Genomic DNA, 280900 nt, shown 5'->3' on the forward strand with positions numbered 1-280900 from the left:
GGCAGAAGGGACAGCCCGGGCAGGAGAAACCCTCCCTGCCTGGCGCAGGCGGGTGACAGGCTGTTGTCTCCTGCCAACCCACGGCCCCACACACACCGCTCAGCACTCGCACCAGCCTCCCTGCAGCAGCAGAACACATGGGACAGAGCCGGCAGGACACCAGGAGGCACAGCCACCCCCAGACCAGCCAGGAGCAGCACCCAGGACACTTCCAGAGGTGGGGCTGCTGCCAGCCCAGCTTCCCCCAGCACATCCCAGTGTGGGCAGCTCCCACCCAGTGCTCAGGAACCTGCTGCATCCTCTCCACAGGGCTGAGCACTGGGCCCCACCACTCCACAGGAGGGCCTAGGCAGACATGTGCTTGCCCTCAGGGAACAGCCCAGCTGAAGGCTTCCTCCCTCTCACCAGCTGATCGCTGTCCTTTTACTCCTCAGCACATCAGCTCTTGCAGCCTGCAGACCCACAGCTCCTCCAAGATGACAGCAGGGAAAGGGCTGCTTTGAGACAGGGTCATTCAAAGAAAAGGAGCCAGAGTTAATTGCCACTCGTTGCTTTAGCAGCAAAACACTTGTGCTCCTCTGCTCAGCTGCAACCACTCCTGAAAAGTGAGCCTACGCTCAGAGCCCCATCTCCCTGGCTTCACAGGGATGGGGAGGGGGTGCCCTCACAGGAGGTGCTCTCCTCCCCAGCTGCTCCCGCACTGGGCACAGGACGAGTGTTAAAACCTCCAGATTCCCAACGAGGTTGCTGCACGCTGGAGCCTGGTTTGGGGCTCAGTGACAATCAGTGGTATTGCTCGCTCCAAGTCAGCGGCAGTGCAGGCATCCTGGGCCCAGTCCCAAAACCCCAGCAGAGCACTGGGGCTGCCCAGGAGCCTTGCGCAGGGCCCAGGATGCACTCAGGCAGGTAGCCATGCTCCTGGGGCTCCAGGAAGGGTTCCCAATGCTCACTGTGGTGGCTGCACCAGGTGGCTGCAGAGCCCCTCCTGGCCGTGCTGCCGCTGAGGCACCGTGCTGCAGCAAGCCCACAGGGCTCCTCACTACTTCTGCTGGGACCACAGCAGCTTGATGGGGGGCAGCGGTGTGGCTGGGTGCCAGGAGACCTCACAGGGGACGCTGGGGGCTGTGGCCCTATGCCTCCAGCTTGGCTCAGGCCCCGGGCAGAGACAGCAGGGCTGCAGGAGAGCTCCTGCCTGCCGCTCGCTCCATACTTGTAACTGGCACAGAGCTGCAATTTACAATCAACCTGCTGTTTGAGCTAATTGTGCTGTAATTGCTGAGCTGTGTTCCCTCCTGTTTCACCAGAGAGCGGCAGTTCTTACGTGCCTCTTGGCAAGCCGGCACATCCCGCGGTCGGCCCCTGCGCTCAGCCCACCCGCTCCCACCCCAGCTGCGCCTCCAGGCAGAGGCAGCTCTCCTTTCCCTCCCTCCGCCATCTCCAGTGCCTGGAAGCTGCTGGTCCCTCTGCAAGCTCCCACTGGAAACAGCTGCTGGAGTGTGACCAGGCACTGCTGTGCCACGGCGGCACGGGTGAGCAGTTGCCAGGGCACTCCTCCAGGAGACCTCCCTGGGAAGGCATCTTGCCAATGTTTCATTTCGATTAGATAAATTTTGCACAAACGGAGGAGCAGAGCAGACCTTGCCTGAGTCGCAGGGGCTGGCAGGACAGAGCCTTTGGTGCCCATTGCCCCACAGGAAGGTGATGCCGAGCACTAAGGAGGAGAAATGCCAGGTTATCAATTGTAATTAAAGGACACTGTCACTGGAAGGGCTGGGCTGGCTCCCAGCAGCTCCCTGTCATTCCCCTTTGCTGACTCCACAAAACCTGAACATCCTCCATGCTATTTAGAAAGCCCATCTTTAATAACTCGGAGACATCTGAACCCCACAGGACAGGCACCAAGGGGCCGTCAGACATGACAAGGACAAGTGCAAGGGGAAGCTGGTCCCTGGAGAGCCAGGGCAGATGTCTCAGGGGGCTGCAGAAGGCCCCAGCCCCAGGGCAGAGGGGGCAGCCCCACTCCTCCTGCCGGCAGCCTGGAGCGGCAGGGTGTGCAATCAGCACTAATCAGATAGCAAAATAATTACTGGGCCTCCTGCAGGGAGGTGATGGATGCAGCGTGCCCAGCAGGGGGTGCCTGGGGGGATGCCCTGGCTGCCCCAGCAGGCTCCAGGCTGGCTCCAGTTTGTCCACGCAGCCCCGTGCCCCCAGGCCAGCAGCCGTTCCCTTCAGTGCCTGGCTGCTTCTCCTCCAAAACTGATGTCATTTATTTAACCAGAAACATTTATAAAGAATGTGTTAAAAACTCACAATGACATCTTGATTGTTTCAGTCAAAAGTTACTTTTGAAAGGCCATTTTTCTAAGAATTCCCTTTCCCAAGAGTTTCCTTCCAAGCGCAGCGTTTCCCACGGAGCGTGGATGCATGGTGCCAGTGGTGAGCATCCTCGCTGCGCCCCTGCTGTCACCATGGCTCATGGAGTGGCAGCAGGCAGTGTGGCCAGGTGCCAGGGGCACCACGCTGCTGCGAGGAGCTGGCAGGCGGGCCCTGCACATGGTGTGGCAGGACATTCACAGCCCGTCCTGAGCACGGGCTTGTTCCTTCACACGCCTTTCCACCTGACAGGCTGGGGCCTATGTAAATTCCTACCGTAATTACTTTGAGAGCTATCAAACTATCTAATTTAATTTCTTTGTGAAAATAAATAGCTAAAGTGGCCCTAGGTACATGCATAAATACTTCAACTTTATGTTGGGCCTGTTATTACTTCTCCCAGCTTGTGTAGTTGTAATGCACGCTTAATAAGTACATATTTATTGCATGTCTCATCCTGGTGGAATTGTGAAGAGTTTTTGCTGAGTAAGCAGGAAAACAGCTTAGTCTGTAATAAAAAAGGGAGGGAGTTAAAAGAAAATATGCTGGGTAATTAATGATCGGGCTTTGAACAGTCATAATTTTTTATTAAGCAACTATGCAAATATGGTGTGTCTGTGTTAGTATTCGAGGACTTTTTCTAACATTTATGGCTGCTATGTAGTAAGACAGTCCCTCTTTTTCTTTATGCTTGTGTGCACAGAGACACAGCAGTGAGCAGACGTGAGCATTTCCAAGTGTTCATGCAGGTATCTGGGTGTGTGCGCGCAGGGAGTGCATGCCACGTGCACACAGCCCCGACCAGCACGCACCCATACAGTTCCCCAGGTCTGCACAGTGCCCTGACTGCTCTTCATTCTCGCCTGCTCTCATCCACCGGCTTTGTCTTTCTGCTGCTTCCTTTGCCTCTCCTATACATTTATTGTACGCTTCATTAATCCTGATAAATGTGTATTAGTGCTTGCACAGGGCTGGGAGAAGAAGCTCCAGAGATGCTGCTGGTGCCGAGCCCAGCGTCCTGCTCCCACTCCCACTGACCAGCGCCAGCAGCTGTCGATACTGCAACCCCCAGGACAAGGTCGTGCTGCACACCCAGCACTCACGGCTGTGGAGGGGGGAGAGCCTGCAGTGCTGGAGCGCGGGACAGGCAGGGAGTGAGGTGATGTGCCCCTGGGGCTGCTCCTGGAGCCCCATCCTTCCCAAGAGCCTACAGCAGCCCCGCAGAGCAGACTTCCCGTGCAGAGCTGCTCCATCCCCAAGCACCAGCACCCCAGCCACACAAGCCAGGCAGGCAGGTCACAGAAAGCCACTGAGCTGTGGCCAAACCAGACAGGGATATCGCTCCTCCAGTCACCAACACCCACTGCACCCCATGTACACCAGGGTCTCACTGGGGCTATTGGGGTTGGCAATGCTGGAATAAGAGGGAGCCCTGAAGACAGCGGGGGCTGCCTCTGAGCAGCACAAGGAGGCTTAACTCCCTGAATGAGCCTCGCTGCTCCGCAGTCAGAAAAGATGGTGAAATGGAGCAGTTTTTGTTGCACTAAGCTGGAGCTTGCTCCCTAGGGAACAGACCTTGAGCACCCTCCCCACAGGAGCGTGTCTTGAGCAGCAAGGCAGGGAAAGGCACCGGCTGGTGAGCAGAGCCAGGTTCGCAGGAGCAGCAGGGCTGTGGCAAAGAACACAGCCATGCTGGTAAACAGTAGGCTGATCACCCCATTAGCCCTCGTTAGCACATGGCTGAAAGACAACAGGAGTTTAAATTAAGAAGACATCACAACAGTCCCAACCGTGTTACTGCTGTGTTCAGAAAGAGCCCGACAGCTGCTATTTAATATACCTTCTTGATCTGTCAGGGCATATGCACGCTGCGCAGCACATCTGTGCCTCAGCACACGCATGCTTCTGCATGGCTGCACACCTCCACTTGCAGTCAATGGCACCTGCCCTGCACGTGCCCACCACTGCGTGGGCGTGGGGGGGGGCGAGGGGGCAGGACAGGGACCCCGCTCAGCCCCGCTGCCCGGTCCAGGGCCTGGGGGCAAGGCTCTGCCGCTGTGGAAGGTGGGTGCTCCTACAGCCCCAAACCGCGTGTGCAGCCAGGGTGTGCCTGCTGCATCCTCCTGCGTGTGGCCCCTCCAGCAGTGACACTGGCACCCCGCAGGCACGCTGGCCTGCACCCAGGGAGCCCTGGGATGGCGGGGGTGAATCCTGGCTGTAGGCTGGTGGTGCAGCGGGAGGACAGCGTCCAGTGTCACTGCCAGATTACTGCTGCCAGCACCACGAAACAATGATGCTAGAGCTCAGTATTTATACCCCATGTTTCCAGCATGAGGCTTGTTAATGACTCCCACTGACACAGGGCAGCTGGTGACTTCATGAGAAGGCAGAAAAGAAGCAACTTGCTTGTGGGCACAGAGGGAGCTGGCAACCGTGCAGGGGAGGTGCAGGCGGCTGGTGCTGAGGGTGTGAGCTAGGCCCTCTCGCCAGGGACCAGCTCCTGCTCGTGGGGGTTGAGCAGCTCGCTGGTGCCCCATGCTGCTGCAGTGCCTGCAGGCTCATCCGCCTGCCTATGGCCAGCCCCTGCTGGCCTGCAGGAGGCTGGATCAGAGATGGCATCTACCCCTTGCCTTGTGCCAGGACATGCAGAAAGGCTGAGGGTCATCCATCCTGTGAAGGGAAGGGGTGGCAGGACTGTATTGCCCAGGGGTCTAGAACAGAAATGGGGTGCTCCCACCAACCACTCTGCACCCATTCCACTGCAAGGAGTACAACAGACCCCCCAAGCAGTGAAATGATCCAGCAGTGAAATGAGTGTGCTGAGCGCAGGGATGAAGCACCAGACACACCCTAATTTCAAAAGTGGTAAATGGGAGAAGGAAAGGTCATCTTCCTGCTCCCCTTCAGTGCAGGAACAGAGTGCTGCAGCACAGAGCTTGGTGCAGACCTGCTGCCTCAATTATTTATAGGTACCATGGGTAGAACATGTTTTAATGACATTTGTGCTGGAGCTCAGCAGTGCAGATCTGCACTGAGCCAAAAGGAATATGTCAGAGACTTTAGAGATGGTAAAAGCAGCATGTCAATCACAGCAGCAGACTCACCTCGGTCCTCATATCTGCTCCCCTTGCCCTACAGAGAACCACCCGCAGCCCCTGTGATGGATTGATGGGCAAGCCCACAGACACACAGTCGTAAGTCACTGGACTTTTTTTATGGGTAAAGCACAAGTAATAAGCTTTCCCACTAGAATTAGAATGACATCCTGGAAAATTATGTTCTGGTTTTACAGCAGATGACAGAAAGCAATGGGCTCCTTGGAAAGGGGTGCCCATCCTCCCTTCAGGCTGCTGCAGCTGGAGGAAGGGCAGGACCACAGGACCCCCCCCCGGCAGCCCTGCCCTGCTGGGGACACCATCCCGTCCTCCCTTCCCTCTGTCCGCCTCTCCATCTGCCCCATGTTGGCCCTCCTCAGCCCCAGGCTGGGGCAGGCCAGAGCTGTTTGTGTGGGCACACGCTAGTGGGCTGGGAGAAGTTGGAGAGAACCAGGGAACCAGGAAGTCAAGCGGGAGACCGAGGGTGCAGGACAGCACCACACTGACCTGCGGCTGGGCCGTGCCAGCTCCGCAGGCAGGGCTGTCCTGCACCAAGGCAGCCCCAGCGATGGTTTCTGAGTGTTGCCGTGCTGAGTGTTACCATTAGAAGCTAGTGCTGTGCTAACTTCTGAGTGTTACCCAGGAATGTTCAAAGCAAAGGCTGGGGATGGTGAGCCCAGCCTTGTAGTCCTGCACCCACCTTCCCTCCGTGGCTGGTGTTCCACAGGGCAGGCTCCCAGTGTCTGCCTGGCAGCAGCAGAGGCTGCCGAGCATGCTGCCGGCCACGGCATGCTTCAGCACTGCTGGTGCCTTCCTGGAGAGGAACCCAGGATACCAAGCTGTGATGCTGCGGCATCTTCAGCTCTGCCGTGCATCCAACAGCAAGCCTTGTTCTGGGATTTAAAGCTAATTGGTCCTAGTCTCTCTTTGCATTTCTGCTTGCAGAATGTCATTTTCTTCAGCAACAGCTCTTTTGCAATTACTGTGAATTACACATGAAAAGCAAGCAACCACATATTGATTGGAGCGCCAGAAAAAGCACCAAAGCCAGTTAGAGTAGATTAACTTTTTCTGGAAAATGGTTTCACAGTTATTTAAAGAGATTAATCAGTTCATTTCAGGTCATTTACCATTGTTTCTATGGCTCAGCATCTCCCCAGCGCATGGCCTGGAATCTCCTCCAATGCAGGAAGAGCTGAGGCCTTCCCAGGCAGAGGGAAGGAGCCTGTGTCCCTGCGGCACGCGCCCAGGGCACTGCTCGCCTGTCCCTGCCGGCAAAGCCCGAGCTGCACTGTGGCAGCCCCGTGCGTGCTCAGGGGACACTTCCTCAGCGAGCGAAAACACGAGCATGGTGCAGAAGGAGCTGGGCTGGCCCAGAGAGCAGCGCTCCCAGGAAGCATGCCTGCAGCAGGCGCTGCCCGGGTGCGCGGGAAGCCAGCAGAGCCGTGGGCAATGTTGCGAGCTCCAGTGTGTGGCTTCATCTGCACGGCGGCCGACACAGAGCTGGGGCTGCCCCTGTACCGATGCCGCAGGCCGTCACGGCACCTGCATGCCCTCGTCTCCCTCCCGCTCACTGCAGCAGCAGGGGCACAGCCACCCAGCGCCCCCGGGCAGGGCAGGCTCCCGCCCTGAAATGTTTCAAAGCATTTTTTTTCTTTGTGAAGAAAGTACAGAAGTCAAATGGCTCCTGTGGTGGAATATTTTCCAAATGTCAACACAATCTGTGCTACATTACGGCTAAATGTGATAATCTTAACGCCTGGCTTCTTAATGTCAGTGGCACTGGATTCTGATGGATTGACAGACAGCCAGAATGACATGCAGTCATAGCTGATAAGGGCTCTCTCCAGGGAAATCACAGCTTTTTAAAGATGTTGGCAGCTACTAGCAAGTACCTTTTTTATTTAAAAGGATTACAAGCATTGATTGCACTTCCTGTTTTCTTTTTATCACATTTCTGCACCAAGTGAAGCTTGTGTAGCAAGCCGAGCCTTTCAGACAATTATTTTGGAATAATGAAGGTGTGTCATGTTGGCTGTAATGAGTATTTTCAATGCCTAATTTGCGTGCAATGTGAAGGGACTTCAGCAGCTGCCTGGCTCCTGGCTAAAGGTGAGCGGCTTCTGACCGCAGAGGAAGCTGTTGTGGGCTGACTCAGCTGGGGACAAGTCGGGGTGGATCGCTTCTGTTAGCAGTGCGTGCTTCCCGCAGCAGAAGAGGGATTAAAACCTCTCCAATTACCATGGTTAAAACACTCGCTGAGGGGATGCATCCTGATTAGAAATGGCTGGTGCCTGCTCCCCACAGTGAACATCTGGACTAATCCATGCTCACCTGAGCAGCCCCTCTATGGCAGAGATGTAGGCAGATGAAAAATATATGTCCGTAGAAGCACAGTGTGGCTAGACAGGGCAGTTATTATCCCAGCGCCACAAACACTTGCTGTCCCCGGCAAGAGATGAGGGATGTCTAAGAACAAGTGCTTGGCATCCTAACCACAAACAACTGGCAAACGCACCAGCAGAAGAGGCAGGTGGTGGCATGCCAAGCTGCACATCTCAGAAGAGGCAAATGCTGGGGGGCCCAACTCCCACTGCTGCTTTACCCTTCCTTGCCACCCAGAGCCACAACGTGAAGGGCCAGGTGCTGCCCAGCACCCAGCAGCCGTGAGAGCAGGCTGAGCTGAGGTCTCTCCTACAGCCGAGGCTGTCCAGTTACCGTAGAGTGACCCCTTTTTCTGTTTTGCTGTATTGGTACGATGGCTGCATATCCTGATTGCATCGAATCCTGGATCCAGCTTTGCAAAGCCCAATGTCTTTCCCTGAGAATTTGAAGGATAGCCATTAAATCTGCACTGCTCTGGAAAAGGATCACAAAACCAGGAGAAAGCCCACACCTGAGTGCTCCTCTTGCGCTGGGCCAGGGGTGCACATGGCTTGGGGCACATCTCTGCAGCTGCAGGGGTGAGATCAGCCCAGCAGGTCCCCACAGGCCAGCGTGGCGTGCTTGCCTTCTGGAGCTCAGCAGCACTGTTCACTTTCCAGCTCACGTCCTCAGAAAAGCCATTCAAAACCAAGGAACTAATTACCTGCAGGAAGACACATATGAGGACTGTTGGAATGCAGTCTGCTGGGCCATCTGTATAGCTGCTCTGTCCACCAACTGATCTCCAATGCTCTTCCTCACAGCGCCTTGGCATCAGGCAGAAGGATTACCTGGAACATCACAGTTTGGGGGGTGGGGGTGGGGGTGGGGCGCGGACTGCAGGTCCCCTGCACAGAGGAACAGCACGTCCAGGGTTTGGTCTTCCAGATGCCATGAGGATCCCAGGACTGCCTGCTGACAAGGCTGGGGACTCACTCCTGGCCTGGTACCCTGCGGGGAATGCTTGTGTTGCAGACCAGGTGCTTGCAGCGAGTGCAGCTTTTCCCCTCAGCTCTCTGGTGCAAGGCAGATCCTCCCAGATCACAGCCTTCTGCAACCCCTGACATGAGCAGCCCATCGCCAGCCCCGGGCCCTGAGCGGGATGCGGGCACGGTAGGCAGTAGGAATGCCCCTTCTCAGCAAGAACAGGGGAGGTTTCAGCCCCACCAAGTGACTGCCCAGGAGCAAGCTTCCAAGGCCAAGGGAAATTTAATGTTGTTGTTTCTTTTTGTAACTTCTCTGGCTGCAGCAGCACGTAGCTGTGGCAGCTGCCTGGAAACTCAGCTCCTGTCCCCGCTGGTGAGCCAGGAGGGGTGTCTGCTGCTGCAATAGGCCCAGGTCGCCTCCAGGATGCTGGAATACTCCTGGGACAGGCTGGCAGACAGCAGAGCTGCAGCAAGGAGAAAGCACAAACTGGAGCACCATGGCACAGTGAGAAACCCCTAACAAGTCACAGCGGCTGTCTTTGCACTGAACACAAAGAGCAGAGATGCAAAACTGAGATTATTCTGAGCTGCAAGAATCTGATACCTACCCTAAAGGAAGCTCGAGGTCTTCATAAATGAAAGGATGTGGGGAGCTGTGATATTAGCTATGGCAGATGTGGTTAAAGCAGCCAGCTTGCTGGTGATGGAGCAGCTTCTTGGAGGATTTGGGGGAAAGGTGATCACTTTCCCAGGCAGTGTATCACCAAGGCAAGTGGGAGGCAGAGACTTACATGGCCTTGCTTGCACTCAGTTACCAGAGATGTATTTTTCTCCTGGGGATGCAGATATCACTGCCTTTTTTCATTTCCCATTAATGATCCCCACGGATCATGTCAATCTTTTGTAAACAACTCCCTGGAGGAGGCTTGGACACCTTGCCTTCTGGAGTTCGCCGTGGCACAGCGCAAAGGCATTAAAGGTGATGCTGCTGCAGCATCTCTGTGCTGGGGCCAAGAGCGGAGTCGCAGCGCCCAGCTGCCATTGTGGTCTGCAAGCACAGGGGCACGAATCTCACAGGACGCATTCAGAATGAGACCGTGGCAAATGCCACCATTCCCAGCGGCAGAGCCACAGGTGCGGGAGTGACTCTCAGCCCCCTGCAAGCCCGTAGGGTTCCTGATCGGCTGTTGCTCTTTGACAAAAGCACTGGACAAAGAGCTGCCTTGCTCCTGCAGAGCAGCTGGATGGAACAGACTTCCTTCCGTCAGGCAAAGAAATACCCCAACATGCAGGTGCCAGCATGCAGGGGCACAGCACCAGCCAGGTTTCTGACCCAGTAGCATACAGCAGTTGCAACTGCAGGTGCCTTCTTTGCTCCTAGAGGAGCCTGTGCTGCCCAGAACCTGCCATTTCTGAGCACTCACTGCCCTTCTCCACTCAGATGAGTGTGGGTGTTGTCAATGAGCCAGGAGCCTGCAGCCCTGGACAAACCTAGAAGCATCTTCAGCCCACAGTCACCAGCAGAGTGCCCAGCTGTTGGATCCAAACCAGTTCTGTTGCGGGATGCATCTGCAGAGCAGGACTGGCTTCTCCTGCAAAGCAAGGAGGAGATCAGCCTGCCCTTGCCCTGCCCTGTAGGAGCCAGGGACAGCTGTGCAACTGCTGAAGAGAGAGAAGTGCCTATAGAAAAATTTCCTCAAAACGGTCTGTGCTGAGGGGGCACTGCACGGAGCTCTTAAAACATCTTCACAGATGCTTCTGCAATCAGAGCTCTCAATAATCCTACTCTTTTGTAGTTAAGGGTCTGGCTCTGGCTGGCAATTTGTTGCTTTGAGCTCTCTCCATTCCTCCACAATATCAAGACACAAATCCTTCTACACGGCCCAGACATCACACTAATACTAGGCACTTATTACGTCCTTTGTTAGGAGTACACTAACTTCAGGCTCTTTCCTCTGCCAGCAGGATCTCCTAGGACAACCAAGCCCACCTGATCCCCAGAAAGTCCTATGATAGCTAGACTGCTTGCCTAGGTGCCTGGAGTTGGACAGCAGGATTCAGAGAGAGCACATCTCTGTGCTTGCTGCAGCTGGAATGTGAGAGCTCTTGCTGCTGGGGACCTGGACTGAAAATCCAGGGTGCAAACACACAGCAACCGTCAATAGCTCTCTGCAAACAGCAGTTGGCTGATGCGTCCAAACTGTCAAAGCATACAGCTGTGAGTGCAGCGCTGACACAGTTGCTGTGTGTAGGCAATTAACAATAATGCTTGTAAAAAGGCCTCCTCAAGGTTTACAGCTACAGAATCACTCACTGCAACTGTGAAAAGAAAAACTGTGTGTACACTGAGGTCTGGCAGCACACCTCACGTGTCTGGAAACCCCTCTGGCCTCAAGACTCCTCCCTTCTGTTACAGCATCCCACTAACTTCTGTCATCAAAGGTCACCAGATGCTTTTTCCATACCATTAATTGAATAACCAAGGGAGCAGGATGGGAGTGGAGGCATGGGGATGGTGAAGGATGTGGAAGTGCTTAAAGACCTCAGGGATCAATAAGCCCGTTTCTGAGCGAGGACCGCAAGATGCTATTTAAATGACTGTCACTTTATTGGGGAGGTTAAATTCTGCCTGTGTTATCTGCTGACCTACATTTGTGCCACCACAGAGCTGAGCACATATCCCCCTCTCCCAGTGCTGGCCAGCTGCTGCGTGCTACACCCAGCCCTGGGCAGCATCCCACTGCCACCGGGTGCCGCAGCAGCCACAGCTGTGCACCCTGACGAGGCTTCCTGAACAGGGAAATTCATGCTTGTGTGCCGTTAACATGTTGCTCGTTTCTCAGTCCCTTGCCATCAAGAAAACCACCAGCAATTGATTTATCTGTGGCCAGGATGGAGTGTCATTTATTTACATCATTTCAGTATTAAAACTGGGTTTAATTTTTTTTTTTTCCTGCACCTGATAACTGAACACTGCACTAATACATGCCATTACTGATATGAAAATGGGTCATGGCAACAAAACCTGTTATCAATGTCCAATGGTACCGAAGCTGGGAAGAACATGATCAGGATCCATGCTTGTCAGTGAGCAGCTGGACACCTACGAGGCTATCTGTGACTCCAGGAAAACAACACTAAAGATTCATGTTTTAAAGAACATTAAAGGACTCTATTGGCTAAGAAAGGATGACGATGAGGATGCATTATCAGACTTTCTTTTGTCATTTAGCATGCAGTTTGCTTCAGGGATGGTGCTAAGAAGCTGTGGCCTTGCAGACTCCAGAACCCAGTGTTGTGTGGCTCCTGGGGGAGCAGAGCAGCAGGCGGGCACCGCGGGCTGCCTGGAGCACACACTGAGCACCTCAACTAGCTGCTCACAACACAACCCAGCTTTCTTTTTCTGAAAAGATGGAGGAAGCCAAGTGCATATTGTTTTTTCATCATTTCCTTCAAATTCAGCCAGAAAAAAAACCTGACATTGCTCATGAAGATGCTTTTTCTGATGAGCATTTCAATGAAAACTGGGAAGGAGCCAGAGAAGCAGCACCCTGCCTTGGGAACCCTGCCTGGCTCAGCTGCCGGCCCCGGCGGGGAACGTGCCCGCCCAGGCTGTGCTGGCCCCCTGCCCTCTGGGCATGCATTCATGGGACCACGTTAGAAGCGCAGCATTATGAAACAAAACAAGACAAGGTAAATAAGACTCAGGCTAGATGACAAGGAAATCATTTATTTCCAGGTCCTTGAAAGACCTTGAAAAAAATAACAAGGGCGAGGAAATCAACCTCCTAATTTTGTTTGAATAGAGAAGACTGTGGCAGCTGCCAGCTCCTCCTGTGGGTGTGGGAGGGCAGGGAGTGCAGGGCAGTGCCCATGGAGCAGCCAGCTCACTGGGCACCGTGCTCCTCCCGTATTTACATGGGGGATGGAAATTAAAACGCAAGCGTGCGTGCATGCGCAGTGGGGAGGACTGTCTGGTTGGGGAGGGGGAAACCCAGTGGGAGGGTGGCTAAACACGTACCCTGTCAGACCCCATCTCCTACGGACAGAGCCCTACTATTGCACAACACTTTTGCTAGAGGAAAGGCCGACTCCAGAGGGACTCCGACACTTCAGCCCAGAGGGAAAACACATACACATTCCTGAGGAAAGAGAGGGCTTTCTTTTCTCCTGCTCTGGGATTCAGGGCATCACCTCCCCTTGGCCCTGCTGCCTCTCCAGCATCATCACAGTGAACCAGTGGCACACCAGGGCGTGGGTGCCTGCAGCCTCCTTGGCAGGGACCAGAGAGACCCTGAGAAATGAGCAGCTCCTGGTCCCAGCAGAAAGCCAAGCATGGTGGCAGCGGGGAGGAGCAGCCAGGGGCAGGATCCATGGCAAAGATGCATCCTGCCTCTCTCCACCATCAGGACTCACGCTGTGGCCAAAGGGCCAACACCAGCAGCCGGGAAGCAAAACAGCATAAAATGAACACGCATGTACATTTACATTTAAGTCTTCTCCAAGGATAGCAAACACCGTCTGTGGCTGAACTAAAAGGACAAACCCAGTGACAAGCCCAGGATGTGTCAGGCCTTGGGAAACCTTATCAGTTACCTATCAAATACATCGATTGTTTTAAACGGGAACAGATTAGGAGCTGCAATACCAGCAGGGCCGAGAAGCACTTTCCTTTAGTAAGGAGGAAGCCCGAGGAACAAAGGCAAATCCCACCTGCTGCCTCCTGACCCACCTGTTAAAACCAGAGGTCTCATGCAAAGGAAGCTGTGCCACCCACGGGTGTTTTGCAGGTTTCTTGGAGGGTGCCAGGGCAGGGACACCCGGGTGCACCGAGGTGTCACAGAGCTGCCACCACACCTCAACAGCAGGCAGGATGACTCCGTCCATCACCGGGGCCTTGGACCACACCAGGATGCCACAGACAGCGCCCAGTGCGCAGGGTGCACAAGAGGAAGCCCCTTCGAGTCAGCAGCATTTTAACTACAGGAAAGGTCTAAGAGCTGAGACGCACAGCAATTGCAGCTTAGCAGGAAGTGTGTTTTGAAGTGAACTCCTGTGCAGCAGTCACTCTGTTCAGGATGTGACCATGGAGCCGCAGCCGGCGTGAGCATCCCCACCGTGGCAGTGTGCATGGCAGTGTGCGTGGCCTGGCTCCGCACCAGCAGCCCGGGCACTGCCTGGGAGCCCATGTGCAGAAGTAAGGAGGACTCCAAAAAGTAAGCAAATGTAAGCAGAAAAAGCAAAACAGAAGTTAAAAGCTTATTTCCCTCTGCAAGGAAAGTTCTTAAAGAAATCAAAGCACTTCAAATGCTCTGACTCAAGTGACAAAAACAATTTAGACAACAAAAGGCTCCCGGTTTGCTCTTCCTATCCTGAACTGGGCTCACTGAACAGATCTATTTAAATGATAATTTGTGGGAGAGAAACCCCTCCAATCTCTCTTGAATTAGATTTTTCTCTTTCTTAAATTAATGCACAGTGCTTTAACAGACATCGGCATTAAGGAGATTACGACAGCCCCAGCAGCTCCCATGGGCACGCCAGCCTGGCCGTGTGGGTGCAACACAGCCCTGACCAGGAGGCAGCTGCGGGGAATACCCAGCTCAGGCCCACCCTCACAGCACAGCCCCCCTGGCAGCCACTACCAGCACCCACTGCACCCTGCGCGTGGACCCTGCCATGGCCAGAGCCCTGGCCCTGGCAGCACCCGGAGCCTCGTGGCCTTTGGCTCGCACGGCTAGCACTCCTCGCTGTCCTCCTCGCCACGGCGCCCCGCGTAGAGCGCTGCCAGCTGCCGGAAACGTGGCCCCCAGCCCCCCAGGTAGGAGAAGTCCTGCTCCGAGCTGCTGGACCAGGTGTTGATGGAGCTCAGGGAGGGCACGGGGGAGTCCGAGCCCTCAAAGGCATAGGTCTGGAAAGAGTCGTAGGGCGGCACAGAGAGGTCCTCATCCGCCTGCTCCACCTTCCTGCAGATGTAGTCTCTGAACACGGAGAAGTCCAGGTCTGGGCTCTGCACCCACTGTGGGAGGGCATGGCGCTCAGAGGCTGGGTTTCCGCTCGGGCCCCCCTCTCCTAGCCCCCCGCCCCCGTCTCCGCCTTTGATCTCACTGAAGTCATAGAGGCTGCGCAAGGCAGACATGTCGTAGGCCTCCGTGTCCTGCTCGCCACCTCCTTCATCGTTGTACTTGATGACATTGTCCCTCATGTCCTCGTCATCCTCGGACGTCAGGTGGCTCTTGTGGTGTCGCTTCAGCGTGAGGATCAGAAGGACCAGCACTGGAGAAAGAAGAGACAGTCAGAGCACGTGCAATGGTCTCACACGGTGCCTGGGCACAACGGTGAAGCCCCTGTGTCACAGGGCGCCCCGGCAGCCCGGACCCCAGCTGCCATCCAGCTCCCATCAGCCAAGCTCATTAAGTAGCAGCCGTGCTGTGGCACTGGCTGGGAGAGAGACTGGCCTGGGCTCCAGAGCAGAACAGGAGCTTCCTTTTCCATGCAGCACAACCACTGTGACAGGTGGAACAGATGGCTGAATGCACGGCTGGACAGACAAACGGATTGCTTCTGCTGAAGATGAATAGGAAAGGGGATGCGTGAACCATGGCAGCAGCCAAATGTTGGGAGGGTGATTGTGGAGCAGATGGCACAGAGCCTGAGCAACGAGCCACAGATGTGTCCTGGATCATCATCCATTCATCCCATCACCTTTAGAGCACCGATGTGCACTTTATTCATTTGGGCAATTAGGCAGAAATTTGTTTGTGCTGTGTTTGAAAATGAAACCAGTGTAAAGTACACCCTATGGGAAAGGGTTTTCTAAATGGAGACACAGCAGGAGATGGGGAGCAGAGACATGCCAAGGAGAGGAGACTTAACTGAGCAAGGCACTGACATCCACTGGAGGCCTGACAGCCCTCAGGAGCCAGCTGCAAGCCAGCATTGATGCTGAAGAGCTTTCAGCAGCAGCGTCCAACTGCACAGTGCTAAACCTGAGGATACCACAGCACACCACCACCCCCTCCCCATGAGCCCCATTCACTTCCCATGTGCAAACAAGCCCACAATTTCTCTGCTCCTTCATGCCATATCCTGTCGCGCCAGCATAAGCTCGTGCTAGTGCCGATAGCAGCATGCTGGGGGCACAGACCTGGGCAACGCTCTGGTTTGCGTGCACCCCATCTCTATCCTGCCTGCCTGCTCCAACTCTGACCCTGCCATCTCTGTGTTACAAGCGTGACTGCATGCCCCATGCCCACCACCCTTGGCCTCTGTGCTGGAACACAGATATGCCCCTTTTGCAGCCAGATGCCTGCTGCCAGCACAGCTTGGCAGCCTGCACATGGCTCTTGGCACCCACTCACCCACGGCAAGGGCAGCTGTGCTTCGGCTGCACCCCAGAGCGCCACGTGGGGAGCAGGGACAAAGCTGGAGCCCCCACAACAGCCCTGGCCCCCTGCACTCCACTCTGCAGTGAGCCAGCAACAAGGAGTCAGGGGGCAATGGGGCCGGGTTCGTGCAGGGTTGCAGGCAGGGCGGCCGGGGGCAGCAGGAGCCGGGCGGCACTCACCGATCAGGATAAGGACACACACCAGCAGTGCGATGAGGGCGCCTGGGCTCAGCGTAGCTGACATGGCGTAGGCTGTGCTATTGCAGGACTGGATGGCCCCGTTGCTGTCACAGCCACAGATGCGGATGGTCAGGGTTCCCGTGCTGCTGAGGGGTGGGGGGCCACTGTCCACCACCAAAATGGGCAGCAAGTACACGTCTTGCTCTTGGCGATTGAAGCCCACTCTCTGCGTGTGCACCGCAGCCGTATTGTCTGCAGGAAAGAAGCAAACCGACAGCAAAGTCACTCCCATCACAGAGCAGCAGGACCAGCATGAGCTCCTCTGTACACGGGACAAACCCTCAGGGTGCTGGTGGGCTTCTACCACATACACATCAGTTGTACGGATGCCAACTCCAGCCACCAACAGCTCAGCTGAGCAGGGAACGGTGTGCCCTGGCCTCCTGCTGTCCCCCGACAGGAGCAGAGCCAGCTCTGGCTCCCCTGCGCCATGGTCCCCTGGCAGCCCTGGTGCCCAGGAGCGTCTGGCCTGGCTCCAGCAGGTGTCCTGTGCTGGCATAGGGCAGCCCATCCCACCACCAGCACTGCTGGGGCTTAGCAAACCTGACACAGGAGCAAAAGCGCATGACAGAGGGGAAGAACCTTTCAGAAAATGCTCTGAGAGCGGCACAGAACAGGAATCAGGGTAAGAGTCAGTCACTGACTTGGAGACCCATCCTGACCCAACCTGGCCCACTCAGTCTGGAGCGGATGGGGCTCTGCAGAGGGTGCTGAGCCTGCAGGAGTGGTTATTGCCCCCAAACCTGAGAGCCACGGGTAAAGGGTCTTGCCTCAATCAGAGCCCAACACCCCCAGGGTCCTTTGTAAGACTTCCAAAAAAGCAGGCTGAGCTTCTTCAGGCCTGCCAACTCAGCTGGCTGTCCCTGTTTGCTCAAATCCTGCTGCTTCAGGGGCTTAGCTGGCTCAAGTTTCAGTACCACTAACACAGCCACTTCATGGGACCTGCCAGTGCTCCAGGGTCAGAGATGAGCTTGAGCAGAAGCTGCACACAACCTGGAGCATGGAGGCTAAGAAAAGGGACTGAACATCAGCTCCGGACCCTGCTCATGCGTGCCACTTGCTGCCAGCCAGCAGCAGAGCAGGGTGGAAGGAAAAGGACTGAATAGCAGCTGAACAGTTGTGGCCAGATGTCAGAAGTTGCTGCTGACTGTCTGCAGTCTTTATCTAATAAAGCATAGATTGGCCTGGACACAGCAAGGTGCTGCTGTCTACAGACTCTCTCCTCATTGCTCCTGATTTATGCTGGACTGGCCCCTTTCTGTATCAATCAGCAATTCAATTGGAAAAGACATCTATTTTAATCTTGGCTCTTGGGCTGCCTGCCACCACGGAAATTGCCATATGGATCAGGCGCTGCACGAGAGCACCGGGGCACGGCAGGGGCAGGATGGGAGCCAAGCACAGAGCAGGTGCCCACCCGGCTGGGGCAGAGGCACCGGTGGGCAGGATGCGGGCAGGTCGCAGTGGCACCGTGCTGAGCTGGGGCAGAGCAGAGCGCGGAGGGCTCAGCTGCCAGTGCTGCATACCAGGCTGCTGCTCCCATCCCTAAGCCTCTGTACTCAGTCCTCCAGAGTTTTCCATGTTCCAGAATATGGCTGTGTTGCTGCAAAGAGCAGAGCCTTTTGCACCTTAGCTAGGGAGAGTTGGGATTTTAGCATAAAGGAGATAGGAAAACATCATCTCTCTGTGAGCTCATGTGAGAGCGCAGGGTCTGCCTTGAAGAGCCCACCTTCTGACTCAGGAAAGGCGTGAACACCAGACAGAAGACCACACCAGCCAACATTCAGGGCTGCACTGAATGCCACAAGGCCAGTATTCAAACCCAAATCTTCTCCCTGCACACAGAACTGTGCTGCAGGTTTCACTAGAAAAACTCTTCCTTTGGATGTAGCACCTTTTATCCTTCAAGAGAATTTCCTAGGTAACCTCATTCATCCCTGCTCGCAACAGCACACTTCAGGCAGGCAACAACCTCAGCGCATGGACCAGGAGACAGCAATAAGGCAATAACGCATGCAGTGTCAGCACTGTGCCTGCAAGGCTGCAGTACCCAGCACTGGCCCATGCTTCCTCAATCAGACAGGATCCAAGTGCTGCAGCATCGCCAGCCTGTGGAGAGGATTACCCACAAGGGGAGCAGAGGCTGCCTGTGCCCCATGTGCTGCCTGGGTTCCCTGCACATGAGGCTGGGACTTCAGCCCCCGCCTGGGCAGCCACCTGGGCTGCAGGACGTTGCCACCAGGGCCACAACTCTGGGAGCTGCACACGTGGCACCAGCACAGAGGTGACCTGGCAGAGCTGCCAGGGAGAGCAGGAGAAAGGCTTCCTGTTCCCTACCAAGGATAATCTAGGGAAAAATGAATTGTTATGCTAATCATTTGCACAAAGGTAACAAGATATCATTTGGTGCCACTCCCTCAGCTTGCTGCAGCATAGCTGGGAGATATAAATAACGTTAACGATGCTATCACAGCAAGAGGCTGGGACTAACTCCTGTCCAGCCCAGCTAAACAAGCCTTGGGCATCTGGATCCAGTAGAGAGACAAAGGCAGGACAGATGGAGCGAGCAAGGATCCGGTCCTCAACCCGGGAAGGTTGGTTTCGCTGGTGCCATTAGGAGCCAAGTAACCAGCCCAAGACTGTGGCCAGATCCCCACGTGGTCCCCCACCCACGCAGGTCCGAGGGAGCAGCCCCAGCCACTGGTGCTCCCTTGAGCGCTGTGTGAATGTACTCTCATAGTGCCAGCTCCTCACCTCGTGGCAAACAGCAGAGGACTGTGAAGTCCCCTTCAGGTTACAGCCAGCTCGGCTCCTGCTCAGGAGGGCCTGCAACGTTGCACAGCATGCTGTATTTTTAGAAATGGCCTCTACAAATCAAGGGGAAATACACGTGCAAGTTGCAGAAGGGCAGCTGCTAACCTCAGCTTGATTCAAATTCTCCGACCACTCGCTGCCCCACTGAGCCCCCTACTTCCCAGTACAGAAAGGAGAAATAGTTTCAATGCTGAACCCACAGTCAGAATAAAGCAGCACAACAGACAGCTCTGCTCTGAGAAACCTCAGCTCAGGAAGAGGTTGAGGTCTAGCTGTGCAACCCAAAACTTCATACATGGGAGAGAGACAAAAATCACAAGCGCATAACTATCTCAGTCATCATAAAACTACATTTTCTCTCTCAAACAGGGTGACATGAGCACATGCTACAGGAGGAAGAAATTTCACATTCACACCAAAGGCAGAGCTTACCAAGGCTGGACAGCCAGACCGCCACCTCAGGCCCCAGCAGTGGCCCCTGGGCTCAGAGCCAACTCTAGCCTCCTTCCTGGCTGCTGCCAACCCACTGTGCCCCTCTCTCCCTGGTGCCCTGGGACCTGCTGTCCCTGTTGGGAGTTTGCACCCGTTACTTACGAGCTTCTTGCATTCCCCTTCCAGCCACAGACTGAAGAACAAGACGCTCCAGAAAGGCAGCGCTGCTGCCCTGCGATGCAGACTATTTGACTATAGAAGTGAGGTAAATTTTGCCTAGATCGGGGAAAAACATACCCTGGAAAACATATCCTAAGCAACCTCTTATGTACCAATGTGTTTTCTCTTGGTACTGCTGTGTCTTCACACGCAGCTGACCCGAGACAGTTGCTGCCAGGACCTGTGTCTTGGCATCCTTTTGTTTGCACCAGCACAGCCTGAGTGGTTGCAGAGTGAAGCCAGACAGGCCCTGGCCCTGCAGCCTCTCTTATCTCTTCCTACGTAGCAGCTTTCTGCTAAATCCAATTCTGGGGTCATGAGGTTGGGGAGCAGTACTTCCCATAAGGTGGTACTGAAATTTCAGCAGATGTCAATTCACAACTTTCCTGCACAAGTGAGTTTGGACCTCCTCCACACCCGAGTTCTGCTGCCTGATCCAGTGAGGTTGTACTTTGTGCCATGGTCACACCGCTCCAAAGGCTGTGCTAGGTTTGCTCTGAGGCCCCAAGCCAAACCAGTTGCTATCCTCGCCATCGTGCTACACCAGCTGACACCTTATATTCCTTGGCAGATTTCCCGTGCCACCCTCTCCATGAACACACAGTGGTTTTATCCTGTACCACATCACACCACCTCGTGCAGCAGCACCTCTACCTGCTTGAGGAGCAATCCACTAAAGGCAGAAACCAATGGGAGTCGAGTGTGCAGGGATCAATCAATACCACTGAGAGAGCAAAGTTTAGGAATACAATATACTCCGTTGGATACATAACATCGCTAGGAATAATAAAACAATTCTCTCAGACTCCCTCTCCAAAGAGGCTCTTGGCAGCTTCAGAAAGAGAGCTCATAAATACTTCTCGTAACTCAGCCTCGATCAGCACCAAGACAGCAGAAGACAGCAAGCTACCTCCAGCCTGGATTCCGACACCTCTGCCCTCTCCCATGTCCAGGCCCCACTGAGCATCCACCTTCCCCTTCTCTGCCTCTGCTCCATAGCCCCAGCACCCGCCAGCTCTGAGTGCAGATGGCTACTGCCCCACCTGCAGCCACGCTGCTGACCTGAAGGTCTCCTCAAAGATCTCCTTCCTTCAGCCCTGGGCAGTTGCAGCTGCTATGAGAAGAATCTGTTTTTCCCCTTTTGCGTGTTTTTTCTCCCAAGTTCTTTGGGTGCCAGGCCTTGGCACCACTGCTGCTCACTTGCCTTTGGCTCAGCCCCGACAGATTTGGTGCCCTTTTTTACCCTGCATCAGATCAGCATCTGTGCTACTCGTGCTGGGAGCAGCATCCCTGCAGGGTTGGAGGAGGCTTTGTCTATCCTGAGGCAATCCTCAAATCCTAACATTTTGTTTGAGACTGAAACACTTTTCAGATCTTCTATCACCCATTACATGCTCTTAATGAGACCTGCAGAGAGTTCAGACATTTGTTTGCCTAGCCCTTGAGCTCTGGAGTCAGTAGCTCCATGTGGCGCTCCATATTATCTACCACCCCTTCCAGGTTGTTGGGCTTAGATGCTTTCTACCATCCCTTCCAACACAATTAGCATTTCTTGGAGAACATGATTTCAGGCTTTAATCGCCTTTGATCCTTCTCTAATCAATTTTCTCAGGCCAGAAAGACCCAGCAAAAGGCAAGTTAGGAGTCACAGGATGGTGAATGCCTTTGGAAAGGCACCAGTTGGCCGTGGGTGAGGTCAGCTTTTCCAGTGCTATCTTCTCCTTTGGGCGCTTCATTAGCTGGGCATCTTCCTTCTGGATTGGGTCCACTGTTATCACAAATGACTTTTTATTTCATGTCTGATGAATTAGCAAGTGCTTGAACACTCCCTCGGACAGACCAAGAAAAATGCCAGTAGGAAATAGCACTGTTTCTAAAAGCCTGACTCCTACAAACTGCTTCAGCTATAATTCAGCTAATGCAAAGCATCCTGCAGGGTGACCTTTTGCTCCTCTATCTCTGACCTGGTGCCAAGGCAGCTCCTGGCAGCCAAGGCGGCTCTGCATGCTGCTGGGAGCTGATGAGCAGGGCTGCAGGTGTTAACTGCAGGCACTTTTGAAGGGCCAGCCCCACTCTGGGCAGCTTCGGCCACAGTGGGGCCAGACCCAGCATGGGTCAGGTCAGCAGCAGTATCGTGGCTGAACTGTGGCAGCATCAGACTGCAGCAGACATGCTCTGCGACCGCTGCCATACACCTATTTGCTAGCAGGTGCTCTACGAGCTTTTCATCAGCTAGACAGGCTGCCCCATCACCTCAGGCTTTCCCTGAAGTCCTCATAGGCTTCATCTGCACTGCCCACAAGGAGCCCCAGGAGAGCCTGGACAACGAACAGTGTCCTCTCCTGCCCTGGCCCCACACGCACAATAGGGCCGCTCACCATCCACCATCTCACTCCTGCTTTCCCAGTCTCCTGTGAGGGTTGTTAGCAAGGTGCCTGCCTGAGCTGGGAGCACAGCCAGCAGCACCGCAGCCCTCCGGAGGGAGCCCCTCCACGCTGTGGGCCAGCGCGCTGCCTGGAGCAGGAGGGCGCCTCTGCCTGGGCTCATGCCCTGCCTGATGGACTGTAACGAGAGCGGTCCCGAGAGGATGCTGGTCCCTGAGGACAAGTTACCCTCCTGAGATGGCTTTCTGCTGCCTTGCAGAAGCTGAGGGAAGTAGGTGCAAAGCAAAAAAGAGTGGAAGGATTTAAGCAAGAGCTCAGTGAATCCATCTGTGCTGACATCCATCAGTGTCACTCCTTGGCTGCAAAAGCAATATTTATAAATCACGTTTCAAAACTGGCTACAAATTTGTACAAAGAAACAGATGGGCTGGTGGTAGCAGTTTGTCACCACTGATATTTACATGGAGGAGGAGAGATGAGTGGAAGAGGGGTGAATGCACGAGAGGGAGGCGAGAGGGAGGCAAGGGAGGGGGGCGGGGGGGAACAAAGGAGGATGCAGCAAGGGAATCAGAGAGGGCAAGGGGCAAAGGTGAGCACAGTCAGGACACTCAATAGACTGGAAAAGTTGAGGCAGGGAGAAATTAAAGGAAGGGAGATGACACTAAAGCAAGCACACAGCTGAAGTGAGGAGCGTCTCCATCTGCACAGGCAGCCGCCGCCTCTCGTTGTGGAAGAGAGCATTGCTTGGCAATTGGGAGGGTCTCCAAACACCCTGGGAACAACCCCACAGCAACAGCATTTGTTTTACCAAGAGCAGAAGGCAGGAGGTGATGCCAGCTTTTACTCATTTTATGCAGTGTTGCACCACATGCAAGGTTTGTGGGATCATTTAGCACAGAGGATTACCCTGTGTGATGAGCGTGCCTCATCCTACTGAAGAGAGCAGCAGCTCTGGAGGAGACAGCAAGTGAGAGCCTGCATCCTGCCCCCTCCCAATGAGCCCCTCCTGCAGGAGCAGGGGCAACCCCAGCACTTCTGAGCGGCCTCCAGCCCCTCGGCCAGGCCCCTGTCCCGGGCAGGAGCAGCAGTCGCTGCAGGTCCCTGCCCAGCTGCAGCGGAGAGCCTGCTCTGAGGCACCGGCTCTGAGGCACCGCGGCCCCAGCTTTTGGCAGGGTGTGGGCAGGGAGGGGCACCAGGGTGTAACTGAGAGTGCTCTCACATGTTTTCCTGAGGTCCTTCAGAGACAGCAAAAGAAGTTAATCGCTGGGTGTGGGGGCAAAATCTTGCAGAGGATTAAAGCTTGCGTACATGATAAGAAACAATGGTCTTGTGAACAGCTGCCCCGTGAGTGCGGGGTGGATCAGGGGGGCTTGGATCAGGGACAGCTGCCCTTTTTAGGACACAAAGCATGTCAGTACTTCTACAATTACATTTGAATTTTTTTTGCTGCAAGTTCAGTTTGAACTACCCTAACAATGCTGATCAATACTGAACAAGGAGAAAGCATTTCAATGGACTGTAATGTAGTCCGCTGGCTTCCATCTGGGCTGGCCCCTTTGACAAATACATGCACATCTGGCTAAAGAAAATTCTAATAACTGCAATGTTCTCTGCTGCTCTTACCACTGCAATCAGCACCTCGATTCATCAGACACCAGTTAAAAATAGGAAGCAGCCTGATAACTACTTTTCTGGACAGCCATCATACAAACACAGCCTGACCTCGTGGCCCTCAAAGCTGTACAAATAGCCAGGGCCCAGCCAACCAGCCCCTCAAAGCAGCCCGTCGGTTACAGCCGCAGGCTGGGGAGACGTACTGGGGAGCCAGCTCAGCCCAGAAGTTCACAGAGCCCCGGTGCACCCAGGGCTCTCAGACGGGCCCAAGGGGCAGGGCGAGCCTTGGGAAATCTGGTGCAGTTTCACCCCCAGGCCACCTAACGGGAATCCGGCTCCGCTGGTTATATCTCAGCTAGTCCACAACAGCCAAGGGCCAGCTACTGCTCAGCCCCGCTGCCTCCAGGACCCATGGGCTGCTCCCGTCCGGGGGCACGGGGCTGCCTGCCTGCACAGCAGCCCAGTGACAACCCATGCTCAGGGCCATGCATAGGAGAAGGATAAATCACAGTGCTCAAAACAGAGTGTGTTCACCTGTAAATCCACATCATCTCCTTGCCTGCGGGCAAGTTAGAGATTGCACATCAAGGAAGGGACCGAGAGCCCTGAAAATATTGAAGGCTCCCCAGACAGTGTGCTAGGAGCAGCGGAGCTGCCTGCAGCAGAGGAGAAAGCTGGTGGAACCTTCTTGAGGAAATCCAAATAGTCAGCTGGCCAGTCCCACAGCTACAGGTGGGCAAGGAGCCGCGAGGGTGCACGAAGGCTCCTGAGCTCCATCAGCACAGCCAGACGGTGACCCCTGGACAGGCGAAGGCACAGGGCTGCAAGCCACTGTACCGCACAGCCCCGTCCCCTCCGCACAGCCAGCCCAGCAGGCACTTACCCTTAATATCCAGCAGAGAAAAGTGGTGGTTGTTGGTGGCTTCAGGTGGCAGCGTGAAGTAGAAATGATGGCCGCCCTGAGGCTCATCGCGGTCCACGACACTAATAGTCTGGATCAGCTGTGGGGAGAGAGCAGAGATGAGAATTGGAACCACCGCTGCAGCCCCTCCCTGGGGCCTGGCTCACAGGGTCCAAACCAGCGGAGCATCATCGGCTCCTGCCGCAGCCAGGGACAAGCCTCTGCCCCTGCGGGCCAGCTTAGTGACAGGACACCAGCAAAGCAGTTCCCAGCATGGCAGCAGCAGCACAGGGAGATGTTCTGGCAGAGGTGAAAGCTGGGCAGGCTGGCGCTGGTCCAGAGCACTGCTGGTGCCATGGGACCACTGTGGGCGCTGAAGGAGACCTGGGGGGTGCCCGATACCTGGCCTGGCTTGGCGTCCTCACACACAGCAGCTTCATAGGGGGTGGCGAGTTCAGGTGGGTTGTCATTCACATCCAGGATGCGGATGCGCAGAGAGGCCCTTGACACCTGTGAATGATTATCTGAAACAAAAGAGAAGCAAAGCTTCAGAGGGAAGTGCTATCTGCTGATAGCAGTGAGCAGGCCCTCTGTGGGTTTTGCCTGTCCGGAGGCCGCGGTGGCCTCTGCAGCTGCTGCCAGCACAGAGGGTTTAGTGACTGATCCTGTAGAGCATTGCTCAACCTCACCACCTGCATTTCCCAGTCAATAAGCCTAGTTGCTGGGCTTCGTGTCCAGGACTCCCATAAAACCACTGTTAGCCCCTTCTGCCCATGGAGAAGCTGAGCAGCCCAGAGCAAGCCCCCGGGGCAGGGGCCAGTCCTGTTGATGCTGCTGCTCTGAGGCATGCAGGGCAGGGAGCTGCGCTCACAGCTCCTCTTGCTGCAGTGCCGCTCCGCCCCGCGGTTTGTGCCCCAGAGGTGTGCTGAGCCCTCTCTGTAACACCGCAAATCACTCTGGAGGGCCTAATATTTTCTGGAGATCCTCATGTGTTTCCAGAAATGAAAAATCCCTCCATTTCCTTCGTTTTCCCCAGAGGTGGTAACTCCGACAGACCCAATGCCTCTCTCCCCACTCGGACAGGAGCTCTGCTGTTTGTCTACAAAATTAATGCTGTCCCCAGTGTATTAGGTGGGGGAGGACCTAGGGGAGAGGAGATCTAGTGCTGCTCCATAATTAGCCAGGAACGTGTTCCCCCTCCCAGAGCTGCCTTCACCCTGTTCTCGTGTTATCACTCCCTCTCACCCAGACCAGCTGCTGTGGTGATTAGATGGTTGCTTCGGGGGAGGGAGGCAGAAGTCGTGACTAAAAGCCTGGAACGATGTGTTATTTTAAAAAGTGTGTTGGTGCAGTGAAATAAACTGCAATTGCTTTCAGGAAGAAAGGCAACGGGAGGCAGCAGGGTAGGAAGGGAGTGGAGAGTCTGGGGGCAATGGAGGGCAGCACCTGGTGCCCACTGGGACTGGAGAGGAGCAGGAGGAAAAAGGGTTCAATTCCTGCAAGATGCAGGGTGACAACATCTTATCACCCCCTCCATGGCTTGCTCACCCTACTGGAAGATGGAAAACCTTCCTTGCCCCTTGGTGCTGAAGCAACCTGGCACTGCCAAGAAAAAGAGGAAAGGAGGCAGAAAGAGAAAGGAGGAAGATGGCAGCAGGAGGCAGCCTGAGGCCCCCCTTCCACTTCCCAACTGTGGCACCCCCTGTGCAGGAACTGATCCTAGGGCCACTGAATGCCCCTGAGCCCCTTTGGCACAGGGCATGTGGGGCCAGGTCCTGGGTGGTCACTGAGACACAGGGATGAGCCTGAGCACAGCAGCTCCCCTTCCAGATGCTGTTTCAGCCTCACCAAGAGGGATGCAATCAGTGCAAGGCTGTTCTGAGAATCAGACAGAGCCCTAAATCTGCCCTCTTCTGCCCAGCCCCGCACAGCAGCAGGCAGCGCTTCACAGTGGGTGCTGGACCAGGGCCAGCCCCCTGACAGAGACAAAGCTCAGCCCGCTCCCTGAGCGCAGCCCAAAGCAGTCGTCCCTTCTGAACATGCCCCGTCGTAAAAAAGGTCTCTTGCAGCCCCTTCCACCATTGTTGAAGCCCGAGGCTCACACTTAGTCCTGGCTGTGTGACAGCATTAAAATTTGACATCTCCAAGAACATTGAGTTTAGAAGCATGACCACGGCATCATTGCCAATCCTTCCTGCGATATGTCCGCTCCTTTTTATTTCACTTGCATCATGATCTGTGTGAAAGCTCCTCAGCTGCTTTCTTTATAAACGTCCTTCTTCCTTTGAGTCAGTACCTGAATGTAAGTTTGAGTCAGCACCTGAATGTACAAAAAATATTTAGATACAGTGGATAAAAATACCTCCAAAACATCTATGAAATCTGTTTTCTGTAACTTGTGAAGCATAAACTGAATTTACAATGGTCGGAAGTGTGACTAAGAACGTACATCTGTGATGAAAAGCACAGTGCACCCAGCAGTACCGCAAACGTCACATCTGCAAGTCCAAAAGCTCTGACACGTGCTTCCTCCCTGTGAAGCATCCAGCATGCGCAGAAACGCTCCCACCCCTCCACGTGTTCGCATTTACCACTGCCAGGCAGAGCAGCTGATGGGGCAGCCGCTGCCGCTGGCATGGACCAGGGCTGTCGAAGGGCTTTGGGAAGCAGCAGCTGGCTGTGCCAGGCTGAGTGTGACTGGGGAGGAAAAAAGTCATTTTCCATTGCAGCGTCTCTCCTTGGTATTCCAGCTCAGCTGACTGACATGCAAATTAGTTTAATTATTTCTTCTTCTAAAATAAATTATATTTTGCAGTGGCTGCAATATGTTGTGTCAGGCAAAATTACATTCAATATTTTTAAACTAATTGATGTCAGCCTTGAGAAAACCTGATTGACAGCAGCGAGGAAACTAGGCTGCTACCTAAACGGTTTCCTAAATTAAAATTAAACATGCCGTTTTTCTGCATTTCCTCCAGGAGTTGGAATACTATTAATCTGAAAAGACTGAGGAAAGAGACATGGAAAACACACAGAACAAGGGGGAGATGCTGGAAAGAGCAGTGCAGAATGGGAACTCCAGGTTGATGACTGGCAGCTGCCTTTGCCAACATGGGCTGAAGTACTGCAGACTCGCTGGAGCCCAGGGACAGAGGTCTGCCACAGCCCTCCTACGCCGCAGCATCTCCGCCCTCCTTGCTGCCACAAGCTGCGCTGCAGCATGTAGGGCCCTGAGTCCACACTGAGGTGGTGCCGGTGGGGAGCACTGTGCATGACCAGGCTCCCCAGGTTGGGTCTCACCAAGATGTTCCCGCTACACAGCCATGCTGAGGCTGAGACTCACATTCTTGATGAATCCCCAGCTACACCTCCAACTATTATTTTAAATACAATTAACCTTGAAAGTAACCTGAACAGCACACTATTTCTGGCTTAAAAACACTGAGATGCAAAGCACCAAGGATTTGCCCTGTGCAGAAGCTCCCGGACAGTCGGCTGACAGAGGGACACTGAGCAGCTCCAGGCAACTGCTCTTAACAAATGCTGGAAGCTTTGCAGCTGAAGCTGAGTGTGATGGGAAGGGGCTGTGGAGATGCTTGGACATCCCCTCTGCAGCAGGAAGGAGGAAGGCCTTGCTTAAGCTGTGCTGGGATCCAGCTCTTGCCTCTTCACACAAGGTCACACTAAAGCACTTTGCATTTTTACAACCAAACCTCTGCTGTGAAGCTCCAACTCTAAGCACTGCTGAAGCAGCTGTACCATTTGCACTGCTACCTGCACACTCAGCTGTGTAGCCACACTGCACACAGAAAGGTGCTCTGCAGCTTTCCTGGGGCCTGAAGCAGTTTGAGGAAAGCCCAGCAGACTGTGTCTTGCCGCTTGTGGCTGCGACACTCCCAGGAAACACAGCTCACCGCCATGGCATTAGGCACAGCACACAATCCACCCTCTTCTGCATCAAGACCAAATTGTTACAATACTGAATTCAGAATTTTTACATTAGGAGGGAAGCCATAAGAGCCAGGGGTGGAATTTTAATCCTCACTATCTCAGCAAATTGGCAGAACAAAATGCAGATTAGCAGACTGAGATGGGCCACTCTGCTTTCCAGCACCCACACAATGGCACAGGGTGGTTTTGTAGATATCAGCACAGCTGCTGATTGAAAAGCAGAGCATCGATGGCAAAGACACAACAGGGGCACGCCAGAGGTACAGCTCGTCAGACACGGGTGGACACATCAGAGGCTGGAGCTGAAAATGTGGCGCCAAGCTGCAGGGAAGCAAAAGGGGAAGCAGCAGATCAGCCAAGTAACATATAAATGGCTCTCACCTCTCCTGAGTCCTGCCCGGACTCAGCAGCATGAGAGTCATTAAATCGCATCCAAACACAATGCTCTGATTAAAGCCGGTCTCCAGCAGGAAGATTTATCATCTCAATTACCAGCAGTGGACACAGCAGTCAAGGCCTCATCATTTTACATGAGCAAAGAGGAAAACAGGAAGAGAATCACTAATATTAGCCCAAGGAAGGTAAACAGCTTGTGAGTGAGATGAAGATTTATGTCTGGAAAAGCTTGGCCTGGTCCCAGTCCAGATTTACTGAGCAGTTCCCATGTTTCCTGCTGGCTGCACTGTTGCAAGGCCAAATACTCCGCTCATCAGCAGCTGGCACAGGCAGCTCCTGCTGGGGAGCGCCTGTTCTGGGAGGGGCCCTGCCCTCCCCTGCTCCCCAGCAGCACACAGCCCAGCCACAGACACAGGAGCCTTCTGCTGCTTTTCTTACTGCTCTTCAGATGCAAATACAGTCTCTTGAGTTTTCTGCAGGTGGGGCATGCACCCCTAAACACAGTCCCTGGAGCACCTGGTCCTAGGACAGGCTTTCAGAGGTGTGGGGACAGTGCTTGCATGGAGCTGAACAGCCAGCCTGCCTGCAGGAGCATACGCTGTCAGCTGGCACACTCTCCATCAGCTGCAGCTCATTAGACCGTTCACAGGACAGTGCTGCCGGTGGACAGGGAGGTGTGATCCATGGCATGCCACAGGAATTGCACGGGAACAGCTTCCCACCACCTCTGAGCAGACCCAGAGCCAGGGTGGTGAGACACCTGGGAGGCTCACTCCATTGTTTCTGCAAGGCTTGCATCTCACTGGGGAAGAAGGAAGGATATTTTACTACTTGCCTCCGATGGAGTTGACACCATCCTGCAGCTGTGGGCAGACTCAAGGGCAGACAACCTGCACCTCAGTGAGTGCAGGACTGGGCAGCCCTGCAAGCCCTGTGAGATGAAGGCACCAGGCACACCGACGCCAGCACGGAGGCTCCCAGCCACCCTACACTCACACCACCGCTGCCAGTCCAGTGCCACGCCAAGCACAGCGTGACAGCTGCTGCTCGGCCCCACTCCCAAGCCCCCCTGTCACTTTGAAGGCCTTACCTTTACAACTGCCCTTTCTGCCAGAGGATTCAGACATAAATTGTACTCTAAATTCAATATCAGTCATTAATATTTCATGATTACAAAACGTTAAGGATAATGTCACTGGGAGGAATGTCTGGGCAGTTAAAACAGATGAGTCAGAGCCTGCTGATGGGAGAAGTCAGAGCACTGAAGAGTCTCCCCGACTTTTGAAGCAATGCAGCCTGACAGGCTCTCCTGCCGGAGGGTATCCGCAGCATTTACTGACTTGCTCTGAAATCTTAGATGCTGCGTATAAATATTTTCCTTCTGATTCTTGTCACCTCACATTTCCTCTGGATGCTGAGCTGCATGGCAGCACCACAAGCCCTCCTCCCTGGCCAGCGCTGGCAGAGCCTCCGCTGCAGAGCCCTGGAGCTGCCCCGCAGCCAGCAGGCAGGATGTGCGCAGCAGGGCACCACAGCCGGGCGTGTGGGGCTCACCCAGCCAGCAGGCACAACGCATCAGTGCGGGGCAGCAGAGCCAGAGAGGTCCCAGCCTGGGGCAGCGGGGGTAGGGCCAAGGGCACTGCCCCTCCTTCCCTAGGGCAGCATGGGCATGACAGTGCCCCAGCCCCGTCCGTGCAGATCCCTGCCAGCGCAGCGCTGGCCTTCCTGAAGCCAGAATGATCCGGCAGAAACCAGCCTCTGGGCCCCCATTCAGGCCCCTGATGCAGTTTCTTGAATCTGAATAGCATCTTCCTATTCAAAAACGGGCAAAGAACCAGGAACCCCGTGGGGTCTCTCCAAGCGAAGCCTAGGAAAGCTCCCGCACAGAGTCCAACAGGCAGGTCTTGGCAAATATCCACAGGAATGGGGAGGCGCTTTGCAGCCGAAGCAGCTCCCTGGTATCAGCTGCCATGGGGTGGCAGAGCACAGCAGGTCCCAGACAGACCTGGTGACTTGTGCATCAGAAATGAAGAAAACTGAAGAACATGGCAATGCTTTCCTGCTTCCCAGCATGGTGCCTGGGATTGAAGCCCATCTCCATCATAAGGCTCAGAAAAAGGAAGAACACAGAGAAGATGAGCAATCTCTGGGGCCCCTGGGCAATGTCCACCATCATGCGGGGGAACCTGCGCAGCCCATGAGCCAGTGTTCGCACTGTGCAAACATTACAGAGGGCAGCAGGATACCCAGGGCAGTCTCACCCTCTTCCTACCCGCAGTGCAGCACCTGCAGGGAATCAAAGCCTTCCCTTTGCTGCTATTATCTTCTTTTCATTCCTCAAGAGGAGTTTTTTCAAAGCTCCTTTGCGCAGCAGGACTCAGGTTTGTTCTTTACTGGAGTAAAGAAGACAAACAGAACTTCTGCTGGAAACGTCCAAGCCAGGCTCTGCCACCCCAGTGTCATACAGGAAAGATCAACCAACAAGCCCTGTACAGCCCCTAAGCTGCTCCCTCCCAGCTCTCTCAGCTGGGTGTGCACAGATTTGGCAGTTACTGCAAATACAGGCCCTGGGGTAGCACAGCCACGGGGAAAGGAGACGACTGTCACACAGGAAGGCCAGAAAGGAGCTCATTTCAGAAGAGGACAAGAGAGCTTCCTCATCCTCTGCCACGACGCTTGTCCAGGCGGCCACAGGGTGAGGCTCAGTGCTGTGGCTGGGGCTCAAGCAACCTGTCAGCACCAAACCCAGCGGGCAGCTCTGCTGCTGCCACCCCCAGCCCCTTCCCCAGCATCCCCCGGCCTATGCTCCCTCCACAGAGCCACATCGCTCCCCCTCCACCTCGCTTGCATTGTCCCACGAGGCGGGTGCTCCCGCTCTGCCTGTCACCACACTATTTATTTCACCAACTAAAAGCACCTCTCATTGGGCAGAGCAGAGCATGCAGGAGGGGAGCATCAGAGGCAGGTTCAGGAAAGCTCTGGGGGCTCTTCCCAGTTTGCAGCCTTCTAGCCCCCAGTGGGGGTGCAAATGCAGGTCTGGCAAGACTTGGGGCCGAGAAGGAAGGACACGGGAGGCATCTAGAGCCACATACCTGTCGTGCAGGTACAACCTGCCACCACCTTGAGCCCCTAGCAGCAGTAAGTGCTGGCAGTCTCCATTTTGCAGGGCTCCAGCTGAGGGGGCATCCACCCGCAGCATGCAGCTGACCGGGAGGATTTGGTGACATGAACACAGATCTCCAAGAGCCCCCTGAGCTGCTCACCAGGTGTGAATGCAGGGAGCAAGCTGCACAGCGATGACTGCCAGAGCTGGTGCATAGATAACGCAAATTTGATTAGTGTTCATCAAAGACACTATTCGACCACAATCCCTTATTAATGACTGAGTCAGGAAGAGTATTTTAGGTTGTCTAGGGAGATGTCAGACTAAGTAATGCTGCATTTATTTATTTATTTAATTTCAGTGTTAATTAACTGCTGCACCTTGGTCACCTTTGCAGTGAATATGCCTGTATTTCTCCCTCTGCCCCCGCTGCAGTCCAGCACAGACTGCCTGCTCCACACAGCGCTCCTCCATCTCACCTGCTTCCATCGCGAGGACAGTGATGTTGTGCCACCCTGCTGTCTCCCGGTCCAGGACCTTTCCTGTCACAATGGCACCTGTGTTGGCGTCGATGTCAAAGATCCTCTCTGTGTCTGTGCTGCGGTCGATAGCATACCTGAGACCAGGCAAGAGGGAAAACCATGAACAACTGGACGTGCCAAGGCCAACCTCATAGTCAGCCTTGGGGGGTATGGGGTCTAATGCAGCAGGCACTGTGTCACCGCTCTCACTGTTCCTCTGCTGCAGCTGGGTACACGAAGGCCGTGTCTCTGCCAGGCTGCCAGCCCAGAGTGCTCCCGTAAAATTAAAGTGTAGCTTTTGGTGTAAAAAGTAGAACCAAATGCAGACTGTGGACAAGAGGTAAAACCTGCTCTGATGGGAACCTCATGTTCAGGATAGAGCAGTACAGAAATCATGGGCTGTAACTCCAGCCATGACTTGGAAAGCTGCTGAGCTGTAGACTCAGAGGCTTCGGGAAAGACACCAACCAAAAGTGAGCCCTCCTCACCCACCGCCCCCTGCCGACCCTTCCACAGGACCCAGACAAGAGCACAGCAGCTACAGCAGGTGCAAGTGGCAAGATCCCCTCCAAGCACAGACGGAACCCCTGCAACCAGAGCAAGAACCCCGGCAGCAGAGGCGTGGGCAGCAGCCAGTGCCCCTGCAACTGGCACAGCACATCGTCCCCCGCAGCCCCTCAGCCTGCCCTCACTGGGGCTGCCTGGTTTTACCAGGGCAGGCTGAAGGGCTCCAAGCCAGCAGAGCCCTGCTGCAAGCCAGTCATTCTCCTTCCCTGGGGCTGCTCCAGCACAAACCCCTGAAGCCCCTTGCCATGCCTCCACAGCAGCTCCCTGTGCCTCAGGAGCGCTGTTCCTGCCTCCGTCACAGCTCGTGAGAAGGCAAACAGCTAGGCTTCACCCCACGCTTTAGCTGTGACACCATGAGCCTACACAGCCAGTCCTGGTGGCATGTCCTGCATTTCCAAACATTGCGCACAGAATAAAGCAGGCTAACATTAAATCAAGCGCAATTAGGATGTGTGCTCCTTGAAGGCAGGGACTGGAAGGGAAGCCCAATCCAACTGAGGCCCTTGAGTGCAGCCGTAACACAAATAACCACCACCACCGCAATCAGAATTAGAAGTCCAGAAGGCCTACAAATCACAAACAATTCAGCATGATGTTATTGTGTGCAGCATCTTTCATACAGACTGCATCCCAGAGTGCTTTACAGAATTAAATAATACAAGACAGCAAAGAGTACAAAGGATAAATTACCAAAAGGAGGGCTGTGAATAAATTAAAACCTTCAGTCACATGTCCAACAACAGAAGGAAGATAAACGCAGAGACAAAGCACGCTGAAAAGCTGACAGACAGGACAGTGCTGAGGGCACTCCAGACAAGCAGAGCAGAGCAGGACGGCTGGCAGCACGCTCAGGATGGTGCGGACATGCTGCACAGTGGCTGTCCCAAGTCTCTGCGCTTCGCACAGCCCACCTGTGCTCTGCAGGCCCACCTCCTGCATGGCCCACAGCCCAGAGCACCAGCCCTGGGCGCGGGGACAGCTGCCCTGCACAGAGCTGTTGGCAGCCCCCGTGCCTTCCCACGCTGGCCAGGAGGGAGCCAGCTACACGTGGATTGACTCCCAAGGGCACCTATCATCCACACAGCCGAGCATCGCTACCTGATGGAGGCACCTAAACAGAATACAAATGGCTTTATGCCTACAGAATGCCTACTGTTATACAGCACCAGATTGCATTCCTTAGCTCCCTCCTTTTCAGACAGATGGGGATGAGAAAGTACGACAGCACTTACTTGTAGTTAAGGGAAAATATTCAAAAATCACTATCTAAATCTCATTGGTGCACATGCACAAACTATCACGTTCTGCACCTGTGTGGCTGGCTTCCTCTGTCTTGACATGTACTGCAGCCTCTCATCCACTCCGCATTCTCCCACTGCGAAGGGAAAGGAGAGTTCTGGCTGCTCTGACTGGTACAAATCAGTACAACATTCTGCTAGAGGAAGGAACAGAAACTGGGATGACAAAACCTAATATCCTTCCAATAGCATAATTGATGTTTGCATAACTGCTTCCATTGTTCTACCGCATCCCCTGACCTCCACTACATCCTCTTCTGTTCTGCTTTTTACTACTGTCAGAGGTCAGGATGGTACTTCACCTCCTTATGCCTCCTTGCTTCTTGGTTAATCCCATGCCTGTTTTGTTCACGCTCATATCATTACTGCACAAAAAAAGATGTCTTCAAAAGAAAAAAAGGCTACGCAGGAAAACCCAGTTAGTGATGGGAGACATCACTGAGCCTGAAAACATCTGGCACCAGAGCCAGGCTCCTGCATGGCCAGAGGGCAGGAGGCTGGTAGGGGAGTGCTCTGTGTCATGTCACTCATAACCTCTTCTTATGCTTCTAATTGTTTTGCTGCTAATGTTGTCTTCTATCATTTTTAAGTTGTCTGGTGAGGACTGACCACCCATACTCTGTGTCAGGGCACAAACCAACATGGAAATCTGATCCCTTTGTCATTGCTGCTAGAGGGAGGTGCCACCTTCTCAATGCTGTGCCATGGGAAGAAGACAGAGCTCTGGGTGCTGCCTGCATTTGCCACCAAAGCAAGGCCAAGATTGTTTCTATGTTCTGTGATTTTGGATGTGGCCAGTCCAGGTGGGTCTATAACTCCATCTGCACAAAGTGTTGTGGAGACTCTGGAGCACTATGCTGGCGTTGGATGTGGGAACCAAGGATTGCAAGGATGTCAGTCTGCTCCCTACAAAGCCACCCCATAGGCAACTCAGAAATCTTCAGGAAATCTGCTCCACAGTACTCTACATGACCACAGACCTCCCCTTCCAAGAGGTTATAGCCAACCCTGTGGAGATCAGGACTTCCAATGAGAAGGTAACTATTATGCTCAGTTTACATCATTTTGTGTAATATGATCTTTACCAACCAATGCTATGCTGACCATCACAAGCCTCTCCACCACTAGTAATCCAGTTTCATCTTCACCTGTTCCACTGAAGTGAAACTTGGGAAGTGGCACCAATTAGTCCCTGGTCCTCCGGGTATGCAGAAGTAGGATATATGCTTATTCCTCCTAAAGCCTGCTGCTGTTCCATATCTGGAACTGCAGTCCCCAGCTCTGATTGGGATGCGGACCTTGTAATCCATTTTCTTCTCTTCCTGCTGGCACTGCCTGTTGGTCTGGATGTTACAAGTGACTGTTTAATTGAGACAGCTTTTTTGGTGCTCATCTTTCTCGCGAATGCATTTCTCAAGCAGTTTGTTTCAATTCGCCCCCTGAATGCAACAAGGAGCACATTTTATGCCATGTGTTTTGTTTATAGGGAGCTTTTCAAGCACTGTGTGAAAAGCTTTTTGTTATGTTTGTTTTTTCCTCCTCTCCCTTTTGTGTTAAAGCAGGTTGTAGTTCTTGCTGTGCTGTTGGAGTCTATAAAATGCCTACGTCCAACATGTGCCTCTGGATTTGGTGAAAGCCAAACAAGAATATCTCTGCGAACCTTAAATCCCAAGCAACGTCTTCCCAGTGCTGATAAAGCCTAGAACGTACACAATCAGAGCACAGACTTTCACTGCAGAGAGAAAAACAAAAGGCTTCCATGTAAACAGCCTCACGTATGCAGACAGTCTATCACTGTTTTACCTAATACAATGGCTCAGCTGAGAAACATCACACTACACGCAGGAAATACACAGCCAAAGCCAAAAAGCCAACTGGAAACTAAATGCTTTCTAAAAGAGCGGTTCCAGCTTTTGTTAGGCAACAAGTAAGGATGAAATAAAATAAAAAGCACCATTCTTGAGAAAGGCATTTCCTGCCTGTCCCATTGTGGGTTTCCATGTTTCCCAGAGGAAGGAGGCAACCTGTGCCGTGCTGAGCTTCAGCACAGCTCCCTGCTTCACAGCATCAGTGCCAGAGTGTGCACGCCCCTCTCCAAGCAGCCACAAGCTGGGGCCATCTGGGTGCCCCAGCAATCCTCCCGCCCAGGCAAGCAGCTGCAGTGGGTGCCACATCCGCACACAGCTGGGGCACAGCGCTCCAGAGAAGGGGAGCAAGCAGTGTCCCCGGGACGGCTCCCACCACAGGGGACTCGGACACTACTTCAGCCCTCACATCTTCATAACAGGTCACTTCAGGATCCAACCTGGCTCACCTGGGAGGGATTTGTTCTCACACTGAGCAGCTGCATCTTCATGGGACGAGCGAACTGGCAGGGGGGCTGGGAAGCACCAAGCTGTAGCCTGCCTCCAGCAGCTGCTTCAGACCAGTCTGTGCAGCAGGAGCCACAGAGCCCTCTGTGTTCACTTGGGGATGGAAACAAAGAGCCAAGGGCATGTCCTGTCCCATTTGGCTAAAAATACTTCCAAAACCTCGTTATTGGCAGCCTGGTGTCAGCAGGACCTGGAAATGCTGACAGAGCTGATTTTTTGCTCAGCTGTCTCTGGTGATCCTTGTTCTTTCTTGCCTCAAGGGGAGAGTGCCTCTCATCATGACAGAAGGTGGTGGCCCTCCTCTCCTCACACGGCAGAGCCAACAGAGCAGAGTCCAGGAGACAGCAGCCTCTGCAGAAACACAGCCATGTTTTTGCTCCCACCTCTAGCAGAGGAGGATCAGGAAGTTACAGGGATCCACTGAACTGCAAAGAGTTGAGTGTTCATAACAACTTCAAGGAGCTGAGGATCAAATGCTGGTCATGCTGTCAGGACCAGTTGCTCTCTAATGTAACAGAGGTGAAGTACAAGTGCAGTACAAGTGCTGGCTTCTTGCGACTGTACTTTGAGTAGCACACTTGAAATGTGAGGTGACTTACTGCCGTCTCCTGCTGACGGGCTAGTGTCACATCCTGGCAGGGCACGGCAGGATGCTTGCATTAATGTTTGTGCACCACTTTGAAGCTGTGAGCAGCTGCCTATGCGGCAAAGTATCTTATTAAACTACCTGGCTAGGCAGGGGACAGGAAAGCAGGAGAGATCAAACAGCACCTCCCTCCTGCATTGGTGCCGCACCAGCAGCAACCTGCAGCTCCACGCAGTACGCGTGGGAACAGCAGGGAAGGCTCACCCACCCATGCTACCCAGGCAAGTGCCAAAGGAGCCTCACAGGAGGATAGACCAGCCACCCCTCGTGACAGCAGGCGCTGCCAGAACAGAGGTGAGTGGAGAGAGGGCCAGGTGGAGACCAAATGCCACAGGGGAGCCGGGAGGATGCAGGACGAGCTATCTGCCTGGGGACAGCTAGAGGGAAGGGGGCACAGATTCAAGTGCATCATGCCTGACAAGGAAAAACACACTGCAATTCCCAAGCTGCAGCAGATGCCCAGGGGTCCTGCTGGCCATGCCCTCATGCCTCAAGCACAAGTCATTACCTTGCCTGGCACTAAGCTTTCTGTAAGACAGAGATGCATGTACAGTGAAGTTTGGCCTATAATGCTCTTGCTCCTACTGAGTACTTGAATCTACTTCCCTCAGCTCCAAGTCCTCATCACCTTCTGCACACTGGTAGAAAGCCTCTCTGCTTTCTTTTGTTCTGTCTGCAAACAAGGCAACAAACTCCGCAGGGAAACAGCATAAAGAACAAGAAAAAACGAGAAGAAGGATAGTTCTGTCTCCATGGCACTTTTCCTACAATTACAGATCAGAAAGTAAAATCTACGTTCCGTAGCACTGCTAGAAACACTCCAGTGGAAAAGTACAGGCACGTGTGTACACACACAGAGATACGTAGAAAGACTGCACACATCTAATGAGCGCAAGCGAACAGCCATGTGCTCAGGGCAGGCCACAAAGAAAGAAGAAATCAGACATGTAGCCTGAAGGGAAAGGGAACCAATAAGCCAACGTGCACATAGGCCCTTTGAGAACACGTCAAACAGATAGCACCGACAGTGCAAGTGTTGCATGCTCACATACACAGTTCATTCTGTGCCAAGGCTGATTCCCTTACCCCAAAGACAACTTTCAGCACCCAACTTTGACACAATAACCTCTGCCAGCTGCCAGGCATCTGTAGATAGCAGTCTTCCGTTTGCAGAATCTTCTCTGAGCTTTCGATATATCTTGATCTTAATTTCCTTGAAGACCTGGAGATGCCCCCCAGCCCACCCTGAACCAACACGCTCCCCTGCAGCCAACACAGCACCCCAAGCAGCCATGCAGGGACACCATCAATGGGATCGGTACAGTACCCAAGCCCTCCCTGGCCATCCCAAAGCCCCAACACGTCCCAGTTTATCGCTGACAGGGACAGGCTACATACAGAGCTCTCAAATGCAAAGCCACTGCAGCTCATTTGAAGTGAGCAGCTGTGCACAAAGTGCCTGCAGCCCCACCATCACCTGGCATGAGAACACACATTTCAAGGAAATTTTCCACATATTGAGGATGTTTTCAGAACACCAGCTTTTCATCCCAACTGCTCATGACTCAGGCCAATTGGCAGAGCCAGAAGGCTGCTTTGTGCCTTAGGTAATAACAATTTAACAAGGTAACAATCTCTTTAGCCACAAATTAAATGGAAATGGGAAATGTCCTGTGCAGATAAGCTGCTGCCTGGATTATGTCCCCTGCCCATATATAAACTCCTCTGATCTTTCATCCCTGTGCACACATGCGCGCACACACACAGAACTAAGCTCTAGCTCCGCACTTCCCAAGCCTCACCTCATTTATCATTCTTCATCACTGCCTGCCTGTCATTTCTGGTCGCTTGCTTGGCCAGTGTCAGGCAGCGCTGCAGATGCCTCACTGTCAGCAGCAAGTACACACAAGCATCACCCTGCCACCTTCCCCGACACTCCGCTGCCAATTGCAAACCTGTCACTTGCCAGTGACGTGTCTGTCACCTGCAAGATGGCTGTTCTAGCTTGCCTGTACCTGCGTGCGGACTGCCACTCACTGCCAGCCCTGCAGCACCCATTTACTTGCCTGCGTGCATGCACAGTGCTCATCACCCTCACCTACGCTGCCCCTCCACTTCTAGCATTGCCTCCCCTCTGCCCCCGTGATGGCCGTGAGCCCTCCAGCCACAACCATCCCTTGCAGGTGACCCCATGCCTGCTGCTAAAAGGAAAGGAAGAGGATGAGAAGTTTAGGCAGATGCTTTACCGGACAGGGTGGTTCGCTGTATCAGGGTCAAGGGCAGTGACCACCCCCACGACAGAGCCAACTTGTGCGTCCTCCTGGACCTCCATCAGGTTGGAAGGGGGCCGGAACTCGGGGGGCTCGTCGACATCCAACACAGACACCCGCACAATGGTCTGGTCCCGGAAGGTGCCCAGGTCCACAAAACGTGGGTCCACGAATTTGTTCAGGGCCTCCACCACGACGGTGTGCACTTTTTTTGACTCATAGTCAAGAGGCTGAGACAACAGGAGAGAATTAGCCACATTCAGGTCAAGGAGCCCCTGCCACTGCCCCTTCCTTCGCAGGCCTCTGCTCGGCAGACATTGTGGCAGCACTGGAGTCTGCTCTCCAGAAAGGGCCCCTGAGTTCTTGCACCCACACTCTGCCCTCCCACCAGCAGCGCCCACACCGAGGGCAGCAGGAAGAAGAGGAAACCTCCAGCCTGCTTCCCAGGGACCCCATTGGGTGCCCAGACAAAACCCATCAAGAAGACAGCAGACTGCACGTTGGCAAGTGAGTGGTTTTGGATCATTAATCACCCTGTGATTATTTCTACAGAGGCAGCGAGCTGAATGCAGTGGCCTTGGTGAATAATAATTTTTTCTTGCCTGTAACAAGTATTTGCTTGATTGTTTTTGCTGCCAAATCAGATAGACTCAAAGTGCTGTTGATCAGGTATGGGAATTAAGCGGGCATATTCCTCTTCCTAACAGGTGCTATCAATACCAGCTGTAAGCACTGGTCTCCACTGCCGTGTGCACAGCTTCACCCAAACACTGCTCACTTTGCTGCAGCCCTGGGAGCCGTGCTGTGCCAGGCTCCAGCAGGCAGTGCACTGCTGCTCCTTTTCAGCCTTTCCTCCTAGAGACAGGTCTGTGCTTTGCCATCCAGGCAGAACAGGTCTCTCCCTGCATCCGCAAGCACAAAAACGCAACTGCTACTTCTACAGCAGCACTCAGAAGAGCATTTATTTCAACTCAAATGCATCAGCAGGAGTCCCCAAAGGAAAAGGTCCCCCTAGAGATCCCTGCCCTCCCTATCCAACCAGCTCTCCTTCTCTCTCACCTTCTGTACTGTGATAACAGCCTCTTGGGTATTGCTGTCTGTGGTGACTTTGAACATCTCCACCCCTTCTTCATCCTTCATCTGATACGTCATATCTGTGTTCTCCCCGACGTCAGAGTCCTCTGCCTTCACCCTCCCGATGGCGGTGCCCACAGGGGCAGTTTCAACAATGCTGAATTGATACATCTCTGGAGGAGAGAAAGGCACCAGGTCACAGCTCCTGCCTTTGTGCCCTCTCCACTCTGGTATGCCCATCTGCACGCCTGCTTGGGGCCACAAGGGCTGCCCAAACTCTACCAGTATCTATAGTCCAGAATGCCCTACCAGGCAAAAACACAAACCCCAGTCAAAAACAAGGCCTGCAGGAAGATAACTGGAGAGCACTAACGTTTTGAAGAGCCAGGTAAGGAAAGGGCTGGTTTCTCAGTTTCTTTCTGGTTGCACTGCCATGCAATCAGTGTTCTCCAATTCTTTGCAAACCTTGCCATTTCTAATTTCTAGAAGCAGCAGCTAAGAGCTGAGCTTCCTCCAACTGCAGCATTCTTTCTAGTCTGTCAGCCATGTGCTCACACCCTCTGCAGCTGCTGTGCAATGCAGAAATTGCACAGCCCACTCTTCGCAGCAGGATCACCAACTCACTCGGGGAGTCCCAGGGGAAGACAAGAACAAGCCACAGGCCATTGGCCATGACTTGGATAACAGGGCTGTCTGGTGACCACACTGCTGTCAGGGCGTCAGGCAGTGCCACGATGCCTTCTGCTCTGGCAGAAGGTGCCAAGCCCTGAGGCAGCAGCCAGGAGGGGTCAGGTCAGCAGCCAATACCCAAGTCCCTGCCCAAGCCCCTGGGAGACAGCAGCACGACAGATCTGGCTGCCAGAGTGGCCCAGCACTGCCCTCTCCTGCAGCACTGCCCAAAGAGGGTCAAGGAGGGGGTATCCCTGCTCTCCCCACCACACAGCCTGGCTCTTTCCTGTGGCCTTGGGCAGGGCCAGCCAAGGGCGCTGCCCCTCCACCACACTGTTAGGCAGGGGTGCATTCAGAACCAGGCACGCAGTTCTGCACGCTACAGTGCCTTGGTGCTGCTGCGCTGCAAACAGCCCAAGCAGCAGGGCCGGCTCACCCGCAGCCATGTGCCAGGCTGTGCCGCGAGCTGAACTTCTGTCCCACCACCCACAAGGACTGGGATCAGGTCAAGGGCCAGTGCTCAGCCCCTACCGCTGTCAGGACTTACTCTGAGGGAAGCGTGGTGGGTTGTCGTTGACATCAGTGACCACGATGGTGACTGTGGTGGATCCGGACAGGCCACCCAGCTGTCCGGCCATGTCTGTTGCACGGATCACCACCTCGTACCGGTCCTGTGTCTCACGGTCCAGGTCAGCCACAGCTGTCCGGATCACACCTGGAAATGGGCAGGACAGCATGAGTGCAGGCACATCACAGAGCATCACAGAGAAGGGGTTGCTGGAGGATTACCTAGTCCAAGCCCTGTGTCAAAGCAGGGCCAGCTAGATTTCCCAGCCTCTGCTCATGTGGCAGATTATCCAATACTTCACTAATCTTCATGGCCCTTTCCTGGACTACTCCATTATGCCCCTGTCTCTCTTGTATTTGGCAGCCCTGGAGATGACACAGCATTCACATAATCTCAACAGTGCTGGGTAGAAGGAAAGCACACCTCCCCTGACTGCTGGTGATGCTCTTCATAAGGCAGCCCTAGGTGCTGCTGGCTGTCTTTTCCATAAGGACATGTTTAGCATCTGCTGCTAAAGACAGCATCTGCTGGGCCCTGGAGCAAGCAAACTCCTTTGCAGCCTTCACAGAGATCACACAAGCAAAAATTGACCAAGGGGAGAAATGTGCTCTGGAGAGAGGACCAAGTACAGGGGATTGTCAGCCAGGCAGAAACAAACTGAACCCACCTTCCTGGCACCTGGCCTCCATGGGCCACCAACCTGATCCCCACAAGTCTCGATAGCCAATTCGCAGGTTCCTGTCACACAAGGTCCCTGCCTAGCTGCAGTTACTGTGGGCTGCCAGTAGCTCCAACAGGGTTAAACTTCCATTTGGAGGAAGTTTTTGCTTCCCCCCAGGGAGGCCAGGAGCAGGGTGAAGGACTGGCAGGGGTCAGAGGTGCTGGGGCCAGCTGCAAGGTTTGCAGAAGGCAGCTGTGTAAAAGCCCCAGCTGAGTCATGAAACCCCTTTGGCACAAATCCACAGCAGCCCACTTATCCTTATCTGCTCAGACAGAAGCCACAGGAGGATGCGCACAGCTTGGAGCCACGGGAGGAGCAGCTGCTGCTGAGCAAAGCAGCACGGATGGGACAAGGGCGATGAGGTCAGAGCTGGCCCCGTGTCCTCTGCCTGCCTGGCCGGCCTCCACCCCAGTCGCTCTCCCCATATTGTGGGCTCTACGCACTGGTCCTGCAGCTGCCAGGATGGGCTGAGGGCAGCAGATGGCTCCTGCCACAGCCACAGCCCGAGGGGCTGCTTGCTGGTCCCCAGCAATGCAGGTGGTGTGCACGCACTCAGGGCACTCACAGTCATCGACTCATTACAGAACAGCAGCACCTGGCTCCACTTCATGTGTGCCCAGTTGCCCAAGCATGCCTGGACGACACCTGAACAGAGAATAGGATAGCTGGAGAGTCAGGGTCAGGGTATTTCCAAGAGTATGGCTGCACAAAACCCCTCATTTTGAAGCATCCCTCTAAGTTAAAGAGGCTGGAGATGCTACTGTTATACCATTACATGCCCTATGTACCAGAGGCCAAGAACATGCTAGAGACCTTAAAGCAAAAAAAATATGTATGGTATGTTAGTGCTTTTTATGAAATGAAATCTAAAAAAGTCTTTATAGGTCATCACTCATCTGGGCTTGGAGAAGTGACCACAATCAAAATATACAGGAAGGTAAAACAGGATGGAAGGAGTAGTGAAACCCAGAGAATACTGAGAATGGCAGAAGACAGCTTCTTATGTCAGCCACAATGTTTCATTTACATGGAGACAAAGCACAGAAGAAACATTTTGAGAATGAAAGAAAGAAGTGACTCTGCCCTTGGGTGGCACCAGGGGCACACATGAATGTGTACATGAATACAAGGTTATTAGCAGCACATTCCCAGTCCAACTGCCCCAGCAACAGCCCATAACAGCTAGAAATCAGCCTAAAATCCCCTCCAGCTCAGTTTCGTAACATTCCCCCAGATTTAGACACTGCTTTCTGTTTTTGTAATTGCTCTCTTCCAGGCTTCCCCATTTAACTATTAGCTTTACCTCCTCTTATTATGAACCCTGCAAAATCCTCCTTTGCTTTGTTTCACCAACAACCCTGCCTGGCATCAGGGACAATGTGGGATGGGGATGCCCAGCTGTGTCCTATGTAGCCTCCAGTGATGGGGTGCATCCTGGTGGGACCGAGGAGCTCCGCCTGTGCCATGAGGACAGCAGAGGTTTACCCAGATCCTCATGGCGACTTGCAAGACATTTGCTTCATGCTACAAAGTGAGCGATGGCAGAGCACAGCAGCTGCCCAAGCCCCTTGCCTCACCAAAGACTCTCTGGGCAGCCTTCAGCACAACCCGCGCAGGGTGGAGGGGAACGTTGGGTGCCAGCACCCAGCTCCCACGCAGCAGGCTGCAAGGAGGCAAGACGAGGCCTCAGGGACATACCCTGAGACTTCCATGCATCAGCCCACCGCAGCCAGCAGGCTGTCACAGCTTCCCTGTTCACATGTCTAGCATGAACTCAACCTCCTGACAAAGGCTGCGGACAGATGGGTCACACCAAGGAGCCACTGGTGCTGTGGCCCAGAGGTAGTCAAACAAACAGCACTGAGCTGGAAGGAAGAAAATGTCTTTTTTCCTCCTCTGCATGACATTACAGGTGCAGCAGTAGCTGGCAACACTTCTGTAGACATTTCTCTCTCCTTGCTTTCTGAAACTAGCAATTATTCCAACAATTACCATTGTTAGGGTTTATTATAAAGACATCACCACTGTTTCGGATCCTTGCAGCTCCCAGGCTCTCGTGGACAAGCACAATTTCACCCAGCTTTCCCCGGTCCCTCTGTCACATCAGTTGTGTTATTGCCTGGACCGTCACTGCCTTGAGCCCCATGAATCAATGGGAGGCTCTACCTCACCCACCATCTCTTGGGCACTTCCAGCAACTGCTGGTTCACACTCTGGGGTAATCCTCAGCCCTTCTATTGCTCCTTCAATGAGGTCCACGTTCCTGGTCAGCACACCCATCAGAGGCGGCTCAGGGCACTGTCCAGCTCCTGGCAGGGAACATCCCAGCCCCTCTGAAGGGGCGTAGCTGGTGTTTGCCTTGTGATGGGCCAACGATCTATACTGGTTGCCCAGTTCCTCCTGGGTCTGCTGAGACGGAGCCATTTGGCCAGGAGTCCCACCCTGCCTCACCCAAAGGGGTGAATGCACCTCCAGGCAGGCATCCTGGCAGAACTGCAACCTGCAGTCTGCAAGCAGCAGGCCTGGCCCTACACAGGTGCCCACTCCCCAGGGGCTGCATGGGACTGGCCTCAGCTGCTCATGTTTATAGGCTTCTTCTGTTACTCTGCTATGAATATAAAGCCGTTATTTCTGGGCAAGAACCAACTCATTGAAATTTAAGCAATTCTGTTAATTAACAGGGTCTGAAGCATTTTATAATGAAAATGATTCATGTCAGCACAATAGTGATGAATTGGGATGAGAGGGAAAAAGCTCATGTATTCACCAAGGCTGTAATGACTTAAGTGAGCTGCTCATAATGATATAGCTCATAATACCCCATGCAAGATGGGAGTAGTGCTCAGGCACTTCCCAGTACACTGCCAAGGTCACCTGTCCCAGCAGGGAGCAAGTCTGGGCCATTTGGCGTGTGCAGAGCACAGCAAACGGTCCCAACCAGCACTGGTCCTTCTAGTGGCACAAGGCAGACAAAATCCTTGTTTTTGCCAGGGGTGCAGACTGTCAGCAGAAACCACCTCCTGCCAAGACATGCACTGCTCATCCAGCCCATCCTGGAGAACTGGGGGTCTGATGTAGCTGAATTCCCCTTGCTCCAAGCCTCCGTGAACCCCAGCAGGATTGTCACTGAGAAAGCTGTTCCCCCTAAAGTCACACGGGCCACACCAGGCTGCTACTAGCATATCAGGCTGGTTTTATATTTTGTGCTGTGGTGCCACTTATCACATGCTAACGGCCTTGGCAAATCAGGGTCTCCAAACCTACTCCACACCAACTCTTTGCATATGGCACCATGAATGCTGGCACAAATACCTACAAGCAAACTCACATGGTCTCATCTCCTACAGCCAGATAAGCCTGTGCTCCCCAACCATGACCCCCAGGGACTCTGCAAAAGAAACAGTAAGAGATGGTGGCAGACCCCCCTTTTTCAAGGCACAGAGACAGAAGAGACAAGGACCAAGAAACTGGAGATTCACCCTCTTTCCAGACAGAACTGCCAAACATTGTCCTTCCCAGACACTGCCAACAAAGCAAGGACAACCTCCATCTCAGACTCATCTCCCTAGTTCTTGTCAGCATCTATTATAGTTGAATAATACAGACATGTAGTGGCACACCCTCGGGTACAAGGCACATGTGGCTTTCTAGCATGATCCAAATTAATCAGTGTAATTACCCAGCAAGGGGACACTTACAACAGCACATAAAATACCACCAAATCTGCTCAATAGTCTGCACTATTTGGGTGATAAAACCAAAGCAGGACAAAGCACTCAGCAGGTAACTGCCTTACAGGAATCTAATAATCATGGGCTTTACTCCGCTGTGAAATACTTCTAGCTCAGATGTCACATCCTCAGAGACCCTCTGGGCAAGGCACCTTCCATCTGAGGGCAGTCTGGACCAACATGTCCCCTTCCACAAAGTGAAGAGATACAACTGTTGTGAAGTAATGCATGTGGAAGGAGCCTCAGGAGGTCTGTGGTTCAACCACAGCTCAGAGCAGGCCACCAAAGCTGAATCAGATTACTCAGGGCCACATCCAGTCAGGTTTTGACCATTTCTAAAGACAGAAGCGTCACCCTCATGGTGGCAAATTTTCTCTTTATATCCTATTGCTATTCCCCTTCCTGCAACTTGTGTCCTGTTGCTGTGCATGTCTGAGAAGGGTCTGGCTCTGTCTCCTCTAACTGCTCATATTAGATACCTGGAGAAAACAGATTCACTCCTCCCTGAAACTTGATAGACTGGTTTGGGTTGGAAGGGACCCCTAAAGATCATCAGGTTGTTCAAACGTTGTTAAAACAAACAGATCACTGCCTCAGCAGTGATCAAGGGTGGCAAGGCACTTGCCAGATCCTTCGCCTTTGCCCACACCCACCTGCAGCGATTGGGAAATACCGATGTATCTGCCAAGACAGAAGTGCTGTCTGGGGCACACATCCTGGAGGAGGTCAGCCCACTGAAGATGGGATCTCAGCCCCAGGCACCAGCACCACACCTACCCTTCAGCTCAGGACAATTTGGGAGGCAGAAGCTACATGCAGTCTGAGGAAGGCAACAGACACAAGGTTCAGGAGGCTCATTGCTCTTCAAACATGGCAGGGAGCTGAGACCCAGAAATGGAAGCTGTATAGCTGCATCAGCTTATCCGAACTGAACAGCAGTGTTAATAGGAAGGGTACAGAGCCACATGGCTACTGTGGCTGAGGGATGCTGAAGCCCACAAGGATCATCAAGTCCAACTCCTGGGTCCCCAAAGGATCACCCAAAAGGACCCAAAGGACCACGTGTCTGAGAATGTTGTCCAAACACTTCTTGAACTCCAGCAGGCTTGGTGCTATGACCACTTCCCTGGGGAGCCTGTTCCAGTGCTCAACCACCCTCTCGGTGAAGAGCCTTTTCCTGATATCCAGATGAACAGGAGCTGTGCCTGCCACAGAAGAGCTTTGCCCCTACAAAGGTGAATAATCTACAGAAGCACAGAGAGCGCAGTGTGGTATAAAGCAATATGGAAAAGTTGGCCTACAAATTTTAATGCATGCTGATTTCTCATCTCACATAAATGTACTGCAACCCACATGCTCCTTGGGCCCATCTCAGCATTTGACAAGTAAAAGACAGAGGAGGGTGAGGGAGAGCTACCTGTAGATAGAACAGGATCTACCCCCCAACAATGTGTCTTCCTGGGCTCCCAGCCCCTGCAGTGCAGCAGCAGCCTGCTGCTGAGTAGGAGAGGGGCTCTCTGCAGTCACACTGAAGCACGCTGAGAGCAACGCCCTCCTCCAACAGCAGAAGCGACCCTTTCCCAACAAAAGCAGCAAAGCACATATACAGGTGCTGACTACTGTTAAGAGTGCAACCTCCTCCAACAGGAATGCAGCTGCCACAAAACAGTGCAATACAGCTCTCCTCTGACAAAAAGCACATGAAGATCAGCTGCACACTATCTGCAAATTGAGAACGAATAGTGAAGGCAGCACAAAGCCTAAATATGACTAATGCCTGCAGGCTTTTGCAAGGAGCCACAGGGATATTCTCATAGCCAACATTGAAGATCGTGCCTCTGAAGTTTGTGCATACAAAGATCCCCAGTTATACGCCAAAAAAGCTAACCTAGATCTTTAACACTTTCCAGGTAAGTTCTAGGACCTGATATGGGACATACAACACAAACCTGGAGACAGTTTCAATGGCTGAAACTTCTCAGAGCATGAGAGGTAGTGCCCTATGTATGTGGAAAAAAAAAAAAAAGCTCATTTATCAGTTGTGCTTTTTCTTCACCATTCCTGCCACTGCAGGAATTAGAATCATTCCCCAAAGCTTTGCAGACACCAGCACATATCATGCCTCAGTTCCCCCTATTCCAGTGGGGCCGTTTAGTTTCTTGACTCCCTCCTAAAAGACTTCTGAGGGATTACAGGAATTCAGGGCTTACTGAGGGAATTCAGGACTGCACCATAGCGTGCTTTTCTGGGCATCCAGGCAGTTTTGGTCCTGCCTTTGAAACCCCCGTCAAATCTGAAATATCAGACATATACTAAAGCTAGTAACGTCCAGGAACGGAAGACAAACTAAGCAACCCACACACAGTTCATATCGCGTACCCAAGTGTGCAAACCACACTCACACATGCAACACCTACATTACGAAGGACAGCATGAGAAGAGCTGGTTGTAAAGATAAGGAAGGAAAAGAGAACCTGAGTTTGAAGGAATCAGAGGCTTATGTAGGGTGCAAGGGAGCACATACATGTATGGACCTGCAAAAAAAAGGTGGAGGAGGTCAAAATCAAAAGGGGAAAACAAATTGCTCTTCATTATCATATATTATAAGAAATGTAACACTCCAGGGTTTTATGTGTGTGGTTGTTTTTTTTTTTTTTTTTTTAAATGGCCATTAATAACAATGGTGACTCAGAGTTATGCTGCTGTTATGGATAATTAAATCTTATGATTAGGGCAGAAGCCTGGCCACCCAGAGTGGTTAGGCCAGGATTCCCACGTGGAGCACTAAAAACGTATTCAAGTTCAGAGCAGGAGCCAGAAGGGGTTTGCTCAGGTGGAAGTTCTGCCTCCTGGCTGGTGCCAAAGGCAGACAGGATGAGACATTTGGCTTAGCACAGTCAGTCCTGTGCCTGCTTCCTCCAGCAGTGCAGCCACGCATGCTAGCACTGACAGAAGGGCAGACGGCTTGTACTGCCATGAAGCCACAGGCAGTGCAGGACAGACGACAAACACATCCTCAGCAGCCAGCAGGCAGAGTTGCACAGAGCATTCCTGGAACCCAGGCAAGGCCTCTGCGAGAGGCTTTTCACAGCTCAGACATCATGAAAGAGTCAGTCCCAGTACATACTCAGTGGTCAGATATTCTGGAAACAGACTTGCTCAAAAGAGGACAAGGATTCTTCTGCAGACTGTCAGCAGTTTTGCTCTTACGAGTCGCAAGCAAGTAGAATAGTAAATCAACCCACCCGGTGTACGAAACAGCCAGCATAAGAAACAGCCAGTTTGTGAATTAAGATACAAAAAGTCAAGGAATCAAGAAGCTTGGATTCCTGGAGTGACATTAATTCTCACCACAGTCCCACAGGGCACATTTTAGTTATGCCTTAATACAGCAGCATTAATGTTGTTGCAGGAAGCTGAGCCTCTGCACATCCTGGCTTGTGCATTTTGCTCCCAGTGGTCCCTCTTCATTCTAGCAGCCTGATTCTCAGCTTCCACTCGCATAAAACTGTCTCAGACTAGCAGGATCCCATATGCAAATGAGTTTTCAGTGCTTAGTCCATTGTTCTATACACACACCATTAAAAAGAAAAAGAAATTCTGTGAGAGAAGAAAGCCCAGGTGCAGCAGCTCCCAGGCTAGCAGCAGGTGCAGCCCTAGCTCATGCACTCTCCTGGCCTCAGACAATAACACTTGCCACCACAGACCCCTGGCTGCTGTCCAGCGTGCTTAGGCACTGCTCAGGTTTGAGCAATCCTCCAGCTGCGGACGGGCTCTGGCTATCTGGCCCATGCACACCAGATGGATTTCAGGAGATGCTGGGTTTCACACATGCAGAGGCTCAGGCACGCGTACCTTCCTTACACTTCCCTTATGGTAGAGTCTCTGAACAAATTTCACTCTGACTCCTATAAAAACAGCCTTAGAAAATCTCTATTAGTACAGACAGGTCAACACAACAGAGATGTAGCATTTCAGGCAAGGGGCTGATCTCAGCTACAACAGGGTGGGGGGACTTCACTGTCCAGCTTTCCAACCAGAGCTACAGCTACTCAGCCTGCTTATCCTCTGACAATTTTTCATTAAACTATGGGTACTTTACTGCATGCTTTGTGCCTTAAATACCTCTTATTAGCATTTGAGTGTATTCCCTCCTCAGCAAGCTTGCAAGGCTCCCATTAAGGGTAATGAGAGTCACACTCCTGGGAGGCAAGGAGAATAAATACCCCAACATCTCTTGGTTATGGTCTACTCTAACCAGTTTGTCAGAGCATCATCTGCTAGGGATTTATTAGAGATGCATTTTACAACAGGCTGTATTATAAGTTATTAAGGAATGGATCAGCTTCCACTGTTCTTTCATTAAATATTAATAGAACATTTATAAACTGATCCTTATTTTAAAGTGTTACCTTTAATCAAAGCCCTGGCGATAACAACGCTGCCTTTGATAAGGCCCCTCCGGTAGTACTTAAACCTTTCATGCAGATTTTACATGCCTACAGGTATACTCTGCTCTGGGCACTGAGCGCAGAGAAGCTATGGCCAGTGCAGGCACAGGCAGGGCACACTGGGCTGGCACAGTGCTGCCTGCTGTGGGTGCTGCATGGAGCTGCGCAGCAGCTGGCTGGGCTGGCGATTCTCCCTCTCCAACACCTGCAAACACCAGTGCATGGGTACCCCAGCACCAACAGCCTGCATGGAGGTTCAGCCTGGTGGCATACGGCTATGCACGGTGCAATGCAGGACACATGGCCAGGGTCTCCTGCTGCTCTCAGCTGGGTCTCCCAGCTGGGTGCTGCTGGATGCCGCTCACCTGTTTTACTGTCCACAGTAAAGTGTTGCTCGCCCTCCAGCACACTGTAGACTACCCGGGCACTGCTCCATATGTGGGGTCATCAGCATCAGATGCCATCACCTGCATCACAGAGGTGCCTGCAGCAGGGACAAGAACAAAAACAAAGTCAGGGAGGAGGTGAGAAGAGCAGCACAAACCTTGGGGCCAGGGAGCTGGCAGAATAGAAGAGTGGGGGCCAACACTGACCACTCACACGTTCTGATGAAAACGAGCAGAACAGCTGTGTGCAGAGGCAGCGCCACCTCCCCCAAAGGACTGACATCCAGAAATCCGGACCCTTCTAGAAAGGACCCTCTTGTCCTGCAGAGTGGCAGGAGGGACTGGACCGTGGACCACCTCAGGGCTGCTGTCTGGGCAGGATGTGCTCTCCAGATCACTGATCTGAACACCTGGCAGCTTCTCTCTCAGAAGACATCTCTGCTGGGCCATTTGGGAAAGAGCTGGGTATGAGAAGTTACACCACAGCTTCCCCTTTTCTGTCAGTACTGAGCAACACGGTCACCTCCAGCCCATGGAGGAACTTTCTGGCCAGGCCCTGGTCCCCACTGCAGTGCCACATCTCTGCAGATGAGGGTCTCATGAGGTCTGCTGAACCAGAACCAGACACTGCACCACATCCTCATGCTCTACATGTAGAAGGGCAGAAGGACCATAAATTGAATAAAAGCCCTTCAAATGTCTGCAATTAAGTTATTGATTTTTCAACCCTGCCTCATTAAACTGGGTACTTCACTCCAACTGCCCCTATGATGGCTTTATTTTGACATCATGTTCAATTTGACGGAAGTAGGAACCAGGACATGAGAATTGGGTCAGGATCAAAAGAGCTAAGGTCTTCAGAGGCAACAAAAGGGAGGAACAAGGAGAAGCTAGTCTTATCTACAGACACCCCTGAGAAAGGAGATGGTGTGACCAAAGACCTGTGAGGGACAGGCTACTCATGTTCCACCTCCAGTACCAGACTGAGCACATCCCAGCCCAGGAGTACAAGCACTGGCACCAGTCACCTCTCTGGTGGGTTGAGAGGCAGGATGGGGAGAAGAGCCCTGAGTTGCTCAAAGGAAAGAGCTGCCATGAGCAGCAGGGATGCACATGCTCCCCCGGTCCAGTTCACTTCTGATATCCTGGAAAGGGTTTTACTGAAGAAAATAATCAGTTATCATTGCTGCTTTTCATCCTCTCTGGCCATCTTCTCAGAGCTGAAACCCTGCTGATAACACGAGAACCCCCCTAATCAGTCTTCAGCAACAAGCTGCTTTGAGTTGACTTATTTATGCTTTGATGCCTTCAATGAATCTGTGGTGCATCCATGCCCACACAGAGGTGGGTTTCGTTTCTGTGCTTTAAGCTAGGCCATGAAGATGACAGGCAGGTGAGCTGCTCTCTGTTCTCCAGCACCAGCACAGAAGGCTTCTGGCTCAAGGGAGCACCTCTCACTGCTGGGCGCTCCCAAGCGCTGGAGCCACAGGGCAGCAAGTCCAGCTTGCCCAGTCTGCAGCATAAGCACCAACGTCTGGGACCTGTGTTTTCCACTCCAGCATGAGGGGAAGCCAAGCAGCATGAGAAGCATTGTGGGAAGACACCCTCAGCTCAGAGGCAGCAGGATCAAGGTGCCCTTGAGCTGAAGCCAGCAGCCCTGAAGGTGATGAAGGCTGTGCTCTTCCCTACCTGCTTACACAGCATCTTGTTAACAGACAAGTGATACTGGACAGAGAGGTAACATCAACCCCACTTGGCAGACTAGAAATCAAGGCACAAAGGTGCAATGCAGCCTGCTCAAGGTCACTCACAGGATATTGGGAATCTAAGAGCATGACTTTCCAGCACCCTCTCTTAACCCCCACTTACCCTTTTTCCGCTTCTTTCTTCCCCTTCTCTTCTGAGCTGAAGAACAAAGGTCTGAAGCTCCAGTTTAACCACTAAGGTCTGACCGCTCCCTCCCAAGGGGACCAACCCAGGGAGGACACTGGTTCCCACCCCTGCTCTCCAAGCATAGCACTGCCCACAGCAGGTACAGAGTGTACGACTTATTAGTTTTATGGCATATGCCTTAGCCATAAAAGATGCAACAAAAAACAAATCGAAACATCCATCAAGTACTGCATAACCCACATCCCATAAGCAGGAATCCTGAACTCATATCCAGAGAACTAATTAAACACGTAAGAGGAGATAAAGACCTCAGTTCCTCTCCTGACCCTCTCATCCCATGGAACAGAGGAAAGCAACAATTTTACATAAAAATTAATGATTTGGATAGCATCTGTCTCCTACTCTCCTGTTGCAAAGATGCAGTCTGGCACAGCAGACCAAGCTGTATTTCCCCCAGCAAGGGGCCAAGACCCTCACTTCCGAGGGCCACGTACAGTGGCATAGGGACAGACCTCCCCATGGCGCTGCACACAGTCGATCCAGCCCCCGGTCTCACAGGCCTATTGAGGCCGCTTCTCTTCCCACACCCACCTGGAGACCCACCCAGGACCCCAGCCAGCCCAGGCCAGGCAGGGCAGTGCTCGGGGCTGTCCTGGCAAACAGCAGCTCAGTGCTCTGGCTTGGGCACGCTGGGCTCCACAGCTCTAAGTGCTGCATGGCGCTGCTGAGGCACTGACGCAGGCCTGTCCTGGCATCCATCAGCACCCTGCAGTGCTCCAAGCCTCTGAGCAGAGCACTGCGGCCGCGCAGCCTGGCCCCTGCAAGACAGAGCACAAACACTGAGCACAGGAGGCCTCCCACCACCGCAGCCACCCTGCGCGGGCTGGGACCTCTTCCCACCGGGGCAGGGCTGAGTGGCCAAGCTGCCAGCCCCCGCTGCAGTCTCCCCTCAGCAATCCAGGGAGGTGCCGTCCTGCATGATGGTTGCTGATGGCTCCAGACCACTTCTTATGCCACTCCAAACACTTTTATCTAAAGTAAGTGTTGAACGGCAGACTCCAAACATATCTAAGAGTAAAGAGGTCCCACAAAGAATCCCCAGGTGAGCTGGCAGAACCTGCCACTTCCCCAGGTAAAACATACAGCCAGGCTCCAGGCCCAGGTGACAGCTCACCCATGCTCCTCTCCATGCCACAACCACCTTTCCTGTGCAGATCTTGCCATACTGAATACAAAGGTCCCTGAGAAGAACACTTTGTCATGCCCTTGTCATCCCACATACCCTGGGACTGATGCCAGGGGCAGCACTCCCATCTGAGGGACCTGGATTCTCTAAAAGGGGCAGCTCCAATTCTATAAACTGTATGATTACAGCTTTCACCCTCGTCCCAGAACATGCAGTGGCTGGTGCAACCCAGAAGCAAGCCAGGAGAACATCATGGAAGAAAATAAACCAGAGGAGTTTAGAAATTACTGGAGCAGAAATGAGCATCTGGCAGTCTCAGGAATGACCTGATTGGTAGAAAGCCAAGCCTGGCCCAGGGGGATTCACTGCAGAGCCCTCACCTCTCAGGACAAGCCTTGGCTGTAGCACAGTTGCTCAAACATACACAAAGGAAACAGCCTTTGGGGTGTCTCTGGCCCGGGAAACCTGTGGGACAAGGCACCCAGCCTTTGGCACCAAGCAGTAAGCATGCTGTCTTGGGGAGTAAACCAAACACATCAAATTCTTGGGGCACCAGTTTCCCTGAGGGGCTCAGCCCATGCTGACCGGATGAGAGGGTATAGCAGGTGCTCAGGTGTGCAGATCAAAGGGCTCAGAGCTTGCACCATGACTGGAGCGAGGGTGCTGAAGGGAAAGGGGTGTTCTCACCAAGGACCAGCAGGCAGGGCACTGCCCCACTACCCCAGCTCATGCCCACTTGCGGCCCCAGCCACTGCCAGATGCACACAAGTGTTTGAGCACGTTCTGTTAAGAAAAACCCATCAGACTGCCTGCAAGTGTTCTGGCTGCATGTTAAACCAAAGTCTTTTCCTCTGCTTCCAGTGTGGAGATTAAGCAATTTCTCTTCACAATAATCAGTTTTGCATTCAGCAGCTTTGTGCTGGAGCCAGGGCTTGACCCCAAGTTTCTGTCTGCACAGCCAAATCATCCTAATCTTGGTTCTACACAGAGAAATAAGGAGAGCAAAATGCACCAAGGGAGGAGTTCTGTTCCAATGAAAGGATGCACATTTCCTAGAATGTCATCTACTACAGACTCTGCATGCTCCCAGACTGCCCAAAAGTAAGCTCTGGGCTACAACACCCACCCTGTACAAGCAGCAGGGATGTCTCGCAGGAGGCAGCGTGTTCTGGATTTGGGCTCATGCTGTGTGCACCAGACAGCTGTTAAGCAGATCCAGGGAGCCCAGGAAGGGAGTCCAGAACTCAGCTAATTTTTAGCATCTTCTGTTACAAGGTGAAGCTCCTGCAGTTCCCAGGGAGTCGGCTGGGTCCATCCTACCTCCTCTGCAGCTGCAGGTCTTCTCCTTCAAGACCAGACTCTGCTCAACCCAGGTCTTTTGGAGTGATCAGCATTAGGGTGTCCAAGCAGAGGCTGAGCCTCAGGTATCAGACACAGCAGCCTGCAAGCTCTCAGCCCACGGTTTCTTCTTGAGGTGACAGGACAGCAATGGGACTGCAACAGTATTTGCAGCTCAGGTCCCATCCCAAAGCTGGACTGTACTTGGCTAATTCCAATATACACGTGGCAGCTGCCCAAAACCAACCGAGTGGTGAACATGGGGGAGTTAGCAGAAATGCTCGCAGGCAGCACTATGAGCCCCTGCCTTCCTTGCCCGGGTGGACCCAGTGCATCGCCTCCAGCCGCTGCTGTCAGCCCAGAGGCAGGACAGTGCTCTGTCTCCCTTGGGGACTGCATGGGGAGAGCCCACAGCCTGACAGGCAGAGCCCTCTCCCCTGCCTGAACAGCCTCCTACAGCACCAGCTCAGACTGTATCCTCTGCACCCTGACAGCAGCATCCCACAGCCACCTCAGCTGGCACTGTGCTGGTCGGTGTCTGTGACAGCCTCTGAGGGAAGAGGCAGAGTCCTGCCACCTGCAGAACAGCTGCATACTCTCTTCTGACCCCCAGTAACCCCAGAGCAGATGAGGTTTCTGGAGATAAGTCATTTAAAGCTGCTCTTGCAGCTGGTCCTGCCATGCCATGTCAAGGGAGCCTAAGTGAGACTGTTGGGTCAGTTTCCATTTGCATGTTCTTCCTCCAAGTGCAGGAGCTCCATGCCAGCCTCAGGCTGGTGCTGTGTGTGTAGAAAACACCACCATCTTTTCCAGAGCATAGCATAGGCTCAGCCTGGCTCCATGGGCTGGGGTTAGCTCCAAATACAACCTCTGCCCCTTACACATCCTAAACTCTTGTCTTACCATCCTACCCAACTTACATCTGCCATTTTTTGATCCATGACAGCATGCTTTCCCATAAGCATCCACTTTTGGCCACTGTCAAGACAAGATCCTGGAACAAAGAGGCCTTGATTCCACCTTGAGGTAGTCTTATAGTCTCAAGCAGAAGTTCACAGTGAGTCGATGAGTTCATGGAGGAGACCAAATTATGCTACCCTGGTCCCAGTGCAGAGCACAAGACAGATGTCTTGCAAAACACTCCCAGCTACTGTTCGAGAGTTTGTGCAATTCTCTCATTATTTATTATTCCCTCTTAGGCAGTGGGAAATCAAATGACTTTCCCTCCCAATTAGTACTCCTTCATTATGCAAATGATGTCCTTTGATCCGTTCCTGCTGTCACAGGGCGGATCTGACCGTATTGTTTTACTCCTCTTTATGCACCAGGAAGGTACCCACCTCTGAGAGCTGGGACTATGCTTCCGGCAAGGAGTGGGAAGCTGCAGTTGATTGCTGCGTCCAGTGAGAGGAAAAACCACCCACTTGGGCACCCCCTGGCACAAGCCCCAGTGAGGTCCTGGAAGACAGGAGCATGACACAAAGAAGGGGGTCACACCTTTCACTTTTCAGGCTGGGCAGAGCAGCAGAGATGAGGAATGAACAGCAGCTCCCTACAAACCTCTGAGCTGAAGCATAGCCCTGCTTCCTGGGTTGGCGCCATCCCAGCAGAAAGCACTGTTGAACCAGGGGCACTGGTGATCTGGGGAAACAGAGCAGAGGCCAGACATGCTTGCCAGCAGGTCCCCAAGCTTTGACCTTGATATAAGTCAACCCAAGCTGTTCTCAAGCTTCCCAGACCTCCTGGCCCTGCTCTGCCACTGCAGGAGACTGCATTCATCCACATCCAGAAAGGCAGTAAAGGCATGCTCCCATTCACTCTCATTAAAATACCCCTCAGGTCTAGTGGAGCTCATCTGTCCAGCTCAGGGATAGCAAATGGTTACTACCAATACCACTATAAAAAAAAGCCACGATCACAGCTGCAGCAAGCCTTGCTACCATAAAAGGAGTACTCCCACTGTGGCAAGGAGGCAACTTTACCTCCCAAGCCCTAGGCATCATCCCATGTTTTGCATCTGCACACCTTCCTGAAATTCACACACCCAGGTCCACGACCAGCCCCATCTCCCACTGCGTCCTGTACCTCATACTCTGCACCAGGGCCACTGCAGAGCAACACAGCAGCCTCTGAACATTCACAGAACATGCCTGTCCCACCCCTTGTGCTACCTGTTCCTTTGTAAAGCGCTGATAAGCTGCAGGAAAACAGGAGGAAGCTGGGGACTTGTAGCAGCAGCTGCAGCTCTGCATTCACACTGCAGACTGTGCAGCAGCACCGTTTAAAGATGCTGTGTGAAGCTCTCCTGCCCTTTTAGCTGGGCCATCTCCAGGGCTAGGCTGCCGCAGAGCAGCCCTTACACTCCCCAGTTTGGCCAGGCTACAAAAAGCTCCAAAGTTGTCACAGGCAGAGAGACATCAGCCTGGTAAGCAGGCTCTTGGCTCCAGCTCCCCTCTCCGAGCATGAAGCTTAGAAGCACATCCCACGCCATTCATAGCACTTCTTTTTACTTTTAAACTTCTGAGTGTTTTAATTGGCAGGAATTGCCTCCTTTCATGTTGTGAAACCGTGTTTCTTTCTCGCTCTGATCTCCAATTTCGCATAGAAACTGTCTCCTTTGATATGTCTTGTTCACATCAGTCTGTGATCAGGCAGCTCCATAATTGTTAGTGATTTTAAGGAATTGGGATCCTTGTCTAATACTCAGAGTCGAGAATTCCTCCTTTTTAGAAGTTGTTCAAGCAAAATAGATTAACTTAATTTCTTTCTTCCCTTTGGGAACAGGATGCTTCCTGCTTTGCTGCCCACATGCTGTCTTTCATTTCTCCAGGAGCACATGGCTGTAGTTCAAGGGGTCACCATCTGACTCAGGAGAGGATTTGTGCAGGTAAATGGAAGAGGATGGAGAGCTTGGGATGCCTCATGAGGGTATGCTCTCCCATCTGCCAACAGCAACCCAGGCAACAGCAGCTCCTGGTGCGGGCAATTCCTGCACTTCTGTAGCTGCTGGAGGCCATGCGCCAGCCTCACAATATACTGTACATTAATCATGGAGAGCCGGAGCTCTGCCCTGAGGCAGTGCAGACCCAAGCACCATCCCCTGAGCTCAGCTTCCAGGACACCTCCTTGGCCAGATCTTCCTGCATGCATACAGTAGCACCCGGCAACTCACACAACCTGCCCAGCCCCTTGCACAGCTCAGCTCTGCTCCCCAGGGGCTCTCCCCTCTGCTGCGTGCTGCCACCATCATTCCCCTGTCCATCCCTTGCTGGCAACGCTGGGTAACCTGCCTTATCTTTGATGCCAGTCAGTCTTTTGCAGGCTGCCTTTTACCTTGACACAGCCTTCAGAGAGCAGTGATTTATAGTTCCCTGCTGAAGCGCATGCCTGCACACACCGTCTGCTGTGCATCTGGCTCATCGATGGGGGATAACAACCTGATGAGGGCAGGGAATAGAGCGACATCCTGGGGCCGGGCAGTGTCCCCCCTCCCCACCCCTCCCAGTGTTGCTCAGCAGTCTGGGGACCCACTAGTGGGCCAGCACAGGGGCTAAGGGCAGTGATACAGCATCCCCTCCCTGTATCCCTCTCAATGCTCAGGAGAGTGCAAAGCTCACTGCCCCTACCACCGCCACTGGGGGATGGACTCATGCAGCCTCACAGCACCTGTCCCAGCCTGCTACTGCTCGGCACACCATCCAGGCTGACGATCAGCAGGCTTAAAGATATCTGGCAGCAGGGGGAAGGGCAGGATAGCGGTAGCACGGAGGAAGCCACTCTTCCATCACATCGGGCATGAATTCCCTGATCTCAGCAATGCCTGGCGCCTTGGAGGAAAGCCAGATATCAGTCAAGAGAGCTCAGCAAGCACTGCACAGGGATGCTCAAGGGAAGAGCCAGGCAGCCATGAGGCTCTGGGTGAGCAGCAAAGCTGCATTGTGCAGTAGGAGGGGCTAGGACACAGGCAGGCAGAGCAGGAGAGAAGGCACTCAGGTTAATCCAAACCACAGGTAGCTGTGGGCCCCTTGGCATGTAAGGGCTCATTCCCATCCCCTGTTCACAGCATCCAGGAGCCAGGGGCTGAGCAAAGGCAAGGCAAAGGCACAGTGGGCAGCTGGCACCTCCCTGATCATCCATCCAGGGCACGGCTTAGGGCTGAGACTGAGCGCACAGCCACAGGCTGGCAATCAGCTCAGAGGATTTATTCACTTGTTTTCCTTAAGCTACCTTATTTATTTGTCCCTCTTGGCTCCTCAGCTCTGGTCTCTGCTGGAATCCATGCTATTTGCAGCCTGTTTTGTGGGGTACAGCAAGCTCAAGGCTTGACAGGGGAGGCACGGGTTTCCCTCCCCCCTGCTGCCCAGGAGACCTACCAACAGGGGACAGCTCAGCCACGCTGCCGATGTAGGGCCCCTCCAGGAAGCGCGGCTCGCTGTCGTTGATGTCCTGCACCTTGATGATGAACTCGGACTCGGGCTCCAGCAACTGGTCTGTATGCCGGTCACGGGCCTGAGCCCGCAGCGTGTAGAAGGTTTTCTGCTCCCGGTCCAAGCGCTCGGTGGCATGGATATCACCTGTGATCTCATCGATGAGGAAGATGGTCCCTGCGCCCTCCCGGAGATGGTGTACTTGATGGAGCCGTCCCCCTCATCTGAGTCTGAATGGATCTGCCAGGGAAAGAGGGAGAGAGTGGGAGCAGGCTGGGGCCATGCTCATGTCCCACAGCTGTGGAGCCCCTGCACAAGGTGCCCCCAGCCCCTGTGTGACACCCCATCCACTCGCTTTGCCACCACCGGACTGGAGAACCACACAGAGCACCACGATGGATGCCCATGCACGTGGGGGGGGAAACACACCACATCATCAGTCTTGCCTCTGTCACTATAAGCTTGGCAGATCACAAATGCTGCTGGTACCCAACCACACCACACGCCAAGTGACAACCCCCCCCAAACAAGGCTGGGAGATGCTGAAAATGGGAAGGACAACTCAACAATAGCCCTCAAAAAGAGGTTTCCTGTGGTCAGAGACAGCGTGTGAGGTCACCTCTCCCATGCTGCACAGCAGACTGGGGTATCAAGGTAGCTCAGCACCCGCATCAGCCCCCACCTACCTGGCCCAGTTGCCCAAGCCCACCCTCCTTGCCCACTGCTTTGACCACAGCCACACTTCACCATCGGGCACTGGTGCTGGCTAGGCCCCCCCCTACCTGTGAGCATCACACCCAGAGCCACCTGGACCAAGCCTGTAGTGAAACAAGGCAAATCAGGCCTGCATCAGGATGAAAACAGGAACCCTGGGAAAGGTACTTTTGTAGTCGATCTCCACTTCATTTTCTAATTAGACATGTTGGAATTAGGAAAAGGGTAAACAGCAGCTCCCCATGGACTAGGAGCTGACTGGAATCCTGGCCAGACGTCCAGAGGTAATTTTATTGGTGGCATTAAACCTGAGTTACGAGGTTTTTACAATCCAGCCACTTATGAGAATCTATTAACAGTAACTGGACAGGCAGAATGCATCTTGACAGAGAGCAGCACGGGCATTAATTGGGACAATCCATAACAGGACAGGGCTCCCGAAAGGTTTCATCAGCTGTCTTCATTTGGTACCTGCAATTTCTGCTTAGAATCAGCAAAGTTCCCCACCCCTCGAAAAAAAGCTGTCCATTAATCGGCTAATGAAATATGAAAATGTTTATGGGCCATTCAATCTTCCAAACTGCAGTTCTATAATCCACCTTTCAGACATACAGCTCTACCAGCAAGATTTATGCCAGAGCTGCCTTTTTTTTTTTTTACGATGCCTTCATTATATTTGTCTTGTTAGATACAGTTTATATATTTATTTCATGAGCGAGGTGCCCACACATCAGACAATTTAATGCATTTTATACAACTGTTCTCCTATTACTTCCCATGCTGAAACACTTCCCTAGGTTTGCCCAGGATGTGGACCTTTGCTCAGCTAGTGTCTACAGCCATGAGCCCAGCAGTGTCCTGGGACCACTGTGATGATCTGGGACCACTGCGCAGACCTGCCAGGGCAGCGGCTCTCAAAGTACCCACCAGGGATGGTCTGCCTTGGTCTGCAGGAGCATCCTGCCCTGGAGATCCTGCACCAGCCCTCTGCTGCTGGAGAGCATGCTCCCTCCTCCATGGTATAAATCTCCACAACGTTCACCATTACTCCATCAGAGATCAAGCTTTTCAGACAGAAGGTGTGCCTGATCTGTTCATATAGGTAACAGAAACCCGCATTTTCCTGCTGAACACCAGCCTCATGATTAATAATTAGGCCAGAGATCAACCACCCTGCACCACACTGAGCTCTCAGCACATCCCTTTACATATTGCTCATTGCTGACTGCTTGGAGCAGACACCAGCATCCCTGCAAACTGGAAAGCAAGGAAGAAAAATGGAGCCTGGCTCAGGGGACTGTAGAGATTGATTACAAGGGAAGATTAGAAGAGCTAAATCTGTGCTGCTTGGCTAAACAACAAACTAATGGGTGGAGGGTCTTGAAAACTGACTACAGGCATCTGGGGGGGAGATGCCGCAGAGCGCAGGCCCAGAGCACGTCCCGGGGATGCTCACTTCTGCCTGGGCTCACACAGAGCCACGCTCCCATGCCGCCACCAAGCAGGACAGGCGAGCAAAGCTGGGCAGCCCTGGTACAGCACAGACCCCGAACCTCAGGGGCAGCCATGCCTGGAATCCCCCCACATCCCCACCCCGTTTTGCCTCCTTCTCTGAGAGGGAATCCCCCCCCCCCCATGGCTCAGCTCCTCTGCCAAGGAGCAGAGTGCCCACAGAGTGCTTCAGTTTTTTTAAACAGGAAGTAGTTCCCTTAGCCTAAAGGGCTAAACCCAAGAATTTTTATGAAGCCATTAATTACTTGCTAATAATTAAACAAAATTAATGTGAACAGAGGTGCACATTCCTTATTAAAGCGATTAAACAGGAAGCACAGATACACAAATAAAAGTTACTTTGGGGCTGGAAAAGAAAGAAAATCAAATAAAAACTAGCCCTAATAAAGGCGCACTCTGTTTGCTCCAACTCATAAAGCCTGAGTTCATCAATTTTCTTTAAATATTAGCAACTTAATTAAATCTCCTTTTTTTCCCTTTAATCCCCTCCTCTATCTAAAATAGATCTGTCCACATGCAGAAGTTTGTGACTAGTGCTGACCCCATAATTCTATTAAAACACACACACACACAGAAATCCACATCAAACTGACAGTAGCCTCAGGGGAAATTAGAGTTCAGAAGAAGGATTAACTAGAGAACCCAGATTTTATGGAAACAGCATTGGCCTTCGAAGAACACGTGGAGGTGTGCAAGAGGCGTCCATGGAGGGCAAGCCCCAGCCATGTCACTGGGAGCTGCAGTGCCATGTCGCAAGGCTCCCGCATTCAGCCCTGCTCCTCAGCTGGCTCATCCAGAGGGCTGGGGGCTCCCAGCTTCCCAGGCAGGCACCACAGTTTCTCCCAGGCACAGAAAGAACCTGGCCCAGGCTGCTTTCAGCCCTGTGGAGCAATATCAACAGGGAATTGTTTTTGGTGCAGCCTGGTTTTTATTCTGAGTGGGGCGGGCGATGCGTTGAATGATGTGAAAGAGACTGTAAAATGGGTTAGTTTTAGGTTCCTGGGTTCATTTTGGAGATGAGGCTGTTGCTAGGCTACCTCTGGAGTTTGACAGGGCCTGATGCTTCGAGTCACCTCCCAGGGGAGCTGTGAATTACTGTAACCGCATCGAGCGTCCTGGCAGAGGAGTGCGGCTTTCGAGTGTCTGCTGAAATGGACACAAATCACTGCTGAAATTCACCTGGCCCACCGCCAAGAAGCCCATTTTCAGCCTACTCCTGACTCACGACCAGACAGCCGAGGCCATCAGACAGCCCTGCTGCATGAGCTCTTCGGCATTTTCCTTTGGGGAGAGCCACAGGAGCAGCTCTCCCCTGGGGATGGTCCCAGCAGCTAGCGCTGCTTCATCATTTTAAAAAGGGTGTCCTCCAAACACCCGAGAGCCACATGGCAGCCTCTCCACAGCTCCTGGAAAAGGACAAGCCCAGCAATCCCAAGGTGAACGGCTCACAGAATCACAGAATTGTAGGGGTTGGAAGGGACCTCCAGAGATCATCGGGTCCAACCCCCCTGCCCAAAGCAGGTTCCCTAGAGCCTAGACGCCCAGCTAGGCGTCCAAATGGGTCTTGAGTATCTCCAGAAAAGGAGACTCCACAACCTCCCTGGGCAGCCTGTCCCAGTGCTCTGTCACCCTCACCGTGAAGAAGTTCCAATATGGTGCGGAACTTCCTGGGATCCATTTTTTGGCCATTGCCCCTTGTCCTGTCCCTACAAACCACTGAAAAGAGGTTGGCCAAATCCCTCTGTCTCCCACACTTAAGATATTTGTAACATTGATAAGACGCCCTCTCAGTCTTCTTTTCTCAAGGCTGAACAGACCCAGGTCTCTCAGCCTGACTCCTCCTGCCTCGGGATGCCATGTCCATAACCAGCATCCCCCTGCCCCAGGGGGCCACACTCTAGGCAAGTAGCAAGTTCCCAATGACAGATCCAGTCCTGCCCTGCACAGCGCTGTATTCTGCCAGCAAAGGCTGCTTGGGTTTGCCAAGCATGCCCCTCTGCAGGGTGTGAGAGCAAACAGCAAGAGCCAGAACAGCATGAGAGTCACTCCCTTGCAGAGAGGTGAGGGACAACCAGGTCCTTTTCCAGGTGGGGAGACAAGAACGCTCAGGTGCCTGCGATCACACCTTCTCACAGCGGAGCAGGATGATTACACAGCCTGAACATTCCCAGCACCTCCCTAGGTAAGGTCATCGGTGCCACCGGCCTGTGCAAAGTCCAGTGTGAGAACCGGCCCCACGGGCAGCAAGACAGCACAGTGCAGCCCCGGCCAGTGCTAAGGAGCACCCACCCACAGGCCTGATGGGCAGACCCCTGGCAAGCTCTATCACCAGTGCTGGCCTCATAGCCCCTCCAAGCCCTGTATATCTAGGCAAAGCACCTTCCACACTGCGCTGTGCAGGCCAGCCGAGATGCATCGATCCTGAAACAACCTCCCTCTGACCACATGCCGGAGCTGGTTTCCAAGCCACAACTAGAGTGGGACATCTGCTCTGCCAGCCCCAGTCTGCTCAGATGGTTAGCTCAGAAACAACTGCAGCCTGCAGGTCCAACAGAGCACAGTCCTTCCAGGACCAGCAGGGAGCCTCAGGGAGGAATGAAGGGAAGGGAAAAAAAAACAACAGCAGACATCATCCCCATGCTGAAGGGACTAGAGGATGGGGAACTGAACGACTCCAGGAAGACAAGGCTGTGCTTATTGCAGCAACTGCCAGTGCGGGAAGTTCCTGGTGCTCCAGCAGCACTTCAGCTCCCAGACAAGGCATGGAGCAGTGTGAGCAGATGCCCATCGCACCGGCCCAGCACTGTCTGCATGTCTGCCTTCCCAGAGACAGGGCTGAGCCTTCCCCACGGCCCCCACAACACCCAGCGCTGCACACCCTGAGCTCCTACAAACCCAGTCCTTAGGGTACTGCCTCTGTGAGCAGCCTTTATGCAGGGCCCCTCACCCCCACCAGGTTCAACCATGCTGCCAGCATGCCCTGCTCTGCACAGGCTTCATCAGCCCCCGGGACACATAGGGTTACCTTACCTTCCCCACGTACAGTGGCTCCGTGCCCGTGTACTCCTCCACCACAAAGAACTGGTTCCAGACCCAGCCACGCTTCACTCGCCCGCTGACCAGCAGTGCGGGGTCCCCTGGCTGCCCCAGGCCAGGACCCTCTGCTGCAGTGTGCACAGCCCAGGCCCCCAGCTCCTGGATGGCACAGAGCAGCAGCAGCATGGTCCACGAGAAGCCCTGCAGACCCTTTGCCATTGCACTCTAGGAGGCTTTTGGACAGGCAACTGGCATCCTTAGGGGAAGAGTAGGAGGAAAGTCCACACCAGCAGCATTGGGCTCACCAGTCACTGCAGAGCATCCCCATCCCTGCTGCATGCCATGTCCTGCAGCTGAAGCCCTCCCATCCCAGCAGGCTAGAGTCACATCTGCAACTGCAGGCGTTCCAGACCACCCACTGCTAGCATGAGAACAGTCAGTGCTGTTGCCTCACAAGCTGCTCCTGGGTCTCCAGAGAAGAGTCTGGCAGCTGGCATTTGTCCCCAGGGACAGGGCTTGCACAACTCCGAGCTCAGCTGCCGGCGGCCTTCCAGGGAGCGGGGTCACTTGCAGCTTGCCGCCTGCACCGCCACAGGCAGGCAGCTCCGCAGCTGTGCATGGGGCACAGCTGCCCAGGACCAGAATCCACAGGGCGCAAGGGACGCTTTTCCCACACAAGGTTTCCCAGAGGAGTTAAGAAGACGAGCTGCTGTGGCCAGCCTCTGCCTGTCCTGTGGTGGCCCGAGGGGTCCAGCAGCACAGGGACATGTGCTGTGTGCTCTGCTCACGAGCCCATTTGTAATTCCCGTCTTCAGGGGGGTGACATCCCAGCACCTGGTGAAGGGTCCTTGGCCCAGCTGATGCCAGTCGCTTCCATCCTCTGCCAGCTCACACAGGGAGGCGAAGGGCAGCCAGCAGCATCCCCAGGAGCCTGGAAAATGCCAAGGTGTCAGTGCTGGTATGAGAGCGGGGCTCTGTGCCCCCCCACTGCCCCTGCACCCTCAGTCAGTACCCCCTCCCCCCCAAAAAACAAACCTCCCAGGTGCCCCACAGCAGTGCGTGGCCCTGCAATCCCTGCCAGAGCAGGGCCGACAGGCGGGGGTGGGTGTGGGGAGCAAGCCACAGAGCTCTCATTGCTGCAGATGCTTGCTCCAGCAGGGACCAAGAAGGTCCAGCTCCAAGAGTGCCTCTCACCATGCTGCACCGTTCGCCAAGGAGGCACGAGCTCTGCTGCCAGCCAGGCCTCACTGCTGCTGCCTCTGCACAGGGTCAGAGCTTACCAGGGCTGCGTGCGAAGACACAGCTTGCTCTGAGGGATGCAAGCACCTGATGGTGGGACATGCTGGCTGTCCAGCCCCCTCCACCAGTCTTGTGTTCCTGACTCCTCACTTCTGCACCTGTGGACTAGGAGAAAAGCACCTGTTCAAGGGCTCACCACCTGGCTGACAGTAAAGAAAACATTTTTAAGAAAGGGTTCTACAGTAAGTTTCAAGCCACACTTGAGATACTAAGGATAGTGACATGAGACCTGGGGCCAAGGGTAAACTGCATTCGACAAGCAATTAAGCTCATTGGAAGCTCAATGGGGAGAGGGGGATAGGTATACAGCATCTGGCTCTCCCTCTACCAACACCCTTAGGTTCCTGAGATTCCACCAGAGCTCTGCAACACCAGCCACAGCCAGAATTGCTCGTGAAGCATGCACACCTTCACTACTTTTGCACAGACTTTCCTGTCATCTCTTACTCTAAATAGGAAAGGGAAAAGAGGAGGGACTATCCTGGACCACGTGCACGAGGCAGTAGATAGGCACCTGCTCCCTAGAGAAGGGCAACTGGGCAGCTGCCTGGACCATGCTCTGCACAGCCTCCTGCATGACTCTAAACAGCCCTAGCAGTTCAGAGCAGGGAAAACTAGCAAATATTGCCTTAGCCCTTCCTTGCACTTGCCATTCCCCTATTGTGACCGCAGCTACAGGGCAAATTCTCAAAGCATCCAACAAGCTGCACTACTTGTTCTGCATTTCCTTGTCTGGGCAAACACTGAGAAGCACAGGGCATTTGACCTGAGGAAGTGCCTGACACCATTCAGTACTGCCTATTAATGGCTCACATGTAGTGTGTCATGCAATGTGCACAGATATATTCACACACAAGGGCTCACACTCATACTTCATCACACGCACAGCTAAGAGCACTCATGTACACAGTCACTCCTTTTTGTCCATATTTGTGCCTTGTTTGGGTGGACACGTGCCAGTTCTCCCTCAACATACGCATGCTGTATTCTGTGCACACATGCGCATATCTCACACATGCAAGCCCTGTGTGCTTCATGCTTCAAGGAGCACAGAATCTCCAGTGTATTTCTTTGTTAGGAATCATGGTGCAGAAGCACTAACATTCCGTCCCACCCCTCTCCCCTGATGGGCAGTTTCTTATTAAGACATCTTCATACCAACTACATAAGGTTGTTGGCAATGGCAAAGCTCCCTCTTGCAGTCAGGCCTCCCCACGCAGGAGCAGTTCTTGCCACTGCTCCAGAAGGGCCAGTTACACTTGCCAATATAGAGGCAAAAATCCCTATAATCAAACATGACAAAATATTTAACATGGCAGACTACATATAGGGGAGTAGGATGATTTGTATACAGATGGACTGGCTTGTTCCTTCCCACTGTTATAAGTCTGTTAGGGTAAAGCAACTGCACCTTTCATGTATCAAACACAGATGCAAAAGTCCCTACTCTAGAGCTGCCCCACCTGCATCAGACTTCAGAGCAGGAGATTCACAATGACAATAACAGGACACATACAAAACTGTTTAATCATTCTTGCATGGATATATAGAAGATACATAAGATACAGAGCATCGCCGCCACAGTCTCTCTCCAATTTCTCACATCTGGGAAATTTATAGCTATTTTAGAGTAAGTTCCCCAGATAGTGAGAGATGTCAATAAACTGAATAGCACAAGTCGTGTCAGAGCAAGAGCTTCAAGCCAGCATCCAGGGCATACAATAAGTTTGGGAAGAACCCCCTACCCAGCATCTCTGCCCCTGCTACTCCGCAGTACTTTTGCAGGCAATGCTTCCAGATGTGTCCAAAGTCCCTGTACAAGTACATTGTACCTGATAAATGCAGATGCCAGAAACAGAACTTAACAAATAGCCCATTTGTCCATGTTCTCAAGGTCTACTACATAAGCAGAGCCTTAGGGAGAAGCAGTCACCAGCTGTAGACATCTCCTGCTGCCTGCCGTGAGGCCCTCTCTTTCCTTGCCATCCAGGCTGCTCCATAAAGCCCTGTCAGAAGCCTTACAGGGCAGCAATGCCACCCACTACCAGACAGAACAGTTCTGCAATCACTGAAGACCTCCTGAGCCTGTGGCAAAGCTGAAGGAAAGCCAGCACAACAGTGAAGTGCAGGCATGATAAGTAACATTAGCCAGCAGGCAGCACCAACGCTGGCTCAGTGAGGGCGGTAGGAGCCACCCCTGTTCCTCTCACCACGCCATTCCCCACCATGACCTGACTACCCGAGCCATACAACAGAGACTAGCCCTGTATGCATACAGGGATGGCATTGCACTGCCAGCGTGCATTTTCTTTCACCCTCACCACAGTTACAACACACAAATGGAAGCAACTAAATCCAAAACACTGTCAATAAACCAGTAAAAGCAGCAATTTGAATGCACACACTAAAGCAAAGCAGAGAAGCGTACGCAAGGGCAAAAGGCGCCGCAGTAGGCGAGCACAGCTCCAGCGGGGCCACTCCCCAGTTGGCGGAGGAGCTGGCCCACAGTTCCCAAGGCAACTTGCTCAGCCCTGTTGCATCTCAGCACTCTGCTGAGCTGCGACTGCCATGGAGAGGAGCATCCCGCTGAGCGTGCATGGGCTGGGCTGCCGTTGCTGTGGGAACCACAACCTTGTGTTTTGAGTCCCAGCCATTATGCCGCTTGTTACATTTAACAGATTTCTAATCTTACTGCTATGCCTGAGCTAATGTGGTTTGCTAGGGGCTGTCTCACATTGCCAAAGTTCAGCTACATTCAGATGAGCTGTTTGCAGGCTCTTCCTATGGGTTGCGACAGACACGGCGCATCCCAGTCTCTCTCAATGCACCTCCCAAGTACTTGGGTCCCAGATTCTACCCAGCCCAATGCACGCTCCAGATCTTGATACCCAGAGCCACCTAGAAACAGACATAGAGACACATCTCTGGCTAGGCTCAATGCCACAAACTAGATTCTTCTCCACCCATAAATTCTCAGCCTATTTCTCTTCTGTCAAAGCTTCAGGCCACAGCTAGGGTCAGTGTTGAGTCACTTTTCAGCATGCACACCTTTCTTTCTGACTGGCACATCACAGAGCTCTTCCAGAGGCAAAGAACCCAGATCCCCAAGCCCTGCTTGTGTATTTGTTGCAGCAGGATTCAAGGTACCCCCATAGCACCACAGAAAGTTCTGAGCACAGCATTTATTTCCTCACACTATTCAAGAACATTCACCAACAGCTGGAGGTGCCACTTCTCGCTGCCACACGTGAGCAGCAGAGCTATAAATAACTAAGTGGGAGCTGCTGCAGCCAGACTCAGCCCCCAGCACAGCATCCTGAGCAGACAGCAGCCCACAGCTGCAGGTGCACAGCACACATGCACCCACATGGCCGCACGCCTGGGCTCTTGCTGTGCCAGGCAGGCTTTCATGCACGTAGCAAATCACTAGGCTCTCGCACCACCCTGAGATGCCCTCCCTCCTGCTGCTGCTGCTCTGTCATCCCCGCTTCCCAATTATCAGCACAGCTCCTCCTCTCCTCCCCGCAAGAGCTTGTGCAGTTTGTCGGTGTGTATTTGGCACAGTCGTACTGTACATCATGTTGACAGTAGAAATTACATCCTGAGCTTATGTTTTACACTCTGCACTGTCAGAACTCACCGCAGCCCAGTGATCAGGACAAATTGAATAGCATCCCGTCCGTGTCAATATTTATTTCATTTTACAAATGCAGCCTGATGCAGGGGAAAGAAGGCAGGGGAAGGGGAAGACACTGGCAGGCAATAGCAGATGAAAGCAGCACTGCCTGATGCATCACAGCCCTGCAGTGTGCTGTAACATTGCTCAACACGGCTGCAGTCCCAGAGCTGGGGGAGTGGTGCCACACTAGCCCAGAGCATGCTATTCTGGCCAGAAGCCACTTAGTGCCCTGGGAGCTCACAGCACTCCCCATGCCTGCAGCCATGTTGAAAGGTCTGACACACCAGCATCCTTCCTGAGACAAGCCCTTACAATCATCAGAAAACACAGAGCCCACCATCAGCTCTGAAGGATGCAGCAAGGCAGGAGAGCTTTGCACGCCTGGAGGCACTCAGCTCCTCAACGCCCCGTGGCAGAGCATCACCTGCCTGTGCCTGCCAGGCCTGCTCCAGTGGACATGAGGAAGCAATGGCTACAGCAGGAAGGTGGCTGGTCAGAAACAACAGCTCAGCCCCAGTCCCCTGGAGCACAGATATGGCCTTCAAGGCTCGGTTAGCCATGGGCTGGACTCATTCAAACAAGGTATCAGCTACCCAGCTCCAGCCAGCCCACAAACACTGAAGGGGCAGACCACAGCACTGCAGGGACAGCCTGCAGGATGGCTGGCTGCTGCTTCTAGCACAGGCATGTGGACACCCAACCTCACTGCTGGAGACTGGGAGCCTGTGGACTCTCATGCTGCCAACATCTCCTCATGCTCTGCTCCCCACTGGCTTCCAAAGGGCAGAGCAGGCAAGGACAAAGGCACTGGGGAAGAGCTGCAGCATTCCTGCATCCCAGTCTTGTTGGTCTGGAGCTAGTACCTCAGTAGTCATGAGGAAGCCACATTGGTCTAGCACTGCTCCATCAGCTTTGGCACTAAGTATAGCTGCCACACAGGGAAAGTGGATAGAAGAGCATGGGAAGACATAAGGAGAAGGCTGGAGATAGATGTAGAGCACAAATGCAGCCTTGTCAGCAGTTCACAGTGATGCTTCCAGCAGGCAGGACTACAGCACCTTTGCAGACAACCCAGAACAGGAGTCAGAGAGACAAAAGTTCCTGCTAGGCTCCCCAACAACCAGCCAGACGTGCATCAGCATTGGAGTGGCAAGAAGAGTACAGCTTCACACACTGACAGCTTCTTTCCCAAGTACATAAGCCCAGCTTGAAACCCTCTCCAAAGAGGGGGGCAGACCTCCAGTACCAAGCAGGACCTCTCCATTCTCTGCCCAGCACCTCCTGAATCAAACATGCCTTTACCCAGGAGCTCAGCAGGCCAGCCTGAAGGGCAGCTCTGCCATCTCCTGCACACAGCAACAATGGCAGAGAGCAGGGAGCCCAGCACCACACACACTCACCAGCTGTTTCAGCCACGAGGGAAGAGCTGAGGCCTCCTGCAAGCATAAGCACAACAGCTCTGGGGCCCACACTAGTGCCAGCTCAGAGTCAGCATCCCTGGCCACATGGAACCCCACCTGCCTCACACCTTGAGCATGGGTGGCATGCCAGTCCAGCCTCAGACAATTCTCCGGGATACAGGACAGGAAAAGCCTGCCATTACTTTACCAGCAATTTTTTTTCTCATACTGCCTGCAGTGCAGCACACAGCATGTAACTGTGTCTCCTCCTGTTAAACAGCATTCAAATCCACTTAATGCTCCCTTTCCTGGGAAAAGGAACAGGCTGGCTAGTGCATACTTCCACTATCTGATGCATGGAGGCAATACAAGCACGGCAAGGCTGCTACAAAGCTTTAAGATGGTTCATAATCTCCAGGCCTAGGGCTAAGACATGAACTTGGGCTCTCTGGAGCTCACTTTCTGTACTGGATATTGTAAGACAAGATGAGGTTGTTTTTTTTTTTTTAAAAAAAAAAAACACACTTTTATGAACTTCTCTTCAAAACCCAGAGAAGAGGGAGGAGGCAGTCCTGCCAGATATGTGATGCTGTCAACTCCAGAGCAGGCCACATGGGCACACATCAAAAATATATACAAGTTTCCGACATCCCCCACACTGCCTCTGATAATAATGCACCTCAGTACCACTCCCACTGTGGACCACTGCACCAGGCCCAAGCACCCATCTATGTGCCCTTGTCTTCCCACAGTTCCTTCTTAGCATCCGAGAGGCATTTTAAGAGTATCCCTTTGGGCTGGACAACAGAATAGTCACAGCACCCATCAGCTTCAGCCCTACAGATTTAGAGATTTACAGATTTACGGATTTTCAGCCCTATCAGCTCTGCAGATTTAATACACTATGGACCAACATCACCACCATTCCCTCTGCACCATTACAGCCACCATAAATAAGTGTTTTTGGCAGGAATACATCATTTTGCCTCACAAATTCCATAAGTGACATCAACACTAGTGACAGAAAAGGTGCAGAATGCCCACTCACATCAAGAGCGGTTACGATCATAGCCACTGCACTGCAAGTTCCCATTCCATAGCAGATCCCATCAGTGACACAGCACTTAAGGTCCAATACTTTGGTGAAACAAAGCTGGACATCCTATCTGAATAATGTGGTACCAGGGAGAACAACTGCAGGCTAGACAGGTTGCCACCACTGCAAGCTCTGGAACCCCCCTCACAGCATCCCCTCTGCTGAAATTCATGAACAAGGCACACTCTAATTCGGTGCCCTTTCCATAATCTCAACACATTTACCAATCAAGTAATATAGGAATGGCTGGAGATATTGATCTGAATGGCACTGTGAGTAAAAATGCTGAAGATAAGTGGCCAAGAGATTCAAAACTGTAACTGTAGAGGCTTTTGAAAGAGGATATTTAAATTACTTTTATTTTTGCTTACACAGCGAAAGGCCTTTGTAACCACAGTTACCAGATAAACTTATCCCAAGTGCAGGTCCACACTGTGCAAAGCAACGTTTGATAGCAAGCTGCCTTTCAGCAAGTCTTCTGTCCTGATCCAGAGCACATGAAACAGGCAGATAATGATATAATGCCACCCTAGCCACAGCTTTGACAACAGGGAAGAAAGCCCATTATGCTTAGTGAAAATTTAGCCGTGCTTGTTCTTGAAGTAAATCTCTTGGCTTCCTCCTTCTGTTTCCTTGGAATTATTCTCCCAGGGGACTTCTTCCTCTGCTTTTCTTCCCAGGTGAACTTGCACACACTTCAGGTAAAGCTCTTTTTCCAGAGGAATTTCTACTTACACAGTGCTCAGGACCGTATGACTAAACATCCATTTTCTCCCTTCTTTTTAAGTTGCTTTAAGTTTAATTATTGTCCCCTTTGATGCTGCCTTTTGAAATTCCAATAAAATGGCGCAGCAACTGTCAGAGCAGGGCCTGTTCATGACCTTTTGACTTCTCATGCTCAGTCACTTTCTGCTATCAGACACACTGGGAGGAACAGTATTTGTTAAATGCTTGCTCTCATGCATGCAGTCTTTGGGAAAAAAAAAAAGTTTTTTTCAAAGTTCAGGAGATTATTTCCTCTACATCATCTTCGGTCCAAGTTTCAAAGAAATTTTAATTGCAAAGAAAATCTCAAAGTCTGCCTGAGGGAAGAGGGTTTTACAGCCATAACGGTCTCGCTCTGCAGCAATTCTTTTCCAAAACGGAATTTTCATGCCTTGTCTACGTGAATACAATGCTTTTAATTTGCCTTTAAAAACAAACTCAGAGGAGGAGAAAGCAAAGACAACTTCCTGTTGCCCTGACTACATACACAATTGGCTCTTCCCAGGCCTGAGAGAAGCCATCTCTAAGCCAAGAATGAAAAGAAGGTGTGGAGCGGCTCTGCGCCCAACGCACCCGCAGCCCAGCTGCCACACTGAGCAGAGAAAGCTGCACCCGCCAGTTCCCAAGGGCAAGGAGCCAGCCGGAGCCAGCTCTGACTAACCAGGCAGAGTGGTCAGTCTCCAAAACAAATTGCTGTCCCAGCTGAGCATGCAAAAGCTCTGCCTCTGGCTGCCAAGGAGGCAGGTTGGATGGGAGAAACCATAGCACCCAGAGAGTATTGCTGTCCACATCCAGAGCCTAGAAACTGCCTGACCCCGGGAACGGCAGCCACTGCCCCCAAAGCCCTAGAGCACACCAGGTGCTCCCTGTGCCCCATTCAGCACGGGTACTGCAAGTGCTTGCACTGCCCATCTGTTACACACAGCTCTGCTAACCCCCACCAGTCACCCCACTCCCCAGACCTTCCCACCGCTCCCCTCGGGATCCTGCTTGCTGCAGTCACGCACACAACACCTAGCACAGGTTCCGAAGAGAGCAGTCAGAGGTGTTTCCCTCCCTCATCCCAGAGAGGAGGTCTCCCCCACCTCACAAATCCCCAGTCAGCTCCAGCAGCAGCAGCAGCCTCTGACACCAGAGCAACAACACAGCCCCAGCAGGCCCTGCCTCCACATCCCTCTGCCTGTTCAATGCAGTGCTAAAGCCTGAGCCTAGAGCAGCTCAGGGAGCACCCATCAGCACCAGCACAGCTGGGCTGTCGTTAGTATAACACACATGCGTCGGCATAGAGCACAACACATGCAGCGGACACTGCTGCTGCTGCCACCCTGCCAAGCGCCGTGTATCTCTGATCCAATGGGAGAGAGAAGGCTGATCCCAAAGGATGATTCAGGGAATCACAGGCCAGGCACTCTTTCCTGTGAACCTGACTAACTGCCTGAAGTACTAACAAAAAAGCAAAACAAAGCACTTGAGCACTCAGCGATGACAGGGCACAACTACTCTTTCCTTTGCATAGCAAAGCTGTGTGCTAGGACCCACTGATTTGCTGCAGAAGAGAAAGGAAACACAACGTATCTGTTCAGGTTCTCAAAGGCTGGTAGAGCAGGATCATTAGCAGAGGCAGCAGAAGAATCAGTTCTCAAGGGCTGAGTGCAGACAAAACCAAGAGGGTAAACACAAAAACAAACGACCACTAAAAAAAAAAAGAAGACGTCCCATTGCCACAAGCCCAAATCTGACAAAGATTGAAAGTGAAAAACAAGCAATGAGTTCAATCATTATCTGCCAGAAAATGCCAAGGGGGCCCATGTAGGAAGCAAAATCCATGAAAGACAGGAGATTATATCCTAGCCAAGGCTATTGCAAGAAACTTCTGAAGGACAGCGCTGAGCCAGGGGACTGGCCAAACAGCAACTGACAGCCAGTGCCAAATTGGCATTGGCATTATCACCCAGGTGTAGCTGAAAGAGTACAAGGAGGAGACACCATCCCTAGCTGGGCAAGACAAGGTGACATTGCTGATCCTGCCATGCCTGCCTGTAGCACTGGACATCAACTCAGCCACCACTCTTCCTGCACATCCCTGCCCTCGGCATGCCACCAAAGGCAGAAAGGGCATCAGAGACCCTTTGCATCCACAGACCAAGGAGGAGTGGTGCTAGCTACTGGGAAAACATCTGCAGCCACTGGCAGCATCTCTGTAACAGCTGCTGGAGTGGACTACGTTCCACCATGGGGAGAAAGTTTCAGAGGTCAGCACAGGTCTCTGATTTTAGGATCTGGATCTTAGGCACATCTGAAATTTATCCCCTAACAAATGCCCTGTACAGAGTCAGAGCTTGCCTTCCCATTATTTATGACCCACTGCACTTCATGAGGAGCCAGCAGTGCTCCCATACAGCAGGGCAGAGAACAGCCCCAAGCCTCCATTGCCACCACCAGAGCTGATCTCCCAAGCATAGCCCAAAGACATATAGAAACCACCTTCACTCCCCTCGCCTCAGTTGAGAGTGCTTTCTATCAGCATCACTACACCCCACTTATGGCCACTCCTTCACCCCCTGTAAGCCAGCAGAAGTGATGAGAAAGTAACGGCACAAGCACCGGGCTGCCTGAAGCAGGGTGAGTGGAATCAAGGCTGACAGCCCAGACAAGTGGGCATCCGGATAGGAGTTAAAGGACAGATTAAAATAAAAGACACAAAATGGAATTCTTAGACTTTGAAAAATGTGGAAGGAATTGGGTTCTTTTAATCAAATGTTTGGCAGATGTATGAATTATTTATCACTCAATATTGTGTGCTTAAATAGAAAATTGAAGATGTTCACAGCTTTCTTGTCTGCAACTCTCTACCTCCCCTGCAAGTCCCCCCAAATTCCTACAGAGAATAACAAGTGGGTATTATTGAGCCAGAAGGGTTCAAAGCAACTTTCTTCAATTTACTCCTTGGGGTCTGAGGTCAGGCTCAGACTCAATACTCTGGTTAAATAAATACTATGGCAGGTACCCATCACTCTCAGGAAGGTCTTGCTGCTGATCATTCTTCTTCCCTATATATTTTAATACTTTTGGCAATTTTGTCCCTGGAAATCTCTCAGTCTTTATGATAGGAGACATGATCTCTCTTTCTAGTGTGTATGAGACAAGGGAAGTGTCTTCCTTCAGCAGCATGTTGCCCTTTCTAAGATAAGACCACGGTCATCATAGCATCCACATTGAAGTCGGGAAGTCACAGGGAGAAAACAAGGGCAGTGAAAAGCAGAACAAGGCTTGGAGGATTTGCACCACAGGTCTCACACCTGCACCTTTAACAGTGCTTTCTGCCAGTGTAACAGGACAATTAAGTCATACACGGCCTAAATCAGAAGCAGACACTGACATTCTGTTGCTGATACCTCCGGCCAAAAGCAGCCTGTGAAGATGCAAGGGACTTCCTCAGCACCTCAGGACAAGCTCTGCAGCAGTAAACAGCTGTCAGGAAGGTGGAAGAATGAGAGTAATTAGTCTCTTCAATGCCAATTTCAGCCTGATCTTTCACACTTAAGAAAACTGTTCCAATGCTTTTCTTATTTTTGGAGGAGCTCATTAAATAAGAATTAGAAACAAGATTGTAGAACAGATAAGAAAATTGTTTCTGCAACAATAACTTGCCAAAATCCACTGCTCTGCATCTGCACTCCTCAGCCTCCTGATGTACCAGACCTGCCCCTGGAACATCCATGCTCAGCTGGGCTGACAGCACCACACCACCACGGGTCACTCCAAACCGCACTGCCATTGCCATCAAACCACCACCACCTGAGCAGTGCTGTCTTGCCTAAACACAGGCTTTGCTGGTATGTTGAAGAGGCATCTCCAGGCCTAAACTTTTCTGCTCTCCAGAAATTACTGAGAAACCACAATGGGGAAAGAAGGAATCTTGGTACCACAGAAGTTCAGGAACCTGAAGTTGAACATTGTACAGTCTTATACCCCAAACAGGAAGCAAATATGCTTTGTTAAGACACAGCACTGCTCAGAAAAATCCACTGCAGTTGGCAGATAACCCTGGTAGTTGAGTCTAATACATGAGAAGCACGTATTAGCTATCAGGACTGGAAAAGTAAATCTGAGAGTTGGCTTCTCCAAGAAAGAGGAGGAGTTCCACTGGGAACTGAGCCACCACAGTTGCCCACCACAGAGCAACTGGAGCCCTCTGAGATCCCTCAGGTTGGACTTCAAGCAGAACCAGGCCAGTAACAAGGTGTTCCTGACAAGGGCCACGAGAGCCTCACAGACTCCAAAGGGACTCTGAATTGCCACCCAGGACTCATTCAAAGCAAAGCCCACCTCACCCTCAAAAACACAGCTAGGAGGAATTTGATCCTCTTGTTGGGGACCTACAAGCTGGAGCAAATGGGCCAGGTCTCTAAGTAGGCAATCCTCACAGCACACTGCTCACCAGTAAATAAAGGCTTTCTCCAATCTATAACAGACTAAAAGGTTACTACCTCCATGTAAGCAACATACAGACAACAGCGATAGGCTAAATTTTGCATTCAATCATTAATGATAGATGTATTATTTATTTGGAATCATCGCTTCATTCTCTGAATTACTTCACCACTACCAGCTTCTGAGGATGTGCACCACCTGGAGTAAGACCCTTTCCAGAGTAACATCAGCTGCAACTGCCAGCACCACAGCTCGGCAGGATAAGTGCTATTTCACTTCCCCAGGAAAAAGAGGCAAGGTTAGCCAAAGGCTGTTCACTGCCATGCAGATACCACAAGGTCACATACACTCTGGATAGATAACATTTGGCACTCCTGCACGCTGCCAGATGTCCAGAGGGAGCTAGTAAAACCGCTTATTGGCCCCCCAAAAGCTCACTTGCCAGATTCAGAAAAGACTGACACAGCTCCCTCTTGCATTCCACTCCCCACCCAAGCCCTACTTGCACCCATAACTCAACTCCTCTGCTGCAAGAAGACGGAAACATCAGGAGGTTATGCCAAATCCATTGGCCAGGTCAGCACTGGCCCAGTGCTCGTGCAGCCCTGCCAAGCAGGTCTTGGTGACGCTGGGGGCTAGCGTCCCAGAGAAGAGAGAGCACGTGGGAACCAGCCTGCTGTGGGGCAGTGGCCCCTTCTGCCCAACACTGCCACAGCCCTGGACTTTTCCTCTCCACCCCTCCAGGCACACAGACAAAGGTAGAGGTGCCCCAATACCACCACTGTGTAAACAACAGCAGGCAATGAACAGAAATGACAAAAGCCCTCTCCTTGGAGGAACCAGTCCCACAGGCATGAGGCTGAGTCAGGAAGGAAACGTGGTCACACTACAGACCCCCCCCCCAAAAAAAAATAATAAAAAAATCACACTAATGCAAAACCAGAAGCTTTTAGCATCCTGTCCAGTAAAATCAAATTTTTATATCCTTCCATGCCCAATAAATTCTGTTCACAAAGAACAAGGGAAAAAAAAAAGGAAATAAAAGCCTTGATAAATGCTGGAAGAGCAGGGAGCTCACACCGACTCCCAGCCCAGCGTAGCTCCTGGATAATCTAGGCAATAGTTTATTTTTCTCTCCAGTATCATTTTCCCAGCTTGATCTCTACTGTCACAGTATGATGGTTTCACCCCATTAGCCTTGCTTAAAAAAGTGATCCCAGGACTGTGAGTGTTATTGCCCACATAAATCAGGAGGCTTTGAATACGGAGCACCTTTAAATAAACAGCTGATGGAAGTGAAGTTCCGGGATCATTATTAATAGCTTTTCATTTCTGTGTCCGCTGTGCTGTGACATTCTTTCCCAGCAGAAAGCCTCCGCTTCCTATCCCCAGTACATCTGATCCCATGAGTCCTCCAGTCAGAATGAATGACTGTACCTTTTTGTTAATTGCATAGCCCGTTCCACAAACTGAATACTAATATTAACTAGCAAGAGGAGGAGAGTTCACAGAGCAGGAGCAAGAGGACAGTTTGGAGACAGGCACGCCAGCCCCACTGCCTTCCCCTGTGCACAGGGGTGAGAAGCGCTCAGCCTCTTGCTTCCCCCTAAGCAAGGGAAGATCCTAGCGCTTCCAACACACACCAGTAAACCCCACAACAGGTCACAAGAGCCCACTCCATTTCCAGATAGTCTGCCTGGGGAGCATGCCCTACCTACACTGGGAGGAACGCTAAGGTTGCCCTGTTCCACCACACTTTGCACATGCCCCTCCAAACAGGATGACACCTTTTGCTCTCCTCATTGCATGCAGCTCCTGGCCAAGGCCAAAGGGACACAGACCCATGGAGAGGCAGCCACTTCAGAACAGCCCTGTCAGCACTTACAGGTACAAAGACTTCACCTTTCCAGACCCATCAGTCTTTTTCTACTAGCATGACTTGTCTAGGGAGGAATCACTCTCCTCCCTCCGCTTTCAGCAATTAGGGGGCTCTCAGACAGCTGCAGGCAGATGCACAGCAGCACGGGGCCAATGGGAATTCTAATTGCCACGGACAGATCTAAGGTCAGCAACAGCAACTGGAGAAAGGCAAATCACCCACTCCCTTCTCACAGGTTGATGAGCCTGGGATGGACTAGAGACCTCATCAAGAGGTCTTGGCCACCTGCTCTGGAAGCAGACTGCTTTGCTGTCTGCTGCCAGCACTGGCATACACGTTCCTACTCCAGATTCCTGAAACCTTCAGGCGTAGGACCCATGCAGAGTTACCAATGCCACTACATCAGCAAGTGACATCATGGCCCAGGCCCTGTGGTTCAGAAGGGAGACCAAGTTTCTCATCTGAAGAGCGTTCAGGCTGTCTAAGCCACTTTGCCCAAAGAAAGGAGAAGAGTGACGTGCTGTTTCCTGATTTCAGAGTCCTTTCCTAGCTTGAGTCTAAATCATTGATATATCATGATGGACTAGCTCAGCAGCGCCATTACTTCTGAGAAATCAACAGGAATACCTTGGGTTTCTGGTTATGATTCAGCAAAACAGAAACAGTACTAGCCTTCCCTCTGCAAGGAACTCTGATAATTTTGTCAGGTGAAAAATAAAATTTGATCCCTCCTCCACCCTTTCCAGCATTGTCTTTGCAGACTGTGGACCAACATCCAGCAGTCGCATAGGACACTTCTGTAGAGGAGGTATAGTGGGCACCACATATACAAAACAAGACAGCCACAGCGTGTCACTAGAAATGCTGCTTTCCATCTGCCAGACTTCAGCATCCCATTGAAGTATCAGCTCTCAGCAGAGGCCAAACGTGCAAATTGCAATTGAAAAGGTGAACATTTCTGAAAGCTCAACACATGTGAACACAGCAGATTAGAACAGAATCCACAAGTAACTTCAGTTTTATGTCACTACCAAACCAACATCACAATGAGGAAGGAACAAAATGGAAGCTCTGGGAACAACCACTCTGCTCAGTACAAGTGATAAAGGGAGATTAATTGGCCAATTCATCAAACAGGCATAAGGGTTCAGGGCTTTAGTGTTGAACTCCATCAAACAGGAGACCTGCATCTTCACTTCTGACATTCCAGAATGGACACAGTGTGGGGTCTTGCACAGGTCAAATTTCACAATCAAACCCTTTGCCTCTGCCAGTCCTGGCAACAGTGAGACTATGGGAATCTCTCTCCAGCACACAGGCTTTGAAGGGTCTTTCCTGATGTGTCTGCACAAAGCAGGGACCTGGAGGCCTTGTACGTAGGTTCTAATGTTATTATTATCAAAAGAAATAAAGAAGGACATGGTGAGGTGAGAAGCAGCAAAGCAGCCCAGGGAACAAAGGGAGAAAGAGAAAGACATTACAGTAGCAGTGGGGAAGACAGAAAAGCAAATGGACAAAGTGCATGTGAAAGAATAGACCCAAGGAGAGATATGCACGTGAGCAGGCAGGATCGTGTTGGAACACGTGAGTATACATGCACTCAGGAGGGGGCACAGAAAGCCACGTGGGCAGATGCAATCATTTGCACTCTAAGTCCTTTCAGACCTACTGCGCATTAGTAGCCTTGCACTGCTTCGGCAAGAGTCCTCCCCTGGAGCTGGTGGTAGAGCTTCCCCCCCTGCGCATATACGGGACGCCTGCAACCCACTTTGCCCCATCCAGCACACATCCCAATAGCCACCCTGTACCAGTGACAGAAAAAATCTTCACAGCCAAAAAACAGGAAAAGCTGACTGTGTACCCTCACCAGGAGTGCCTACCCCCTCCCCAAAGCAGTGACATGCTTGAAAGGGGAAGAACTACCAGCATACATGTATGCAGACACTCCTGCTTGCCCACATGCAGACTTGGCTTTCTCTGACTTTGTTATTCTCACACACTGTGTTTGCATCCTGCTGTCTTTATCATTACATCGCAGACCCTTGCTCACTCTCTCCCCCCTTATTCCCTTAGCTGTTTCACTTCCTCCTCCTTCTCCACACTCCTCTTCAGCTTGTTTGATGACAGTCATGGTAGAAATCATGCACAAAGCCCCCAAGCCCCTAGTTTGTGCCTAAACAGGAATAGGGACACACAGAGCCCAGTATCTCCAACACAAGCAGTCAGATGCAAAAGTACTGAAATCCTGAATTGCACCCCCAAGCCTCCTTGCTGGCAGGGCAGCATGAGAAGCTGAAAAGTCCTTGACTGTGTAAGCGCTGCTCTGCAACAACTAAGAGCATCAGTGTGTTATCACCACTATTTTCATCGAAAACCCAAAACACAGCATCCTTTGAGTCTCTATGAAGAAAATTAACTCCATCACAGCCAAAACCATGATACACCCCTACACCAGCCATGCTGCACTGCTCTCCTGCACGCACAGAAGAATAGTAGTCCCCAAACCACCATCACTCCTAATACAAGAGAAGGTAAGCATCAAACTCTGTAAAAGCTGGCTGAAGTCAACTAGGAGCACTACAACACAGAAAAATGTGCTTGTGTTCTCCTCTCCAAATAACAACCCTTCTCAGGTTGCTGGGCTGGCAGCAGCCTCAGACGGAGTTTTGGGAATCGAAAGCCAAGCAGAGTCTAGACAAAAGGCGTTCTCCTCCATGGAGGAGTTGGGAGCTGTACATGTCTCCTGCCACCCTTCCCTCCCATCAGATCTAATGGTGAATTGACACCAATATTCACACCTGAATGTGAAGTAGCTGTGATTCAGGAATAAAGCAACTAGTCACAGCTGCCTTGAGCAGCACCAATACTACACTTTCAAGAGGTTCGGGACTGAACCAGATACAAACACTAGATCTGTCTGGTCCTCAGCTCCCTGTGGTGGGGCACACCAAAAGCACTGGCTCACAAGTCAATTTTCCTCATCTTGGTGCACAGAGAGACAGACAGACCTCAAAAACAGAAACATAAAACTTTATAAACTTATCAAACACTTTACCTAACAGATAGTAAAGGAGAAAGAAAAACTATCATTGCTCTTTCTAAATATACTTGGGAGGCACCAGATAGAAAAAAAGATAGATAGAAAAAAAGATAAGTCTTAGTACCAGCCTTTGAGCACTGACAAGGAAAATGCACATGCTGCCTTGTGGAAGCCAGGATGAGGCAGCACATCCCACCCCTACTTAAGCCCAACTCTGCTGTGCTTTAAAACAAAGGCCCTCCAGCCTAGTTCTTCACAGTGCCTCCCTCTCATTTCTATTTTGCAGCAGACAGCTTTTAACAACCAGGACAGCTGTTGGCATAAGCAATACAGACCTTAGCTGCGGGATTTCCTGGTTCTGGGACAGCAGAAGGTTCAGAAAAGACCTCCTCAGCAGCATCAAGCTGGACTGAATTCTGTGCCCAGGAACTGAAGAGAGAGATTCAGCAGTAGCCACAGACCCCTGAGAGTGGTCACAGGTCAGATACTATCCATCCCTATATACTATACATCCACCACTGTGATCAACTGAGGCTAATTTGCAACAGCTGAGGTAGCAACTCACTGCATGCATGCTGCCCTGCTCTGAGGCTTGTTTTCTGGAGCTCAGTTTTCTCCCAATTTGTTAATCACAACAGAAATGTGACTGACAGCATCACAGGCAGTGGCATGCCTTTGCCTTCAGATCCCCATGGCAGAGGCTGTATCTCCCATAGGTATAAGAAGGGCTCCTTGGCAAAGGTCACCAAGCAACTTCCTACAGTGCAGGCACCCCAAAATGGTATGCAATAAAAGTGTTTGAGTCCCAAAACACACTGCAGCATCACCACTGGCCATGTTCACTGCCAGAGCAGAAGAAGCCAGCTCAACCCTGTTTCCAGTGCGTTAACCAGAAAGCAGCAGCCATGTCACAGTATGAATTTGCAATTGTTCTTGTACAATGCTTTGAGCCTCTCAGTCCTGTAGTCAGAGCTTGCATCTGTTGTGGAGCAGCTCAGCACCACCAGCTCATCCAGCTGTAGTCACCTTCCAGTGCAGCACCCACCACCCATATCTGTACTTCACCAAAACGCATAGGCACTCTGGATGAAAAACCAGGTCCAGCTTGAACTGATGGTTCCAGAATCCTTCGCAGTCAGACATGAGTCCCCCCCATTCCACAAAAATGTTAACAGCTTTTTGAAATTCCATAAATGCCCACCTGTGGTTCCTACCCCACTTGGGAACGGTTCAGTGCTTGCGTTTCACTTCACGCCTTGATCACTTTGTGGTACCAAGGAAGGAAGCAGCATTGTCTGCCAGCACAGCACCCAGGACTAGGCAGGACTAACGATGTCAGACTTCACAACCCCAGATCCAGCTCATAAACTTTTGTCTGCCTTTGATAAACCCTTACCAAGTCCCAGACAAGACAAAGTAAGGCCTTGTCTACTCCTGCAGGGTCAGCCACAGTCCCTGGTGGCTCACAGCTGCAGTCCTAGTGCAGTAGGTGTTTGTGGCGTGTCTACAGCACATCCAGCTGAGGTACCAGCATCAATGCCATCTGTACCTGCCATGAAGGCTGTTTATGCCTTGCACAGCCCCCAGAAACTGTGCCAGATCAAACCTACCCAAAGGTTTACCTGATCCAAACTCAGGTGGCGACACAGAGAGGAGAGATTTGGGGATGGCACGGTCACTTCCCAGCCTCAGCAAGCCTAGCTCAGCCATTGCCCAGTGGAGGATCCTGCTCTTAATCTCATCTCTCGCAGCACCTTTCAAATTAATTCGTTAATTGGCGTGTCAGGCTGTGCATATGAAAGGAGGATGCATGGCTCCCTCTGCCGGCACGCGCCGCCCCACGCCCTCTCTTCCCCAAAAGCCGAGGAAGCGCCGGCCCGGGCTCCGATCGCCCCCGGCCGCGGGCCCAGCGGCCCCTCGGGGGTCCCAGCCGCGGCTCCGGGAAGGCTCCGGCACCCTGCCTTCGGGCTGTGCTGCCGGAGCTGGAGTTCTGTCCTGGAAATAGCGTGCCCCAGGGGAACAGCCGAAGAGGGCCCCTGCAAAGGGGTGTTCAGCTGACTTGTAGCAGTTTGAGCAGGGATGTAACTTCCTAAGGACTCTGCTGATGCTCAGCTATTCCTACCTGCCTGCTATCAAAAGGTTCTGCTGTATTTCACAAGTGTGAAACCAGCCAAGCTCTGAGAGTTGGCAACATCCAGCTCCTGAAGGAACCACTCACCTGTATGTCCTCGACCTTGCAGACTCCAGCAATGGGAGAGAATGCCCTCTCCCACACACACAGCAGTCACCGACAGCCATGCGTCTTTCCAAGACCGTGACGAGAGGGAAGAGAAAGTATTGTCACACTTCAAAAAAGGAATAGTAAAAATCCAAAAGAATCCAAGGCCAAGGGTAACTCTAGAGTTTGGTTGCTGAGGATGAGGGGGTGGTAGCATCCTGTATCAGAATATAAATCCAATTTGCTCACGCTTGGTACGTGCCCATCTCAAATTGTGCCTCTCTAAAAAGGATGACAAGGTGCTGGCTGGGGAGAGGAGGAGGTGCTCAGTTTAGGAGCCACTTTTAATGACAAGGATTACTGGAGAAACAGCATTTTGGGGATTTCAGATTCCAGGAAGCAGATGCAGCATGAGCAGAGGGAGATAATCCCAGTGTGACAGAGATGCAAGGAAGTAGGACCAGGAGAGGCAGCGCAGCATCCCCAGGCACACAGAAACCACGTGTTGGACCCTGTGAATCCCCGCCTCAGGGAACAACCTCCCCATAGCCATACCCATAGCCAAAAGAAGTGGACAGAACAAGGGCCTGGCCCAGGACTCCCAACACCTTTTCTGTCCTGGGATGGCCAGACCACAAGGGTTTCCATGCCTCTGGAGCAGTCAAACCCTCAGTTGTCCCTTCCTAACCCTGACCAATGTGGGGACTCAGTCCCAAAGGAGATGTCTCAGGAGCCTGCTGCCCCCAAGCCTGCCAACTGATAGCAAGAGTCCCTGACCAGCTCGCAGCCTGCCAGCAAGCAGGCAGACAGGGGAATCCGGGCTCTTCTGGGAAGGCAGAAGTGAGGCACTGAGGGGACAGGAGGGAAGAGACACAAGATGCTTCCCCCCACAGAACCCAACTGCAGGGCTTTGCAGGTGGGCACGAGGCCCTCGGAGCTCGCATCAGCTGGCGTTTGCGTGTGCCCAGCTCCTGAAAGCAAAGCCACAAGGAAGGGCAGCAGGGGGCAAGAAAGGACCGGGGACAGATAGGGCTCCCACAGGAGCTGTACTGAGCTCCCAGGTGCTGCAGCACAGAGCACCGCAGGTCAGGGCTTTCCCTGCTGCCCATCGCACAGGGAAAGGGCCACATCCTGTGAGGTAGCAGGTGCAGTTGGCCAGACAGAATGAGCCTCTCCTGCTGTGCTGATACCAGGACTGTATCACACATTCCTCTTCTAACCCAGTTTTGCAGTCAAAATCTCAAGGAAATGGTAGCTTTCCAAAGCAGTGTTTAAATCCTATACTTGCTCATGCAGCTGCTGTTTCCAAATGTCCCACATCCTTGTCTTGCAGGGTATATACACCTTTCTGTACCCATGCACACACCACTGTGTGTCTGTGCCCCTTTTTGTGCATGGGCTTCTGCTAAAGGGAGTTGGCTGTTTTTTGAGACTCTCTATTTATTGCCCAGGATGTTTCTATGGAGACTCCCATCATTGGCTGCAAAAGGCTTCTGGCCATCAGCAGCTTCAGGTGAGGGCCTCAAGCTTCACATCACCAGCAGCTGTTATTGCTATCAGCTACAGCTAGTTAGGAAAAAATTAACAAAACCCCACCTGATGTAGCAATGGTGAGTGATGTAATGTTGCAAGTAAAGAGGAGTGGTCCTGCATTTGTTTTCCTTCATTGTCCTCTGGAGTACTGTAGCAGGGAAGAGCAGAAAAGAGGGATGGGGGTGTCTGGACAAAAGGGAACTGGACAAACAGTTTAGCTTTTGTGATTCCTTGAAGTATTTCCTAGTGAGCAAGTTTTGCACAACTGCTGTAGCCTTGGAGCACAGGGCCACTTCACCCTGTATAATGGCTGGCCCTGACGCACTGCTCCCCAAGCTAGGGCCAGGATGTTTTCAGTTCTGTTCAGTGAGCACCTGGCTAAATGCTTCCACAGAGCAGCCACAGACTTGTGGCTGTTGCTGACAAGCACCAGGCCCAGCATCACCTCCATCGTACCCACAGCTTCCTTCCATTATCAGCCAGTCATTGCCAAATTCAGCATGGGGGACAGGCAAGGCTGTTCCCCATATGTACAGCAGACCCTGCACACAACAGTTTGACAATAGTGTTAAGAGGCACTTTGCCCAGAATATCAGTCCTGCAGCGTGTGAACTAAGCCACAGATCTCTTACAGGTGACCCCAAATTAGAAGGTGAAATACAGAGCACAGTCAAAACTAAATGAGCTCTGCTGGGCTTATTTTCCTCATCTCCTTGCTAGCACTGCCACAGCCAATGTGAGGGGCAAGAAAACGAGTAAAAGCAGGGCAGGAGTAAGGGGCACAGCATGCAGATAGAGAGTGAGGACACAAGGGCAGATTTCTCACAGGCAAAAGAAGCAGGACAGGACTGTGAATCCAGAGAAGTGCTGCCTCTTTTTGAAAAAATGTCATTAGCTTTAAATGAATTTTATAGCCTTCACTTGTGCTTAGTGAGCTATCCTAAGATCAGGCACCCAGGAGAAAGGAGAAACTTTCTGGAAAGCACCTTGATTTTCAGCACTGCTAGTAGGTTTAGCAGTAGTGATCCAGTCCAAACCTAGCCCTTGGGTTGCAGTGCGGATGGACCAGCTTTGGGATAGCTGCCTTTCCTGTGCAGCCAGGGCTGAGCTATCCCAGTCTCAGGAGGAAAAATGCAGGGGTCACACTTTAGCAGGGTCTGTCCTCCACTTTTTGTTCAAAGAAGCCTTATAGGATCTCTGGGGAAGACTGCCTGACAGCACCAGGGCTGCCTCTCTCCCCATCTGATACCACTGTGCTCACCCACCACCACAGCAGCTCTCCACACTACCATGAGGCAGAGGGGCACCGGCAGAGCAGGCACTCCAAAACCTGAAGTTTGGAGATAAAAGACAAGCCCAATCCACTGAGGCACAGGCAGCCCCAGACCAACCTTTGCGCTCTGAACAGCCTCCTCATGCTCCCACCTTCCAGTAGTGTCATCTGTCCCAGTTTGACTTACATGCACCAGGCAGCATTAACAGCAAAGGGAGCTCTGCTGCAGCAGCAGCAGGCTCCATGTCCAGCTGCCAGCTCCCACATGTTAATGACCATGGTGTCCCACAGGTCCTCAGGGGAAGGTTCTATAATGCTATCAAAGAGCTGGAGACATCCATTTGCAGGGAGAACTCAAACCACACTGCAAGGGGATCACAGAAACAACATCACAAAGACCCACAGCTTCCACAGTTAAAGAGAGAACCTACACCCTCTGCAGGCATCCCAGTCAGCCTTGTGGGATTGGCGAAGGCAAATATTGCTGAAAAAGACATCCAGACATTGCACCACAGAACCCACAAAAAAGTGCCATCCAACAGCCCTTCCCCAACAGGATAACACAGAACTATCTCCTCTCAACCACAGCACAAATTAAGAAGAAGAAGAAGGAGAAGGAAGGAAGGAGGGAAGGGAAGGGAAGGGAAGGGAAGGGAAGGGAAGGGAAGGGAAGGGAAGGGAAGGGAAGGGAAGGGAAGGGAAGGGAAGGGAAGGAAACACAGAGCCAGAGTAAGGTAAAGTCTGGACTAGTCTCTGGACACAGGGTTGTTGTAAAGGATAAGACTAAAAATAAGTGGAATGTGCTGTATTCCTTTTACAAGCTTTGCAAATAATAAAATGCCAACAATAAATGCAAGAAGAATTGTGAATCTGGTGGAAGGGTCTCTGCAGTGGCTACTAGTGGGATGAGAGAGTCTCTTGCTGCCCTTCCATAGCTCTCTAAAGTGGAAATCAACACTCAAACAGGATGTAGCTGCAGACACAGGCGTCCCTTAGAGCTGAGCAGGTAGCGGGCACCCAACTCATGCCAAGTGAATGGGTGGGTCCCAATCCAAATCCCTGAAATGAGCTCTCCATACCGCAGGTCTGCACAAGATCAGGGGAAGATGACAGGCAGCACTTTGCTGACAAAACCCTCCCAGGAATACTCAGCTTTTTTGCTGGGGTGGAGCAGGGGCTGTGCTTTACGAGCAACACGGCTCACAGGGACAAGCAGGCATGCAAAGACAGAACCCTGCAAATGCTAGAGTAGCCCAATGCAAGGGGCAGAGCTGTGCGCCCCTGCCTACAGCCCAGGGCACAGCCACACAGACATCACCGAGGACAAGGTAACATGGGGGGAGCCCTCTGGATGGAGCGCAGAAGCTGGCAGGTGCCAAGGGTGCAGGGCAGGATACTCTTGGGGCTACAAGCAGGGTCCAAGGCAAAACTGGTAACATCCCTCCTTGTCAGTCACCCTTCTCTGTAATGGACATGCTGCAGAATAAAGTGGTGGTAGAGACAAAAGTGATCCCGGGAACATCAAGGTGCTGTACACCACGTCCACCTACTACCTCAGGCAAGGAATCTTGTTGGGACTCACACCCACCAAATTTCTACATGCAAATTTACAAAAAAGCAGATCATTCAAAATGGGCTGTGCCTCAGGACATATGTGGACTTATCTGCAGAGAAGCATCATTCCTTGTAAACCTAAATACAGTTGCATAACCACATGGTTAAAGGATATTGACACATTCATATGTGGTTGTATTCTACATACAAATGCTGCTTAGTGACCTGATGGCAAAAGAAAACAAGCATCACCACACTATTTCTTCTTCAATGTGTTTTACTTTAGTGTTCAAATATGGGCTTTCAGAATATAAAAATAATTATTTGAAAATTATGTAATTATATTTCAAAGGAATAATGTCAGATTGAATCCATCTAAAGTTCAGTTTTGTTTCAAAGCTTTTATGAACAATCTAATCCTTCTAATAAAATAAAGTCCATGGGTAGCAAAAGGGATTGCAAACAAACATTCTCCCACTGTCTTTGTAACCAGATTTTACTACCATGGGCTAGTGCTGAAGAACATGAAAGTAAAAATTGCTAGGAAAAAAGCCTGATATCTTAATATCACTGTAAAAGTGAAAGGAAAAAAAGTCTCAAAAGACAACATACACAAAATATATAGCAAATTATGCCCCCATTCTGAGGATCCTTACACATGAGCAAGGAACTATGAATTCTTAGATGTTATTACATTTTAAATTATGAAAATATCATGCTATTTGATAAAGAGCTAGGAAAAATAGAATTTTACATTATTTTTAACATAACAGTCTTTTTTTTTTTTTTTTGGAGACCTGCTAGCTTCTTTTTAAAAAGAGTTTTAAAATTGACCTTGTTTCAGTAGCCACTTGTCTGTTCTAGGTATAAAATCACTGTATCATATCATAAGGTGTCAATGCACCAAAAAGCAAAGTTGTTTTTTTTTTTTTTTTCTTTTGACAGGAACAAAGCTGGTTCTTTTTTGCCTATGAAACAGCACATACCATTTTCTTTCACAAGCCCACCAAGTTCGATGTTATATTATTCAGCAACCAGCATTTCATAGAGTCCAAGTCCTACTTATTCTGACCCCCCCCCACCTCACTGGAGCAGAGAGATGTACGCAATACAAAAGTCAGTATAGAATCTGGGCCAGCTTATTCAGATTTTAGTTGACTCTACCTTGTGCTACTCTCAGGGTCCTGTCAACATTTCAGGGATTTCATCAATGAACAGCAGAACCACCTTTTGGCCTTGAACACAAGTAAACACAGTATCAATACACAAAAACCGTTTCAGACTCTTGTTTCCATTTTCCCCTGCTATGTGATACCCAAAGCCAGAGAAGCAATTTATTCTCAGCCTTTGAAAACTGATGTGCCAGGATCATGATCTCCAACCCTGATAAGTGTTCACTGCACATACTCCTTACCCAGTGCTCATGAAAAAAGGTGGCCAGCATTCACCAGCCTTGTAAGGGAAAATGTGGCAAAGCCTGGTCTCTGAGCTGGGCAAAAGATCTGCCAGTGCTGAGTCTGCAGGCTTCAGCCGTTGTCTGAAACTTACGTCCTCTGAAGGGATAGAAACAGGTCCCAAAGTAACAATCATCACCTGAGATTTCCTTGGTGGCATGCAAGACTATAGTACCGGCTGTTGCTGGAACGTATGGTATTTTAACAGCATAGTACTGAGCCAGCAGCAGGGACAGAGGGAGGCACATCTCATTCCTCAAGCCATGCAAACAAGCTCTGGAGAACCAGAGCTTTGGTGGAGCCATTCTCCTTAGCCATCTCAGGTCCAAAGCCTTCCCTGAGATGCATTGTGCTGTCTTAGGAAGTTATGTCTGAACTCTGAGCCTGCCTCTCCTTGCTGCTATCTACACCATCATCCCTGTAACTGGTATTGCTCATGCATAAAATGAGGTTAGACGAAAAGACAGCACAGATCTCCCCTGATTGTACAACTGAATGTTACAGATGTCAGAAATCAAACAAAAGGAGAACGGAGGCATCTACTCTATCTTTCCTTCCCCTGCTGGCACAGAGAGTGACTGTGGGAGCCTGGCTGCCACAGGATGTGCTCCTAGGACGCTCGGCAAGAAGCATTTAGTGCTGGCAGCTCTGGGCCTGGGCGAAATGCTGTGGAGGAGCAGACGTGGCTGCAGCACTTGCCCCAAGAAGGCCTGTGCACAGCCATTTGGGAAACGTTTAAATTAGGAAAGTGCCAGTTTTAGCACAGTTATTTTTAATTTGTTGTTAGAAAAAAAAACGGGGCTCCGCAAAGAGAGGTGTTACCCTGCCTGCTAAAAGGACTTGGGCAGGACTCCTCAAGCATCTCAGCTGCATGTTCACACACATCTCTGAGCAAAGCCTCTGTGGAAACTAGCATGGAGGGCTCGGTCTTACTAAGAAAAAATGTGGAGATCGTTCTTGGGTAGGAAGGAGCCCAGAGAGGCCGTTTTAAGATACCGCCGGTTTGAAAAAAAGAGCTGCAGCGCTTTAAGCTCCCGAGCCCTTTATCGAAAGGTATGCTGAGCCATGCAGCTGACCGAGCTGGTGCCACAGCCCTGGGTACCACGCGTTAACCACCCCGGCAGGGATGCCCCAAGGCGCGTAAGATCCACGGCTTCGCCTGCCCTCCGAAGCCGAAGCCAACGCCACCGTCCCAGCGCGAGCCCCGGGGCAGCCCCGGGGTGCTGGCGCCGAGCGGCCCGAGGTGGCGGACCCCTGGCCGCAGCCCGCGGTCCCGGGCCGCCGGGGGCAGGGCCGAGCCCGCACTCACCTGCGGGGAGCGCCCGCCGCAGCCCCGCCGAGCGGCACCAAAGTTTGCGGCGCGGCGAGGGACGGGGAAGTTGGGCGCCCCCGCGGTGCCCGCCCCGCCGCCCGCCGAGCCCCGCCGCCCGCGCCCGCTCTTACCTGGGGCGGCGGCCGCGGCGGCCCCCCCGCGCGGGGCGCTCGGCCTCCCGCGGCATCCTGCGCGGCGGCGGCGGCGGCGGCGCGTCCCCCCGGCACGGAGCGGCTCCCCGGCAGCCCCGCGCGGAGCGGAGCGCAGCCTCGGCTCCGCGGGCAGCACGGAGCCCCGACCCGCGGCGGCGGCGAGCGGAGCCGGCTGCTGGCGCCGGGCGGGCACGGCGCGAGGCGGGGCGCGGGCGGCGGGGTGTGTGGCGGGGGATGCATGTGCGGCGAGAGCCGCCTTCCTCCCCCTCGCTTCCCTCGCTCCTTCCTTCCCTCCTTCCCCGCCAGCCCTGCCCAGCCCAGCCTCTGCTGGAGACTCTGAGAATGCAGCGCCGGGTCCCCGCCCGGGACCGGCCCCGGGGTCCCGCCCCGAGGACCGGCGCGCTCCTCGCCTCGGGAACCTGCCCCGGCTGCCCCAAGGACCCACCCCTGCCCTCGGGGCCGGCCTTTTCCCGGCCCTGGGGACCAGCCGCCCCCCCCCCCCCACGGGCTGCCGCGACCCTCGGGGGGGCTGGGGGACGCCGCCCGGACCGCGCGCCCGTGCCCCCACCCTGCGGCCCCGGCAGCCCTGGGTCCTCAGCCGCGGGCACCCGCGTTGCCTCCGCCGACCCCAGTACTGTGCCTGCCGGTGGTGTCGGGAGTGACTGGGGCCATCCCCAGGGGCAGGGGGCAAGCCGCGGTGCCCGGGGCACGGGCTGACTTTGCCTCCCCGGGCTCCAGCCAGGCCCCACCGCACTCCAACGCCTGGCAGCGCTTGCGTCTGAGAACACACAAACTTGGTGCACGGGAGCATAGCAGTGAACACCAGGGGATCCAGCAGGTCAGGGTGACCCCAGCCCACACTTCCCCAGCCCTTGAATGAGGCCAGATCCCTATGGCCCAGTGGCAGCTTGGAGAGGTGCTCTGACAGGGGCTCTGCTGGGGCTGGAGCTGGCAAATTCCCCCCTGATATGTACCTGGGCAGCCCTGGCAGCTGGCATCCTCAGCACCCACCTTACGTCTCAGGTGCCCCCTCCAGAGCCCTGCCCAAAGCGTGGCAGGCAGCACCCAGGCTCAGCAGCACTCTGGCGTCATGGGCGGTAGGAACATCTGCACTGCTCAGTGCCTGCAGTGGGAACCCATGTGCCAGCAGGATCCACAGTGGGGTGCCAAATTTATAGGCCACTCCGGGCATTATTAGGACAGGTAGAAAGTGGAAGCAGGTGAAAAGATCAAGGCTGGTGAGACTGCAATATCATTTTTGGACTGATAAATCTGATCATACAAGTCAGGGTTTAGCCACAATTCAGGCAAACAGCCCCCAGTGGGACATTTTTCAGTCTCCACTGTTCAGGGCCTCACATCTTATCTGAAGAAAATGCTCTCTTGCTTTCACATGAACCGCTGGTACTAGGCCTTGGAGTTTGGCCCTTGAAGGAACAAGACAGAGCAGCAGAGAACAGAATGCCCTTTTGCTCCATGTGTGCAGTGCCTTATACAAGGCAGATGAATCCTGTGCTTGGCCAATAGGTGCAAGAAGCCGTGGTAACCCAGCTGCAGAGTGTTCTACTCACTTACCACCAGGGTATGTATGGTGCTTCCTGCAGAGGCAGGTGATCTGCAGGTCAGGGAGAGGTGGATGGTAAGCAAAAGACAGAGGTTTATAATCACAGAATGAAGCCGGGCTCAGGCAGATGTCTTCCAGCCCTCTTGCTCTGGCTGGCAAAAAGCTTCCAATCCTCATTCCGTTGCTTATTCCCACCCTCAAAGGCCAATAAGGCCCTAAAAGAAGACCTAGAAAATGCTCCTTGCCAGACCCTTCAGACAGAGAAACATCTAGAAAAGTTCTGAATCCCTGTGTGAGTATGAGAAACCTTCCAGTTGCCAGCACTGCTGCCAAAGGAGATCCCACTCGTGCCTGATGCTCTTACAGGGAAAGAAGCAAAGCCTGGAGTGCAGCTCCTCCACTGCTAGCACTGTCTGCAAACAGAGACTTTGCTCAATGTTGGTGTAGCCCTAGGAGAGCTGCTGGGCTCTTGTGTCAGCATGGGCACAGTCACTGGCAACATCCAGATCTTTTCGCTGGGACAGCCCCTCACAGTGCAGCTGCAGCCCAGATGCAGTTCAGCCCACCTAGCAGAAAGCAGCCAATTATCTGGCGACAGTTCCAGCGCTTGTCTACATTTGTGCCCTTTTCCAATCTGCTTTTGCTGAGACCTCCATACCCCAGAGCTAGGGAATGTTTGTCTCTCCTGCCATCACCCCTTCTCCTGTGTCACGGCTCCTCCATGCCCTCTTGCTGCTGTCCTGCAGGGTGCCGATAAGCCCAGACAGCACTGTAACAAGGCATGTTATGACAGTCGTTCTGTAAGAACTGAAGCCAGCAATGCTTCAGAGTATGCTCAGAAGCACAGGGGGGAAGGGATGACGGTGGATGCAAGGCAGGAGAACATGGGCCACCCATGACATGATCACTCCCTTTGGGAATGTGGCTCCCCGTATGTATGAACAGTGAACACAGCTCCCACAGCTCTGTCCCACAGCCTCTTGCAAACATCAGCATGTCACTTTCATGTCATGTCTCGCATTTTCGGTGAGGCAGGGATGGATTGGTTATCCTTTGACTTTGCTGGCTTCTCCTTTATCTCCATGGCAATTTAGTCCCCATCTGGCTTCTCCTTTCCTCTTATTCCTATCATTGCTTTATCCCAGCATTCAAATAGCTCTTTGTATGTCTTAGCTCTCCCGTACCTGCAGCACTCTTCCCTTATGCTGACGTACTCTCCCCATCTCATTGAGCTCCAGGCTCCTTTGCTTTGTTCTATCCCTATCCTCTCCATTTCTTTCTGTTAGTGACTTGTTCCTTTTCTATCTCCCATGTTGTGATTTGTCTTCTCTGCTCTTTACCTTTCACTCATCGTTTCTCCTTATCTCTTTTTGCTCTTTCCTCTTCTTTTTCCCAGCCTTTGCCTTCCCCCCCCCCCCCCAAGCCTTTTTCTGTAGAAGCTGAAAGTTAAAAGCTTTTCCAACTTGATCCTGAGCAGCGTTCCTTGGTGCTTTCATCTCCACAGCAGATTTGTAAAACTGCTCAGACTGGAGAGCCATGACATGAACTAAAGAAATATCAGGAAAAACAAAAAAAAAAAAAATAGTAATAATAAAAAAAAAGATTCCCAACACAGAACAGAAATTTGCCTTTTCCATTAAAATCTTTTTGGTTCACTACCACTGAGGTTCCCTTTTCTGTTCCTGTAAACACAACATAAAAGCAGTTTACTGAAATTTCCTCTTCTTGGCCTCATCTTTCTCCCTGTTTAGTTTGGTGTTGGGAGAGGCAGAGACAGGGTTACTGAGCCCTTCCCATCACTTCCTGCCAAAAAGAGGTAGCCATGACCAACCCGTTCTCCCTCCTAGCAGCTCTCACCACATTTGTCATTCCTGCTGTGTCAGAAAATGCTGGCCAGAGGGAAGAGTAGATCTCACCAGGGAAGATGCTCTGGCTATTTATTGTCCAGGTCTGCTCCCTGCTCCTCCTCTATATGAAGATGGCAGAGGCCAAGTGAACTCTCCCAGCTGATGTGTCACCCAATCCTTCCAGCTGCCCAAAGAAGTTCTTAATCCTTTCTCATGTGTTCTGTGCAGGGTACAGCATTGTTTGGGGCAGAGCAGCTGCAGACAATGACTTCACAGGGAGCAAGTGCTCTCAAGCCACTGCTTTCTTGGTGCTTGTGTGCAGACTGTGCTTTGCAGGGTTCATGTTTGAGTGGGGAAGGACAGTCAATCCTACCTAAGACAAGTGGCAGGGAATTCCAAAGTTACCAGTACGGATCTATGCTCTGTCACGCAAAGCAAGTCAAAATGCTGTCTGCTTACATGGAAATCTGTTGCTGAGAAGCACATGAATGCTGGCTATTCTCACAGCTCTATGAGGGATTAATCTTGCTAAATCCTCCTACTCCTTCCCTATTGGAGAAGCAGATTCAGCACAGGACAGGCTCTGTGACTCACCTCTCTGTTGGCAGAGCCAGCTCCCATTAATCTAACTCCCTGTCTAATGTCCACATCTGGGTGGCAGGCAATCCATCTCCAGTCCAGCTCTCTGTCCAGGACCCAGCTCCCCTGTCAATCACAGCCCACCTAACACTGGATGCCCTGCAGAGCTTCTCCCTAGTGGGACAGGGGCAGTCTGCAGCCCACTACACAGGATGACAGCAGGGGACAGAATCTGGGATGGACATGTCCTTGCTAGGCAAAGCAAAATCAGGCCGTGGTGAGAGCTGGGCTCAGCATCTGCACAGCAGGCCATTTTTCATTCTCAGACCTCACCTGACACCATCTCAGAGGAACAAACAGAGATTCACACAACTCAGTCCCACCAGTCTCTCTCTTCACAGGGTGGAGGATTCAGTCTTCTGCCCTCCAAGTTCAGCCTGAACTTTTTTTGGGTGGTCCTTTGGGGACCCAGGAGTTGGACTCAATGATCCTTGTGGGTCCCTTCCAACTAAGGATATTCTATGAACACTGGGTGTTAGAACTGGCAGTGAAGGCTCTGCTCCCAGGGCTGCAGCTCAAGATGAAGGCCATGAAGTAAGTCCCTCTGTTAGATTCCCTGCAGAGGGTCCCTGGGTGCTCACATTTGCTCCTGCTGTGCTTAGCAGCCATCTTCTGCAAAGCACTGCATCACACTGCCTGTCTCTCAGGGACCGTGATGCCACATTACACACCCAGATTGCCTCCTGCCTTTCCCCAGACACTGCCCTAGTGCAGGTTTAGAAGGATTGACTCCACGGGCTGGTTGCTCCACATGACTAGGGGCCTTTCTGCATACTAGGGAGAGGCCTCTGCACACCCAAAAATGCCCAGGAATCCCATGACTCCTGCTGGAGATGGTGGAAAGAGCTGAAGGCAGCAATTCTGTGTTCACACAGGTTGAGCCTCTCCTTAGCATACCACAGAGCATGCCCTACATGAGGCCAGAGCCAACATGACATGGTTGGGATGGACACAGACCAGCACTGCCTAGGTCTTCTGGGCACACACTGGCCAAAACCCCCAATCTGTTGCCCAGAGCCAGTTCTCATATGCCACTCTACTTCTGCTAGACAAGCGGCACCACCTTGCTTAGGCTTGTTGGTGCTGCTTCCAGTCTTTTTTTGGGAGCATTTCTACTGTCCCACACAGTCAGGCACTGTGTGTCACCAAAGCCTGGAAGCTCTCCTCCATCTTTATTCTCCCCAAGTACTGTGTCATTTGCACACTCCACGGTGTCAGCCTTGTGATTAAATTCCAATGCCTTTATGAATAATTTGTTGCGCAATTATAAAGCAAATATTTAATTGAACTTTATGTAAAATTGCTTCTGCCTCTGAGCACTAAACCACTGGTTTTGGGTAGGGAGTCATGCGACTTCACATCATGCACCAGGAGCCTAGTGAAGAGCCCAAAGGCAAATTGGCAGACACCCTCCCCCGCACAGCCCCTTTGGCTGCGTGCAGACAGCTGGCCCGAGTCTCTCCCAGCTGAGCCAGTGGGCAGGAATGTGCAGGGGATGGCTCTGCTCTGGCCCCAGGGACTGCAGCAGGTGCACCAGCCACAAGGCTTCAGCAAAGGTCCCTTCCCTTGGGAGTGTGTCCTTGGGCACAAGCAGGAGAATGCGTCTTCCTCAGCTGCGGTGCAGCAGCAGGAAAAACCACCTGGGGCACGCCCACAGCTGTCAGCTGCTGTGTGACCAGGGTGCCTCTGGAAGAACCCAGCACGAAGTACTTTATTGTAGGAAATGTCTGTGACAAGCTGGCAGTCAGGTTTCAGATCAAGGATGAGGACAGACACAAAGAGACTCGATTTCCGTCTCTCCAGTCCTTTTCCTTCCACGCTAAGACTGGATTATGCAGATGGAAAATTTGCACTGCAGCTGACTCTGCAAGGGAGGGAATGCTTTTGCTCACTGGACACCTCTGAATAACACTGGCCACCAGTCAGAATTTATAATAAGACGTTTGTCACCAGGGTGGCAATCCTGGGAGCGGCTCCTCAGCCCACACTAGGACCAGCGCTCTGTGCAGAAATATTCTCTGTACCATGACATCGGCTACAGGCCTGGCTGGAAAAGTTGGAATGGAAGGGTCTGGACACAGCTCAGACTGGCCATGTCTTTGCCTCTGTGCGGAAAAACATCTCTATCAGCAAAACCAACAGAACTGGACGAAATCCTAATTTACTACAGTCTGTAAAAGAAGCTGAAGTGCCTATTTCCAGTGAGGCGAATTTGAAATCGAAAGAGGAAAATGAGTGCATTGAAGATATCAGAAGCTCCTCTCCAAGTGCATATCTGGTGCAGGTAATTGCTAACTGACCTGGAGGGGCTCTTGAAATAGACCTTATGCAGTGGATTCTGCTGCACAGAGTAACTCCAGGACCAGGGACTGGCATGCACACGCGGCACCCCCGGCTGAGAGGCTGGCATGAAAGGACAGGCTGTTATGTGGTGGGGGTCTGGCAGGGGAATGTGCAGGGCCTGGAGCTGGGGATGTGTTGTGGGAAAGGACAACAGTGGCCCTGTGTAGTCCACCCCCGTAAGTACGCTAAGCATAGGCAGTCTGCACAAGTAGAAGGAGGGGACTGGTGAACTGCTTGAAGCTGGAAACCGGTCTTTACAGAGGGGCAGGCCTATTCGCAGTGAGGGCGGAAAGAGGGCTTGGAGCCTGGCTTGAAGCCCAGACTGTAGAGGCTGCGCTGACACACTGGTGTGGGGGACATGCAGTCTGCTCAGCTGAGCTCAGCAGCTGAGGCAGTGGGTCTGGACCAGGAGGTGGGAGCTGGTCCCTGCTCCAGTGTTGAAGGGGACAGAAACACACTGTACACTGGTGACAGCGGTGCATGGCGTTAGCTTCTATGCAGAGACCACGTTCAAAAGTAGCAGTTCCCTGTGCAAGCCCAGGAATATCCCCTTCCCCGATGGCATTTTCTTGCCTCTCAGCCCAGCTTGGGCAGTACCTATGCTCAGTTTGATGACAGTCCCTGTTTGCTTTGCTTTTATGGCTACAGATGAAGCAGCACAACTTACCCTTTGGCTCCCTGCCACATGCTCCCTGCTGCCAGCTCACCCCAGGACCAGGTCCATTAGCTGCTGCCTCTGGCAGCTCCCATTGCTTCACAGTCCTTGTTACTTTTCACTCTTAGGTGTTAAAGGTTCCTTTCAAGACACGCCCCTCTGCTTCCTCTGCAATCCAGGCATTTCTTTAATAAATAGCACTTGTGCTGGTTCTGTGATGTCTGTTTGGCTTCAAGCTTTCATCTCTGTCACTGGTTGTGCCCAGCATGAAGTGCTGTCACTCAGACTATAAAAATTAATGGTTGGAGCAGTTACTTGTATCAGTGACTCAGCATTTGCCCTGCTGGTCCAGTACCAGACTGTGGACTGAAGAAAGCCCAATAGCAAGAGTTTGGACCTGCTAGTGGGCAAGCAGACAATGTGACTGAGATGTAATCTGGGGAGGGGGATCCACTGCTGTGGGGTGTGCTCACACAATATCCTTCTGCAGGCAGTGCAGGCGCTCTATTCCAAGTTGTGTTTGCTCCTGAGATTTAGAGCTGGATGCACAGCTCGCCACCTGGGTGGAGTAACAGAGTGGATAACTGAAGCCATCCCCTAGATATGCAATATAACTAACCAGAGTAAAGAAAATGGAGGAAAGGCAGATGTCTGGGCTATGGGGTCTGGGCTACATACAAGGGTCCCAGCTAGATGCAAAGCTTAGAACAGGGCTATGTCAGAAGAAGCATGATACAATTTCCTCTTGTCATTCTCTCCCTAGTAAACAGAAATGCATGCATACACACATGTTCATATTTGTGCTCGTCCATGACCCTGATGCCAGCTGAGAGCAGACAGAAACAGGGCTCAAAGCAATTGTAATCTTCCCATACAGACAGTAGGAGAACTGTGGTGCAGTCACATGCAGTGAAAGCCAAAATTTGGCTGCAAAAAGCTGTGGAGAGTATGTAAGTTGGAAAATAGTAGTTGTTTATTTCTGGTACTAGAATGCTTTTTGGACTCACATCCCAGAAAGGCATGGCGATCTGACCACTTCTGGAATACACTGGTGCTGTAATGGCTGAGTCCAGCACCCTGAGGAATAACGTGGTTGGGAGGGACCAGCAAAGCCCTTCTGCACCGCAGGGGAAGGGGCCTTCATCCAGTGGCTACATCTAGAAGGTGCAACATCAGACCCACCTCATCAGACCCATCCTTCATCAAGTGTAGTCCCCTCTCATGCAAATCCTGTTGTCACCACCATCAGATCCACTGCCTTTAACAGATGACATCTGCGCATGTCCAGTCAGCCCACTGGCTTCCATCATCCCCCTGGTAGCCCTTGTTGTACCGAGTTCTCTTTAAAATTATGCTTTTCTTCTGCCATGTATTGTTCTTCTGTTGTCAGTAGCAGGCTTCTTTGTGTATCGTTTCATGATAAGTGTCTACAACTTTTCCAAAGTACAACTGCAGGAATCTGAACCTCCCAAAAGACATGGTGCAAGCACATCATGTTGAGCTCCTCTGCTCACGCGATTACCAGGATCCAGAGAACGATCCTAATTTTCTAAAAATGTTAGTATTTCCAAATTGTGAAATTGTGTACATAGCCAAATATTCACCTGTTTAGCTGTTGTATGCCTTCCTCTCCTTTTTCCAGGGATACCATCCTACCAACCCACCTAACCCTGTGTCTTGAAGCTAACTGTTGGCATCTCTTGATTGTTTACACCACTTCACAGGGTAAAGTCTATCATATGCTTTTACTGGAAGAGAGCCCTCCAGAGGCTGCAGCCTTTATGAACACAAATTCTGAATCACATTTTCAGGCTTTTACAAGGATATATTTTAAGGCTACATTTGTTGCAATTTGGGATTTTCCTGGGAAATACTTCTACTTTCTGTAGGTGCTCAATATTTGTTACCAGTGATGGCTTCTCCTCTCCAATGGGTCCTCCTCTGGGTGGGCAGAGGAGTTCTCTTATCCAGAAGGCTTCTGCTGTTGCAGCTTCTGTCTCTTATTCATCATATACTTGCCTTTCCTTTCATGCTGTATGTAGAATTTCAAAGATTATTGTGTTCACAATTCTGTCAGATCCTCAGCTCCATGGTTGTACTGCAGGTCCTCAATCCTGTCACATATGGATTGACTGCTTCTGCTTGCATGAAAAGGATGGGAAAGGTTAAAATGATTCATTGTTTTGTGGGATACACGACCACATTTTGTCATGTTTACATTTTCTCTTATACGTTCCTCTCCTCCTCTCACCCTAGGCGCAGAGACTGAGGCTTTCACGTTAGTGCTTCTTTCATCCACACTAATTGCTATTAAATGGATCTCAAACTGTTTGACAGTTTCTGTTCTCTACTGCATCCCAGCAGGGAAGAGTTTAACGCTGGACCCTGTGATATGCTTGTTAGTTCTTCCAAGAGCTCCTGGAAACCATGAAAGATCATACTTAAATTTTGTGAGCACCACCTTGCAAAAAGATGTGTATATCAGGAAAAGATTGCCTCCACAGTGGCTGCTACTGAACCAGCCTTGACAGACGTGACTTACCTTTCTGAACAGTAAATTGCAGGAGGTTAAAAATAATTTTCCAGCATATCTTTCTGTGCCCCTTGTCTTGAGAACTAGCAACACTTGGCACTGTGCAAACACAGACCACAGAGACCACTGATGGTCTGACACGTACCCTGGGACCCGGTGAGGGATGTCTCTTCTGCTTCCTTACCCTGTGGAGTTCAGGGCACACTGGAAGAGCCAAGCAGACTTCTGCTCTGCACTCAGCAAACATAAACAATACACCCAAATGCTCTGCATCTCCACCTCTCAGTCCACTGCAAACACTTCCCTCCTCCACCCGTGCCTGGAGACAACAGCACGATGACCCTGGAGGTATATCTTCTTGCCCAGCAGCAGCTAGCCACCAAGTCAGTTCTCCAGTTCAAGTCCAGAAGCATAGGAAGATGTGCCAAGTGATCTTCTCAGAGTGAGCAAGAAGCCACTGGCTGGACAGTAGCTCCCACTGTCTCATACCACCTGGTTCTGCCATCAGTGCCACAGTGCTAGCAGTTTCCTGGCAGTGAAATAGAGACACGTGATTCAGGAGTCCCACTTCCAAAAAGCAACGTCTGAGCAGTTCTGCAGTAGGGTAGGAAAGCACTGCCTCTTCCCCAAGATAGACTCCCCAAAGCCATTTCCCAGCAGCAGGCACCACTTGAGACAAACCTTCTTTACAGTCTCTCTGTGACCACCACCAGCCCTGTCAAAGATCCCCAGGATCCTTTCTGAAATCCAAAGAGGAACTTTGCAGTAGCCCTCCTTCTCCCTGTCTTAAAAACAGCTTCTGCTTGCAGAGAGTTCTCTGAAGACCACTTGAGAAGGGTTTGCTGCCAAGCGCAAGTGCCTGTGGATGTGGCTCCCACCATCTTTGTCGGGGAAGAATTTTCATTTTCTGAAGGCCTTTCAGCTTTGGGTTTATGTTCTACTGTAAACTTGTTTACAGCAGGTCATGTTTGCCCATTGCCTTCTTCACTACGCTTCAGAGCAGGTCATGTTTGCCCATTGCCTTCTTCACTATGCTTCAGAGCTGCCAGGATACACACATTGGTCTGGAATTTAACCCCTCCTGGACCTGGGCTGCCAAGCAGGGTGCTGTGGTTCAGTCCACAGCACTCTCTGGCCTTGCAACATTCTTCCAGTGCTGGTTCCAGGGAGCTGCCTCCCTGAAGAACAGCAGCCTGTACAAGCAGCTGGATGAAAACAAGCCTGCTGCTCTGTGGTGGCCTGGCAGCCTTAGCCTCCAGGCTCCAGGATCTGGAAAGGCCATGTCCGGGTAGGGCCATGAAATGTTCAGTGTGGCTCCGTAGAGTATCCCTGAGATTGCCTTTGGAGCAACAGCATTGCACCACAGCCCTGGGACAGGTATGGGGGGGGAGCAGGCTACACATGCCACTTCCTTCCCTGAAACTTCAAATACATCATCAAACCTGAAATATTCACTTGTAATCCCTGGAGCTGGCAGCGGCTCAGAGAGGATCCAGTTCAGGTGCTAAGAAGGAAGAAAGAAAGAAAAAAAAATGAAGAACCCATTAAATTAAAAAACCTCTGAGAGTCATAAGATGTAAAAATAAATTCAGGATGAGAGCCAGGCCAGGCCAGGGAGCCTGGGTGCAAGCATTGCACTGGCAGCTCTCTGAACGTGAGGGGTCATTACAAAGGTGCGGAAAACTGGGGCTGAGGAAGGTGCTGGGCTTGGTGGGCCTGGGTGCTCAGCTCTGTCGTCTCTTCTAATGCCTTGCAGTCCCTTGTCCTCTATCTGTGGTGTGGATGGGGTGAGGAAAGAGCAAAAGACAGACACTGAGGGAGCAGAACTGGGCAAAGTGTCCAAACTCTTTGAAATAGCTGAAAAGCAGAGTTCTCAAAGTGGCAGAGTCATGGGACTGCCCTCTCCCTTGCCACAGCCAGATTCCTGGCACAGTCTCTCCAGAAAATGTGTTGGGGGGGCTGGGGGTGGTCCCCAAAGCCAAGGTGCAGAGCAGCTGTCACTGTGCCAGAAGCACCCAGCAGTGGGTGCTGTGGGCACCTGCTAGCTCAGCCCTTCCCAGAAGCTCTGGGATAGCTTCAGGAGACACAAGAGAAACCTCAGTGTCCTGGTGCAATCTCAGTGGCTCCACAGCCACAGAGCTTGAAAACACCCCAGGAAAGGTCTTCAGGGTCTTCAGTCTGGACTCCATTCAGGCAGAGGGGCAGCTTTCCCTTCACCTGCTGCCAGTGGCACAATGCAAACAGTTGTGGTCCAGACTGGAGAGCCCCCAGCATCTTGCCTTCCCTGGACCACCCTTGCTGTTCATAGACCTCTGGCTACAATCTGCTTGCTCCAGAGTGCTACAGGAGTGAGGAGGATAGTCAGAGAGCAGTGACACAGACACTGACCATGTCTGCCAGCAGAGCCTTGATCCCAGGTGTTTCCTGCCCTGGCAGACCTCTCAGAGAGGACTGTGCCTCATAGCAGTTGGGAGAAATTGTGGCCTTGGAATCTCAGCAGCTTTGTGCATCCTCTTGCTCCATCTCTCCATCCCCATTGCTCTGAACCCAGACCCAGTCTGAGCTTTGTGTTTTCAGCCTCCTGCAACATAGGTCAAGCTGCCTGAGCTGACACAAATCCCAGGACTCCATACCAGCTCCCATCTGCATATCCAAGGTGAGAAGAGAGGCCACAGGCCCTCCTGGGGTTGCAACAAGCTGGCTTGGAGGGGTAAGGCTGACTCTGTCACTAACCAGCGTCACCTCACAGCCTTTTCTGCACCAAGACTTAACAGACAGCGCATCTGTACCTCCTGCCTCAGGAGCACCTGCGAGCGCTCCCTGGCACCTACAGGCAGTGTGGCTCACTCCTCAGAAGAGCAGCCAGATGGGAAGGGCTGTGTGAGCCCGATAACAGTTACTGCTTGGCTCCTCTCCCTGGCAGGCCTGCACAGGGCACACAAGTGCCAGCATCTGGGGCTCCAGAAAAAGGGGGGCCAGGTACCCCAAGGCCAGCCTAGCATCTTTGTCCTTGAGAGTACCTACCACAGCTCCTCCTGCCAGAACCTCCCCAGGGAGTACTATGGCCGCGAATGCTCACCACCATGGCGCGAGGGCAGATGGGATGTTCATACCCTCAGTGCGGTCAGATGCTCTACAGTTGCTGAGCCAGGCTCCCTGTGCCTGTGTAAGCACAGAACTGGGTGCTGCTGTACAGGGAGAAGCTGGCACCTCACCCCTGCCAAAGCTCAAGGAATTTGTCCCTGTCCCAAGGCAGAGTGAAGGACACAAAACGAGCAAGTGTGGCTGGCTCTGCACCACCAAGGGCAGTATGGCAGCCCAGGGTCAGGCAAGTGCTTTGCTTGCTCTGAGGTGCCAGCAGAGAAGCTGTGGGTACAAGAGGAAAACCAGGTGAGAGAGAAGAGTGGCCTGGCTGTTAATGGCAGCAATGCTGAAACTCACTATTAAACTGCCTGCTAAACTGATTTTTAGTTCTCTTTTCTCTGGAGATAGTTAAAACACAATGACAAGTAAGCTGCCCCACTTTTCTACACTGCAATCAATAACCCATCATCGCATCAAACTAGATCATATTCGGCACCTTCACCCAGCACATGGCAATTCCAATTCATTCACCCCCCCAAAGGCATCTCAACAAGTAAAGCAGCTCTGTGCTTCTTCACCTTATGAACCAACAAAGCACCAGAGCAAAGCCAGGGTGCTGAGCAGGCTGGGGCAAGTAAGCAAGTATGGAGGATTTTTCCTGGGTGTGGAATGGAGAGGAAGGCCTGGGAAAGGTCTCCTGCTGCTCAGGAACCTCGGAAGACACAGGTAGCAGGACAAGCAGGAAAGTCATGCACTCAGCTAAAGTGCGTGCCCCAGTCAGACTGTTCTTCCCACTCAAAGCAAGTGACTTGGTTCTGCAGCAGCTCCATGCTGACATCCAGACCTCAGCAGAGCTCACCCATCTGCTGCAAATGGTGTAACAGCCCCCCCCCCCCCCCATTACACCCTTATAACCCCCTCCTTTGCCAGTTCTTTTTGACTTGAGGGTATGTACCTCCCAGCACCCCATCCCACCCCAGCTGCTTGGTGCTGCAGAGCAAAGCCAGGCAAATAGCTCTTCAAGAACAAAGCCCTTTCCTGAGTGGGCTTGGCTGCCTTGCCTGAGACTAAATATTCAGAGGCACTGTGTGATAGCCCTTTGATCAGCAATTTATCTCTCCATGCCACAAGTTTCCTGGAACCTGGCGTTTCCTCCCCATGCTCAGCCAGGCTCCCAGGAGCCTGGGAGACAGGTGTGAGGAATTAGCTATAGGGACTAATGCTGTGACGGGAACCGGCACCAAAAGCAGAGGACAGAGTGTAATGTTTATTACACTCGAAGCAAAGCAAACGTGGCCTACTTATGTATCTACAGAGAATTAACTGGGGAGCTCCACAAAGCAGCAGATTATAAATTAGAATCATTTTCACCAACTTCAGCCCATTCATCTTATTTCACATCGGGCCTGTCAGCTCAGCCTGACATGGCCATGTGCAGCCCTGTCCCACAGGCCGCTGCCTGGTGGCAGAGGGGGGCTATCAACAGTCAGTCCCATGGGCACTGCATGCCTAATCCCACAGGAAGCATATAGGGTTGAGCTGAAGCACGGGCCTTGGATGGAAAGCAAAGTCAGAGCCTTGACAGCCCTAGAGGTGCTGAGTGCCACCAGCTCTCATCTGCAGGGGTATCCAGAGTACACTGCTCCAGGAGCTGGCCCCAGGGCCAGCAGAGGCACCACTGCCTGTCCTGAGCTCCTCCATTCGCCTTCACTCCCAGGCAGCCAGCAGAGGCAGCGGGAGTGGTGGGAGTCAGCAGGGCTGTGCGTGCACATCTTCATCCTCCCCAACCTGGTTAGCATCAGCTCTGGTTAGACCAGGCTTTGGGGATGTGACGTAACGGGCAACTTCAGGCTAAGGTCAGGTGCAGACCCCCTTTGCACAGCTTAGGGAGCCACTCCTGGGGATATCATCCATGATGTGCCCGATCCCTACCCAGAGCTGCTGGGAGTGCAGTGCCCAAGGCACTGGGGGCCTTGCACTCACAGCTCATTGGGACAGCAACTCATTCACAGTCAGGTTTCTGTGCCCAGAGCAGCAGCAGTCAGAAAGTGTCAAAGCAGCTTGTGTCTGAGGCACTCTAGCCCTTTACAGCCCAGGGCCTGGTAAGTGCCCCAGAGGCATTTCAGGGATTCTGGTCTGGGTCCAAAACAACCACTGTCCAAAAACAGCCACTGACCTCCAGATGGTGGGATCTTGCCAGCACATCACAAAGCAAGGGATTAGAATAACTCAGATGTGGCCTATAAATACTTACAGATTCCCAAGGGGTTAGCACACAAAATATCACATTGATGCTGGAATCATTTCTCTTCAAAAGGTCAATGGCTGCCTTGATGGAAGGAGCAGTAAAAGAGCCAGTGGAGAGGGATGGGCAACACCTGAAGAGCATGATCTGTTCCTGAAGGTGCAGTTTGGGGTCTGGCAAGCACAGACCACAGCCACTCCTGCCCTTCACAGTGATCAGAGGTGGACAGAATCAGAATTCTTCCTGACAGTCTCCCTGACTCCAACAATTTTCAGCTCAACAAACACCTGCCAATTTGTACTCAAGTCTTTTCCACAAAGCTACCCAAAAGCAGGATGCCTCAGGAGCTAGCGTGCTGCCAAGGGCTTCAGAGATACAGGTAACAGCCTTGCCTCTACTAACATGGCCAGATAAGCTCCTTCCCATGGCAGGGACTCATGTCAACCTGTTTTTAGCAGCTGTAGCAACTTACATTACATATGAGCCATCTGGTTCAGCAAGACCACAGGAGCCTGCACCATTAAGGGTGTGCAATCAGGACAGAGCCTCCCAGACACCCCAGCCTGGATGTGGCACGCCACGTGCACCAGCTCCCCTCCCACTGCAGCACCTAGCTCTGAGCGTGCAGGGACGCCCAGCATGCAGCCAGACGAGGAGCACCGGCCCGCCGCCCGGCCCCATGCCAGAGCAGCCTCCCACCCCGTAATCGCTGCTCTCCACTTGTCAGCTGCAGCCCCCGCTCTGTGCCTGTCTGACTGGTAATTTGTATCATTAAGTGAGAGTTCGTTCAAACAGCATTACTAATTAGTACAGAAATACTATTAGCATTGCTAAAGCATTCCAAACATTTCTATTAACGCATCCTGACACCAGTAAAAGCAGCACTGGGGCAGAGACCAGGGTGGGGAAGCCAGGCCAAGACCTGGACTGAGCCCAGCTCAGTTCTGCTAATGCTGAGCAGTGAAATGGCATTGTCTCTGCCCCAGCACTGCTGGCCCTGGTAGAGCAACCAGCAAATGTTGGACTAGGACAGATTTGTGTTCCTGTGTGTGCACAAGCACACGTGTGGTAGGGAATCACAATAACAGAAGCTACCCAGCAAGGGAATTTCAGGACAAAAGAGGAAACAGAAAGGAGCTGAGGCAGGGGGGTGGGGGCAATAAAAAAAAAAAGTGGATAAATTATTTACTGCAAGAAACAATTGTGAAGTTACTTACTCTGGCTCTGTGCATCCTAAATGGGGTTTGCGGCATTTCTCACATCTCCCTAGTGTGCTGAGTGATTTCTTACAATTGGATGCATGAGACTGGGGTAATCTTATAAAGGACTCCAGAAGATCAGTTTAGTATTGATCATGTGCTGAATTTAAAGGCTTTCTACATCCATCTGCTGCCGCTCTTCAACTGGGACCTGGGTGCTCACTGGGTGCCTGCACCCCAGAGCCAGGTCATTCAGCTGCACGCTGTGGCAGGGCTGGTGCACAGCACCATGGCAGGGGCAAGGTGTCATGCTGGAGACCAGGTTATGGGCCAGCAGAGTCACATGGCTGCTCCCCACTGAGCTTTTTGATGAAGTCCCTCCATGGACCAGTATGCTGTGTTTTTCTCATCACTGTAGACAGCTGGTTGTGGACTGTACTGGACTGTAGGGTCATCTAACAGGCGCAGCAACTGCTACAGACCAACAGAAAAATAGTGATGTGGTACAGAGAACCATTTGTATGGAGTAGGACCTAACACCACCACCCTGTACCTGAGTGACAGCACCTGGCACTGTCCCATAGGAGGTGACACTGCAGGACAGCCACAGCACCCATTCCTCTTCGGCAGTCCCTCACCAACTCTCATACAGGTGCTGCTAGGAGCTACTGCCTCCTGCACAGAGCAAACAGTTGGTCCTGGGCACAGACAAAGGGGCTCAGAGCATCTGGTGCATCTCTGTGTGCAGCAGACAGGGACTATAAACTGAACAACCCTTCCCTAGCAGGCAAAGGCCCCTGTGCACTCTTATCTGTCATGACGTGATCTGATTACGGCTGAAGCACAAAGAGCCCTATAATTGCCACACTGTGTCAGCAACAGCCTGGAAGAACTTCCAACTCTCAGCAGACAAGGTGATGAGAAAATGCACAGAGAGAAACAGATCAGAGGGAGGAACAGACATAGAGCAGGACCTCTGCCCATCTCTTGAGAACAGCGTATCCTGGTGTTTGCCTTGGACTCTGCAGGTGTGGGGCTGCAAAGGGTGGGTGGGACCTGACTCCAAAGACAACAGCCTGGCAGCAGGATAGTTTCTGTGACACGCTCACACATCTGACAGGAAGAGACAATCCTGGAATTATGGGACTATTAAATATATTGCATCAGGATGTGATTTTTTTAAAAATAATATGCATATTGCAAGTTGTTACAAAGTCATGAAAATTGAGAGTCATGACGTCCAAAATGCAACCTGCTTTATGATGCTAAAATAATACCTTATGAAGTGATTGTTTTGCAAAATAAGTTAAATGTATGAGAACTCTACTGATTTCCTGAAAATGGGGATGAACAAGGTAGGAAAAAAATGACTCTTCCAGGTCCATATTTACTCAACAGAAGACTTATATTCAAATAACTCTTAGAGTAGGTCACTGGCATTCTCACAGAGGTTGAGTGGCTGAAAGCAAGGCTACAACATGAAGAGGCCCTCTTAACCAGCAGAGAGAGAGCAGAAAAGTATGGTCGTGCTTTAAAACAGCAGGAGGTTCTTCAAAAATCCCAGACAAAAATTTGAGTCCAAAAATCTGTTTTGCAAAGCTGTCAACTGTGGTGAAGTGGGGCTGAGCTGACACACAGCTGCCCACAGGTGAAAAAGTGCTGAGAGGCAGCACTCTTGACACAGGATGCTGTCCAGTGCAGAGCTCCATGCACTGTACCTGAGAGGTGCTTAAATGCAAATCTTAAATCCAGGCATTAATGAGGCATCCACTGCTTTTGGTGTTGTTGTTGCTGCTGCTGTTGCTTTGTTTTCAATAGCTGCAGCTAAACATTTAACCTTTACGTTGATGGAATGACCTGAACATGTTCTTCCAGCCTTGTCAGCATAAGACTGTCTTGCAGCAAGCAAAGAAATGCCTTTCCTTTCAGCCTGGCAAATCAATACACTGTGTGACTGGCACAGTTGCAGGTGTCTCCTGTTCAGAACAGGTGGAAGGGTCTCAGAGGCAGGACACAAGCATTTGACAACATTGCCTAGTCTAACACAGAGGTGGGCACAAAATTCCACATCCTTGGCAAGCAGGAGAAGAGCAGCTCACAATGTGGAAAATACGTAGTTATTCCAGCGTGGAGGCTGGTTCTGGCAGTTGCTGCCCCAAGCCTGTGGCTCTGCTTGCAGCTGAGGCACTTACTTTGCATCCTAGGCTTTCAGATGGCAAAGAAGGAGTTACAGGAAGGAGTAGCAGAGTAATTGTGTGTTAATATGGTCCCATGTTTTTTATTACACTCAGAGTATTAAATTGATAGCCTGGTACCAAAGGCCAGAAGTGCCACCTCTCAACTTGATGAAATCTGTGTAGCCCATGGAAGGGGAAAACTGCAAGATTCATAAAGGTGTCCATAAAATTAACATTTGGATGAGAATGGGAGAACAGAGACCACAAACTGCAGTGGCAGACTGGCAAGTACTTGTCCCCCCTACACTTAGAGATCTTTCAGCTCAGCAGACACCGTTGCCTGGGTGCATTCTCCTGCACTGATGCTCCGCTGGGTGAGGCCTCGGAGCCATTCCATTGCCAGGAAGGAGCTGCCAAGAAACTTTATGGAGAAAGGGGCATTTTGGCACTGCCATGGGGTTGACGGCCAGCTCCAAGAGTGGCTGGAGCTGGTAGGTCTGACTGGGAGGCTCTCCTGCTGAAAAAGCACTGCATCATTGCTCTTTACACAACAAACACAAACATAAAGCAACAACATGTCTCGTTCACAAATACACAGGTTTCCTAAACACATCGGTGTGCCAGGCTTCCTGTGAGCCTCGCAGCACAGCTGGAGCACTGCTTGGCCAACATTGTCCAAAGAGTAAACACCTGCACGCAGCTGCTTGCTGAGCTCCCTCTCCTCAACACGCGTCAGCAAGAGATAACACCAATGGAGGAAAGAGGGCAGAGCATGGTGAAACAGCCACACTTGCCTTGCCAGGGCATGGTCCTAGACAGCCTTGCCTGAGTGTGTGAGGGAGCACCAGAGGCTCCTCTCCCTTCCTCAGGCTCACAGGAAGCCTGGCGGTAGTACAGGCGAGAGCAGGCCACATCCCAGATCCCCTTGCGAGATTGCTCCCTGGCCCCAGCAGTGGAAACATCTCACCGGAGATTGGCTTAGACCAGACAAGAAGGCTTAGCTCCTCTCTCTACCCTCAGCTTTCTGTGCTGAGCAAGTACAAACACCGGCATGGCATTGGGAACTGGGGAACACACTTGTCCGTGCATCATTGTCCAGTGAGCCCAAGATAAATACTGCCCTGCCAGGAGCCACAAAGCAGGACCCTAGGCATACCCCACTGCCCGAGACCAAGACCCCCCCCTCACCTATCTCTTGCTGCCCCAGAGCTCCATCTCACCATCCAGGGCCTGAGAGCTGTCCCTCAGCACAGCAGAAATGCAGGACACCCAGCTTCCAGGGTACACAGCGAGGTGACATGTCTGCCCACATGTCACAGTGCAGGCACACACCGAGGGGTAGAGTGAGGAAAGGACTGTGGACACTTGGGCCCTGTTCCTCCTCCACTGCTTGTGGAATCAGGGTCTCAGTACCTCTAGGCCTCCACCCTTCCTCCACGCAGCAAGGTCTATACTCCCACGCTCCCACAGGACTGGGGACACCACAGACCTGCTGGGATGCCACCACGCTCAGGGCCACTTATCCAGACTGGTTGATCCTGAATTGCACAGCACACACATGTAGACACTGTGGCAAGTAATAACTGCATGCACGCAGCCGCATGCCGTATGTACTCTGCTGCAGGCTCACACACCTGGCACACTGTCTCAACACCCAGTGTAAATGGAGCCATTACTACCACTGCCTGCAGTATGACTGCTTTGCAATTAAAGCAATAAAATGTTTATACAGGAATAAATCTATGTTAATGAGGTGAGTCCTGCTACTGCCCTGACAGGCTCTAATACGAGACTAGGAACGTGCGGAAGGTGGCTTTCAAATGTGTACTGTTCCCAGAAAGTACCTAGGTTTGGGAAGGGGAGTGGGGACTCAAAGGGGAACAAGTTCAGGCAGGTAGTTGGTTGTGCACAGGAGGCACCAGATGTTTGATTTCCATCTGTTTTCCCCCACAAAGGGATTAGCAGGAGAGATCAGACTATTGTCAGGCTTGCCCATGCTCGGAAGTTGTTTGAGCTGTTTTCTTCCCTGGGAAAGAGACTGTACCTGGCTCAAAGAATTATGAAGAGCATATGCAATTTGGGCAGCAACGCTGCCACAGAATAGGGACATGCTGCACCTTGAAAGCCTGTCCAGAAAAGTCCTATGCTGAGGCTAGCAGCAGGGGTTATACAGGAGGAAATCCCCATGTGGGCCATCATCCTCACTCTCCTCTGTTCCTCAGAAACACTGCACTAATCCCTGTCACCTGCCTACACAGGGAACCACAGAGACACAGAATCCAATTAGCTTGAAATCCTGCCCTGGCTCCTACACAGCATCTCCCTTCTAATAAAGCTGTGGAGCTGCAGAGATAAATGGTGCATTAGGATTCCAGTGGGGTATGGCATGCAAGGATAGCTTTGGAGCTGCAGCACCAGCCCAGAGAATGAGTGAAGTACCAGTGCAACTTTTCTAAGCATCTCTCCCTACCTCTTCCTCATACCAGCTCTTCCTCACTTGTCCCTCAGCTGAATTCAGGTACATGAGGTGAAAGCTGAGGACAGGGGCTAAAGCCAGCAGGTCTCCAGGCTGGCTTACTTACCAAGAGGCTTTCTCAGGGTGAGGAAAACCTCCTGGGGGCTGAAGTCTCAAAGTCTCTTGTCTGCAGGGGATGCCCAAGGTGGCATGAAGGACAATGCCAAAGCCCATCTCCTCAATGCTGCAACCCCCCAGGGCATCCCTGTGTCCAGAGGTCCCCACAGCACCAGCAGGATACAGGTGGCCCTCAGCTGACCTGTCCCTCCTCCACCAGGGGCTGGCTCCGTGGGGCTTGGGAGCCACTTCAGGCTGGCTCTTGAGATCAGTCTGAGGCACAAAGCATGTCCCACCCCCACAGAGACAACAGGGAAAGGGACTGAAACAGATAATCTGCCCCTGGACAGCCTCTATACCATGGCGAAGCAGGGTCCAAGGAGTAACTGCTGCTGGCCCTGTGCTACAGCCTGCTCTGCCTGCAGTAACTAGTCTCCCGTGCCTGATGCTACCACGCCTGCTGCACTCACACCCTCCCTTGCACCCGCAATAAATTACTTGCTTTGCATTTTGCAGCAACAACTTAACAGTATTAATTTATTGTGTCCTGTCTTTAACAAACACCATTATCATATCACCACCCAGGATTATGCAAATCCTGAGAAAGGAATTATTTCTCTCCCCAAAGTCACCTTGATTTATCAGTTTTAGCCCAAAATGAAATAGATGTTTCTCTAACAGTTGCTAAACACATGACCACACACAAGGGGCTGTGACAGCCCCAGAGGGCAAAATGCACATCCAGGTCAGCTGGGTAACCCTTTGCATCCACAGGTGACGCAGGGACAGCCCTATGCTTGTCCCTGCCTTGACTGCCCCTGAGCTGGAGTGCAGATGGACCTGCACCCTCACAAACATGGCCCTGGACCAAGAGCAGGGCAAACATCCCCCTTCACAAAATACTCCCGGGAAAAACTCCACAGCTCCACTCCCTGGGGCCGTGGGGCACGTCTGCAGCTATGCAGAAGCATGTGGGGCTGAAAACAATAAAACTTACCTAAACTATGTTAAGAATTGCTCTGTGGCTGCTAGTGGGCTGCCCCCATCCCTGTCCCAGCTTTCCCGGCCACCACATAAGGTTGAACATGTGTCGTGTAACAAAACTGGTGAGTCCTCCCATGCAAGTGTGGATGCTGCTAGGGATCAATGAACAATCCTGCATCTCACTCCAGGAATTAGCTCTTTAATAAGGTCCTCAAATAACAAAATACACTTGTCCCTAATTTCCTTTGCTGCAGAAAGATAGAGGCTCCCCACCCCTCTGATGTGACTAGGCCTGGCTGCAGCTGCCCCTGGACGTGTACGGAAGCACTTGTATGATACGGGTAACATTTTTCCCGTTATTTGTCAGCAATTTAAGTAAGTCCTTCAGCAGAGAGCAAATACCAGTACCCTAATAAGATGGAAGGACTTCAGCTCTTTCTCAGGGCAGACAGCAAGCTCTACAGCCTGCTCTTGCAAGAGGAACCAGGCCCTTGGCTAGGGCTTTGCTCTGATGGTCAGCAATTACTTTACATACTCCGGCTTAGTGCAGAGGGGCTACTCAAAGAGGGCAGTTTTGCTTCAGGCTTCATCAACCACAGATGGTAGCTTTGTCAGAGCAGCAAAAAAGAAAAACAAACAACCCTCCGTAATAATTTTGTCCTAGTATTTTTCGTTTGCAAACTCAGCACGTTGTGGCAGACAAAGAAACAAGGGCAGCAACCATACCTAGGCAGAGCACCATGACTGCTGGTTGGTTCACTGAAAAGCCGGCAGCATGTGTATGCATAGCACCTCTCATGCTTACAGTTCACACATAACTCTAATACAGATGGGAAATTCCTCAAAAAAAAGCCTGTACTTTGACAGAGACAAAGATGAGATCAGGCACTGGTAAGCTATGGTCAAATACAGCTCAGGAAAATGGAATTATCCCCAAACCAAACCCTGGAAACAAAAACCTTAAAAGAAATGCCTAGCGCTATGCCTGGACACTTACAGCCAGCACACCCGCACCCCTCAGCTGCAGCCTGCAGTTCTCACAGTGAGAAAGCGTCCAATCTGCATTCAGCCTAACCTGCTCCAGGCCAGGGGGGCAATTAACTGCCACACTCCGTGGGGACACCTGAGACCAGCACAGAGCTGTGTACAGGCCAGCTGGTGGCGTGGAATGCTTCATACCACAAACAGACACGCGGCAATGAGGAAATGGTAGGAGCCACCTTGGCCATCCCAATACATAGCCTGAGTGCCGATGGGAAAGCCATGCCTCCACCTGGCACAGCAAAGACCTGGAATTCAGGCTGCTCCTTGTCTCACAGGAAGTCAGTCTCTTTCTTGCTCCAATGTGTTCAACCTGTTTTGTCCCCAGTCTGTTCCAGCTGCTCTCATCTTTCCCTCTGTCAAGCCCCTCCTACACCCTGGCTCCTCTTCACCACCTCTCATTTCTAGTTGTGCCCGTTGTCTTCTGATCATTTCAAGCCTCCACTCATGCTGCCCTATGACAGGCTCTGCCAGGCCACCAGTCCTTGCAGGGTCAGAAGGAAGCTTAGAAAGAGGGTCTACATCTTCCTGGCCTTTAGAGACCAGAGGATGAATCCTCACAGATGCAGCCAGTCCTACCCACCTTCCAGCTGTGGCACTGTCTCTCCACATACACATGACCCACTCATAGACAGCCCCTGCTCTGCTGAGCATGGGGACAAGGGAGACCAGAGGCAGGGAAGGTGAGCACAAAGATACAGCACGGGAGGGATGCAATAGCAGAGACAGAAACAGGGAAGCCAATTCAATTTTCAAAGGCTGTCCCACCAATTCAGCTCAGAGAGACGATAAGAAACCCATTTCCAGCGATAGGCACCCTAATCCCCAGCCATCCTGGATTTCCATTTCCGAGAGGTGCTGTTTCCAACAGGGAGGCATTTTCCCATCTAAGTTTGCTAGAAGAGACAGGACTGGATTAAATACCAATTTTCCCAGCACTATTTAACTCTTTCTGTGCCTACTCTTGCCATTTTTGCAAGCACATGTGGGTACATGGCAGCAGAACAGCTGCTGCAGACACCCAGAGCAGACAAACAGAGCTGGGGGCCTCTCACAGTCTTTTCCCAGAGGGCTGCAGCTTGCAGAGAGAGATAAGAGGGCAAAGGGGAAGAACTGAAATGCATTGGCAGTGTGAATTTAGATACGGAATTTTTTATTGCTCAAGACAGGACTCTCAGACACAACTGTAGGACAAGAGTCACATAGGAAAGCCTACATCCAGCGTTAAAACCATGAGACAGGCCCAAAGTATTGCACAACTAACTTAAAACTACAATTGCAAGAACACAAGCACGTGGAGGGAGAAGGAAGCAAACCATGCAGTGAAGGCCATGCCCCTCAAATGCCCACCGTGTACCCCACATCTTTTCAGCCTAAGCACTGTGGTGCAGGTGCAGCCTTTGACTTAAGATTACTGAGAACAGTGAGCACAAGGACAAAAGCACCACAGATGCAGCAAACAAAAGGGTACATTGGCTGAACAAGGACTAACTGGCATAGCAACGCATACAGATCTCACTGTCTTGAAGAGAACCATTCACAACACTGGGCAATGGCTGCAGTCTCAAACATGTTGTGTCTTCCCTCATCACTGTATGCTGGAGCTGCTCAGGGATAGCCTCCCCCAGAACAGTTGACATGTGTTTCCAACAGTCCTGGATCTTACTATTAGAAATGGCTAGCTTAGAGGAGCCTTACCTCCACCATGAAGGAGGACTTCTCTGCCACCTGCAAGACACTAGGCTGCTCCATTCTGTAGATGCCAGAACAGTTTTTCCCCAGGTGCCTGTAACCAGTAGCCCTCCGTGCTTCCATCACCCAGCCCAGCACCCTTCCTCTGCCATCCTCTCCTGAGACTCTCCACCCGTCCTTCTTTCCTGACATTAGGGCTCCTACCCACAATCTGAATCAGTCCCTCACAAGCAGCTGCAGGGCCTGAGGCTCCCAGCCCTGCCTCTGCAGCACAACCAATTGTCCTGGGCTTGGCACCCCACATAGCAGCTCCCTCCCCTCTCCCTGACATCAAGCGCAAAAATGTCCCTGCAGTACAGGAATAAAGACTGGATGTTCTGATTCAGCCTCTACAAAACCCTCCTTTGACCCATTATGAACTGAACCATGGAAAGGGAAGCCCCAGACAGCTGGTGCCTCACAACCTAACAAGGCCTCCAATGCAAGGCTTGCCAAAGGGAGCACAGTCACTGTAACGGAGCTCTCCTATCCCTCTGCATGGCTCGACCACCAGTCACCCCTGTCCATTCATCATCCACTAAACAAATGGAAACTGAAGGACTCATGGCTCTAAAACACAGAAAACAATTCCCATTGCATTTTAAAGGTGTAATTTATTGGATCAGAAATGATGAATGGCAACATAAGGTGGCTGGGCCCAGTGCACAGGGGAGTGCTGATGCAGCGGCAGCCAAAGGAGATGTACAGCTGAGGGGAGACCCTGGGAAAGCTCCTAGGATCGATGTTGTGTGGGGCTGAAGGAACAACACTATCTACGTGGACCAATTCCCTCTCCCACTTTCACCATTCAATATAAAATTTGTAGTAGAGGCTTCTGTAAGAAGCATCCACAAAAGAAAGAGTAGAGTTGAGCCTTGTGCAAGCTATGCCTGTTCTCTGTACTCCTGAAATACACACAGTTACACTTCCCATGCAGCCCTTGCTGGTGCCACTGCAGATCCAAGGCGCAAGCAAGAAACACCAAAACCATGTCAGCCCTGGGGGAAGAGGAGCACCTGGTGGAAAGACAGAGTAAACATGAGCATTACCGCTCCTCCCCCATGTAATCTCCTAGCTCTGGAGAGTTTGAGCTGTATTCAGCAGTAATTTAAACCAGGCTCTTTAACACAGGTGGCCATTACTGCCTATTAATGCAAGCAGCTCTGATAGATAAAGCAATCACCCAGTCCTGCTAGGCAGAGAAGCATAAGAGCAAACAAGATGGTAGGGATACCCATGCTACTGTGGGTTTTGTAGGACAGCTCCATGTCCCGGCAAACCCTCTTGCAGTGCTAGACAGAATGAGTTCTTGCACTTATGCCTTCTAGCTGCATAACTCACTGCATTTCTCACCTTCCTTGTTTTCTACATCCACTTTCTCTGCCCTTCCTGGTAAGCTGCCTTTTCTTCCTTTTCTCTGCTTAAAGCTCCCCTGTTTGCTTTTCTGTGGAAGATATAGCAGCTGGGAAGGTGGCTGATCCACCTTCCCAACTGAAGGTAGCTTACTGATGATGGAAACAATGGTACATGCAATTCCCGGCAAAAGCTCACTGCTCCTCGGTCTTTTATTCTCCAGCAACTGCCAACCTGGAGGGACAGCACTTTGGGAGAACCTCAGTGGGTATTGACGAGAGGACTGGCCCACGTGGGCCAACATCAAATAGAGGGGAAATTAGTCATTCATGGAACCAAGGAGTCTTTTTTGCTCTACACAGAGCACCCTTTGTCCCCTGTTCACACCCTCAATAGGGCAAGTGCTGGTAGCAAGCTCTGAGGTGTGGACAGGGAGCAGTGAGTGGGAGCAGGCTGGCAAGGTTCCCCCCTAGATGATACTGTCAGTCAGTTCTGGAGCCCACTCTCTAAAGGGATTTTGAAAAAAAACATAGGATGTGCAGAAGAATGACAAATGTGATTTGGAGGCTGGAGAAAACACTTGCCAGGGACAGAATGAAAGAGTTCAGTCTGTTATCTCACCAAAAAGGGAGCCAGAGAGGTGATTTGATTGTAAGCAGTTCATAGAGAGAAAATACTTGGTGTGAAAGAGCTCTTTAACTTGGTGAAGAAACAGGCTGGAGCCTGTAGTCAAGCAAGTGCAAATAGGAAACACGGCACTGGGCCGCGCTACCAGGGAAGTGCCATCTGCTCTGCCTCCTAGCATACTCTACCCTGTCATGGAAAATACATCAACTGAGAGATACTGGGTTCATTACAGGCAAAACAGGATAATGACATTTCTCACTTGGAGATGCACAGGGGCCATAGATATCTGAATAGTCACTTCAGGCCTTAAAAATCTATGAAACCAAGGGCACAAGCAACAGATGGCACTGCGTAAGGAGACATCCCTGACACCTGCAGAAAACAGGGAGCTTCCCTGCATGATGTCCCCATGTGACTGGACTAGAGTAGGGACAACCCCAGGCATCCCAGGTCTTCAAGCAGCCACTGGTCTCATCTGACAGGTGGGGATGGACCCAGGAATGTCAGCGCTTCTTAGTTTGGGCCCACCTCTGCCCAAACCCACAACAGACAGTGCTAACACATGGGATGGCTACTGGGATGGCCAGGGTCACCCCTGGCTGTAGCAATGTCTCCTTTCCCTCTGAGGCTGGTGCAAGGAGAGGTATCAAGAACATTCCCTCAGGCCGTCTCCCCACATGTGCTCCTTTCTTATTGCGTTGTTCCTGCTGCCCACACCAAATCCCATCCATCAGTCTGCCAGTGCATAACTGCCTATCCTGGCCACACAACCAGCAGGGAAGTGCAGCTGCAGTCTCTGATACCAGTATTAACAGAAAGGGCACAGCTGCTTCATCTGCAAAGAGCAGATGTACATCAGAATCAGAGCTGCAAGAGGAAATCCAACCCCACCCTGCACATGTAGGGGGTCAGATGCTGCAGCCACTGAGGGAGGTGCTGGCAGGTTGAGGGCAAGTGTCTGCGGAGAGACAGGGCATGTGGGGAGAACATCAGCAGTGGGCTTGTGCCAAGGAAGCCAAAGACCTGTGTCCTACAGCAGAAGCTATGCTAGGTTTGCAGGATTCAGTCTCCCACAAGAAATGGTTTTGGAGGACTGCTGGGCAGGAATAGCATCCATTTCCATAGAATATGCAGAGGTCAAGAAAAGGTTCACGACCTGCAGGCCTTTGAGACCTGGGAGAAGTCCCTTCCCGAAGAACTTACCAGCAAGGCCAGCCTGCACCCAGCTGAATATGGAGAACTGTCAGCCATGCTTATGCACTGTACGGTCTTGCAGACAAACCCTCATTTATCAGTCCTGGTTCCAATGTCACCAGGCCTAACTCACTGACTTTGCAAACCAAGTCCTCCAAAACCACACACTGTTTTTAAAATCATGCCTGTTTTCTTTCTTTTGCAGGGAGATTACAGCCTTCAAGATCCAGTCCCTGTTTTTCCCCACAACATGGTTTCTAGAGCCCAGGATCTTCATTCCTGACCTAACTCAAAGGTGAGATTCTCTGTGGGTCAGAAACTCCAGCACCTGGGGCTTGGATGGTATTGCTGAGAATTCACATAGGCTGCAGTTACTCCAACTGGTGGAAACACCCCTGCAGTGTCTGGGCTGTGACAGTAGCCTAAAACACGTACTGGGGCAGCCAAAGGCTCTGTGCAAGTACCTCCAGGACCATCCTTGCCTCTCCAGCTCTTCATCTGAAAAGAACCTGGGCACCTCAGTAGACAGCACATTGAACACAAGCCAGTAGCATGCACTGGCAGTAAAGGCAGCTGGCAGTATCCTAGGCTGTGTTAACAGGAACGCAGCTGGTGGTAGATAAAGGAAAGTGAGTATCCCTATCAGTATTTATTAGGCCTCATGAAGAATACTGCATCCAGTTTTCCTCCCAGTACAGGAAAAGACATGGACAAATTGGAATGATTTCAACAGAGACCACCAAAGTACTCAGGGCTTGGAGCACTTGGTCTGTAAGGAAAGGCAGAAGGGCCCTGGGCTGGTTCAGCCTGCAGAAGAGATGGTTTCAGGGGGACCCCAAAGCAATCTGTCTGTACCAACACACAAATTACTCAACAAGATGGAACCAGGCTCTTACCAGTGGTGCTTGGTGGGAGGATGAGAGACAACGAGCATAACTTGAGAGATATTCAGACTTGAGAAAAGGAAAAACCTCTTCGTTATGAGAACAGTCAAGCACTGAGCAGGGGCCATGAGAGGCTCCCACCAGAGAGGTTTTCAAGATCCAAGTGGACGAAGCCCTCGGCCACCTTGTCTGATTTTACAGTTGACCCTGCCTGCATAGGGAACTGTTGAGGTACTTTTCTACCTGAATTATCCTGTGATCTCTAACAACATACAAGGAGAAAGGGTCTCTTAACATTCCCTTTGAGTGTCAGCTGCCTGCCATCAGCTACACAATCCCTTCCTACCTAGCACACATGTTTCTGCTCTCCCATACCACGCCATTCAGGACAACTGAACATCTGCTTCCCCAGCCTCATGCTTTCAGAGTCCAGGAAACTCCTGCTTGGCCAAGGCTGATCCATCTCATCTTCTTACACAGAAGGAGAATGCAAAAGCTGCAAGCAATGTGCTGTGCAGCGCAGTCTCCAACACCTGGCACCAGCTCCACCTCCTTCTCCCCGGGGAGTTCCACTGGAAACTTTCAACATCTGAAAACAAAGAAGCAGCTCCACAGGACAGATGACTCACCAACTTTCAAACCGATTATGTTTACGAGGCAGGTGGGTCTGCCTTGTGCAGGATGGTGGAGGAGAGGCTGAAATGTGACATTAGAAGAATTACTAGGCTGAGACCAGGAGAGTGGCTCTTAGCACATTCATGAGGAATGCTTCCAATTACTGCAATTACAGGGCTTGGACACATCTTCCTGCTTGCGTTTTTCATTAACAATTGTGTGGTCAATTCTGCTACTTTTCACTGGGCAAGCAGCCAGAAGATGGCAGCAGCCTCTGCTCCTGGCAAGGTCCAGAGGAAGGACAGGTACAGGCTGCTCCACCAAGAGACCAAGCTGGCAACACAGGTCCAGCCAGACATACAGAAGTCCTGGCTCCTGACAACAAGACCACCATCTTGGAAAGGGGAGATGAGTGCCACAGTTAACTGTCCTGATGGAAGAGCACACTCCTCACATGAGGTTTAGCAGCACTGAGCACAGCTGGTTCCTCAGCAGGAAATGCCATCACAAACACTGCCAGTCTCCTAAGTCCCAGACAACTCAGTTTCAGCTACATCAGCTTTCCTGACACAAAGCAAGACAAACAATTCCGTCCACAAGGCTATTCCCAATCCATGACTCCCCAGGCAACTGCAGGACACAACCTCCCAGGTTAGCGTGGCTCCAGGAAAAGACACATGCTTTTCCATGCACAGGATGCAGACTAGAAGCAAATGTTCTTTCAGCATCCTTGGAGTGAAGAGGGTTAAGACCGTTAACATCAAAAACAGCACATTCCAGTGATTAAAAAAAAAAAAAAAAAGAGCCTCAGTGCAGAAGCAGGGGGTGGAGGTAGCGGGCAAGGATTTCCCACTACAAAGATCATGAATGTATGCAAGCCCTTTGCAGCCCTGAGCTGGGTGGAAACCAGCCCCCTAGCCATCTGCTCTCCTTCCCAGCTCTCCTTCCCCACTCTCATGCTAGTCCTGTATTTTGGAGCCAGGCTGGCTTTCCCACTATGAGACGGAGCTGCTGTAACACTACAGTAAGCTTGATGATGACGCCTTGTCTTCTGGACAGAACTAGGGAGTGCAGAGGGGTTTTCAGGGACACCTCCTTGCCCTCAGGGCGTTTACTATGTTGAAATTGCAGCAGGAAGGCAAGCAGCTGTTCCTCAAATATAGAGATCTCCCAGGGGAAGGTGGGGGGCAAAATCAGCACACATGTAAACACCTGGTCTTACAGGCAAGAACAGAGTTTGTGGAAGGAGTGCAGCACCTCTGAGATCCATTCAGCTTTGTTTCCACTGGTTAATTAGTTCAAACATCAGCAATATTCAACCACAGCCCGCTATTTCCTGTATCTGCCTGCGTGTCAAAGTGTGTGTGCACTGGCCTGCACAGAAAGGGAAAAGCCTCCCCACTACAAACACATATGTGCATGTTCTCCCTCAAAAAGATGCCAGTGTATCTGCGTTCCTGTACTTGCCTCTTTTTCTATTTCTGGCATTTTTGGTGCACACTAGGGTTTTTTTCCTTAGAGGGGAGAAGGTGGGCAGGGATTCTTTTTTCCTCTCATTCAATTTCAGTGCCTACTCAAGAAAGAGGGACATTGTTAACAGACACGCAGGGCTCTTAGACACTGTTGCACTACCGTGCACCAGCACACAGTCCCTCCTGAGCTCCCCCCAACGCACTGCCACATTCCCGTTCACGACTAGCCTGCAGCCCTGCTCCTGAGCGAGACCACATCCAGGTACAGAGTGACTCCGCCTGAAGGAAGGGCTACAATTTCAGCAAACGCAAAGATGAGGTCCGTCAACTTCCTTTATAGACCTATTCCAGCATTTTACCCAAGAAGGTAGCTTCTGTTCCCTCACTAAGTCCCATCACCTCATCCTGAGGCTTCTGGGGAGGAAAGACAGAGTATTCACAGTGAGAAAGGAGCCGCACACCATGCCCCAGCAGAGCTGCCTAGACAGGAACACTGCCACGTTCCCAGAGAATCAAAAAGCTCTTACCCTATCCTTCTTGCCAGTTTGTGCATGGACCCCTGCCAAAGTCTGTGGCCACATTATAACTTTGTTCGTTGATCTCCTACACTCACAAGGCACTGCTTGTACTAGCCAAGCCTGCAAAATCAGGTACATCTAACTGCAAGCAATGGAGATTTGCTCTGAGAGCAGAGATGGAGCACGAAGATATGTTCTCAGACTCACAGGGAGTCAGAGTCCCAGGAAAGAGGCACTCAGGAGAGCATGAGGCGCTTCAAACATGGGAGCACCCCTACCAGCTCCATGGTGGGTTTAAATAGGCTCTTCTGGGGCTCTCCATGCAGCTAGTGCTTCCACTTCCCAGAACATCTCTAGCTGAGAGAGAGTACTAAAGCAGTCAAGAAGAGGGTGTTCTACCCAGCACCCTATGATGTCCAGCCAGGAGAGCTAAGAGCCAGCATTGCTCAAGCCTGTCGAAGCTCTGGAGTACAGGGAAGTCTTGCAGACACCGCAGTCAGACGTGAAAGAAAAAGCAGAGTGCGACTCTATCCCTAACTTATTACTTTTCTAAATTGCAAGTGCCTCTGGAAGGCTCTGAAGTGCAATGGATAGGCAAAGAGAACTGAAAAAAGACACCTCTGGCCAACAGGACACGTGTGCCTCACTGCTTTGAGTCATTCATTCAGTCCACTTCCCACAAGTGCCAATAGTGCTTCCCCATTTTGTTATCTCTGTATCTCCTTTATCCAGAGCCTCAAAATTTATGAGGGAGAAATAGTCTCAGGTCACTGTTCCACTCACCACAAATCACAGGATTTGCCCATCCTCCATCACAGTGCTCCCGCCATTACTGAAAGAGTAACACAGAACAGATGGACACAGTGGATTCAGGTGAACAAAAGCAAAGCAAGCAAATCTGGGACAAAGAACAGCAATACTGCCACAGGAAGCGTGGGGAATGACGAAGAGGGAAAATACAAGCTGCGCTCCCTCCCTTGCAAAGTTGAGGCTCTCCCCAGAAGCTGTTACAAAAGCAAGATAAACCCACAAACAATAGGATCCACTCATTTTCCTTCTATGTTTCCCTGGCAACACCAAGCACTCAATGACAGTTTAGAGTGCAAAAGACCCATCTGTTTGGTCAGTTAAAGGCAGGAAGACGAAGAGACTTAAGCAGAGCTTCTCAGCACTTGTTGTTTGGTAACCCCATTGAGGCAACCTGCAGTACTAACATTTATATTCAGCATTACCCTGTATTTAAATCCAAATCTCTATGCTGGAACTCTAAAACTCTAGTGAAGAACGTGTTTTTTCACTGATAATTTACAGATCTACAGCTACTCCTGCACACATAGATGGGAATGCATGACAGCATCATGAAGGTAGATGCACACAGATCTCAGTGGGAGTGTTCCAGGCAAGAGAAAGTAAATTCCAGGACTGTTGCCCAAACACACTGATGCGCAGATGCTAACAGAAGCCCTAGCTGGACAAAGAGGTCTCAGTAGACCCCCCCAAAATGGTCAAGCTGCATGGTTCCAGACTGGACTCTAAGAAGTTCCTCTCCTCAGTCAAAGGGCAGGACCATGTCTTTACTATATAGCTAGGCCCACCTATTTAGCATTCCTGCTAGGCATGTGGGTTTGTTGGCATTTTTGTTATGGTCACTTGTGGAATAAGGTCCTGAAGGGCCAACACTGTCCATTCTCACCTCTTTATAGGATGCTGGGGCTGGCCAACGAGCCTTCATCTCACACAGCCCTGACTCAAGGCTAGTACGCAGATGGACCTCTGCTTGTCATACAACTCTTGATATAGCTGTTCAAGTAGAACCTTAGGCAATGAACCTCTATTCCTTAAATCACATGCAAGCTGACTTGAAGACTCTTAGCACAGGCCCCCAAAGCTATCAGGGCTCAAGAAGAAATTATGCCCACCCAGGTGCTTGTGCCTTCTCTATCTGATGAGTTATCACACAAATTTTTTCATGCCTCAAGCGTGTTCCAAGCATGCTATCCCAAACCATGTAATCAAATCAATGTGACATTTCACCTGAATGGTAGAAGTCACTCTAGCATAAAACAGACAAAAAAGAACTTTTAAAGCAGTAGAAAGGAAAAATAAACAAACAAACAAACAGGATTCTGCCTATTCTGCACACCAGCAGTCACGGCATAGTCAACTCTACCCCAATGAGATTCCTGTCCTGCTGAGAGAACTGCACAGGGAAACATCATATAAAGACTGCGAAACAGCAGTGCTTTCCCAGAACCAGAGGTAATCTTGTGGATTAGTCTCAGGCAGGAATCCTTGCAGGACCACCTTCAGCAATTCCCAGCCACTCACAGAATGGAAAAACCCTTTCCATCCATCGCACTGCAGACCAAGATAAATAGCAAAAGTATTTCAGCATGAGCTGGATTAAGGCCTCCTTCCTGTGTAACAGAAACACCTTTAGAATACGACCTACCACATACGTCCCTGCACCACAAGGTCCCGACATGTATTTATTAGGCTGAGGAAAAAAATCTTCCTCCAATGAATCTCAAGGAGTAGTTAATAGTTAATTATCATCAAGCAACTCACAAGGGGTTTTTATCTTCCTGGGCAGGAATAGGACAGAGATCCTCTGCCATTCCTACCTGTATACTAGAAGAAACTAGAAAACTAGAATAGGATTTTTTCCATAACAGACAAATGATGCTCAGTCAGTCCCACAAGCAAGCTGAACTGACTATCCATACCATATACTGTGACAAAATCATGAAGCAGTAGACACTTTCACGTTCCTACTTTTGTGTTTCTCTTACCTTTATCTCCAAAAAGAACAACGTTTTACAAAACAAGAAAATAGATCACAATCACAGAATTGTAGGGGCTGGAAGGGACCTCAAGAGACCACCGGGTCCAACCCCCCTGCCAAAGCAGGTTCCCTAGAGCAGGTTACCCAGGTAGGCGTGCAGACAGGCCTTGAATATCTCCAGAGAAGGAGACTCAACAACCTCCCTGGGAAGCCTGTTCCAGTGCTCCATCACCATAGATACCTACCAATCCCCACCAAAAGCAAGTGGTGACACAGTGTCATATCTGTCACCAAAAAGTTGCGTTTAGATCAGAAACACAAAGTATTGGGACACTAGGTTCTAGGGCATCCCCTTCACCTTAAAGAAACAATACCAGAACCAAAAGGCTACAGGGCCTTACAGTTCCCAAGCAGCAGCATTTGCACTATTACATTTCATCTTCCAGCACCATATAGGGTGCAAATCCTTGCCTGTGAACAAATTTTGCCTTTACCTTGGATTTACAGGGACCAGAAATCCCAGTCTAAGAGCTACACAGCAGAAGAAGCCTAAGGTTCAGTTCTAGGAGAGTGAAAAGTAAAATGCAAAGAGCAGTTGCAGTATTGCTAAACAGAGATCACACACAGAATCACTGCCTCAGATCAAGTGCGAGCAGCATTCAGTGCTTCACCAAAAACGATGGGGCTTACACGTATCAGTATGGCAAACAGGCTGAATCCTGCTGGAAGCATCACGAGTCCTAGCTATTGGAAAATTCGGCAAGGAGCAGACCAAGCCATTCTTAGCTCCAGACAACATCCTGCTGATGCACAGGATCACTTGGTATGCCAGCCTGGCCGATAATTACTGGTTCAGAAGCTTTATATGAAGTAGTTGCACCACCTGCTGTCTGCTCCAAGAGAAGCTACCAGTGTTCATTAGATTCACAGAATGGTTTGGGTTGGAAGGGACCTTAAAGATCATCTAGTTTCAATCCCCCTGCCATGGGCACGGATGCCACCCGCTAGATCAGGCTGCTCAGTGCCTCATCTAGCCTGGTCTTGAACACCTCCAGGGATGGGGCATCCACAACTTCTCTGGGCAACCTGTTCCAGTGCCTCACCACCCTCTGAGTGAAGAATTTCCTCTTAACCTCTAATCTAAATCTCCCCCTTTTAGTTTAAAACCATTCCCCACTTGTCCTGTCACTATCTGTCTGAGCAAAAATCTGCTCTCCATCTTTTTTATAAGCCCCCTTTAAATACTGAAAAGTTGCAATGAGGTCACCCCCAAGCCTTCTCTTCTCCAGGCTGAACATACCCAGCTCTCTCAGCCTTTCTTCACAGGAGAGGTGCTCCAGCCCTCTGTCATCTTCATGGCCCTCCTCTGGACCCATTCTGACAGATTAGCAAGCATCCTTCATGTGCTGGGGGCCCCAGACCTGGACGCAGTAGTCCAAGTGGGGCCTCACGAGGGCAGAGTGGGGAGGGACAATCACCTCCCTCGACCTGCTGGCCTCTTCTCTGTTGATGCAGCCTAGGACGCAGTTGGCCTTCTGGGCTGCAAGCGCACGTTGCTGGCTCATGTCAAGCTTTTCATCCACTAGAGTAAAAATCAGTACTGAGGAAAGCTTTCTTTAGAACCAGTTCTTTGTGGAACATGCTCTTGATTAAAGTCATCAAGAAAGACTTTATATCTGGAAACTAGGAAGCAAAATCAACAGAGGGACAGCTCTAGTCGAAATGGTTCAGGTTCTCAGATTATGAGAAATTCACTTTAACGCCCAGCTCCTCTCAGGAGAAAGACTGCAATGTTAACTCTTTGGGAAGCACTCATGTCATTACCACCCCAGAACTCTAAAAGCTAACATGGAACAAAAACTTCCAAAGAAATAAAAATTCTGCTGAGCAAAACAAACAAACAAACAAGCAAAAAAACCAACAACAACAAAAAAACAACAGCCATCACCAAACCCCACTTTTAGCTAAGCAGAAAGGAAGTAGACACATCTTAAATCCTGCACTATTCCACTTTCCTGGACAAGACTACAGCTCTAACTGATCCAAACCAATGGGGCAAAGAAATGACCCCTACAGCAAGATACAATACTAAAAGTGTTCTTAGGGTACAGGGTCTTGTGGACGCATCCAGGCAGACAAGTCAGTCTGCTCTCTCAGCTGGCACAAATATAACAGATTGCAGGAAGATCCCCCCTAATCCTAAAGGTCAAGGAACCTGTTCATGGGCAAGTATTTGTGTACCTGGCCTCAAAATTAATTGGGCATGCAGTAGCAAGGTAGTGTGGGTCTGAAACGAATTCAAAAGAGAAACGACCTCTGCTTGCTGAAGCACAGGTGTATACTGTGCAGAGAGAAGGAAAACAGAAAATCAGTTTATTTAAAATTAAAACCAAACTACCAAAAACAAACGAACAAAAATACCCACATACTTTCTGATAAGCTTCCTGCTCAAGCTAGATCTCCCGTGATACTACTCTCTCCTCCCATGGCTGTGTGGCCAGCAGTACTCACGTGTCCCTGTTCTTCCTCCACCCAGCATCATTTGGTTATGTTCAGTTGGTCCCAAATACCAGCAGACATTTACGTCTTCCCCTTATATGCACACATAGAGGTCACTAAGCACAAAGGCTTTTTCTCGCTGGGACAAGTCTTGGGATTTATGTGCAATCATCTGCTTCCATGAAGAAAGGAACTCTCACTTGGCAGAACCATAAAACAAGCATGAGAAGATATATCTACCTTCTCCATTGAAGCCAAAGCCTAAACACCACTAAAATCATCCTTGAACCATTCACCCTGCGGTCCAGACATGTCCATGCTCAATCCACAGCTGATGGTCTACCCTCTCCATGTACATCCCTCAGCATTCCCTAGAAAGTCTTCTGTAGCATTTCCCAGTCTCACCACTCCATTCTACTTCCACTGAACTGGGGCTCATCTTCCAAGTTCACTCTCTGGGAAAGGGGTATTGCCTGTTCGCTGTGCAGCATCTACAGATCCACATTGCAGTAGAAGAGCAGGACTCTCACCAGGCACTGGCTCTCCTTTGGGAAGTCACAGAGTCTTGGACCTTCCTCCCAGACAGTTGTCAGACAGGTCCGGTTAAGAACAGAGAAGCAGCCTTTCTTTGTGCTTCATGTTCACTCAGTGTTGTTGTATGGTTTCAACATCCTCTTCCTCCTCCCCATGTTCAGTGTGGTGCAGCAGCAGCTCCAGGTCAGGGTCAGAGCTTGCCTCTTCATTTAGATTCAGTGTTTTTTCACCTGCATGCAGACAGCCCATTTACTAATAAGCTAACTCACTATAGTACCCATCAGTCCTGAATACTGGCAACGAGCTGGAAACTCGAGCTCAGTGAAACTACAAGGATGCCTACAGAGAAACAGAAAGGCATTTAAAACAGAATCACCTTTGGTATTTATGGCTTTGAGAATGACATGAAGGGAGATTCCTGACAGACAGACAGCAAAACCCAGCCAGTTCAAGAGACTGAGGTGGTCTCCCAGCAAACGTGTGGCGAGGAGTAAAATGCAGATTTCCTGTGGAAAGAAAAAAGATGACAAGTGGCAGGGCAGGACCCAGTGAGATACGCATGAGATGTTTTACAGCTCAAGCCTAAATCAAGATGCCAGGCTGCTAATTTCCACCAGCACGTTCTTCCATGTGCAGAAGTTCTAAAAACAGATTCCAGAAACAGAATGACCTGTCAAACTGGAATTGGGGATTTTAAGTCTCCTGACTGCACAGCTTGGCTACATAGGATTAGACAAGTTTCACATGTTACCAATCAGCTCAAAAGTACATGTCCTGGACCCCTCAAAGAAGGGGAGAATGTGCCAAACCAGATTTACAGTTACCTCAAACCACTGGTTTGTCCTTATCCAGGTCTGATGCAAGAGAGTGCCCTTCTTAACCTCTCTTCCCTCCCACATCATCCATTGCTCATGAAGCCCATATGCTTTAGTTTCTCCCACATCCCACCAAACTTTGGACTTCAATGGTATTTTTATAGAACAGCCATCAGACTCTGTCAAGCAAGGACCAAGGGCTCTGCTACTCTGCTGTCAGAGTAGCAGGGATCAAGGGCCTTCACTGCAGAGACTGCAAGGAAAAGCATCAAGCTCCTGTGCAAGGAGAATAAAAATCATAGGAGATTATTTATAAAGCTGTAAGGAAGTTCCCACCACAGGAAGCCCATTAGGGATAACTCAGTACTTGCCTTCTAGTATTAGCACAGGAACCATGCCTTACCTTAAAAATGCCAGCAACGGAAAGGGTGAGGCTAGATGTTCTGGAAACCAAGAGGAACTCAGAAAAGCCTAGACCAAAGGCAAGAATTCCACCCAAGAACAGCTTCCCTACCAGACAGGGCAGCATTCCTGCTTCATGGAAATGGAAGAGCTTCTCTGATACGGACAAAGGCAGGCCTAGGAACAAGAAAGTGAGTAGCACAGTACCCTTCCCAATTCCCAGGACTCCCCACAACAAGATGGGGGTGAGCTGCTCACATTCCAGCATACGGAGAACATGGAGCCAGTTTTTCACAGCCCTTACTTCCACAAGTGTGGCGGGCTACTATTCTTACGCACTCTATAATGTTCTGCCAGCATAAATTCTATCTTGGTCCTTGTATCTCCAGGTCCCCAACTGCTTTGTAAAGTTCACAAGTGTTCGCTTATCCACATGAATCACCTTTAACAACAAACAGCTGAGCACTCTCCCCAACCACTCTCTAAAGCTACCCTTGCTTTCTCTAATTAACTCACGCACCCTCAAACACTGCAAACAGAGGGAAGAGCACCAGGAACATGAGCGGCTGCAGGTGAAACATGATATCAATGGGGTTCTGGAGCCCTGAAAGAGGAGAATCAATAACAGACCGGGTAACAACAAGCCATAGAATAACATAGTTCCTTGAGTTTTTATTACCATATGTAGATGTAAACCTTATTTGAAATGCCCATACCTAGGCTGCTGCAGAGGCCAAGCCATCTTCATTACCCACCAACAGATGATCCCCATCCCAGATTTCAAACTGTCCCTTACACAAGAAGTTTTTTTTCTGCAGCAACAGTTACCATTTTCTTATTCCCCTCCCCATCACCAGCAGGGTGACCCACTTCTTAACTCCGTACATACCCAGTTCAGCCTTCTGCATAAGTATCTGCGTGAGAGTCCAGCGAATACCCCCAAGGAAAGAGGCACAGAGCACCAGCATGAACCCTTGTGTGTTGAACTGTGTGGACTTGTAGGTGAACATGAAGAGCCCCCCAGCGATGAGCAGAACCACCAGCACCAATGCTACCCTCTGGGCGAGAGCAAACACAAAATCACTACAGAGACTCCTGAAGATGAACCCAAACAGGCACCTCTTTCGCATTCATCCGCACAATTGCATTCCTCCTCTACTTACACGTATCATGTACATGTACTGCCTGTTTCCCTAGGCCTAACATTTTGCTTCCCTAAAGCATTGCATTGGACCCTTACCATTTCCTCCAGCTTGAAGAGCAGTGAAAAAAGCAGGATGAAGAGAATGGCAGAGGATTTGGTCATCGTGTAGCTGTAAGGACCAAAGTACGTTATCAGTATCCTCTAATACAGTCCTTCCCAATAAAGTACCTTCAAGAACTAGATCACCCACTGATACATAGCTACCAGCCAGGCTATCATATACCCTACATGCCAACCCCAAGCCATATGCCTCTTCAAGAAATTGACCCTGACAAAGCATTTTCCAAGCCACACAGAGGACTCCCAGGGAAGACGAGATTTGTACTCACAGGGAGACAGTGACATACAGGAAGCTCCAGTTACTCAGTCCAATATCCAATGAAGTAGACAAAGCTAAAGAATCAAAGAAAAATCCTGAAGTTAATTGTCTTCCACCACGTAAAAGAAATCCCTGTTACTTGACCACACAAATAGGAAGGAGAGCAGATCCAGAAAAAAAAATTGTTTTCCTCACATTAACTCTTCAATACCAAAATGGCTCAGATATTCTCAGTTTGTTTCTATCCTGTTCCCTGTGATTCAAATTTGGCCCAGCACCACCCTTATTTAATATATGCCATACAAAAAAAAACAAAACAGAAACCCCTTTCCCCCTGCCGTGACTGAAAGCCATCACAGATTTGCACCATTTAGTCTTTTCTGAATGCATCAGAGCATGACAACTAAGTATGAAGGTCACTTCAAGAAACCTGAAGAGGCAAGCCTGGCAACAATCCTCTGCATGCACCCTTAATCCTCACAGAATCATAGAATCACTCAGATTGAAAAAGACCTCTAAGAGCATCTAGTCCAACCTTTCACCTAGTACTAAAATTCACCACTAAACAATGCTACTAAGTTCTATATCTACATGTTGCTTGAAGACCTCCAGGGATGGTGATTCAACCATTTCCCTGGGCAGCCTATTCCAATGCTGCACAACCCTTTCAGTAAAGAAATCTCTCCTAATATCCAACCTAAACCTCCCCTGGTGCAACTTGAGACCATTTCCCCTCATCACTTGGTACTTGGGAGAAGAGTCTGATCCCCACCTTACTACAGCCTCCTTTAAGGTAATTGTATAGTGCGATAAGGTCTTCCCTGAGCCTCTTTTTCTCTAGCTAAACAAACTCAGATCCCTCAGCCGCTCCTCATAAGAATTGTTTTCTAGACCCCTCACCAGCTTTGCTGCCCTTCTTTGGACATGCTCCATCACCTCAATGTCCTCCTTGTAGTGAGGGGCCCAAAACTGAACACAGAATTCGAGGTGCAGCCTCACCAGAGCTGAGTGTAGAGGGACAATCACTTCCCTAGTCCTGCTGGCCACATCATTTCTGCTACAAGCCTGAATGCCGTTGGCTTTCTTGGCCACCTGAGCAGCCTGCTGGCTCCTATTCAGTTGGCTATTGACCAATTACCCCCTAGTCCCTTTCCACCAGGCGGCTTTCCAGCCACTCCTCCCTCAGCCTGTAGCGCTGCACAGAATTATTGTGCCCCAGGTGCAGGACCTGGCACTTGGCCTTGTTGAACCTCATACAGTTGCCCTCGGCCCACCAGTCTAACCTATCCACACCCCTCTGCAGAGCCCTCCTACCCTCGAGCAGATCAACACTCGTGCCTAATTTGGTGTCGTCTGCATGCAGCTCACTAGCTTGCTACTACAGAAAACAGTTTTAGTGATCCAGTGGCATGCTATGCTGAAAGGGAATACTGCTACAGAAATGTAGAAAAAAAATTTCAAGAAAGCACGGGACATGTTATGCAAGGTATTACAAATCTCACAGAAATCTTGAACCAGAGGCTCCGTATGAGACATTACAACTACAACTAAACCAAGATAATATACAACCAAGGAATTGCTAACATAGCTAGAATTCTGTATTCTTGAGTAGGAGCTTTGCTTCTCAAGATCTACTACAGCTGCTTTGTGTGTTATACATAAACTTCTGTATCGCAAAGACCAAGTTCTAACTAGAGAAAAGGGTTAAATTAACGTAAATGCATGGCTTAATATCAACATTACAGAAAAGAAAACTGTGAGGAGTGGCTCATTCACCAGACGGTCACGCTGCCGTCCAGAAGGACCTTGACAGGCTGTAGAGGCAGGCTGACAAAAATCTCCTGGAGTTCAACAAGGAGAACTGCAGAGTCCTGCACCTGGGAAGGAACTCCAGGCACCAGGGCATGCTGGGGGTCACCCAGCTGGAAAGCAGCAGAAAAGGACCTGGGGGTCCTGGTGGACACCAAGTTGGACATGAGCAGCAGTGTGCCCATGCTGCTAAGGAGGCTAAAGGTATTCTTGGCTGCATTAGGCAAGGTATTGTCAGCAGGTCAAGAGAGGTGATTCTTCCCCCTCTGCTCAGCTTGGGTGAGGCCGCACCTGGAGTGCTGCATCCAGTGATGGGCCCCCAGTACAAGAGCAACGTGGACATGCTGGAGATAATCCCATATAGGGCCACCAAGATCATCAATGGAGCACCCCTCCTGCGAGGAGAGGCTGAGAGAGCTGGGATTGTTCAGCCTGGAGAAGAGAAGGCTCAGGGGAGATCCCATCAATGTCTATAAATACCTGAAGGGAAGGTGCAAAGAGGATGGAGCCAGGCTCTTTTCAGTGGTGCCCTGTGCCAGGACAAGAGGCAATGGGTGCAAACTGAAAAAAGACAGGAGGTACTGTCTAAACGGCAGGAAACACTTCTGCGCTGTGCGGGTGACAGAGCACCGGTATAGGTTGCCCATTGGTGCTAGAGTCTTCTTCGGAGATGTTCAGAATCTGTCTGGACATGGTCCTGGAGCAGGGCGACTTGCTCCTGGTTGGAGCAGGTGACCTCCAGAGGACCCTGCCAACCTCCTCTGCTCTGTGATTCTGTGAAACAACTTGCAGAGGTGTCTACAACACTCTCGTTGTATGTTTGCACGTGCCAGTTATTCCTTAAAAAAAATACGTTCCGAAGGGCCCGCCTGCGTTCTGACTAGCTCTCGTTATGACAACAAACGCAGCAGGTCTCAAGGAAAATCTGCGCCTGAAGCGCCGTTAAGGAAACGCACCGGACGCCAGCAGCAGTGCCCCGGCGGAGCGGCGGCGGCTGCTGCTCCCCGCGGCTTTGCGCCTACCCCCGGGAAGCGGCGGACCGCCGAACCGCCGGCCCCCGGCCCGAGGGGACGCCGCGGCTCCTGAAGCGGCCCGGGCACCCCCGAGACGCCGCCCGGCGCCCCCCGCCCCGCCGCGCCCGGCCGTACCTGCGGGGGCCGCCCGGCGGAGGCAGTCGGCCCAGGAGAGCGTCGCCCGCGGCCGCCCGGAGCGGCAGCGCGCCAGGGCGCGGAACAGCGCCGAGAGCGCGAAGATGAGCAGGAGGTGGAGCAGGGTGGCGAGCAGCGGGAACGGGAAGCTCTGCGGGACCGACAGCCGCCGTCACTGCCACTGCCACTGCCGCCGCCCGCCCGCCCGCCCCCGCCCCGCACCTTCACGAGCCACTTGTTGTAGAAGGTGATGCCGATGGAGAAGCCGTAGTAGAGCAGCACCAGCGCCGCCGCCAGCGCCGCCCGCCCCAGCGCTGCCGCGCCCGCCCCCATGCGCGCCGCCCGCCCGCCCACCCGGGGCCCCGCGCCGGCCGTAAAGGGGGGGGGGGTGGGGGCCGCGTGCCGCGGCAGAGCCGCGCCCGGAGGGGAAGCGGGGGCGGCGGTGACGGCGCGGCGGAGGGCGGGGCCCGAGCAGGGCGGGGCCCGCGCCCGTGGCGTCACGGCGCGAGGCCGGGCCGGAGCTGGCGGCCGGAGGGCGCGGCGGCGGAAGGAGGGAGGCGCGGGGAGGCAGGGCCGTACTACTGGTTATTATTGGGACGCGTACAAAAGGCGCACGGGCGCGAGGCAGCTGCGCAGCCCGCCCCGCCGCGGGCCGGCGGCTCTGCCGCGAAAGGAAGGGGTGCGGGCCGGGCGGGCAGCGGGGCGCCCCCAGGCGGCTGCGCCCGCCTCAGCTCAGGCGCCCGGCGCGGGCCCGGGCCGGCCCAGCGCGGGCAGAGCCCCCGTCAGCCGTAGTGGTACACGAAGTCGTAGCTGCTCGGCTCCTTGGGGATGGGCGGCGGTGCTTCGGGGATCTGGATGTTCTCCAAGTCCAGGAGCCTCAGCTTCATTTCCATGCTCAGCAACGTGTCCAGGTCACTCTTAGTTAGCTCACTGGACATGTCCTTCCCCAGGAGAGCATTAAGCCCATCGATCCAGATACAGTACTGTAGAGAGGAAGGGTAACTGACACCTCCATACATAAGCGATAGATACTCCTTATACAGCTCCAAAATAGGTAACATAGGAGGGAGTTAATCAATGGGGCAGGGAAAAAAAAGGGGGGTGAGCAGAGATGCCCCATGTAAATTAAAAACTGAGAGGTAAGCACGAGCTTATGGCTTCAGTGAGAGGGCCAAGAGTTGTGATCGTAGTGTAACTGCAGAGAAAGCAAATCCATTTTAGGAATCGGTGTCTTACAGAACAGTAAAGAAGGAACAACTGACCAGGAAGAAAGAACTTTTCATCATGCCTTTTAAAAGCAACCAATCCTTCTCAGTTTCCTAAAGTAGACCTCATTGTTTTTTATTCTATTCCTTCACTCCCCAGGGCAGTGGTCACAACATCAAGTCTGACAGCATTCAAGTGTTTGGACCACACTCAGAAATATGGGTTGATTTTTGGGTGGTCCTGGGGGAGCCAGGAGTTGGACTCAATGATACTTGTAGGTCCCTTCCAACTTGGGAGATTCTATGACACATATTAACCACTATGCTTCTTACCTCATATTTGTTAGGTGCAATGAAGTTCAAGGTCTCATCAGGATCATATAATATCGAGAAGGCCAATTCTAACACTTCCTGAATGGAAGAGAATCTTTCGCTCGTTAACTGAACAAAATATCACAGCACCTTCAACCTGCTAACACAAGAGCAGCTGTATTGCTGCAGCTCAGCGCACTTTCCCATAATAGTATTTTTAGTCACTGTGGCCTACAGCAAAACCAGACTATGCTCACGGCACCCTGCAATCACAAACTAGAACTAGGAAAAGGCAGAGATATTAGATGGATTTTTGTAAATAATACACCAGACAAGTTGCAATTTGGAAAACAATTTGCTCCTCTTGCTTACTCCCAGTCTTCATCTCTATAACGTTAGGTATTATGTATAGGCAAAAACGGAACACTTACCTTGTTCTGTTTCAACGCACTTTTCTCCTTCATGTGTGGACAATCCTTCCCTGTGACAATGGCTTTGATGTCTGCAACTGGAACTAACAATAAGAAAGTAAAACTTGCACACAGGAAATCCTAACCAGGAAGAGACAGAATTTTGTCTTTGCAGCTGTGCATTTTTCCTGGTTTTGTAGTTCATTACTGCAGTTTTCCAAAATATGTTACTCGTAGCACATCCCTACAGTTGGCTATCATAAGAAATACCAAGCAATTGCCAAGACAAAAAGAATTTGTGCAAGGATCGAAAACTCATCTCATTGCAGTTAGGAGCTTCAGCCACAGCTCTTCTTCTCTCTTCTCTGAGATGGTACTCAAAACAGCCTCTAGATGGCAGTGCACAGAACAAGACATAGTGGGCTCAGAACATAGTAATTAGGACTTACTTTTTTCCTGCAGTGATTCAAAGGTCACTTCCCCCTGGGCGTTATCTTCCAGATCCCCATAGTGCAACACCTTGTGATTCAGAGCCAGGCGACAATACCAAAATCTTTCTGGAACACATAGAAAGTAGACTAAACTGAGCAAGATCATTCACATAAGATCTTACAGCCACTATGTTGTTACGGTCTCCCCAGCCCAACCCCTCTACTCCAATTCCTCAGCATTACTTCCTGTTCATAAGGGGATAGCTGTATTCTTAGAAATTAACTTCTGTTCCATCCCAAACTATTGGCTGGTACAGGTAATCAGGTAAGACCAGGTAATCAGCTTCCCTCTCCAGCAACATGTTACTCTCAGGTTAACCCATTAGGTATTATTTGCCTACAGTTCTTCACATGAAGAGATGCAGTAGACACTTATCTTACCTTGCCTTCTGCGATTTCCAATTTTTCGGAAACTACTTCCCTCACAAAGCCTGTTCAGGCGCTGTTGTTTTATCAGCTCCAAGATCTCAGGCTGGATTTTCTCTCTGAGCTCCCTGGTGATCAAATATGGAAAAGTAAGCAGGAACTAGAGATAACAGCAAGCATAGAAGGCAATTGTTTTTGTTAGACACTTACACAATAGGTGGTGACTGGAAGTCATCCTGGCTCATTCTCTCAGACTGGCGTAGTCGCAGGATCTCAGAATAGCTTAGGCTGCGCAGTTTGCTCTTGAACTGGTCCAAAGAGTTGGGTTTGGAGGGAAGAGCCCGTGTGATCTGTTCCCTCACAACCTGCATAACCTAAAGTGGTTGGGCAGGGTGAAAAGCAAGTCATATTCTTGCTGTTTAACAGCAGCAGAGAACCAGGGCAGAGCTCAGTGTCAGAGAACAGACATGAAATAACCATGGCCAGGAGTGTCAATATATCAGTGACTTTGAAGATCCAGATGAACAAAGGATGATCTCGGGTCATACCAAATAAAAGTTTGGACAATCCTCCCTTACAGCCCACATCAACACCCTGTCATACCCTTCTCTTTAACCAAAAGCATTTGTCACTCAACCAAGGCTGAGCAAACACACTGTTCTGCAAAAAATTCTACAAAAACTGCTCTCCTCACTCTGACCTTATTAAAATCTTCTGCTGTTGCCCTCATTTCTTTCCAGGTCTTGTTCAGCAGCTGGATGCAGATGGCAAACAGCTCCTCAAATGCACGGTCATGGGTGAAAAACATGGGGTGATAGTCATTCCGGCCTTCATTGGCTTCAGGAATAAACAGAAACCACAACCATGTGAACATACAGCACACAAGCTACTAAGAGCATCTGAAATCCACTACAGTGACAAGAAGCCAATGGTGTACAATAGTACTTACTCAAAAGAGATGAAGACAGTTCAGTGCTTTGTCTCCCCATAGACAGTCCCTGTTGGGAATGGCAACTAGCCCCACACTTCATCATACAAGCCTCTGACACTAATGTCCCCTTTTCAGACTAGTCCCCCCAATGACTGCTTGCAGTTTTTACTGGTTTTCCTCTGACAAAATTTCTTCCAGTTGCTAATCGTCTCCAAATGCTTTTTTGAGACTGTCTGAGCTACTAAACATAAGTTTATTATGGTTTCTAGAATGGTTTTTATACAGCGCCCTGCTGAAGCCTTCCACTTGTGTCAGTTTTTAAGGAGCACTAGAGTCCACACAACAAAATTTCTTATTTAACTTCAATACTGGTATTATCATGGGGACACTGACAACGCAATTCCAAGCTCCCACTGTCCTAATAAGACAGAAATGAGACCAATGTATAAATGCTTGTGAATCTTGGTCAGCCTGTAAGTTACCCCAGCAAGCCTCAGCCCAGCAACTCAGGAAGATGAGGTAATGTTACTTACGGAGCTCCCCAACTTGCAGAATCTCACAAAGCATCCTGGTAAGCTCAATGGCACTGCGTCCAAAGGGACACTCATGCTTATCTTCTCGACTGCTGTTCTCCAGAACAATCTGCAGAAAGAGGATGCAACAAACAGTGAGCCGGAAGAGTTGCCAAGGTGTTTGTATCTGCATAGAACAGCAGTTTCACTTACCCGGATATAGGTGTCCTGATGAAATTTGGCCAAGTACAGCATGTTATCCAATGCCAGCATCCCTGGAGGAGTCTGAGTAAAATCCATGGCTGGATTGATGTGATTCTGTGAAAAGAGCATGCAGAAAGAACCCAAAGAAATTAGCCCAAAGAAATGTTGTAAGAACCTTTTCTGAATTAATTTTACAACAACCTGTCCATCAAGCACTCCTTCACATCTATCCAAGAGGTAACCATGGACACTTGCTGACAATGCTATCTGAACTTCCTAGAAGAGAGGCTGATTCTGAGTTCTTCACAGAATGGGTATGTAAGTATCTTCAGAGGATGTGCCTAACAAGCCCTGGCATTTATCCAAACAACAAGTGCATAATAATCTTCTCTGGGAGTCTGAGTTTAGCTGAGTTTCTAAAACTCAGATAACAGAAGCATGGTGAAGCAAACAGCTGTTTGTTTCTTTTTCCCCACCACTCTCTCTAAATGCATACAGTGAATCCCAGCATCTTGTAGTCCTTGGTGTACATTGCTTTGCGTTTTTCTGTTCCGCTGCCAGGGATGGTGTTGCTGTCAGATTCTGCATCAAATGCAATTCTTCTCAGCTCAAATATGATGTCTCTCTGTGCCTGAGGGACAGAAGGGAGGGAAACAGTAACACGTAAGCAACCAGTAGGGCAGTGTTTTCACATAATGCACAGTCCCACCTCTCTCCAGAGCTCATGTACTGAACACAGAGGTGCCAAAGGTCATTAACATTACATAAAATAAGGCAATCCACTTCAAAATGGCAAGTTTAAGTATATTGGATAAAACAAAATGTTCGTTTGCATTTTCTTTTAACTGACCCAAGCTTACTTAAAGGCAATTTCTAGGCATTTCATTTAGATAACGTTAAGGTATTTTTCATTCAAGACTACTATGCATATAAGAACTAAGTAACAGACACTTTAATAAGTGCCTTGCTTCCCTGCATATTGCAAGGGAAAGTATCAGATAAAAGCAAATGCCCTCAATAGAGGCAGAGGAATCAGTTTGACAGCTGGCATCACAGAGGTCAAGAAAGGAATACATGGCTTCCAGCGACCACTTATAACTAAAAAAGCCCCACAGAATACAGCAAGTTAGTCATGAGCATACCAGAATCTCAAAGACCACAATGTGAGGAGTAGTTTCAAAACTATATGCAAAGTCTATACAAACTCCATGGAGCAAAGCATCCGAGGAATAAGGCCCCTTATAGCTTCTATTCTATCAACTCTTACTCAGCTCTAATAGTGACCTGATCATTGGGATCCATCTTGGTCATCATTCTCTCTTCCAGGAGATTAAAAGTCAGAACCTGTAGCACATACAGCTGATGTGCCATTTCTGTTTTAATTGGGCGGTTTCCTCTGATCACATGCTGCAAAATAAAGGATAGGGTAGGAATGAAAATAGTACAGACTGACACTGAGGTGTTAGCTGCAAGCACATGGCAGGTTGCATGTACATCTCTGTATACGAAGATTCAACTGTTTAACTTCCATATTTCATCAGAAGCATAGTGTTAATGCTCTCTAACAGCAGGAAGAAGCATGCTGATTAACTCTCTTTTGAACAAGTGACTCCAATTTCACCTTTGAAAGAGTCACTTTTCTGGAAATGCCCTGAGGGCAGCAGAATTTACACTCTGCACAAGGGACACTTTTATTGAGAAAACATTAGTAAGTACTCTGTCATTTTGGACATACTCACGTTCAGGATTATAGACCTCAGGTGCTTCTGGGCAAATGCATTAGCCATTTCCTGATGGGGATTTAAAGATGAAACAACGAGTGAAATATAAGAAGTCCACACCATATAGAAAGGAGAAAAAGAATGACACCTATGAATTGGAGACAGCACTGACAAATAACAAAGTGCTTTCACCACAGATTGTCAATTCAGCATGGGGTCTCACCACAAAGCAAGCATTAAGTTGGGACGCTAGGGTCATCTTTACCATGGCCGAACTCATGGATGGGCCTACAAACATCATTAATATGAAGGAAGGCTCTAAGGTAACCCAAGAATAGAAGAAAATTTACCTTAAGACTGGACATCTAATGATACCTCAGCATCAGGACATATGGCTGCAGGGAGTACACTATGGGCTGCCCAGAGAATGTGATCTATAAAAGGTTCCTTCAATGAGTGTTTTGCAGCTTTCTATAGCTAGATTCTATTTCTACACTTAAGAGAACCAGGACTGGAGGACATAGTGTTCAGTTCTCATCTATCTCAAAACCCTTCCTCTGAAATTTATATTTCCTTTTGTCTCAGTTCCTAAAGAGATGTTTAGAAATCAGTTTAAGGACAATTTTCAGAACCACTCCAGTGAACAACAACAAAAAAAAAAAATAGAGGAGGGGGGTAAGTGAATTTCATGCTTAAAGAAAACCTTCCAGTTACCACTTTTATTGTATGGCTTCCTTCCCCAGATGAGGAGGGTTTCCCAACCATCAAGTTGTGATGTGAAACAGATGCAAATATCTGCTGCTAGCTTTCAATTCTGGGACCAATTGCACGTGCACTTGCAAAAACCTAAGCAGTTGGACTTCCCTTGTGAATTGTGAAGATGCACTTTCTGAAATACCAGCAATCTCATTACACCTGCAAGGTGAACAGCGCAAGTGCTGATGTCAAGATAGAACGTTATCTGAAGGTTGCTGGTATAAGCAACATCTTTGGGTAAGAAAAATCTGTTGGGTGATATGTCATCTGGAAGAAGTCCAAAAGAACTGTCAGTCCCAGATCTCTTCAGTCTCATGCAGCACAGATTGAGAATTGGAAACAGATGTGCAGTCTTAGTCAACTCCATTCAATCAGCAGAACATTCTGAGCAACCCAAGACAGTTCCAACTGCTCACATCAACCCTGCTCTTCACAGGTTGCATAAGGAGTATGGTTAAAATACATATATTGACCTCATTCTGAGTCCCTATGATCATTTTTGCTCCAGGAAGAAAACTTTGAAAAGAAGAGTGCTCTATGCTGACTTATAGCCAAGCCATAGTGGCTGCCAAGTTAAGTGACACTCATTTTACAACCAAAATGAGTCAGTGCTTGGGTGGAAGATATCTAAGAAGCATCTAAATGAAGTAGGAAGTGATTTCAGATTGCCTTCCAAGTCATCATTTTTAACTATGACTGATAGGAAATATTACTCTAATAGAGTAATGCCTGCTATTAGAATTTGTTCATGCATGCAACACAATTCTTACCCTAAAGGAATTAGTTTGCACATGGGACCAAGTAACAGGTGACTGAAGCACAAACAGTGGGAAGGATGAAGACAATTGAATGATTCTGAATAGCATAGTAAGAAGCATGAGGACACACACTGCCTAACCACTGCCAAAGGATCTATTTTTAGCAGAGTCCAATAATAACCATTTACTGCCTGACAGGGTCATGGAAACACAAAATCATTTACGTTGGAAGGTACCTATTGAGGTCATCTAGTCCAATCCCCCGGTTCAAGCAATGTCAGCTCAAGATCAAGTTGCTCAGAACAGTGTCTAGTCAAGTTTTCAGTATCTCCACTGACAGAGACTACACAACCTCTTTGGGTAACCTGTGCTGGTGTTTGACTACCCCCACATTAAGATTGCTTTCCCTTGTGCTCAGGTGGAATTTCCCGGGTTTTAAACTTTGACCATTGCCTCTTGTCTTGTCAATAAGCACTAATGAGAAGAGTCAGGCTCCCTCTTCTTTATTCCCTTCCATCTGATATTTATACACATTGATAAGATCCCCTCAAGCTTTCTCTTCTTTAGGCTGAGCAATGCCAGGTCTATCAGCCTCTATATGAAAGATGCTCTCATCATCTAATAGTCTTCATTGCCCTTTGTTACCATGTGGATTGTGTTCAAGGGAGGGAAAGAAAAAGAAAAAAAAAAGATTCCTTGGAATTTTGTTTGCTATGAAGTTTATTATCTGGGCCAAATTACTAACAGAGGAGTAGTATGTTCTTCCTCATTTTCATGTGTTAAACATATCGATTAATTTTGGATATTATGTAAAGTTTACTGAGGCTATAGTTTCCCTTCTGATGGCACTCATCTTCGGCAAAAATAGAGCATTCTCTATGCCACCCAGAAAACCTAAGAAATACGCCAGAATCTCAAGATACAGAGGGTTTCAAATCAACCTATTAATGAGAGTGGTGATTCCCCTGGAAATGGAATGAGGCCAATAAAAAAAAAAAGAAACAACCCAAACTTTCTCATAGTACAACCCCCATGAAGGAGGTCATAGATTAGGCAGAATTTATGCTCTAGCCCCCAGAAAATTTTGTGACTGCTCTGCAGTATATTTTGTGACTGCTCTTCACAGTTAAATATCTACCTTCATAAAGAGTCAGGTGGATAAGAAACTAACACTAAGGCAGGCTAGATTTGTGGTATAGACTCAGGCTTTAAGTTTAAAGAGACAGATGTCTACAGAACTGTCTCCAGTTTTAAAATTGGTTCATGTGATTAGTCTTATTGTGTGAGTTTCCAAAGTAAAAGCAAGCCTTTCATGATCATCTTTAATATTCTGTGCACACAACAGGTCATTCCATTTTCTCCTGCCACTGATTCTTCTTCCCTCAAAATCTGAGTCCATTCCCAGGAGTCCTCCCATTCTTTTCCCTAGGCTCATCCACTATCTGAAGCTTTTATGCATGGTCTCTATGACACAAGGAGGCATAATTGGAGAAAAGCTATCATGCCTACAGTTCCACATGACCAGCCCCCAGCCTCGAGTTACTTACAGTGATGGGCAGGTCTAGAGGGTTAAGCAGCTTGTCCTGCTGGCAGAAAGCAAAAAAGGCACAAAGAGAAGCAGACAGGATTTAGCTCAGAGTCGAGTCCAGAAAAAATAAAAAAAGACACAAACAGGGCACTAGAGAAGAAAGGCTCAACACAGAAAAGCTACACAATACAGACATATGCACATCTTGCATGTAGCTGAGATGTCAGGGGTTTCCTCAGAGCAGGTGTTTCATTTCTCACATTTGCCAGCAGGAATATCCCCATATAACTTAAGAAAGGATTTTTTTTTTTTTTTGGTTAAGTAAGCACCTGGAACACCAAGGACACTACTCACAACCTCCCTCTTCCTTGGTCTCCCATACAGAATTCAGTTTCTTCAAGAAGTTTCCATGCTGCATAGATTTTTTTTTCTGTCTCAAGGCCTTTCAAATCCCTTTCTGAGCATCTCCTAAACAAAAATGTGCAGCTTGAGAACACATTATTAATAGGATAGCATTTTTTACCCCTGTGCTGCTACACTGAAATAGCTGTTTAAGTGCTTGGCGAGGTCTGAGGCCTGCCTTGCCCAGGCAATTCAATTTCTGAGGCATAAAGGTAAACCAGGAAGTATGAAGTAAGCCAGGAACCATCATTCAGGTTTAATGTCAGTTAACAGCTACAAACCTGTCTCTTGTCCTCAGGTGCCTTCAGAAAGAGGGCATTAATCAGGGCAATGGCATATGTCTGGATCTCTTGGTTTGAGCTGCAGAAAACAGTAATGGGAAGCTCATAAGAGGAGAACATACAGTATAGAAAAACTATAGCTTGCTGCTTTGCCTTCATGTAAAAACATTTACTGCAGCTCTCTTGCATTTCAGTGGACAGGCAGGATTCAGGTAATCTACTTGTATGTCATCCAACCTTTCACGAGAACTGCGGAGGCTCAGGGGAGACCTTATTGCTCTCTACAACTACCTGAAAGGAAGTAGTGAGGAGCTGAGGGTTGGCCTCTTCTTGCAGGTAACCAGCGAGAGGACTGGAGGAAATGGCCTCAAGTTGTGCCAGGGAAGGTTTAGGTTGGAAATTAGGAGACATTTCTTCTCAGAAGGAGTAGTCAGACATTGAAACAGGTTGCTCAGGGAGGTGGTGGAGTCACCGTCCCTGGGGGTGTTTAAGGCAAGGTTGGACATGGTGCTTAGGGACATGGTTTAGTGGGTGATGGTTGGACCGGATGATCTTGGAGATCTTTCCCAACCTTAATGATTCTATGATTATAAAATCTGACAGAAATTGTCAACTGAATAGAATAATTTAGTTGGAAGGGACCTACATCAAGCCCAACTGCCCGACCACTTCAGGACTAACCAAAAGTTGAAGCATATTATTACGGTCATTATCCAAATACCTCTTGAACACTGACAAGCACAGGGCAAACACCTCGCTAGGAAGCCTGTTCCAGTGTCTGGCCACACTCACAGTAAAGATTTTTTTCCCCAATATCTAGATAGCTCCATTACTCAAAAGATTGTGCAAACTGCAGCCCACCAGAGCTCAGTGTCTATCACCACCACCAGTTAATTTTCTGTGCTGAAATTATCTCTGTAAAACCTAGCTATACTGCAGTCTATTATATAGCTACAGCTATAAACTTAAGTGGAGCACGTCATTTTTCTCACTGTGTTGATGGAAGCCACTGAACACTTTCATCTCTGCCAATGTAACTAATGTAGAAGCATGCCTCTATTTATGGCATTGCCCTCCAACCTCATGTCATGGGCCCAACCCATGTCTTTTTCTTATTGTCACTGAAGAGCCTCTTGAGGTAAAGGTTGCTTAGTCCCCTCCCAAATCACGCACAGCGTGTGGTTTCACTTGTAAAGTTTTCAATAAGTTTCTGAATGCTGATCACACTGTTTTTCACCCTCATCTTGATTCAAGATTCTCGATCAAATTCAGTTTTGTTTTCGGTTTTCTATGACTCCTGGGAGAGTTCTGCAGAACTTCAAGATCTTTTGATTAACACAGGTCCAGTACACCACCTAAACAAATACACACACACGCTTTTTATAAAACTTCTAAAGCTAAAACATCTTTTAGCTTAAATACTTATTTTCCCACTTTGGCATTTATCCATGGTATATCTGTGGATAACAACCATATTGTCTTTTCTACTGTTCCCTCTGAGTCTTCCTCATTCTGATCAATCTGCCGTATTTCAAACGGGCAAATGTTCTTGCATCATTCTAGGTTTACCCTGGGCCTCCAAGATCCGCAGGTCTCTGAAATGTCACTTCACCTGTTCTACCCTCCTTTCTGGGGCTTGCTTTCACCACACAGTTTGCTTTTTAACATAGCAAAACAATTTTTAAATTAGGTTTTCCTCTTCTAACTCAACCCTTTCAAACTTATTTCCATGGACCTGTTCTTCCAGAATCTATCCTCCGTTAAGTATTCTTCCCTATTCATACTCTTGCCAAACAAGCACCACAAATTCTGGCTCACTGCGCAGCCTCTTTCCACAGTACTCCACACACAGAAGCTATCTTCAGCAACCTACTTAATACTTCCCTAAGCTTCTGCATCTAGTCATCTGCCACCTTCACCCATCTTTAAACTGTGTCTACTAGAATCAAAGAGTTAATCATCCATTTTTCATCCCACATATCAAGGAAGAGAACAATGGCTTTTCTTGCTTTCTTCCCTCCTTCTCTTCTCCTCTTTCCAAATCATCTGTTTCTGACCAATGAATATACAGCTTTTACAGTTGTTTATCTAGTTCAGTTCTACTCTTCCACAAAAAGAGAAACATGCACTTGATCTAAGTTAGTTTGTTTTCTCAAACCTTTTGACTTGGAAAATGCAGAAAACTCCATTTGTGAACATAATTAATAACTCTTAATCAAGGAACTGTATTTTAACTAAACTGTAGTGCAAATGATGTGTCACTGTGGGCATAAAATGCTCATACATTTGACCTTAGTTAACAAACAGAAAACTTAAAGAGGTTCTCATGAACACTTTGTTCTGCAAGGGTTATGCTATTTCAGCTTTTTAATTTCTATGTTAGTAAAACACTGAGGGGTTTGTTCTAACACTGAACATACCTTTGCTGCTGTTTAGGCAAAATATCTTTAAGACATATACTCACAAGCTTAAGTGCTTACAGAACACATTTTTCTAGGACCATCTCTTTTTTTTCCCTATTTTAAATGTTAGAAATCCTCAAGTTCAAATAAGACAGCATATCAGTAATACCTTCAAAATAGCACCTTTATGTATTTAAAACATAAAAGGATATATTTTCAAATTAAAAGAGATTTGTAAAATTGATTTAGATCACACCACTGTTTGGTGGATACTCACACTTGCAGATGAGAAATGAGCTGCCCCACGGTGATCTCTTCTGCTATCTTCTGATACAGAGTCTGACTGTTCAACACCATGCTTTCTAGAATGGCTAGGGATCGTTGGAGTATGGAGACATCTACCATAGGCTGACTCACATACCCTGCAATCTAAAACCAGATAAACCATCAAGTCAACATATGCCCATCCAGGAAATCTTGTCGTGAATGAGACAAGCTGAGAGAAACATGGTTCAGAAAGCTGGACTAAAATTGTAAGATTGTACTGGGCTCTCAATCAGTACTCAGCTTCTCACAGTCACCATGTAGGTCCTGGATGCTTCATTAAAGCTCGAAATGAAATAGCATGCACTCACCCCCTTGACCCAAACTCACCTGTTTGATGAAGGTTATTGAAACCATGTCCCAGGAGACAATACCATGGTCCATGAGCTCCAAGAAGGCAGTCAAGGTGAAAGCCAACATTTCACTGTAACTAAGAAAATGAAGAATGCAGTTACAAGCAAGTTAGTAGTTTGGTAGCAAGGAAGAAGCCTGTCCAAGCTGAATAAGTGAAAAACGCCACCATCTTTTCCTAATACAATAGACTGCAGTTTGTCAGCTAAGGGACCAATAAAGCTTTGCATTTAAGAAGAGAATTTTATTGTTCTGTGTAATCCTATTTTATTTTTTCTGATTACAAGCACAAATTAAAACCAGCAACAATAAGTCCCTAGTCCTGCCACCAAAGACTCACAATCACCTGGATCAGTACCCGGCTAGTCAAAGGAATAACAGTAGCGATGCAAGAACAAAAGAAAGAATGCAGTATTTATTCCCGAGCAATGCACAGAATCACTACTCAAATTCAACATTTTCATGGGAGGAAAAGAACAATAAACAACAACAAAAAAACACAGGATATTCATTATAGGGACAGACAGTGAAAAAAGACCAACTTGAAAAGGAGAAAACTTCTTAAGATGATCAACTGAAAATTTAAACCACCTGTAAATATTATATTTTTCAACAGTCATCATATTTGAGCTCCAGAGAAAATAATTGCATGAAAAATGCAGAAGTCTTTGGAAAGGATAAGCCCTTCACAAACGCACAAAAAACAACCAAAGTGTTTTAACACCAGAGAAAAAACAATAAAAAATGTCATGCTGTAAATAGTGGAACCTGGCTTCAAACAAAACTAAAGCACAGCACAAATTGTGGAAAATTTGATACAAAACCAGAACAGTGAAGGGAAAAAATGACCATGAGGTATGCTGAAAACATTAGTTGCTAATATATCAAAAATAGACGATCAATAAGTGTAACAACAATAATTTATCAAGACTTTTAAAGCGCTTCCAATGAAAGAACAACTAGAGTGGAAAAGCCAAGTAAAATTATTTGCATCAGAGTTCAGCATGAATGTGCTTGGAGAAACCTCAAGAACAAGCCATAAAATATGAAAAAAACAGATGTACAGGAACAGACAATATTCAAAGAATTCCAAAAGAACTAAGATACACTACTGTTAAACTACCTGTTGTGCTGTACAGAAAGCAGAAAATAACATTTTCTAATAACACTAATATTTAAAGAGGACTCCAACAGGAACATGAAGGACGTATCAGCTATTTGTAACTAAGACGATATGGGGAAACTATAATAAAAGAAGAGAAAGAAGATATTTCACAGAAAGGAATTGCCACAGCTCTTCTAGAGGGGAGTTATGTTTCACATGTGTATGTTTATTGGGCTTGCACGGCAAGGTTTTTGGAGCAAGGGGGCTGCAAGGAGAGGCCGGGGCTGCTTGGGGTCAGACTCGGCCAGTCCCAGGCAGCTGTGTGATGAACGTGACGCTAGCCAAAGCTAGGCTGTCAGCAGCACTGGTAGTGCCTCTCTGGAAACAGATGTCTCAAAGGGTATTAAAAACAACAACAAACCAAAAAAGCAACACTGCATGGCAGCTGAGAGGGGAATGAGAAAAATACGAGAGAAATAACTCTGTAGACACCGAGGTCTGTGAAGGAGGGAAAGGAAGTGCTTCGGGCACCAGAGCACATTCCCCTGTAGCCAATGGAGAAGACCATGGTAACGCAGGTTGTCCCCAGCAGCCCATGGAAGACCATGACAGAGCGGCTACAAATACTACAGCCCACAGAAGACTGCACACCACAGCAGGTGGAGGATGTGTCCTAAAGGAAGGTGCAGCCCATGGAGAGCCCATGCTGGAGCATGCTCCTGGCAGAAACCATGGCCCATGGGGGACCCATGCTGGAGCAGTCTGTTCCCAAAGGACTGCACCCTGAGGAAAAGACCCACACTGGAGCAGTTCTTGAAGAACTGCAGCTCCCAAGTCAAGTCTGTTCTGCTCATGACAGTGACTGGTAACCTGTCTTTATCTCAACGCACAAGCTTTTTCATCTGATTTTCTCCCCCTGTCCTGTAGGAGTGGGGGAGTGAGAGAAGCTTGGTGGGCATCTGGCTGCCAGCCAAGGTTAACCCACCTCATAGTGAAGCACAGAAGAAATTGTAAGACAGGATGAGAACAGTTAAGTTTGACTCCAGACTTCGAAAAAGATTTTTTAGGAGGTGCTTCCATTAACAGTCCCAAAAACAAAACAAAAGCAAATAAAAATACCTGTTAGCAGATGGGGGTTGGTGAAAACAAAGCCCTTTCTTGCATTAGTAACTGACTAAAGGACAACAGATAAAAGGATAGAAATTAAATAGCCAGGTTCCAAAACAATGAAAAGTTACAAACAAATTTCCCAACTAAGAGCCAGTAACAAGTAAATGTGAAACTTCCTTCCACACAATACTACTATAGATGCCAAAAGATGGAAGAAACGCCCAAAGGTTCTTAAGGAGATAAAAATTCTGCTCGGAAAATTCAGAACTTGGAAACTGTTGAAGATGGAGGAGTTATACTTTCCCTTATATACATTTCTTAGTCCTTTCCATTTCCTGAGATAAACAAACCTTTGGCCTTTATGTCAATTCTTCTGATGCAGATCAAAAAGTACCAACCACATATACAAGAGCCAGCAATGTGCTTGCTGCTGACTGGAACGTAAATACCGCCAGTTCTAAAGGAACGTTCTTGTGTGCAATTGTATGTGGGTTTTAAAATGGACCACTTTATTCATCTGCAGTCTGAAGCAGAACTGCTCTAAGAGATTATGAGCATAAGAAAGGTAATAAGAGTCTTTTAGTCATTACAAGGTTTACCAAAAGACTAAAAAAACTTTGTCTATATTACTACACCAGCATTTGCTATGAGGTTAGCTGCTCAATGCCACTTCAGCAAGCAAATTAGCCCCTGATTGAGGCCTTGTTTTATTAACTCAATAGCCCTGTTCCAGAGTCCTGGAATACAGTAAACTTACTGGGACAGAAGCTTGGTCCCGCTCTCCACCAGCCGTGTCAGCACTGTAATCCCTTCCATGTTGATGAACTCTGTGGCAAAGGTCACATCTGCTGAAAGTTTAGCCAATTCCTTCATGGCATCCAGTCGAGTGTCCATACTGTGTGACTGGATCCTCTCCATCAGCTGGCGAGCTGCCCTAGACTGGGAAGATACAGGGATGATGCTTGTTACAGACTGCAGACTGAGTCCTGCCAATATCAGCAACATTCTGTGAGAAGACTACAGATGGGCAGAGCACAGAGCAAAGCTAGAGAGATACAAGCCATTGACAGAGTAAGTAGCAGGAATGATCACCAAGTCTAAGATGAACTAAGAAAAGGATGTTCTTGACAACAGTTGCGGACAGCCAGGAGATAAATAAATAGCATTTACCCTGATGTGTAAAATAGCATGTTTTTGTTCTTCATGAGGTGATTGGAAGTGGATACAGAAATCTGGACTGAAACCATTAAAGAAATATGTTTTAAAAAATCTCTCTCATTCAAAGAGAAACACAAGTTCATTTTAGGTACCCACATGACATTCTGTAAGATTTCTCAAACACAGATCAATTATGTCCTCTCAACTATCTCTTGCCAAAGTAACTTCTTCATGTTCTACCCACTCTCAACTAATGACAGTTGCCCAAGAAGGTTTAAGAATTTTCTTAAAAGGAAGCTACAGCAAGTAAATAACATAAAATAAACATACTTTTTGGATTTATTTACAGAAAGACCTATACGAAGGCAGAGTATCCAAAAGAAAGATATGCACCACAACCAGGAAGGAAAACAAAAGCGTATGCTTCACTGAGCAGAATGGCCCACAATAAAGGTAAGCCCCCAACAATTCTGGGAGAAAAAGGAAGAAGAGATGAGAGGCAAGAAGAGCCTACCATAGTAGGACAGCTACTGAGAAAAAGGGATGTGAGGAAGTGTTTACCGGGGAGACTGCCAGCTGTAGGATTGTTCCATTCTTGATGTCACAGCGAGTCTGAAAGAAAACAGAAACTACAGAGAACTGGCGAAAAGGACTGTAACTGGATCTACAGCGCACATTTGCATGCACAAGTAAAGGGGTTCCTATACCACATAGCCCTGGTGAACATATTGAATTGGACCACTGGGTCCTTGCACCTATAGGCATTCAAAGGGAGAAGTGCAAGGTTCCTCAGCTGAATGACACCATTCAAGTCAGTATTTTTGATAGCAGAGATGCTGCACCTCCAGGATTAGTAACAGTATTGCTCTGTGATACTAGTACAGTGCATCTTCCACTTTTGCTTTGAATATCAGCAAATTGCTCTCTCTCAGACTGACCTGCTCTGTGATGTACAGCTGAGGACCATCAGCATATCGTAAGGTGTAGTATTCAGGGTTTGGCAGTGACCACCTGGAAGAGGAAGGATATGTGAGTTTCTTCTTCCTCTCAATTAGGAACAGCAGCTTGATTGCAGGAGGGTGAAAAAGAACTTCCAAGCAAAACCTTAGTACAGGAAACTAAGACTCCCAAAGGGAAGAGAAAGGATATTACTTTTGGGGAGAAGGGGCATCAACCTACTCTAAGTCACATTCTGTGGAACTTCCCAAGATGCCTGCACTTGGGCCAATCTTCAGAGATGCCAAGGCTGGGGGCACACACATACACTCAGAAGTGGAATAAAGATGCAAGGCCTCGGTTTTCCAGGAGTACATTTCTTCTGACATAAACCCAGGCCCATTCTGCGGCCAAAACTGCAGCAGGCAGCATGGATCACACTAGCAGCACATCGACAACCATCAGCAGAGACATTCCACAGTACCCCAGCAAGACTTGTCAGAGGAACAGCCTTTCTCCACAAGGGTTCCCAAAGGAACTAGACTTACCCATCACAGACCTCCTTGATGATGGATGCAAGAGGCCTTTTCTAGAAGAGAAAGAGAGAGTTCTCAGCAGCCATGTTCCTCTCAACCAGAAAAGAACTATTTCTATGCTTTCCGCATTCCAGTGTCAAAGTTGTAGTGCATGGAAGAAACAGATTCCTCCACCATCTGGTTACCGTGTCTCACCTGATCTATTTCCAGCAGCTGAGCATTGGCACCTGGCCACTCAACAGCTACTTTCACAATGTCTGAAGGTGGTGGCATTGCTCCAGACTCCTGCAGATGCCTTTACAGCAGCATACAACTCCACACCTGTTAAGAGAAAAGACAGTGAGAGCTCTCTGATAATTATTTGAATTGTTACATTGCACCTGACATCAAGTTTCAAAGAGATACAGAAGACCAGCATTATAGTTTGCTGGGCCTGATCAATATGGACAAAACATCCAGTGTACCTGGGACCAAGGCCTCATACTAAAACAGTACATTGTGAAATGTTATGCCTAATGTTACCCCCTAAAGAATATTTCTGAGAGCTTGTTAGGATACTCATACAAGACTGAGACTAACTCTCTGATTAGCAAAGCCCCATCTTCCACCCTCTCTCTGCACTGCCAGGTCAGTTTTGAGGACTAGTAAAGCAACAACTCCCTAAACTCAGCTACTATCTGTATGTGAGAGAAGGAGCATACAGACCAGGTAGCCTCCCTCCCATGGGCTGGTGATTTTTGATGCCCTTATCACATTTCTTAAGATACCTTGATCTACTCAGGATACCCAAACAGGCTCCTATGCAGAGTAGTAGTAGTTAGCTTTATTCCTTTCCCTTTCTATAACATCGTATTTTCAAAACACAAATATTCATTACAGAAGAAAAGTTCACTCAACATTTGCTCTGGAGGTCTACCTTTCACTCCTTTATCTGCCTTAGAGTACAAGCTTGCGTTCAGGGTTTGGTTCCAGACAGTTGTCAGACACGCTGGTTTGTGCTTCATCTGGTAGTTAAGAGGCTGTAAAGAAATGTACTTGTTCAGTTCCTTTTTAACCCTCTCCTAGGCGGAGGGAGTAGCCCTACTGTCTCCCACAGAGCCATGGAGAGAAATGGAGAGAGATGACCCTTACCACCAGTTCTCAGGTGCAACAGCTTCACTCTTCCAAACATGAGAACTGACTGGCCGCAGAAGTCCTGTCCTTAAGAACTCTTCCTAAGACTCAATTTCCAGCATATCCAGATGGAGATGATAAGCATCTAAAGTACAATTCCACAGCTCCTATGGGAGCTGCTGTTGTGACAACCCAATCCCCCCTTTCCCAGAACAGAGGTGAGACGATACAGAGCAGGGACGCTGTTTCATGATTAACATATTTGCCTGACTTACTCAATCAACTGGGAAAGAGATGGTAAGACAAAGGTAAAACAGCCACCTTTGGAGCTTTCCTGATGTGAGGCAAATGACTAATAGAAGGGAGTGCAGAGGAGAGACCTTTCCATGGATCAGCAAAGACCAAGCAGCCACGGATACCTGGCCCAGGAAGCTGGTCTACATGACTGTCCTGGGACACAGCACTTCTAAAAAAATTTGCTGAGTCTACCACAGAAGGTGTGTATGCCTAGCCCACACAGGATGTTAGCCTAGAGATCCACAGATGATCTCAATTAACGAAGCTCACGTGCCTCTTCCTTCCCTAGCACAGACTGGTATAACTCCACGGACAGATATAAAAACTCATGCATGCTAATGTTTCTCTGCTTCCATGCACACACAATCCCCCGTGACTATCTTCTCACTCCAGTTCAGGAAACTTCCTAGCCACAGTTTTAAGACAGTGCGCAAACTGTGTCTTTCCTTTCTCTGTTTCCAAGAAAAGAACATTACAGCCTCCTGCTGCAGTCTACTTAGATGGTCACAACATTACCATCACTCCTACCTGCTGGAATTGAGGACGAGGGGTGCAAGTTTAGCATTTCTTTCACAGCACCTCCTGGAAATGCTCAGTGTTACCACTGCAGCTAGCCTTACCCTCAAGTCCCCACTAGATCATAGATGCTTGCTTTACAATGAAGGCACTTTCTGGTGAGAGTTATTTTCCTATTAAACCAAGCATTGTTTACCACAAGAAACACTTCTGAAGGTCTCTGCAGTTCCTGCAGGACACAGGAATCTTGAACTCCAAAACTACCTGGGTCCTCAGCCATCCCAAAAAGGAGACCGGAATGACATGGGTACAGGAATACCATCCTCCTCCACTCTTATGACAGCTGGATCTGGTCCACTACCATCCCACCCATTGGAAACTATCTGGCAAACCAAGTTCTAAATTTCATGTTTATTCTGAAAATGCAGTTTAACCCTACTCACAGAGACGAATACAGTCACTGCTCCTTCCAACTTTCTCCTTTCTTTTTAGCATCAATGCCAAGAGCCATTTACATTTTCTTAGAACCCAGAAAATGACTAAGACTAAACACAATTCATGTGGAAAAGTACCTGTCAAGTTGAACCACCCATAATCCACTCAAGTTAGGTTCAACTTTGCCAGTATCTCAAAATAACCTCTCCATCCTTTGAGACAAGCAGCACAGGACTAGTTCAGACTAACTTTCAGAAAGAGCCGGCCTTCGAAAAGCAACAGACTCAGTGACCCAATCAGGCTGAACAGGTAGGCATTAATGACAATGAGAGAAAAACGTTTATGATTCTTATCATACAAAATTGCGCATTAGAGTCAGCCAGTTGCACAAACAACACCTGGTATTTGACTTCCTAATAATGGAGGGAAGACAACCAAGCCATCTCCCTCTACAAGATTCTCTCTGGATAAAAAAATTACCCCTCTTGACAATGAAGGTGTCCCTCAAAGAAGGTACACCAGGTAAAAAACTCTAGCTTGAACAAGTTGAGGTCACGCAAAGGAAGACTGCTCAGCTGAGAGCTCAGTTAGATTAGTATTTCAAAGGAGCCTGTGCAGCCCTAGAGCTAGGCTAGTTCACAAACAGAAAGCACTGACTGTATGCTGTCCTTTGTAAACGTTGCCTCCAAATCTCATGAGCACACGGCAACATACTCCTGTTTCTTCATAAATTTTGATTATCATTGTCCTAGTCTCTCACTCCAGGAGGGAAACATACAGACATTTTACTCTTTGCTAAGAGACATGTTAACGTGTAGCAAACACATTCTCAGGATGCTTCTAACCGTAAACTCATACACAGTTGCTGGGACTATTTTCATACCCATTGCAACCAGTAAATTGGACCCAACTCCTTTCTTCTACACTCATTCTTGAAGCAGATGACTTCTTTTGTCCAAACTAAATTAAGAGTTCAGGGAACAAAAAAGCACTAGGAACCCAGGACCAGAATAGCCCCTTGCCTCATTGAATAAGCAGAACAAAGCCTGTAGGGATCTGCAGAACAGGAATGCTTTGAACCCAGATATATTTAGAAGACTGCAGCCCTCCATACAGCACTGATTAATAGGGCTAGTATCCACAGCAAGCCTATGCTATACCCATACCCTATCCTCACTCTGTTCCTAAGTCAATGCCCAATACCTGCTATTTCCGAGGACATAAAAGGTCTCCCAAGCATGCCATATTACAACTGAGGAGTCCCTCCCGATCCTAAAAACATGACTTTCTCTAACATCCAAGTACACTGTAATAAAACAAAGTAGAACCAAGAATGTCTGCTGAAGCAACAAAGTCTGTAGCATCAGCCATTTTGTCCCAGAAATAAATGGATGAACCTAATAAAAACTGAATCAATCTTTCTCACTTCCTTTCCCTTAACCTTCCCTCTCCCCCACATCATTCAAACTTTCATATGACTTTTGCAGCAATAGCTAATGAGTTACACCTGTTTGGGGCTAATTCTTTAAGTCCATCATGACAATTACTAGTATACAAGAAGTAGCACAGCTCTGTACAGATTCTCTAGACAAAATACCCAACTTGCATGACAGCTCCAGATCTGCAGGACATACAGCTTTCTACCAATGAAGTATAGCAACAGACAGACAATTCACAAATGATATGCAATTTCCACTCACTGATCTCCATTCTGCAACTAAACCCTGCAATGACTTAAACCTGGAAGCCTGAAAAATCATAATTGCGCACCATCTCCAATAATCAGAACAGCTTGCAATAACTGAGAGATAATTACTTCTTCCACAAATGAACTAACTCATGACTAGAAACCATCTAAATGCACACTTGCAGCCCAGAAGGCCAACTGCATCCGGGGCTGCATCAACAGAGGAGTGGCCAGGAAGTCGAGGGTGGTGATTGAGAGCTGGGGCTGTTCAGCCTGCAGAAGAGAAGGCTCAGGGGCAACCTTAATGCATCTTTTCAGTATTTCAAGGGGGCTTATAAAAAAGATGGAGAGCAACTTTTTGCTCAGGCAGATAATGACAGGACAAGGGGGAAAGGTTTTAAATTAAAAGAGGGGAGATTTAGATTAGAGGTTAGGAGGAAGTCATTCACCCTGAGGGTGGTGAGGCACTGACACAGGCTGCCCAGAGAAGCTGTGGATGCCCCAGCCCCACCCCTGGAGGTGTTCAAGGCCAGGTTGGACGAGGCCCTGAGCAACCTGATCTGGTGGGTGGCACATCTCTGCCCATGGCAGGGGGTTGGAACTGGGTAAGCTTTAAGGTCCTTTCCAAGCCGAGCTGTTCTGTGATTTTATGATTCACCATTCAGCTTTCAAGGCACTGCAAATGTGAAGAGGCAAGGCTCAAAGATCACTTACTTCCTCCACTATTAAGAACTGAATCTGCAACACTCAACTAATATATCCATAATTAATTAGCATCTGACTAATTACCACTTCTCCCTTTAGCCTCTTGCAGTACAGTCATAGTCCTTTATTTATACTGCAACTTACATTGCAAGTTGCTACTGAAGACATCCGCATAAGGAATTCAAGTTATAACAATGCCTGTCACAGAACACAAAGAAATACAGTGTTTTATACACCAAAACAAAAATACCCAGATTACTAAACACAGAAGCCTTTACAAATCTTTACAGAATTTATCTATCTTCTCTCTTGTGAAGAACACGATCATTCAGGGAAAAGAATTGCATATTAAAATAACAACATTGATGCTCTGGGAAATTCTACACAAAACCTCCTGTTTCACTAGAAAAGTACTACAGAGGCTACCTCACAGCTCCTACATACAACACACTCTACCTGCAGCTCCTTCAGTATCCTTGTCACTGAAAACAGAAACCAAACAAGTTTTAATACACTACTTTCATATCTCAAAAAAAGCTTTAAGCTGCATACAAAATCAGAAAATAATTTACCGTGATATATTAAGACTGCGTGTGCCCCTCAGTTCTTCCATTAATAAGCACATACTCATAACCAGAATTCCTTATTCCAAACAGCATTCAAGGAGCAGCAAACAAAGTGAATGAAACATAGCTGACAGACTATTTCATTCAACAGCAGCACCACGGAACAGATACCACAAGAGCCTACCAAAGACGAGATGCACACATCAAAACGAATCAGCTAAACAGAAGAACATAGAAAAGTAGGAATTAAAAATTCAAAAAGGTACAAAACACTTCAGACAGTCAGGTCAAACAAACTCTTGCAGGACCTACACAGATCAGTGGCTCAGCAGCATCTGCTTTCCGGAGAAAAGGAGAGGAGAATAAAGACTAGACTAAAAAAAGTGTACTTCAGGCCAGTCTCTGAACAGGAGATGGTCTGACAAGAGTGCTTTGAAAGATTTTACTGTATGTCTGCAGACGTGAGAGGTGACAGACATTAAACATTAGAAGAGGTATTCTGCAGTACCCTAGTGACATATCTGATAAACAACTGTTCAGAAGCTCTGGGGAAGAAGCAGAGGTTGCAATTTTGCATAATTATTGTGATCAGTTACTTACTGGTCTCTCACAGCACACTCTTTTCAAAAACAGCATGTAAGCAATTCTCACAGTTTTATACTGGGGGAGAGCAGCCAAGCTGAAATCCATCAAAGATGAATTCACTCTGCTTCTGCAGAGTGAGGTCCTTCATACAAATCAGTGGTGTAGGGGTAGCTGCAAGGCAAGGAGAAGTCAGCAGAGCCACTCATAACACACTATTCAAGAGACTTCTGAGAAGCTGCAAGCTAAAACAAGTGGAGTATTTTAAACAGACTTTCCCTATTCACAAACTCAATCTTTTCGTTACAGATGGAGAACAAAGCGTGCTGCACACAGAATAAAAATGAGGAGGATGAAAGAACATTCAACGAAAAAGAAAAGCTGCCTGGTAGAATCCCCCAGTTAACTAGTGAATAGCTGCAGCTTCTGAATCCTGCAGATGCAAAAAGACATCCTAGTCAGTTTTCAGCAAGTCTCCAGATGGTGGTACCAACAGGCCAAACATGAGGTGGAAGTGACATTAGCAGAGTGACCAACTGGACGAGCAAGCAGAGAAGACAGCTTCCTTGACCAAGCAGCAGGAGAGGGCAGCAGACAGCAAAGTCCGACTTGAAGACTACATACAATCTCATAGGTTATTTTGTCTAAAAGGCAAAGACAAACGTACTCCACTAGAGAAGCCAACGAACCAGGTGGCTCAGATCCAATGCCTCTGGGGTCCAAAGCTGCCCACGGCTGCACTTCGGCTGTAAAAAAAACAAAACAAAACAAAAAACAACAAAAAAAACCACTAAACTAAACGGTCTATGACACTAGACCCAGTCTTGCAACTTCCAACACAGTTGGACAGATCCGCTAGGAAACACGGAAACAGACAGTACCAGGCAGAAAGAAATAACCGCTTTTTTATTATTTTCAATCAGTCAAGTGAGCTGAGAGAAGGCTGCAAGGCCAGTCAGCAACACCCGGATCTTGGGCCCAATCCCCCTGTAAGGAGCAGACTATTTCTCCAGACGAGCCGCTGTCCCTTTTGTATTTCGGGTCCGCTCGGCTCCCGGGAACCGCGAGCAGCGCCCTTCTCACACGGCTTCTGGGCCCGCGGGCTGCAGGCAGCCGGGCGGGCACGAAGGCCCGGTCGCGGCCCGTCCCCGGACTCACCAAGAGCCAGGGCGGCGCGGCCCCTCGCGGCTCCAGCGCACCGGCCCCTCCGGCGGCGGGCGCGGGGCGGGCCCGGCGGCACTGCGGCGGCTGCCACCAGGCCGGAGCCTCGCGGCAGGGCCGCCGGCTGGAAGGACCGCGGGCAGGCCCCGCGGGGCGAGAGGAAGCAGCGGCAGCGACCGCGCCCCCCCGCCCCAGCCGCCGCCCGCCGCCCCGGGGCAGCTCCCGCCCCCCCCTCACCCGCGCCCCGCGCTCACCCGGCCCCGCCGCGGCCGCTGCGCGCTCCGGCCGCCCGGCAGCTCCGGCCGCCCTGCCCAGGCGCTGCAGGCCACTGGCGCCGCCAGCTGTCACTCAGCCGCCTTCACCGTCCATTGGCGGCGCGCCCGCTGACGTCACGCGCGTCACGCGTCCGCAGCACGCTGCCATAGAGACCGCGGCCGGCCCCGCCCCGCCCCGCCCCGCCGGGTCCGGCCGCCCCGGCGGTCGCTGCTCGGCCCCGGCGGCCACCGCCCCCCGGCGGCCTGCCCGCGGTACGCGGGCCGAGTCGCCCTCGCCCCGGGCCCCTCCGCCCTTCCGGGACCGCGCGGGACAGTTCGCATCGGCTGCTCGGGCCAACGATGCCGGTCTCCGGGAGCGGCTCCAGCAGAGCAGCCTCCCCGCGGCCGTGCCGGCCGCCAGCCGCAGGGCCGGCAGGGAACGCCCGGGGGGCGCCACAGCCGAGCACGGCCCCGCCCGCTGGGAGCGACGCACGCCCCGTCGCCCCCCCACGCCCACCCAGCAAGGGAGCCCCGCCGGCCCGCCCCCGCCGCCGGCCCGCCCCCGCCGCCGGCGGAAACGCGTCCATCGCGCGGCGGAAGGGGCGGTGCTGGGGGCAGCCGCGTGCGGGCGGGCGGGCGGAAGTGGCGGCTGGTGCGCGGAGGTGCTTCCGGTAGAGCGGGGGCTGCGTCGGGAGCTGGCGGCGGCGGTGACGGCGACGGGAAGGATCGCGGAGCGCCGCAGCCATGGTGAGCCGGGCGCGCGCGGCGAGGGGGGCGGCGGGCCCCGGCCCCGGCCCCGGCCCGCCACCGCGCTCCGCGTAACGGCGGTCTCTTGCAGACGGTGGGAAAGAGCAGCAAGATGCTGCAGCACATCGACTACCGCATGCGGTGCATCCTGCAGGACGGCCGCGTCTTCATCGGCACCTTCAAGGCCTTCGACAAGCACATGAACCTCATTCTCTGCGACTGTGACGAGTTTCGCAAGATCAAGTGAGCGGCAGCCTCGCGCCGGGCGGCGGGAGCGGCGAGCGGAGCCCCGGGCGGCGCCTCGAGAGCCCCTCACCGCGCTGCTGCGGCGGGGGCCCGCCCGGCGGGGCCGCTCCGAACGGCGGGGGTCGGCCGCGGCGAGCCTCTGCGTACATACCACCCTGCGCGAGTCTCGCTTCCCAAATCCCGCTGCCGCTGGGGCCTAACTGGCAATGTTTGGTTCTTACTGTCCTGTCCAAAGTGCTCGTTTCTGTTTCAGTTCTTCCTAACCAAAACGTACCCTTATGTGATGCCATTGTAGTCAGTGTAACAATTAAGCATCATGGAAAAGCTCATGGAGAAAATTTGCATCTTTTGTTTGGATTTCTCTACGTGCGGGGCATGTAAAATATAGCTTCTCTGTAGCTTGGGGCACGTAAAAACACTTTTTTTTTACAGTAGGTTCTCAGCTCTGGAATAGTCAAGTCATATCTTCAGTTGCAACTTTAAAGAACAATGTGGATTTTTTTTCTTTGTCTTGTAATGTTTTCTTTTTGGTTTCTCCTTAGACCTAAGAATTCAAAGCAGCCAGAGCGGGAAGAGAAACGAGTCCTTGGTCTCGTGTTGCTGCGAGGAGAAAACCTAGTGTCCATGACAGTTGAAGGGCCACCTCCGAAAGATGTAAGGAGAATGAGCGTAGATCTAAGGAGAAAGGGAAGGGATGTCTGATAACTTTGTCTTCTTGCAGGAGACTGCTGCTACACCCTTGTCCTAGATTTCTAGACACTGTCGTGACTCCAGGTGCAGCAAATTTCACTGCAGGAAGTTCTAGACTATTCACTGCCTCAGGCATTCACTGGACAGAGGAGGACTGTTGGGATTCCTAAGACCTGAGTATTTTTGCTTTGATAATTCTTTTTTGCGGGGGGGGTGTATCTGTTTTCAGACTGGAATTGCCCGTGTGCCTCTTGCTGGAGCTGCTGGAGGACCTGGAGTTGGGAGAGCAGCAGGGAGGGGAGTACCAGCTGGTGCACCCATGCCCCAGGCTCCAGCAGGGTTAGCTGGCCCTGTCAGAGGAGTGGGAGGACCGTCCCAACAGGTGAGATGCTGTGGCCTGTTAAAAAAGATCTATCCAGTATTTTCTAGGGTGGTGTTTACTTTTTGGTGCTAACGTGATGGAAAAAAATGTTGGAGTGGAAGAACTGCATGCAGTCTTAGCTTCTGGTACCAGGGTGCTTGAGGTTGCTTCTTTTTTTTGTTTTTTTTTTTTTTTTTTTTTTTTTTGCTAGATCCTTCTAGGAACTCTGTATTTCATCTGGTAAAAGAAAATGCTTGAAAAGTACAGCTTCCTGCACAGAATTCAAGTGGTATTAAGGGACTTGTACTATAGGTTTGGGGCATTATTTAAAATGTTAAGGATGGGCAGGGATAATTTTCTGAAGGAATAAGAATGTAAGTTCTGCTTATTGTCTAGTTAGGCATGTAAAGCAGATACGGTGTTTCTCTGTGAACTTCTTTATGTTGTTGACAGGTGATGACACCTCAGGGCCGTGGAACAGTTGCAGCTGCTGCAGCAGCAGCCACTGCTAGCATAGCAGGAGCCCCCACCCAGTACACACCAGGGCGTGGAGGTCCTCCTCCACCCATGAGCAGAGGAGCACCTCCTCCAGGTAGGAATTACTCTGTAGAGTGAGGCAACAAGAAGTCTTTATTATTATGTGGCTAGATCGGTGATGAAGAGCTGGTATTAAGGAAGATTATTCTGATATCCAGCTGTTGCCTAAATATCCAGCTGACTATACATATACTTGTTCTTTTTCTGGCTTAAGGAATGATGGGACCTCCTCCAGGCATGAGACCACCTATGGGCCCACCCATGGGAATGCCACCTGGCCGAGGTGCTCCGATGGGAATGCCACCACCAGGCATGAGACCACCACCCCCAGGAATGAGAGGTTAGTGGAAGCTATCTTAAATGCCTAGAAGCTATAAGAAGCTGTAGCATAAATGAAAACATTTAAAGAGCAATACACTTTAGTGGCTCCCTAGGTCTGCTAGTTGTCAGTAAATGTATCCATGTTGAAAGAGGATCCCAAGTCCAAGTTGGGAATGGGGAAAAAGGCCGTCTTGGTTTCACTTTGCTTCCTCTGTCCTCTTTGAAATTCAAGTTGAATATTCCATTCTTTCCTTTATTCTCAGGACCCCCTCCACCTGGCATGCGTCCACCAAGGCCGTAAGATACTCTCTAACGTACCTTTAAACTGTGAGAAGACTGATTAAGGGAATATACTGAGCAGTACCATTTGTTTCAACTTTGCTATGTATTATTTTCTATTTACTGCTTGTGAAGGTTGCCCTTTTTAATAAAGTTGGAAAACCCTATAGTTTGTCCTATAGTTTGTCACTGCTGTGCTGGTCTCTTTCAGGAGTGCAACGGTTACCTTTCACTTCTGTAATTTGGTCATACCAAAAGCTCAATTCCTATAGCTAACTAAGCTGTGAACAGTTTTTCTGGCTCACTTAAATCTATGCTGACCTGTGTCCTTCATAGGAATTAAGGCATATTAAATAAATCTAGCAATTGGTATGGCTAGCGGAGCTAAGTAACGATAAAAGTTTAACATTTCTGCAAAATTAGAAGTTACTAATCAGAATTTGTGGTTTATTCAGCGGTTATGTGGTTTATTCAGTGGAGTACGTATAATGCTATTTCTATGAGTAATAGTGATCTGTTAAGATGCTGGTTTTTAGCCTGCGCCATCTTTTTATTATATTGGCTGCTGAAGGTGTTTTTACACAGGCTATTCAACCAGGTATTAATGAACATCCCGAAGCTATTCCAGAACTTGATGAAAATCTATACAATTTTACTGAAGATGCTTTCTCATAGCAAGTACAAGGAAATCCAGACCCAGGAGAGAGTGCATCTGAAGTATCTGGATTGCCCAAGTTATCCATTTAGCAAAACAGTTCTTACTTCCTCTTGTACCTGGAAAAGAAGATTCCCTGAAGTCATATTCCACCAGCTTAACTATCAATGGTAAATAAGGAACAGTAATGACAATGCTCTCCCACAGGAAAACCTAGAAACATGCTATTAAAAGCAGTATCCTTTATTTCTCCCAGCAACAGCCCCTTTGGTAGCAGATTAAGCTGCTGTAGAAGAACCAAACCTTTTAGCAAGGTCCCTTAAATAACTGCAGTAAAAGGAAAGCAGGAAAAAAAACTAAGAAGGGAGCTATACCTGGATTTGGATTTGAAGTTTCCTCCTTTCCTACGACAGGGCATACCCAAGCGTTTCCGATCCTCAAATGATGGGCTAGTACAGAGAGTGGGGGGAAAAGAAAGCAGCAAGAGTCACTGATTTGGATCAATGGCACAGGTACTTCTTGAAAGACACCCTTCTCAGCTCTGCAAATGATGCAACTATAATTTTCCCCAGTATCAAGCGAAGTATCCCTGAGAAAGTCCAGAGATACAAAAGAACTGTTAAAGTCTAGACTAACACATTGCTGCTAAGACTTATTACCCTGCACGATACTGCTTCAGAGCCTTCCTGCTTGTGTTGGTAAGCTCTTCATCAAATACAGACAGTTTTTTCTTCTGCTTGGGGCCTAGTACAAAGAGATAATAATAGTAAGAACACTGGCAGTAAAGAGAAGACTAGAGCATCATCATTTTTACTGAAGACCAATAATACTGACCACAATAATTAGCATGACAATCAGGAAAAGTGATGTCTCCTCTCTGCAAATGTGTTCCCTGGCCAACACCAGGGATTTCCCACTATGCAGATTACTTTACTTCACTCTTATGTAACAAAATAAATGATATAAGGTAGGTCAGCTGTAAAAAAAGTATTTTCTCCACCTGCTGGTACTGCTGCTGGTTCCTCTTCTGGCAAGGCTCGGGCTCGCTTTGCTCGCCGATTCCTTTTTGCCAGCCGCTCAGCATACATTTGAGATTTCAAGATTTCAAATTGTGACCTCTCCTCTGGCTGGAAGGTAATAAAATGCAAGTTTACAGTAATGGGAGGTTTTGCTGAGGAAAAAAACAGGGCAATTCACTCTGGGATCCCATTTATCCGTAAATATACTCACCGTCATTTGGACTTTTCTCTGGGTGTCCTGCATAAATTTCTTCCTTTTTTTTTTGCCTCGTAATGCCAGGTCAAACTCCTGCAGGGCTTTAGCCACTAGAGAGAGAAAAACACGGAATAAAGAACCTCTTGAAGTACAGAGCACAGTCCAGTTGCACCTATGGAATTTAACATGACTAGCAGTGCCATGACTCACGCTTTTCTTTCTTCCTCTCCTCACGGGTCTGAAACCAGCTCCGCTCCAAACTCCCATTCATAGTTTCTTCTTTTCCTACCTCTAACTGCTTCTTTGCCCTATTGATCTGAGACAATTCAGACAAGAAGCTCATGGTTATCAAGGAATATGTACGTCTTCCAAGGAAGATGTACATCTTCCAAGGAACATGCATTTCCCAGCTAAAGTACACTAGGGTAATCTCCTTATACACTATATCTACTCCAGATTAACATCCTAAAGAAATCTTACCTGAGCCTCTGACTGCTGCATCTCACGTTCCTCACGCTCCAAGCACAGAACTGCATACACATCCTTCTCTAGATTCTCGATCCTCTCACGAAATTTTAGTATGACGTCTGAAAAAGATCCATTGTGAATAACATCAGAAGCAGCCCATGCAAGGTCTGCTTTATTATTCGGCACCTCTTTTAGTAGCCCTCCTCTGTACAGTGACCTTCCCTGCCTGCTGCTCTCCTTTTTACCTCAGTGAAGTGCATACCTTGGGGGAGAATTCTGGCTTTCACGGGTGTTTTGGCAGACTTCACAATATCCTTCAGCATCTTGCGCTCTTCCTCACCCACAAGTGAAACTGAGCGACCAGCCCTGCCTGCTCTTGCTGTTCGACCCACTCGATGAACATAGTGTTTGGTGGTATTGGGCATGGTGAAATTGATTACCTAGAAAATAAAGTGTTAGTAGGGTAACTACATTAAAGGACTCATTAAAGAGATCAACAGCGTAAATACTCACTGTTTTTACACCTTCAATGTCAAGGCCTCGTGCAGCCACATCTGTAGCTACCAAAATATCAATCTGCTCATCTTTAAAACGCCTGAGCAAAGATAGCAAGTATATTAGCAATGAATACAGAAATTCACTTCTGCCCTAAAACTTCCAACTTCTATTTTTTATCCCGTGATGGCTGACTAAGCCTGGTAATACCTGAGTGCCTCCAGCCGCTGTGCCTGAGAGAGATTTCCATGAAGCTCCCCAACCCGTAAACCCATCAACCCAAGCAGGATGTGCATACGGTGAGCTTGCTTCTTTGTCTGGGTGAAAAGCATCACGTGATCCGTGAAGGTCCGTGTCAGTAGAGCTGAAAGAAAGTCCTCTCAGAAGCCTGCTTTGCAGTCACTTACTGATTCCATCTTTTCCTTCCTCATCACTCACCTGATACAATGGCCTCACGGTCCCCCTCTCGGTTGGGTCTGATCCGGATAAATTCCTGCCTCAGGAAAGGGGCAACATCTGTATTGCTGTTCACAAAAATTCGTGTCGGATTTTTCAGGGAAACTGAAGCCAAATCTTTCACCTACCAAAACAGGTTAATAAAAAGAAGTCCACATACTTTCTGGTAAAAGATTTAATAAACAGCTATCTATTAAACCGTCTGCCTGAATGTGCTTCCCAGCAGCCTGTTTTACCTCCTCTGTCATTGTGGCAGAGAAAAGCATTGTTTGGCGGTGGTTGGAGCATAACCTGATTATTTCCTTCATCTGTTCCTCAAAGTACTCATCCAGCATCCTACACAGGAGAAACACAGCAAGATGAGGCAGCTTTATCTAGTTCTAGCTAAGAACCATTACATAAGGCAGAGCAACAAAGATTGCCCTACGCTGGGAAATGGAGAGGAGGCAGCTGCCACCCCATTTTTCACTGCTGTTCTGCCTAGTTTACCTGTCTGCCTCATCCAAAATGAGCACCTCTACACTGGTCAGATGGAAGGAGGGGCAGTTGTGGAGATGATCAATTAGTCGTCCAGGAGTTGCAATAAGAATGTCTGGCCCAGAGCGCAGAGCTGCTTCCTGAGTCTTCACATCTAGGCCACCTGAAAGAGAGCAAACACAGGCTGTTGCAACCTGCTCAGGAAGTCAGCAAAGTACACATTTCCAAACTGCCAGAGGAATGGGAAACAATGCAGATTAATACCATATTCGGAATTAGAAATGACCCTACCTTTCCCTTTTAATTAAAAAAGAAAAAAAAAAGCATACTACATAGCATTGGAAAGTAAGATTTTAAACTATAAGCACACCTACTAAAAGCACGTCTGCAATAATTCTAAGTATCCAGGTTTAGAACACAGGATTTCCAGTTCTGTATAGTGTTTACAGTGACCTGTGCAATTCACATAAGCAACTTAATACACACCTACAGCAAGGCAAGTTGTGACACTGCTGAATTGTGCCAGCTGTTTTGTAACAGAGTGCACCTGAATACCCAGTTCTCGTGTTGGCACTAGAACCAACACCCGTGTAACTGGAGCTTGACGAGGTTTGTATATCAGGCGCTCAAGTACCGGCAAGATGAAGGCAGCTGTTTTACCTATAAAAGAAAATTAAGATGAATTATCAAGAATTACCAATTATTGTGAATACTCTGAACTCTCCACGTTCTGTATGCCCTGCTCTAGTCCCTACCTGTCCCAGTGGCAGCACAGGCACAAATATCCTTCCCCAGAAGACCCACAGGGATACAAGCCTTCTGAATTGGAGTTGGTTGCTTGAAACCAAGAGCTGTGATTGCCTTCAAAGAAGATAAAGCGGTTAAACACTGTCTCTACTCAGCTCTGTCGAGGCCACACCTGGAGCGCTGTGTCAATTCTAGGACCTCCAGTACAAGAGAGATATGAACATACTGGAAAGAGTTCAACAAAGGGCCACAAAAATGATGAAAGGACTGGAGCATCTCATATGAGTAAAGGCTGAGAGAGCTGGGGCTGTTCAGCCTGGTGAAGAGAGTACTCAAGGAGTATCAATCAATGTATCACCTGAAGTGAGCACATAAAGAAGACTGAGCCAGACTCTTTTCAGTGGTGCCCACTGACAGGACAAAAAGGCAACAGGAGCAAACTGAAAGACAGGAGGTTCTGCCTGAACACCAGGAAACATTTTTTAATGTGGTGGTGACTGACCGCTGCAACAAGTTGCCCAGAAGAGCCTGTGGAGTCTCCATACCTGGTGATATTTAAAAGTTATCTGGACATGGTCCTGGGCAACCTGCTGTAGGTGTCCTTGCTTAAGATGAGAGGGTTGGACAAGACAACCTCCAAAGGTCCCTTTTGAAGTCAGATGTTTTATGATTTTGCTACAAGTCTCACTCAAGACAACATTTACATATATTGCAAATCAAAGAATGTTTTCTGTTATTTGGAAAAAAAGAACTCCTAAAGGGCTATCACACCCCCATCCCCAATTTCTTTTTCAGAGAGGCTGCAAAGAGAGAAGGAATTTGATGGTTCTGAGTGGTAGAGGGGAGGCTGTCCAACATTCTTCACAATAACATAGGTAGTAACCAAACTAAATAAATACCTTTAGCAAAGGTCGTGAAAGATTCATGTCCTGGAATGACAAGTTATCATCATATTGAGAGGCATCTTCAAAAAAGCTCTCTGCTTCCTAGAAACAGCAACAACAAAACCAGAATGCTATAGACAGCAACACAGCAGGTGACCAAAGGGCTCTGGGATATTCTATGACCTACAGTTTGTTAACCAAACTCAAATGCCTCCAGAAATAATACTGGAGAATGACCTAGTGTCATTCTCTCCAACGCTTACTGCTTTTCCTCCAGTTTTTGATCTCCTTCTCTCCTTCACTTTAATTGTGTCTGCAGAGAAAAAGAAACATGACAGGAATTAATAAGCACAGCTAAATACATAACAAGATATAGCATGTACCCTCATCTTGTACTTTTTGCTCTTAATGAGGTATTGACGGAAAAGCCTCAGAAACAAATATAGGCAAGGAGATCTCCTTCCTCAATGATCACTCCAAATAAAATACCACTGTTACCATTCAAAATAATTTGACCAAAGTCAGAAGAACATCACAGAGGCCTGCAGACAAGACAACACGAAGAAAGAAATTCTTGTCCACACACACCAAGACTTCACTAAAGACTTTAAAAACTAACGACTTTTCTCCAGTCAACAGTCTGTCACATTCTCACTTCTGACCATCTTTCTATGTACTACTAGTACCTGCTTTTGTGAGGATAGTTTCATCATCCAATGAATACTGGGACTCCACATCTTCTTCTTCCCTACTGAAATCCTCACTCTCTGTTGTTTTGGATTGATCATCCCCAGTCTCTGCATCACCGTCTTTCACTTTCGCTTGTTTAGTTTCTCTTTCCTGTGCCGAAATACAAAGCAGTTTAGAAGAACTTCAATTCTTTGTGAGCTTTCTTTGGTTTGTTATGAGCCCACTCACAGACCCAGGGTTTTGCATAACCTTAAGCGTTAATAATTCTACATTCTCATCACTACAGCGACGTATGATGTGTGGCTGAAAACCCAGCTGAGTTATTAAGCTCCAACTTGAGCACTGTAACTCTGGTTGCTTCCAGAGCCTACGCCTCTGAAAAGGACACAGTAGACGACCAAACCAAGCCTTTACATTAATAAGAATCACAAGGAGAAAGGCCCTGACCTGGAACTTCCTTTTTTGTCTCACTTTCTCAATCTTCTCGTCTAGCGTCGTAGCTGATCTCTAGACAGGAAAACGAAAGGAGCTGTAAGAGGAGCCCGGAAGAACACAACAATGTGACTGCGGGCATTGCAGCCCCAGGACCGGCCGCTGGGCCTCACCTTGCCACGAAGTTGGCGCAGAGCTGACGCCCAGGTACCTTCCCCACCGGCCTCCACCTCGCCAAAGACGAAAGCAGCACTGAAGTCTCCTCCCGCGGAGGCCCGCCGCCCGGGGCCAAGAGCCACGCGCGGCCCCTACAACGACAGCCGTGAGCGACGACCGCGGGACGGCCAGGCCGAAGCGAAGCGGCCCTGCCCCTGCTCTCAGCCCCTTGCGATCCAGCCCGGCCCTATCCAACTCGCCGCGGCCCCGCCCTGTCCCTGCGCCGGCCCAGCCCGGCCAGCACCCACCTCTTCGTCCTCGGAGTCCTCGGACTCGGGGTCCTCGGGCCCCTCATCCCCCTCCGCGATGGTGCCCACCAGGCCCAGGCTCTGCAGCATGGCCACCACCCCCCCACCGGTCGCGCGGCGCCACGTGGTCCGGCAGCAGCGCGTGCGCGGAGCCTGCCCAACCTTGGGCGGGGCGGAGGCAGCCGTGGCCCCGCCCCTCGCCGCCCCGCCCCGCCCCGCCCCGCGGAAGGGAAAGCGAAAGCGGCGGCGGCCGGGGAGAGCGAGCGGCGCGAGAGGCCCGACGGCACCGGGGTGCTCTTTCCGTGGCGGTTGCCGGTGCTGCGGGGGGCGGGACGTAGGTGCTGCCTGCTGGGGGCGGGGGCTCGGTATCGGGGAAGGGTGAGGAGTATTCCTGGCGGGGGCTGGTACTGGAGGAGGTGCCGCTGCCCGCTGGGGACGGAGAGGGGGGAGCCGGTACGGGGCGGCGGTGGGAGGGCGCTGCCCGGAGTGGCTGGGGCGCGGGGGGACGAGGGGGACACGGGGGGGGGGGGAGGGGGGCGGGGGGATGGGGACACGGGGGGGGGGAGGCGCGGGGGGATGGGGACACGGGGGGGGGAGGAGGCGCGGGGGGATGGGGACACGGGGGGGGGGAGGCGCGGGGGGATGGGGACACGGGGGGGGGGGGGGTGCGGGGGACCGGGACACGGGGGGGGCGCGGTGGGGGGAGGCGTGGGGGGACGGGGGGGGCACGGGGGGGACGGGGGGCGAGGGCGCTGTAAGGGTCTGCCTCGGTGCTGGTGCCCCGCGCCGCCCCTGGGCGTGTTCGGTCCGGGGGCGCGGGGCGGGCCCTGCGGGGAACTGGAAAGCGAAACCCGGCGGCGGTGGCGCGGGCGGGGCCGGGGCTACCCTGGCGTGAGGGGCGCCGAGCCGAGCCGCACCGAGCGCTGAGCAGCGTCCTCGCCCCGCAGAGCCGCGACGCCCCGCAGAGGAGCCAGCGGCTGGAGCGATGGAGGGGGCCGGGCGGGGGCCTGGCCTCCGGCTGCCCCGCGCGGGACGGAGAGGTGAGGGTCGCCCGGCTGTCGCAGAGCTAAGGCTGGGGTGGGCTGGGGGTGGTGCGGGGGGAAATGCTCCTTCCCTGCCTGCACGCGGTGCAGCTTCCTCTCGGCTGTAAGCTCCTGCGTTTACTTATTTACCTCCAGCCTCTCGCTGGAGCCCAGAAAGCAACGATGTACTGCAGTGATCTCTCTGCTAACTGATACTGCCAGCAGTCAGTGCCCTTTGAGCGTTCTGCTGAGCGTGTGAGAAAGGCTACGCAGCCTATGCTTCCTGCTACTGCGAGAGGCTGGGTCTTGCGCAGAAGGTTGCGTTTTAACTGTGCAATTTGAAGTCAGCTGCTGCTGCCTGGGTAGTTATTTCAAAGACGGCTAACTCTTGAGGAAAGCCTGTCCCATGCAGGCTACGTCATCATTGGCCTCCTTTAATTCTGCTTTGTGGAAAAGGTTTACTTTCTCAGTGACTTCCCAGCTTCACAACTGACATGGGCTCTAGATACGGTACTCTTTAGCAGTCAGGAAAAGGATTATAGAGGAAATACGGAGGGTCTGGATATAAGTGAAGTGCTAGTTGTCTAATGTGGTGCAAGATGCCCAAAATATGCTGACAAGCAGGCCAAAATACTTATACTTTTGTGTTGGGAGGCAGGTTAATATGGTCAATTATAATTAACAAATGTCTTTTTTTTTTTTCCTTTTAAGGGCATGCAGATCATTGGGATACTGGGTTTATACAACGAGGGAGAAACAGAATAAACAGTGTGTCAGGCCAGACTCATAAAACAGTAGCTCAGGCAGGGGAAAATCCCCAAGCCAGTAATTATACTCCTCTACTTGGGCAAAGAGAAGAGAGATCTGAATGTTTCTTCGGTCGAGGAAGAAGAAACCAAGGTGGACAAGCCAACAGTGGAGCCACAGGACATTGGAATGAACAGGAGAATGAGGGGAGAGGAAGGAGGTATCAAGGTGGACAAACACACGAGAGGGCCAGAGTACCCTGGAATGAGCAAGAAAATGAGGGTAGAAGAAGGAGGCATCAAGGTGGACAAGCATATGAAAGAGACAGAGGACTCTGGAATGAACAAGATAATGAAGGTAGGGGAAGGAGATATCAAGGTGGACAGGCATATGAGAGGGCCAGGGGACCCTGGAACATGCAAGAAAACGAGGGTAGGGGAAAGTGCTATCAAGGTGGACAAGCTCTATCTGGACAAGCCCAGGAAGATGCTAGAGGGCTGAGGAATGGACAGGAAAATGAAGGGAAAGGAAGGAGGATACAACCTGGGAGGAATACTCACTTCTACCAGAAACCTACCCCAGGTGGTGCTCAGCTCAGTGAGCAGCCTCAGCAAGTCAAAAAGATTGGCTACAAATTCCTAGAAGGTCTCCTACAGAAAGACCCTTCTGAAGTTGTCATCACACTTGCCTCGAGTTCAGGTTTGAAGGAACTTCTTTCCCAAACCGCTATGAAACCCAGTTTCCTTCAGCTCATTTGTCAGGTGCTTCGAAAAGCATGCAGCTCCCGAATGGATAGACAAAGTGTTCAGCAGCTTCTTGGAGTGGTGAAGGAGTCCAACTTTCTCAAGATCTGTCTGCCACAGTATGTGTCTGACATGGTAACAGAAGCAGTCCCTGCTGTCCGACATCAGTATCCTGAACATATTGGCAACATCATTTTGCTGCTTCAGGACCTGATCAGTATTTTCCCAGCTAGCTCTGTGCAGAAAATCTCCATTCTCTTAACAGTCTTGCCAGCATCCATAAATGCCTTGCGAGCTTCTGGTGTGGACATCATGGAAGAAACAGAGAAGAATCTAAATAAAGTCCAGATGCTTGTGCAGCACCTGCAAGAGAAGAGACGTGAAGGCACGCTGAGGGCTGATAACTACACTCTTATGCAGCCTCAGGCTGATGGTCAAGAAGAAACCTATCGTACAATGACCATTTATCCAACATATAATGAGGTACACCATGATGAGAAACCCTTTCTACGTCCCAATATTGTTTCTGGAAGATACGAGAGCACCAGCGTTTATCTTGACACCCATTTCCGGCTTTTGAGGGAAGATTTTGTAAGGCCTTTAAGGGAAGGTATCTCAGAGCTTTTGCAGAGCTTTGAGGACAAAGGTTTGAGGAAGAAAAAATTTGATGATATCAGGATCTACTTTGACACACGGATTATTGCCCCACTCTGCTCCCCAACTGGTGTCGTTTACAAGGTTCAGTTTGACACAAAGCCGTTAAAGTTTGTGCGATGGCAGAACTCCAGACGGTTGCTATATGGATCCCTGGTCTGCATGTCTAAAGATCACTTTGAAACATGCCTTTTTGCCACTGTTTCTAATCGGGATAGTACAGATCTTGCCAAGGGGACTGTACAGCTATGTTTTAATGCACAGAGCCAAGCGCTGCTGGCAGAGGTTCGGCCCTCAGACTCCTTCCTCATGGTAGAGACAACTGCCTACTTTGAGGCATATCGGCATGTGTTAGAAGGGTTACAGGAAATCCAGGAAGAAGATATCCCATTCCAGAAGTACATTGTGGAATGTGATGCACAGGTGAAGGAGCCAATATACCTTACAGTGGATACTACATACAACTTTGCACCCTTGACAGAGGATCCCCTGGCAGATGAAGAGAGAGCTCCTGATGGTTTGAGAAGGCAAAGTTTCCATGTTCTAGATCCCAACCAGTGGCCTTCAATGGAAACCTTGGGACTAGATGAGTCCCAGATGGAGGCATTGAGACTTGCACTCACCAAGGAGCTGGCTATTATCCAAGGACCACCTGGGACTGGTGAGAAACATTTGCTTTAAGTCTCTGTCATTTAAGGAGTTCTCCTTGACTTCCTCATTTAGGGAGACTATCCCCAGAAAAAGCCAGCTGCCCTGTGTCCAGAGCTTTAGTTCCATGCCTATTTGATGCTTGAGAAGCCCAGTTATTGTGAGCTGTGGGGAAGAAGGTTAAAATATTCTGAAATACCCATATGGAAATGTTTTCAACTATTTGATGCCATGGTACCTCTTGCTGCGCAACAGCTCTATTAACCTTCGTAGCAGGTTTGAACACTAGGAATGTTCAGCCCTGATCCTCTGCATGAAGAAAGAATTGCAAGACTAATGGCAATTAATTTAAATGGTACCTGAACTCAGTACGCACCACTGCTTGTCTTCTACTAGTACATGAGTGTTTTATGTAAAGCCAATTGTCGTGTGTTAAGCTAGCTTCAGTGGCTTGGGAGAAGCAGTGGCGGGAAGAATCCTGCATACAGGGATGGATTACCCTTTTCTGATTCAGAGCTTGTTTTACAGGGAAGACTTATGTGGGTTTGAAGATTGTCCAGGCTCTCTTGACTAATAAGCATGTGTGGCAAACGACTGTACAGAATTCTCCCATCCTTGTAGTCTGTTACACTAACCATGCGCTGGATCAGTTCTTAGAAGGTAAGAGTATCTGGCAAGTATGATGGAATGGAGGGTAGAAATTATACTATAACTCTGTCGTACCTTTTGTCATGAAGACCTGCCCTTTTGGCTCTTTCTTGTGATTCTAGCCCCATTGATACATAGTAAGAAAACTTCACACAGACCAGTCCAGTGTGTTGCGTGCAAAGTTGTTAGTGTTAGGGCAGAGGTTGGACTAGATGATCTAGGAGGTCTCTTCCAACCTAGACGATTCTGTGATTCTGTGACTGTTCTCCCTATCCTTTATCAGGCTGCGGAAAACAGTTAGCCTCTTTAGCACTAATATTCCTTTCTCATTCACAGGAATATACACATTCCAAAAACATGGGATGGTACGTGTTGGGGGGAGAAGTAGCAGTGAGGTCTTGAAGCAATTCACCTTGAGGGAGCTGAGGAAGAAGTGTGAGTTCCGACACAACTTGCCAATGCATCTCCGCAGAGCCTATGTGAATGTACGTATAGAGTCCACTGGAAAAGACTGGGTTACCTGTCCATTGGAGAAGCTAACTAAACTTCTTCCAGACCTGTTCTTTCACATTGTTTTACACTGAAGTCAACCTTTTAATTCTTCTTTGTTCACAGTATCATCAGTTTCTTGTTCTGCTGTTTCTGAACTTTGTTCTTCTGCATATGATGTCTTCTCTCTATTATGAGTAGATAACCAGTCAGATGAAGCAGGCTGAGGAAGAGCTCCATAAAGGAGCAAAGCACTTAGAGTGCACAACATATGGAGTGCTGCATGAGCGCCACTTGGAAGCGTGCATTGCCCCCCAGCACTGGGACAGTCTGATGAAGGGTCTGGTAAGAGAGGTTCCTTTCTTATGAGTTGAGCAGTCCCCAAGTATACTTACTGCCCTTTCTGCAAATGTGTCTGAGCTTCCCTCAGATATAATTCCTTTAGTCTCGCTCAACCACTGGGAAAGAAAGGGAGTGAATGGCAAGCTGTGTCAAAGTGACAGGAAAGCGGAGTTAAATTTTGCTCCTTTAAACTGCAGAGATTTCAAGTGATCTTTGTCAGTGTAAAAATACAAGTGCACAAATGAAAGCCTTAAGCTGAAGGAAAGGAGGGATGCTCTTTCTAGAGACCTGAGGTTGCCTAGACTTCTTGGCTCTGGAGGTCACTTGGTGGACTTGTCCTAATTGTCTTATGCTTCAGGGCGCTGCTTTGTCATCATCCTGAGACTGATGAGGCTAACTGATTTGACTCTTCATATTAGGATCATGAGGAATTCTACTACAGTGCTGCACAACACTCAGTGATTCTGGAGTGGCTGGGCCTTGGTGTAACTGTCTTTACCCAGAGTGCTGCAGAGGATATAGAGGCTGAGAATCCAGGTAAAAAAAAAAAATAAAAAAATCTTCATCTTCTGTAGGCATTTGCCTAAGCAGTGTATGCATGCCAGAAAATAGACACTGCTACTTAACAGAGGCTGAAAGATGCATAACACTGTAAGGCAATGGAAAGATTAACCTTAGTTTCTACACAGTGATCTGCTGCACTGTGATTCTGCTAGAGTGGCTGTGACTTGCTGCATGTAATTGGTGACTCTCACAGGTGGTCAGCAGGAGAGAGAGGAGGAGCAGGAAGGTGAAGCAGAAGAGCTGTTGGAGATTCCAGAGGAGGCTGACCTGATTCAAGCTGATAGAGTGATTGAGGATGAAGAGGCAGCAAAGCCTCAGAAGAGGAAGGAGGAAGAGCACAGGGCTGTTCGTGAACTAGCCAGTGTGTTGTTGGCTATGAAGCTGGAGAATGAGGAAGAAGGAACAGCCCAGCCACAACAGAAGGCTGTGCAGTGGGAGGTAACTGTATACGCTAGTATACTGTGTCTCTGCTTGACTGTGTAAGTAATAACATGGGCATGCTAATACAGAATAATGTTTGTGTTTTAACTGCTTATTTTGGGGCGGGGGCCTATTTCCCTCCCTCCCCCCCTTCTCTCCAGATAACTGCTTCCCAGAGGAAGAAAATGAAACAGAAGATGAGGGTTGAGCTCCGTAAACTGAGTGCAATGACAGAGTTAGAGGCCAAATCTATTCAGGATCTGTGGCAACTAGACCTGAGCTCTCGCTGGAGGCTTTACAGGTGACAAATATATTTTACAGGGTCTGTCAAGCAAATGTGTGATAAGACTGTTAGAGTTCACAAACTCCTAGCAAGCTGGGGTATATCTGTCCATACCTGTTCAGTTCATTATCTGAACATGTCTTCCTGTAAGATATTTGCTTTTACCCTGCCTATATTGGCAGGACAATGCTGTCATCTCCACTGTGTGTGTTGGGGACTGAGTAAAGATGCTAGTCATCTCTTGCCGAAAAAGCACGAAAGTTCTGAACTGAACCCACCCAAAACTTTTAGGTCACTGTCCTGCTTCTCGTTCTGTGTGTGGTAACAGCTCTTTCTTCTTAGGCTTTGGCTGCAGACCTATCAGGGGTTTATTCGAAGGAGGATTCTTCAGCATGAACAGCAGTACCAGGCAGCAGCAGAAAGGCTAGCAGAACTAAGGCTGCAAGAAGATCTGTGCATTCTCAAGGAGGCCAAAGTTGTGGGGATGACAACTACAGGTGTGCAGCAGTTGGGATGCAAACCAGCATTGCGCTGCCTCCAGTAATGACTAAAGGACCTTATTGTCGAAGGATTAGTATTCTGTGCTGCTTGACAGCCTGGGTCAGGCTCCACGTTAGTCTGCAGCCACCTTCATTTCTGACTCCCTCTGCAAACATGTCTGTCACATAAAGTTGTCAGTTGGCTGCACAAGCATTTTTTGTGCACTTTTGAGGAACATTATTTTAATAGTAATGCTCCATTTCTTGTGCCTCAGTTAAACACAGTTCATGTCTCTGATATCTCCACATCACCTTTTGGTGAGCAGAGGCAGCATAAGTCTTGTAGTATCACCCTTTGGGGAGACAGTTTTGGATTTTTATGTGTGGTGATCGATGTGTTCTGGATGTATTTTATGTCTGAAGAGAGTCAGGAAAGGGCCAAGGCAGGTGTAGCATTCTAATCCCCACCTGTCTTCCCGAACTTCTCTGCATATAGAAGCCATCCTTGGAACAGTGCTGTTTTAAAGTCCACATTCCACAAGACTCAGCATTTTGGAATCTTGGGAATTTTCTGGAACACAGCTTATACCTTCCTAAAAACTCTTATCATACCACCTGCACGTAACTATACTTGTTAAGGCTTGTCTTCTCTCCTTTCTCAGGTGCTGCCAAATACCGTCAGATCTTGCAAAAAGTAGAGCCAAGAATTGTAATTGTAGAAGAGGCAGCAGAGGTGCTTGAGGCTCACACCATTACTACTCTTAGTAAAGCTTGCCAGCATCTCATCCTCATTGGAGATCACCAGCAGGTAATATCCGTGGCAGATGCCTCTAACTGTTGTGCAAATAAACTAGAACACTTTCGTCAAACATGTTTGGCAAACACCAGAACTTACTGCTTCTCAGTTTCCACAGATACCACGGGTCTTGTCTCCTTTGATTATGGAGCAGAGTTACTGGGGGACATATCTTTTTAGTTTAACTGACACAACGTGACATATGCTCCAATCCACTTCAGTTATGACAGTACACAACTTTGTTATTTAGCACTTCTGCAAGAATCCAGTTTCTGGCCTTTCTACTGGGGACCAGTGATAGGAAAAAGAGAAGTGAAATCTTACTAATAGGTAAGAGTGCTGTTAAAAAAAAAAATGGACCCAATCCCTTCTCTTTCAGCTGCAGCCTAGTGCCAATGTGTATGACCTGGCGAAGAACTTCAATCTGGAGGTGTCTCTATTTGAACGGCTGGTGAAAGTTAATTTCCCCTTTGTCCGTCTGAAATACCAAGTAAGGAACAGCTATAAAACACTCCCTTATTGCATTTGTACTTAGCTTGCTTTAAGTTTATAGTACATCTAAGGCTGCTCTGTGAGCAGAAATACAAAAGCTAAAGTAATGTGCTACTTTGTTCCTGAAAGGAATGGTAAGAACAGTCAAACTGTCACAAATGGTATACTATTGTTTGACTAAGTGTCTGATTCATCAGTGATGTGACCCACAGCACTGTGCTTCCCACAATTTTTAGTGCAGAGAACGTGACTTATTGTGGCATCCAAAACTGTTCTAGAACTGTGGAGACACAGAATCTTCTTGAGTTGCCTCCTGTTAAATTGTTGCAGCCATATTTCTTGGTGCCTGGAGAAATTCTACCCCCAGCAGTCCTGTATTAAAATTGCCTGGAACAACTCTTAGGGGTTAGGGTGAGGTGCTGGCTTTTGTTACTAGAATGCTGTTGTTCTTAGACTTGCACTGAAACCAGTATTCTTATTACAACAACCTTGCAAAATGATTTTATTGAAGGTATTCTGATGCCGTTTAGCTGTGATTGGTGGTGGTGGTGGCAGCAGGGATGAGATAGGAGGCACTCTATTCTTGGCTTACTGAAAAAAGTCACCCTTGTCTTGTATTTAACTATGGTCTGTACAGTGGAAAAACAGATTATTGGCAGGGAAATCGGGTGCTCCTTTCTCATGACTGATGCAGCTGCTTTGTGTTTCAGCACCGCATGCGTCCTGAAATTGCCCAGCTTCTCAGTCCTCATATATACCAGGAGCTGGAAAACCATCCCGCTGTCTTGAAGTATGAGAACATAAAAGTGAGTTTTCAGTAGTGCAAGCACTTTCTCTTGCCCCTGTTACTGGCTAAAATAAGTTTCTCTAAAATGTAGTGTTAAAAGATTCCAACTTCTAAATCAAGTTCATCTACTGAAATAGATGAAGGAAATGTGGGATATAGAAATAGGCAAGTAATTTGTAGCTCTTCTGGTATTACTGATGGCAGACACTGGAAATGGATCCAATATTGATGATTATAAAAGAACAGTGAAATATGGAAGAAGGACCAAAAGAATTACAGGAGATTGAAAGCTAGGAGTAAATCTTAAATGAGACACTTGAGGCATAATTCGTGAAACTCCAGTGTAAGACAGGTGACTTCGCTACTGGAATCTTCCTTCCCTGAGTTCTTTGTTTGGGCATTTTACCAATACACAGCATCTGCAAGCAAGATCTATGCAGTATAAAAGTATAAAGCAATCTTTTATTGATTAACATGCATAATAAGCATCTAGAAATTAATGAACTAAAAGCATTAGTATGCTTGCCACACCATAAGACACTTGAAGAGTCTTTGTTGTTGTCAGGTAGGCATCAATCAGAAGGGTCAGCCTCTGCTTCTTCCTTAATGTTATTGTTCTTATCTTTCACTAATTTCCTTTCTTCTGATTTTTTTTTTTCCCCATCCTAATTACGACTTCATATCTTCCCATGTTAGTGCTTTTCTTGCATCTTTGAACTATTATTAATTGTATCACTGTCTATAACTTTACCTTTCTTATCTTGCATAGCCCTGTTCTGCAGACTTGCTCACAATACTGTCATAACTAATTTCCTCAGAAGTCTGAGCCAAAGTTACACTGCTATGCTGTATCAGAGTTAGGCTTTAAATTCCTGAAACAAGTGACTGGATACCTTTTGGAGAAAGAATTTGATGTGGTTATAGAGAGGATTACAGTAGCTTAGCCTACCTGCATCTTTCATAATGAGAAGACAGTACTAGTTATTTAAAAGCATTCTAACTTGTTGAGAAAAGCATACGAAAACCGATAGAATACTGAAGACAGACAAGACAATAGTGAGGGTGATTTAATGACTAAAAATAAGCTATCTAGGAAACTGGCACTTCCTCTTGGTATCTTGAAATCCATATCAAGTATTTTGTAGAAAATGGTCTAGTTAAAAATAACCTACTTACGAGACCACAATTTTACCCAATTTCTCCTAGGGATAAGCTACTCTGGAGAATCTTAAACAAGTTCAAGATACCAAAAGCCATTGAAACTCAATCTTTTAATCTAGTACAATAACCAACATAGGTGACCGCTGAATTAAATTGTACAGCAATGGATGCTATGTGCAACTATGGACACCTTGGAAAACCAGAGATATGTGTTTGGTCCACAAAAAACATTATTTCCTCATAAAAGCAGTTTCTGGGTTTTGGTACACAGCCCAAGAAATCCTTATAGAATCATTAAGTTTGGAAAAGACCTTCAAGATCATCTGGTCCAACTATCACCCTACTACCAATGCCGCACACTAAATCATGTCCCTAAGTGCCAGGTCCAACCTTTCCTTGACCTTCTGCTTCTAAAATTCCTTTCTGTTTCCTCTTGTTTCAGGGAGTCCTATCTAACCTCTTCTTTGTGGAGCATGACTTTCCTGAGCAAGAGATTCAAGAAGGGAAAAGCCATCAGAACCCACATGAGGCCCAGTTTGTGGTGGAACTGTGCAAATACTTCTTGTGTCAGGATTATCTACCTTCTCAGATCACCATTCTCACTACTTATACTGGGCAGCTTTTCTGTTTGCGCAAGCTCATGCCAGCCAAGACTTTTGCAGGTGTGAAGGTTTATGTAGTGGATAAGTACCAGGGGGAGGAGAATGATATTATCCTGCTGTCACTTGTGCGGAGCAACAAAGAGGAGAGAACTGGATTCTTGCAGATACCTAATCGGATATGTGTAGCATTATCCAGAGCTAAAAAAGGGCTGTATTGCATTGGGAATATGAGAATGCTAGGTAAAGTTCCTCTCTGGAGCAAGATCATTCACACCTTGCGGGAGAAAGGCAACATCGGCCGCTCACTGATGCTTTGCTGTCAAAACCACCCTGAGACCAAGACGCTGGTATCTACAGCAGCAGACTTCAGCAAAGTCCCCGAAGGAGGCTGTAGTAATCCCTGTGAATTTAGGCTGAGTTGTGGCCATGTTTGCACAAGGGCATGTCACCCCTATGACACTCAGCACAAAAAGTATCAGTGTCTGAAGCCTTGTCAAAAGGTGCTTTGTACAAAGGGACATCGCTGCCTGCAGTCATGTTATGAGCCATGTGGACCATGCATGGTGATAGTAGAGAAAACTATTTCTAAGTGTGGTCACCTGCAGATGGTGCCGTGCTCTTGTCCAGATAGTGAGTTTGTCTGCCAAGAACCTTGCCAGAAAAAGCTGAACTGTGGGCATACATGCAACAGATTCTGTGGCCAGGAATGCACTGCGCGGTGTCCTGAACTGGTTGAAGTCACGCTGCAATGTGGCCACAGCCAGCAAGTTAAATGTTGGATCACTGAAGAGATGAAACATGGGAAACCTGTTGAATGTAAAACTAAGTGTTCTGTCACACTGGAGTGTGGTCATGTATGCTCAGGTTCCTGTCATACCTGCTTTGAAGGAAGATTTCATAAGCCATGTAGCAGCCCATGCAAGCGCTTCTTGGTCTGCTCCCACAAGTGTCGGCAGCCTTGTACTGTAGAATGCCCTCCCTGTCAGCTTGACTGCCAGAACCACTGTGTTCACAGTAGGTGTAAAAAGAAATGTGGAGAGCGCTGTTTTCCATGTGCGGAACCATGTGAGTGGCGGTGCCAGCACTATCAGTGTACCAATCTTTGCAGTGAACCATGTAATAGGCCTCGCTGCAATGTACCATGTACTAAGCTGCTGCGTTGTGGGCATCCTTGTATTGGATTGTGTGGAGAGCCCTGCCCAAAGAAGTGCCTTGTTTGTGACCATGAGGAGGTCACTCAGATCTTTTTTGGCTTCGAGGAAGACCCAGATGCTCGATTTGTACAGCTTGAAGACTGTGGCCATGTCTTTGAGTCCCAGGGCCTTGACCATTATATGGATGAAGATGATGATGTCATCAAGCTGAAGGTATGTCCTGTCTGTCAGACACCAGTCAGAAAGAATTTGAGATATGGTACTATTGTGAAAAGGCGGCTGGATGAGATAGAGAAGGTGAAAGAGAAAATCCAAGGCCCAGCACAGGAAATCGAGTCTAGCAGACAAAGACTACAGGCTGCACTCATAGGGAATGCTGTTCTGCAGAGGAATCTACCCCATAAGTACCTCATGTTGGAAGATAAACTAAAAGCTTCTGATCTCTCCATAAAGAGTATTGGACTAATTGAGAACCAGCTTAACTTCTACAAGCGTGTAGCTGACCTAACTGATTCCATGAGCAAAATTGATGTGAATGAGCGGAAAGGGCTGAAAAAGCGGCTGGATGAAGTCCAAGAGTGGCTGGATCTGCCACGCATCAGCTTTACGGGGCAGGAGCTCTCTGACCTGCAAGCTGAGATCCAGAGACTGACCTTTCTACAGAGCCTCTTGTCAAGGTGCAAAAGCGCAAGTGGCATGATCACTGCGGCCCTTGCAGCAGAGATTACCAGTGTACGTGAGATCTTGGAGGGGACAAAAAAGTTCACAAAGGCTGATGAAGCTGCAGTGAAGGCTGAACTGGAGAGGCTCTGCACTGCCTTGCCTGTATCGGGGCTGGGGATCTCTGAAGCTGAGCGGGTGCAGATTGTCCGTGCCATAGGCTGTCCCCGTGGCCACTGGTTCAAGTGCAGAAATGGGCATATCTATGTGATTGGGGACTGTGGGGGGGCGATGGAGAGGAGTAAGTGTCCCGAATGCCACGCAGTCATCGGGGGCACAAACCACACTCTGGACAGCACCAACAGCCTTGCCCCCGAGATGGACGGAGCGACCCACGCAGCCTGGTCCGAGGCAGCCAACAACCTGCTCAACTTCGAGGAGCTGCGGCGGCTGCTGTAGCCGGGCGTCCGTCCCCGCTTCTCACCCGCCCCAGCTCGGGGACGCGACGCCGGCTCTCGGGCCCGCTCGCCGCCCTGCCCGTAGTTAATAAAGTGCACGCACGCGCCCCGGCGCTGCCCGCCCGCCTCCTTTGTCTGGGCCGGGAGGGGGCGGCCACGGCTGCGGGCGGGTTGCCGTGAAGGGGCGGGGCCCCCTTTTTCCCTCTGTTCTCCGGAAGCGGATGTGACGCGCGCCAGCTGCCGGGCAGCTGCGAGGGAGGCCGCGCGGCGGTGGCAGCTCGCGCAGCCATGGAGGCGCGGGAGGCGCTGCAGGAGCTGCGCGCGGCGCTGCGCGCGGTGTTGGCGCGGGTCAGAGGTGGGGGCCGGGGCCGGGGCCGGAGCCGGCTGGGCTGGGCTGGGCTGGGCTGGGCTGGCGTTTTGCTGGCTGAGGCCTATGTCTGCCTTTACAGAGGGCGAACCGGGCGAAGGCCGCGAGCCGTTCGAGCCTCCGCGCTTCTGGGACGCGCTAGGTACGGGCCGGGGAGCGGGCTGGTGCTGCGGGTGCCGGGCTGGGGCAGGCGTGGCTCCGGGCTGGGCCGCCGGACGGCGGGGGGGTGGTCTCCGGGGTGCCGGTACGTGGCAGGGCTCCAAGCTGCAAGCAGGACTCCAGCCGGGGCTTTTGCACTTGCCCTCGGCTCCAGCCGTGTTGGCGTTGCAAAGCGGTAGGCAGTGTGGAACAGTTTTTATAACTACATTTTTAAAGCTCTTGTTCTCTGTTAAAGCCTTCCAGAACGTTCTGGTGAAGGTGTCGTGGACTAGGAGACAAATGTGATTGTAGATATCAGTACTGGCTAAGTAAAAAAACTAGAAATGAACAGATACATAAAACACGCTACGTGTATGGCACAAATACACCAAGGAAATCTTCTAAGTGGGATTTTAGCTTATGGCTTTTTCATGCTTGGAAAAAAGAAACGGTAATTGAGCAGTAGATGTTAGGGTTAAGTAGTGTCAGAGAAGACATTGCTCGTTTATCTGCTCTGTTCTTTGTCTTTTACCCAAGATACTTTCTAATGTCTTGTTCCCACTGTATCCTTTCTAAGGTCGGACATTCAAAGAAGCATCACAAGAAGCTACAAAGCTCAGTCTGGCTTTCTCAAGGTCTCCACTGCCTTCTGCAGAGGTGAGTAAAAGACCCCTGCAGAGAATGAAATTTCAGCATATGTGTCAAGTTTCAGGTATCTCCTGGTTTACTTGACTAAAACAAAGTCTCATTGGGTTCAGCACAAAAAAAGAACATCTGTGGGAACTATGTGTTGTAGAGAGTATTCATCAAATTCAAGAATTGCCTAGAGAACTAGTTTCTATAACTTAGGGGGACATACCAAATAGATGTATTCTTACATTTTTTTTTCTTAAACATCTGCAACTGGTTGCTGACAGACAAGATATTGAGCAGTACGGACCTTACTGCTAACAAAGAATGGCAATATATTTTCTGTTAATTGAGAGAAGTTTAACACGTGGATGTTTGAAGAAGGAAGAAAAGACCTCCAACTCAGAGTAATGGTTTAAGCTACTTCTTCCTCTTTTCACAACCTTTGAACCAGGCTACTCGTAATACATACAGTGAGTTTGGAACTCCAGAAAGTGATTTTCTTCTGTATTTGTAGGCTTCACAGAAACTTAAATACTGTATCTTTTTGTTCTGTATTTGTTTCTCCATTATTATGACCATAACTATGCTTCCTCCTTTTTTTTTTTTTTTTTACAAAGTAATGTGGATGGGATTGTTCGTGAGATTTTCTAAATGAAGTATAGCCATGTGATATTGATACTTTTGCCTACCTGTTTTCAGAATTGTCAGAAGCTGAGCGAAGATGTCCAAAATGCCATTCTTGCAGTTGCCACAGTGTACTACTGGCTCCCCAAGGGCCAAGGTGAGATAGTAACAGCAGGATAGTGCCAATTCTTTCACCACTGTATAAAGAAACCCAGTATTTCAAATCGTAGTAGGAGATCGGGCATCTACAGGAAAGCAAGCTAACATGAGCAGAGTCCCGTTGTCAGCTATTCTACAGACTTGCAACGTGGTTATAAGTGAACCACTTGACCATCTAATTCTGCAGATTTCAATCTGTGAATGAGTGATAATGTAGGAAGTGGTATAGTTGTTTGAGCATTCATAGTTATAAAGTGTTGATATCTTCATCCAAAGCCCTTTTGGAACTGGAGAAGGTATATTGCTTCCTTCAAAATACCTGCAACTTTATTTATATTGTGTATCCGCACAAACAGAGCATTCTGCATGTTCATCTGTGTCAGTTTCTTTCTGTCAGTGCTCTTTGTGGCAACATTCTTGCTGTTTCTCAATCTCAACCAGGTACTACTCTTCGGAAGATGGTACGAGATGCTACCACTGAAGTAGTGGAAGGAATGATCCAACTCACAGAAACTATTCTCATTTCTCCATTGGAGAGGTAGTAACTTTCCATTAAGAAGGAGTAAAAAGTTACACATATATCTGTTAGGGAGCAGCAAGTGCAGACTTGGGGGAGCACCCTAAGGGAAGTGGGAAGGCAGGAGCTGAGCACTGTTATGAGGCAGGCAAAGGCAGCAGCTTCACCAAGAAGGGCCCATTCCTCCAATATCTGAGCGAGCAGAGCAGTGCTGGTGAGGGTAGACAAATGTAGTTGAGAGTCTAAATCACCGGACAAGTCCATAGCAACAACATCAAGCTGGAAAGTTAGGCCAGAAAAGTCAGGATCAGATTTGGAGAGAGTAACCAGCACCAGACACCATCCAGTGATTGCCCAGCAAGTCCATTCCAGTGAGACAACCTCACAGTAGAAGAAATTTTACCCCGTATAAAGCACGGTGTTTTAATAACTCCTACCGAGTTTAGTTATTAATTGGAACAAAAAGCAGGAGCTTCTTAAAAAGACCTCTGAAGATGGTCTTTTGTAACATCCTTACATTCCTAACGATGTTTTCCTTAGAGCACAAGAATTCTCCATCCCCCTGTGTCAGAAAGTGAGCAGGGAGGGCAGAAAACTGGGATGACTGAGCAAGGACCTGTTGGTTAAACTGAGGCACAGGAAGGAAATGCACAGGCAGTGGAAGCAGGGACAGATGGCCAGGGAGGAGTACAGGGGTGCTGTTCATATACGCAGGGATGGGATCAGGAAGACCAAGGCACAGGTGGAACTGAGTTTGACAAGGGGATGCAAAAAATAACAAGAAGGGGTTCTATAGGTACATCGCTCAGAAAAGGTGAAGGAGAGTGTACCCCCTCTGATGGATGCAAAGGGTGAACTGGTAATGACAGACAAGGAGAAGGCTGAGGTACTCGACAACTTCCTTGCCTCAGTCTTCACTGCCAGTCAGGTTTCCCATGTCTCTCATTTCCCTGAACCTGAAGATGAGGACTGGGGTAGCAAAGTCCCTCCCACTGTAAAAGAGACCACCTGATGAAACTGAGCAAATACAAGTTTGTTGGGCCTTGTGACATGCATCCCAGGGTCCTGAAGGATCTGGCTGATGGAGTCACCAAGCTACCTACCATCATATTTGAAAAGCCCTGGCAGTCAGGTGAAGTCCCTGGTGACTGGAAAAAGGGAAACATCATACCCATTTTAAAAAAGCGTAGAAAGGAAGACCCGGGGAACTACAGACTGGTGAGCCTCACCTCTGTGCCTGGCAAGATAATGGAACAGATCCTCCTGGAGGCAATGCTAAGGCACACGAATGCCAAGGAGGTGATCTGGGATAGCAAGCATGGCTTCACCAAGGGCTCTTTCGTGCCTGACCAATCTGGTGGCCTTTGATGATGGAGTGACTGCATCAGTCGACAAGGGAAGACTGACCAAAGTCATCTACCTGGACTTGTGTAAGGCCTTTGACATGGTCCCACATGACATCCTGATCTCCAAATTGGAGGGATATGGATTTGAAGGCTGGACCATTCAGTGGATAAGGAATTAGCTCGATAGCTGCACCCAGAGAGTAATGGCCAACAGTTCTATGTCCAGGTAGAGGCTGGTGACGAGCGGTGTCCCTCAGGGGTCTGTCCTGGGACCAGTATTGTTTAATATTTTTATCAACAACATAGACGGTGGGATAGAGTGCAGCCTCAGCGAGTTTGCAGACAACACTAAGCTGAGTGGTGCAGTTGATACAACAGAAGGAAGGAATACCATCCAAAGGGACATGGACAAGCTTGAGAAGTGGGCCCACGTGAACCGAATGAGGTTTAAGTGTAAGGTGCTGCACCTGGGTCGAGGCAATCCCAGACATGAGTACAGACTGGGAGAAGAGTACATTGAGAGCAGCCCTGTAGAGAAAGACTTGGGAGTTCTAGTGGACAAAAAGCTTGACGTGAGCCAGCAGTGTGCGCTTGCGGCCCAGAAGGCAAACTGCATCTTGGGCTGCATCAAAAACGGTGTGACCAGCAGGTTGAGGAAAGTGATTGTCCCCCTCTACTCTGCCCTTGTGAGGGCATGCTGTCGTTCTTGCAGTGTTGTGAGGGCTCTGCCACTTGGAGTACTGCATCCAAGTCTGGGACAGGACCCAGCACAGAAAGGATGTTGATCTGTTACAACAGGTCCAGAGGAGGGCCACAAAGATGATCAGAGGGCTGGAGCACCTCTCCTGTGAAGGAATTTCCATGAAGGCGATTGATACCATTTGCATTGGCTGGCAGTTTTTGCCTTTGGAGTGAACATTGTGTGTCATGCATGATGACTGTGTGACTCTACAGCTAGTTAGCAGACCACTGTGCTTCAGGGGAGGTATTACTCATCCTCTCTTTACTGATAAATGCCACTGCCTGTAGGCAAAGATCATCAGCCTCTTCTGATTTGAAGAGATTCTGGAAGATAAATAATACACCTAAGCACCTTTGGAGGTCTTTGTAAGAGGCTTCTGCTACTTGTTCCAATTAATAACTAGACGGAGTAGGAGTTATTAAAATACCTCTTGCTTTATGCAGACATGAGATACCAGTGACAAGCTGGTTCGCTGACATCTTTCCAGCAGACCCCCTTCTAGTGCGCAGAAAATACAAACAGTCTAGCAGGATGGTGCTATTGAACCTAACTTTGAGGGTCTCTGTTTTGTTTCAGCTTGTCTCAGGAACAGCTTATATCAACTGGTGGTGTGTGGGAAGCATGCGAGCAAGTGTCCAGCCTGCCACGAAGTGAGTACTGTACATGCAGAACAGTGGAACTAGGATGCGCAATCTTGAAATGTTGATAGTACTTGCGAGGGGCATTTTAGCTAGTAGAATGGAGGCTTACTCATTCTGTAGAACCCTACTGTTCTTTGAAGTGGATAAGCATGGAAGACAGGTCAAATTCTCTGTATAGCAACAGTGCAGCTCTGAGGTTTGCAAAAAATTTGACCCTATGATCTCAAGTTCTGATGGTTGCAGACCTAGGTGAATGTTGTTGGAAGCTGATTTGAATTAGTGCAGCACTACAGTTGTCTTCCTTTTTGTTTTGCAGATAACCAGGCAGCAGTTGTGTCAGCTCTGGCTGCCTGTCTGAGTGTGGTCAAGGATGCTCTGGAGGAGATGGAAAATGTAAGGAAGCCCCTAAGCCTTTGAGGAACCTGCAGTGATAGACTGCAGTGATGGTTCAGTGATAGAACACAGAGATTGTTTTATGTACAGGCTTTGATGTAAGTTAGTTCTTATATGACCAAAGTTACTGTTTTATGTCTGGATCTTACTGAGTTTTCAAACCTGAGTCTAGTTTACCTTACGTGTGGTTTCCATGAAGCCATGTTCTGAACTGTATGTGTTTGTGGTTTTAGGTTGATGTAAGAATGGGACTATCTGCCACGTTCTTGCTGTTTGCTCTGTTGAATTAGTTTTTCTTAATGCAGTCTTATTAAGATTAACAGAATCAAGCAAATGAGATGCTGGTTGAAGAGGGATTCCTCCGTAAATTGTTTTCTAGATCGTATTTTACCTTTCCTCCTGGGTATTGCTGGAATGGATGTTAGGTTCTGAGTTGTCAGAGTATCTGTATTCTCAGGCCCTGGTGGAAGGGCAAGACCCCTACAGTGATATCACGGAAGATGAAGAGCTTGGCTTTCGGGGCAACAGAGATACCTATTGGTCAGAAGCTGACCGGAAACTGCTTAGCTCCTGCATGGGATTAATAAAGGCTTCCAAAGCTTGCCTGAAGAAGGTCTTGAGTGTAGTGAAGGCTTATGGCAAAGCTGAATCTCCAGAGCAGATTGCTCAGCTGGATGACCTTGCAGACATTGCTAATGAGATCAGTCCAAGGTAAGTAGGTCTCTCCCCATGCTGCGTTCTGCTCCAGAGCAGTCCCTTTCTTTCTCGAGGTCTAGAAAATGGACTAGAAAAAACATTATGATACTTAAGCTGTGACCAGGTGGTGGAAGGGGGTATGATGGGAAAACTATTATATCATAGGCTGTTGAGAGTCGTGCAGGTTAAGAAAGGAGTATGTGCTGCCGCTTGGGGTGGAGCTGTGACTAGAAATAAGGTGGAAGTGCCACACAGATGCCTGAGAAGGTGGTGAGAAGTATTCAGTGGGTATAACCAAATGTCTCCTTGTCAGGCCGTGCTATTCCTGACTTGCACTGAGGAAGTGTTACCAGCAGGTCAAGGGAGGTGATCCTCCCCCTCTGCTCAGCCCTGTTGAGGCCACACCTGGAGTATTATAGCCAGTTCTGGGCTCCCCAGTACAAGAGGGACATAGAAATACTGAAGTGAGTTCAGAGGAGGGCTATAAAGATGATTAGAGGACTGGAGCCCCTGTTGTACAAAGACAGGTTGAGAGAATGGCCTGTCTAGCCTGGAAAGAGAAGACTGAGGGGAGACCTCATTAATTATCTGAGGGGAGGGTGTTGAGAGGATGGAGCCGGTCTCTTTTCAGTTGTGCCCAGCGACAGGATGAGAGGCAATAGGCACAAACTGAAGCACAGGAGATTCCGGCTGAATGTGAGAGGGCACTTCTTTACTGGGAGGGTGACAGAGCACTGGAACAGGCTGCCCATAGAGGTTGTAGAGTCTCTTTCTCTGGATATATTCAAAACCTGCCTGGATGCCATCCTGCACAATGTGCTCTAGGTGGTCGTGCTTGGCAGTGGGGTTGAACTAGATGATCTTCGGAGGTTCCTTCCAACCTCAGCCATTCTGTGATTCTGTGACCGAGATCTGTGAACTGGGCAATTGGAGGGCTTTCTTCCATTGCACTTCTCTCTTCTATTCTAGTGTTGATGAGTTGGCACTGAGCATGTATCCACCTGTGAACCAGTTGGCCGTGCGACTCAACGTAAGTTTCTGCAGCCTACATGCAGTTCTACTTGTTTGGCTGTACTGAAGGGGAGGAAATTAAATTGGAGGAAATACCTTTGTCAGGGAGACAAGGGTATATTAGTCGCTGTCTAAGTAACATGCTCTGAGGGACCAAGAGTCCCCTTTAGTTCTCACACACTCGTCTTCTTTCAGCTGGAAATGCATTTCTCATCTTTATTTCGGGGAAAAGGATGTCCACTCTAGCACTGGCTCTAAACTCTAATCCGTAGAGATATCCAGTGACAGTACCTCAGGAAAGTGAGGTCTAAGGCTGTCAATGTACCTTATATCTACCTTTTTCCCTGGGTAATTTAGATTAGCTCAAATAAAGTGAACTAAATTAAAGAAATTAAAAATGTTCACGATGAGCATGGTTAAGCACACGTTTCACTTGTTAAGTGAAATAAGCTGCTCAGAGAAGTAATGTCCATTGCTTCCATGAGAAGCAATCTCCATCTTTGGAGATGCTCAAAATTTGATGGGGCAAGGCTCTGAGCAACTTGACAGAACTATGAGGTTTGCCTTGGTTTGAGCAGGAGGTTGTACTTAGGTGGCTTCCAGGGGTCCCTTCCAACCTAAATTAAGTATATACTTTCTCATATCTGAAATTCTTTATTCTGGTTTCATACATTTGGCCAGTGGCTTGATTTTTTTGTTGTTGTTGTTGTTGTTATAGTTAATGAAGTATTGCTTAATATCAAATTGTATTACAGTGAGTCACTAATAACTTCATCCCTTACTATCAGTTACCAAATTCTAATAGACTTATCTTTTTAAAAGAAAAAAAACATACTAATGTATACTTCAAAAAACGATCTGTCTGTATTTTTACCTGTCCCAGTCAGCAACAGGTCAGGCAATACTCCCACCTGTGTTAGATGGCTTCCTTTTGCATCAGGATCTGTGGCAGTTTTACTTATTTTTGGCTGTGTCAGGCATTCTTGCACCTTTCCTTTTTTTCCAGTATTGCTGGACCCCCTTTTTCCATGTTTGGTGTACTTTATTTCCCTTTTGTTTCTTTCTAGGCTGCTAAGTTGGCCTCAGTGTTAAAGAAAGTCTTAGAGATTACAAAGTGAGTATGAGTTACAATTTATAAGCATGTGTTGCCTGCTATGGAAGTTGATATCTTTCTGCCTCCGGTCAAAGATGACTCATTTCTAGGCAGCAAACGCTGTCATTTTGGAATAATTCTGATGTTATACGGTTGCAATGGGATAGGAATAGGATGTCAGGAATTAAAGTGGTTACTGCTGAAGATGGACGTATATGTGTCAAAGTGTGGAACTAGAGACGTGGATGTTGTTTCTTCCTGGCTCAAAGTACTGTGGAGCTATAATGGTCCTGTTTTAATGATGTGGTAATTCGGGACTTCACAATATGTATGTGTTGTGGGGGTTTCCGGATACATATATATAAAACCCCCAAGGTGGCCTTCCTAATGAATTTCCTCCACTTTTGCAGGACAAGCCATGTCTGTCCACCATCAGAGGAAGGCTGGGTGCAGTTTCTGATTGGTGCAGTAGATCACAACATGGACAAAATCAAGAACTTCACACAGGGTGAACTTTAGCTCTTCTGTGTCCACATGTGTAGCTGCTACTGGCCCTGATGTATGCTCTTCCAGGGAATCTGGCCATTCTCCAGCTACGGGGAGAATGATGAGGACAGTGCTTTTAAGAGAGAACTTCGATGCCACCTGGCAAAACTCACAAAAAATCACCCTTTGCAATTGCAGGTGGTGTCATTTTGCTTGGACTCTTGGGATGGTGCAGTGCTGAATCTTACTGTTGTGAATGTGCCCAGTTTTTCAGACATTACAACTGCCGTGGGGTTCAAAGAACAATAAAATGCTGCTAGATTTGCGTGGTTAGCTGCATCTGTTTTCAGGTGGCAGAGAATATACATAGAAGAATAGGATCTTGCTGCTTTTGCAAGCCAAATGAGCCATTAAAAAATACAATGCTGATATTTTGTGTCTAACATTGAGAAGAGCAAATTATCTTCCTCTCTTCTGTTCCCTAAGAAAGCAATAGAAAATGCTGTCTGCTGCTTTACCAGCTTCACGGATCTGTAGGATATGAGTACATCTCTAGAGAAATACTACATCGATCATCACTTCAAAGTTCTAAGATATGCTTTTTTTGCCACAAGGGAAGAATGACTAAGCACTGGTGAGTTCAGCGGGTATGCACAAAGAAATACAGCATCTGCTTGAGCATTTAGCCCATCTTTGTCACAGGAAGGTTCAACTTGCAAGATCTGAGAGTGGATATAGTTGCATATGGGAGACAGTTGAGTTTGTATGAATAATACAAGTCGGACATGGTTTTAAATATAACTTTAAATAAACTTTTAACATCTATGCTTGCCAAAGGTCAGGAGGACAGATTGTGACCACTCTTGCAAATAGGACAGCAGGACTTGTTCTAAGTTGGGCATCACGCAGCTGCAATGTTGATACTTTTGTAGCTCTTCAGGTTCTGGAGTTGAAGGCAGGTAAGATTCACAGTGAGTCTTCTGGGCCCTGCTTCAGTGGGAGTGAACGAGATACGCAGCTGTTGAGTGCTTCCAGGCTGCACAGAACCCAGCCTGAAAGGCAAGAGGGGATTATACAGGAAGCACACCTCTTTGCATTTCTTGTTCACAGGGCTCAGGAGATGCGTTTGTGAGACACGAGTGTGATGCCAAAAAAATAAGGGGTGGGGTGTAAATAGAAAAAGACTAGCAGTGTCCTAAACTGCCATGATGGAGTTGTGATCAGACAGCAATTCGGGAGGGAGTTGTGAGGGTTGAACTCCCCAGTGGAGTCATCTACTTTGTCCTAATGCAACTTTCTGAGAAAAATGTTGCTTTTTCATGTGGAGAAGAGGATGCCTTTTTGGAGGACTCTTGGCTAAGTCAATTTTACCTGGCTCTTCAGCAGAGAAGGGGAAGATCTGCTGAAAGTTGTTATCTGGCTTTTCTCTTTTTCAGTGTGAAAATTTTCTGTATCACCCCTAAATAAGGGAGTGCTTGGGGCTTTCAACTGTAGTGGTCTATTCCTGCCTTGTTGTTGCCTGTTTATTCTGGGGGCAGGCCTTTCCAGGACAAGGGTTTCTCTAGCTTGTATTGTGTCTGTTTTTGCATTTCCTGTTCTTAGGTCAATCAATTTGCACTCACCTGTACTTCCTTTGTCTGTAAATGAGCCCTCGCCCTCCAACCACTATCATGCACTTCTCCAGGGGTTCAGTGAGAGGGTTCAGGAGGCTGATCTCCACTGTGGCTGGCTGGTACTGTACCATGTGTTCTGGAAACTGTTGAAAGAAGGGAATGAGCTGAAACTGAGAGAAGAAAAGAGAAACTTTTACGATTAAAGGGAGAGGTATTTTTTTGTGCCAGAGGTCCCAGCATGAGCTGCCAGTTGCCGAAAGACTCAAAGTCCAGCTCGCTTTCTTTACTACTACAGTATTCTGTAGTTTCCTTTACAGCCTCTGATTTGCGGACTGGTGAGGGAGTTAGGAGTCATCTGGATTTCCTTGTCTTTGCACATAGATGAGATAGAAGTGGGAGGAGTATTGTATACAACAGTGCAGCACGGCACTTTTCCCAAACTGATGTCTCAGTGTTTTGAAAGAAGACAGTATGAGGAAAGCCATGCAACATAGCAGGCATCTTTCTGCTGCTTGTGACTAGGAAAGCTTGTTTTCTCACCACTGCAGTACAGAATGTGATGAAGCAATCTAACCTTAATAATGAGAGGGGGATCACAAATGCTGATCTCTTCCTGTGCAAAGCATATGTAGGAGTCCTTGTCTCTCAGCATGGCAGTCAGACGAAGCAGATGGTTCTCTCCCAACTCTTTTATGTACCGTGAGTAAGGCACAAAGGCCTGCAGGGTGGTAGCTGGAATACAGAGTGGTGAAATAGAGGTGACAATGCAACTAATATTAAGTTCTTAGACTGCATGCTTCCTAGGAATGTTTAGCACCCAACACTGCACTAAAAGCTGCAGTATTTAAAAGCTTTAGTGACCCCAACTGAATCTGCAAATTCAAAAATCTGTAGGGTGATTCACCTAGCATGCTGCAGCTTGTTTTCCTCTTCTCCCCACCAAAGTGATTTTGTTTGAATAGCCTACAGTCAGCTTTCCAGCCAGCCTTTTGCAGACTTAAAGCTAAGTGCATTTTTCCTAAATGAGAGGACAGGATATACCTTTCTGTCCTTGCGTCCAGTAGAGTCCTTACCTTCATTGCTCTTGAGGATAAAATGAAACTCTTTCTTCCAAAGTTGGGTAATGGGTGTGCCACCATAATGTAGAGACTGGGCCCCAAGTACCAAATGAATTGCCTTCTCTCCACCGCTGGGGTTAAACACTTCAACAGAAATTGGAACATCTTGTCCCAGTAGCAGAGAACTATTGGACTGGAGTTGGATAAAAAGGTTAACTGGCTCTTCAAGGGCAGTAGTAATGGAGCTGAACTCTGTTTTGCTGCTGGTAGTTGTCTCAAGTGTCTTTATTCTTCTGTAGACTTTGTCAAGTATTTTTTTTTCCTGAAGAGAACCTGTCACAAAAAAAAAAGGGGGGGGAAGAGAGTGCATATTTCAGTGTTAGTTCCTGTGTAGTAATTGTAAAGCAGTAAATGTAGAAGGATGGAGTCCTAACAGTACTGTAGACAACTATTTCTTAGAGCATAGAGAGACATCTCATTGTGCTTCGGGTTGGAGCAGATTGGGAATTTCATCTGACAGCACGTTGGACGTGCCTGAAAGATTCTACTTTGAAAGAATTCTATTAGTTTTTGAAACACTTTAGTGCTAACATCTGTCAGAGTAAGAGAACAGTTGTGCCCCTGTAACTGTAGCTATGGTGCAGTACTATCTTGTCCTGGGATAGACCGCAGCAAAGAAGACAGCATGCCATAGGCTAAGATGAGATTGTAGAGTTGGGAAACTGGGTAGAGTAATAGATTTTAAAGGGAGAGCTTCTTTTTGAGGGAGGGATGTCATAGAATCATTGAATAGCCTGAGTTGGAAGGGACCCACATAGATGATCAAGTCCAACTCCTGGGTCCCCAGAGGACCACCCAAAGAATCAGACCATGTGTCTGAGCGTTATCCAAATGCTTCTTGAACTCCAGCAGGCTCATTCCATGACCACTTCCCTGGGGAGCCTGTGAGGATTTAGACTATTTGGGAGCGCAGCAGTCCTTTTCAGAAAGCTGGAGTCTGAAATGTAATACAAGGATGATGGGAGATGAATCTACAGAGCTTACAGGTTAACAGAGGTCAAGAAAGGAAGTCTTCCGGACAGGAGAGTGTCTGGTGGAGAAATGCCTGGCCTTCTGGTAAGCTGGTAATTAAGCAGGATGAAACTTTGGGATATGACCTGTACTTTGATTCTGTAGACAGCAAGAGTAAGGTGTTCTTGTGCTGTTCAGGAAGAAGTAGTGAGAAGTGGATGACCATAATGCTCTGGTATGGCTCTGTATAGTTCTATACTCTTCACTTGTAACACTAGTAGGAAATGTGTTTAGACACTTTTCCACCCCATACCTTCAGGATATTTGTAGTTGTGTGTGATATCCTCACAGCGTTCACTGCCCACACTCTTAGTGCTGATGTTGTTGCCGGTATACTTTGTGCAAATGCAAGCTGGCTTGAGGATGCCATCTGCTTTGTGTATCCAGACGTGGCACTTGGCATTTATGGCAGCAAAGAAGTAGCAGACATCATAATCCACTTCAGTGTCCCCTTCTTTGATGGCTTGAACAGGGGCTGGCCCACAGAAGGATGCGCCTGAAGAGAAAATGCAGCCCAATTAAGAGTTAGATGCTTTACCAACTAGGCCCATGCTTAGAGCTCCACAGGCTGCACAAACCAAAAGAGTTGATGATGATTTAGTATGTGAAGTCCTCGGGGTGATTCCCTGCCCTTATGCATCCTCCCATTGGAAACTGAAGAAGGAAGTAATATTGAACTGCTTTATTCACTCCCTTTTTTCCCCAAGTCTGTCTTTGATACCTTACCTTTGCTTTTCTCCTGGCAGGTGGCATCTAGTGCCTGCCATCCGCTGTACTCTGGTAGCAAGTCTGTTCGAGCCATCCAGCATTCATTCCAAACATGGAAGGTCCTGTGAGAGACAACATCATGTGCTTATAACAAGATGCTGAGCCCAGAGGTACAGGAAACTTTTAGCCAAACCACAGCAAATTAATACTCCTTTGAAAGAACTCAGCACACAGGAAGAGACTATGTTTTTTGATGTAAGTGTAGTTTCTCCAGATGGTTTGGGTTATCATTCTTCCTTTGTGGGCCCTAGCAATATAGCGCTCTTCACTTTTGGTTCCTGAGATTTCTCAAGAACAAGTCATGTACACTGCAGCTCAGCTAAGCTCTCTCTTATTGACCTCCCTGCAGCTGTTTACCTTTTCCTTTTTCTCTCGGTCGCTTCCTAGACCCAGGTATTGTCTCAAACTTTAGTTTGGACCCTGCCGTGTTCTCTTACCAGACTCGGGCACTCTCGTCATGTGTAAGCAGCATCCCATTTTCGTCATAATACTCATCCACATTCAGACTGCTGTTCGTGTTGTGAGCCCATGTGAAGCCTGTGACAACCCTGGTGGGAATTCCCAAGCACCTCAGAACTGTGCAGAAGAAAGAGCTGTGAATCAGTTGTGCATCCTGCCGTAAAGGTATCTTTGCTGGTAGATGTTGAGCTGGTTTTGATACTTGGCCTCAGAATGGCACTGGGCCTGATATCTGGAGTTTGCAAGAAACACTGTCCCTTCAGGAAGTAAACTGTCATAGATGCATTCAGTGAATGGTGTGTACTAACACTCTTTTAGCCCAAAGCTAGCAATGCTAAATGTTGATCAGTAAACTCTGAGGATCTGCCTCACACCTAAAGATTAAAGGTTATGTTACTGGGATCTGTGCTTTTCCAGGAATTCAGGCATATGCTAGAGGTTCTGTGTACCAGGTAAGGCTTTACTCAACCCACAAGTCTTTGAACCACAACCGTACCTGAGCACATGACTGCAGCAAACACCCAGCACTGCCCGTAGCGGACAGGTTTGCACTGCAATGCCACCCACTGCCGGAGGATGGGGCTGCTGCCCAGCCACTTGGAAGGGGATGTCCCATCATAGTATTTCCCGCTCCCGTATTCTGTCATGATTCCTCTAACCTCATCGCAGTTCAGCTTCAGGGAAGGAGGAGAGAAAGATGAATTAAGGAATTACATCTTAGTAGGTAAACCATATCCTGTTTGATGGAACTACTTCCAAGGCAGCTGAAACAAAAAAGATTTTTTGTGCAAAACATGGAGATCATGACTGGCCAGAGCAGGTGCAACAGTCTCCCTTGAGATTTATTCAGTAAGTGTACAGCTACTGCTAAGAAATTCCTGCAGCACTACTTGTCTGCTGCAGGAATATCAGGAAGGGCTGGAGATAGGTGGGTGATGTTGTTTGGAACAGCCCCGGGCAGTCTTACTGATTAGTCGGTGGGTTGCTGTAAATTGGGATTAAGAATATACTAGCCTGTCTGCATTCAGACCTTCTCTGCTAGGGACTAGGCTGCTGACTACTCTCCTTACCATGGCAGCAACTGTGCGGCAGATGTAAATAGGGTCCTTGCGCTGAGTGTGATCCTTGTCTCGTTGATGGCGTTCACCTACGTCCAGCAGTGTGAAGCAGATGTCCACAATATCCTCCTCAAACTAAACAAGAACACAACAGCTTGGGAAATGTGGCCTTAACGTTTGTTCTCTGGAATCCCTGCAAGGGCTTGTAACTGTGCAGACTTTCTCCCTTTCTACTGCTAGTCTTATATAGGTGGGCTGTGGAGGAAAGCTCCAGGCAGAGATTTGAAGATGGAGCACAACATTCTAAAGACAGAACTGTGGCTTTATTGAAGCATAGTGAGAAATGCACTGGCATGATACTGCATCCCATGACTGAGGGAAACTCCTGATTTTTTTCTAGAGCACTCTCTAGGTTGGCACAGAGGTACTTGTTTAATCTGTTGTCACTAAAGTGGAATAGAATCCAGGTCTCATCACTGGCAGATTAGTCTTGGGCAAATTGGAAAATCTTGTCCTCCCTTTATCTGTAAAACAGACAGTATTACTAAGCTCTGCAAAATGATTTTTTATCTGTTGATGAAAGGAATAGATAAATCCCAGGTTGATGTGTTTCTTCATAAAAGGACTGGCTGAGAAAGTAGCTAAAATTACATACATTGGATTATGGGACTTCATACATAGGTCCCTGTTCTCCTGCGTGTTCCTAGAGAAAGAGAGTGGGTGCAGAGAACAGACTCTTTCATCGAAGTCACAGCACGGGAATGAATTGCATTCTGTACGTGCAGGAGATAGACACCCTTCCTCTGCTGGTGGCTGTAAGAGAACACAGACATATTGGACCTCTTACCTGATTGAAGTCCCAGGGCTGTGCCAGGACTGCATTTTCAGTCCCCCAGTAAATGATACCCTCCTGGTTTAGAATGTACTCCTGCCGCTGTGCCTCATTAGCCAAGAACACTTCATCATCTAGAATGGAGGAAAAAAGCATAAGGAGAAAAGCATTCTTGGTCTCAGATGCCCTTGCATCAGCAGACTATGCTACGCTTAGGCAGTCCCTGGCATTCTACCCTGGGGAAATACCACAGATTCTGAATTGGGCAGGAAAGAAAAATTTCATTGCAATCTCTGCTCAAGTAGAGGAACTTAAGAAAGATCCCACAAAGCTAGGCTATTGTACTAGCTAGCTCTTTTACTCTACTCGTTATTGACTTCTCTGTTCCTAAGAAAGATCCAATGGCATGAATCAAACCAGTTATAATCTTAACTCATCCTTAAGTCTTTATTATAGGAAAAAAAATATTGAACTGCTTTTTCCTTTGCAAGACCACAGGGTTCTGGCAACAGAGTACTTCAGGAACAGGGTAGGAGTGCTGAGGCAGGTTGCTTCAAGCTGTGCTACCTGTACAAGCCCCTGTCTCCTTTCTGAAGTGCTGAGAGGAGCAGGGCAGGAGTAGAGGGAAGCACTGGGTAGGGTCAGCCTTAGCCTTTCCAGAGGCAGAGTGTCAGAGCTCAAAACTGTTTTTGTGAAGTGACTGATCCTCCCAGACTGCCTTTTTGTTCCTGATTCCTCACCTTGGCACCAGGGATTAAAGAGAAGGATGAAGTTTCCCAGGAGACAGTAAGACTTGGAGGCATATAAAAGCAGAGCATACTGGCCAATGGGAGCATTGGCAGGTGTGTTCACAGAGATGGTCCAGAAACATGGGTCCTGTTCTTCTAGTGCTGCACTCCACTGCTTCTGGTCTCCCAGGCGGGAGATAGGAAATTCAACCTGGGTTCCATCTGTTTTGGAAGGATTCGGTCCTGCAGCAAAAGAGATCTGGTTTCCACACATAGATTGCCACCCCCTGAATATTTTAGGGACCATGGCTAGGTCTGGAGTCATAGCTATCCTTTCATGTGGGACACTTAAGCTTAATGCTTACCTTAATGCTGCTGTCTTAAAGCTTACTGAACCTTCCTAAGGTTAATACTGGACTAAGGCCACCTTGTTTGATAGTGGAATGTGTATTTCACAGAGTGTAGAAAGGAGGAACAGCCAGAATGGTGCAGGCCTGTTGCTCTTGGGATTCAGTGTCTTGTGACAAAAGTCACAGTCAAATACTCAAATTATGGTAGAGCAAGCTGGGAGTGGATGGTGCTGCCCTTCTCAGGGCTCTCGCTGAAAAATACTCTGTAATAGAAAACATCTGTAAAAGACTAGCTGAGTTTAAATATACCGAAACCAAAAGTCAGGAGTGAGGAGAGATCCCATGAGTACTTTCAAAGAGCAGTGAGCTTGCATTGATTATCGTGCTGCAATGTGTTTTGGGAAAAAGATTTAGTTTTGACCTTGCAGTCCCAGCAGCAGGAGACTGCTCTGGCTTAGATAAACAGTTTGTTTGCCTCACTTCTAAATGTGGGCACGTCTGTCCAGCTATGGAGATGCCTTTTGGCTCTGTTCTTCAGGTGGCTGTTGTACAAGAGCTCTAAAAAGTATGGTAATCATGTTACCTGTCTGTACTACGAGGAAGGTCCTTTTCAGCTGCTGCAGGTAGTTGTATACTGGAAATGAGAAGCTCACTGTGATAATGAATGACTGCCCACGTCTCACCATAAGCCTTTTAGTGCTGATTTCTTCTGTGTGGTGGTTATTGTTGTTCATTGTGATCTTGAAATCACATCTTTTGATGCTCAGACCTGTAGCATGAGAGGAGATAGAATGAGCTTGAGGCTGTGAGCTGCCCACACTCTGGCCCTGGGTCCCATCCTGATACAAGCCTGTTTCTCCACTCAGACAGTGCTCCATGCCTTTGAGACTTCCAGTCCAGTAGCTGTAAGGGCCTTCACTATGAGCTTGGTTGTTCTCTTATCAAGTGGCTAATGAGCAGCTTTTGCTTATACCTTAACAATGTTAAGTGAACCAAGTGACTATAAAAAAGCTCCTTCTGCCCAGCAATGGACATAGAACAAACGTGATCCTTCAAATGGTACAGCTATTGTGGTTAGCATTGAGCATGCAACTGTGACTACAGTTGGAGTCTTACGGTGTGTACTCAAAGCAGCTTTCCTTCATGTGGATACGTGGTTGAAGTTGTGCACAGGAGACAAGTTGTCACACACCACTTACATTGTGGATGCAAGGTCTTCTAGCAATTACTGTTCTAGATATGTCTGCTGTGCATCAGAGGTCAGCAACTGGTCCAAACTTCACTGCTGGTGCAAATGCAAGGTGGCTGTGTAGTCTTAGAACTATATCGGATCACAGCAAATAAAACACTAGTTTTTCCCTCTTTGTACCACACGGTAATCTTGCACACAGAGGTACTACAGGAGACGGAAGAACGTCATCTGTCTCATATGCATGCATCATACACATACGTGCCTCTGTCTGGTGACAGAAAGAAAAAAAATTGTCACAATTTCAGGCACCCTGTTCTTATCTAATTTGGTGCTCAGTGGCCTTAGTGTGATCACCTACTTGTACTTTTCTTCTGGTTTTGGTGGTGTTCTTAATCTTCCCAGACTTTCTGTGGAGAAGCAGATGGCATTGTGATTTCTCTCAGCCTTGGGATCATCCTGACCTCACTTATATCTTCAGCTCTCAAATAATCACTGAGGTCCTTGAATTTGTGAGTTGTAACAGCTGCCCTTTATATGACGCATCCAGTCATATACCTCCTCTTTCAGACCCAGGTTTCTCTCTTTGTTCCAGCTAGAAAAGATGCACAGAGCATTCCCCTCCTGCCTAAACCCGCTGCTCCCATGCAAAAGACAAGTATTTCTCTTTGCAGTTTTCTTTGGTCTGCTTTCTCCTCCTGTTTAATTTGCCTTGTCTTCTTCATTGATACCTTGATACCTCCCATTGCAGTCCCTTCTCTGTTGGTTGTGGAAGCCCTGCTGCATTGTTTGCAGTTACTTCTTGCGGTCTGGAGTTCAGGTCCCTTTATGGCTGTTCCATACCTGTGCTGGTGTAAACTTTACAGCACCAACTCAAAGCTTGTGTGTTTTCTTCTGTATTGTGAAGATGTCTGTTCTGGCTGTCTTGTAGGCTGCTGAGTTCTATGCAGTATGGGAGTCTGGGTTCCTCTCCTTCATATGACTTTTCATGGATCTTATTGTCACTTTCTTTAAAGTTGCTTGGAACCTGGACCCTGTTCTTCTTCAAGTAGCTAAAACAGTCATCTCTCCGCTTCAGTTTTGTAGTCTGGCTTGCATTCCTTTTCCCCACCCCCCATGTTAAGGATAACTCTCTTGCTCTTGCTTCCAGTCTTTCACAGCTGCTTCTTACTGCTTCTCTCAATCTACTCTTAGTCATCGATACAATCTTTTGTTTTCCCTGTTTATGTGAAGTCCGTGTGAATTGACCTCCCTCAGACTTTGTCTCCTGCACTGTAAGAAGTTCCTCTCTTCCGCTAGCCTCGTAAACACTGTCTTGGAGCAGGGACAGTTGTTTTTCCTGACAGACTATCAGCAAATGCTTGGGATTAGCAGAGATGGTTTTCACTTACCTTGGCCCATGTCTGTTTCCCTGGTGCTGTGGAAGTCTTCAGCTCCTGCTTGCTCTGGTGGGCAATGCCTCCTTCCTTTTTCTTTGCAAATGGATTTTTTTTTAAAGTTGTTTGCTCAATTTCTTTATGAGGGGTGGGACGTGATGTTGCCACCTCTCCTTCATCTTATCTTGCTGACCTGCTGTGCAGAAGTCGAAGAGTCTTTTTATCTCTCAGACCATACTAAAGAGCAGAAGGGATGACTTTTCCTATCTACGGATGAGGTTAAATTCCACAGTGGGATGTGAAGCCTTTAGAAACCTCTAGATGGCAGTTTCTTCAAAGAGCTGTGCTTTAGGGACCCCAGCGTAGGAAATGCAGATTTTGGCTTGGCCCTAAACAATGTACAGAATGTGCTTCAAATATTACTGTTGAAGAGCTGCTCTCCAACTGTAACTATAAGATGCTTAGATACTAAACCCTTCAAGAAGTAAACAAGTCAATACATCCAGTGCCCTTGTTCCTAACTTTAAAATGTGAAAACACTTCAAAATGAGAAAACTTGTTTAAAGTAAAAACCTAAAGAGCAGAATTTCTGTAGCATAATGCAGTTTATTCAAAACCATCACGCTTTAGTCTTGGACTAAATAACATATTGTTCTTAAAGTTGCCATAAGATAAAAGGAAGTCATAGAATCATAGAATGGCTTGGGTTGAAATGGACCTTAAGATCATCTACATCCAACCCCCCTGCCATGGACAGGGATGCCACCTGACTAGATCAGGTTATTCTGAGTAGTAAAGATGAGGGAGACAGCTTTGGAAAAGTTGTAGAGGAGTATGAAGATACTGAATGACTACGCCATAAAATAGCAAGTAGAGATTAGTGTAGACATATGTACAATAAGAAAAATGAACCCGACCTTTATAAATGCATTGATGCATTTGGAGGTAGATGTAGTCATTCCAGAATGACAGTTGGATTTATATTAGATAGCTGATGCAAAATATGGTCCTATGTTCCTGGCATTTTTCTTATTATTTGCTTATTGAACTTTATGCATCAGGTAAGCTAAAGACAAATTCTCTTAGTAAATTAAGGCTACGCTATAAATATATAGATTCATTTTCATGGAATTCCTGACTGGTTGAAGTTAGAGAAGGGATCTCTGGAGGTCATCTTGTCCACCCCTCCAATGTGAAGCAGGGCTACCTAGAGCAGGTTGCCCAGGATCATGTTCAGATGGATTTTGAGTATCTCCAAAGTGGGAGAATCCACAACCTCTCTGGGCAAGCTGTTCCATTGGTCAGCCACCATCACAGTAAAAGAAGTCTTTCCTGATGTTTAGATGGCACCTCCTGTCTTTCAGTTTGCTCCCCATTGCCTCTTGTCCTGTCACTGGGCACCACTGAAAAGAGCCTGGCCCCGTCGTCTTCATGTGCTCACTCATATACGTTAAGATCTCCTTGAGCCTTCTCTTCACTAGGCTGAGCAGTCCTAACTCTCTCGGCCTTTCCTCATATGTGAGATGCTCCAGTCCCTTCATCATCTTTGTCGCCCTTTGTTGAACTCTCACCGTTATGTCCGTGTCTCTCTGGTACTGGGGTCCCAGAACTTGACACAGCACTCCAGGTGTGGCCTTGACAGCGTTGAGTAGAGAGGAAGGATCCCCCAGTCTGCTGGCAGTGCTCTGCCTAATGCAGCCCAGGGAATACCGTTAGCCTTCTTGGCAACAGGGGCACATTGTTAACTACTTCAACTTTTATTAGTAAGCATTGAGGTCAACGCGTTTGCAGAAATCAAGAAAGCCTAAATTTAAGCACAATGGGGAGGTGTTCCAGAAAAATCCTTGGTTGTATTGTTGTTGGCGGTTGGTTGTTTGCATATTTTTTCTATATCAATTATATATGACTTTAATATGTATTTTGAACTTTTTAAATAAAGAGCTGAACACAGAATGTAATTACCGATTCATGGTCTTTAAGTGTACGTATGTCGTAAGCCATTGATCATGCTCAAACCTCTGACTTTGCATGATCAGTGTTTTTAAATGCACCTTTGCAGAAATAATCTCTAATCCAAGAGGGTGGTTTAGATACAAGCAGGTATTTATCCCATCACCACTGCACTGTAGTGGCTATGTGTAGATAGTACCATTTCTTCATCAAAACTGCAACTACAAGTAGTATTTACTAAGTAGGATGCATTGATGAACATGTAGTAAGTACTTCTCTGTTCACAGTTTACAGTCCCTTTGTGTCTCTCGTAACATCAAAAAGGGTCTAAAAAGGAAATCTGTTGAAAGGCATAACACACAAGAGAGACTTCCACAGGCAGTGCTCAAGTGCTTGTACTGGCATTCCACCTAGTGAGAATTTGCAATCTGAAATTAGATACCTGAGATCTTCCATCCAAGATCTGGGAGAAGTCCAAACCTATACTTGTTTCTAAAATGCAACAAAAGCATAAGCTTGTACAACTTGCTAGACTGGATCAGAATGGAGGTTCATCCAGTCTAATCTTGTCTCTGACAGTACGCAACATCAGATGCCTCAGAAGAATGTGTGTGAGCCCCACCCCAGCAAGCAAAGCATTGTATTGTACTAGATGATTTTCAAGATTAAGTATGTCATGAGAAACAAGATTTAATTTCACTCTGAGAGTTCTTGTTAATGATAAAAATTCTTTGTAGAAGTTTCCTCCTGTCTACTTTGTAATCTGACGTGTCATTAGTGGGAATCATAGAAACACGAGATGCTATAATCTCAGTTGAGCTGCCTGTTTTATGCTGTTTTCTTTCTGCACGTGATACGGTTGCTATAACACGCTGCATGATGGGTGACTGAAAATCACTTTCCAACTGTGCATTTACTAACGTGAATCTCACTGATTGTTGTATTGTCATCTGTTCTGCCTTGTTTCGAACCCTCTGAAGCTCCTCACAGTTTTTTGGTCCTGATTTATTTAAATGGCTTTATGTCACGTGCAGATTTTCTAGTCTTTTTTCACTCACTTCTTGCATTGCTGCTTCTGAAGGACTTCATTCAGGTCCAGGCAAGTGTTGTGACAGTTCTGTGTCCACTATACACCTGAAATGCTCACAGAAATCTAAAGGAAAAGTGATCTGTAAAATCCTTGGAAGTATTCATTCTGTGTTATTATCTTTATAGTGCTTAGGGATTCTTGGTGTTTTGAAGGTCCAAACAAGAATCCATAAAATTATTTATCATCTTTATTACCTTTAAAAATGGAACCTTAAAATGTTACATTAGCATCTTTAATGACTAGGTCTCTTTCTGAATGTAGTGATTGAAAAGTACATACAGCTAAGTTTACCTTTTATTGTGTCTACATTTCTACCTCTGACATGGCACATCCATGAATTAGATGTGAATTTTAGTCTTGGGTGTAATTTCTTGTTGCCTTAGAGCAACAAGAAATGCTTACGTTGTTCCTTTTATTTTGTCATTTATATGAACAGCATCCTCCACATTCAGTACACAAGTGTGATAGATACCATATGCTAAAGCATAGAATCATGGAATGGCTCGGGTTGGAAGGGCCTTAAAGATAATTTAACTCCAACCCCCCTGCCACAGACAGCGATGCCACCCACTAGATCAGGTTGGCCAAGGCCCCATCCAGCCTGGCCTTGAACACCTCCAGGGATCCAGGGGCATCCACAAATTCTCTTGGCAACCTGTCGCAGTGCCCCACTAACCATACAGTGAAGAGTTTCCTCCTAATGTCTAATTTAAATCTATCCTCTTTTAGTTTAAGACCATTCCCCCTTGTCCTATCATTATCTACCTGAGTAAAGAGTCCTTCATCTTTTTTATAAGCCCCCTTTCAGTACTTAAAGTTCGAAATGAGGTATCCCTGGAGCCTTCTCTTCTTCAGGCTGAACATCCCGGCTCTCTCAGCCTTTCTAGCAATGCAGCTTTGGTGAGAGCCAAAGAGTCAAGTGATTTGAAACTACCAACTTTGGCTATTTCAGGTTTAAAAAACAATCTGTAAAAGGGTAGTCATTTAACTAACTGCTTGAATCAAGGCCCGAGAAACTTATCAAGAGAACAATTTAGGGGAGAAACATTTACTGTCCTGGAGACCATTCAAAACCAATTCAAAATATGAATGTGTGATTTCAGCAAGTGTTTACTTTTTTTTTTTTGAGTCATCACGGTGGAATGAGGGCTGGGCCAGCCTCTTGTGTATGTTCAGATTAAAAGAGCATATTTATAAGGAAAAATACTGATAATTAGCCATATTTTACTCCACTAGCACCTATTGACTTCTGACTACGGGCTGTGTAAAGATTGTAGGTTTGGCAAAAGGTCTTTAAATCCTCCCATGGGCACTTAAACATTTTTCTCTGTAATAATTATTAGTTTATTTGAATGGTTGTCTTATGTCTAACACAGGAAGAATGTGTGTTGTACATCACTGGACAGATAAATCTGCATTTTAACACTGAAACTGAACTGGGTGCAGTTGCTGTGGGCGGTTAATGCTGACGCCTGAAATCCCAGCAACCCCAAATGTTGCAAAGTTTGGAACTTTGCACAAGCTTTAGTGCTGATTTTCCTTTGAACAGCAGGCTTCCTTTACAAACAGTTAATTAGGATGAGGCCATGTCAAGCTCTTGTGAAAAACACGGTCTCAGATAATTTCCTGGCTTGTATTTAAGAAGAAATACTGAAGGACTTTGAATAGCCTAGCTGTGTGTTGAATGTTATGACAGTCTGCATTATTGCAAGATTGAATGAGATTTTGTGAATGTAATCACTACCTCCAGGCCCTTTCTGAAATGAATGGAGAATTGTATACCCTGACTTTCCAAGATCCTGCAAGACTTAATTGATAGGTGCAAAAGCTACCTATTCCCCTCTTCTGTGCCTGGAGAAATCCAAACTCCTCTGTGCGTGTGTTTGTGTGTCAGTCTCTCTAAGCTGACTGGTTTCAACACACTTCAGGAGCCTTTGTAAGTATATGTGTGGGTGGCAAAGTATTGTAATTGATGTAATAAAACAGAAGTTGACGTGTTTTGAAGATTTTCTTGGCTTTGAATCAAACAAATTTTAATGAGACCTCAGTTTAATCTGTCAGAGTTAGTTTGTGTCTGTGAAACATTATTTCTGAGGAAGCTGAGATTGCATTCTTGGACAGTGCTAGGTGTTGTCAGGAGGAAAGGGGCAAATTATCTCTTAGGAAAATTCACATCTTTGCTATTCTGGTTTGTTAACTCTGCAAGGAATATATTGACACACTGCTGGGATTTAGGTATGTGTGGCACAATGCCTTTCTCACAGAGGATGATGACCTACTTTAAGAAGCTTTGTGGAAGGAGGATATTTGACTATTGTGAATTTTCATATATCCTGATTATATTGTCCTGAGCCTCTTTTACCCATCATCTTCTTCCTGAGCACTTCTGGAAGTATTACACAGTATCTCCCTTTGCAGACAGAAAAATCGGTCTTTTTTTATATTTTATTTTTTTCCCGTCTGATTGGTGATACAAGTGTGAAAGGGAACAGGTCATAAGTCAGGAGGGTGGATACAATGGTTTTGTAAGATACAGATAAAGGTTTGGGTAAAGCATAGAGCAGCAGGTCTAGGCAGGTAACAATCTTGAAGGTAGTGCCAGTACAAAACAAAAATACACATCACAGGCTGCTTTTTCGCAAGTGGTCTCTGACAAGTTCGTCCAATTCTTCAGATAGTACAGTGAGAAGTTTTTGAACTGGAGCAAAGTAAAAACACCCATCATTTCCCCCAGACCTCCACTGCACTTTAATCGAAGTGCATAATTCCAAAATAATTAGGACCAATCCATTGACCGATTTCCTGTGCTGATTATAGCTTCTGATCACTACTACAGCCTATTAGTCCTAGAATAGATTTAAACTAGAAGAGACTACAAAGCCAGAGAGCATCTAAAGTGGTATCTCTACGGACATTTATTTTTTCTTTTCAGGAAATTACTCATGTTTAGACTTAGCAAAGCCTTTGTAAATAATCCAAGACAATTGCTGCAGTTCCTTTATGAAGAGGATAAAGTTTGGTGTCCTTCATTTTGGGCCAGGATGATAGCTCAGCCAGTTTTTCCTGCAATAAATCTTCCAAACTGGCACCTTTTTCTTGCTGTCATTTCTATTAAAAATGCAATGAAACACAGCAGTCAGGCCAGAGTTGCATATAAGTCCTGAAAGCTTTTATCTGTGCTTAAGTCAGAAAAGTGCAGATAGAAAGTATTTACACCATTTCTATCAACAAAGCAGTATAGGTATCAGTTTTGGCTTTGTCTGAAACTTGTTTCCGAGCTTTGCAAAATTTGGAAAAGAATACTGTATAGTAGCTTTTAAAATTGATTTATTTTCATATCACATCTCGTTGGCCAAGTAATCTGCATGTCTATGTTTCTAGTCATAATAACACTTACACAGTGCACCAGTAACTAAGACAAAATGAATGGATGTATAGGTTGTATCACTGGACGGGAGTCACATCAAGCATCACAAATCCCTTAACGTCTGAAAAATGGTTGGAAACCAAGTCCACCTGAAGCTGCCTTGTGCCACTCTTGTAGGGAATGATCTCAAACTCAGTTGTTGAGGACTCCATGGGGGCCATTCGTGCCACACTAAAAGAGAGAACGTGTTTGTAAGTTCAAGCAGCAGAGAAATTCTCGTCATGTATTCTTCAGAGTTCCCAAATGTAAGACAGTATGAAAAGGAAATGTCAGAGTACTTTACTGGTGTGGCTGTATACTCCACAGATGGACATAGCCTACCATGTTCACAGCCCCCTCAACACTAGACTTGAATTTCATGTTCAGTGTAAGTGAAATCTCAGTAATTAACATCATTATCCAGCTTCTCCTATCTCTTTTTTTTTTCCCTCTCAGTTTCTTGGTGCTAACTCCATCAACGTAAATATTTTGGAGATTTTAAAAATGTTTCCAAAATAATAACCGTAAAGGAGAGGGGAGAACAATTTCTTATCAGTATGATATCAGTGGATGTATTCAAATATTTCATTATGGTATATGTCCTGGCTCTTTAGCAATTTAATATTTGATGAAAAAATGATACCATCACTTCTCCTTTTATCCTTCAAGGTTTTTTTTTTTTTCCTTTTTGCAAACTACAAAAAGAAGAAAGTTTTGAAATTTTTGCCTTTTATGTAATCCAGTCACTAACTACAGTGGTCCAAGTTATACGCTAATTAGAAGCAGGCCATCTCTCCACTGCTGAACCATTCTGTAATTCAGAGTTTGGTAGAGGAGGTACAAATTCCAACTAGATATGGAGAGTGCTAGCATGATGATATTTTGTCCAAGCTCACTGCAAACAAAAGTCATGGGTTGACAGAATCTTTTTAAAAACACAACTTGTATTCTAGATTTCTCACCAAAGTGAATGAGTTATCGGCCGGACATAATTTACATACTTGATTTGGAGCTGTTCTTTGAGCAAGCCACTACCTTCTGCTCTCAGCACACAGTCTGTCACCATTTCAGACAGTGGGTTGGTAAATGTGACCTGCACATTAGCAGCCTTGTGTACCACTGTTGGACCAAAGACCTACAGAGAGAAAACATTCTGCTCAGTCACAGCATTAGTCACACTTCTTTCTCATGGTTTTCTCTTTTCTTTTCCATTGCAAACTGCTTACCTTCTTAGGATCTCCTAGATAGGGAGGAGTCAGGAATTAATCCATGTACATATTTTCAGGCATCAGAGTGCAGAGCTTGATTCAGCCCTCCAGTGTGGCTGAGGAACAACAAACTACTGTAGAATCTACCATTCAGTCCTAACTTTTTAACTAGGCCAGAGTATGGTGTTAAGTATTATATAGTGTATGATCCTTATGAAGAGTGATAACAGAATAAGAATACAAGTATTAACTTGGCATATATGACTAACTACTGTAGGCAGCTTAAGTGAAATTAGCTTTAGTTAGGCTAAATGGAAGGTTTAGGATTAGAAAACATGAGAGGTGTGAGACGGAGGTGGGTTGTGGCATCTCAGGCAATAGAATTAGAATGTGAAATAGCAAATAAACGTATTCATTACCTTATTCTGACTGAGATAACATAGAATTGGTGTATCTGGTTATCTTCATAGGTAATAATAGTGTTAATTAACATAATGGAGAAGTCCAGCACCCAAATTGCATTTGTCTGTCGTTGAATGTATGTTTATATACAGAAGTTTCAATCAATAGAAAAACAAAACCCTTTTGAACCTTGGTCACTAAATTGAAGTAATTTAATTCAAGTGTCTGCCCTGGTAAGGTGACCTGCGTGATATAGTACAGAAGATTTTACACAAAGTCTCTCTAGAGCTTGGTATTCAGAACTCACCAGAACTAATAAAAATTCAGTTTTTTATTCCTGTGTATAACCTTCGATTTCCTGTATGCTACTGACAGAGTGGTTTGAGAGGTCTGATCTAGTCTGGGGGCTCTGAGATACTCTGAGAATTATCGCATTCCCTCTAGGTTGTTTACAATACAGTAGGCAGATAGGTAGCATTTGATTCACAGAGCTGATGTAGCATGTGAACGTGCTGAAATGTCCCAAATATTGTTAAACTAGTTTACGTGGATGTGATGGGCTGTGCAAACCCAGGACTGTTCCTGGGCAGACACAACACACGGTCTTTCCTGTAGACTAAAAATTGTTCTTTGCCTATTGTGCAGCATTTGTCAGAAGTCAGCCTTAAGTGAAAAAATGTCTACAGTTTAACTACTAATCATATAGAAAGATGCTACAGAAGGTGGAAAGTGCCACTTTTCCTAATAAGGTGAAAGACTATTCTTGAATATTAGTAATAACTAGCCTCGCATCCCCAGGCATTACCAGCTAGTCGGCTAGTCTTTCGTAAAAATCAGGCCTCCTAAATAAAATCAAAGAGAATGATCAGACTTCCCTGACAAAAGTGTAGACCTAGATATAGACTAGATCTTTCTGTCTTTGTCTGTCTGTCTGTTTCTCTGGAGACAGTCTTACCTTGTAACCCTCATAATACTGAGACATTTATCACTGCCATGTCAGCAAGCACTGTTAAGAACATAAGTGCACAGCAATGTCTTGGAGAGATTTGCTTTTCTATAGTGTATTTCATTTCACTTGTGTCATGTGGCTTATTACTGGAGCAACAAGATCAAATCACCCTAACGTATGATTTCGCTTTGCACATCCCTTCTCATGAGGAGTAGATGGTGTGAAGGATTCTGGTTGCTTCTTCTCAACATGTCTCTCTAGGAACACAGAGGAGACTAGATTTTACCTTGATCGTGAGAAAAGGATCCTGAAGTAAAATATCCTTCTCCATTAGAAGTGAGGCTCCCTGTCTGACTTCACACAGAGCAGTCACTAGGATCTTCCTGTCATCCATCAGAGCATTTTTGTACTGGGAGTAGGAGATCTTGAATGGAATTTCTTTCACTGGAATGCAAATAGAAGCAGAAATTTCCCCCTTTATTTTCTGTGTCTAAGTACCATGTATCTTTAATATGCCTATATTTTAGGGAGAAACAAAAGTATCACCCTGGGACTGTACATTTGTGGATGTTGGCAGCTTGTAGACAGGAATGATGCTCATAGGTGACTTCTACTTACATTCACATCAAACACTAAATGATCAGATACAGGTCGGTAGTTGGACAGATCTGAGGATGGATATTTGTGGTAACCCCTGCTGGTGGTTTTCTCATGAATCTGAAGCTGGGAATTTCATGTTCTGTCCTTGCAAAGGAGGCAGAATTGAAAAGATGGCCTGGTTTAAATGCCCTTTCAGATGCAGCTGTTCAGCCCCTTCCTGAAAGAGGGTGCACATTTGGTATGTGTGCCACTGAGGAAGGCAATGGTTCTCAGTACACTGAGAAAAAATCCTCATCTACTGCTGGAGTAGTGAAAAGAATTGTAATGTCTTGGATTAGTTTGGGAGGGTAGTCACATTCATCTGTACTACAACTCATTTTTCAGTATTGTCCATATAACAGCAGGGCAAAAGCCCTGCATCTGCAGGTAATGTACCTGTCAGTGCAATTTGTAGTTACTGTCCTACTGCTGCAAAAGAAATATATACATTTCTCCCATTACTTTATCTCTGTACTTTGCTTACCGGCAGCTGGTAGCTGAGTAGTCTCCAGTGTCTCTCTTAGTTGTTTTCTCTTAGCAAAAAATGTCACAATGTAGAACTAATAGTGGCTGTGCTGGGTCAGACAAAGGGTCACCCAGGTCAGTATCTTTCTTGACAGTGTCTAAAAGCAAATGCTTAAGACAGGGCAAGTATGTATTTTTCTCTTCTCTCAAATAGCCTTAACCTCCAACCATTTGTAGGTCATGCACTGCTTGAGCCATTCATGATGTCTGTGATCTGGCCACAAACTAGAGCTATATCTTGTCTTGAGCTGTAATAAAATTAAAATTACCTTCTTCAGATCCAAGTTGAATAGACCTAGACCACTGCAAAATCTCTGCCTTTGGTTTTCTTGTGTAGAGAACAGCTGAAGCACTCAGTTTAACCTTTATGGTCTTGAAATCTGTGATCAAGTTCCTCAGTGACAAGGTAAGGAGGATATCCTGGCCAATTACAGGAGATGCATCCAGGTTCAGCTTCCCTGAGATAGTAGGTTTTCCTGTGGGCACTGTCATATTTTGTCTCTGTGCTACTGAAAATCGTCTTCTACGTCTTGTAACTTTGGTTCTTCTTCCAGTGCTGCTCACACCAAGCAGCTTCAGTGCTTTTTTGTACACCTGCCTTTCTTTCAAGGATCCTGCTTTAAAAGATAACACGGTTAAGAGATCTCATACATACTGGACATAGTGCAATCGAGCCAAAATTGCTCTCAGTAAATACAGTTTGGGAAAGCTGAGGAGGGCAAAAATATATGCGAGGAAAAAGTGAAGCCTTACCTAAAGGCTAAATTTGACAAAAAGCAAATGAATATACCTAGCCACAAAGGCTGGAAAGTAAAACTTGGCTATTAGCTTTAGCTGGCTGTTCATGGATGCCTGTTAGAAGCTGTTAGCAGTAGAAAGATAACTCCTGGGAGATCTCACTTCTCCTGCATAAGCTGGGTCAATTGCCGTCTCCTCTGAAAGTAACAGTGAAAAAATCCTTCCTTTTGCAGAAACTCTGCCCGCATAACTCTCCAGAAAGGCTGTTACTGCATGTCATGACAGAAATATTCTCACCACCTGATCAGGACTGCTGGGACAGAATCTTTTACATGAGTAGCTTTGACTGTGGGTTAAATAAACCAGTATTTCATCAAGGGCCATAACATCTATATTTAATCACTGTCTTCTGACAATGAGTCCTGAGCCATTGAAAATTCACACTCTTTTCCAAAAGAAGCAAAGAAATTAAGTCAGTGTCCAATCCAACAAAAGCCTAAATCCTTTTCATTTCTGACCATTGATGGCAAAGACACCTGTAATAAAGAATTTACCTTCTGGATATTTGTAATTATCAGTGACATCCACCCGGGAGTTGGTGCTCACTGCTTTGGTGCTGATAAATTTTCCAATCTTCCTAGTATTGGAGTAAATTCTCTCTTTTCTTTTGTTGCTATAGTGAATCCAAGTAACACAGTCAGCATTCACTGCTGCAAACACAAATGAACTGTCATAATCCAGGTTCACATCCCCTTCCTTAATGGCTTTGGTGGAGGCAGGGCCACACTGAAATATGCCTACATTAAGGAGAGAAAAGTTAAATGACTACCTATTGTGAAAGATCAGGTGCAGTCCACAAGTCCTCATGCTGACAGAAAAAGGTAGTCACTCTAAAGCCATGTTTGGATAAAGTCCATTGTTTCTGGGTCTATACATTATGGTACAGCATGTCAGAAATTCCACATACATTTTCTATCAAAAGGTGCAGGCAGAGAGGAGGCTGTAAGGCTAAAAAGGTATAGCTAACACTTTCTGTGATGTGTGCTGTGTGAGTTATTCTAACCCTCCAAAGCTTGCAGGGCTGTATGCTAACTTGTCAAATGAAAGGTGAGGAGAGGATGGGAGCTGCGTCAGAAGTACAGTCAGACTTATGAGATGTGAGTCATCAATGCCGCACATGCATTCAGAAGAAACAAGAAGTTAAATTCGGTAATCAGAGGAGTGGGGAATAAGAGGCAGCTTATCTGGCATTTGGAAGGTTTTAAATGGCTAAATAAATGAATCTTTTGATGGGGCTCATCAGATAAGATCAGTAAATTTGTCTGTATTAGCAAATAAAACCAAAGCAAGAGTGTGAGCCCAGGTGGTCATCCACACTGTTTACTTGCTAGCAAGCTTCTTAGTGATTTTTTTTTCCCTTGCCAATGTTCCCAGCGGGCTGTGCTGTATTTTTGGTTGGTTGGTCGGTTGGTCTGGGAGGGAGAGTTCAGTGCTGTGAACAAAAGCCATTCTATATCACTTGGTTTCAGAACCAGAGAACAATTTGTGGCCCTTATCATGTAGTTTTGTACCTATATTCTATGTTGTTGCATGTCACAGGAACACCGTATGAATTATCTTCCTCCCCATTCCAGTGTGTCCTATGAAATATAGGCTAGGGTCATATGGCATATTTTCTTTTCTGTTGTAAAGTCTTTGGTTCAACCCTGTTACTCTAAAACCCTGTAAGCTCTGAAATTTTTACTTAGCATCTTACTAGATGGATTTTTAATTTGTTTTGCTGCTAAATCTGTCCAATGCAAGACAGCAAATATCTAATGCCAGCAGTGTGCCCTTGAAGCAAGGAAGGCAAACAACATCTGTGACCGTATTAGGAAGCGCATTGCCAGCAGGTCAAGGGGGGCAATCCTACCCCTCTACTGATCTATTGGCGAGACCAATTCTGGAGTGCTGTGTCCAGTTCTGGGTTCCCCAGTACAAGAAATACATGGACATAAGGGAGGAAGTCCTGCAAAGGGCCACAAAAATGTTTAGGGGACGAGAACAGTGACTGTTCAGTCTGAAGAAACTGGGCAGAATCTTGTCAATGTGTTTAAATATATGGTGGGAAGGTATAAAGATGACAGAATCAGACTCTCCTCAGTGATATCCAGTGAAAGGACAAGAGGCAGTGGGTGCAAATTGAAACACAGAAAATTCCATTTAAACATAAGAAAAAACCTGTTTTATTATGTGGGTGGTCAAACACTGGAGCAGTTTGCCAGAGAGGTTGTGGAGTCTCCATCCTTAGAAATATTTAAAACCCAACTGGACATGGTCCTGAGAAACCTGCTATGTTTAACTGTGCACTGAGCAGAGTGTTGGAGTAATCAATCTCCAGAAGTCCTTTCTAACCTTAGTTATTTTGCATCATTTTATGAATTTGTGTAATATTAGGAGCTAAGGCAAGCAAGAGTGAGATGAATGAACCTAAGATGCATTTGTTTTTGTGCTGGCAGAGGATCAGAAAAAGTAAGATTTTGAATGCTGGTAGGAATCCAGAGGCTGACAGAAAGGTTATCCTGCAATTCTAGTAGCAATGTTTAGGAGTAACAATATCTACATCTTTTTATATTTACAGCAGTGTTACCTTTGCTTCTTTCCTGGGGTGTTGCATCCAAAACCTGCCATCCATCATAAAAAGAACCAAGATCTCTTCTAATAAACCAGCTTTCATTCCAGACATGGAAATTCCTGTAAGGGAAGAAGAATAGGAAATCTCAGATTAATACAATTCATTCTGTGTTGAAAGACTTGGTACATTTGTGGTGCAATGCAAGAAATAACCCTAGTGGAGTGAATGATAACTCCTCTGTAGAGAGACCAACCGCTGCCTCCTTTCTTGAGTATTTCTTTCTCCCTTTTTTCCTGTTTTCCGGGTTGAGATCTCTCAGAAATATTGGGATGTTACATAAAAAAAAAAAAAAGAAATTAAAATGTATTTATTGCAGAGTCAACTATTCAGATCTGTGTCACTCTTGTCCAAATTACTCCAAATGGTATAGGGTGCTTAGGGACTGAAATACTGGTACATGCAGTACAATGCACATTTGCAGTGTAATAGTTTCTGTGCACTTGTTTCTCTGAAGCATCATATTCAACAGCTAACTTCTCCGAGGTGAAAGAAATAGCATGTCCTTCCTATGATGGGGTGACATGGGATTTTTCTCTGCTGTATTAAACATACTGCTTTTACTTTAGTAACCTCTAATATGGTGCAAGGGGTGTGTAATGGTAATCATGAAAGACTGAGACAATCAACAGCATATAGCATAGGAGCTGGGTCTAAAACTTACGGACTTCTGAGAGTTCTAGGAATCAAAGACAAACAGTTAATCTCTTTCTTTAACTTTCCTTTAGAAAAATTAAAATTGTTATACAGTAAAGACAAAATTAGAAGTTATATTTTCAAATTGTGTGTTGAATAACAATAGCACCAAATATCTCCACTAGTAATTCTTCAGAATGGTGAAACCGACTACATTTTGCATTTCTGAACACTCTGTTCTGTTGATTATTTTGGTATGGGGTTTTATATCTTTGGGAGTATGAGGTAGGTTTTCAGGAGTGTAATGAGTGTAATTCTACATCTTGCAATTAGAGGAAAATATAATGGAAGAAATATTAAGAAAAAAATAATATTTACCACACGCTGTCTTCAGTCAAGTGCAGGGTCTTTCCAGAAACGTCAATGTATTTATCAATACTCAGGTTTATATTCCTATCATGGGCAGAGTTAAAGTTCGTAATAACACGGGTAGGTATTCCCAAAGATCTCAGAACTGCAATATAGAATACCACAAAAGTTCTCTAAACGTATTTTACAGACATATAGAAAGTATTTCTCCATTTTTCTTGGTATAGCAGTCTACTGTATATGCTTTCAGTGGTGAAAGAAACCCTCAGAAGCATCCCTCAGATACGGTACAAGGATGTCACATAGTCATTGTACACAATTGTTTAGAAGACAGTTCCACACTCACTTGACATTGTTAGCTGCCGTGTTCTTTTTAAGAAGAGTTAAATTCACACATTTATTTTAATCTTTCATTCTTCATCTTGTTCTCTCCCCCATTCTCTCCCTGTATTTGTTTCTCTTCTATCTGCTTCTTTTTCCTCTCTGAGACATCTCTCTCAATTGCTTTATTTTTCCTTTGTGTTTTCCTCAAAGTGACCCTTGTCTCTCAGAGCAGCTCTGAGTGGAAACTGCTAGGATGAAATGCTTTTCCTCTCTTGCAGCTCCCTTTACAAGCCCTAAGCATTGTAACTTGTTTTTGTGTCCATTCGGCTAGACAAAACAGTAGAAAACTGTCAGGAGCCACACTTAAAAGAGCACTGGTTTTCTCTGATTTCTAGCTATGAAATACGAAACCTCATTCGTTTCTAGAGCCCAGCCTGGCAGACAGCTTTCCACCTTATGTGCTGACTGGCAATACTGGGCTGCCATATGACAATCCATGCCTGTATAAAAATGGAAGAAAAAGCCTTCATACATATATAGCAGAGGTTCTTCACTCTCTCCATCAAAACTGCAGCAGCCTCAACAATAACATCACAAGGTTAAAACTACAGAAATTCTAGTAAGCTTCCTTTCTGATAGCATTCTCCCTTTAACGTATACCTGTGCACATTACTCCTGCAAAGACCCAGCATTGGCCGTACCGGACGGGTTTGTATCTCCCTCTGTACCACTTTCGAAGAATGGTCACGCTTCCACTCCAGTGCAAGGGGTTGGTTCCTGAACAGTACTTTCCATTCCACTTCCCTTCCACTACTCCCTTTTCATCATTGCTGTTAACCTGAAAAAAAAGCCTTCTCATGAGAGAATTACAATATTTACAGAAAAAGGGAGAGAGGGAAACGGACAGAATCATAGAATGGTTTGTGTTGGAAGGGACCTTAAATGATCATCTAGTTCCAACCCCCTGCCATTGCCAGCGACACCTTCCACTGGATCATACTGCCCAACCCTGCTCTTGAACACATCCAGGGAAGGGACCTCCAAAACTTCTCTGGGCAACCTGTTCCAGTGCCTCACCAGGAAAGAATTTCATCCTAATATCTAATCTAAATCTAACATCTTTTAGTTTTAAACCATTAGTCTTTGTCCTATCACTACACCCCCTGATGAATTTCATCTTCTTGTATGTCATATTACTGTTACATTGTTTATTCACTATCGGGTCACATTCTCAAGTCATTTTTATGGAAGCTACAAGAAGCATGTATTTTCTCTGAATGTCCATGTATTGCAAATATTCGTATAGTACATTTAGCTTGCTCAGACGTTTTAAATGTGCTTGCATGTATTCATACACATCCATTTTAATATCCTGCTGTCATATAGTGTCATCTACAGAAAAGAGTAAGTTGTTTTTTAATGATTTTTTTTCTTCGGTATTCCTACTTTCAGTAGTTCTGAACATCTAAGTAGAGTTATGAACTTCATACTGAAATTGAAATTGCCAAAATCAAGTGCCGTCTAAAAGTTTGAAAAAGATCAAGTCTGTAAAGTATCAGCCTCAGATAAGGAATGTGAAAAGGCATGTAGTATTTATAGAATGAAAATTTTTTAATTTGCCTGGTTGTGCGTTTGTAGGTGTGTGAGGATGGGGAGTTGTTGTGGAGAGATGTAACTATTTATTGAAGGAAATGCATCCAGGCCTCATTGAACGAACTCCCCTGAAGTGAAGAATACTAAATTAACACATTAAATGCAGCCATACCAATACTAGTTTTCCAAAATATTTCATGCCGCTTTTGGTATTTGAAAAACAGAGCATATGATTTCAGAGTGGACACATACTTTCTAAATGAGTGAAAAGATCTAATGGCCTGAATGGTCTTGGAAACATTCTTCATTCCTTCAGTTATGAGCAAACTTTTGGGAAGAAGGTAAATTAAACCTTTAGGGGCATTTTTTTCTTGAGAATAAAACTCTGTTTTACCTCTTTTCTACCTATTCTTGCAGCAAAAAATATAGCACATTCTATAAAACATTAAGTATTGTGTTTTTTGTTAGTGCAGCTGTAACTAATTGATCACTTTACCATGGCACTAATAACCCTGCTCACATAGATGGGACTGTTTCTGTTGGATACATCAGTGGATGGATCTTTGCGGTGGTTCAAGCTTCGATCTAGTATAGCCAGAGAGATATCAAGGATATCCTCTTCAAACTGAAATCAAAACAAGCAATAGCATTAAAGGTTAATTTTATAATTAAAACCAAGGATTAATTCCATGCCATTTTTCCTTCTCTAAGCACAATGGGATGATGTTGGTAATATAAGATTTTTCTGTACTGTTAAAGAAGATAGGGACAAGAAGAAAGCAAAAGCACTAGAGTAATGACTCTCCATAGTATTTAATAACAAGCATGTTTACAAGCATGATTTGGGACCATAGCAACCAGCATTCATGAAGACTGGTATGGCCTGGTGGGACAGACAAGACCACTTCAGGACTGGCTCAGCAGGCTTCACATCCTCCCACATCCTGTCATGTCCCAGAAGGTCCCCTCCCCTTCATGGTACAAAAACCTCAGTCTGCCTTCACCTTATATCACATAATCTGAGCAGAGGGGAAAAAATAAAAAATAATAAAAAATAATAATACTAAAAAAATATTAATAAAAAATAATAAAAAAATTACTATGCATTAGAGTCACAGAGACACTGTGTTAAGCCCAGAAAAAAAACAGGGTGAAGTGTTATGCAATATAAATGTGGTCAGGTAAGGATGCCACCTGACCTCAGAGACAGAAAGCAAATTTGGCCTCGATTCATTAATTAGTATAAAAGTAGCCACATTGATTAGAAGGGTTAATAGTGCTGTCTGTGCAACTGTTGGTGCAGTTTTAAGTCATGAAGTGTTCACAAATGGTTTTGACTGGCCTCACAAATTGCAGGATAACTGTGACTACAAATGGGCTGTAGTTATGACTATATTCATAGTAGTTGCATTTAGAAGGCCAAGGTGATATTTTAGAATTCCAACTTGAGTTGTTTCAGTTGAGTATATTTGGGCTATCCTTTCTGTATATTCTGACCCATTATTGGACCAACTATGTAAATATTTAGATGTACCAACCTTGCAATAACTAGAAGTTACTACTGGAATGGCTTCCTTTGCCCTTCACAGGGGACAAGAAAGAAGTAGAATTTCACCACTTTGTGTAATTAAAAAAAAAAAAAAACCACACACACACACACACAAAAAAAAGCAACCAACTAACCAACAAGAACAAAACCCACCAAAAACTAAAATTAAAATTGTGCTTTCTTTCTCTTATTTCTTTTATTAGCATATGCCAGACAGGGGAAATGATCCTAATGCTGCTGCAATGTATCAATAACTGATAAGTGTACTGGCAAGAAAATCAAAAATGAAAGAGAATAACGAACTCTTAGACTATGATATAATGACTCTCTCCCCTCAAGACCCTCATCCACCCACTGGTCTTATTTTCTTGTTTTCCTTGTTTACCTGTCCATAATTCCAAGCTTCTTGCTGAATATATTTTTCCAGGCCATGAAATATGATTCCACTATCATTCAGAACATACTCCTGTCGGTCCTTTTCATTAGCCATATAGACATCATCATCTAGAAGCAGAATGAGAAATGGTAGCTGAAAGATTGCTGTTTTGCTCTAACTGAAAATCTCACTTCAAGGGGACTTCTGGGGAACAGGTGAGGCTATACCCCTGTAATCATTTACAGAGTGAATAAAATTAGCATGAAGTTCCTTTGAGGGGAACTGAATATACTTCTGTCCCTTCACAGCTTCCCTGATCACAGTGTGTCTTACTAGTAGACAGTGAGTCACAAGTGAATGCAGTATCAGAGGAAAAAATTACAGAATAAATATTTGAAGTAATACCGTCCTCTAATTTCTTACTCTGTGAGCAAGAGGCTGGATCTTTAATGCATTGGAGCACTGAAGAAGGATTAAAAACAACATCCCTGATGTTGAGCAAAAACATCATACCGCAGCTGTCACTGTCAGGTACATGCTTTATTGTGGCACCCAGATTTCCTGACTGATACAATGAGTTACCTGAAGGACATAAAACGTTAAAACATACTTGGACACCAGGGATTGAAGAGTAACACAAACTGGCCCAGGAGCGCTGATGAGACCTTGTTCCCAGAATCAATCTGGAGTTTGAGTTTGTACCGTCCAATGACAGCATTGGCAGGGCTGACTATTGTGAAGTTCATGCAGCCATGCTCACTGTGCTCTTGAGTTGCACTCCAGCCACTGGCACCTTCCTCAGAAAGGTTAAATATGACCTTGGTCTGCTGTGACTCTGCTGGAGATGGTCCTGCCAGAGGGAACAGGAGACAGCAATTCTGAATGACAGCTGTGTGTGACAAGCCGGAGTCAGTGACGATCTCAATTACTACATCGAAGGATTATGGTTTATCCACCACATACTCATTCAATGTAAAGTAGCTGCACTCCAATCCATAGAATCACACTATGCAGCCCTCTGTGTTAAATGCATGACCTAGTAAAGGCAAGTAGTCCCACAGTCATCTGAGACAAGTGAAGAAGCAAGCCCTTGTCCTGAAAACCTGATGGTTGAAAGCTACATAGGCAGGATGCTCCACACATTGTAATATGCATTTCATTAAGAGTTAGCAGCTGCCTGGAGAAATTTTTGGAGGAGGCTTTTTGGAAGATACAGTTGGGAGTCTTAGCAAATGGGTCATGTGGGCTGTTCCAGGAATAGGGAACACCTGAAGTTAATCAAGGGGAATCTGAACAGGTGCAATAGAGCATCAGGTGAGAAGACAAACATATAATGAAGGTCTGTGAGAGGTAGAGCTGTGAAATGTTTAGGGCTTAGAAGATGAAGACAGCTTGCAGTATTGCAGGTAGGTCCTTAGGAGTAAAGATATGGTGTGGGTTTTGCTTTGTTTTATTTTTAATGAGGATGGTCCATACCTTTCCAGTAATTATTACCTTAAGTGTCTATTGCTTTAAGATACAGACTAAGATTTAAAATGGGAGTTCCTAGGCCTAAAATGACAGTGAATCCTGAATGAGAGAGAACAAGGCTTAATAACCACACAGGAAGCACTAGTGTTTTGAGCTGGAATTACCTGTGCTTGCAATAAATGTGAAGTTGTCCCAAGGCTGTACTATTGTTCGGAAGCATAGGCTGATGGTGAAGGCCTGTCCTCTCCTCAAGATTACTTCTGTGTTGCTGTAATCAGATGTGTGATGTGCAGCTTTATTTAGCTTGGATTGCCAATTGATGTTTGTTATTTTCAGGGCTAGAAAGATGCAAGGCAAGTTAGTTGAAAACATTGTTCCTTTAAACGTGTACACCTTGTCAGCTTGTCTAATATAGTCACTTCATTATAGCTGGAGTTATATCCTTTTAGGAAAACAGAAAAATCCATGCTGTTATTTAAAAAAAAAAAAAAAGGGTAACAATGAATGAGCTAGAAGAACAGCTGAAATATCCCTTCTGCAGGCATCTTTTAGAGACAGGAAAAAATAGCCAGGTAATTCATTTTTGATTTAAGAAACAAACAAGTATTGTATTGAAATAAGAGTTCTCAGAATTTGAAGAGACTGTTCTATTCTATATACTCCTTTTCTATGGGGATCTCTAGTTCCTACAATGCTGTATGGATGCAAAAAGAATATTAAAACTCTCATAAGCAAGTGCATGCGTGATCTTGCAACCACTGTAGGACAGATGATGAATAGAAGGCTAGTGTCATCGTTGTCAAACTTGCACTTTGTTTTGTCATGTACATTGTATCTCAGTTAATTTACAGACTTGTTGCTTGCAACTGGATGTTATTTCACACTCTGTTGGAAAAAAGATAGCCACCAGAGCAGATGGTAGGATTAGAAGCTGCATATTCTGAGGCAGTGCTGTGGGTTTCTCAATCATATTGTTATCCTCTGTATTTAAAATAGGATACTGAAGAACAGATTACATAAGCTTTCAACCTTTCTCATTCACTGAATAATAGTAATAATAATAAAAAACACAAACATAAAAAAATGTAGATCCTTCTAAGAACATATGTGTTCAAGAGGTGCCCTCTCCCCAGTATCATATTCCAGAGGAATTTCACTTGAAAATTTCCTGCTGCTGAGACTAGAATGTGTTAACCCTTTGCAGGCTAATGGTGCTGAAAGCAATGCCTCTATTGTTTCACTGAGCTGAGATACAGGACTTGGTTTAGCACCACCTTGTGTCGCTTGGAAAGGGATTTGTATTTTACAGCCCAGGAAGCCAATCGTATCCTGGCCCGCATCAAAAGAAGCGTGGTCTATGGATCAAGGGAGAGGTGATTCTTCTTTTCTACTCCACTCTTGTGAGACCTCCACCTATAGTACTGCATCCAGCTTTAGGGTGTCCAGCATAAGATGTGAACCTATTAGAGCAGGATCCAGAGGAGGGTCATGAAAATGACCAGAGGGCTGGAGCACCTCTCCTGCGTGCTCAAAGAGCTGGGATTATTTAGCCCAGAGAAGAAGAGTCTCTAGGGAGACCTTACTGCAACCTTCCAAAACTTAAAGTGGGCCTACAAGAAAGTTGGAGACTCCTTATCATGGAGCATAATGATAGAACAAGGAGTAATAGTTTAAAACTAAAAGAAGGTAGATTTAGCTTAGATATTAGAAATTCTTTACTAAGAGGGTGGTGAGGCACTGGAACAGGTTGCCCAGAGAAGTTTTGGAGGTCCCTTCCCTGGACGTATTCAAGAGCAGGGTTGGGCATTGTGACCTAGTGGAAGGTGGGAAGGTGTCCTTGCCAATGGCAGGGGGTTGGAACTAAATGATCATTTAAGGTCCCTTCCAACCCAAACCGTTGTATGATCTGTAGGAACAGGTAGGGTTCTACTACAGAAATGGGGGGGACCCAAATTTTCTGTTATGTTTGCACCAAAGAGTTAGCTTCTGTGAAGCTTTGATATAGTCATATATATATATATATATATATATATATATATTTTAGAAAGAAACATGAATGTGCACGTGCAATCCTAAATCTGCAGTAAGAGCCTGCAGCAAGTTGCTTTTCCATAGTCTATGAGCATAGATATATCTGAGTATTTTCAGATAAATGAAGGGGTTTGTCTCTGGAAAAGTCACCTCGAAAAAAAGAATTCCATTGATAGGAGTGTAACATTTGAGTCGTGTAAAATGTCTAGGAAGCTTCTCATTTGCATCATTACTTTATTTTCCTGGATTAAATATGTTTAATTGAAAAGAACCTACAGCAAACAATAATCCTACCATCAAGTCCTCTAATTTAAGAGTGAATTAGAACATGTTTCTGAAGAGCACTGGGACTCAGAGTTTGAAAAGAAGTTAGTCTTCCAAAACTTAAACCTTGTATATCTTACCGCTGTACGAGTTAAATACCCAGACTCCTCACAGATTATGTGAGAGAGAGGTTTGTAAGACTGCTGAACTTGGGACCTATGTAAGCTGTCCAGGATTCATATGCAAGAAAAAGAGGTAGATCTTAGAGATCTACATCACGCAGTGACAAAAAAATGTAGCAAATATACAGAAAACGTAGCATACGTACATTAAATAACAGTTGAGCCATAGTCTTGAGGATACTAGTGGGGCCTAATAAATTTTGGAAGATTTTCAGAGTGGAACGTCATAAGTAAAGATAAGGTGTACAACAGAGTAAGAGATGACATGTGAAGAAGGCTTACCTCTAAGAATTTACTGCATTAGTATTTTGGCATGTCTTGAAAAGTCAATGGTTTTAGAGGTATTCCTAGTGAACATGTCCAGGAGATTAGTAAAAATAATAATAATAATGGCCTCTGTATGTGACAAAATCACACTAAAACCTAATACTAGTCTTTGTCCATGTATACTTCAAATTTCTACTTATTTTGGTTTTTGTTATGGTTTCAATTTTAATCCTCTGTGTTTTTCTGACTCAGTATCTTTCTTTTGGAAAGGCATATTTTCAATAATCCTGTCAATGTACAATTGGAAAAACTACTAAAAAAAAAATAGTTGTTTGGGAAAGTGATTATCCTCTAATGTATAGAGTTTGGGAGCATGCTTATAAGCAAAAGACTGCAGAATTGATGTTAGCAGCTGAAAATGCTGACCACTACACACACAAGGTTCTTGTTTGTTAGCTCTGACAGAAAGCTGAAGCTATAACAGAAAAAAATAAATCCTAAAGACTAAATTGTAGATAGAGTGAGTGCGTGTGTGTGATATGACAGATCTGTCTAACTAGAGAACTTTCCTGTCGGTATGGGAGTGAGAGCAAGTGCAAAGCAATACATAGATACTGGCACTGCACTTCAACCAAGGAGTACACAGGCCAACACACCCACTTTGTCGAGGTGAACGTGGGAGTCCAGAGGCCATTGAATTATCTTTCTGAGGCCATTCGTCAGTTTGGTATCGGAAAAGGACTAGAGCCTGGGATTTCTGCATGGCAGTTTGATTCTCAAGTCACTAACCAACGAAGTTGCTTACATGGCAGCAAAAGCACTGTATAGAGCAGTTAATTGATATAATTTAAAAAAAAAAATCATTTCTTACTCTATTTTTCTGTTACATGAAAAAAAAAATACATTCAAGACACATCATACCAATAATAATAATTTCTAATAGCATAACTAATAAATGCGTTAATTTGCCAAGAGAAAAATGAGATGTAATTTGGCCTGTTCCCTCAGCAAATGTCACTTCTCTGTGAAGAGAGATGTCTGGAGGAATCAAGCTGTTTCTCCTTTTTTTTTTTTTTTTTTTTTTTAAACTTACCTGCCATAAGGTTTCTTTCTTCTTTTCCACCCTTCTGTGTAGTTAAGGCTATGGCTAAAAAACTGTGCAATAACTTTCTGAATCCTCTTCCACCAGCATAGGTAATGAAAGGCTTAGGAGCCCGACTCCATTAAATAAGCTAGAGTTTATATAAGCAGGGTGTGACTTGTGGTAGCTAGTTACTGTTGTTTTAGTAATATCCTACAAAAGCATCTATTTAGGACTGATTTAATTGCACAATCTTGAATCTAATTATGACTATTTAAAATTGGTGAATCCCTAAGGAAATATTATAAACAGCATCCTTGTGTCTTAACTGCTAAGAGAGGGGAAAAAAAAAATCCAAACTGGATCAAAGAAATACTCCTTAAGGAGACCAAAGAAACTTCATTTTGGATAGTTTAGTTTGTGTCAATTTAGGTTTCTGGAGATGGCATGAACAGAGCGCAGGTATAGACAAATACCCTACACATATTCTACATCAAGTGTATATGGGATGTGGAGTAATCAGAATAGATTTGTAATTTATTAGTGTTACTATAACTCAGTATCATCATGACTTTGCATAGCATAATCCTTTTTTTTAAAAAAAAAAAAAAAAAAAAAAGACAGACCTGCCTGAAGATCTTTCACGTAACTTCATATAATTGATTCTTTCTTGAAAGCATACTGAGTTGTGATATTCTCATTAGCTGTTTCTGACATGATTACCTGTAATATACATTTCTTATATAAGATACAATACATTCCACTGGGAGGTCATGGTTATACAGTCATTTGTGCATCAGGGGGTTCTATTACATACAGAGGAGTGTTTAGTGTCTGCCTTTGCTTTTAATCATTTTTGTTTATAATTTGCATTCATAATATACGTACATAATTTCTCTGTAGCTATTTGGCATGGCATCCTGAGCTGCACCCTGGAGGAAGCTACAGAGTTGTTTTTCTGGTGTAAGCCCTGCCCATTCTAATTACAGACACTCCTCTCCACCCTTTAAGCTCTCTCATGCTCTCTCCTCCCTCATCTTGTGCCAGGTCTTATCTAAAAAAATTCCCTGCCAATTTGTCCTGACAGGATGTTGCACGCCATTCTGAATTTCCAATGGACTGTGACTGAGGAGTAAGGGGGATAGAAGAAAAAAGGGTGATCCCTTATTTTCCTCACCTTAACACTTCTACATTGTATATTTTGTCTCTGTAGCTGTTTTCTGTTTGTGTTTCCAATTTCATATCAAGGTTGCATGCAACCAAAAAGGCAAGTTAGTTACCTGCAGCTTAAATTTATTTTAGAAAGGGACTCTAGAGTTTTGATACAGTTTCTTGTATAATTTTTTTTCAGTAAGAATTTGTAGTAGTGTCTGGGTGTGTCAGACCCGAAATACCATCATTTGTCAGACACCAGACATCCATGTCTAACTCCTACCAGCTCTGTGGCTCAGAATTTTGGCTTTATTAACTCTGCTTTAAACATTTTATAAGCCAGAGAACAAATCTAAATTCTCAATCTTGGCAGAGACTTTTCTATACCATTATTGCATCACACTTTAGTTCTGAAGCGTGGCTAGATAGTTACTGTGCCCAGTTAGCCATTAGCTTTTACAGCTCTCCCTGGAGAGGCTACGTTAGCTGCGGTAATATAGAAGTTCTGAGCCTATTTGAAAGGGTGCTGTTGGTGACATCTGGTGCCTGGCATTTTTAGGATCAGGAACCCACAAAAGGGCCATTTGTATGCAAACACTATGACAGAAATGTGAAGTGGGGGCTGCTCATGAACAAGTTACATTTGGAAGGTTTGATGGTAAATGTGTTCTTCATTTCTAGTGACCTTACAGTAGTGGGCAAAAAAACATTAGTTACCTTGTGTTGCTGGGCTTCTATATTAATGTCAGATTCTCCCTGTCTTGTGCTTGGCAATCTGTCACATTACTGATTAGAATATGTATGTGTGTTGTCTGCTCTGTTACAGGCCTATTCCTACAGGCTAAAGAAGTACTGTTTTTATGGGTCCGAAAGATTACTCTTTCTCAGTCTTTGTAGGATTTTTCCCCCCCATTCACAAAGGTACGGGTGTCACAAAATAAAGAAATGAAATGATGGAGAAAATGTTCCACTTCTTAAGGTATAAAACTTGTTAAATGCAGGAAAAAGAACTTTCCGCAATTTTCTGTTTTTTTTTTTTCTCATAAAACTTTCATGGAATATACAAGCCATTATAAAAGAATAGTTATTTTAATAGTTTTTTATTGCTGACACTTAGAATGAGATTACAAAGAGATTGCATTAATTATCTGATGGAAAAGTCAAAACCTGCAGCTTAACACAATGAGTAGATTTGATAGAACAGTGAAACTATCTCTACAAGGAAGGGGTTTTATTTCTCTGGACAAGAGGACTAAAAAGAAATACAGGTAGAGACTAGATAACTAAGCACTGTAAAAGCAGAAAACTTAATTCTATTGTAATGTAAGAAGTCACCCATTTCTGTGGGAAGTTTCTTGCTGTCATCACTGTCCCTATACAAAGAAGAATATCTTGTCATGATAATGCTGAAATAGGAGATTGACTCCATCACATTACATGGGTGCTACTGCAATGGTTACAAAGCCCTTAATATGTGAAAATTTGTCACAAGAGAAGTCTACTTGCAGCTGTAAGGGCCCAGTCCTTCGAGGTGTAAATTCAAAATAAATTCTTGATCTCTCCTTTGGTGCCAGTCGTGCCAGACTGAAAACAAAACAAAAATTCATTCAGGCTTATATTGTGTTTCACTGAGATTACCAATAACCAACAGGACTCCAGACCCAACTTTGTTTTCTGAGAATTACTTAGGGTTTTGTGCAGACTAAGAAGTGAGGGAGGACAGTACCACAATCATTTACTTTTGAATAGAATTATGGGGTTAGAAGCACTACAGCATGCTTCCACGTTAGAGCTGGATACAAGTTTGGTTAGTCAACACAGAAACTCAGAATAGGAAGACATGTTAAAGTCAGTTCTCTGCTTGATGCCTGCTTGGCTCATGTCTATTTTGGCAATAATATGATTTCTTCTCATGGCCAGGGTCCTTTTTTTTTTTGTCTCCATTCAGCGTAGTTTTTCACTGCAATTATGTTTTTCGTATTTTATGGGTTGTCATGTCCAAATATTTCCAGAGCCACAGCAAGTCAGGCTGTTTCATAATAAAACAAGCTTTAGAAAATAATAAGTATGCAATGCTGAGTTAACCCATAAAAAATCGGAGTCTAGAGGGGAAAAAAAAAGTAACAGAACATCTTGCTGTCATGCCTTGAAAAGGCATAATTTTCTCCTACATTAATGAAGTACAGAGCAACTTCTTGTTCATGCTGAAATCAGAGAAGCTATGACACTGTTCTATTGGTTTGCTCTAGCTCAGACTTACAATACCTTAATAGTACAAAAGTATATAAAAACAGAAATGCAAAGCCAAGCTGATCTAACAGAGACAAAAGAATATGACATGCACACATGCTCTCACAAGAAGAATGTTAGCAGTTTTTAGTTCTTGAAGAAGTTCCTAGGTAGAAAAAACAATGTGACTGAGAAATCATCAATTCTCAGTACATATTTATTTGGTGGTGTTTTTATTTTCAGAAATTGAATATATATATATATATATATATATATTCCATAATAAAGACAATTTAACCATGATTTTTTTTCTTACTGAGAAACTAACCATGCTATTGGTCATGTTAGAAGCATTGAGTAAATGCTGCAGCTTTCACTTACTGTATTTTGACCTGTTGATTCATCACAGTCACTAGTAGTACACAGCGGTTCACAGGTTCAGGGAGGGGATTGGCGTATGAGATCTCTAGAGTAGCAGCTTTGTTCACTACAACCCGCCGAGGAATCTAAATGACAAAGACACTTTTCTGATCATTCACTCTTTTACGGTTTTCTAGAGTCAGAGTTCAGTTGAACTGTAAGTAGAGCATCTCTTATATTTGAAGATGAATAAGATATTTGTAGGAGCACTGGAATTTCACACATGGTATGCCTTTGCTAATATGTGAAGTTGGATTTGGAGTTGATAAATAGTGCTGTCAATCTGCTTGCAGTGTTCTATATACAATTTCAGTGAAACAAAATACTGACTATACAGACGTCTCATTAAACCTGTCTGATATTAGGGTTGCTAACTGTGTTTTTCTGGGCACATCATTGATTAAAGTGTTATAACAATATAAACTGTCCCTAATATAAATTAGAATTCAGGGCTTATGTCTGTACTTTGGGAGAAGGCAAAATTGTTTAAATGCAACACAAAGGCTTGCCAACAACTAGAATAAAGGTGGAATGAAAACAATTTCTGTAAACTCACAGCAGTGGAACGTGTCTGGGAAAGAAGAAAGGTAACAGCTGTTCTGAAGAACAGGGGGCAGATTCCAGCAAAGATTCAAAAGTGGTTTCTCACATTATACTGCCATTTTGAGAAAACATACTTTCTCCATTTAAGCATTCAGAATTTTAGAGCAACATCTGAAACTGCAGTCTAAATTCATGCATTTATCCTCAAATTTTCATCTTAAGTTCTGAGCTCCAGAAAGACTCTTTAGTTCTTTCTGTCCATTTAGGACCTCAACGACAAAATTGTTTACCTTAATGATAATGTTTGTGTCCTCTAAAATGATTGTCTTCTCCACCAGCAGCTTTACCCCATGCATGTGCATGACTTCACACAAAGCGGTAACTTGAATCCTTTTGTCAGTAGTCAGGTATTTTCCATAATAAGAATAAGGGATTTTTAACCGGATATGTTTTCCTGCAATTCAGACGTTTATGAGCCATTACATTCTCAAAGAATGCTAAAGAAGAGAGAGTTAGTGTGAGGCTCTTTGAAATTATGGAAGAGAACAGAAGATAAGACAGCTGGAGTCTGTGTATATTTCTTCCTTGTGAGGCCAGTTGTGTATTTCCCTCTACTGATGAATCTTTTGTATTTTAAAAGAACTCATTTGACCCTTACGGTTTGGAATAGAGAATTTTCACCTGAAACACGGAATCTGCTTATCTGCATTTTACTGGGTTCCTGTACCTTTGTATTTTTTATAATTAGATATGTAATCATTTTGATCTATTCCCTTCATATATTCTATTTGTTTAGTCAAGTCAAGTTTCAGAGATCCTATTCAAGTGTTCTGGTCAGCTGCTTACTGTCTTGGTCCTAGTGCTTTTCTGCTGGGGGCGGGGGGGGGATGAAAAGTTTCTTTGCAGAGGTTGGGGATGAAAAAGATCTCTATAATAGTTTAGGCTAGTTTCCACCTTGGCTGGGCGGAGGGGAGGTGATAGGGTGGGGGCTAGTAACCGTAAATTTTAACTTTTGCCCCTGTTAATTTCTGTTAAACTCTGTTATATTGAAGTATTGCCTGTTGAGTGCCAGAAAGCATAAATCAGAGCTCTTTATTTCTTAAGAGTTCCTATACATGTCATAATGACCACAGACACACATACACGTGTGTTGCTTCTGTTGCTATAATATAGACATAGCCTTCTATATAAGAACTCATGGACCTTCAGTTCCTGGTTGAACTAGTGAATGTTTTCAGAGGGGGGAAAAAATAATTGTAAAATAGTCATAAACAATGCTGCTAAGCTAAGATATGGACTAAGTCAATGTACTATGAGGTTGATACAGACATGATATCGACATTTATTCCTTCCAGTTGCCTTCAGGTGACTTTTAATGGCTAAGAGGAGGCCTATATTGGCTCCTTGGGGATATTAAATGTTACCTTGCTTAGAACCGAGATCCACAGATGCGGTTGCCTTCAGGATCTCTGTCACTGCTCTCCTTGTGTACAGGACAGTTGACGCACTCATGTCCACCTTCACGGTCTTGTGGTCAGAAGACAGGTTATTGAGAATTAAGATAAGGGTAACATCTTTGCCAAACACTGGAGGTTCAGCCAACTTGAACTTCCCAGAGATCCCAGGTTTTCTAATGGCCTCTGAAGATCTTTCACGTGGAGGTTCAGTGTGTCCTTCTGTGATGTTTGATCCAAATATCTTGGCCAGAGCCTTTTTGTAAACTCGTCTTTCCTCAGAAGAACCTGGTTGAAGGAGAGAACCAAGTCAGATTCAGACTTTTCTTCCACTGAACTCTTAAAGACTATCAGAATGACACAGGATGTCAACTCTGTACTGCAAGATTTCTTTTTCTTTGGTCAGAATATGGAGTAGTGTGATAAGTGTCACTCTGCTAACCTGATGATAACCAGCCTCTGTATTAAATATGGTTGCACTAAAAGCTTGTGGACTGGAGTATTGAAATACGGCCACTGATTCTGAATGGCAAGCCTCAACTCTTATGAAAAGACAGATACCGAGTGTTTAAGGGAAGATAAAAATATTCTTGCAAACATGACTAAGCCGTTTTTAACCTTTGCTGCTTTGTTTTCCTAAGTACAGGTGAATGGCAATTATTCCCTTTACTGTTTCCCAGTAGTTCTGTTTCTAGAATCCAATACTCTGTAGACTGAGTCTACAGGGAGTACAAACACATAACAACTGAACAGCTGGTTAGCTGATGGCTGGATGTCAGAGCAGAAGCACAGAAGAGCATAGTTCGGTGTATTAGTTAGAGAGGGAGACCAAGTGAGTCACCACTCTTGGGAGCAGAGTATAGTGGCGTCTTCAAAAGGAAACATGAAGTATTGGAACGGACACAGCAGGGAAGAATGTATTTGCTGAGTCTGAGTATGTGGTCATATGGGAGATGATAGGTGTCCAGTGTTAGAGGACTAGTTTAAGGTTTTTTGATTAGAGGTTTGATTGTTGTCCCAGTCCGTCTGCCAGATAAACCAGAAAGCTGCTATCTATTAATCTGTAACTTCCATACTACAGTCCTGTGCACTGTTTTTATGACAGCTTGAGAATTTGCCTGCCTTAGGTAGTAAAACATAACTTATAGCCCTGTTTTCTCTATACACTTCATTTTGTAATTTTCTGTGAGAGACTAAAGTATATTTTGTGCTGTGCCTTAGCAAGGAAACTACCGAGTACACAAAAACAAATATAATTCACACTGTATTAGGAAAGTAGTCTGACAACAGAAGTATTCTCTAAAGGAATCAGAGAGATACCCAAGCAAAATGGTCTACCCATCCTAGCTGCCTAGCACCAAGAATTCTGTAGGAGATGAATTGTGATAACAAACTCTTCCTTTACCTTCTGGGTATTTGTAGTTATAAGTGACGTCCACACGGGAATTGCTGCCCACAGCTTTGGTGCTGATAAACCTGCCAATTATTTCAGTATCACAATAAACTCTTTTCTTAATTCCATCATTGTATACTATCCATCTGTTGCAATCAGCATTCACCTCTGTATATACAAATAATGTGTCATAATCCAAGTCTACGTCGCCTTCTTTGATAGCTATGACAGATGCAGGACCACACTGGAATAATCCTAAAACATGAAAAAAAGCGTCAAACTTCATTAGTCATGCTTAGTTTGGGGAAGCAATATTAAGTCATGATACAGTTACCTTTGCTTTGTTCTTGCGGAGTCGCATCTAAAACTTGCCATCCATTGTATTGTGTTCCCAGGTCTGGGCGAATAAACCAGCTTTCATTCCAGACATGATAGTCCCTGGAGACAAAGAACAGTGTCTAGAAAGCATGGTAATACAGAGGCATACAAACTTCCAATTTGAAAGGAGAAGGGAACTGTGGTTTTTAAAGATTTCCTAAAATGTGATACGAGCTGTCCGGAGACAGCAACTCACTGTCTTTCTCAAAGTACAGATTTACTGCTTGCTGTTGAGCTGTAGGCCTCTGAGTAAACAAATCAGCAAACAACAAAAACCCACAACAATAACAAAAAGAAGTCAACAGCTTGCTTTTGTAATGATATGAAAGATTTAGGCTGTGGATATAGGCAACACTTGGGGATTGGGCTCAGTAACCTTCAAATGTGGGAGTTGCTAAGTTTAAAAGAAATTTATCAAAGCTACAATGGAATAAAATAAAACATTAACGAAGTACAATAGTCCATCTATAGTAGTGTGCAGCAGGAAATGTTTAGAAACAAGCTAAGAAGAGTATGTGAATTGAATGACGCCTGCCATGATATGCCTTACTGCTTTCTAGCAGTCAGAGTTGAGACCACTAGGTTAATGGTTATTAGTCATCTTATTCTCTACGAATCTCTCTTGTCCTGTTTAAAACCTCTTTGAGTTCCACAGGCTAAAGGAGAGGATAGCACAAAGGATTGGTTAATCGTAAGTCACAGGAAGACCCAGAAAAGATGCTTTGTCTGCTTTGTTCAGAGGCCAATGCTTTTAAGGAAGTTAGGGGATGGAAAATGTTCCCATGTTGTTCAGCCACATACGCTCAGTGGGGAAAAAAAACAACACACTATGTAAAAGTGAAATTTTGGCTAAGCACAAAAAGACTGAGTTATGTCATATACCCTTGGGTAAATGGCTGTAGCTAGTTCACGTTCTGATTTGAAACTGGGGAGTAAATAAAGTATAAAATGGTATAATATAAAAAAAATCATGTTTTTTTGGCTAATCAAATTTTGGGGCTTGAGTCATGATCGTAGATCACTTTACAGTTTAGAGCACTGGACTACGAGGCCTCAGTAATCAAGTCTGGAGAGTGTTGGGATTGTTCTCTCTTACAGCTCCCATAAAGGGAAGGGCCAGCTAAAGGAGTGCTGGAAAATTTCTTGGGGAGGCTCCTATCTCCCTGAGGAGAATGGCAGGCCACTCTGAGAAACACAGGCTTTGGATATGTAACGAAAAAGTTATTGCAGCAGTAAACTAGTTAGGAGCATGGAAGGTACACAGCTGCATTATTAGGAACAGTCTGATTAAGGGTAAATAAATCAAAGACTCTGAAGTTGGTACATTCTCAATGGAAACATATGTTTTTCTTAAAAAAGCTGCAACTAGTCTGAGGTCTGGGACTGCAAGAAAACTTGTTGCTGTTTTTTGTTTGAAGTAAATGATGTAAAAAGTAAATGTTACCCCAAATCCGTGCAATATGGTTTCTTTCCAAATGGGTGGCTAGTCTATTAATTTAGATGTTTGTATTAAATATCCTTTCTGTTGCTTTTGTACTACTAATGCTCATGTTTTTTGATCTCATAAATCCTCTCTCTAACTGTAGGTGAGATGCAAAAACTTAAGTTTACCACGTAGAATCCTTGCTGATATTAAGACTCTTCCCGGAGCTGTCATAGTATTTATCAATGCTGAGGTTTCTATCCACATCATGGGCAGAGTTAAAATTTGAAATCAAACGAGTTGGAATCCCCAAGCACCTCAAAACTGAAATACATTAAAAACAAAACAAAAGACTCCAGTGATTACAGATATTTTAGAAACAGTTGTTTCTAAATATGTTGTGGTTCTTCAGCATTTGCAGTCTTCAAAGCATTATTCCTCTTGTAGAATTAATTGCTTTGTAGTTCTGACAAAACCACAGGTCACATGTTGCCTCCATTTCACCATAGGCCTTTATTCTCAAAGCTTACCTGTACACATCACACCTGCAAAAACCCAGCACTGGCCATATTGAACAGGTTTGTAGTTGTCCTGACGCCATTTCTGGAGGATTACCACACTGCCATCCCATCTGGATGGATTCTCATGTGAATGGAAACTTCCTTGCCACTTTCCAAGGAGAACTCCATTATCATTATCATTTCCATTGATCTAAAAATAGGCCAATGGACAGAATGGGCAAAATCAGCTGTGTGTAATGCACCATATCTAGTTTTTTTCAATTATATTGCTCAAGGATCAGGTGGTTAAGTCTCACTGGGGCAGAGACTGCTTTCCATGTGCAGAGTTTAGATTAAGTTGTGCATTTCTTACCATAGAACTGATTACTCGGCCCACATATTTAGGATCTCCTCTTCGGGATACATCAATGGCTGGGTCCTGACGATAGTACAGACTCAGATCAAGCATGGTGAGACAGATGTTTAGAAGCTGATCTTGAAACTGTGATCAGATAGGAGAAATGTTAAAGAAATAGTTATGCTAACAAAATTACGGGAGATTCCACTTCATTTCCTTCTTTTTTAGCTATTTCAGCTCAAAAGTGGCAGGAATAGTGAGGCACAAAGATGGTAGTGTGTGGTTGGTTCACGCTGCTATGTTGGCTAAAGCCAGGGATAACTAAAACCAGAAATCTGGCGCAGTGTCTTTGGCCGTCAAGGGAAAAAATGACTGCAGTAAAACCGAATCTGGCAAGCTTATTCTGTCTGCAGTTATTGGAATTATATCAATGTTGGTTCTATCCCATTGTAACTGCATTAAAAAACAGTGGGTGTCTTGGATCCACGTTAGTATATTTTCAGTCATGCTGTGGATGCTCTGATCGCAGATGAGGCCCGTGGTACATGCAGAAATCAGTCCTAGCTGCAGTGCTGTGCTAAGTCATCTCTGAGACCTAAGTCCTACATGGTGCGCAGTGAGCAAACCACAAGTAGAGCTAGCCAGGTTTGTCCAGTTTCCATATACATAAGTATACTTATCAAAGAGGCAAACAATGGCAAGAGAAAATGATATTGGAGACAGAATGAGAGTCCTAATTAATTCCTTACAGCTTACCTGTCCATAGTACCATCCTCTTGCTTCAATGTACTTTGCATTGCCCACAAAGATAATTCCATTTTCATTTAGAACATATTCCTGTCTCTCGTTTTCATTAGCCATGTAGACATCATCACCTGAAAACAAAGTTGGACGTGCTTTTACACTTAAAGCTGGGAACACTAGCAACCTTAGGAAAAAAAACTTTATCTTGACCTAACATAAGGAAGTAGCTTTACTATTTGGAAAACAGTATCTCATTGCTATAACTCCCTGGACATGTACGGTCCAGTGAAAATACCTAGTTACTGTTTGGGGGGGGCGGGGGGGCAGAGGAAGGGAAAGAAATGCATGTTATATTACTGTGATTCTTTCCCCCAATTTTTAGTGTAGCCTTTTTATATTATACAAATGTTCCTTGTCTTTATGTTGTAGTTTTGTGGAGAAGATGGAGACATGTCCAAGTTAGCTCACTGCCTTATTGGAGTAGTTACAAGCAGAAGACGCATTTGAAAACAATCGTACAGATGATAATGATATTTTACTCTATTTTCTAGTGATCTTAACCTTGTTTTAAGAGTCCAAATCACTATCAGAAATGTTATTAGGATATCCTGCTGGACCATTCACTTTGATTTCATTGTTGCTCATTGGTCGCCCTAGTCTATGACACAGTATATTGCTGCTATGAAAGCACTGTCTTCAAACAGATTTCCAGGTTGTTTTGTTCTCTCTTTAGGTTAGTACTATTTACTTAGTGCTGTATTCAATCTCGTAATATTTAAAATTATTTTCTGAAACTTCAGGATTTAAAAAAATAATTTATAAAAAAGTTTTCTATTTTACTGAGTCAATTTCTTTACCTTCTCATAATGAGCTCCCTTCCCTCCCTGCAAGTAAAAAGAATGTGTAATTTATTTCACAGAATGATTTAGATTGGGGAAGGGACCTCTGGATTTCATCTGGACCAACCACCCTGTTCAAGCAGGGATACCTAGAACACAAGCAGGGCTACCTAGAATAGGTTGTTGAGATGAATTCTGAAGATCTCCAAAGAAGGAGTCTCTAGCACCAATGGGCAACCTATACCGGTGCTCTGTCACCCACACAGCGCAGAAGTGTTTCCTGCCGTTTAGACAGTACCTCCTGTCTTTTTTCAGTTTGCACCCATTGCCTCTTGTCCTGGCACAGGGCACCACTGAAAAGAGCCTGGCTCCATCCTCTTTGCACCTTCCCTTCAGGTATTTATAGACATTGATGGGATCTCCCCTGAGCCTTCTCTTCTCCAGGCTGAACAGTCCCAGCTCTCTCAGCCTCTCCTCGCAGGAGGGGTGCTCCATTGATGATCTTGGTGGCCCTATATGGGATTATCTCCAGCATGTCCACGTTGCTCTTGTACTGGGGGCCCATCACTGGATGCAGCACTCCAGGTGCGGCCTCACCCAAGCTGAGCAGAGGGGGAAGAATCACCTCTCTTGACCTGCTGACAATACCTTGCCTAATGCAGCCAAGAATACCTTTAGCCTCCTTAGCAGCATGGGCACACTGCTGCTCATGTCCAACTTGGTGTCCACCAGGACCCCCAGGTCCTTTTCTGCTGCTTTCCAGCTGGGTGACCCCCAGCATGCCCTGGTGCCTGGAGTTCCTTCCCAGGTGCAGGACTCTGCAGTTCTCCTTGTTGAACTCCAGGAGATTTTTGTCAGCCTGCCTCTACAGCCTGTCAAGGTCCTTCTGGATGGCAGCATGGCCTTCTGGTGAGTCAGCCACTCCTCCCAGTTTTGTGCTGTCTGCAAGCTTACTGAGGGTGTCTTCTACCCCCTCATTCAGATCATTAATGAAGATCTTAAAAAAAAGATTGGGCCTAGTATTGACACCTGGGGTACTCCCATTGTTAATGGCCTCTAACTACACTTTGCACCACTACTACTCTCTGGATCAGGCAGTTCAATCAGTTTTCAATCTACCTCACTCTCTGTTCATCCATCCCATACTTCAACTGCTTCTCTATGAGGATCTTATAGGTAATAGTCTGAAAGACCTTACTGAAGTCCAGGAAGATGACATTCACTGCTCCCTCCCACCTCATCCCCCATCCATCAGACTAGTAATTTCATTACAGAAGCTTATTGGCTTGGTCAGACATGACTTCCCTTAGTGAATCCATGCTGACTACTCCTGATGATTATCTTCATGTACCTGGAAATGGTTTCCATGATTAGCTGTTCACTTCTTATTCTAGTAGTTGACTGTACATTCCTTCAATAGCATCAGGATATAATGCATTATTATCAAAGGCTGGCTTGCATGTATCTTAAAGAAGTTTGCCTTTACTAAAGTCTCAAAAGGACATTGAATGGTAAAACATCACTTTTGCTTTATCTACAGGTTTGAAACAAATACTTGAATTGAATTATTAAGCTTGTTGGCTTATTACCATTGTAGGAAGATCAGTGTTTTCTGTGTCCAAATTCTGTGCTTATTTCAGATACACAACCTGTGAAATGAATTGCTTTCTGCTTGCTAAACTAAAAATTTTAAAGTAGTTTTTATCCAGAAGGTTTTTCTTGTGTTCAGTCATGATAGTAGCCCTGCTCTGAACTTGTTATACTTCATAGTTCTTGTTCATGAAAGATGTATTGAGAATATTCCAAGTGAGATCACACTACCTCCTTGTGCAATGCCATTAATACTTACATATCAGAGGGACTGTTTCCTCTTACCCGGCTTAATATTGCATTTACCTTTTTCAGAGCCACTTCACTGTGGTTCTCATCCTTTGATTAAAAAGTACTTTCATGTTACATGTGATTTCCAGCTGGTGAGCCTGTCATTGGAATTCTTATTTCTCCCTGGTCTTTTATTTTCTATTATTACATCTTATCCCTTCTCTAGCACTCCAGTCCCTAAGGTCATCCAGTTATTTTTGTGGTATCCCAGTCCATCTGTCTATGAACAATGCCACTTAATGTCAGCGTTACAAAGTCAATAATAAAGCTTTTGATAAGTGTGTCCTTTCAGATGGCGCTTAAGGATCCATTAGCAGCTTTTCTCTAACCCACTGCTTTTCCTTTCATCTATGGTCCTGACTGTTTAGTTTTAGGTAGTTCTTTACTGATACTACAGTTTATGAATTAATCCCTGTCTTTTCCAACTTAGTGACTAAGCTCCCATGTGGAACACTATATACAGACTGTTTCTGCCATTTATCCGTTGCTGAGAATATATTTTTTTCTATATCCTATCTACTGTGACAATTACTGTAGTGGTAACATACCCTCAAAGTGAACGTGTTCCTGTCTGTCAGGATCAGAGAGCTATTATGCTTCGCAGAAGCTTGTTCAGCCACATCCTACTTTAAGGATACTCCCTTTTTATTTGGCAGTGGTCACTGTGTCTGATAAATCTGGAGGACTCTTCTGCAAAATCATTAGTTTTAAATTGTAAGGTCATAGCTTCCTTTTTCTCAGGTTTCCTCTAGCAACAGTTTGTCTGGTCTTGGAAGTACCACTGTCAAAGACTGACAATTTTAATGTCCCTGCAGTGTGGTTCCTATCACTTAGAAGTTATGCAACAAGTGATTTTTCAGGAGGTTCTACAGAAGTTTATTTTTTTCTTCAGGACTGTCCATGCAGAGACAGCCTGAGTTTCCTCAATATAATTATTTTCTGTCTTCCAAGACATGCCAAACTAATTAGCAGATTCTTGTTTTTTAATCTTGGCTCTTGACATACTTCTTAGTGGCCCCTAACTGACATCTGATCACATGAAAAAAACAGCAGATGATGGTGATAACTTCTCTCTTCTTACATAAGCTGTATAGTCAGTTGGCTGGATGAGAACTCTTTAACTCCAAAGTGGTATAGTTTACGGCTAATCTAGGTTTCTGTCATGTATTAGCAAAATCAGAGCTTAGGAACTTGCATTTCTTCTGCGATATGCTGAGGCTGCAGAAATAAAAAATGGGAGTGGCAAGAGATGTCCATTTTTAACCCATGATGAAAGATACGGGAAATACCAGTCTTCCTCACACTAGCCCTCTATCAGTTTATAACGCTAGTTGAGCTATTATCTTTGCAGGTAACATCTACAAAAGCAGACTTGCTTTGATTTAGGTGCAAGTAAAGGACATCACTGTATGCTTGTTCTGAAACGTACGTGCACTTACAAAAGTCTGTCAGCCCTCATCTACAGAAAGTGATCTGCTCAGTCCTGAAGAAAGAGTCCGTTATGTAATCCTCTACAGCACATTCCCTTTAATTAAAAATAAATAAATGGGGGGGGGAAGGGAGGAGGGCTGGTGCATTTTTAATGCAGTTAAAACAGATCTGTGAACGCATGGCTAAGATTGCTGCCCCCAGAGACACAAAGAGACATAACTTGAGGGAGCAAGCTTACTGTGCAGATAGGAAAGCAAATAATTCAGTTATGTTCAAGAGCTATGGCATCAGTACCTACCTGGGCACCAAGGGTTGAAAAGCATCACAAACTGCCCTAGGAATCTGGAGAAGATCTTGTTCCCTGAGGTTACCTGGAGGATGAGATTGTATCGTCCGATGATGGCATTGGCTGGGCTAGATATTGTAAAACTCGTGTAGCCAGACTCACTGGATCCTTGGACAGCACTCCAGCCACTTGCACCCACCTCAGAGAGGTTAAATACAGCCTTTGTATGGTGAGACTCTGAGGGGGATGGCCCTGCCAGAAGGAAGGGATGATTGATTTGCATTATAGAGTGTGGTTTCAGTATTAATCTCACACTTGAAATGAGCACAATTGGGGGCGAGGGGGGAGTATTAGAAATACATGAAGAAAAATTAAATTTCTAAACAGAATAAGGGGAAGCTAAAAGGAGTAAAGACTTACAGCTCTATGAGAGCATGGAGTAACCTAAGGGAATGTTACCTATTTCAGTGACAAAGGCTAGGCTCTCCCCAGGCTGCTTTGGTCTGTTGAAGTACAAAGTAATAGTGAACGCTTGTCCTCGCCTCACAGTCAACTCAGTGTTAGCATATCTGTCAGTATGGTGTGCACCTGCATTTACTGATGGCTGCCAGCTGATATGTGTTGGTGTCAGATCTGTAAAATAAGAGAAGACATTAAAAAGTAGCCAGTGTGGAAAGAAGTCATTTATTCCAGGTGGAATGATGAGATTGTTAGCAGCAGTTAGCATTTACTGGAAGAAGGATGGATAAAGAGCAGATGGCCAAATAAATTGATTAAGTCTAGTGGTCAATAACAAAAAAAACCTGTGCTTGGGTTTTGTTACTGCACTATCGTACACCAAGAACTCATTTACTTCGTAGACAGTATAAGATACTGTTTTATCACTGGACTTAAAAAAAAAAAAAAAAGCAAATCAGGGTCATTTCAAAGTTGGCACCAAATAAAGTGGCTAGCAGCCCCTATACATTTTCAACATATGTATTTTTAATATTCTAGAAATGGCTATTAGGAGGTGTTTTCCTGCTTACATTCTGGTGCCATCTGGTCTACAGTAGGGAAGGATACATGGTGATAGTCTGTCTTTTACAACTAGTCTGTCTCTTACATGCATTGGAGCTTTTGACAAAGAAAGCCATCTGACTAAATTTAGCTCCATCTGAAGTTACAGCTGGCCTGCTTGTGTTTCTATTCTCATAGACCCTGCCCTTATGTCCTAGAGGAATTCTGATGACTTAGTGTGCTTGTAGTTCTCTGATATCAAATGTCTCCCTGCATGCTGTTATCGTGGTCTACAGTCTAAAACCCACAAAGTGGCATTTGCCACCTTAAATGCTATATTAGCATTAAAGCACGTATGATTATGTATATAGCATTTATAGCATATATTTTATGCCAACGTAAAAGCAAGTATTTATATGATTCTCTTACCAAGAGTGTTTTCCCTTCTCTTGCTCATGCTTTATTGCCATGCTCCAACTGGTACAGTTATACTGCTTTAGGAGCTCTGAGAGGCCCTGTGTTTGTCCTGTGAGACTCCAGAGAGTACATCTGGGGCATTGTATTGCAAGTACCTTGGGGAAGGTTCTACAAAATAATTTTTAGTGCTAGTATCACAGATGCAATGAGCTTTTTCTGGGGGGTGGAGCGGGGGGTGACACCACCATTACCATTTTAAAGGAACCTCAAATGAAAACAACAACAAACAACGAGTAGAACGGATGGATTAAGACAGATTAAGGTTTGTGGCACAATGCAGTATTATGGCAGAGATCTTCAAAGAAGCTTCCAACTCTGTCACACACCATAAAGCACAGCAATGAAATATGAAGTCAGATCTGAAGCAATATAGCTGCATATTAAAATACAGTTTACATACAATCTTTAAATTTCATTTTCTTCCTTTTTTAATCTGCCAAAAAAGTGAAGTGCTATAATTAAAATCAAGAAAGAAGGATTTTTTTTCTTTTAGTCCAAGATCATATAGAAGTAGAGTGAGTAACTTCTGATGGGCTGAAAGAGACTATCTTTAGCACTAATATCTTGGACAAACAAGAACTGCATTAGGCTGTTGCTTACCCCGCAAAACAACATTTTAAAAACTGATTTGAAAAAGTTTCTTTCATCACTGAATAAAAGATAGAGCTGCTTTCCAATTGCCCAGGTCACCAATCATTCTAAATTTTGATCTCTGCTAATACTAAGCAGAGAGATTCTCATTACCATTTTCCTTGAGTGTGGTTTCAGTGCTTCTTTGAATCCCATCTATAAGTTCCATGCTCACGGCTCCATTAAGATAGATTATTTTGGTTTAACAAAATTAGTGTAAAGTATAATGTGTGTGAAATAGCATTTTTAAAAATAAAGAGTTTAGCTAGATTTACGTGTGGTGACATTGAAGAAATGGGAATTTTTTTTCTCTCTTCCCTCCCCTCTCCTCCCCCCCCCCCAACATCTTGTGCTAATCTTGAAAATTACTTTCAAACAGATCTGATAATAACAACAAAACACTGAAAATGAAATGCAAGAACAAATTACAATATAAAATTTCCTCTAGATAAGACATCTCTATGCAGATACCTACGGGGCATATATCTTAAAGAAACAGTCCCGAATAAAGAACCTGCTGAAGGTAAGCAAATGACATACAGAACTCACCCGCCATTCCCTCAACTTATGTGAATCGCATACACCTTCTACTTTGTTCTTCAAGGATGTCCAATCCACGTTAATCATAAAAAGAAAAAAGCCAGCAAGCTTTTTGTGCTGTCAGCTGAAATTCAACAGAGGCAATAGGTACTTAGCAGTTGTTATTAATACCTGTAGACTTGTCAAATGAATTGACTAGTTACTATAATATATGTAAATCTAATGCCAATGGTACTGCTCAACGTGGGTGTAATTACGGGAGGAGATACCAAAATTATTTACTCAGAGGAAATGCATTCTCTTGGATTCCAAGACAAGTAGAACTTCCTACAAAGAATAATAGGTGTGCCATGAATAAGTTATCTTCAGGGATGAGGAAACAGGGAGCGTGGTGGGACATATGAACCACATGAAGGAAAAGAGGCATTTCCTGATTACTTAACTTCCAGTTTGGTTCATGTCACTTCTGGTTTTGTTTAACAACCATGAGCTTTTTTTTTTTTGTCTCAAATTAACTCAACCCCAACACCCCTGGAACAAATGCCTGTCTACCTGATTTGTTAGCCAGCTCCACATTATCTATTTAAAAATAAATAAATTCTTATGAGCAAAACAAAAGCGAAACTACGGAGCACAAGTAGCTTCTATCAGTGCAAACTTTAAGGTCTACTTAAAAAGTGTACAGGTAATAAAGTGACGTTTTTATGGGGATGAATAATTATCTGGTTAAGATTCCACAGCTCCACTGGTTATGTTTTAGTACTCAGTAAAGACTTAAACAACAACAAAAAAGTAGTCTGAATTTTACAATTACAAAGGAAATAATTGAAAACAAGTAGAACTTGAGCTCTAACAATTGCTTCTAAGGCAGATTTAGAAACAAACAAACAAAAAGTCTTCTTGCAACCTTTTTGTGAATATCCCTGTCTTGAAAGAAAAACACTAAATCTTTATGTATTTGGCAGTATGATATCTGCTATGACCTTGTATATCTCCACTTACATTATAATTCAGAGGTCCTTCCTCTTCTTGGAAGTTTCTGGGATGTTCAGTCTCTTAGAATTTATTTCAGGGATCTTCTTGAACAGATTTGATTGTACAGAGCTGTTTTAGTTGGTCTTCTTCTCTTATCCTTAATTCATATTCCTTGGAAACCAGAAGAGCCACAAGCCTCTGATGTTACTTGATCTTTACACGCAGCCCTAGTGATAAACCACATCGACCAGTTCTTTAGTTCATGTGTTCAGTACTTACAGTGATTGCTTCAGACACTGCACATTGCTCCCTCTGGAGCATGACTATTTCCTTTCTTCTTCCTTGCTACTCATACAAGCAATTAAATCTCAGACCACTTTTTCTGTCTCAGCAGTAACCACCTCCTTTACCTCTGCATGACACACCCACAGCAGTGTTCACCAAGCCACCAGAAACTTTCAGAGTGGCCTACATCCCAAATTGACACCTGACAGTTGGCACCTTCACCACACCAAAGCATCAGCAGCTGCTTTTGTAATCCCTTTGGAATGCAGCAGTCGTGGTTCCTATGTAACTAACGACTTAATAGTGTCACAGGTGTTTTTCATAGCCCAATTCCACCCACCTATAATCCCAAATGGCTCAAAATATTTTATTCCTTCTTTTCCCTAGTTCCGTGGCCTTGAAATTGCTGTGCAGTTCTTCAGCTTTCTAAGGAAAACATAATTTTATATTTTTCTTGCCTCCTTAATAAGTTGTTGTTCAGGTATTGCACTGTCATAACCTTAGAGTAGCCATATTGCACCTTAAACTTGTAATGTTTCTAGTCTTTGCTAGAAAGAGATCAGTATAACTTCCATGGAAATGTTGCAGAATCCTTTCTGTGAGTCTGTATCCCAGTAGGTACACATTTAATTAGACACATCAACTTTACGCATGTGTGCACTAACACAGGGGGAAGCGTGTTGCCTCTCTTTAATTCACCTAGAGGTCCCATTCACCACATTCTGTCTTTTCTGCTACTGCAAATCACTTGACTTAGCAGAGTCTGGTGGTTTTAACTCATAAAAGGGATGCAAAAAGAAGTCATTAAGAGTATATTGACATTGTGAGTGTAAGGCTGTGCTTGAGCTTGAACTGTCATCATTTGGTCGATGTGATGAGAGCTTTTGCCTCTGGCAAGCCTTGAAGAACATCAGGAGAAAAACTGTGGTTTGCTTGTTCAACCTCTCTGTAGTCCATCTCATTACATAGCCAGTATGCTGTCGTACTGACGTTACGTGACTGGCACTGGAAAACTAAGTGACTGCAATCGCCCTCCTAAAGCACTCTTGCAGGCTAAAAGGACAAAAGGGGTTTATAGCTAATCTGAGTGTTGGCTGCTTATGTGACAATGAGCATTCCCTATTGAAAGTCACACGTACTCTGTGCTGTGGGGTAGAAGTGTGGGCACAGAGCTGGCTCCAGGCTCTTGCTAAGTTTTTACCGGTTCCCTGGCCTTGCAGTCCAAGTACAATAGAGCAGTAGCTTGATTTTCCATTCACTTCATCTACACAGCTCATTTTCAGCCAGATATTGACTTACTGTTGTATAATTATATAATCCATAAACCCAGTCACTCAGTGGGCTACACCTAGCTCTAGGTCCTGGAATCTAGCTTTTAGCTTTTGTTTCCACTCAAAGTACTTCTCCACCTGCCAGACAGAGTTGTGTTGAAAGAACATTTGCTATTACACATAATGTTTAGCAACAGGAACTCGAGATGTGGAATTCAATAGTTAAGTTAATTATACAATTTTAAATGAAGCCTAAGACACCTTTTATTAAGACACACCTCTTTACTACCATTTTTGGGCCTCACAACACCCAAACAAATTTGAAAGTACTCTTTCCCTTGCTATTTTTTTTGTTTGTTTGTTTTTCTCCATGCTTTTGGTTTGTACCCATCTACTGATAAAGGGTTTAAGTAAACTGTACTAAATCTGAAATCTGATGACCTTGATATTAACCGGACTCTGTATTTAATATATTATTTGCTGATAGGGATGGCTTCCTGACTCACAAACTATAATGAAGAGTTTCTAATTTTTCTCTAGGTAAAATATCCCTGGTCTTAGGATTACTCTCCCTTTGATTCCCAAAGAGGAGTATCAGCAAGTGAGGGAAAAAAATAAAAAAAATAAAAAGATTGAACTGTCAATTATCCCAATTTGTTTGTGAAATGGCTCTCAAATTGGACATCATTCTAAATTCACTTAGAACATTTTTGTCCTGTGATTTGCAAAAAGAGGAGAAAGAGAAAAGAATGTGTCTAGATAAGTGCTCAAGTTACAGTGACAGACTTTACAGGAGGGAAGAAAAAAAAAAGACGACAAAAGCTAAATAGTGTAAATCATGTACCTAATCCTGGCTACTTTCTTGTTCCATGGTTGCAGTGAAGGGGAAACACTGCTTTGCAAGTCCGCTGAATAAGGCTTTGAATATGTAAAAATGTATTTATGAATGTTTGTGTAGAAACGTCTGGAGCCAGAAAGAATGATTTCCGAACATAAACAGATGAAAGTCAAACAAGCAGTCTCCGAATAGAGGGTAAGATGTGCTATTTAATAACATGAACACTCACATCAGTAAATGAAGAATCACCTATTCCAGAGTTTATTTAAAATTACAATGTAAAATTTTAATGATGTAAAGTTGGTAACCCATTATCAGGAAAGTAAGGATTTTATTTTCCTCGTGGTTTTCTTATACAAGATTTCTTACGACATTTTGTTCAATTTAGAGAGAGACAGACTACTTATAATGCATCTTCCTATTAGTCAATCACATTTACAGTCTTAAAGGCCTTGATATTTGAAAATTTATCACAGGAGAAATTAACAAGTAGATGCTTGGAACCCATCTCGACAGGAGTAAGTTTAAACTTTGTACTGGATTTCTCACCAGCTTTCAATGGCGGTACGCTAGAAATAGGAAAAAAAGGGAAAAATATCAGCAGAAAATAGGCTTATACATCGTGCTTGAATTTCCTCAATAGCCAGCTCCCATTTTACATAAGCACTCCCAACAGCTCAGTGTAGGATGGTCATGAAACGACCATAGAGGACTTAGCTATTTGATAAATACCTAAATACTCAAGCCCATGCATTAAGTGCTCTCTCACAAAGCATTGCGCAGTGATCCAAATAAGCTCATTTGGGGTGAGGGTGGGAGCATACTAATATCATATGAGCTAAAACTTCAAGCAGAACAGGAGGCATAAAAGACATAATAGAATTATTAAAAAGAACAAGCTAATACCGTGATGCGTATTAATGCAAACTCTCAAATTACAGTAGATTGTGGCACCATGGAAACCTAAGTGTTTAGACACCAGGAAATTCTAAATGTAAGTTAAAATGTTTTAAACTACTGTGGTTTAAAATTCTGGGAGATCCATATTTATGATTTTACCAAACAGGCTTACCATGTGACATTATTCTGTCTTGCCTGAGGATAAAGTTGTATATGATACATAACACAGGGTTGCCAAATTCCCTTAGGAGAGATGATAAATTATGGGTAGACCGTTCCTAGTTGCTCAAGTGCAAATGGCAATGCTAAATTGCTGTGTTTGGGTTTGACAGCGTGTGTGTGTGCGCTCAGTGAAAGAGCACACTTCCATATTCCAGGTACCCGGGATCTATAGTAAAAGGAAATTATTTTATTCCAGTCTTCTCGTTACCCATCTCAATATCATTTAGTAGCTTCCTGACTGTGTGCCCTTCCTTTCTACTCTCCCAATGTCATTATTTTGTAAAGTTCTAAAAGCAGAAAATCAATGTACTTGTAGTTCCTGTTTTGAAAAACTTCTTAAAAAAAAAAACCAACACACAAAAACAAACAAACAAAAAAACACCACCACCAAAACATTTTTATTATATTAAAAACAACAACAAAATGCTGGCAACCTTTATGATAATATTTTCCCTATTCTTTTCCTGCCTGCCTCAGGGATTTAGGTTGTGTTCAAGTTCCAGGCCTTAGACAAGTAAATTCAGGCCACAAAATGGATCACAGGAAGTTCCGCACCAACATGCAAAAGAACTTCTTCACAGTGACAGTGATGGAGCACTGGAACTGCCTGGGGAGGCTGTGGAGTTTCCTTCTCTGGAAATACTCAAGGCCTGTCTGGACGCCTACCTGGGCAACCTGCTCTAGGGAACCTACTTTGGCAGGAGGGTTGGACACGATGATCTCCCTTCCAACCCCTAGAATTCTGTGATCTGCTTTTTACATGTGTGTCTGTGTGATGTAAATGCAAATTGTTTATAAGGCTGAACAATCAGACTGGCACCTGCAGTCCATTTTAAAAAGTGGGAAAAAATATCCTGGTTAAAATACAGTAAAGTTCGGACAGAAACACTCATAGTCTATTGCTGGTCCTATGATCAAAACAAGAAGGTTTAACCCATCTGGCCTGTAGCAGCATAGGCAGCCTCAGCAACATTCACTGCATGGGTATACATTACATTTTGCTGAAACTGTGGGGTCCTGCTAGATAGATAAGCAAACAAGTTCTGTCAAATTGTGACGGTAATTATTTACCCTCCCAAACTATGGAGCCAAAGCCTAATTGAGATGGAAAGCTGGTTTAAAGCTATGTGCAAGAAGAAAATTCTGTGTCATCTCAGTGTTCAGTTCAAAGTCATCCGTGTCTATGTTCTGGTTTATGTATTTTTGATAGCAGGAAGAAGGCACTTCTTGTACTTACTCTATCTCAAGGATTCCTCTCAGCAGGTCATTGCCTTCTACCTGCAGCACACAGTCCATCACTTCTGTATTAATAGGATTGGTAAATACCACTTCTACATCAACTTCTTTATTCACTTTTGCTTCACCAAGTACCTGCACAAGGAAAATGCTTGAAAGGTCAGACTCAGTATTCTTTTCAAATCTAAGCCTCTTCAGCCATTACAAGAGACACTCATCCTAGTGTCTCATTACTACGGACCAAGGCAGAACTGAGCAGAACATCCCTTTCTGGGGAAAGAGGTACTTATAAAAGCTCATTTTCCCTTTTGTCCTATGCTGCAGTTAGAGTAAAGGGACAGTGATTCACCTGTATGTCGATAGCAGGATTGTCCAGGGTAATGTCTCTTTGCACTAGTACTTGAATTCCACCTTCTACATGACATAAAGCTGTTATTTGAATTGTGTTGTCTGTAGTTAACTGCTGTTGATATTCAGCATAAGATATCTTAATGGGAAAATGTTTCTCTGAAAGAAAAAAAAAAATTGATAAATGCTTTTATAAGGGAACAGAGTTTCATACCTAGTATTAATGTTTTCCTTTTGTGCTGTGCCTGACTAGAAAGGCCTGTAGCCATCACTGCCAAAGTCAGTTCATGTGAATCTATCAGTTTGCTAGAGAAATAGAGATTTCTTCAATGTTATCACTCCTCTAGTCTCTAGTATTATCTTGCTTGGCTTCTGTTCCTCCCAGTTGCCCTGAAAAATAAGGCAGAGTTTAAGGAATTTACACATGTCACTACATTTGTTATGGGATGCTCTCTGGGTAGGCCTCATCAGTCCTAGCTGCTCTGAGGTGGGTTAAATGCCGTGTTTACATTCCTTTTTTCTTTCCTAGCACTATTTTTATTCATGTGTTTTTACAGTAGTTTCCATGCTGTAATTCAAATCAAGGAACGTTGGATTGGCAAGGCTCTCCCTTGTCTTTGAATCCAGGTAATTCCACAGTGGCCATTCATAAAATAGATGTCAAGTTCAGATGAACTGTAGAGCATCCATGCTACATGCAAGCATTGTGAGCCACAAAGTGTTTTTCAGCAGTGTAGAGCAGATGAAAAACACAAGATGACAAGTCACCAGCATAAAGTCTCACAAAAGCAAGCAACAAAATGGAGACACTGTGAATTTCCTAGATTCTGCCAGTAGCAAGATTTGTTAAGTACAAATCCTAGCAAATGGAGCATACCTCACTTGACAGAAGGGAGGAAAAATGGCCCCTGTCATCAGACTTGGTGGAAAACTCTCCCTGCTGACTATATTCAGCCCATGGTTTAACATAACAAGTGTGCCCTGGCAGGGGAAAAAAAAGAAAAAAAAAAAAACAAGAAGGGGGGGGGGGGGGGGGGGGGCGGCAAACTGTATTTTAGGATGCATTGAATGTTCTGATGCATTAAATGCAGCATAGCCAGCTGGTCAAAAGAGGTGATTTTCTCACTATATTTAGCGTTGGTGTGGCCTCACCTTGAATACTGCATGCAGTTCTAGTCTCCCCAGTACAAAAACGATGTTAAAGTCCTTGAAAATGTATGAAGGAGGGAAATGAAGCTGTTAAAAGGGCTGAAGGGCATCTCTTATGAGGATAGGCTGAGGATACTTTGGTTGTCTACTCTGGAGAGGAGAGGGCTGATAGGCAATGTCATTGCTCTCTACAACTTCCTGAAAAGGGGAAGTGGAGAGGGAGGTGCTGTTCTCTTCTCCCTTGCACCCAATGACAGGAGGGAGAATGGCATAAAGCTGTGCCAGGGAAGGTTAGATAGAAGAGAACAATTTTGTATCATGAGGGTGGTCAGACACTGGAACAGGCTTCCTAGAGAGGTGGTAGATGCCCTGTGCCTGCCAGTGTTCAAGAGATGTTTGGACAATGACCTCAAAGATTTACTTTTGGTTAGCCCTGAAGAGGTCAGGCAGATGGACTAGATGATCTGTGAAAGTCCCCTCCAACTTAACTGTTCTAGTCTTGTCTAGTCTATTCACTGAGATTCCAATTCCTAATGAAGATGTGAAACATGTCTTTTTAATCTGTTCATAAGTGCAGTATGTTTTTGGCTGTTTCAGCCTCTTCTGTATAGAACTTTCAGATTACAGTTTGTTATGCCTTTTTCCCCCAAGTTGACCAACTTCTATTGCCTGCTTACTGATAACTTTTAGTAAGAATTGTGATAACTTTTTTTTTAATTTGAAATATTACCTTCCTCAGGAGACAGAGTGACAGATATGGAGTCCTTCCAGATCTCACGAACTGGTCTTCTAGTGTACACAGTGCTCCAAGCAGTCATATTTACATGAACAGACTTAACATCAGATTGTAAATTTGCAAGAACCAGAATTAGATTGAGATCTTTGCCAACTTCTAAAGGACCAGCCACTTTGAACTTCCCTGAGATATCAGGCTTTTGTTCAATTTCCTTTGGTGTCGGTGCTGTAGGATCAAATTTATCTTCAAGTCCCAGCTTCTTACGGGCTTTTTTAAAAATATCTCTTTCTTTTCTAGAGCCTGTTAGAAAGAACCATGAAAATTACCCTCAACAGTTCACACACATCTCTTCTTTTACATTACACCTAGAGGCTAGTCAGCTGAACTTAGTGTCTGTTCTTAAAGAAGAACAGAGCCAGTGTTTTCCACAGCCACACTTAATTTTCTAGATCTGCAGCCAGCAATGTCACTTTTCCTGTAATAGCATCTTTTTGTAACACAAAATCTTAAGTCCAAAGTTTCTCACCCTTCCCTTTTCTATGTTTCTTAATGGTTGTAATATCTAAAAATGTAAATTCATATTTGCTGATACAGAAAAGGACCCTAATATAAGGGAATGGCTATGGTACTGTGGTAGGTTGTTAGGTTGTTGTGTTAGGTGCTGTGTGTTAGGTTGACTCTGACCAACAGCCAAACAACCATCTAACCCCTCACTCACTCCCCATTCCTGCAGGATGGAGAGAAACTAGAAGGAAGGTGAGAAGACTTACTGGCCAAGATAATGGCAGTTTAAAAGGAAAAACAAAAGCTGCACATGAGCAAAAAAAAAAAAAAAAGGAACTCATTCACTACTCCCCACTGGCAGGCAGACGCCCGGCAACTTCCTGGAAAGCAGGGCCTCAGCAAATATAACACTTGCTTGAGAATACAAATGCCATAACCACACATGTCCCCCCAGTCCTCCTCTTCCTTTTCCTGAACTTCTATTGCTGGGTCGTATGGCATGGAATATCCTTTTGGTCAGTTTGGACTAGCTGTCCCAGCTCTGTCCCCTAACAATCTCTTGCCCACCCATAGTTTATTCATTGGGACAGGGGAGAAGGGGGAGGGAGAAATAAAGCCTTGACACAATGCAGCACTGTTCAGCAATACCCTAAACACTGGTGTGTTATCAATATGTAGCCACAAATACAAAGCACAGCACCATAGGGGCTGTTATGTAGAAAATTGACTCCATCCCAGCCAGGCCCAATATACAGTGGAAGCTAGTTATTTGGGCTCTACTTTATCTTGCTTTTTAACCTTAGTGTATATATTTCCAATAACAGTGTTCATTCTTTGCACTTGCAAATTCAGTTCATGATTATCGTATTTTTTTCTGCACTATCAAAACCAAAGATCTGACAAGTTTGCATACTGTGTGACCCTTTGAAAGAGTTGCTGTTCTTGGACCTAAATGTTGATTTAGCTTAGGTTTCTGTCACAGGCCTTTCATTCTTGCTGTCAAATAACTGGGTTGTAGGCTAATTCTCACAAAGCAGAGGCAGTGCACATTAGCATAGGCAGGCAGAACAGCGAATGCTTTACTCAAAGTTGTTTGGACTTGCCTTATTTAGGTCCCACAAAGCAGCTATGTATCAGAAAGGGCAAGGCATCATCTTTTACTCTTTCCCTTCTCTTCCCTTTTCTGTTAGAAATGAAGCAGCTGAATGAATTATGCTCCCACCTTATAGATGACCAAAACTGCCCACCAAGAGACTCCTATCCTGAAGTTTACATAAGCTTTGGAACGAAGCAACTGTAGAACTAGAGTATTAAATTTTTTTTACCTTCCTCATATTTATAATCACTGGTGACATCTACACGATCATCTCTACCAACTGCCTTTGTGCTGATGAACTGGCCAATTGTTGTAGACTTGGAGAATATTAATGTTTTCTTTCCAGTTGCAGGGTCATAATTCCAGTACATACAGTCTGCATTCACTTCTGCAAATACAAATGGGCAATCGTAGTCCAAATCTATGTCTCCTTCTTTGATGGCATTCCGTGAGGCAGGACCACACTGATAAATTCCTATGGCATCAAGAAAAAATAACTTGGAACTAGTCAATGGTTTCACAGTAAGCAGCTTACTAGACAGATATTTGTCAACGACCCCTGAATTACCAAGTGCTGGTGTCCCACTCATAGAATGGCTCAGGTTGGAAGGGACCTTAAAGATCACCTACTTCCAACCCTCCTGCCATGGGCAGGGATACCACCCACTAGATCAGGTTGACCAAGGCCCCATCCAGCCTGGCCTTGAACACCCTCCAGGGATGGGGCATCCACAACTTCTCTCGGCAACCTGTTCCAGTCCCTCACTATGCTTACAGTGAAGAATTTCCTCCTAATGTCTAATCTAAATCTATCCTCTTTTAGTTTAAGACCATTTGCCTATCATTATCTACCTAAGTAAAGAATCCTTCTCCATCCTTTTTATAAACCCCCTTTAAATACTGAAAGGCCACAGTGAGGTATCCCTGGAGCCTTCTCCAGGCTGAACATCCCCAGCTCTCTAAGCCTTTCTTCACAGGAGAGGTGCTCCAGCCCTCTGATCATCTTTGTAGCACTCCTCTGGACTCGCTTTAACAGGTCCACATCTTTCTTGTGCTGGGGGCCCCAAACCTGGATGCAGTACTCCAGGTGGGGCCTCACGAGGGCAGAGTAGGGGGACAATCACCTCCCTTGACCTGCTGGTCACCCCTCTGTTGATGCAGTCCAGGACGCAGTTGGCGTTCCGGGCCATATCTTTCCAATTTGGAGATCAGGATGTCATGTGGGACCATGTCAAAAGCCTTACAGAGGCAGACCCTCATACCAGGCTGATCACCAACGTGTCTTGCATTTATTCTGAAGATACACTTGATTTGGTTTTCTAGTATGCATTAATCTCCAATAGCTCTGGATACCTATATTGGAAACATAGGAACAGCTACAAAAAACTGCTCCTAGAAGCCTAGTTTGTTTCTTGGCAGCCACAGAAGAGCAGAGGCTTTTTTACTTAGACAGATACCGTCACACGATTTCTGAGCAGGGAAAGAAATTACTTTTACAATGGCTTTACAATTTCTTTTTCTCTCCGAAAGTGGCTGACTTCATAATTTTTTGTCATTATTCCTGGAATTAAATCTGTGTACCTCCACTTTCTTCTTGGGGAGTTGCATCCAGAATTTGCCATCCACTGTATGAGGGGCCCAAGTCACTGCGGGAAAACCAGCTTTCATTCCAGACATGGAAATTCCTACATTCATGAATGAATAAAGTAAACCACTGTTACGTGTTTCCAAATTCCTATTCACATCCATTAATCAGTCATCTTAGTTAAAGCTTTCGAATATTTTAATTTCTAAAGGTTCTTATCTGAGACTGACCACTTCCACTCTGATCCTGGCTATCTTAATTACACCGGAGCTGAAAATTGCATTGTGGAACAGACATAAATGTTCAAGGGGAGAAAGCAAATTTGTGAAATTAGATACAATTTCCTGAGCCTTTTTTTTTTCCCAAAAAAGTTCTGAGTTTGTGCACATTCGTAGTTTCAGGTGTGTTTCTTACAGCACAATGCCACAGTTATTTCTGTTGTTCCTATATTTAGGATGGTTTCAAAACAAGCAGGGAAGTAATCAAGGCAAGAAGTGAGGGGGTACACCTGTTCTTTGCTGAATGCAAACTTGTTTCAATTGCATTTGATGCTCAGTAGTGATAATTAAATTATTTTCACTGCAAATGACTTCATTGCAGGGAAAAAAAAAAAGGTAGGGGAAGGGGGACAGGTTCTGTCAAAACTTTAATAGTATAACAGGAGCTGCTTTTGAAGAATAGTTCCAAACTAAGCGAAGTCCCACTGTTTGATATTTCCAGTGTAATATCCCAAATTTTCAGTCGTTTGTGTCATCGTAGCTATAACTTTGTCTGCATTGGTTTCAATTTGCTGTTTATAGTCATGCTTAATTAAGAAAGAGTGAAAATACCAAATTTTGTAGTGCTATGATTTTTTGTTGCTCCTGTGTGTGCAGTTGTTTTTAGGTCAATTTTCAGGAAGTTAATGCAGCATTTTTCATTAGAATGTATGTTCTGCACCTGAAGACTATAATCACTGATAGATCCTATTATTAAATATTGTAGAACTTTACCAGACACTGTCAGCTCCTCTCTCCAAATGATTTCCAGAAGCATCATAAAACTCATCCACACGCAGGTTTCCATCTGCATCATGGGCAGAGCTGAAGTTTGTAATTGTACGAGTGGGAATCCCCAGACATCTAAGCACTAAAGAGCAAATAGAAACCCATAGTCAGAAAGCACTATTTCCAGCATATAGTTTCATATAACATATTAATGTCTGGATAGACTTTCATGTTGAAAGCATTATTAGTAACTTTTTATTTATTTATTTTTTTAACAGAATCTGTGCGCTATCTTATATGCATTACATAAAGCATACCTGTGGTCAATACTGCTGCAAAAACCCAACATTGTCCATATCTAACAGGCCTGAATCCTGATTTCTTCCAGTTTTGCAGGATTTCACCACTTCCAGTCCAGCTGCTTGGACTTTTCCCACCTTCATAATTTCCACTCCAGTTTCCTAGTACCACTCCTTGGTCATCATTGCCGTTGACCTGTAAAAATATTCACTGAATTTATAAGACAAATTAAGAGTTTATAACAGATTAAGTGGCAGTGGGGAAGGAGAAAAGCATTGAATGACATTTTAGTGGACAAAAGTCATTGCTTCTTGAAGTTGGCCTTCAGGAAGAAGTCTCATCTTTTCAGGGAAATGAAATATGTGTCCTCAAAATAATGAGGAGCATTTATCCACTGTGTCTTCCACCCAAGTGTAGTAGTACCCAGCAAGAAGAGAAACTGAAGTCTGTAGTGAATCTTTCTGTCATAAGGTGGCAACTTTTCCACTGTACTTTTCCACTGAATGGCATCATCAATACATATATGCAGCTAAGCTGTCAGAATGTGTCTGGATAATAACAGAGTGAACTTAGCAAATTAGCAAATTCATAGACAGTATTACATTAGGAGAAGAGTCAGACACAACAAATGCAGAGTCACCTTGAGAATCTTGGATACTGAATCAACAGAAATATCATGAAATCCAGGAAAAAAAGGTGTAGATTTCAGAACTCAGGGCAGAATAACACCATGCATTGGTACAGGCTGGGAACGGTTTGCTGAGTGGCAGCTCAGCTGAAAGGAACATGGGAGTTACAGCAAATGCCAGAGATTATCAGAATATTGAGGAAAAATGTTATCCCCCTTTTATCACTAGTGAGACTGTGGCAGGAGTGCTGTCTCTAGTTTCAGGGTCTTCAGTTCAGAGGAACGTTGAGGCATTGAACAGGGACCAAGAGACAGGACTACCATGATTGTCAGGGGCCCTAGAGCACACAGCTTATAAGATGTTGAGAGTGCTAGGCTAATTCTGTCTAGTAAAGGTGAGGATAAGGGAGAATGAATAGCAGCTTACAACTAGTTGAACATACAAAGTTTTGAGTCCAACTTTTCTCTGTACTGGCATATTATATAACAAGAGGCAACAGCATTAAGTTGTAGCTTGGGAAAACCGTATTGGACATAAGAGAAAAATTAATCACTAAGAGACTAGGACAGCTCTGGACTGGTCACCCAGAGAGGCCATGAAATTTTCCATCCTTGGAGATTTTCAAGACAACCTGACAAATCCATGGCTTACCTGATCTAGTGCCACCACTTCCCACTTCAAATGGAGAAATTGGACTAAAGACCTCCAAAGCACTAGCCCCTCCGCATACCAGCCCACAACTTAACTTTCAGTTTGACTATTGGATATCAAAGTTTGTAATATCAAACATACCACAGATGACATAAATCTAGAAGGCTTAGATCAGACAGCCATGTAGGGATTTCTCTCACCCATATTTCTGGTTTCTGGTGTATACAAACAGTGGCCTAAAATTTTTTGAGAAGTCTCTTCATACTTACTTTAACTATTTTAAAAGAATGTTTAGTAGTTTGGACTTTTTGAACATGTTGCTTACCATTGCGCTGAGAACTCGGCCCAGATATTTGGGATCATTTCGGTGAGATACATCTGTGGCAGGATCCTGACGGTAGTTTAAGCTTCGATCCAGCATGGAAAGGCAAATATTGAGAATATCTCCTTGAAACTATGTTATAGAAATAAGTTAGTGTATTGGAACCACAGATTATGCTACTGCGCTAAAAATCAGGATAAGTAGAGCTACATAAGCATTTAATGTTTATTTAATCACTAAAATAAATCTTGCAGCTCAGCCAGGAATTTCACATAAAAATACAGCCTCAAAAAAACATAAATATTAAAATTCAAAGAGCTTTTCAAAAGTCAGAATCTGTGGACTGAAGGCCAAGCCTGTGCCATACAGTGTTGCTACACAATACTACCCAGCAGACACTAGGATTTCTGCTGGCTGCATCTCTGAGTCCTAGATCAATTGATTCACTGATTGATCCATTACAAATTTTCTTATTAATCAGCATAACAGGGCTTTACAGGAGTTCTAATTGCAATACTAGACTCCTGCTTTTCAGAGGTGTATGACTGTGATAAACTGGAAAAAGCAAACAAGCTGGTCACCCACCTTATGTGAAAACCAGAGCACAAAACACTGTCTGGTGTTTCAGTGCTGTGTTTACCTGGCCAAAGTTCCATCCAAAGCTGTTGATATGATGCGTATTGCCGGCAAAAATGATGCCAAACTCTTCTAGCACATATTCCTCACACTCAGCCTTGTTAGACATGAACACATCATCACCTGAAAAGCCAAAACAGAAGCATGTACCACCACAGCAGGCAAAATAAATCAAAAACCTCCAGAGTTTTGGTCTTCATCAGCACGAACACTTGTAGATATTCACCCTTTACTATTCTTCCTGTTATATCCATATGATGAAATGCAGGACTTCCTGTATTTAGAGAAAGGGGTTGGAAGTTGTGTGTTTGAGTGAAGACAGAGGTATGACCATGTCAAATGTGGAAGAAGGCAGAGGGTAGATACATCTCTTTTCCTGGTTCTAGAGAGACTGGACGCACTCTTCTAAACTTGTGCAGAAACGCAGAAGCTCTGGCAAAAGCAGCACTTAACCTGAATCTTTTAGGGCAAGGAGCCCTCCAGTAAGTACATGATACAGAGCTGATCTGATGTACCAGAAGGTCCTAAGAAACTATTATATGCTTTTCTCTTCTCAGTACTAGATTATGTGGTGAATGTTCAGCCCCTGTATTAAATTATAGATCAAACGGAGAAGCTGCAAATATTAATCAAACTACAAGTGAGTTAGTTCTTTCAGGGGAATGCCAACATATTCATACCTGAAGACCAAGGATTAAAGAGCAAAACAAAAGTGCCAAGGGTTGCTGGAGATGAGCTGCCACTTGAAGTACTTTGAACACTCAGCTTGTAACGTCCGATGACAGCATTAGCTGGGCTGGAAATGGTGATGCTTGCAGAGTTGGAACTGGTGGACTGCAGAACTGCACTCCAATTCTCCTTACTCGCTGTGCTGGAAATACCAAATGTGGCCTGGGTCTTAGCCTGCTTTGAGGGTTTTGGACCTTTTAAGGAAAATAAACAATTAAAAATTTTTTTTTTCCAGCTTGCTGAAATTTAGTTGTCAAGAATTCAGCGGAGATGTAACCCTCCCCTCAGATGAATGTGCCACATGTTTGAAACTGAAGAGCGCTATCACTGCTAGCTGGGGAGGGAGTAATACAACAAAGAACTCAAACATTTCCATGCCTACGTAAAGCAGCATGGTGGTTCTGAGGTATTATCTTGCTACCATATAGCACATACCAGGCCAGAAGAATGTGGCCTACGTGGCATTACAATTTCTGTGAAAGAAGTTGGGAGCCATACCTGTTTCTGCGATGAATGTTAAGTTTTGCTCAGGCTGTTCAATTCCATTGAAGGTGACAACAAAGGCTTGACCTCTCCTCACAATCAACTCTTTGCTCGAAAATTTATTTGTGTGGTGATCTCTTGTATTTTCTTTCAGGTGCCAATTGGTACTCGGCTGCGTTGCAGCTATGAAAAAGTGACAAGAGCAAGAAAATTTTACAGTACATCCAAGATTTTAAAATGAGGAAGAAGCACATAAACACTCTCACAAATTGCATGTTACTTTCTATAGCTACCTAGTAGCCATGTGAGGTTTGCACCACAAATACAAGTAATTAAATTATGAGCGTATTACTTATTTATTTTGGAAATTCTCCACCTTGCAGAGATTGTTAGAGATTATCTGCAAAATTCAGTAAAAAAGGTGAACTATATCCAGTAGTAAAGAAAAATCAGAAAGGAATCTGAGAGGAGAGAACCATGAGAGAATGGAATACTTGTGAGTTACTTGAATAAGGAATCCAGCTGAACTCTGCTAATTCCTTCAAGGTGTCATTCATTCCATGACTTGATGTTATACTTACAAAGTCACAGATTTGCTGTCTCTGAACAAGCAACAAAGAAACCTAAATGACCTGAGAAAGATTTCTGCATTTTGAATTGTGATAAGTAATCTCTAGACACATTTATGTTACATGTACCTCTGATATAACTACCAGCCACTATCTGTTGGAAGCACTTACCAAAAATATGTTGATGGACACTGGGCTGTCATTTGGCAGTGGGAGAAATGACAGAATTGGAGAGAGAACACTACTAAAGTCATGTATGTGAAATAAGCCGCAGAAAGCTCCTGTGTATGAGCTATGGCTTCATCAGAGGCCAAAGAACAGGTATTTGAGGTTGGTTTGGCTCTGACATCACCAGTCTATGGAGGGTTAACTAGTAGAAGACAGCTCGATGGTGGAAATGAAGTGCAGAAGTACAGAAGAAAAAGATGGCACTGTGTGTTTTCTTTAAATTTTTTTATTAATCTCTATCCACCTCTTCCTCCATTCCATTCACCCCCAAAAAGAGGGATAACAGTTAAGAGTAACAGTGCAGTTCTTAGCAGTGGAACAGAAGTACCCTGTGCTGTTACTGAGTAAAAAATTACTATGCAATGGTCAAACAGATTCATCCACAGAAAGGTGGTTTTTTTTTCTTTTCTTTTTTTTTCAGCATGATATTAGGCTTATGAGGTTTAGGCAAGCCTTGAAATAACTATAGCAAATAACTTAGCAATGTAGTCACAGTTTAAATGGGGAGAACATGTTTCATAGTATCTAGGCAAGCAGCATGTACTTTGATTTTTTCAGGAACACACCTATGTTAAAAAAAAAATAATCAGAAACTTAGCAATGAAGCACATCTGTTGTAAAGCAAGCCCAGGGGTAGGGGAGACTTGTCTTTAGAAAGACTAAGGCTATTATAAATGGGACCATTTATAATAATTACTAGATTGGGCAAACTGCTTATGTATAAATACTAGCAAGTAAAAAACAAAGCAAACAAACAAAAAAAACCCAGACAAACAAAATCCTTAAATTTTTGTATCCTCTCAGCCTTAACTTCAGGTATTAACCTCTTCTTCTCATTGTAGCCTCCGTCAGGCTTTTCAATGATAACTTCTCCAAGATCTGTGTTGCCTCCTGTGTCAGATTTGTCAGTCTTCATTTGCGCTCACCTGACAACTTCAAATAGCTGCAGACTTTCCTTTCCTTACTATTTGCAAAGTACAACATGTCTATATTGGATAATATCTGTTCTCCCAAATTTTGTTCTTATAAGCTTGTTTTTCCCATATGAACATTAAGTGGAAAAACAAACAAACAAAAAAAAAGCACACACACACACCCCTTTTTTTCTTGGATCAAAAATCCTTAGAATAGTGATCTTTCAGTGACCATTACAGAGCTGAATATGAGGTATCAATGTAAGAAAATGACAGAGCACCACAGAAGGGGCTTGCCCCCTTGCTCACCTTGGCCCATATCTGATCAATACGTCCTGTAAGAGCAGCTTTTGGAGGTTTCCTCTGAATGGCTGCCTCTACTTCTGTTGACTCAAGGAATGTCTGATGCTTTTCACTTCTTTAAAACTCTAGTTGTAAAGTTGCCAGTTTGCCACATTTCCTGGGGGGGCGGGGGGATGGAGGGGTGGGGTGGAGCTTCAATAGCCTCCTTTGCTCCCCAGCAAAGGGAGCAATCTGACCAATGGAGCATGAGGATTTTTTTTGCATTTTTTTTCCCCTCTCAGTCCCCACATCCTGATTTCTCTTTCTTGCAACCTACTATATGAAGTTTGAACAATATTTTTGCTTAAAATTCAGTCACCTGTTAAAAGATTCTATTGTATTTGAATTTGTAAGAATTTCAGTATTTAGTTGTTTTTCTTTCTGTGATAACAAAATTATAGTAATAGCGTAACTTCTTCTTGCACCACATTGTTTTCAATTTTGGAATTTTTCATAAGCAATAGTTACAGTGACATTCTTTTAAAAATAATATATTGAATCCATCGTTTTCCTGGGGCTGCTTCCTTGAATGCTTCTGACTCCACCACAGGTCTAAATGAGGATCAGAATAATTTATGCCCTTGCACAGAAAGCCTGTTTCCAGGTCTTCTGAGGAGTTTACTATTATTGACATGTCATCGTCTCTTGCTGGAGCTAATCAGAGTGCATACTGCGTAAATAGTTTAATTTAGTTTCTTTCCCGGAATAGAAAAACAATGAATGTACCTCATACTGTAATTGTATTATTTTTCTCTGTAGTGTAGTAGTTGCAAAACAATGAACAAGCTATTGTCTGTCCAAATCTAATCATGCGAAAGTTAAAGAACCAATTTTTCATTTATCACATAATTACTGTTTAACAACATTAAGTAGACAAACACTCAATGTCATATTTGCATGACACACTACAGAGATGATAAATAAATACATTTGTGACTTGTGATAAAATAGCTATCATTGTTTCCAGCTGGTATACTATTATTTTTTGATGGCAACATGCAGTTGTGCACAAATATCTTTCACTTCATTTCAAGGAGAAAAATTTTTACACATGCTTTGCAGGTAGTTCCATTGTCTGGTAAAAAAGAAAAATGCTAATTCTGATGCTTCTTTGAAACCATCTGTAAAATTTGATGTATTCAATGCACAGTCATAAGCATACCTCTAACTGAGACCCAGTATGCTGGGCTGGCCACTGCTGTACGTATTCCCAACTGCAGAGTTTTAATTGGCTGGACATAGTATTCAGCAGCCCAAATAGTTCTGTTCTCAAGTTTGGATGATTTCTGAAAAGTCTAGAAATGAAAGTTGCTGTATCCATTTCACATACAACTATTTTATTCATATTTCCTATAAAAAGGTTTTATTAGAAGAAACAGTTTTTACCTGGGTGTAATTCGGACTGCTGCTGTGAATCTCTGTTTATTAATAATATTTAATTTCAGGGGGGACCATAGTTTTATCACATGCAATATCCAACTGTGATTTTTAGAAGATACAACTTTAATTCCTAAATTTTAAATTTTTTTTTAGAATCTGATTTTAAAATGTTAAGTCCAAACTATGAAGGTTTCAGATGTTAAGCTACCTTCTCCTTCCCATACCCTACATTCTCTTCAATGACACACTAACAATTTTTAGAATACATTCTTGGTAGAGTTTGAGCCTATCATTGGAGACATAGCAACCCTTTTCTCTTTAATAGAAAGACTAGTTACAATGATTGAAAGAAAAAAAAAAAGGTAATTGATTATTCCTGAGATAGCTGTCAATTCATATATGGTCATGTTTCTCTCTCTCTCCCTCTCTTTTTTTTTTTTTTTTTTTTTTTGATAGCAATGGTGTACTAGGTATTGTCCCATAGGTCATTGGCATAATTGTTTTTGGTACCTGATGGTATGATAGTATAGTTATAAACAGTACATTAGGGAAAACAGGTAGAAGGCTCAGGGGCGACTTTATCGCACTCCACAGGTACCTTAAAGGAGGCTGTAGCGAGGTGGGGGTTGGCCTATTCTCCCACATGCCTGGTGACAGGACGAGGGGGAATGGGCTGAAGTTACACCAGGGGAGGTTTAGGTTGGGTATTAAGAAGAACTTCTTTACTGAAAGGGTTGTTAGGCATTGGAATGGGCTGCCCAGGGAAGTGGTTGAGTCACCATCCTTGGAGGTCTGTAAAAGACGTTTAGATGTAGAGCTTAGTGATATGGTTTAGTGGAGGACTTGTTAGTGTTAGGTCAGAGGTTGGACTGGGTGATCTTGGAGGTCTCTTCCAACCTAGATGATTCTGTGATTCTGTGAATATTGTGGAAGACAGTATGACAAGGAAAACAAGTTGTTTCTGTTGCAGCAGCTTCCCGCGTTTTATTCCCAACTCTGGCTAAGTTGCCTTGCAGGCCTCTCCTTTGCTTTGTTTGTAAAACTGATGAATGATACATACCAGACCTGTGCATTAAAGATGATGGGCAAAGGTTGAGAATGAGAGTTGAATTATGGAGAAATATTAGCCCTAGTCAGAACAGTAGTCAAGCAGAATGCATCTGACCCACCTTACACCTTCCTGTAAGCCAAGTGATATTTGCAGAGCTTACGTTGCGGCTGTAAATGTAAAGAATACACAGGTAGGCACTTGATATGCTTGGTGGTCAGCTAGAAAAGATTATTATGGAGCTCACAAAATGCAAGTTCTAAGCCATATTAGTATTTTGTTTCATGTACACAGAATGAGCTGTATCAGAATCATCTTTTGCAGACTGGTTCAGTTGCATAACTCATGACAGCCTTTTCTAGTAATACGCAGATTTCTTCCCTCACTCCAGTAACCGCATTAAAGAAATGAGTATACAGGAGGAAGAGTTCAGCACTGAACAGCGAAGGACATGATTTGTAGTAGAGTAATTACCCTCGTTATTACTTTTGACCCTTCTTTCAATTAGCTTTCTCTTCCCCACCAACTCTGTATTAATCCACAGCGATACTTGATTTCTATCAAATGTCACCTATAAATAATTGTGCCTTTCTTTGAGGATGGGAAATCAGTCTTTTTCTGCCCCTTTATTCTTTCTGAGAATAGCTCTTCCATGCGTATCCCTAAAACACAATGTAACAACCATCTGGCCATGACTCACCAGAGACCATCACAGTTCCCTGGGAAGTCTGAACTATTCTGTCTCCCCTCTCAATCCTTTGTTGGATAATTCGGCAAGGAATTTCATCACCAAAATCACTCCTGTTATCCTAGATGCCGGAAGTCAAGTGGTTTTCTGCAGCTGTTACTATATTTGTCAACCACACTAGGGCAGGAGTTGGGACCCTGGAATAGTGGTATGGACTGACTTTTATGTCAATACTCTTCAGGACTAGAACCCTCTGATGTAGATGGGTCAAGTCCACGTGGAAAAGCACTTGGCTGAGATCTCCTCTAGGCCCTACATATTGTCCATTACATAGTTCTTATTTTTTCTCTTCCTCTTCCATTCAACATGCCCTAACTAGCAGGGCACAGCCTGCTAGGAAATTCCTAGAGGATTATTCCTGAAGTTCACAATAGCCCAACTTTGCAGGCAGCCAAACTTGGAACAGTCAGCACTCATACTGTCTGTGTGAGGGTAAACTCCCCTCTTAGCTGGGCTCAGATTTTCCCTTAGGATCTTGGCAGGAATATGATGGCTCATTCCAGACAGGAAACTGACAGTGATATATTACTGACATATACTACTGTGTGAACTTCATAAAGTACCAAGGGACCAGCACCCAGGAATGAATCAAACTGATGGCGCACACACTGGGCTGAACCTATGCCAGGCTTCCCAGCCAACTCCCACATAGTCACACATGACCTGTTATTTATAACCTATTATATTTAAAGGTATTTCCCTACCTCTCCCACTTACGCACACATCCCTTCCACTGGAATGGAGTAAAGACGTTATTTGGAAGTTGTAACTTCCAGTTACAGCTGCCCACTCATCAGCAAAGAATACCTCTTTGCAAGCTCCATTCACTACGTGGCTCTGCTCATTTATTCTAAGAACATGAATCCAGCATATTGTCCCATTCTGTGGACAAGCACTCTTAATTCTACCTTACAAACAAGATGCTTGCAGGTGTGATTCATGCCTCAGTGGTAATGACACAGAGGTGACAGGCAGAAGCTGAGATAATTATTTTGAGTGAGACTATGAAACAAATTGCTGACTCCTTAGTAGAAGTAATGTGCTGCAGATTGTCAAAATCTTTTTTTTTTTTAAAAAAAAAAGTTATCAAATTCATATGATCTTTTAGGTGTTTTCCCTTTTCTTTAGGCACCTCCTTCATTTCTCTTTCTGGATCCTGTTAAACTAAGTCCATTAGAGATTGGCACACAGATGCAAAAAACTTCCTGGAAAAAAAAAGACTATATTTGCAGGATGTGTGTGTCTGGAGCATGTGCATGTGTGAAAACAGTTCTGTGTGCGCAGACACACTCACAGCTTTTCACACTAAAATTCTGCATGGCACTGTGAGAAGGATCCCCTGGGTACTTTTGACATGAACTTGGGCGTGCAATATGACCTGGGTATTTCACAAGCAAGAGTTGACCATGATCAGCAAATGCCAGTTTGTTCGTTAAATGCTGCTATTGCTTCTTGCATTTAGTATGATGAGAAACATGTGGTTAGGAAGGACAGACTGTTGTATGACACCTTAAAAGGAAGTTTTTAAGGATTGCCTTGCTAAAATGGCTTGGCTAAGTTATTAGCACATTGTTACTTAAAAGGAAATGTTGCAATGCAGAAACAATTGGTTTGTGGTTATTTCACCATTACTGGTGTTGAAGGTTTTTACTATCTACTTTACAGCACTTTTTTTTGTTAAAAAGAAGGATTTTTCTACTCATTCCAATGACTTTCAGACTGACTCATATTGTGTTTTGCCATTTATTTAAGTTCCACTCAGTGGAGGAGATTTATGAGTGAAACAACAGCCTTATGCTCATTGCATGCACCTGATTCCCTCCCAGACTATGTTAAGCGCTTAAAAAGTGAACATTTAGATAGTATTACACTTAGCATTACACTTAATGACTGAGACAGTCATTAAGTAAGCACAGTCAGGCCAGGCAAAGAGCAGACGCTGTTGAGGGATGCTAGCACAAGTAATTCAGGTCAATAGCATAAATTATTTGAAATACTTGTAAATAGATGAATACTTGTGTCCTAAGAGTTTATGCAATCAGTTCTCCTAAAACTTTTTGACAATGGGGTAGCTGTGCCTCTTTTAACCTCCATGAGGGGGAAACAATACCCCTCATTTCTGCACTTTATCCTCTGTTCTGTGGATGGTTGCTTTTTCATTAATTTCCTGAACTTTTCAAGCTTGTGTCTCATAAAGCTAGCATAGCATGAACTCCATGCCTAGAAGAGGTAAAGTAGTATCTGCACTCAGGCCTCATTATACATTTTTACAGAGGTCCCAACAAGTTGTGTCTAAGCAAGTACAAGGCCAACCTTGCTAAAGTGTATTGATTCAATATCTTTCCTCCTGAGGATATCTGTACTGATTTGTCTGTTTTTTAAAGTCCCTTTGCTTTTCACACATTCCATTCTGCTGACTCTGAATCTCCATGAAGGAATCTAGTCTATAGTCTGTTCTCAGCAGAGATGTGACCATTAACACAAGATTCATTCATACCTGAACTCTCTGATTCATTACATTTCACAATAAAAGATGGTTTGCAGTTTGCCAGTACTTCTTCTGCTCTATTTGCAGTTTTATAATATTTAGCTCCAGTATGGTAGTGGATGGATTATCTTCTTTTCCTTGCTTGTGTCTTTTGGAAAATTCAGGAAAGAAAATGCCGAAATAACCCATTCAAAATCTCTGCATGTAGTGTACTCCAACAATTCAGAACCCTTTACAAACAATAACTCCATAGAAAAAAAAAATGTATGGTAAATTATTCACTTGCCCATTCCTTATCCATGAAGAGATTTATTTAAACTTAATTTTTATTTTATTTTATTTTTTTTTTACTTACCATCCATGCTTCCTTGCTCCTCTGTGTCTTGGACTTTGTATTTCTGTGAGCAACTGTAGGGTTATATGATAAGACTTCAAGCTCTGGTTGTGTGGCAGCATTTATAGAGAAAACTCTAGGCCTCTCCTTCTGTTCAAACCAATTATAATTCACATTAGGTGGGTGAGGCAGGTAAGTCATACCAGTGGGCATGTAAACTTCCTAGTGACCATATATTAGCTCATGGGTTTTAACACACCGCACTTATGCAATTCAGGCTACATATCCAGAGGGTTGACTGAGATGCTCAGAAAAGTAGAACATTTAATTGCATACTTGGAATCCGGAGTTTCACATACACTGATGCATCACTTGGGAAGAGGACAGGGTATTTTTTGAGTCAGTATGAATGAATATATTTTCCTAGCATGATCCACAGGTGATTATTAATGAAATAAAAGTATGTATTCATAATAAAATTCATATGGTTTCCTCCCTATGAGTATACTCATAAGCCTTAAAAAAAAAAAAAAAAAAAAACTTTTCATTTACCTCATCAGTCCTCTTTTTGGGATCACCACAGTAATGCCTTTGTGTCAGTCCCTCCTTAGAGTCTCTGTGAATTAATACGAATAGCGTTAATGCTGTAAATGCAATGTAAGCTGCTATTAACTTGACAAACTACTGAATGCTGAATAGCTCTGAGGAGTAGATCTCAAATAGTAATTCTCCCTGCACAAAGGGAAACTTCATCCTCATAAAATTAAAGAAAACACTAATTTTGTAGCAGGTACAAATTAAGACTATAATTTGTACTTCTGTAGCGGTTACTCATCTAGTTTCTCACTATAAAGGCACAACATTATAAGTTAAAATACTTTGATCTGCATGTACAGGGCATTTTATAGATACAAGGAAAAAAATGATTTGTTGGTAATGGATCTCTGTATCTTTTCATATTGGAGCTTCCATTTCTTTACATTTACACAGATTTGAATAAGGTATTTTGTCTCATTTTATTATCACTTTATCTCACTTATCTACAATGAGGAGCAGAACCTGAAGTTATCTCAGGAATGTTAGTGCTTATCTTGAAGAACTTGAGGAGTGCAGGTTTCATAAGATCAGAAATGGACAAGCATAATACCTGCATATAATAAAATGAGGTAAGAGCCATGAGAAAGAGCTTATACATTAGATTACGTCAACTAATTTGATGTCATTTCCTGGAAAATACTGGAATAGATAAAATTGTTAGCATCTAGAAGATGATTAACAGCTAGCATGAACTTGCCAAGGAGTCAGCTAAGCTCATGTAATTTTTTTTTCTAGACAGATCAATAAACCGGAGGACAAATGACATCATCCATATTGACTTTTATTTGCAACAAGAGCCGACATAGCATTTTCATACTTTGGAAGCAGTATTTACACAAAAATTCTGTTAGGTAATGGCATAATTTGTTGAAATAAATAATGTGTTGTTTCAAAGATTCACTGTCAAAGTGGAAGGACGTGGTGACTGAATTTCCATGAAAAGCTGCCTTGGAACTTTCATGTCTATTAAATATGCTCTTTCTGTTGGGGATCAAGTTGGATCAGTCTAAAACAGAGGCAAGTGGGAATATTTTTCAAAAGTGGGACAATTTTTCAAAAATGTGAGAAGTGGTTATAGAAAGTGGAGGCCAGTCAAGGCGTCATGGGCTTAAAAAGCTTCAGTCTGTGACTAAAAATATTAAGGTTAAGTATCAAATAAAATGTTGGCAATGCAGATAGGTATTCAGCTTGACACTATAGGTAGGTTGTGAAAATATTCATAATTTTTTTTCCATGGATATTAAGAATGGACTGAATGCACATTTGTCGAGGATAATACATACATCTGTAGTCAGTCTTACCTTCTGGAATTTATTTTGATGTCAAAGCTGTCACAGTGACTTTTTTGCCCCTGTTGTGTACTCCTGGTACTAGAAGTTGAACTGTATGACGTAGAGAGGGACTTAGCTGGGAAACTAAGTAGGCTGCATTCAATATTGATTCTGTCTTGTTTGCCGTGCTGTTGCTTCATTGCTTTGACTTACTCACCCATAGTGAATAAACTTCCCATTGTGTCCTATGGTGAAGAGTTTCTAAATTCCTGACTTCCTAATACACAAGCCTGTAGGTTTTTTTGCATGTCACATTCATCTCAAATGTTCATTTCAAGAAAGGAATGTAATGTTTTGCACAAAAACAGTGAAATGTTAGCACAGTATTTGCCCAATATTGCATCAGTTGAGATTCTTGTTTCTGTCAATACAGGTCAGTTCCCAAGAACTGTCAGGAAGCCCCACAGCAGTCTTTATTGCTTACCTCACGAAGGTAAAATTTGTCCTACCTTCAGACACTTTGGCACTTGCTGCCCAAAAGAAGGCATTTATATGTGACCCTAAAATAACCACATCTTCTTCTTGTGCAGAGAAAAGCTGCCTCCTTTTTAGAATCCATTAAAGTTCACTGACTTTCTGTATCTTAGAGCAATGAATTTCACATGGTAATTATGAGTTGTGTAAATAATCTTCTAAACATTTCCTTTCACATTTAAAATTCGCTGTCAAGATTAAGAGATACCCATGGCTTTGCTTCACTTACTGTTCAGTGTTTTATATTCATGTAAAATATTATATTTTTATCCCTAAAATTACATAATTTCAGACTTTTCAGTCTCTTGTCACACTGATATCGTAGTTGGACTATGTCATGCATTTCTGAAGCTCATTTAATTTCTTCTGTATATTTTTTATGTGTAGTATTGAACATGATGCGGCAGGGAGAATACACCATCAATAAATAGCATTATAATACTTTTTAGAATTTCCAGATCTATATTTTATTAATCCAGTTTTTGGTGGCTTTGTTTGTTTTAAGCATCCCAGAAGACTCTACTTCTGAATCCTTTACAAATGAATGCTGCCATAATGGGATATAAAATAAGACCCTGGACAAGATGTTTAGATGTGTGGATGAATAAAGAAGTGCATATTTGAATTGTGAAAATGTTTTCTAGTTGCACGTGCTCACCCTGCCAATCTTATTTGTTTTGTAACCTCGGAGCATTATGGCTACAGCAACACTAGCATTAGAATAGCATTTGTTTTTTGGCAAAGCTGAAATTTTTCAAAGAATTTGAAGCAGTACTTCATCTGGAACTAAGTGCTTGCCTCTCTGACCACAAATCTTATGATTTATAACTAGACATTTTGTTCTTTTAGTAGGAAATTATGTAGCACTACACACTGTAGCTGTGCTTAACTAGTATGCTTAAGGTAGCAGCATTCCACAATTCCTTTGACAGATGAGGGCTGGCCATGAGGACTGGCTCCAATAGTAGGCAAAGCAGCAAACTGCCGAGGATGAAGACTGCTGGGGTGTCAGCAAGATGCCTCCTCTATCTGTGTCAGAGTGCTGGAAAGCCTGGCAATTGTTACTGCTGCTGCCAAGGCTACAAACCCGCTGTCAGCGGTGGCAACTTCTGCAGCAGTGTGGGCTGCCCATCCCCGAAGCAGTGTTTACATCCACACCTCCTGCCATACCATCTGTCCCTTTTCTCCTGGGCTGTCTCTACAGCTCTGTTGTGCATTACTGTCATTTTCCAAATTCTGTTTCTTGCATCAGGGGCAGTCAGACTGGAGTTTAGGAGTTTAAAAGACCTGAAATAGATAGTTAGAAGTTCGCTATAAATGCCTTAGTGAATAATTGTGCCCGACATGCTCTCTGAAAGGCAATTCTCTGGAATCTATGTGTGGCAAGGAAGAGGTCATGCCTACAATATATTGGCCAACAAACACTGTGCCACGGTTTTGAGAAGTTTTTCTCCCCAGACACTGGCACAGTATAAACCTAAACTAACCAAACTGTTCTGCAGAATCTAGCACTGTGCAGAAGTGCTCCCTCTTTCTTAACTCACCTTTACTCACAGCCACACCACTTTTGTCAGTTTCAAATCAGACTGGATATTTCTGGCCACCAGTTTGACATCTTACTTAGCTTCAAGGCCCTCCTGTGCTTGTTTTGAGTTCCCCATCAATAAAACGTAAAGTCAGTTTGGAACACATAACTATGGCTAAAATAGAGTATAATCCATTTAATTCCCACACTAGACTGAATCTATCAGTCTGACTGGAGTAAAGGGAGTGACCAAGATTTGGGAAGAGATTGGAAAACACGACAAGCAAAAGAAGGGCCTAGCTGAGGATTATTTTCAAGGTAAAAGATCAGCCTGTATTTGCATTTTAGAGAGTTAGGTCACTCTCACTGCAGATTTAAGGAAGCATTAACACATCAAAGAAGGTGCATTGTGTCACAGAGACCATTTGTTTGTCTTTATGGAAAATGTAAATAAAATTTCTCTAGCTGTACAGGAAAGAAAATGCCTTCCGTTGTAAGAAAATAGAGGCTTCTGTCATTTGTAACCATGAGTTAGATTTGACATAAGAAACTTACTATTTGGAGAAGATTTACTTTTGAAAGCGTAAAGGCACTTTTAATTGCAAAAGAGGGGAAGGAACACAGGTAAGGAATATGTTCTTATCTGCAGATATTATGGCTTTGTTACTATCCATTTTGTGTCTCTGGACGCGTAATAATTTGCTATGGCAAGAACATCCATAGCACGATTAGCTTACCTTAAACTCTTTTATTTTTTAAAGCTAGTATCCGTAGTGAATAATATCCCTGTTTTATAGAATCGTAGAATCATAAAATGATTTGGACTGGAAGGGACCTTAAAGATCATCTAGTTCCAAACCCCCTTCCACTAGACCAGGTTGCTCAAAGCCCCATCCAACCTGGCCTTGTACACTTTCGGGGAAGGGGTATCCACAGCTTCTCTGGGCAACCTGTTCCAGTGCCTCACCATCCTCATAGTAAAGAACTTCCTCCTTATATCTAATCTAAACCTACCCTCTTTTGGTTTAATGCCATTACTCCTTGTCCTATCACTACACTCTCTGATAAGGAGTTCCTCTCCTGCTTTCTTGTAGGCCCTCTTTAGGTATTGGAAGGCCACAATGAGGTCTTCCCAGAGAGAGGTCTCCCGCTCTGTTCATCCTCATTGCCACCACCCCCCCCCCTCCCCAGGACTCACTCTAGTAGATCCTTGTCCTTCTTATATTGGAGGCTCCAGAGCTGAAAGCAGTACTGTAGATGGAATCCCACGACAACAGAGTAGAAGGGGAAACTGACAAGATAGGTGCCATGACTTGACACCTAAGTCCCACCCCAGCACATTATTGTCAGCTCTTTTGTCCTATTTAATCCTGTCTTTTATGATAAATTATTGGAACATTGTTTCCATTTGGAAAATTTTGAAGCAAATAACGTTATAATAAATGAGAATGCAGTATTTTTTTTCCTTGTGTTGAACAAAAATAATCATTGCTATGACTTGGCAACACAGGAAAAGAACAAGCCACTTGTACCAAATATCCCTCAATTTTAAACAATTGCTGTTGGTACTAACAGTAATGATACTGACTATTGCAGATGATTCTGTCTTTCCTCTTTCCATTCAATTAAAAATAGTAACATTCCGAGAAGCCATGAAATCTGCAAATTGTATTTTGTATTTGAAATCTGGTTTCTAAGCCTCACATGTAGTCAGGTAGACAGAAATACTCATTTTATTGGCCCTCCCTCTGTTCAGGGTGCTTGTATTAGCACAATTGTACGGGTATCACTGTACAGAAATATTTAGGACATTTCCTGTAATTTCATACTTGGGATTACTTTTGAGAAACTAACTTATTTTAACAGTTATTACTTCTCTGTGAACTGAAAACTAAGAACTTCTTGGTGTAATAGCAGAAACTGTAAATGTGGCAAATCTCTTCCTTTGTGCAAAACATGTAAAAATAAGTATTGCCTCAGAAAGATGAGCTATTGCAAGCTCGCTGCATCCTTGCTTCCCTAAATAGCTCCCTCCCTTTTTTGACATGCTACTGTAACCACACACTACTAGGATTTATTGAAAATTTTAAGTGATCTACGAGGAGCAGTCCATGGTGTAAAGTGAATATAGCAAAGCTAGTAGTAATGCTGTATAAGAGGGGAAGCTGATTTTATTTTAAATGAAACTGATTTAAATCTCTCGTTAATTTTCATATAGATTTCATTCAGCTAATCTGTCATACTTGTTTTCTATATCAACCTTTTAGCAAGAATCAAGATGTATATGTCTGGCCAGGATTACTTGTGGTGAAACAGAGGATAAAGGATGACAGATTTGGAGTCATCATCATATTTTGTGGGTTCTTTTTTGCAGTCAACTGTGTGGTCATTCTGGATGTGCCTTTTGTACCCTTCAGGGACCCGGGTCTGCGGTGTTTGGCAGCAATACATTTGCAGAAATGTGGAAAGCTATGAAGATTAGAGAGGTGGGAAATGGCGTAACAGAGAGCAACAGTCCTCCCTCTACCTCCTGGAGGTTGTTCCTCCTCCTCCCTGCAGTTTACAGCTGCCTTCACCTTATCTGTTGCCCCCAGCAACCACACTTGCCCTTATCACCAGGCTCTCTCGATAGCCCTACCAAGCAGCCTTTCCTTTTGTTGAGGAATGCTGTTGAATATATGGAAGTACCCTGACCATGCTAGGGGAACCGCACTTGCTCCTTCATGTTGTGTGGGAAGTTCCCTCTCTCTCTTGAAGCCAAGAGAGGGAAGAGGACAGGACAAGAGGTGGGCAGATCAGAACGGGAGAGGTGATAGTTGGTTTAGAGGTACAAAGATGATTAAGGGACTGGAGCATCTGTCATATGAGGAGAGGCTGAGAGAGCTAGGATTGTTTAGCCTGGAGAAGAGAAGGCTCAGAAGGAATCTTATGCCTATTAATGCTGGAAAGGAGACAGTAAAGAAATTGTCTCCTCTGCGGTGCACAGTGACAGGACAAGAGGCAAAAAGTGCAAACTGAAATACATGAAATTCTGTTTAATCATAAGAAAAAGCTTTTTACAGTGAGAGTAGAACATTGGAACAGGTTGCCCAGAGAGGTTGTGGAGTCCCGAGCTTTGGAGATATTCAAAACCAACAGGACACTATCCTGAGCAACCTGCTCTAGTTGATCCTGCTTTGAGCAGGAGGCATTTTACTGAATGATCTCCAGAGGGTTCCCTTCCTCCCAACCTCACCTAGTGATTCTGGTTTTGCTGGGGGGGGAACAGTGCAGAATATGTTGGCAGGCCTAAGCTGCTTAGTAGCAGACTGGTAGAGATGTGGCTGCAAAGAAAGGCCCTACTCATGGCAAAGTACCCACAAGCAAAAAGGAAAAACAACTGTAGATAATGAATTTGAAATGAGTATGACTTGTGACAAGTGTTTCTCAGAGGCAGACACAGGAGAGAACATCAGAGGCCTGGGCTAGGCAGTATCTTGCAGGCCCTGCTATCAGTTGTGCTGCTTGTTTATGTTTTGGGAGTTATGCTTTTCTTATCACTCTCCACAGGAGAGCAGCAAGACTCCTACTAACTTCCCTCCCAAAGAGCTTGCAGCTAGCCCTAGTGTTTGATGGAGATACCCTCTCTGGCCCCATGGTTAGCTATATGATAGTGCCCCATAGCAGAGGGCTTTGGCAGGTGCCTAAGAGGACAAGTGTTCCACAACCAACTCTTCTTAGCATGTTTGCCTAGCCCCTCTCAGCTTACAGAGGCTGCTGCACGAGGCCTTCCTGAGCCAGCCTCCAGCCTTTCCTGTAAATCACCCACAAGAAACTTTCCTTCCTTGAGAATATCTTGCTCTCTGGTGATGAGAAGGCCTATACAGATCAACAAGTACCACTGTGTGTTTAATTGTGTCCCCAGGGAGTCCAGGCTCATGTACAGGATTCATGATGCAGATGACCATGGAGTTATGGATGGGGGCTGTACTGAGTCTGGCTGGGATGGAGTTAATTTTTTTCATAGAAGCCTGTTTGATGCTGTGTTTTAGATTTGTGACTAAAAGAGTGTTGATAACACACCAGTGTTTAAACTCTCACTGAACAGAGCTTGAACAGCATTGAGGCTCTTCTCACTCTGTCCCCCTGCAATGTGTAGGCTGTGATTGGGCAAGAGATTAGGAGGGGACACAGCCAGGATTTTATTAGTAATATATTAATTTATAAAAGGTGTGCTAATAAATATCGAATGACACCTTTCTCTCTTCCTTCAGTACATAGCCTTTTAAAGGAGAATAAATTTACAGCATTTTTTGCTGAAGGCTGTTGATGGGTGGACATGTAGATGACTAAAAGATTTTTTTTTTTAATTTTTTTTTTATTTTTCACCGTTCCAAACCCTCTGTATATGCAAGAGGACTCTCTTACATGGTTGATGTGGGACAATAGTGCAGTGCATGATGCCTAAGGGAAACATTAAGATAAAATTTCAGGCTAAGGAATAGCCTAAAAAAGTGAAAGGCACAGAAGGAAGAAAAAAAAAGGAAAAAAAGAGCAAACTGAGGGCTACAGGAAGCTCCAGCCATGCAGCTGGAAACAACACAGTTTTGTGGCGCAGCCTCAGGGAAGGACAAATGTGTTGCACCGGTTCAGAAGACAACAGTGGTACTGATTACCACCTTTAGTTACCAAAAGGATTGTAAAAGCAGAAGTGGCTAGAGATGTCTGCCTATGTAGCAGCAGATAATGAAGCTTATGTATAGAATAAAGCCAAACCAAACCAAACAACAACAACGAAGCCTAAACCAACCTAAGCAAGAAACAATTTAGTCCTAAATAATAGATAGAAGTAACTTTAAATAATGTGAAGAGAAGTGGTTTCATCAATCCCACCTAAAGCTTTGGAGAAGTGCTCTGAAAATCAGGGCCTCAATGGTCTTTTCGGTTTGTTTTGCAGGCTAACCATCCAAAACAGAAAAAAATGAAGAGAAGTAGCTCCACTTAGTGGTCCTGTCATTCATTTCAGTTATCTTCACTGAAAGAAAGGATCCAAGGATAGGAGCAATCTAGGAGAGGTATGAAAAATATAATGTTTGAAATAGAGGGAATCAAATTAAGTGCTGTCACTCTTTTATGTTAAACATTGAGGAAATTACTTATTAATCGTGCACATATGAGGGTTTGAGAGAGAATGCTGAACAGCAGAATAATATTAAACCAGAATAAAAGCAATGTTTCTCAAAGATTCTTCTGGCTCCCAGACCTGGTTTCCAGGCCAGGAGTTCTCAGACTGGCAGGCATTTTCTTCTGTCAGTGTTTTAGCAGACATTTTCTGACTGTATTTGTCCCATTATGCCAGGTTGCCTCTGTGGCTGTTCCCATCAAATGTGTGTTTCCTCTTGGGTAGCTGGGATAACTGTTGATAACAGTTTGCTGTTTCTGTGTCCCAAGGGCTGCACTGAGGACTAAGTAATCCATTCTTACCCTGTGGATATTGTTAACTGTAACTGGCTTAGCTTTGGTTTGGTTGTTTCTGTGTTTTTTGTTTTGTTTTGTTTTGTGTGTTTTGTTTTTAAATCATTTTATTCATTTATTCATTAGTTATCATTTTTGTTTTCTTATGTGCAAAGGGAAAAATATAATGCTAACTTTTTAGATTCATTGTCATGACTGAACTTGAAGAGATCAGAAAAATGGGTCTCCAAAGAAGAGAAACCCTACTTCTCCCAGTGAGGAGGGATCACTGTTAAATTGTCATCAGGATAGCATATCAATAATGTATAGGGCAGGGTCTGCATATGTAAGCAAAAGTATCATAACTGGATATACTTTCGTTGTGCATGACTTTATGCAACTATGAAGCATATATTTTAAGAGCTACAAGACACCATGTTATAATCTTAGGTGGATGGTATGTGACCAAAGCTACATAAAAGGAAGTGAGAGAGGGAAATTAATTGTAAAATGAGAGAAGTTTTGGTAAAAGTCAGTTACTGCAGCTCCAGGTTTCCTTTCAAACTCAAGATCTAAATCCTATTCCCAAAAATAAAAGATATGTGTGTGTTTGTGTGTCTGTGTGGCAGCTGCTCAGTGATTTGCTATATCAAGGGCAGGAGGAAGAGTTTACCCTTCCCCAGTGGGCTGAAGAACACTGGCCCATTAATGATGCTTAAGGTGTTGCAGGAAGAGGGGGAATACATTGGCACCAAGTCCCATAGCATACTTACTCCCAGGTATTGTTCAGCTACCTTAACTAATAAGCAGTTGCTTTATTCTTTGTACTCTTGACTGTGGTTCCTTCTTGCCGTTATAGAAAGTTCCAGAAGACGGTGCCCAAAGGCTGTCATTGGGTCTGAGTGGGTGGAAGCTGGAATCCCCAAAAGATTTCCTTCTGACATCTAACAAAAACGTCTCCCCTTTTAGTTTAAAACTATTCCTCATTGTCCTGTCATTGTCTGCCTGAGTAAAAAGTTGCTCTACATCTTTTTTATAAACCCCCTTTAAGTACTGAAAGGCTGCAATGAGGTCTCCCGGGAACCTTTTCTTCAGGCTGAACAGCCCCAGCTCTTTCAGCCTTTCTTCACAGGAGAATCCCCATCATTCAATCTGCTTTTGGTTGGACACTCGTGTTTTTGGTTCTTTTATTCAGGTGGAAGTGAAAAGCCAGCTGTCATTACATTCTTAGGATGTGGTTGCAGGCGATCTTCTTTCAGTATCCTAAGCAAGGCCCACACCACTGAGTATCATTGACTTCAATACAGCATCTCATACGTATGAAAACCTTATGGACAGGTTTGCTGTGTCAGTTGTGATTGTCTGCCAGGTTACTTAGCATCTTCACAAATTAACAGATTAGGAAGTGAAGGATTGCATGCTAATATTTCAGAGTTACAGTAAAGTAATGGCCAAAGGAAAACAAGTAAGAATCCCAAGCTTCCCAAGCTGGGTTTTTTCCTAGTTGCCGTCCACAGGAAACCACATGAAATTAAATAGCAAATATGGTTTACAGTGAACAGTGCATGCTTGTTTCTCCAAGTGTACATGTACAGGGAGGCTTTACAAAGAGGGCTCAAAATTCATGTTGCGAAGAAACCACACGTTCTAAAAATCATATCTGTGCATACACAATAAAAAGGCACAAAATAAAAATGCTGCAGTTCTGTGCCCCGTGTAACACCGTACCTCTGCCCCAGGGCTGTCCGAGGTTTCTTATCACAGAGCGCACCCTGCCGGCAGTCGCTCGGCTCAGCCCCGCCGCCGCCCTCTGGCTCGCCCGCGGCTCTGCAGCGGCCGCCTCCCGCGGCTCCCGAGCCAAGGGCGGGAAGAGACGCGCGCCCATCCCGCGTCGCAGGGAGGCTGCGCGAGCGCCCGGCGGGAAGCGGCACCCGGCAGTCGGTGGCGGGCACGCGCGCGGCTGTGGGATAGGGGATGGGAGGCGCCGCGGCGCAAGGGGGGTAGCCGCCCCTTCAGCGTCGCCGTCGGTGGGCGATGGTGCGTACCAACGGCCCCTCTGACAGTTCCCCACGGGCGCTGCCGCCGACAGCCCCGCGCCCCCGCCCCCCGGCTCCCTTCAGCCCAGCCCGGGTCTGGCAGCAGCCCTGAGGGCTGCCCCCGCCGCGGACCCCCCGGGGTGGCTCGGACGCGTCCCCGTAGGGATTCGCGCGGTTTAGCGGAGGGGAGCAATGTCCCTGGCTTTGCCAGAGCGGCCCTCGTCTTTGCCCCCACCGCTGTCACCCCTGGCGCCACCAGCGCCGCGGATGCCCGCAGGCGGGGCTGAAGCCAGGCGGTGCGCGGGTCCGGCAGCGGCTGCGCTGCCGGCTGAGCCGCGTCCGAGGCCACTGCCGGGCTGGCTGCGCGGCCAGCTCGATCCCATGGGGCTTCCAGGCTGTCGGGGGCGGTACTTGTGACCAGGGTTCGCAGGGTTCCGCACTACAGGTGGACGCGGAGGCCGTATTTTCTCAAATTTCTGTTTGTTGCTGCTTACCACAAATCACCACTTGCAGACATACTGTGATTATTGAAAAGGTGCGTCTGAGTATTGATAACAGGGTGTTCCCAGAAAGTAAATAAATGCAGGTAGCAGATACTGAGGGAATAACCACAAGTAATAGCAGCAATAAGAGGTAATCAAAAGGCAACTAGATGTAGTAAAAAGGAGTCATACAGCAGCAAATAGAGCTTAGTACGATACAGTAAACAAACACGGCAATACTATGGGAGTGAAAATCCTCACGATGGATTACAATTTAAGCATGCTATAGCAACTAATCAAGAGCAGCTGGGAGGGCATGTAGCCAGGACGGCTGACCACAGCGTGCGGTGTGCTCAGCAGTAAATGCTGGGGTAAAGACAGAGATGGGGCGGAGGGGA

At 46.8% G+C, this 280900-nt stretch overlaps 11 protein-coding genes and 4 long non-coding RNA genes across 51 annotated transcripts in view; 6 read left to right on the top strand and 9 right to left on the bottom strand.

The window, feature by feature from the left end:
- The first annotated feature begins 6686 nt into the window (after positions 1-6686).
- On the top strand, positions 6687-13412 carry LOC121078942. The gene is made up of 3 exons (XR_005824807.1): positions 6687-6697; positions 9225-9230; positions 12084-13412. It is a non-coding gene; the product is annotated as an uncharacterized LOC121078942 (long non-coding RNA).
- Positions 13413-13549: 137 nt separating this feature from the next.
- Positions 13550-84925, bottom strand: CDH22 (cadherin 22). The gene is given in 14 exon segments (XM_040575646.1): positions 13550-15094; positions 16386-16637; positions 24792-24909; positions 25212-25333; positions 32739-32875; positions 39910-40163; positions 40993-41180; positions 42224-42391; positions 51513-51578; positions 51581-51631; positions 60324-60563; positions 60566-60617; positions 65634-66570; positions 84854-84925. Coding segments are annotated over 13 exon segments (2412 nt in total). The 5' UTR covers positions 65859-66570; positions 84854-84925; the 3' UTR covers positions 13550-14555.
- A 15801-nt stretch (positions 84926-100726) lies between these two features.
- On the bottom strand, positions 100727-135907 carry SLC35C2 (solute carrier family 35 member C2). 8 transcript variants are annotated; one of them, XR_005824803.1, is made up of 11 exons: positions 135742-135906; positions 135520-135670; positions 132573-132636; positions 132280-132352; positions 131929-132097; positions 131560-131643; positions 131041-131216; positions 130199-130328; positions 129819-130052; positions 103751-103812; positions 101922-102837 (listed from the first exon to the last, which is right to left on the bottom strand). XR_005824803.1 is itself a non-coding variant. In XM_040575648.1 (9 exons), exons 1-9 carry the CDS (start codon positions 135850-135852, stop codon positions 101849-101851), a joined length of 1023 nt encoding a protein of 340 aa, XP_040431582.1. In that variant the 5' UTR covers positions 135853-135907; the 3' UTR covers positions 100727-101848. The 8 variants fall into 8 exon arrangements, 5 of the variants coding, with proteins under 5 accessions (XP_040431582.1, XP_040431581.1, XP_040431584.1 ...); XR_005824804.1 differs by lacking the exons at positions 101922-102837; positions 103751-103812 and adding an exon at positions 101821-101913; XR_005824802.1 differs by lacking the exon at positions 101922-102837 and having other exon boundaries at positions 103683-103812.
- Positions 112407-127941, bottom strand: LOC121078940. The gene is made up of 3 exons (XR_005824805.1): positions 127718-127941; positions 122406-122408; positions 112407-112418 (listed from the first exon to the last, which is right to left on the bottom strand). It is a non-coding gene; the product is annotated as an uncharacterized LOC121078940 (long non-coding RNA).
- LOC121078941 lies at positions 115591-127721 on the top strand. Its single transcript, XR_005824806.1, has 4 exons — positions 115591-115602; positions 115720-115727; positions 120447-120457; positions 120518-127721. It is a non-coding gene; the product is annotated as an uncharacterized LOC121078941 (long non-coding RNA).
- Positions 135908-136086: 179 nt separating the features above from the next.
- ELMO2 (engulfment and cell motility 2) lies at positions 136087-160765 on the bottom strand. 16 transcript variants are annotated; one of them, XM_040575665.1, is made up of 25 exons: positions 160635-160740; positions 159887-159965; positions 159238-159393; positions 154216-154337; positions 153514-153639; positions 153331-153371; positions 152785-152857; positions 152408-152458; positions 151446-151627; positions 148453-148552; positions 148076-148227; positions 145397-145475; positions 144733-144768; positions 141690-141740; positions 141235-141357; positions 140447-140581; positions 139960-140064; positions 139768-139876; positions 139004-139140; positions 138514-138677; positions 138319-138431; positions 137896-138003; positions 137468-137550; positions 137058-137135; positions 136087-136502 (listed from the first exon to the last, which is right to left on the bottom strand). In XM_040575665.1, exons 5-25 carry the CDS (start codon positions 153589-153591, stop codon positions 136302-136304), a joined length of 2199 nt encoding a protein of 732 aa, XP_040431599.1. In that variant the 5' UTR covers positions 153592-153639; positions 154216-154337; positions 159238-159393; positions 159887-159965; positions 160635-160740; the 3' UTR covers positions 136087-136301. The 16 variants fall into 16 exon arrangements, with proteins under 16 accessions (XP_040431599.1, XP_040431591.1, XP_040431593.1 ...); XM_040575657.1 differs by having other exon boundaries at positions 154235-154337; positions 160635-160738; XM_040575659.1 differs by lacking the exon at positions 159238-159393.
- A 454-nt stretch (positions 160766-161219) lies between these two features.
- On the top strand, positions 161220-163980 carry SNRPB (small nuclear ribonucleoprotein polypeptides B and B1). Its single transcript, XM_040575690.1, has 7 exons — positions 161220-161381; positions 161473-161624; positions 162170-162281; positions 162547-162699; positions 163132-163270; positions 163430-163555; positions 163800-163980. Exons 1-7 carry the CDS (start codon positions 161379-161381, stop codon positions 163835-163837), a joined length of 723 nt encoding a protein of 240 aa, XP_040431624.1. The 5' UTR covers positions 161220-161378; the 3' UTR covers positions 163838-163980.
- A 285-nt stretch (positions 163981-164265) lies between these two features.
- Positions 164266-170967, bottom strand: DDX27 (DEAD-box helicase 27). The gene is made up of 21 exons (XM_040575655.1): positions 170799-170967; positions 170508-170642; positions 170350-170409; positions 169899-170052; positions 169476-169525; positions 169228-169314; positions 168337-168442; positions 168068-168241; positions 167594-167744; positions 167341-167440; positions 167087-167228; positions 166859-167012; positions 166667-166748; positions 166416-166593; positions 166166-166272; positions 165896-166001; positions 165701-165795; positions 165471-165597; positions 165130-165214; positions 164845-164919; positions 164266-164589 (listed from the first exon to the last, which is right to left on the bottom strand). Exons 1-21 carry the CDS (start codon positions 170886-170888, stop codon positions 164574-164576), a joined length of 2274 nt encoding a protein of 757 aa, XP_040431589.1. The 5' UTR covers positions 170889-170967; the 3' UTR covers positions 164266-164573.
- Positions 170968-170983: 16 nt separating this feature from the next.
- ZNFX1 (zinc finger NFX1-type containing 1) lies at positions 170984-184054 on the top strand. Of its 2 annotated transcripts, none has more exons than XM_040575654.1 (14): positions 170984-171136; positions 171746-171838; positions 172532-174625; positions 175141-175272; positions 175597-175745; positions 175951-176094; positions 176511-176628; positions 176849-177093; positions 177237-177376; positions 177701-177855; positions 178500-178645; positions 179013-179123; positions 179836-179931; positions 181516-184054. In XM_040575654.1, the coding sequence occupies exons 2-14, from the start codon at positions 171784-171786 to the stop codon at positions 183946-183948; spliced, it is 6018 nt and encodes a 2005-aa protein (XP_040431588.1). In that variant the 5' UTR covers positions 170984-171136; positions 171746-171783; the 3' UTR covers positions 183949-184054. The 2 variants fall into 2 exon arrangements, with proteins under 2 accessions (XP_040431588.1, XP_040431587.1); XM_040575653.1 differs by having other exon boundaries at positions 171010-171132.
- Positions 184055-184153: 99 nt separating this feature from the next.
- Positions 184154-193219, top strand: CCNDBP1 (cyclin D1 binding protein 1). Of its 3 annotated transcripts, none has more exons than XM_040575686.1 (11): positions 184154-184302; positions 184397-184456; positions 185030-185109; positions 185785-185866; positions 186310-186406; positions 189050-189123; positions 189431-189507; positions 189887-190218; positions 191173-191233; positions 192282-192328; positions 192718-193219. In XM_040575686.1, the coding sequence occupies exons 1-11, from the start codon at positions 184236-184238 to the stop codon at positions 192824-192826; spliced, it is 1086 nt and encodes a 361-aa protein (XP_040431620.1). In that variant the 5' UTR covers positions 184154-184235; the 3' UTR covers positions 192827-193219. The 3 variants fall into 3 exon arrangements, with proteins under 3 accessions (XP_040431620.1, XP_040431623.1, XP_040431621.1); XM_040575689.1 differs by having other exon boundaries at positions 184159-184302; positions 189965-190218; positions 192718-193118; XM_040575687.1 differs by lacking the exon at positions 184397-184456 and having other exon boundaries at positions 184161-184302.
- Positions 193220-193579: 360 nt separating this feature from the next.
- Positions 193580-206857, bottom strand: EPB42 (erythrocyte membrane protein band 4.2). Of its 4 annotated transcripts, XM_040575675.1 has the most exons (13): positions 203311-206856; positions 201314-201499; positions 200393-200623; positions 199668-199786; positions 198833-198955; positions 198259-198436; positions 197741-197879; positions 197262-197365; positions 196789-197031; positions 195480-195797; positions 194981-195138; positions 194416-194549; positions 193580-193845 (listed from the first exon to the last, which is right to left on the bottom strand). In XM_040575675.1, the coding sequence occupies exons 1-13, from the start codon at positions 203318-203320 to the stop codon at positions 193695-193697; spliced, it is 2094 nt and encodes a 697-aa protein (XP_040431609.1). In that variant the 5' UTR covers positions 203321-206856; the 3' UTR covers positions 193580-193694. The 4 variants fall into 4 exon arrangements, with proteins under 4 accessions (XP_040431609.1, XP_040431607.1, XP_040431610.1 ...); XM_040575673.1 differs by having other exon boundaries at positions 201314-206856; XM_040575676.1 differs by lacking the exon at positions 198833-198955 and having other exon boundaries at positions 201314-206857.
- A 29-nt stretch (positions 206858-206886) lies between these two features.
- On the bottom strand, positions 206887-227131 carry LOC121078948 (protein-glutamine gamma-glutamyltransferase 6-like). Of its 4 annotated transcripts, XM_040575681.1 has the most exons (13): positions 227028-227131; positions 223355-223528; positions 222331-222570; positions 221730-221848; positions 220292-220420; positions 218863-219040; positions 217888-218023; positions 216832-216935; positions 214757-214999; positions 213734-214081; positions 212587-212744; positions 210743-210876; positions 206887-209933 (listed from the first exon to the last, which is right to left on the bottom strand). In XM_040575681.1, exons 1-13 carry the CDS (start codon positions 227032-227034, stop codon positions 209780-209782), a joined length of 2124 nt encoding a protein of 707 aa, XP_040431615.1. In that variant the 5' UTR covers positions 227035-227131; the 3' UTR covers positions 206887-209779. The 4 variants fall into 4 exon arrangements, with proteins under 4 accessions (XP_040431615.1, XP_040431614.1, XP_040431613.1 ...); XM_040575680.1 differs by lacking the exon at positions 227028-227131 and having other exon boundaries at positions 220316-220420; positions 223355-224393; XM_040575679.1 differs by lacking the exon at positions 227028-227131 and having other exon boundaries at positions 213734-214078; positions 223355-224393.
- A 2129-nt stretch (positions 227132-229260) lies between these two features.
- LOC121078949 (protein-glutamine gamma-glutamyltransferase 6-like) lies at positions 229261-245719 on the bottom strand. 2 transcript variants are annotated; one of them, XM_040575683.1, is made up of 15 exons: positions 245695-245719; positions 244702-244816; positions 242506-242679; positions 242246-242298; positions 242059-242131; positions 237622-237740; positions 236881-237009; positions 236538-236718; positions 236196-236331; positions 234541-234644; positions 234219-234461; positions 232784-233101; positions 231650-231813; positions 230778-230902; positions 229261-229751 (listed from the first exon to the last, which is right to left on the bottom strand). In XM_040575683.1, the coding sequence occupies exons 2-15, from the start codon at positions 244706-244708 to the stop codon at positions 229601-229603; spliced, it is 1977 nt and encodes a 658-aa protein (XP_040431617.1). In that variant the 5' UTR covers positions 244709-244816; positions 245695-245719; the 3' UTR covers positions 229261-229600. The 2 variants fall into 2 exon arrangements, with proteins under 2 accessions (XP_040431617.1, XP_040431616.1); XM_040575682.1 differs by having other exon boundaries at positions 229262-229751; positions 242059-242298.
- Positions 245720-248251: 2532 nt separating this feature from the next.
- On the bottom strand, positions 248252-269054 carry LOC121078950 (protein-glutamine gamma-glutamyltransferase E-like). 2 transcript variants are annotated; one of them, XM_040575684.1, is made up of 13 exons: positions 262594-262731; positions 260589-260756; positions 260042-260284; positions 259366-259484; positions 258729-258857; positions 257141-257318; positions 256830-256965; positions 255834-255937; positions 254482-254727; positions 252647-252952; positions 250769-250926; positions 250421-250554; positions 248252-248630 (listed from the first exon to the last, which is right to left on the bottom strand). In XM_040575684.1, exons 1-13 carry the CDS (start codon positions 262601-262603, stop codon positions 248483-248485), a joined length of 2079 nt encoding a protein of 692 aa, XP_040431618.1. In that variant the 5' UTR covers positions 262604-262731; the 3' UTR covers positions 248252-248482. The 2 variants fall into 2 exon arrangements, with proteins under 2 accessions (XP_040431618.1, XP_040431619.1); XM_040575685.1 differs by lacking the exon at positions 262594-262731 and adding an exon at positions 268646-269054 and having other exon boundaries at positions 248392-248630.
- Positions 269055-280568: 11514 nt separating this feature from the next.
- Positions 280569-280900, top strand: part of LOC121079080 — a 4137-nt gene continuing 3805 nt past the window's right edge. For all 4 annotated transcript variants that reach the window (XR_005824857.1, XR_005824858.1, XR_005824860.1 and 1 more), the window contains exon 1: positions 280569-280900. This exon is cut by the window's right edge. This is a non-coding gene — a long non-coding RNA (uncharacterized LOC121079080).

The sequence above is a fragment of the Cygnus olor genome, chromosome 16 (genome assembly GCF_009769625.2).
Source record: "Cygnus olor isolate bCygOlo1 chromosome 16, bCygOlo1.pri.v2, whole genome shotgun sequence".
Classification (NCBI taxonomy): Eukaryota; Metazoa; Chordata; class Aves; order Anseriformes; family Anatidae; genus Cygnus; species Cygnus olor.

What these genes read in the sequence shown, in the direction of transcription:
- EPB42 (XM_040575673.1), bottom strand. Translation starts at nt 201,608, where the DNA reads ATGGAGCACTGTCTGAGTGGAGAAACAGGCTTGTATCAGGATGGGACC. An exon ending in TGCTGCAGTCATGTGCTCAG is followed by an intron (nt 197,880 to 198,258) that starts GTACGGTTGTGG and finishes TCTTCTGCACAG; the next exon opens with TTCTGAGGTGCTTGGGAATT. An exon ending in TACAGACAAAGGAAGTACAG is followed by an intron (nt 193,846 to 194,415) that starts GTGAGTGCAAAT and finishes CTTGCCTTTCAG; the next exon opens with GCTGGGTTCTGTGCAGCCTG.
- ZNFX1 (XM_040575654.1), top strand. Translation starts at nt 171,784, where the DNA reads ATGGAGGGGGCCGGGCGGGGGCCTGGCCTCCGGCTGCCCCGCGCGGGA. An exon ending in TCATTGGAGATCACCAGCAG is followed by an intron (nt 178,646 to 179,012) that starts GTAATATCCGTG and finishes CTTCTCTTTCAG; the next exon opens with CTGCAGCCTAGTGCCAATGT. An exon ending in TGAAGTATGAGAACATAAAA is followed by an intron (nt 179,932 to 181,515) that starts GTGAGTTTTCAG and finishes CTCTTGTTTCAG; the next exon opens with GGAGTCCTATCTAACCTCTT.
- DDX27 (XM_040575655.1), bottom strand. Translation starts at nt 170,888, where the DNA reads ATGCTGCAGAGCCTGGGCCTGGTGGGCACCATCGCGGAGGGGGATGAG. An exon ending in AGGACTCCGAGGACGAAGAG is followed by an intron (nt 170,643 to 170,798) that starts GTGGGTGCTGGC and finishes CTGTCGTTGTAG; the next exon opens with GGGCCGCGCGTGGCTCTTGG. An exon ending in CCGTGAGGCCATTGTATCAG is followed by an intron (nt 167,013 to 167,086) that starts GTGAGTGATGAG and finishes ACTTTCTTTCAG; the next exon opens with CTCTACTGACACGGACCTTC.
- CCNDBP1 (XM_040575686.1), top strand. Translation starts at nt 184,236, where the DNA reads ATGGAGGCGCGGGAGGCGCTGCAGGAGCTGCGCGCGGCGCTGCGCGCG. An exon ending in CTCATTTCTCCATTGGAGAG is followed by an intron (nt 186,407 to 189,049) that starts GTAGTAACTTTC and finishes GTTTTGTTTCAG; the next exon opens with CTTGTCTCAGGAACAGCTTA. An exon ending in AGTTGGCCGTGCGACTCAAC is followed by an intron (nt 191,234 to 192,281) that starts GTAAGTTTCTGC and finishes GTTTCTTTCTAG; the next exon opens with GCTGCTAAGTTGGCCTCAGT.
- ELMO2 (XM_040575663.1), bottom strand. Translation starts at nt 153,591, where the DNA reads ATGCCACCACCTTCAGACATTGTGAAAGTAGCTGTTGAGTGGCCAGGT. An exon ending in CAGCAGAAGATTTTAATAAG is followed by an intron (nt 138,678 to 139,003) that starts GTCAGAGTGAGG and finishes CAACCACTTTAG; the next exon opens with GTTATGCAGGTTGTGAGGGA. An exon ending in GTGCGTTGAAACAGAACAAG is followed by an intron (nt 137,136 to 137,467) that starts GTAAGTGTTCCG and finishes TCTTCCATTCAG; the next exon opens with GAAGTGTTAGAATTGGCCTT.
- SNRPB (XM_040575690.1), top strand. An exon ending in GACGAGTTTCGCAAGATCAA is followed by an intron (nt 161,625 to 162,169) that starts GTGAGCGGCAGC and finishes GTTTCTCCTTAG; the next exon opens with ACCTAAGAATTCAAAGCAGC. An exon ending in TGGGAGGACCGTCCCAACAG is followed by an intron (nt 162,700 to 163,131) that starts GTGAGATGCTGT and finishes TGTTGTTGACAG; the next exon opens with GTGATGACACCTCAGGGCCG.
- LOC121078948 (XM_040575678.1), bottom strand. Translation starts at nt 223,562, where the DNA reads ATGTTTTCAACTAACTTGCCTTGCATCTTTCTAGCCCTGAAAATAACA. An exon ending in AAGCTTGGAATTATGGACAG is followed by an intron (nt 220,421 to 221,729) that starts GTAAACAAGGAA and finishes TTTTGATTTCAG; the next exon opens with TTTGAAGAGGATATCCTTGA. An exon ending in ACCCCAGGAAAGAAGCAAAG is followed by an intron (nt 215,000 to 216,831) that starts GTAACACTGCTG and finishes TCCTTAATGTAG; the next exon opens with GCATATTTCAGTGTGGCCCT.
- LOC121078950 (XM_040575684.1), bottom strand. An exon ending in AACATTCATCGCAGAAACAG is followed by an intron (nt 260,285 to 260,588) that starts GTATGGCTCCCA and finishes TTTCCTTAAAAG; the next exon opens with GTCCAAAACCCTCAAAGCAG. An exon ending in AGAGGAGCTGACAGTGTCTG is followed by an intron (nt 255,938 to 256,829) that starts GTAAAGTTCTAC and finishes TCATGAATGTAG; the next exon opens with GAATTTCCATGTCTGGAATG.
- SLC35C2 (XM_040575647.1), bottom strand. Translation starts at nt 135,852, where the DNA reads ATGGGGGCGGGCGCGGCAGCGCTGGGGCGGGCGGCGCTGGCGGCGGCG. An exon ending in CTGTATGTCACTGTCTCCCT is followed by an intron (nt 132,353 to 132,572) that starts GTGAGTACAAAT and finishes TGGTCCTTACAG; the next exon opens with CTACACGATGACCAAATCCT. An exon ending in TATGCAGAAGGCTGAACTGG is followed by an intron (nt 131,644 to 131,928) that starts GTATGTACGGAG and finishes CTCCTCTTTCAG; the next exon opens with GGCTCCAGAACCCCATTGAT.
- LOC121078949 (XM_040575682.1), bottom strand. An exon ending in ATCAGCAAGGATTCTACGTG is followed by an intron (nt 234,645 to 236,195) that starts GTAAACTTAAGT and finishes CTTTGTCTCCAG; the next exon opens with GGACTATCATGTCTGGAATG. An exon ending in GGATCTCGGTTCTAAGCAAG is followed by an intron (nt 231,814 to 232,783) that starts GTAACATTTAAT and finishes TCTGAATTGCAG; the next exon opens with GAAAACATATCCGGTTAAAA.